The following is a 218,621-nucleotide window of genomic DNA, read 5'->3' as shown; positions in this document are numbered from 1 at the left end:
GAGATAGTGTCTGTCTCCCGAATCCAAACTGGAAGCTGGTTCCACAGAAGAGGGGCCTGAAAACTGAAGGCTCTGCCTCCCATTCTACTTTTAAATACTCTAGGAACAACAAGTAAGCCTGCAGAGCGAGAGCGAAGTGCTCTAATGGGGTGATATGGTACTACAAGGTCATTAAGATAAGATGGGGCCTGATTATTTAAGACTTTGTATGTGAGGAGCAGGATTTTGAATTCAATTCTGGATTTAACAGGAAGCCAATGAAGGGAAGCCAAAACAGGAGAAATATGCTCTCTCTTTCTAGTCCCTGTCAGTACCCTTGCTGCAGCATTTTGGATCAGCTGAAGGCTTTTCAGTGAGTTTTTAGGACATCCTGATAATAAAGAATTACAGTAGTCCAGCCTGGAAGTAATAAATGCATGTAATAAATAAAGTAAAGGTCTGAGGAGGTGCTGTTCGGCGTGAAGCCACGAGATCGTTTTATTGTGAAACATTCAAAATAAAAAAGGGCTTTAATTTTTGCAATGCCAAAATAAAGGCCTGTAGTCTGATTAATTGTCATTTTGGTGCGTTATACAGAAGCCCGTGGTTTATATACATATGTCATTTATTGTTCCTCCAGTATCCAATTCATACTTCGCACACAGTAAATGTCACAGCAGCGGATTTAAGGTATTAATAGATTAATAAGATAAATGTTTTACATAAAACAATATTTACAGAAATTGTTACACTTTAAACATTCATTTCTTGTGTACCATAAAGGGATTGTAAACAAAACATTCATGCATAAAAATCAAAGGTTTGTCTGGGAATAAAGCCTTTAACTGATCTAAATTTAAGCTTAAAGGTGTAAAATAAATAAAAGTGGGGTTCCCAAATCATAGTTTTCTCCCAAATGACTTGAAGAAAACTCCTGCCAATCAAACATTACTATATGTTTTAAGACAGATAACTGAATGTATCAAATGTTTGACTGTTAACATTGAAACTGCTGATTTTGATCATTATTGATGAGGAAATAAACGAATGCAATTTATGTGAAAAAAAGTTGTACGTTTTTCCCCTCATCCCCTCAGCACCCAAAGAACTGTACGCCTTCACTTATATATATTCGAACTCTTTAGACCTAATTAATTACATTTAACCTTGATTAAATACATTTAGTTTTAAAACTTCTAAATATGGTAGTAAAATCACATATTTATTCACAGGCTGCAGATGCAGGTTAGTTATCACGAACACTGAAATAAGGACACTTCATGAAAAAACACAATTTCCTTTAGAAAATATTTATTTAAAAAAGGAACATTTAAGGAAAAATAACAGTTTAAAGTGTTACACTGACAGCAAAAAAGATCAATACGCATTTGGCTCAAACTCAAATTAAACAATGATCTCGCAAACTCATTGAATTTTACATTTCTAGTGACTGAGACTCAATTTATTATAACCAGAAAAAGTTGCGCAACCCACATTTTAATGGGTCAGACATCAGTGATCCTGCCAGCCTGCAGGGAGGACACAGCAAAGCCATTTCTGGATGTGAAGATCAAGCTGGTGCGGAGGAAGGTCGTTCAGTTGATGATCAGTACGTCGTTCTGGATCTCGTGGCTCAGCTGGGTTTGGAGGTCACTCAGCTTCTTCTTCAGGACAGCCAGCGCTGACATGACAATGGTCTCCGGCCGCAGGGAGCCGCATGACTCCACGTTGTAATAGAACCTGTGCAGGGACAAATGTGAGCAGAGCTGCGTGCAAAGTTTCCTTATAAAAGTCAAAGTCATTCAACTTCAGAATTTGAGTCTAAAACTTCCTGGATTGCATTCAGAGCCTAAATCACATGCACAGTACTGAACATGCTAATCTTTGCTTGCATCTGGAGTTCATTTCTCCAAGGAATGAGTGCAGATGATCTGTGTTTTGATTGCATCAGCCAAGCTGGGTTTGGTAGACCAAGCAAAACCACCCAAGCAAAAATAAGCGAAGGTAAGGGATCACATCCATCTCGTGCTTCTTTCTTGACAGTATCTGAAAGGACTGTAAGTTCTGGCCATCTCTAAAAGCCTGTACAATGATATCTTTGTGAAGGTTTAGGGTGGAATTTGCTATGAACAGACCTAGATCCTTCTGGCTAACGTTAGCTAATGCAATTCCCAGTGGGCAGAGTAATAAAGATGAGAAAACATCATGAAGCTCTTTGCTAACCGTTCTGGTTTCCCGTTGGGGTCGTAAGGGGCCTGAAACTCGTCCTCTTCGATCTCTGAGTACTCGCTCTTCGGCCTGAGAATCAGTGCATTGGGTGTCAGTATTTTTATGATAATTATTCTTTAACAATGTAGTTTTTAAATGAGCCAAACTGGGAGGAAAACCTACCACTCCTCAGGTCGTGGATAAACTGTGTGCCTCAGTGCGTTGTCGGGGTCATACTCGAAGGAGACCCCCGCTGTTGGGTTCCACTTGGCGTGTTCCTTCCCAAAGCCTTTCTTAGCGTAAGCTCTGAGCCGAAGTTCCTGACCTTTACGGAGCTTCACCAGCAAAATGTCTGTGCGGTATCAGAGTCCAAGGAGGAGGAGGAGGATTTAAAACGTTTATTGAAGTGATGTGAAAACAGACACCAAACAGAGACCTCAGCAGTCGGTATGTACTCGTGAATACAGCTTACCATCTTGCTCGACGTAGTCGTTGGGATCGTTGTCTCGACTCCTGGAAGTCACCTAGAAAACCACAATGCACCACAGTCAACTTCACCTGTGCTTCCAGTCAACTAATGATCCTAGAAACAGGAGAAAATCCTCACCGGGATGACTCTGGGGTTGTTAGACAACAGGTCACGCGAGGTCACGTGACGCGTCTGATCCTCATTACATCGAACATCCAGGGTGAGCTCCACAGAGCACTCCTGACAGAAATCCTCACAGGTGCAGTCCTGCAGGAGAATTTGATGTTGTGGTGTTAAAGCTGGCCCCCGCATTCAAAAGTTAGGAAGTTCTTGGTTTTGTTCATCCAATGGAAAAGCGGCCCAAAAAACTCAAGTACAGTTCCTTCTGATTGGATTGGTGACCTGCAGCCCGCCTCCAACTTCTACTAGTCAGATTTCTAAACACTCTGGGATGGGGTCAGAAAAAGCAGACTGCCATGTCTCGTCGAGCGTGTGCAGCATTAAAGCTAACATGTTTCACATACCAATAGATCATCATCATTTTTACCCAGAACATGTCAGAAAAAAAGTTGGAGATTTTATCTCTTTTCTGCCTGTCTGAAAATACTCTGTGTGGTTTAGAGTAGGCAGGAGGCCGAACACGAGGCCCACAAACTAGCAGTAAAAGCACTGGGCTGTCCTACATTTTGTCACAATCAGATATCATGCAGAGTTCACACCAGGGAACTACCAGGTTAATGACAAATCTGAGTGTGTTGGGCATGTATGTTGTCACCGGCAGCTGATAAATCATGTGGAGAAACCTTAAATGTGTGAACGTTATGAACAGCATCTCTACAGCTCTGTCTCATGAGCAGGAATGGCACTCTAATCTGGCAGGAGGAGTTTTGCAGGAAACAAGAGAGAGGTGTCCACTGAACAAAAAAGGGTGGCAACACAGATAAGCTTTTATAAATAGCTTCAAGAAACAAGGATAAGATGAAACTGTGGCTGGTTGTGCTACAAATGTCTGCTTACCCTGGAATACTGCATTTTGTCCACGATGTCGTCGCTGGTGAGCGGTATGAGGCCTGAAGACACAGGAAACACTCAGGTTTTTACAGCAGACTTTTTTAAACTCTCACAACGCCACATGTATTACACATGCTCTCATACATACCCACTCTATGGGCGATAAACTCATCGTGCAGTACTGACGAATTGGCGTCGATCTGGATCCAGTCGATGGCTGGAAATGAAATAGTACAGTGTAAGTCAGTCATTTAAGCACGCTGAGGTGGGTTTGATACTGAGCGCTTTCTCCAGAGTTCTGGTGAAGCTACACAACTTTATCCAAAACAATATCCGTGTTATTTTGCTCTCCATGTCGTAACAGCGGCTGAGACTTGACTGCTTACTTATAGAACTTACTTATATAACTGTACAGAGACCTTTAAAAAAAAAAGAAAGAAAAAAGTTTACACTCAGATATGAGAAGAGTCTAAAGGACCCCACCAGAAGTTGGCGACATTAAGCAACCATACAAAAAAAAAAAGTTACTTTACCTATTGTGGGAACCTCCGACATGAAGACACGGCGGAGTGAGTTCGCGACCCTGAAAAGGAGAAAAAAGATGGTTTCGGTTGAAACAACAGTTGAAACTCAGAATGAATAACACACCCTTTAAATATCCCTTAAACTCCAGACTTTATTTAATACTGCAACAGGAATCTGCTAATAAATTAACTGGCAAAATACCAAACTATTACTGATGTTCAAACTTTTTCTTTTTTCTTTTTAAATTAAAGAGGCATTTCTTGGTCATAACATCAGCAAAATCTGTATTTTCAGATTTTGGACTGTTCAGACATATCAGGAAGTTGCACTCCACATTTTCATGTTGTGATGTCTGGTGCGGTCACAGAGCTGGAGGTGACAGAGCTGAAGATGTTAAGATTTTTATCTGGAATGACTATAATGGACAGCCTTAGAAATGATGGATAGCTGGATTTGAGTTATGAATCAGAGGGACATTGAAGACTGAGTAATATGGACACAAAGTTAGAGAGGGAAAGCTGATCTGCTGTGGCCACTCTAAAAAGAACAGACTAAACAGTCACTGAAGTAAAACTGTGAAGTAAAACAGCACATTTGACTTACCTACTTATATTTCTTTATTTTTATACCCCATGTATTTACTTATTGTTTATTTTTATATGAAATGTTGTCCTAAATGGTAATTCATACACAGCAGACTAAAGACCCATTTAAAAACATGACCTAACTAATGTGAAGCACCTGTGTTTACTTCCACTTTTAGCCAGCTTAGCATACACTTAACTAATAATTATACTGTACATGAAATATTAGTTACACGAGTTAAACGAAAGCAGTATGTTTTGGTGCTGAGGATAATGGCCGCCCTCGTCCTCCTCACACACTACACAAGGGAAAATAAACCCGTACTTACGCCAAATCCGTGTTTTCGATGACAAACTTGACATTTTCGTCTGTCAGCTCTGTGATCTTTACTGTTGGCTGGTTAGCATACGGCATTACTGAAGCTAAATGAAGGTAAACTAGACGTCTCACTATTAACACAGTTCGCCACTACCGCGGCTTCCTTCTGCTCGAAGACCTCCACGGAAATATTTACCAGGCGCTGATTGGCCTCGAGATGTAAACGCATACAGTGATTGGATCAAAAGAGGCTTGAAGGCGGGTCGTCTTTTAACATCCGGGTTACAGACGACGGTAGCTCCCTTTTCAAAATAAAAGCACAAATTGTCAAGTTTGACTTGCTAGCAAAGATTATCTGTATACTCCTTTTCAGGCAAGAACTTTATTGTCTCCCATTAACGTAAAACATGTTTCAAACGTTTAGATTGGTGGTCAAACCAAGACATTAACAGAAAATGTAATGACGTTTCAAAATTGCTTTTTCATTGTAAGACAGGTAGATCAATTACAATTAAACATCCCAAATCAGAAACTTTAAAGTCTCTATATACAAAACTTTAACTGCAGAACATTTCAAATCATTCTGGTGGCACAGGGTTTTTTGCTCTAGTAAAATATAGTGACTTTGACCTGGAGAAACAGAGTTCTTTAGTGGGAAACTGATTTCACAACTGACGACAAACCAAAAAAAGTTAAATATACAATTACTATTTTATTGAACTTTCACTTGATTCAACAGATAAATTATAGATCTGTGTCCTTCTGTACAAAGGAAAAAAAATGATCTGAGCAGGAGAGTGAAAGGATCAGCGGGTGAGAGTTTCTGCAGGTGATCAGAAACAAATTTGCTCCTTCTATTGTTTATTAACAGCCATAATCCAATATTTCAGAGTCACTGCACACGGTGAATCAGAAATGCGACCAGAATTAAAACTGATCTTCTGCTCATGATGTGGACAGTTGGGATCGGTGCTTCATCTTCTCTGGTTCAATCCTGTGAGGTTCTTCAGCTGTGAAAATGAGGCGTGCAGACATTAATGAACACAGGTTCCTTCAAAATGCAGGTTTCTGTCAAACCTCAGGATGTTAGTGAGATGGTACTTCAAATTTTTGACATTTATTCTGACTGAATGAATCTTTCTCAGTGCAAAATGAGTGCATTACACAGAGTGTGATGTGCTTCTGAGGTAAGAATGTGAGAGCTAAGAACACAGACCTAAGAAGGGCGTAAAGATTTAAGCATCTCTGCTAATCCTGTGACAGAAGTTATGAGAAGAGTGAATTTAAATGGTGAATATAAGACAAAAGACTCACTGTAACAGCAGCTCCCATGAGTCCCTGCACCACTGCTTCACCTGTTGACTGCACCTACACATCAAAGTGGAACACACAGCTTACGCATGGCTGAAAAAAAAGGTTCTGGTGTCATATAAAGACTCATTTTTACATGATTTCTCTTAAAATGCTAAATCTCAGGTCTTTTATTTGTTATTATCATTGCTGGGCAATGCTGCAAAGCGATTAAATATGTGCTTCTGCAAAAGCATTCAAAAGAAGTCAGGAGTGAGTCTTTAACAAAGTTTCACTCTCTACCTGTTTGGCTGTGGTCGCCATGTTGACTACATCCTGGATGCGGTTATCGAGGAAGGTCCAGGTGTCCTGGAAGTCTGGAGAGGAATCCTGAATCATCACCAGCTCTGTGGTGTTGTAGATGCCCGTCAGCGCCGCCCGCTTTGTGTACCAATTCATCTACAACAGAAAGGAGTCCTGCAGTTTTATTCCTAGTCCACATTTAGTTCAAGGTAAACTCAAAGTAAAACGGAAACAGTGGCACATAAAAGGTCAGCTTTAAAGAAGAGAACACAGAAAACTATACCAGAAAATAGTGCTGTGCAAAAGCCTTTAGATTCTTTAGATTTTGCCAGGAAAATGATTGCACTGATTTATCACAACATGCAAACTTAAATGTAAATACAGCAAGAGTCAACATGGGGCTGGTTAGTTAGCTGGAGCTTAGACAACATGTATGTGATATTGGTGATTTTGTCCTTGCACACAGTGTGAGAGCATGCGTTGCGTTCAAATGTAAGCACGACTGTAGTTTGTGTGACGGCTGCAGGTGTCAATAGTTTTCCGAGGTTACACCTTTACTGGAACAAACCAAATATTACCAATTACTACAAAACGTAAAACGATCACTCGTGAGAAGGCCGTTTAGCCTTCTTTTTCTCTTTGTTTTTATCTTGTTAGTTAAACAGTATCTGTGATATAACCTGCTGGCTGGAGAGATCATTCACCGTTTATATCCAAATGCTCAAGTGGCACCTGCCAGCCAATCAGAAACAAGTATTTTCACTGTACCAGCAAGGACAAAGTGAGGTGTTGATAGGGGCCAGTAACCTGGGAGGTGGCAGGTCGGACATTTTGAGGGTGGTGATGAAAGGGGGACAGGAAGCTATGAGGAGGAGGAGAAGAAGAAGAAGAAGAAGGATGACAGGATCCACTCACGTCTGTGGATCGGTCTCCAGCGTAGTACCAGATGTCGTCCATCAGTGTGGAAAGGTGCTTCAGGCTGTCGGGGATGTTGTGGGGAAGCAGCAGGAGGCTCATCGCCTGAGAAGACAAGATCAAGTAAAGCCTCCTGACCTGTGAACACACTCAGAAGCTCATATTCCCAGTGGTCCATACTGTACCTGTGGCCATGTTTCGATGTAGGGGATGTACATGCGCAGTCTGGTCTCTACAGCATCTCTTATAAAATCTGCAGTCTTCTTTGGTCTGCAAGAGAAATCTGTCATTTTACATCTTTCACATATTACCTGTCCCGTTGAGTGTTTTATTTTCCAGCCTAAAGCGTAGGTGAGTAATTGACCTGAATTAAACCTGAGCTCAAGCTGAACCTGCACAGTTTTCCCAAAAGTATTCACTCATCAATCCAAATCATTGAATTCAGGCGTTCCGGTCACCTCCATGGCCACAGGATTAAAAAAAAACCATTTCATTGATTGATAAATTCAAGCCCCCAGAGGTTTGTAGACTGCTTCTACAAACCTTTGTGAAAGAATGCGTCGCTCTCAGGAGCTCAGTGAATTCCAGCGTGGTACCGTGACGGAAGGTCACCTGTACAACACATCTAGTCATGAAATTTCCACACTAAATATTCCACAGGTAGGCTGTTAGTGGTATTATAACAAAGAGGAAGAGAATCACAACAACATAGCCACAAAATGGTAGACCACGTAAAAATCACAGAGTGGGGTCGGCCGATGCTGAGGCACATGTTGCACAAAGGTCACTAACTTTCTGCAGTCAGTCACTGCAAACCTCCAAACTTCATGTAGCCTTCAGATTAGCTCAAGAACATTGCACAGAGAACATTAACGATTAGGTTTCCATGGCCGAGCAGCTGCATCCAAGCCTTAGATCACCAAGCACAATGCAAAGCATCAGATGCACTGGTGTAAACTGGCACAGGACTCTGGAGCAGTGGAAACGTGTTCTCTGTACAGATGAATTCCATGTCTAGCAATCTGATGGATGAGTCTAGGTTAGCACAGTGCAGACTGACAAGTACCATTATTCTGGCAAGTTTACTGCAGGGAGGATTATGGTGTGGGGTTGTTTTCAAGAATTGGGCTCGGACCCTTAGTTCCAGTGAAAGGAACTCTTAATGCTTCAACACACCAAGATGTTTTAGTTCATATGTTTGTGAAGGCAGACGAGCGAATACTTGTAGCAATACAAAGTGAGCTGCTGTGTATACATACTCAGCCTGGCCCAGCTGGACCTGATTGTGTTGTTCAGCCAGGATCTCCGTCAGCTGCGCATTGCACTGAGCGATGAAATGTAGGACCAGGTCTCCAGATCCTTTCTCAAACATACCAGTGGAAGCAGAAGACAAACCCAGACTCTGGTACCAACACAACAACCACGGTGTTAACGGTGCAGCTTACATACGAACACAGGGCTACACGCTAAAGTCTTTGAACTACTCTCTCACCTCAGCGCCGGCTGCGATAGCTTCCATCGACCAGCCGTGCAGAGGGACAAACTCCAGAGCAGCAGTCAGGATTCGAGCCTGAAGCTGCTCCTCTGTTTCGTACTCCTCGTCTTGCTCCCCGCTCTGATCCTGGTAACTTCACAAAGACAAACAACAATGTGAGGCCAAGAGTAGCTCTACTACATCAGAAAGCATCTTGTAAAACTCTTGTTGAACGACAGGAGCGACTAATGTAATGATTACTGACCTGGCGTTTGGATCGGTAGACTGGTCGGCTGCTGGATCGGAAGCGGAAGCCGCCGCGTCCTGTTCAGCAGAGTGAGCCTGGTAGTGCTCATGGTAGGTGGTGGATGAGGAGGTTGAGGAGGGAGGCTTGTCAGATTTGGACTCATCCTGAAGCCTCAGCACTGCACAGTGGAAGCCTCGTCTTAGACTGCCACACTGAGGGTTTGTTGTTGTTGGTGCAGCCACCACTGGAGTACACGAATATATGGATTTACTTCCACAGATTCAGGCTCCCCTACATTTTTAATACGGTGTACTTGTTTTCTTGTTTATTTCTCGTAATATCATGCTGTATCGAATCTCTATCGCCCGTCACTTTCCTCCCAGTGTGTGCTGTTGTTGTTCACACTTTTACCAAACTTTTAGAAAAATGATTAAATGTGACAAACCACAGTACAAAGTCTCACATTTACATTAAACTCAAGCTCAGTGAAACCTGTACAGTTTATCAGATGCTATAAAGTACTTTATTTCACCATCTTTTACACTTAAGAGAAATATTGGTGAGAATGCTGCACTAAATACTTGTTATTACTACACTCATTGGTCACTACATCAGCTGCTTGTTAAGGCAAATATCTAATCAGCCAATCATGTGTCAGCTATTCAGTGCATACTGGCATATAGTCAAGATGACCTGCTGAAGTTTAAACTGAGCATCAGAACGGGAGGAAAAATTACTTTGAATATGCCATGGTTGTTGTGGGAGAGTATTTCAGAAACTGATGATCTGCTGGGAATTTCCCCAGACAACCACCTATAGTTTACAGAGAATGGTCTGAAAAAAGAAATTATCCAGTGAAAAGCAGTTCTCAGCAGAGAAAATTATCTGTTGATACCAGAGGTTGGAAGAGAGTAGCCAGACTGCATCGAGCTGATAAGACAGCAGTAACTGAAATAACCACTTGCTACACGCAGAAGAACATCTCTGAATGGACAACACTGGAAAAATGTTGCCTGTTTTAATGAGTGTCGATCCTCGTCTCAACAGTTCAGGCTGGTGGTGGTTTAATAAGGTGGGGGAATTTTCCTGGCACGCTTCTTGAAACCAGCTGAACACCATTCAAACACCAGCCTATCTGAGTATTGTTGTTGTGGCTGCTTCCAACAGGATAACACGTCAAATCATCTCAAACTGGTTTCTTGAACGTAAAAAGAGTTCACTGTACTCAAATGGCCTCCAGTCACCAGTCCTTTGGGACGTTGTAGAACACATTCATAGTTGTGCAGCAGATAAAGCTATAGTCTCTGTGTGATGCATTCATGTCACAACATGGACCAAAATCTCAGAGGCAAGTTTCCAGCACCTTGCTGAATCTGAACCATGAAGAATTAAAGCAGCTCTGAAGGAGAAATGGGGTCTAGCACAATGCTAGCACCTAATAAAGTGACCTGTCAGTATAGATTAACAAGCCCAAACTTAAAGGCAATCACTTACAGGAAAATAGAACTATGGACTTTATTTGTTTAATCATTAACTATTATATATATATTTTATATCAAATTATTCCAATAAAATGCGGGCAAATTATAAAAAATACCCCAAAGTATTCCAACAGGAGCATTTTAAAAAAGGTTTGTTATACTAACTCAGTATAAATTAGGCTGTTTAGGTATCAAACGATTGATAGCTTTCATAGTTTAAGTATGTATTTCAGTGGAAAAATGTGCGGTTTGATACATTTTTGCAAACTTTAATCAACAAATACTGAAGCTTTACCGTAAATACACTCCGATAGGAGACTGCACCTGTGTTTCACAGAACTTTCAATGATAGAGGAAAAGGGAGCTATAATTAGAAGCTTCATTAGAAACGCTCAGACAGCTTGTACAACTGCAGACAGCACGCCCCCTTCCGGTGTAGGAACCTGTTTACCCTGCAGTCACCTGTGAGGTCTGCCCGGCAAACCTCCTAATAGCCCCGTTTCTGGAGCTACGCTCAGTTCCCTGTTGCTGATACCGTCCTTCATGGTCACCTTTGGCGCGAACAGCTAACGCTAATAAAACGCTCGTTCTAAAGGCGCTGATGACGCAGGCACATACAAGCGCTCTGGAAAACGTGTCCCCCGGCTTTCCGGTATAGTCACAAAACCAGCGGTGACCCCTTCTTACCGCTGCTAAGGCCCCGGAGTGCCCTTCCAGCCCGCAGACCTCTTAGCAGCGCCGCCATATCAGCTGCTCACAGCGGCGTCACCACCGCGCGACTTGCTCCCACAGCGGAAATCAGTTAGAGCATTATCCAGTTAGAGCATTTCAAAATAAAACGCCTGAATTAGTTGTGTATGTTTGTGTGTTTCTCATGTCTATGTCCCAGTAATCATAAACTTGGTCATTATTTTAGCTAAAATTTACATACAGAGCATTTAATTTCCCAAACGAGAACACTCTTTTTCAGTGTTTATACTTTTAACTCAGTCACGCCTGTAAATTACACTAAAACTAAGACCACTGAATTATGCAAAAAAAATTTAATTTTAATAAATTTAATAGTTAAAAACTGTTCCATGAAAAGGTTTGAAAAATATATTTTGGATTATCAAACCTACTGTGCCTAAATTAATTTATAATATAAAGTTCAGAAAGTATATAGTATGTATGAAGAACCTTTACATAGCCTGTGGGCCAGTCTCAAACACTTTACTTTGAAAATTGAAACCGGAAACACACTTTGACGTAATTGTAGATGAGTTTAACTGCCATCAGGACAGCAGGTAAGTCATCGTGTAGGCTCGGTTTATGTTTTGTTTCTTTAGTTAATTCTGCCACCAGAGGCCTTTTAGGAGAGCAGTAGACAGACGTTAAGCCTTTGATACAGCGGGTATCGGTGTACCGGTGGCTGCTTGGTGTTCACGCCGTCGTTAGGAGCTGATTACGGGCCTTTGCCGGTGCTGCGTCGCGCTGTTTGCTTCTCGGAGCTCCTCAAACACCGGAGTCAAGAACAAACTTCTAATTATTAGTATATCAAGTAAGCGGTTTTCTGTTTTGGAGACTTTAGACCAGGGGTGGGCAATCTCAGTCCACGAGGGCCGGTGTCCCTGCAGGTTTTAGATGTGTCCTCGAACCAACACAGCTGATTTAAATGGCTAAATTAGCTCCTCAACATGTCCTGAAGTTCTCCAGAGGCCTGGTAACGAACTAATCATGTGACTCAGGTGTGTTGACCCAAGGTGAGATCTAAAACCTGCAGGGACACCGGCCCTCGTGGACTGAGATTGCCCACCCCTGCTTTAGACACATCATCACTCATCAAACACATCTCTTCACTGTCACTTACTGAGCAACAGGGAACCTTCTAGACCTTTGTACGATAACATTAGAATAACATTTTGTAATTTGGCTCTGATTGGATCTGAAGGGCTTTTATTACACTCATTTCCACTTCACTTCCACGTTTATATTAGAATAGCTTAACATTAAGATTCAGACTTATATAAATACCTCTTATCTATCGTATTCTGGAGCAGTCACGTGGTGTATCTTCTTTAAGATTTCCTTAAACTTTCTCCTGATTGGTTCCCTTTCGCAAACAGAAGGTTTAGCATGTAGGTGGGTGGGGCTTCGGTGCTGACTTTAGGAGCTGTGTGCCTGGGATTAGAGAGAAGTGACATCAGAGAGAAGTTGTGCTGTGCAGTACTGCAAATTTTGACATTGATCAAGTAAATACAGGTAATCACTGCCAATACCAATATCGATACAGATATGTTTAACCTATAAATGCAGCTTATGTAGGGGAGAGAAGTGTGTCATAATATATGAGATGATTCAAATCAATTTACAACTTCTGAACACATTTTAATGACCACTAAATTGCTGTGATTTTTACTTTACCCAATAATTAGTTAATGTAAGAAAACATGCCTTTCATGTATATTGATACTGTGTTTTTAGGAAAATGTAAAATTATATCGTGCCCCTCTTTGAAGCACTTTGGGTCAGCTTCTGTTGTTCAAATGTTCTATAGGGTATGAATAAAATAACCGTTTCAGTCAATACAAAAAATTTCAGACATGTTTCACAGTGCACGTTTGAGGTATGCTTTTACCTCAAACCCCCAAGTAAGAGACAGGCCAGAGTAGAAGGTCTGCAGCCTTGCACATATGCTGACCTCGTTATTTGAAACTTTGGCAGGCTTTACATGTTGAGTCTTAGCTTACCTATCAGAAGACTTTGCATTTTTCTGTTATTTGACATGCAATAAACAAAACATCCTACTGACACGATAGCCCAGACTTAGACTGTACTCACACTGGGTTATTGTGTTCTGTTTTGTTTTTTTAACCAGTTAGATCTCTGCTTGCAGGCCTGGGCCTTGCTGTGCTTTAGTTGTAGTGTGATTGCTGTGTGTGGCCCAGGACAGCTCCCCCAAAGCTTCAACATCATCTACCACTGCAGAAATTCCTTTGTTGAGTAATTACATGTCTGAGAGGATGATGTGTCATGTAGGAGTGCTTGAACACAGTATGAGGTACCTGTGCTTTTGGTGAACACACCTTTAAAACTCATAGAACAGAGATGGCAGTTTAAAACAATTCCCACATAATTCAGTGGAACAAAGTTCAAAAAGACTTGAAGCTTTAACCGCTGCCAAAGAGGCTCCTGCAGAATACTGAATCAAGACTCTGAGAGTTGAGTTCAGCACTGGATGAATCTGTTGTGTCTTAATGTTACAGACATGCCAGTTTGGCCTTTCTTGCAGCCTGGCTGGTTCATCAAGTTACAAACCTTGGGTTGAAATTTTACAACCTCCGCAGACGCCAAAACTGCAGTTTGAGGATTTCTTTTCATTATTTTTCCACTGCTGCTTGTTTCTAATGAACAACTTAGCTTCGACCCGGCTGCTGTTTACAGAGTCAGAGAGTCTAAACAACAGCAGGAAGAAAGAGTTCACTTGCTGTTGATTTTCCCAGAACTAGAATCACAAGATTTACTTTTTTGTTTTTGTACAAATACATGTGGGATTTATGTTGTCATGGTGGAAGCCACAGCGGCATAAGGATGGAACGCTGCAGTAGTCATTACCTACACCTCCAACACACAAACTGTGATGCTGCACTTTCAGGTATAAAAACTTGAGTTCATTTCCTCCAGGAAATCATGGCAGACCTTGGCATCAGAGCAGGAGACAAAGTACTGCTGGTGTGGGCTCAGCCTTCAACACCTACAGCCCTGAAGCAGTACGCAGAGGAGCTGGGAGCGGTCGTCGGTGCGGACGGCAGAGTGGCGGTGGAGAACATGGAGAGGCTGCTGCTGTGTGAGTTCACCTGATCATTTCTTTTTAACGCATGCTCTGACTTAACCTCTTAAGGAAAACTGCTGAAACAGCAGCTGTAGACTGTCATCATCACCACAATCAACACGCATTAAATTCCCCTTCATCTCTGTCATGAGTTCATGTGTGCAAATGTCTAAAAATAGTCACAATTACAGTACTTATCTTAACTACTACTTAACTACTCGGGAGAACAGCTGTTAAAGAGAGGTGCTTTCTGAGGTGGCGGGAATTTAAAATGCACTTCATGTACCTGGTGCACACAGACCTGCCTGTAAGAGGTTATTAATGAGACTTGCAGATGAATAAGATCTATTTCTGAGTCGACAGAACTTTAAGACAAAGGAAACTTGAATCCACAAAGAATTGCCATTTTCTTCCAGTGCACCTTCACACTGGGTCTTACTGTTAACCCACTTCCTACGTCACACTTTGAACTCCTGATGAGCTCCATTGTGAAATACTTTAGTTTGCAGCTGTGAACAGAGCGTAGATCACATTAAATGTCTCCTCCTGTCCTCTCCTCAGCCTCTCATGCGGCCTCCACTTTCGACTGGGTGCTCTCTTGCCTTTTGGCTGACAGCTCCTCCATCCACACTTCAGAGACTCTAGCAGAGATAGCCAGAGTGCTCAAACCTGGAGGGCGGCTGGTCCTCGATGAACCAGTTACAGGTAAGAGACTGTAGTCCATTCATCCATTTTGTCACGGCTGGGGCGGCAGTCGTGTGGAGGTGAGAAAGGAGGATCCAAAAGCAGACAGCGGCGGAGGTGCAAGTGGGTTTTATTTAAGTGCACAATAACCAAGGTGTGTGCAGAACTGAACATAAACCTAAACTGTGAAAACTAATACAAAAGGAGGACATGGAGCGAGGAGCAGAGAAACACGGAATAACATTAAATACACGGAAGATTTACAGGGAAACACAGACGACGCGACGAGGAGCACAGGCAGACACACAGTATAAATACACACATCAGGTAATCAGGAAATGGCACACAGTTCCAGCTGTGTCCCCTCCTAATGGACATAATGAGACACAGACCTACAAAGTAAAGCAGGAAACACATGGACTATTTTACAACACAAACACGGGGACCCGAACGGAGCACAGAGGGAAGACACAGGTAGGGATAATAAACATGACGACCAAACCCAAAGAACTAATACAAAATCAGAATAAACTAGAAAATGATAATAATAAACTTAAAGCGCTGGGTCACCGATCCAGGACCACAACACATTTGCTGCTGGAAGATAAAAAAAGATACTCCAGATGTGCCGCTCAGCAGCTCCTCCTGAGGGATCCTGAAATGTTACCGAGTCTCTTGAGAGTCTGGATCAGACCCTGTGATCTAGTGTGTAAACCTCTTTCAGCTTCTAGATTTTCGCTCTGCATTGCTTTGCTCCACTTTGTTGAGCCAACATGGAATCCTTTTTTTCATTTATTAAAAGGTTCCCCCTGTTAAACACCTCCTGAAGTAGGAGCTAAGAGACCCCGAAAAAACAGGGTTCCAAGAACTTGAAGTGGTAACCACTGGCAATGCGAAGTGTTCAAGTGTAAAGTTAAACTCACTTCAGCAGCATGACTGAGGTGACTTTGAGTGAGAGCGTAGGACACTGTGGTTTGACACGTGATACAAGAGTGGCTTAAGTGTGCACCGTTACAGTGGAAACGCATTAACGACAGCAGTTTAGGTGTATTTATCCTCGGTGTTGATGTGTTTTAATGTGCTGAGTTTATCTGTGTTACAGGATCAGAAGGACAAAGTGTGAAGACAGCTGAGAAGCTGGTGTCGGCTCTGAAGCTGTCCGGCTTTATGTCAGTAACAGAGGTGAGTAGTTCACACTGCGGAGTAGAGGGACGTGTTCCCCAACACCTTTAACTGTGTACTCCAGCAACATGCAACATTGTGAAGTTAGTTATGGGTTTAAACTCCTGGAAGCTTGTCTCTGTAAACAGATTTTGAGTCTCGAGCTGCTTGAACAGTGAAAAACATGATTGGAAGAAAGAAGTTGGTAGGAGTCTTTCACTTGCTGGCTTCTGAGAATCCCCTTACTGAGGAGGTCTAATAATTGTTAATGGTTTGATCTGATGGTTATTTTTGTTTCCTCATTCACACGGAGCATCATCATCCTCCTCCATCACATCCTATCCCTGCCATCCTCCTCTGTCATGTCCATATTCAACATCCTTTGTCCTGTATATCCACCATCCCTCCTCTGGATGTGTCACAAGGGTTTTCCCAAAACCTGCATGCCTTTTTTTCTTTTTAAATTTGCTGAGATTAAACAAACCGTAAACTTTGGGCAATATGGTACACTGCCACTTTCTTTCAGTGAAAGAGGGACAGGGAAAGCGCTACACTGACATGAAGCAACATCCTACCTTAACAAGTGCTGATTAATAAGGGAGGGCACGGTATAACTGCTTCTCTGAGTGTGCCTGCACATCCCACAGTGTCAGTATGAACATGGAGGAATCCTCAGTTCACTGTGGGTCCACCAGTTAAGCAGTGAATTTAACACGTTATTTCTGTGGGTCTTCACGTCACGGGTGAAAAAAAACGCTCCCAGCCGGTCGTATTCACAAGGCTGGATCCAGTCCCTGATGTTGTGCCATGCTTATATCAGTTTGCTTCCTCGTCATTCAGGTCAGCAAAGCAGAGCTCAGTCCTGAAGCGCTGAGCTCCCTCAGGACAGCCTCTGGTTACCAAGGAGACACCCTGTCTCGAGTCCGCGTATCTGCCTCCAAACCTGACTTTGAGGTGGGGTCATCGAGCCAGATCAAACTGTCGTTCGGGAAAAAGACAGCCAAGCCAGGTAGGCTTTGTTCTTTCTCCTGTTGTCTCTGAATCCACAGCTCACCGTCTCTGTCAACTATGATTTAATATAATTGGCTACAGATGCCAGTTTCCCTTTAGTCTGTAGAGAGTTGATGATGATAGGGATGATCCCTGTGGTGGAGGATATGACAGATTTATGACTCTAACAAAGGAGAAGTTACTGTCTGGGCATTAGGAATACTTTGTCTAATCCATTAAACGTCACAGGCGAGTGAAGTGCAAACAAGCAGGTGGTTCGTCACAAAGTAACCTCAGTATGTAGTTTTTTTTTGTTTTGTTTTGGTTTTCTTAATGTGCTTTAAGAGTGTTAAGCTCTATGATTATGGCACTGAGTTGTGCTCAGTTTAAAATCAAAGAAAATCCAACTGAAGAAACATGAAGTACCACTATGAAGTCAAGAACACGTTAGGAATCTGCTGACCAATTTGAAAAAAACTTTAAAGACTATCAACAGAAGACGAGTGACTTTCTCCACTCTCTATACAGACACAATAATCCAGTTTGTCTGCGATCGCTTCTTTTTTTATGAATAGAGTAATTTTCATTTGCAGGAGGAAACTTTTTTTTTTTTTAAATTGTTTTTAAACAATGCTGCGTTTGCATCATTATAAGTGACAAGTGAGCTCTGTGAGTCTGTGAGCTCCTCAGACTGTCTGTGCTGTGAAGCTAATGTTGGTTAAAATGTGTGATTTCAGCAGAGAAACCTGCTCTGGATCCCAACACGGTGAAAATGTGGACGCTGTCAGCCAACGACATGAACGATGATGATGTGGTGAGTTTATACACCGACTGAAGCGCTGAGCCACGCAGACGTGACAGTTTATTAGGCAGGCTGAAATCATCTTTTAAAGAACAAAAATATATATTTCAGCAGGATGTAGTTTGTGGTGAATTACAGATTTTTCTGCAGTTTGCTCAAACCTGGTCTAATGCAACACATAAATGATTGTTATAGGTCTGTATTAAATCCTGGGCCGTTGAGTGGAAATGCCATGACAGGAGCTTTACAGGCACATTTCCTCACGCAGATGTTTCCTGATGTTTTTCTTGTCCCTCATGTATATGTTCTGTGTAGGATCTGATGGACTCGGATGCTCTGCTGGATGAAGATGATTTGAAAAAACCAGATCCAGCTTCTCTTAAAGCTCCCGGCTGTGGAGAAGGAGCCGGCAAGAAGAAGAAAGCCTGCAAGAACTGGTGAGGTCTTCTTTAAATCTCACATATTTAGAGCGATTTAAGACGAAGATCTGAGCTTTCAGAAATGTCATGCACAACTTTTTGGGCTCATGCTCATTTTCAGCTCCATGATTTTTAAATTTTATGTTTGAGATGTCTGCATTAAGGATGTCTGCTCACACTGACAACATGCAGATCCAGTGTTAAGAGCAGTCTGAAGCCTGAAAGTTTGACTCACAGCGATCTGAAACTTTTGCATGAGCATGAGGGACATCATGTGATGCGGTGCTGTACTGTATGTTTGTGTAGCACGTGTGGGCTAGCTGAAGAGCTGGAGCAGGAGAGTAAAGGAAAACAGAAGACTGATCTGCCAAAATCAGCCTGTGGAAGTGTGAGTGTACACTGTCAAAAGCCTGCATTGGTTCCTCATCCCTCCTCTGGTTCTAATAAAGAAATAATAATTATCTTTGTTCTGTTTGTGGCAGTGTTACCTTGGCGATGCTTTCCGATGTGCCAGCTGCCCGTACTTGGGGATGCCGGCGTTCAAGCCGGGAGAGAAAATCGTTCTGGACAACACCACACTGACAGACGCTTGAAACACGATTTCAGCGACCTGCACTGCTCAAACTTCAAGACATGACATTCCTCTTTTCCGACCCTGCAGACACGATTCCCTCCGGTTACACCCTGAGGAGCAGCGAGGTGCCTCACTGAGCCTTATTTTGTTTATTAGTCACACTGGAGTGACACAGGGGTAAAAATGCACTGAGAGTTTGAGTCCTGCTGTGATGAGATTTAAAATATAAACTCTCAAAATGATCAGTGCAATTACACCATACAGAAGTTTTTATTTTTTCCAGCTCTCATCTGTCAGCTGGATTGCAGTTGTCCATCATTGAAACTTCAATAGAAATGATTTATTGTTGACTACAAAGTCTGTAGTGAGAGCACCTTCACCTGAAGGGTTTCTAGGTCATCCTGAAAAGCTGACACGCTTTCTTTATTCCTTGTATTTAAACTTCCATTTACACCTGATCGCTAACAGCTAAAGAACCGAGTGGAAACAAATTGCTGTTTAAGATTTACGGACGCTGACATCGAAACCAAACGCCATTTAAACCGTTCAAATGAAGGGTCTGTATGTATGTAGAAGGCAAAGAAGTGTTGTTGTCTCTCTTTGTTTCATTGCAATAAACTAAAACCAGCCTTACAATGTTTAAACATATCATTTATTTCACTGCATGTGACTTAATACTTAACAGTTATTGGTAATGTGACTGTAGGTGGCCCAGGATCTAAATGTAATCCTTTGTTCTGAAAGAAAATAATTTGGCCGACTCTCAAACTTTTAAAAACATTTAAAGTCATTCCTGGGTGCTTTAGGAAATTAAGAAACTTTTTTTTTTTCTAGAGAAAACTATCAAATATTGTATCCCTACAGAGGACAACAGTTCTGAACAATAACAGATATTTGGTGTTTGGGTCATGCCAGTGTTACATTGTCTGCTTTTTAGAGATTTAGGAAAAATATGAAGTCACATAAAACTTATTTGGGCAAATTTGACACCTCGTTAGCAAAACATTCATGTCAAACAGAAGCTTTAAACACAACTCGTTTTAGAACATTATTTGACTTCTTTCACAAAAACTCTGACACCAATTTAAAAAAAACAAAAACTTCTTTATAAAACAACAATTTCCTGAATATCGAATAAATATGTTTTGAGTCTTTCTCAAAATAACATTTGGCTTTACTAGACTGTAACCTGTTGTTCGACAGCTGCTACATCTCTTGTACACAAAAACATCTTACAAGCCTTTGTTGTAGTGAGAATTAAAAAAAACTACTTCAAACACACTTTTAATGTCCAGCTCATACAAAATATCCCACAGCGGCATCTCAGAAAATAAACATTAGAATTAGTGACATCCTCGCTAAGCTTCTCATGTTCCACACTCTGAATTATGGTTAGTCGTGGAGATTCAGTCAGAACAGAACATGTTAAATGTAAGGTTCGGTAAAAAGCGAGCTGTTCAGTCCGTGATTGCTGGACGTCACTGAGACGTGACGGTGAAGTCCATCCTAATGTCTCCTAAACTGGGTTCAAAGGTGAAGCTGTAAGACACCGCGGCCCTGCCGTCACCTGAGATCTCCCACGGCGACCCGAAGAAGTACACTCCCTGCTTCCTGTGTCGACTCCACTCGCAGTCGCCCTGCAGGAGAAACATCCGCTGTAAAACCCAACAAGTCCACTGTGTGCCTGAACTTCACACTCCCAGTGAAACGCTCCACTGAGGACCACTTTTTGTAGTATTTAAACGGTGTGATTCTTTAAACTTATTCTGGTTTAATGTTTTTAATTTACAGTATTGTATATGCACTCATAATCACTGTTTTTCTTATGGAAACAAAACAACTCTACCAAATAATAGCAGGTTAAATCAGTTGAAATAATCAGCAGTACTGACAATCGAATAAATAGTCTTGAGGGTTAAGAGGGTACATGTGCGGCTTTGTGCAGACACCCAGCTTCCTTCTAAATTGCTGCAACTACAAAAGAAGACTAAAATTGTATAACAACTACACATCTGTTGGTGGTGCTGGTGAATGCCCTGGGTAAGAGGTTCTCCCTGTGGTTCCTCCCACAGTCCAAAGACAGTAGTTAGTGGTGATTCTAAATTACCCATAAGTATGAATGTGAGTGTAAATGGTTGTCTGTCTCTCTGTGTTAGTCCTGCAGCCTGTCCAGGGTGTACGGCTCCTCTCACCCTATGGGAGGCTGGATAGGCTCCAGACTTCATGCTGCTGAGCTGTGGCTCTTTGAGCACCGTGTCAACAATTAAGTTAAAGAGTCATTTAGTAAGGAAATTAAGCTCTAAACAGAGGCAGATACCTGCTCATTGATTGGTCCGGTGAGACCTGCACTGACAGTGATGTCATCTGTCAGGTGGTACTCCATCCATAAAGCAACACCGTGGCAACGACCTTCCCTGAAAAGCACGTTTAAAATAGAAAACACATTACTGACTCGATTCTGTGAAGCAGAAGATGAACTTCAAACCTCACAGTAGTATTCTCACAGCATCAAAACACAACAATCCAAGGGGTAGGAGAGAAAACCCTGACTATAGATGTCCCCCGTAAGCAAGCATTAGGAGATGGTGGGAAGGAAACTCCCTTTTGACAGGAAGAACCAGTACCAGGCTCAGGGAGTAGCTGCTTCAGCGGGACTTGGGAGAAAGAGAAGAGGAGAACATACAGAGACAAAACAAACTACAGAAAAGAAAAGACAAATAACAACAGCCACAAGGATGGAAAAGCCGACATATTACACTGACACATGTCAGTGTAATATGTCGGCTTTTCCATGTGTCTCAAATGAGTTCTGGCACTGATTAAAGTAACTGTACCTAATGAAAGACAGCGAGCCCTGGGTGCTGATTGGCTGCTGAGGGAGGCACTGTGTGAAGTCAAAGGTCATGGCGGCGGTGGACTGGGTGAGAGCACGACAAGGATACTCCCACAGGGGGTGTGGCTCCGCCTCACGGGACTCATGGAAATCCAGAGAGCGCTGAGGGGACATAAGGACTGGTTTATTTGGATACAGATAGTTATAGTTGTGCTTTACTTTCATTATGTTTTCTAATTGTTCTGTTCAGTTTTTGAAGGCTGAAGTTCAGCAGTTTGAAATGATTCAGCAAGCTTGTGCACATGAAAGTCCTCTCTCAGGGTCAAACTAGTATTTAGAGGTGCCTCTGTTTGAGTATTTGTCTTATTCCTGACACCTTCAATCCCAAAAGCTGATAGAACTCACAAAATAGAACTAGCACAGAGCACCCTCACGCTAAAGTTCAATAAAAACGACTACAGATGACCACATCTCTAATGAGTTTTTAAGATCATGCTTTTTACTGATCCAAATGTTACAGTAGTACCATGAAAATAGACATAACTCATTCAAAACCTAATTTAACATCCAGTGAAATAATCTCATATTACCTGGACCATTTCATCCATGGGTGTGACATCGAAGCCCTCGCACGTTCCACACGGCGCTCTTATCCTCCACAAATCCTACCAGGCGGGCAACGACAGAAACAACGCGTTCATTTTTCTTGTTAAATAATTGGTGATATGTCTCAAATACATGAATCATAGAAACACAGTAATTCCCCTCCACATGAGAGAAATTTCACCACATGTAGACTAAAAGAGGGAGATGCAGAAATGCAATAAAGAAAATGAACAGAGAACGCAGGGTTTAGTATTTAACACCTTCACTCACTGGTATGAACAAAACAAAAACAAACAAAACAAAAAACAGCGAATTGTTTGTTGCCATTTCTGTGAAACATTTAACAGCAACTTCATCTGTGAACAGCCTTCATACTCAGGAATATTAAGTATTAACCACTGAATATGACCTTAATTCACATAAGCAGCCGACATCTGATAGATTAACCAATTAAACAAACGTTTAATCAAAGTGTAAAGTCTCATGCAGAAGCAAGTGTGAGCTGTTTTCCATGAAGAGAAAATTTTTTGGTTTTAATATTTATGGGCCCCATTCTGGGAACGTTTGATCGCCCTGTATACAGATGATAACAACAATCCTAACAGCCTCACCTGGAACTCCACGGCCACCATGTGAAGGGAGGCGGCGCGGGGCAGGATGCTGGCGTTGGGTCGCAGAAGACCTGCCAGGGCGGTGCGACAGTACCAGAAGAACAGGGAGTGCCACGGCAGGAGGCTGGTGCTGAAGTACGGTTCACCCATCAGGACGGAGATCTGCACAGGAGAGGCCAACATCACCCGACACATTTCAGCTTCCTTAGCATTCATGTGGGCGTAAAATGCTCTTTGTGATAACAGATTAATAGATGCTCCCAGTTTGACTGGACTGGACCAGGTTATGTGTTACCATGGTGATTTAGCCAGGTCAAAAGAGAGTCACTTTTGTGACACAGAAAACTCAAGACTTTAAACTTGTTAACCCTTTAATCATGCTTTGGTACCTGTTCTCCTCCTACATCATTACTGGTCAGCTGCTCCAGCCTGATCTCCAGCAGCTCAACACGTCCTTTCATGGAGTTGGCTTCCAAAACCTGCAGAGAAACATGCTTTCATGTTGATATACAGGATGTAACAAGTAGGATAAGACACAGTTCCAGTTATATGAAACCATTTTATCATCATTCTATCAAAATGAAACAAGAATAAAAATCATACAGTGGCTGAAACATTTCAAAGCATCACCGCTGAGAATGATCTGAATGCTTACCTCATCAATAACCTGCTTAGACATTTGGGAGTTTTCCAAACCGAACACCTGAATAAAAAAGGAAACATGAGGAAGTGAAAACAGGTGTGACGCTGATGATGTCACGGAGCAACAGTATCTGTGAGGTGAAAGCGGCGTACCTTCTTGGCTCCGAGCATGTGAGCGAACACAGGAAGCAGACTCCCGTCACTGACGCTGAGACACACGCTGTCCTCTCTCAGCACCTGAAGTTCACACAGCTCGTTAAACCGCAGTCGTATTCGTGAATATACGAATTTACACAGGCAGTCACGATGCCTCCACTTACGCTGCGCAGAGCGCTGATGTAGCTCTCTGTACGCCGTCTGTCGTTAAGTTCGCCGAAACGCGGCCGAGTCCAAACCAGGTGAGCCTGGCAGGTGCAACATGGCCGAGAGGGAGGAGCCTCAGTCTGTGAGCCCCGCTGGCTGAAATGATCGACATTCAGACCAGTTGGTGACGACTCCAAACCAGGAGGACGTTTGTGAGTAATGTCTGATAATTCAAGTTATTGCTGTTAAATGTGGTTCTACAAGCCACTGAATAATAGGATGCAGTTTTTCACATGAAGTTCTTCTCACTCGTATTCAATGAGAACAAACGCACATATGTCTTCTTGGTGAGCTGCAGGCAGAATCAAGAAGTCTCTTAAATAAATTGTTCAAAGCGTACACACGCGTCTGAGCAAACTGTACCTGCGAGGCTGCAGGCTGTACCACAGACTGTAGTCATCGTGGCAGACCATCAGGCTGAGCTCCTCTCCTTCTGTCACCTGGCTCTCCACAGGCAGGAAGTACACACTCTGCATCCAGTGGTCGCGCCACTGAAAGACACGATAGTGACCAGTGATTTATCGATGCCTGTTATATACTAAATGCAGTGAATCAAACCTCAGCTGTTTATGCAAAACTAAGAAAATACCTTCATATATTTTAGCTTTAAAAAACATCAGTTCTGGCTTCTTTATCCTGTCAGTTGTGGATTTTACTGCAGTTTCATTATTATGTACAAAATCCATGCAAAGACGAAGACTGCCAGGCATATTTTTTTACTGTTTCTCCATGCTGCACACACCACAAAGAATCATATCACAGATTTTTGCTGGCATACAGATGGAGACATGTTCACTGTATATAAAGTGAGTGTACTGAAGTGTTGATCCCTCTGATATTTAAGAATATTTGTGGCACTGATGCCTGAGCTGTTAAAGAGCTCGCTCTAGTCTGATGCTACTGGCTGCTTAAACACAAGCAGGGGTCAGCAACTCACCGGGGCCATCTTTGGCTCTTGGTAAGTCCAGCTGGGTGCCATGGTACACACTATGGACCCACTGGGGTCCATGTCCAGGTCCCACCAGGACAAAACCACCTGAGCCCGGCCGCTCGACTGAGCCACAAACTGGGAGGAATGGGCCTGGAAGGCGCTGCTTACAGGTTTGCTAAAATCCACACTGAAAGGGGAGGATGATGGTCAGAGAGGGATGTGAACAGCTGCAGATGCATACGAGCAAGTGTCTCCTTTCTTACGTAAACATGGTGCAGACAGGACCCAGCGGGGTGAAGCTGGCAGGAGACACCTGGCTCAGCTGGATGTCGCACACCGCGTGAGCTCCGGCACACCGGCCCACTGCGGGCGGAGGGACCAGCCTGGCCCCCTCCACCTCCACTGGCTGCAGCTGAGCCCAGCTCCACAGAAGCTCCGACTCTACCAGCTGGGCGTAGACGGTGGCCCGGTGAGGGACAGCCTCGCAACGGTCCTGCAGGGCAGCAAAAGGAAAGTAAAACTACTGGAAACAGCCCAAACCTTCAGCTGTGAGGAAGCTGCTGGCGGATGCAGGAAAAGTGTGACAGCACACACCTGCATCAGGTTTTGGTGGGCATGCTCGTAGCTGGGCAGAGCTCCTTCACCGATCAGCTCAGTATCGAACAGCTCTGTGATCAGGACGTTGGCCTTCACCTGCATGTCTCCATCTGGAAAACAGAGTTCTGGTTATGAAAACAGATGCACTGCTGTGTAAGTAATGAATGTTGTTTTTAAAAAGAATGTCCTCTGCTTGTTTGGCTTTTTGCTTGAAGTGAATTGTTACAGTTTGGGAGAAATGAGCGGAGTTAGTAAGTTTATATATGGACAGAGGATTTTAATTGATTTAGGGTGAGCTGTGAAGTTGAGATTCATCAACACACTGATGCAGTACTGCCATGTCTGACCTGGTCCCACAGTGACGTCTGTGGAGTGCTTGTTAATAATCTTGATTTTGTCGGAGAAGCCGTTCTTCTCCACGATGCACTGCGCCGCCTCGGCCATCGGCTTAAAAACCTGCAGGAAAGCATCACAAAGTTATTAACTAATAGTAAAATGAATCCATGCTGAAAGACAGCGATCAGTGATGTTCACCTCCACGGCATAACAGAAGTCAGCCCCGGCCGTGACGGCCATCATCGACAGGAGGCCGGTTCCAGTGCCGATGTCCAGCACGATGACCTTCTCGCCGCGAGCCTTCACTCTGGTTACAGCGGCCCGGATGCCCTCATAGTATTTCTTATTCTACAGTGGAAGACACGTCAGCGATGTTGTTAAAGACTTTAGCAAAGAGATTTCAGTTGTTTATTCCTGCTGTCAAACTCGACACTTGTTATGTGTGTTATCCATCTATTTGGGTTTATTATTAGTAATAATAAAAGCACTTCTGAGAGTTCTGAGGGAAGAGGGACTTTTTCTCCAGGTCTTACCCTGTCGTGATCGTGCAGCATGTCTGCATAACAGGACCTGAAAGATAAACCAATGAAGGATCATTGTGAATTTAAAAAAACGGATTAAAGAAGGAAAAGATAAAAATTAGTCGCTAATGCGGTTTAAACGTATAAAATCAGCATTTTTGAAAACATAACCAACAAAGAACATGTGCCACAACAAAGTCAAAGGAGCTTAATTAAAACGGAGGTAAGTTAAGAAAAAGTTATTGTACAGTTTAAAAAATATATTCATGTTCTGTTTACATTTGGATTTAGAAAGACAAACATAATTTTTTGATTTTATTTTACAATTCTGACTTTTTAGGTCATTTTTTCCGTGATATTTTTCACTTCAGTTAATAACGTTGATTTTTCAAAACTTTTTATTGATCAGCAGCAGTGTAGCGTGAGACTGTATCTGTAGTTTGTTTCCATCTCATTCTTTGTGCTTTTATATCTCATATTCTTATCTTTATTGTGCATTTTTACACGTTTAAGTTGAGAATTTTCATGACAAACGTTACATTGTTTTGCTGGCATCACTGAACTTCCATACAGATCACAGAGTGAGTGTTTCTAAGGATCTTTGTATTCAGGGTACGCAAGAGATCTGTAAACACTTCATCTGTGGATGTGGTCACTGGACCCCCTCAGCATACCTTGCTATCTCCTGGTGGTAGTCGTACTCCTCGCTCTCCTCCACCCAGTCTAAAGCCCCGGTGGTCGGGTTGGCTCTCCCGTAGAATGTCTTCATCTCCGCCACAACACTCGGACCCCTCTGCGGTTGAATAAAGTCTGGTTTCAACTGAATAGTCTCTACAAGTAGGCAAGTAAACACGATCACAGCAGCAGCGTTGCTCCAAAGGAAGCCGCCATCTTGGCGCGTGACGTCACGTAGGCGGAGTCATGTGACGCTTTGCATCGCTGATATTTTCTTTTTTGGTATTTTTGTCGTTATTGAAGTTGTCATTTAGGTGTTGGTTAGTAAATACATTTATAAAAGATAATCGGCCTTGTGAAAAGCTTATTTACGAAAATAAAAACGACTAGAAAAATATTAGAAAAAATATGAGAAGATAAAACGGAATAGAAAAGAATAGCCCTTTACTGTCATTGTACATGTACAACGAAAGTGTGGGGGCTCCACACAGACTGTAAATAGTAGACAGCAGGAATTCAAACAGCTAAAAAAAATTATTAAGAAAAAAACTATAATAATTCATAAAATAAAAATGTAAATGATTTCAAACGTGACTATACTAATTACTAGAAACAGCCTTTTCAAATAAAAAAAGCTGAATGAATAAAATTAAAATTAAAATTCACTCCTAAATCTTGCTTTCATCATCAAAATAACACTTCATCATTCTAGCGAGATTCAAAATTTTTACTGTCATTTCGCTGCGTGTACAGGACATCCTGGAAAAATGAAATACTGTCTCTCTCACACTGTAAAGAAGAATTAAGAAGCAAGAAAGATAAACGACGCTCTAGCAAAATATCTAAAAGTCAAACATATTTACAGTGCATAATAAGTAATAAATAAATAATAAGTTAAGAACATAATTTACAGTGATTTTATGTTATTTTACATTTGACATGTAAAATCACAGTCTATGTAAATTTAATGATATTCTAAAAAAGAAGAAAAAAAACTGTAAAATACTTTTATATTATAATTTTTTTTACAGTGTACATAATACTGCATCCACTGTTTGATAGTGATTTCATACTTAATATGTGCCTTACACTGAACACTGTGGACTACATCCAATTAAGCTGTCTGTCTGTCTATATATCTATCTGTCAGGTTTTAATAATAGAAATACAAAGTTTACTTGATAAAGACTTTATTAAAACACTTATGGAACAGACTTTTTGCACTTTAGAGGCTTTGAACCAGAAAAGTAAAACCAATAACAAAACACCAAACAGAAGACAACAGTTGACTTTGTTACATAAATACAATAAATACTTTCTAAGAAAATGAGATAAACAACATTTGTTACAAACAGCAAGCTTGAAATGAAAACACGCAGGGAGAAACCACCGTTAAGACAATTTCAGAGTGATTACAGAGCAGCGAGTTAGCAGCTCCTCTGGTGGGATGTTCACAGCTGGGAAACCTCAAAGAGAAACCACGTTCATCTCTATATAATAAACTATAACTTATACACAGCTTTCATTTGCTTTTTTTTTTAAATGTATGCACGTTCCTAAATTATCATCCATTTTTATGTCACCTTAATTTTAACATTTTATTTCATGATGCCATTGTTTCATGTCATATTTTTACATTTTATGCCACTTTTATATTACAGGATTCATCAGTGACTCATTTTTATTAATAATCCAACCATGTATTTAATATTTATTATTTTCATTTTATTTCATTTCATTCTCATATTTAATTTTTTGTCACTTTTCTTTCATAATGCCACTTTCTATAAGATCATTTCTTTATTTCATGTCTTTTTCTTTCATTTTGAAAGCTTTGGGTTTCAATACACATTGCATAAGAGTTATGCTTTATCTGAATTTCTACTATACCTTTCTTTTTACTGTAGAAACTTTGACTCAGCAGGAAGCAAACCCTGCCAAACACCCACGCTGCATTAATGTGTAGACACATGCTGCACAGCCAATTCAATTCAAAGTCAACTCAAAGCATTTTTATTTTTGAAGCCCACCAGTATCATAAATCTGTCCCATAACCTCTGTCTTCTGCAAATCAGATGAAAATCTCCACAAAAAAGATTAAAAGTGTCTTTTTTCAGTAGGAAGTTTTTAGTTTATATAAAGACATCTAATATGCAGCATTTTGAGTCTTAAAAAGGTTTTCTCACAAAGAAATGATCAAAAAACTTTGGTGCAGTTTATCCAGGCAGATTTTTTGTTTCACATAGTAACGTTTTGAAGCTGAAGTGAGATTTTACTCATGCAGGTCAAAGCAATGCTCAGTGCTGACTCTTTAAAGTGACAGAAAGCAGAAATAATGTGTGACCAGTAACGTGGTGGGTAATGAAGACGAACGAAGGCAGCGTGCAGGTCTGTTTGTGCTGTTTGTCACTTTAAACCTGAACCAAAAGCCCCATTTGGACATGAATTCAAAGTCTGTGAAAATATGACAGCGTATCGAGACTATTGGAGGTTAAAGGAAAATCACAGTATTGAAACTCCTTTTGAAATGTAGTTTGTTGTCTGTCTTAATGACTGGAAAGCTGTTGTTTGTGTTCTAACATTTCCTTTTAAAGATATGTATTTAAAGATATTTAAACAAATTTAAAGATATAAATTTTACCTGGAAATTGTTAAATTAGATGTTTTTTCCATCATAAAAATTCAGTTTTCTTTTTCTTTCTTGTCTTGATATTATTTTTTCTCCACAAATCATACATGTGTGTTTTTCTCAAAATTTTAAGACTTTAATCTCAGGATTTCTTCTTGCTTCACCCAGTCGCTCAATTTCTCTGTTTTTATTTCTTTACCTTTAGTAATTCGCTCTCATTTTAATGGACACGGACGTTCAGGTGGGAAAACATTTTAGAAAACAAATAAATGTGAATAGATAAACACATTTATTTGTTTTCTGTCATTTGCTCAGAAATAACAGAACTACAGGACATCTGGCCGCTGTTAATGTGACAGTTTGAGAAAGTGGAAAACAGAGTTCAGAGAACAGGTTACTTACCTGAAGCTGACATCACAAGAGCGCATGAATACTTTTTCACTTGGATCATAAAATAATGCCCAGAGAAAAAAATTATTCATATATGGTGTGGACTGATAATAAAATCACCCAGCCTCCCAAAGAAATAAATTCCATCCAAATGGGGCTACAGAGAGTGTATGAAGTGCACAATAGTCCTGTTACTGGACTTTAAAAATCATCCACATCCTGTTAACGCTGTTGTACAAACTGCGGAAAACTCTGACAGCGACTTCTGGAAGTATAAAGAAGACTTAAGGCAAATAAAACTACCCCCGCCTCGCAGCTGACATTAGACCTGGACCAGCAAGTCACCGCCTCAAACCCCTGGTAAGCTGGAGGAGAAATAAATTCATGTGCATCACCGAGGTCTCGAATCCTTTGGTGAGAGGAGATAAATAAGGAGAGCTGGAAACTCTGCTCAGCACTGTTTCTAAGTGTTTATTTAGGAGCTCCATGCTTTTAACACGAAACCCCTGCAGCTATGCACACTTGGCAGTTGGCAGGCAGAAGGCCATGGTGGAGGGAGGCACCAGGATGTCAGTGAAGATGGGTCGGTATCCGACGGGAAGAGGGGGAGCGCTCTGCTCCAGCAAATCCAGTACAGCCCCTTTGATGTCCCTGGAGACGTCGCCGCGGATTTCCAGCAGCACGGACACGTGCTCCTCACTGAGACAACAAACACAAAATCTTTTACTACATTATTCACCAAAGGAAATGGACTGGTTCTCATACAGCGCTTTTCTACTCTGAGCACTCAAAGCACTTTACACAACTCACCTCATTCACACAAGCTCTTACTTCTATGTAAGTGCTTTCTATGTAACATTCATGCTCTGATGGATGCTTGGGGTTAGTATCCTGCTCAAGGATATTTGGCTTGGGCAGGGATCGACACACAAACCTTGCGATTAGCAGATGACCTGCTCTACCTCCTGAGCTACAGCCACCCCAGGAAGACTCATTTTATTTCCCAATGTGTCTTTAAGATCGTTTCAAATCGAATAGCATCACTTTGATGATACCTTTTCTTTCATAATGTCACTTGATTTTAGCTTTTTATTCCACGTGTTTACGCTTTTGATCATTCTGTTTTATATATGGGTTTATTTATTTCGTATTGATTTTTCTCACCTTTTCATCTGACAGCGTTACTTTAATTCAGACCATTTCATTTTTTCTAAAATCAAACTTTATTTTATCTTTATGCCTTGTTTAATATCATGCCTCATGTCTCACAGCCTGAAAGTGAGTAAAGACCAAGTATAAAAACTAAATGGCAGGCTTAGTCAATGTGCAAATCTGTGTGCAAAGCAGTTGCCTGTTTTGGGATCATATACTTGGGTGTATAGAACAATAAAACTGTTGTAAGCAGGATAAGAAACAAATATCAATGAATGAAGTTTATTAAGAATCATTTAAGAATAAAGAAAGATTAAAGACTTTAGATGTGCTTATAAAACTTTAAACCCTCCTGCTGTCATCTCACAGAGGTCTGAGAGATCTTCCATGAACAGTGATGTTAATTTCTGGAGACCTGATTGGTCAGCAGGCAGTGAGTTCGTATTATGGCTATGTTCAGTCTGGGTTTTTCATTTTGCAGCTTTGTTCAGGTGTGTTATTTTCCTACTCCTGTGGTGCGTGCAATCATAAAAAAGGGTTTTTCTCCTTTGAAATGTGCTGACTGACTGATTATGAGATGAATTAAACCTCAGAAACAACCGAAAGACTTCTTGAAAGGTCCCGTTTTGTCTGCTCACTTTGGAAGAATTTGTTCTGTTGTTTTTTTCTTCCCCCATTGAACAACCAAAGACATTCAGGGCTGTGGCAGCTTTATTAAAAAGCTGACGTATGACGTCTACAATACAACTTTCTTCTGAACAACACTGGCAGTATTTGTTTTACACATCAAGCTTACAGAATGAGCAGCAGTTAGGGTGGAGGAGGTGCTGATTACCTGATGTCAGGATATTTGGCTGCAAGTCCAGACACCTCCAGAGTGAGCATGTTGGGGTCTTTGAGGCGGATGAATTCGGCCAGGACGGGGAGTAAGGCCAAAGGGTTCACTTCAGGTGCTGACCCTTCACCTTCCTGCTTAGACAGATAGATGCACGTGTGGCTTTGAGTGATCGAGCACGGACAGGTATGAATATTCTGTGGAAAATATTCAGTTAAGCCATCGCAGCAAATGAAAATACACGATTCTCGTGCAGTACAACGGCAAACTATATGTCTACAAATATCCTATATATCAGCCCAAAGTGCTCAATGTTAAATAAATAAATCAATAAATAATAAAATACTTACATACGATTATTTTTACTCAGCGTTTTATTATCAAACAAACTTATTTGACCTCTTCTTTAAAAATAATTGTTCTACCAATGAATTCATTAAATAAGTTGTAGTTCACAATAAAAGTAGATGATCAAAAGTATTTTTTTTTGTCACGCAGTAATTTATATTACGTTTTTATTTCACAATATACATTTAGAAAATTTGTCTTTTTTATTTCATAAAGCTATAATCCCACATTTCATTAAAGGTTTAAAAATGTGTTAAATTGTACATCAATTTTTATCGAATTATGATTTGTTATTTCACAGCGACAACATGATTCACATTACTTTTCTACTTTTACACCATTTTATTTGGTCTATTTTTCATTTCATTTTTATGTCCTTGTTTATTTTATAATGTTACATGTCATGTGTATTTTGTTCATCTGTTAAATTAACTGAATATTGATCAATATGGGCCTAAATAAAATACATTTTCAAACTGCAGCTAACGTAGTACTCATATTTCTACAAAACCTCGACCTTAACATACTGATATTGTTCAGTGTTACATAAACTGGTACATTTTTCTGAATCATGTCTAATAGTATTGTGTATCGTGTAATAGTACCCACCAGGTTGTGGAAGATTTCTCTGAACAGCTGGTCGTCCTGAAGCATCTGCTGAGCGAGCTGCCTCCTCTCCTCGCCGCTACGACACACCAGCCTCTTCTGCATCAGAGCCCTGACGTACTCCACCACCATCAGCCACTGGGCCTCTTCCTGCAGACGCTGCACACACAGAATGTATAAAATAAATATGCACTATGAGACTTATTCCTGTCTTTGGAGGTTATTTACACTTTATTCGGTTATTAGGTTCTGCACCTCTAGACCAACTTTACCCTCGACACACACAGTACATTTCTAAACCGCTCTCTGAATCTGATACCTGCCGGCAGGGAGGCCGAACGCGCACGTACAGCTCCAGGTGACGCTCCAGGACGCGGCAAAGTTTGGGGGTTGGGTCTCCCTGAGCCAGCCAGGGTCGGGTGAGCAGGCCTGGGAGGAAAGGCTTCAAATCCAGCAAGAGCTGATCCATGACCAGCCGGCACGCCCGCCGCACCGCCCGGTCCAGAGCTGCCAGAGGGTTTGGAGGAGTGCGAGTGAACTGGCCTGCCGACTGGGACGACTGCTGCTGCTGCAGGCTCTCCGTGGACTTCCTACACCGACAGTGAACAACGATTAATCCTCTCTGAGACCACACACATATTTGCTCCTCAAATCGATCTGTTCACTGCACCGATCTGGCAGGTCACTACAGCTGTCATACTGTACATGTCAACTGATCAAACTAATCAGATGCACGTCCTGCTCTGCGTCTAACCTCATTAAAGATGGATTTATAAACAAACATGTCCCTTCTTTCTTTGTCTTATACGGCACTAAACACAAGCTGTTTTTAGGACACTCAGATTCCGAGCCATGATCTTCATCTCTGGAAAACTGACACTTGGTTGCTTCGAGGCTCCTGAAACTAATCACATTTAGAGCAAATGCCGTTTGCTTCTTTCACAGGCGCAGCTATTCACTGCGTCTCACATGACATACACCCTCATGTTGTGATGGTCTGCTTGCTTGCTTATAACTTTTCCATGCCGATGGGTGGAGCAGAACATCAGCTCAACTGGAGTGTTTCCTCAATTAAACTCCACCCTTCCTCAGACCTTCAGTGGCTTTTCTTTCACACAGATCTTTGCTTTGTGTCACTCAACATGTCCAGATACACACAGGTCATCACTACTGATGATTCTCACCTCACAGTTATGTTTTTCTTTGTCTTTTTTAAATTTGATACCAAGATAAATTAGTATTTAGTGGCCTTCGCCCTGTGTCTTCCTCTGTCATGGCTTCAGAGCCGAGCCAGTGTGCAGAAAATTACATTAACACAGTTAATTATTAATGGCTAACTGTTGTATGACTTATAGCTAAGCTCATAATAAAGATCAGGACTCAGTCTGTGCATCGGAATTATGACCAAAGTCTGAAAATATGCAAAGGTAGACTCACATGGGACTGCATGTAGTGGGACTGGGATGTCTGTGCTCCAGAACTTCCCCGTGGAATTCTTCCGTTTCTTTTTAAGTGTTTTTCAAAGTGATATTAAGAAATAATACGTGACCCCACGCCATCAAATGATGGATCGATTCAACATGAGAGCACTGAGAGTGTGCACATCCTGCAGCATTTTCCAGTCAGAAGCTCCTGTGTGTGTCGTGACTACTTACTTCTACACCTGCACTGATGTTCCACTACAAACTTACTTGAGGATGATGCAGTTGCTGATGGAGGCCAGCAGATAGTGGAGGTAGAACTTATTTTTGCTGTTGCTCAGATCCCTGCGATGCTCCTTTCCAAATTCCACCAGAGCTTCACGAAACCTGGAGGTTAAAGTAGATGTAATGATTCATAAAATTATTGCAAAAGGCAACCTCTGGAGTTGAAAAGTGCAGCAGAAGGAGCACAAACTGTAGTTCTTCTAACTTCCCACTAGAGACATGCTCCAAAAAAAGAGTCTACCCCAACAGACTAATGAATCCAGCTGGATACTGGATTTAGGGGCATATCCATGCTGACTGACAGGTATCCTGACAGAGGTGGCATGAGCTGATCCATGCCTGCTAGGCCTCATCTCTGTTAAGTGGACTCATTAAACTGGACCTTCTACCACGCTTGTGGCCATTCTGGGACATTTTCTCTTTTTGGACCATTTTCTTTAAACCCTATGTTTGATGTCTCTGAAAGTCTCAGAGCAGTTTGAACTTCAGCAGGTCACCTTGAGCATGTCTGTATGCCTAAATGCACTGATTTTGTTTTCGTGATTGTTTGCATTAATAAGCAGTTGAACAGGAGCATCTACTGAAATGACTGGTTAGTGTACATAACAACATTAAGGAAATGATAAAACTTGATCTGACTTGAAGTCTACAAACAGTGTAACCTGGGCTAAAGAGCTAATACTAAGCAAAAGCTGTGTACAGTATGTTCAGGAGCACAGAAGCACAACGTGTGTGCACACACACCTGTTCAGGAGGTTCTCCATCTCATACAGTCCCATCTGTATAGTCTGATCTCGCAGGGACTCTCCAATCATCAGAGCCACCCGGGCGTTCTCCTCCAGCATCTACCACAGTGACACACACACCACACAAATCCACACAAAATACACAGCATAGTTTTACAAACCACTCCTGGCAAAGTCCACACCAACTCTACATTCAGTGGGAAACTTGAACTAAGTTTAATAGCAGAGACTGTGAGATCTTTGTTTCTGCCAGTGGATTTCCAAGAAGGACCTAATTTCATTACATACAGAATCTCCAGGGTGCGGACAGGGATGAAGATCATCATTGTGATTACATTATCACATGATTACATTATCCATCTCCAAAACCAGGACAGAATCCACAGTCATGCTGCACGCGAGGATTGTGAGATGCTCATTTAATTTTTATTAAAGAAACTTTTAAATGTGTCAAATTTGCTCCACGTTATGGGTCTGTGATTGTATTTATCTGATGTTTTTATAGCACTGGTTACCTGTGTGATGATTGTGGGCAGGCTTGTTTGGTAGAAGCCCTCATGGTCTGTATCTGGCTCCTGGTCCCTCTGCCAGTCCTGCAGCTCCACCTGCAGCGCTTTGTGCATCCATTCAGATACACTCTTCTACAGCAGCAATGACACACACACACACACACACACACACACACACACACACACACACACACACTGTGTGTACTTAATGGAACAACACAGACAGTTTCAGTATATAAAACATCTGTATTCTGTATATGCAGACTGTGCTCACCCGAACACTCTGCACGTATTTGCACTGCAGCTGCTCGAGTCCCTCTGTGGAGATTAGAGGTCCCAGCTCTTCTCTCTCCATCTCCGTCACCAGCTCAGGATGACCCATCATGTCCGGGCTGCAAAAACAAGACTGCCGCGTTCAGATTTTAGTGGCTTTAATTCTCATTGTAATGAAGTATTAATGAACTTGTGGCTTCTTGTGACGTTATTGGCTGAACGTGGGTTTGAAGAGTTCAGCCAAAGGGTGGCGTTTTATGCTAATAAAAGTCCATAACTTCACAATAACAACAAAACAGAGATTTGAAAGAAAAGTTTTGTATCTTTTGTTTCTTCTTCCAATCTTGTGATCAGCTCAAGATTAAAATCTTCCAAACTGCTGTTTAGAAATATCCTGAAAAACTCACTTTATGGTAACAGAGAAATGATAAATACAGATTCTGTACCGATCACGAGCCTCACCTGTTGTAGATGTGCAGCACCCAGTTGAGCACAGCGAAGATTTCACCGCTCTCCAGGTCCCAGCTGCTAACCTAGGCCACAAATATCACTTACATGTGGACAGTGATGGTCGTCGGTGTTTGAAAAAACACTGACCTGGACAGAAGAAGAATCTGTAGTATCCAGGATGAGGTGGCATTGCTCATTTCACTGACCTGTGTCAGGTGGGCATGTAAACAGCAGTGGCTGGCCCTCAAGTAGGCTCCAGTCAGCTTGTAGTGTGGCGGGACGCAGTGCTCCAGCAGGTGGCGTACGGTGGCCAGGTCGGCCATGATGCCGTGCTGCAGTGCGGAGAGGTGACCTGCCAGACCCGGACCACGTGTGTGCAGATAGGAAACACTGCGAAACCGCGCCGCCACCGCCTCCTCTAGTACCTGGGAGAACGGAGTATGAGTGAACTGAGACATACATTTGTAAAGCAGAAACTTGGTAACAGTGTTTGTATCAGGTGCTGCTGACCTTGAAGAAGCACGCTCTCCAGCAGCGAGGTCGCCCAAGGGGTAGGGGCCTGCTGTTGCCTCCGCCGCCCCCTCTCTCTTCCAGCAGAGTTTGGTCCAGCGCCTCCTCCCGCTCCACAATCCTCACAGCGGATACAAACGGCGTGGGGTTTTGTCGGGCCAGAGCCAGAGCACTACTCACCACCGCCCACAGCTCCTTCCCTGCAGCGCCAGGATGAATGTGGAGTATGAAGATATCAGGTTTCAACCAGCAGACTTTGTGCTTTTATCATCAGGACCACAGAAGCTGGGATGAAGGATTTTATTAAAGTTGCTAATACCCAATGGCACTCTTTCCATGACACTGCTTCTTCTACATGTTTCTTGATGTATTCTTGCTTTGGAAAAGTCAACTATGAAGCTTATCGCTTATCCAGGGTGCATATTAAATATCGCTGAATGTTATAATTTTTTTTCTTTTATCAATAAAGATTTTTTAAAGGTTTCTTACCAGAACAGAACTGGTTACTACAGCTGCAAATGCCTGAAGGTCAGTTATTTAAAACCATGTCTCAACAACTTTAAGCAACTTATATGGGGGCGACCGTGGCTCAGGGGGTTGGGAAGGGCACCTGTAACCGGAAGGTCGCCGGTTCGATCCCCGGCCTCTCTGTCCTGGTCGTTGTGTCCTTGGGACACTTTACCCTACCGCCTACTGGTGTTGGCCAGAGGGATATGGCAGCCTCTCTTCTGTCAGCCTGCCCAGGGCAGCTGTGGCTACAACCGTAGCTTGCCTCCACCAGTGTGTGAATGTGAGCGTGAATGAATAATGTCATTGTAAAGCGCTTTGGGTGCCTTGAAAAGCACTATATAAATCCAATGCATTATTATATGAATGAATGGTCTTTTTTTTAAACAGAAACATGTAAATCTGATTAACAGTGATGTGTTGTTAGGGTGTCAGGAGAGGAACTTTAACAAAAAATGATGGTTAAGCTTAAACTGATTTTCCCGTATCCAATGAGCTCCTCACCCAGTGCATCGACCAGGTGCCGGACTCCAGAGAAATATTTGGCCACCACCTCCTGGTCTTCAGTGCTGAGCGCACCTCCTGCAGCCTTGTTGAGCTGCCACAGAATATCATCCTGCAAGTACTCCAGATCCATCAGCTTGGCATGGGCCTCCAACAGCCGCCGTGACTCCACCAGGCGCTCTGTCTCCATCACCATGCTACGCACTGGGCAATAGAGAGTATGTGGTGGTGGTTTACATATAACTAACATAAGAACTAACATAAGAATTATTAAACATGAAAAAGTTCACACTGCTCTATAGACAGTTTTTATAGTTTCTTTATGAAGGAATTATGAGTGGATAATGCCGTCATCATAGCTGACTGTGACTTTAGAAGCCCCACCCACCTGTCATTTAAACCTGGAAAGGGCAGCCAATCAGAACACCTCTTTTAGATACTGATTGTGTGTAGACACACCTCTGAATATCAGGCAGAAAAAGTAGTCACTGACAAGTCAGTACTTGTCAGTGACCCAGCTGCTTTGGTCAAACATAAAACTGTCTTAGTTAAAACTAAACACTAGAACTCAATGCAGCACATTCACAGACTACAACCTTGTTACTTACCAGATCTGAATCAGTGCTTTCTGAACATTATGCCTTTCACTACGGGGCGCATGTATTAGATTGCATTACCACAGTATGTGCACACTTTTAAAGCTTTTAAGGCCTCAGCATGGAAAACTCAATATCCTGAAAATGCACATCAGAGCAGTGGGACATTTTTTAAAATAATATAGATTTTTTGATCTGTTTTCATATCATAAACACACAGAAACAAACAAAGTCACAGTTAAATTTGTCAAAATGCATCAATGTAAATGTTTTATGGTGTGAGTGACTAATTATGTCAGCTTTCAAATAGTTTTCCTGAAGTCCTGTTCCAGGATAAAACTGTGTAATACGATGTCATCTCGATTTAAGTCCTTTCAAGTCAAATCAAAACCAGTTATAATAATCTGCTCATCATATAACAGGATTAAGGCAAATGTATGCCTGTATGTATGCAAAGTGTGATGACCGGGACATCTACGTTTGTCACTTTCCTCATGGGATCCTACTTTCATCCACACAGCTGCTTCTCACCGGAGTAAAGTCGTGGCAGGTTGCTAACGGCAGCGAGGAGCTGACTGTGGTTTGCAGACACCTCTCTCAGCCTCTCCAGAGATCTTCCCCCCTCTGTGTTTTGATCAGACTCCAGTCCAGCTTTCTTCAAATCACGTGACACTTCCCTCAGCTCAGTCCGGGCCTCGCGGAGCTGCTCCAGACCCCAGCCCACTCCCTCCAGGTACGACTGGACCATGGACTGGAAAGAAAGGGATTACAGTGTTAATGTTAGGTCTATTTACAAAAAACGGAAAAAGAGCAAAACTTTTCCTCTGTCCTTCCACCTCCCCACATGTCATCTTTCTTCTGATTGGTTGCTCTTTGTTAACACAAGATTTAAACAGCAGGTGGGCGGGGATGTAACGGGACTAAAAACCCTCCAAAAGGTTTTTGTGATTTTAGGTCAGCAGTGGTTTTCTCCTTGGAACTCTTCCATGGATGCCACTTTTTTCCTCGTCTCTTACTGAAGAATCATGAACTCTGACCTTTACCGAGACAAGTGAGGCCTGCAGGTCTTTGATGTTATTCTGGGTTCTTTTGTGACCTCCTGGATGAGTGGTCGACGAGCTTTTAGGGTAATTTTGGTAGGTTGTCCACTCCTTGGAAGGGTCACCACTGTTCCAAGTGTTGATTCACTGGAGTCCCAAAGTCTTAGAAATGTCTTTCTTTTCTAGACTAATAGACATCAGTGACTTTGTTTCTCACTTGTCTCTTTAGATTGCAGAATCTTGTGCTGTTCACTGAAATCTCAAGTGATGTCTTGAGTCGGCAGGTTTGGCAGAAATCAGTCCAGGGTGTGGCAACGGAACTCGAGCTCAGCTTTCCAAAATAAAAAATTGCAGGTAATTCATGATTTAAGAAGGGGAGGTGGCCAATTACTTTTTCACACAGGGGCAGGTAGGCTTGGATAGCTTTTTTCGCCTCAGTAAATAAAATAATTACTTTAAAAACACATTTTTTTGTTGAACTGGGTTACAACTATAATTACAACTTGTTTGATGACGTGAAACATTTAAGTGTGATGAAAAAAAGTATGCAACAGAAAATAAGGAAGAGTAGATTAGGTTTCTTTTATGTGCCTTATTGGGATCATTTAAAATGCTTTAAAACTACTGCTCCATTATTGTGCATTCATGCGCGTTTGTGGACTGTGTTGTCACCTTCAGCCTGGTGTGAATGGAGGCTGTCCTCTGACTTTCTCTCTTCCTGTATTGACTGAGTCGCTCCAGATGTTCAGGCCGACAGAAAACACCCGACGCCCACTTCAGGGCAGCGCCGCGGGCCAAACACTCTGCCCTCTCCACCTCAGGCCACACCTCAGGCTGTGGCACCATGTCTGAGAGACAAAGAGAACAAAATATCAGGCAGGGAGATATACTGAAGCAACTGGCCCATAAAGAGGCAGGCCTGCCCTTAAGCATGCTCTCTTTTATTGTCTTTTCAGACTGTAATTTACAACATGAACATCACAGTGTTGAACCTCTTTTACTGAAGTCATAGAGGAAGTGAGCAGCAGGTTGATTGCCCCTGGCCTTTCTGTTCTGTTGTGTCTGAAACACCCCCTGTTGGCCATTAGACAGAATGCAGATTTAATTAACTTCAGCCCTCAAAGCTACAAACATCTTTTATATACAGTCAGTGTCACACACACCGGAAAGAGGCGTGTTTTATCCACTACTTGCTTCTAGCACAGGATATATTAAAACTACTAAGTTCACAAGTTCATGTTTGGGTAAAATGTAAAGAATAAAAACTACATTTTATTTTTATATATAAAAGACTCAGACGAGTTACACAAAAGATGTTTAAGCTGAGCCATGTTAGTAAGCTGCTGAGCCATCCTGTGTCACTAGAACAGCTTCAAAGCTCAAAATCTCTGGGACTCCACAGGAGCGAAGGAACACCACTCTTCCAAAACACATCCCCTCATTTGGTATTTTGATGTTCCAAAATCTCCCTTCGGTGTTTAGTGAATCTCATTTTCATTTTCTCATATCATTTTCATCCTCATCAAAGCATTGAGCCCTTATGTCCTATCAGTGGGGGCATTATAATCCTGGAAATGACCACTATCAGAAATGTTTCATCACAGGTTAAAAGTGAACGCTCAGAATAATTTTGTTCTGAGTTGTCGTTGCACATTTCTCTAAGAGGACAAGAAAACACAAACAAAGGTTTAAGTTCACCGTTTATTATATTGTGTTAATCTGTTTTAATCTGCACGCGCCAATTTATACTGCATTAGAAGTGTCAGAGAAGTTCTAGCGTTGCAGTAGTAAATTATGGATGTTAGTTAAACTATTATGCATGCTTTATTATAATGAGATGTTCTACATTTGTTCCATTTTATTTCCATCTCAGTTCAGCCACTGAGATTCTGTTTTATTTTTTACCTCTATGTTGGAATAACAAAGCTAAGAAACAACACGTCGGGTGCGTTGCTCCATTGAAATGACTATCAATCTGTAATGCTTGATTGATACAACTGCAATAAATCTATGCATACAGTGCAAGTAATTTTAATATTTAATTTTGTGTTTTTTAAGTATTTACAATAATTGTTTTTCTTTTGCAAGCTTTTATTTTTGAATAAATATTACTTCCTACCACTGTTATCCTGTCAGGGCAAGCAAGGCAAGCAGTGCTTGCCTCATCAAATCTAAAAATAGATGCAAACTGAAAAATACCAACAGTGATTTTTCCTTTCACTTCTATCTTAAAGCTTCTCATCCATTTGTGCTAATTTTGTTCATCTCCCATTAACAATGAAGGAGCTGGGCAAGCGGAAGACAGCAGCTTTTCTTCTGGTGGATAAACTCTGGTTTTTCGCTGATGGGACGGGAGTGTGTGAAACAATCTAGCTCAGCCTTCACTGCTCTGAGATCAGCTATGACATGCACTACATATGGAAACACAGCTAGAAATAGCAACTAAATGAGCTGTAGTGATTTAGCATCATAAGCGATGAGTTTCCTCTTGCTAACCACCTTGGCCAGCATGTGTCATGTAGAGTAGAAAAGTTGCTAATAACTTCTTACATTAGCAAGAAAAGCTGTGGCGACGGTGGAGAGGGGAAGGCGGCTCTGACCATAAAACAGGCAAGTTGACTAGGTGCAGTGTCAACAGTGCTTTTAAATGAGTATCTATGAGAATGTCTGACAGTATTTAACTTAACCAGCTGGTTTGCTAACACTCCACATGACATGATGGAGTTGGAAAACAGAATCTAATGAGACAAGGGGAAACAAAACTAAACAAAATGCACATGAGATAAGAGACTAGCAAAATAAAACAGGAAGTAACAAACATCCAAACAATGACACTAATATACAAACTAGTCACTAATGGGAACGCTAAGAAAAAACAAAACCCTTTATAATCTGATCTCTAAGCAAAATACTAACTGCTAGCCATACACCACACTAAAGTCAAAGGTCAAGAGTTTACAAAGAGGAATACAAAGGGGGGCATTAAATAAAGGATTAAAAAGTCCAGAACTGAAAAATTCCAAAAGCCAACGGGAAGGGTCAAAAACCCAGGATCATGACACAACATTCTTTTTTTCATTCATATTTTAATATTGACAGTTAACCATGACAGATACTACTCAAGTCTCTGTTTGCCTTACTGCAAAACTCACCGCATGCCACCGCTTCCTACCCACACCTTCCAAATCAAGGAAATGATAAAAGTCTGCTCAGTCACATGATATTAAAGATGGGAGGTCAGCACAGTCAAGGAGAGCGGACGCACAGCAGAGCAAGGGGGAAGCAACAAGGCGGACCAAGTGAAAGCTGCTCTCCATCTGACTGAAAAGGACCTCTTTTGTCCTCCCTTTCCCTTTCTTTACACCTTCCTTAAAAACTGTAATAAGTCCGTTTGATAGTAATATTTTAACACAGTTTATTAATTAGCAGAAGGACAGTACTTCTATGAAAAAATAATGCTAGCTGGTGCTCTTCTTTGTACATAAATACTTCCCTTCCTTTAAGTGTAAAAAAAACATATTCTGAAACTGTCCATGAGCCACAAGCCGTAAGTTCAAGTGAAAAACATCACTCCCTCAGGTTTTCCATATCCCGTGATCTCTACAATATAGAGATCACGGTGGAAAGGCAAAAAAGATGTACTTTATTTCTTCTTGATTCAAGCAAAATGTCTGATTAAAACAATATTTAACATTTAAGGCAACTTCACTCCTATGTAGCAATGCTAGCACCACCACAAAAGGGAGAGTGAGACATTTAATTCATGTGAGTAATGACTTACTCAGTGACTTCACTGCAGTTTTCACATTTGGCAAAGCCATGAGTGGACCCATCGTGGGCCAGTCCTGGCCCCTGGGCCACGGGTTTGGCATCCCAGCTTTACGGGACGCAGATCTGAGCGTGCAGAAGGACGCTCTGCTCATTGTGAAAGTGATCTTCAAAATGACTTTTAAAGAGTCATTTTATCATTTAAAGAGTCTAATAAACTCAGTAACAAAACTAAAATGCTTGAGTTCATGTAACAGCTGTAAAGAGAATCAAATAATACAGCATAAAGTTAAAATATTCAACTTGTATAAACACTTAACTTCATCGATTGAGGGAAAAGGAATCTGACATATTTTAAAATGTATTTTATTTATTTATTTATTTTTACCTCTGATAACTTTCTTGTGGTTACAGTGTGCCTTTGGATCAAACACTATGTTTTGTCCCCCTGAAAGCGGGGATCCCCCAGAGCTCATGTCCTCATTTTAATATTGATCAGACCAACAGAGGCAGCTGTGTACTGTCACGGGTTTCTGTTTGACTTAAAAACACTGTCCCCTACAATACTCAAGATACTTATGGTATCCTGTAGTTCTTTACAGCAAAAGAATTGTGTGTTTGTATGTGTGTTTCTTACAGAGGAACAAACACACAAAACATGCAATAAAACTTTAAAGTGCAGGCGGAAATGCAGAGACAACATGTTAAATGTCTTATACTCACTGGGTGTGACTATAGTTCAGGGCTATTACCATCATGAGATTAGCTGCTTTACTACAGGGAACAGTATTTGATCATATTTAGACAAATTGGGCTCCAAGTGAACGAGTGCTTCTAAATGTCACAGTTTAAAATCATTTGAAGGAAGTTTTGGAAGCTGGTCACAACCTTTCCCGTGACAGAGGAGCTTGAATTGGCTCGATTATGTGCTAGAAGAGAAGTTTCACTCCCTCGGCAGCGTCATTATTTCTGTCACAGCAGCTCTGCTTCAGAGAAATGCTCGTGCAGAAATGTGCAGTGATGAGATTTGTTCCCAGCTGGGAAGCATCCTGTCAAGAGCGATTATGGATTGCCTCACTTAATGTTTTTTTTAATCGCTTTCTCATTTACCAGCACAAGAAAAGTACACTCTGATTTTGTTACGGCTCCCAAAGCTGCCCCCAAATATTCTCCCATAATTTTCTCTGAATGTTCAGTATTGAGCTACCCACCACAGAACATTACATTCAGTGAGGAAAAATACAGACTTCTTATGAGATTTTTATTTTGGAGAGCCGGTGAACTTTCACTTATTATACCACTAACACAGCTTTGACTTTAAAGCCTTATTATTCAAAATGCAACGAAGACAGGAACAGAGGAAATAATATAAATAATAGATACAATTTAACAAACTGAGCACCAACACAGAGAAACCTAACCACTGATATTAAGGCCCTATTATAGAATATAGTTACTAGAATTTAGTTATCGCAAATGCACTTTGCAGATAAACCTTCATATTAATTCTTAGAAATTATAGATAAAACACCCCCCAAAAAGTCAATTTTGTTCATCTGGACGTAGGGTAGAAACGTTTTGTCACCCATCCAAGTGACTTCTTCAGTCTCAGCTGACTGCAGGTTTCCCAAACTTTATAACCAGTACATGACTGACTGAAACTGGCACCAGTGAAGGAACAATGGGCTGTGAGGTCAGTTTCTTCATTAACAGGCAAATTGCCATGACCACTGATCAACAACCACTGATCAAAGACCATTGGTCCAGCCCAAGGATCGGGTCCCCCGACACAAACAGAGTAACATAGTGTACGCTGTTAAGTGCCAGGAGGATTGCCAGGATTTATACATCGGGGAAACCAAACAACCTCTGGCGAAGCAGATGGCACAACACAGAAGAGCTAACTCGTCAGGCCAGGACTCTGCAGTTTATTTACACCTACAGGCCAGTGGACACTCTTTCAGTGATGAGGATGTACACATCCTGGACAGGGAGGAGCGCTGGTTTGAGCGCGGAGTCAAGGAGGCCATTTACGTGAACACAGCATCTCTGAATCGAGGAGGGGGCCTAAGGGTACATCTTTCGCCATCTTACAATGCTGTGATTGCAGCCATTCCCCAACTCTCTGTGAATGGGACTCATGGCCATTGATCAGTGGTTGTTGATCAATGGTCATGAGAATTTGCATATTAATGATGAAGGAACTGACCTCCCAGCCCATTGTTTATGCAATAGGCTAGTTTTCAAATGTACTGTTTATAAGGTTGGGGAAACCTGCAGTCAGCTGAGACTGAAGAAGTCACTTGGATGAGTCACTTGAAACGTTTCTCCCACTGAAAACGCTACGTCCAGATGAACAGAATCAACTTTTTGGGGGGATTTCCTTACCTGGATGATTGAGCATGCATCAAGACATAAATAAAACACTGAACGGTAACCTAATTTGCCAGTTTTTGCAGTATCACAATAATTAAGTAATTAGTGTCTTTATATGGAATGTTACATTCCAAACATGAGCTGCTAAAACAAACTTCCACATGCATAACTTTACAGAAATGCAAACAAATAAAGGTTTAAAAGACAGTCAGCAGTGTAGCTCAATAAATCCATGGCAACAAGAAGGAAACAAGCACATCACATGAATGTTATCAGCTGTCATCACAAACGTACACTTCACACGGGGGAAACCACAGCTACAACAAGTCCAGAAAGTGTGCATCACCCATTCTGATCCACCGATAAACAAAAACCAGCTGATGTCACCAACTGCTTGTGTTCCATGTAAAATCAATTATTTTCTGATCAATTTAATTCAAAACATGATCTTTTCCTCACCGTATTTAACTAATAAAGCCACAGGTATATCTGGTGTAATAACAGAAGAAAATCTTCTTTGGGGGGGGGCACAGCAGATCATCTGCCTGCATCTCACCCTGTCCCTGGCATCCTCCTCTACATGTGCTCCTTCACTAATTCCACAAAGCTTGTCTGAGGTCTTCCTTTTTTCCTCCTGCCTGGCAACTCCACGTTTAACATCCTCTGTGAAATATATCTCTTCTATCTAGTCTAAAAATGGCATCATACACATCACCCCGTGTGTCTTGGGTGAAAGATCAGGTGATTCCAAGACTTCAGTGAAGTGACAAGAATCAGGATTCTTGTCTTCTTTGTATATGAGGGTTTTTTTTAAAGTAAGTCATGATAAAGAGACAATGCCTAAAAATTTCCATAGCTTCCAGCCTATCCCAAGTTACCCAACAATTCGGGAATGGGAAGTGCTGCGCAGTCAAACCATTCTCCCTGTCCCAATGGAGGGACCGTTTTATAGCTCAGACTCTTTGTGTTGTGCCTGTCAGGTAAGCAGGATATCATATCTCATCTGTGAGTCAGCTAGAACACAGTTAGTCACATGACTGCCTCAATTTGAATTACACAACATAATTGGTCTTAACAGAATAATGTACTGGTTAGTGACTCAGCAGACAGCAATGTGCTGCGCTGGGTCGCCTGGCTTTCTGGCACTGTGGAGGTTGAAAGGTTACAGGTCTGCAGCACAATGGACAATATGATCGTTAACTAGAGACGGCGATTAAACAGACCTGATTCATAAGGATTTTGCAAAGATTGCAGAAAATTATTTACTGCTGATTTTATATATCAGAAGATGCTGATAAGTTTAAAGCTGCTACTTAATGTTCAGTAGTTGGTCTAAAAGTCAAAAATAAGTGGAAAGGAGTGAGATAAATTTAGGTGACATTTTCAGATGACTGGATTTAAAGATGCTGTTTCTTATCATATATGTGTGATAAGAAAATCGAGAAGGTACAAACAACAAAAACACGCTGATGCAGAACCTACAGTGTTTTCAATCCACACCGACTCAAATCCTCTATCTGATCAGGCACTTGCCCCTTAATAACAACCGTATGGTGGGTGATTTCTTTTTAAATCACTCACCAGACTGGATACTGTTAGGTTGGCCTGACCTCTTCTAATTTCCTGAGCTGGACCTCTCGACCAGGTTTGTGCTGTTTGGACCATTTTAATGGAATTATGTGACAAGGAATATGACCCACAGTGTGTACAAGAAGCTTGTGCTTTAGTTCAATCTAGCATTTTGTGTTTTTTGCAGTTTTTTATATTACTTAGCATAACATAACTAATTAGCAGGTATCTGTGTCTGTGCACTCATTCAGTTTATGCCAGGAGCTTGCTAACCGAGCTAACTTTCTGACATTAAATACAACAGCACACGGTCCCTTCAGCAGCTGCAGTGGAGCTTTCAGTTATACAAGATCCTTAAAGCCCTCATGAAATGGATATTTGAACATGCACAGGTTTGAAATTGCATCACGAGAAAATTAAACTTTTATATCCAAACACACTTGGAGTGTCTGTAGTTTTCTCCCCCCCAGCAGAAACACTGAACACAGGGAGGATCCTGTGTCTCACAAGCACTGGCTTCTTCAATATTTCGTCAGTCACTACAAATCAATCCATCAGTGTGAGCCAAACTCCTCAGTCATGAGTACTGGTGTGCTCATTCATTTCTCTCACAGAGAAGTAAGAGTGCAGCCTCACGCACAGCTTTGTTTTGGTTCTAGCTGTTAAGAGGCTTTAGAAGAAGTGGGTGTTGGCCACAGGCAAGCAGTGTGTGTGTGTGTGTGTGTGTGTGTGTGTGTCCCATTACCTTCTGGTTTGTCACCACCATTCTTTTGATCCCCAGCTGACATTGGAGTTCAGTTTTTAGCCGCCCATCCACCCGACGAGTCTCCTTTTCCCCTGAGGGCTGGTGCTGAGGGTGCCCAGGGCGCAGATCTGATGGAAGACAGTGAAGGAAGACACTGATGAGGAAGAGGAGAGGAGGAAGCAGAAGAAGAAGGAGAAGGAGAAGAAAGGGTGGAGGAGAGAAGGCACATATCCATTCTACTGAAGGCTTTCCTCTTTTCCTCTCTCTCACACACATACACTCTCTCTCCAGACACATCCTCTGCTGAGAGGCCGGCAGGAAAGGGAGGGAGGAGGGGGAGTTAAAGGAAGAGAATAATGCCTGAGGGTGGAAAGAGAGGGGAGGGAGGGGGAGAAAGGGAGGGTATAGGGTGATGTGCTGCTTTCAGGAGCCTGTGCAGAAGATGGTAAATGCTGTTAGAGGTGATTGTTTCTAGTTTTAGAGCCAACAAAACAATTGCAAATAAATAGTTGATTATTAGCGTTTTCTTTAAACTAGAGGAATTGAATTTCATTTTTACAACAGTCCGTCATAATCTTTTATTTTTTTAAAGATAAAGACCCCATGATGTTAGAGAGAACCCCAGTAATTAGAAGATTCCCCGTGAGCAGCACTTGCCAATAGTGGGGAGGAAAAACTCCCCTTTAAAAGGAAGTGACGTCTAACAGAACTCGACTCAGGGAGTTCAGGGTGAGGAGATAATACAGGAGAGATAATAAAGTGGCAATAATAACAACATATAAACACACGTGGAGTGAAAAGAGGGCAGCGGAGGACTTGTTATGTTGAGTGGTACGATCCCATTAAGCACACTGGGAGGACTTATGAAGTTTATATAATGAGTTAAACTGACTGCAGTTCACGCCGAGCAGTATGATAGAGGCAAATCCATGTTTGCACAATTTAAAATATTTCAAAAAATTTGGTGAAACATGGTGGCTCACAACAAAACATCAGCTGGACTGTGGATCATGTCGTTACATGACAAAGAAAAAAGGAAAGGGCTTCAGATATGTCTTCTCATTCACACCATCTGTCATTCTGAATCATTAATTAGCCAAACATGCATGTCTTTGGAGTGTTGAAGAAAGCTGGATTACCTGGAGAGAACCCGGGTAGATAACGGATTTGAACCAAGGACCTCCTTTCTGGGCGGCAAAAGCACTAACCACTGCACCACCATGCTGCTGACATCACTACCAAATCACATGAACTATCCTAATAAAAAGAGAGCAAAGCATGAACCATCTAGTCACACCTTGAGGCGATTGTTGTTGTGGTTTGGCGCTGTATAAATAAAACGAATTGAACTAAATTAAGACGAGGATATACTCATCCATGGCCACATCCATCATTTGGACCTGGAAACAGGATCATTAGATCATCAGTTAACAAGTGGATCACAGCATAAGTACCAGCAATAACCCAAAAACTTTGGCAGAAAGAAACAACGTTTGATATGTCATCTTAAAACTACAGAGGCTGTCTGTCTCCTGAACCCAACTGGGAGCAACTGATACCCGAAGTCTCTGCCTCACATTCTACTTTTTGAAACTCTAGGAACCTTAAAGAAGTGGACAGTCTGAAACTATCAAACTATGAGGTCTTTAGGATATGATGGGCCTTAATCATTCAAGAATCTGTATGTGTTAAGGATTTTAAATTCTGGATTTAACAGGCGCCAAGAGGTACCTTGTGAAATGGATAAGAGCTACAAAACAAGACAACAAGATCAAGAATAAATGCACAAATTTAACTGAAACTTCATTACTTACGAGTTTTTGCTTCACCCAGCTGTTGGTGGTATGACACACCTATAAACACATCACTGCTTAACCCATGTGTTATCAAATAACACTGTATCCCATGGTACACTTCAGTCATTCAATCTTAAGAGACACAACACTGAAACGATTGTTTGTTATGGCATCTTAAAAATGTCCCATGTGACACGAAAGCATCACAAGGGAAAGATGACGAGGGGAGGAGAGCAGGAAAACAATCCAGATGGTGGCACATGGGGGGGGGCACAGCGAATGGACCCGGTGTTCCAGAGGACCCCCTCTGGAGTCTGAGAGTCTCCTAGACTCGTAAAGGGAAACTACTTAACAGAAGAAACAATGTATAATGCATTAGTCATTATCTTACAACCGAGTGGAAAACAACAGAGCCAACAAGTAATGGAGTCCTTGATGAGTAGTGTTGTATTGGAAGGCACTTTGTAGGTGTCTCAGATGATTTTGTCAAGTTCTGGATAAACTGTTGTGGAACAAAATGTGTTGAAAATTTCCACTCAACAAAAACAGCACGTGTCACTGACCCTCTCTGATCCTCTGCAGCTGTCTCACCAGTACCGGCTACTGCCCCCGAGGACAGTTTGTTTATTTGTGGACCAGTTGAGTCCTCTGACCCCGACGCCCTGTTTACGCCTCCAAGCTTCCCGGATCTCTTCACAACACAGCGAGGAGCGTGCCAAGCGGCCCCGTGGCCAGAGCCAGCACAAACACAATCTCCCATCATCTTTCGGTGCTGCATTACTGATTTCCTCAAGCGAGTTTAGCATAACAAACTAAACTGAAATGGACTTTGAGAAAGGCTGAGAATGACTGCTGTGGCCTGTTTAATGTGCGAGAGCTGCATCTCCAAACAAAGAATCAGATGTGGATTGCAACAAGTGAAGTTTTTTTTAGCCACATTTCTTTGTGGACTTGAGAAATGTTTTGAATCTACTAGAGTAGCTTTCCTGAAGTTTAATGAGGTCTAATGATCGCATTAGAGATATCCATTCTCTATGACATCACACAGAGTCAAAAGTAGAACAAGCTGAAGTCTGAGCTTTTGGTTCACACGGATGAAGAACAGACAATAAGTCAAAAAAAGCAGTAGCTTTCCTTTCAGAGCATCTTTTTCCTTACTCGAAATAAAACTTTCCACAAATGGCCTCCAGAGTGTGCAAATCTGTCACCACCGGGTTGGTATTTCAGTGTTCGCTGAGCTTTTGAAAATATTCCATTGACCCACCTCAGCCCATCGAGGGTCCGGAGCTGTGTGGGTGTAACTTTCTCTTTGATGGTTCGCTGAAATCACACATACCCAGAAAACTGACTGGATTTCTTTTGAATCTCTGGTAAGATGTGAGATGAGTGATAGCTGGTGTGCTGTGTTTATGAGCTACAACTAAAATCACTTTTTAATGCTTCCTTATGCAGCTGACTGACAAAAAAGGGGGAGATATATATGTAAATCAGCTGTATTGTGAATATAACTGTATATAGAAGATGGAAAAGGCTTCCAGGCCTGAAACATAGAAGAAATTTAAATGGATTGCATCTGATGCCCAGCAGAAGGCAAAAACTCCGATTGCAAAAAGGAATCAGAGGAACAAAAGCTTACTTTTAAGTCTTATTTATTAAACATCAGCTTAATTTAGTAAAAGCTGGTTCCATTTCAAGTCAAAAAGACAAAGACGTTTTACAAATGCTTCAGTCAGAATCAGCTCACTTGTGATATCTGGTGTCGACAGACTCCAGATATCACAACTCTTCCAGATCTTTAAAAGAGAGTTTGTCTTTAAAAACACCATCCCATTGTTGACTGATCTCTAGAAACATCACTTGCATATGCTTCATATTATTTTCCAGAAGTTTTGTTAGCATAGATCTTTGACAGGTACAGAGTAGCATTAGTTACTAGACTGTATATAAAAGATAGCAGTAGTCCCTGCAATATTGTCCACTACTTTGGAACTCCGAAGTGTTTTGGCTGCCACCATATTGACTTCTTTGGAGCCCGAACAGACCATCGTTGCATGAGAAGGTGGCGTACTAAATATTGGCTAGTGCTAGCTAGTTCGGGGTACTAGTAGCTGAGAGGTTAGAGCAGGTCACCTACTAACTGGCATGGTGGCGGTTTAAACCCTGGCTGCCAGTCTGCATGCCAAAGCATCCTTGAGGAAGATGCTGAACTCCAGGTTGTTCTCCCATGCGTTCACTGGAATGTAAATCTTATTAGGCAAAGGAAAAAACAGTGCTTATGTGAATTCGGTATGTCGTATAAAAGTGCAGAATACTCAGAGTAGGAAAGCACTATAAGAACCAGCCTCTTAATCATTTAGCACGCTGCACCAAAAACAAGTGCAACACATAGCCACTTGCTAATAGTGCTAAGTAGCTAGGTGCTAAGGACAACATGCAGCTCACAGCTCCTTGTGTACATCCACATACCTTTAATACCATTATTAAACCAATTCACCCAGTATTAAGTTATTCATAGACCATAGACCTGCCTATATTGGGCACGTTTAGGATTTTAACATGAGACTGATTCACTTTTGGAACCAGCCTCAAGTAACTACTAGAGGAAGTTCATTTTTCTACCCAGGAGGTTGCAGCTTGTTTGTGCACCCACAGGCAGCTTATATAATTGTGTTGGTGAGAAATTAGGATGAACCATATCAATAAGCTGGAAGATGCTTTAAAAAAATAATTGAAGTTTATGTGATAAATTACAGGTATCACTATAAGCTTCATTTTGTCTCTCACTTTGAGCACTACCCAGACCACTCTGGGCACCATCAGCTCTTGTATCTTTACCACAAAGGCACCGTTTCCTCCAGAGCCATGTAAGGAACAGAGCTGAGGATGACGCACCAGGATGTTGTGCAGAATGTATTCCTGTCAGGGTGGGACGCCACTGATAAGGACAACAGGGCCGCTGACCTGACGCTCCCTGCTCCTGTCACACTGACAGCAGGGCTCAGTGCAGTCAAGTGTTTCTTCCTCCATCTGTCTCACTGTCAGCTTGGTCACTCCCTCTGCTGCAGAGTCTTATATGAACTCACAGCAGCCCTGCAGGACGAAATCAGATATTACTACTGAAACCTTTACACCTCAGGCTTTCCGGTCTGCTGGAGGAAAATATGTCACCACCTCCTGGTTGCACAGCGATACAATGCTGCCTTGAACATGTTTCAGTTATAGTTTTAGTCAACAGTGTATATGATGTGCAACCGGCATTGATACAGCACAACACAACATCTGGTTTAAGCGTCATTAAATTTTCAGCAGCATGAGTCTAACAGCATTTGCAAATCCTGATGAGCACTGCCTCACATCACCTCAGGTCCACAGCCAGTAAATCCAGCTGAGACAGTGTGGGAGTTTAAAAGATGGGTAAAAGCTCAAAAATGTAGTGATATTGCACTTTGTTTCATTTTTCCAATCAACTTTAAACTTAGTAGACTTGTTGCAGTGGAGATAAGTAAATGTAGTGCACTTTGAGGTGTCTGGGACACCAATTCTTATACGTTCTCTGTTACCATTTTCTTCTACAGTAACTGCTGCCTGCTTGACACTGAATAATTCCTGAGCCTTTTACCTGTAAGTTTAACCTAAACCTAATTCTAACTTTAATCCTAAAACCCAGACTTGAACCCTTAAACAGGCCTTTGAAGGGATGGTGCCCACAAAGAGAGCAGGGCATGTTTTCATTTCATTTTATTCATCTTTGCCTTTACAGAAATTACAGAATAACAGGACTTTTCCATCGCACCTTCCTGCCTGAAATAACTCCAATTTGTTCATGTTTGGATCAGTGGTTCTCAAGAAAGTTGCAACACACATTGTTTAAAACCTGGCTCTGCTAAACAGGCACAATCACACACATTCTGGGAGTTTATCCTTATAGGTGTCCTTTCTTCAAGAGCATATTTTATGATGTGTTTAAGGTCAAAGTGTAAACTGTAGCTACAAAAGCAAAACAAACCTCTGACGCACTCACATTTCTCTAGTAAGACTTCAAATTTAACGAGCAGAAATTGTTTCATTTCAGCATGTTTACATAGCTGTAATGAATAATGAACTGGCCTCCATCTGTAATGATCTAATAGACCAGTTCTACACTCCTACCCCACAATCTAGCAAAGCTGTGGCAGGCATAATGCATCGCCGCCCTGCACCCAGAGGATGAGGCTGCTGACACAGCCGTACGGCCGTTCTGAAAGCTCAATCACGTGACCCTCTGCCCCTTGTTGTTGTCATCACCTTGAGCACCGTAACACACAGTGGCGCCTCCACCCAGAGGAGCAGTGGGACGAACAGGAAGTCTAATTCTAGACTACTTCCTGTATGGCATTCCTGACCTGAGCCGCCTTCCTGCCAGATTCTCTTAAGCGCCCCATGTATAGCAGGTTTACGGCTGAAAAGGCTACTTTTACATGAATACATGAGGAGGCGAGTAATTGTAGTAAAACCTTTGTGGATCTGTGCACAGGCTTTCAAATGTTTTTGCATTAGTAGGAAAAATGGTGTTTATTGTTAATAATTGGTCATTTGTTTAAAAAGCCCCAGTCTGTATCACTTAAACCCATCAGTCAGAACTTTTGTAGCAGTTATACTTCATTTATTTTACCGTTTGGCTTCCATTAAGTGCATAGAATGAGAGTTCACATCATCAACATTTAGAATAAAGTGATAGAGATGGACAATAGAACATCAGGCAGACAGCATTCATTGCAGCAGCGTGTCGGAGCCCTCCTCAGCTGAAATACACTTAAAATATGATTTTATTTATCTGCACTTATAATGCAGAAGATTGTTTTATTTCTGAAAGTGTCAGAGATGCACTGACAAGCAGTTTCATGGCTGATAACAATATTAATTTTGCAAGACATTCAGGGTATTTATACACATTTTATCATTTAGATTCATTTAATTTATTCCTTCTTGTGTGCCAGGATGAGAAATGCATGCATACTGTATCCAAACATATGGATATAAGGAAGGTAAACAACAGCTACTGCTATTGCTAAAAGGCAGATTGGTTGATATATTTGAACAAGACCAATACAGATGCTTACAGCATTACCAGTATTTGATTGATTATGATGTATATTGGTGCATCCCTGGTTTTCAGCATGGCATCATATTAAAACTAATTATATACAGACTTCACCTCCTGTAGATATTCCATAGAATTCCACAAATTCTTTGGAAAAATCCCAGGATGATTATCTGTCAGTAGAGAGGTCTGAACGCCTGCCGAGAATAGATTTCACATTACTTACTCCCATTCAACACCAGCCAAAATTCATTCTACAGTTTTAATTATTAGTGTTTCTGTCCATTTCAAACACGAAATCCCAGATTACTACAGTTAAAGATTTATACCTGTATATATTTATTAGTGTCTCTATATAAATTTTAGCCTTCCCATGTAAATGATACAAAAAATACAATCTGAATCCAAATAAATGCAAATTATAGCAGAAACATATATGAGGGTATAAGGCAAGAGTCATCTCAGATACTGAAAGTGCCCTATATTATTGCCAGCAGAGGCTGAAGCAGCTGATTGCCACAAAAAATATATATATACATAAAAAACGTAAATACTCAGACAGCTGTGACGTGGGAACCAAAAGGGGGAACCAAACGAAAGTGTTTGGATTCAGGTTAAAAAGAAACACATACAAGGAGGGGGAAAAAAAAAAAAAAAATCTCCCAAAGATAAATCAACGTGAGACATGTCAGAGAGGCAAACACTCTGAGATGAAGAGTAAACCTTGAACCACATCCCAGCAGGTGTCTTAGTCATGCGTTACAGTATACTCTCCCTCAGGTTCCCACTGCTGGACGTGTTTGACTGCTGACTCTCTGTTAGGGTTCGATTCCACGTGTGAAAGTCCAAAAGAGCCTGGTTGAGTTTCTCCATCCAGTCCAACCTCTCCTGCTTGGTGTCTGCCGAAAACCAACACCTGAAACAGGAACGACCTTCGTCAGTTTGTGTGCAGCTATTAGTGTCCAGCCTCCACCCAGTGAGTGGTGTCACCGAAAGGTGTTTCTCATCAGCTGTCAAAAGCATAACACCCACTGTGACATCACTAGCTGGGTGCAGCCAGAAGAGCAACGTCATGCGTCATGCTCACTGTAAACAAATGTGGAATAGTTTGGCTTAAATGTGCAAACCAGTCAAACAAAATTAATCAGTGAGAAAAGTAGATGAAAAGTAGAAGCCATTTTTCCAATAAGCAAGCAAAATTAGCCATCATGCACAGAAGAGAGGTCCCAGTTAAACCTGAGCTTTTCCTGCTGGATAAAAGTGAAAAAGTCCGTTTGCAGCTGTGATTCACACTGAAAGTAGGCTGACTACAACACATTAAACACTTCGCTCTAATGTTTTTGACTGTTTGTGCAAAGGAAAGACCTCATTTTCAGGGAGTCAGAGTTGTTAAATTCCTACTTACTTGGCTGCGGCTTCCTGACTGAGGTCCTGCTCCTGCTGCAATACGCTGCTTACCAGCTCAAAGGTGAAAGGTCGAGCACACAACTCCCTCTTGACAGGCCTGACGCACTGACTCTGTGAGCTGGAGAGAGAGATGCTGCCTTCTGCCTCCTTAGAAGTTGAACACAAAAGACTGATTAAAGTTCACTGATGGCAGCAACAACTAAACTTGGCCAGTTACAGGGTATGCCCTTCAGAGTCGCCTTCTCATGACTGCCTGTGCAGCTGGTCAGCTACACATTTAAATTTAAAGTTGCTTACCTTGCTAGTTAGCGCCAGAAAGAGCAGCCCCTAAAACTAATTATTCATGTTTTGTTGATGTAACAGTTTCTTAGATTTAAAATGTCAGGGTGCTAACCACTGCTGATTGGAGCCAGAGTTGAAAACGGAAAAGTCAGTTTAAAAGTTTTGACACTGCGGCTCCAGCAGACATCGCAGTAGATGCAAACAGTCATAAACTTCCACTGCGAGACCTAAAAACAGCATCCACCCCCAGAAGCTACTCAGACATGCACAAGAAGATGACACTGAAGAGATGGCTAAATTTAAATCAGATATGCTTTTTGATTTTTATGGGCTTGCAGGTTTATTACACAGATGTGAAATATGGAAGTTCCTACTTCCATATTTCACATCTGTGTAATAAACCTGCTCGTCCATGTGCTGATACCTTTGTTTCTCTGTCATTTGGATAGTTCCAGTAGTACAGGTTGCATTCCTCCAGGACAAAAAAGCGGCGATGCCAGACCCCATACCCACTGACCAACTCGAACATCGTCTGGGAACACGAACACAGCAACAATGCAGTGAAAACAGGCGTTTAAATTTAGAGGAAAGTGATCTGATGTGTGTAAAATTTAGCTGAGGCAGCATCTGCATTCACTGCAACGTGACTTTAAGAAACTGAGACATGACTTTAATTTAAAATTTTTCCCCTTTTATATCTGGAACATTAATATGTGCCTGGCATTTTGTCTTTGACTCACTGGTCCAAATTATCTGATGCTCATGCAACCAAGGCTTCAAGCTTCCAGATCACACTCGTGATTCATCTGCGTGGCTGGCTTAGAAACTAGTTGTTAAATGGCATGAGAGAATTTTTTCATTTTCAGACAAAGTGCTTAAGCACTGTTTCAGGAAGTCTCCACCTATGCTGACATGAATCATAGCTGCCAGCTGGAAACAAGAGTTTTCGTTCTGGTCTGCAGCCTCTATGAGCTCAGCATCGTGACACCGAACCAGCTGCATCTGCTACAGAGCTACAACCAGCAGCAGCAGACGGAGTGTGAGTGAGAATGGAAGAATAAAGTAAAACACCCAAGAAAATATCCTGCTAAGATAAATCTCTCTGTGACATATCCAGTTTAAAAAATATATATAAATATAATATATAATCAAATATATAAAATTCCTGACCAGGAAGCCTTGGTGCTGGACATCAGAGTGGCTCTTGCTCTCCAGCTGTAGGTAGATGTTGCCCTCTAGAGGAGAAAGAAAGGGCACCTAAAGCCAGAAAAGGACAGGGAGGGGCACAGTGTCAGACTGGTAGAATCTTTAATGGTGGCAACAGAAAACAGCATTTCAAATACATCCCAACATGCTTTTCTACGCATAATCTAACAGAGATGACCAGCAGTGAATGCTGCCATTTTCCACGGAGTACAGGTAATCTCAAACTGCAGGAGTCAAGAATATAGGAGAGGAATGTAAGAACATGTACACTGATTACACACGCAGTAATATGTATCAGCAAGTAGAGATCACTTTATCATTTTATGTCCTTAAGAACAAGTTTTACATTCAAAATGGCAACATAATGGATAGTCTTTATTTTCTGAGATTACTTCAAGTTCTTTCTTATCTAAAGTGACAGCAAAGTTATTTACAAATAACCCCCAAAGGTTTTTATGAATTATGAAATAGGTTAGTTTTCAGAGAGGTGGAGGGGTGACAGTTGTGAAAAAGTGAAACCTTTTCCTGAAATTCATCTCCCAGCAGCCTCCTGACTTTGCCATCCAGTTTCATCTGAGTGGAAGAAGCAAGAAAAGAGGGGGAGGGAGACAGACACGTTACATCACCAGTGAGCCCGTGCATGTGTGGTGTAATAACAAATCAAAAGGGGGAAAGCATGCGGAGTGGTGTTTGCAGCACTGTGCTTCTTCCTCTCAGGCAGCTGCAAATCCCAAAGACAGCTGCATCACTCAATCAGCAAATTCACCTTTATACAACTACACAGACAAAAGAAGCTTCCATTTGTATTCATCTTATTTTCTACTTATCAAACTTTCAAAGACAAGTTTCTGTTGCCAAGTCCTATTTCTCTTTACCAAAACTCGCGTTTCCTCCAGGTTCCAGAGTCGCTGAATATTAAAATATTTGTAAAAATGTTGAACAGGCATGAATCCTGCTTCCACCAACACACCTCCTCAGTGTTCACCTCGGCAACAGACTTCTTACCTTATCCAGGGGGAATTTGCTGTGTCCCAGTGAGGCCAACGTGATCTTATGAGAGCCGACCAGACAAAAGTTACTGGAGCGACGGGTGATGAGAGGAGCAGCAGCTGAAGGAGCAAAAACAAAAACATGACTAATGTGCAACACTTACAGCTGGAAGTATATCATGAACCACCATTATAACCATCTTTGTTCCAGTTTGTTCAAAGAGTGAAACAGGACGAACTGAAGCCTCATCAGGGTGTTTACGCTTCAACTCAAGTTTATTGATATTGCGCCAAATTACAACAAAACACCTCAAGGCACTTTATATTGTAAGATAAAGACCCTACAATAACACACATAATAATACACCCCAATAAGCATGCACTTACAGCTAAAAATCAAGTTCAGTGTAGGACTTAACAGTGAACTTCATGAACATAAAATTTAGGATCCAGCTAAAGAAAATGGAAACTATACTCCAACACACTGAAGCCAATATAAAACATTTTAAGGCCTTTTGTTATAAATATGCATTTAAGATATTTGAAGACCGATGCTGCTCTTTATGCAATGACAAAATAAAATAAATTACTGACCAAAATAAAACAACTTACATGTTGAACTGACGCTGGATCTCTGATGGAAAATAAGACAAATGAATAAATAAGAGTAAAACTTAAAGTATAACCACGATTTAATGAAAGATAAAACTGAAAACTCACCGTGAGAGTATTCAGAAGCTTTCTTGGAGTAACCTGCACATGAGAAGGCAACATTAATGAATTTAAACATTGAATATATAAACATGCAGTGAGCTCAAACAATGACCAGCTTACCCGGGGCTTGGTGGAGGCCCGCTCCATGGTGCAGTTACTAGCTGAGGTTTGGGACTAGATGGCAAAAAACCCCCAACATAATAAAAATATAAAATAATTTCAGTTTTAGACACAACAACACTCCACATTTAAAATCAACACAAACACAATAGTAATAATAATACATATTTTACAAATTTGGTATGTTGAGCAGGAAGAAGGTACTTTAATCAGATATAGACCAAAATCCAGAGAAGACCTTAAAAAACAAATCACTAGGCCTAATGCAGCACACCTTAAACTGCCTTTAAAACCAGCACACACCCAGGCAAAGGGCAGCCTAACCAGAACCTTCTACAATCCTGCTGTTAATGCTGAACTACCACGGCTGACCATTCACCGCTGTTCAACTCCACTCGTATTACTGATAGGCATTAGTTAGTCTCCCCTGGCTTAAGAACTTATAACTGAAGTAAATCTCATGAGCTATCACATAAAGAAAAAACAGTGGTTTCTGTATTAAGGTGGGAGGACTCCAGGACGGCCCCTCTCCCTACAGGATCGCCAACTAACAGCACGCCGGCTTACAACAGCCTTCCATCAGATACTGCAGAGACATGCCTGCGATGCTGCAGCAAACAATCCAACCAAGTCTCTTCAGCTAATCCATACGATACACTACAGATGTGTGTATTACATTAGCACATCTGGCTGCAACATCGCCATTTCACAGTTAATGCACACGAAAAGTTTATAATGATTTAAAACGTGTATAATGTAAATAGTCATAGAAAATGTAGCTATATAAATTGTGACTTACCAAGCTGTAGACTTCCACATCAATTTCAAAGGATGAGCGGATATCCTTCCTGAAACATTAAGATGCATTAGGATACTTTGCATATCAATTACGACTTAGTAGAGTCACAAAATGAGAAATCAAAATGCTGTTTCAGAGCCTCAACATGAAACTTCACATAAGGTCAAAGGTCACAAACATTTGTTCCAGTTTAAGAGCAGTTGATGAAATGCAGCTTACATAGTGACAGACGTGGGGAAGGAGATGGTGTCTCCGTTCTGAGCATCTGCAGCTGTGGCCAGAGGGGTGGCGACGATGTTGCAGGGTCCGTAGCGGATAAGAACAAAAAAGTAGTGACTTGGTCGACCTAAATGACAAACAAAAACAACATCATGAATGTTAAAAGTGAAGCCATTAAAAACCAAACAAAGGCAGAAATCTTCTCAGCTGTGGTACCTGCACGGTTGTGTGAGGAGCAGACATATTCCACCTTGAGCGGCAGCTGGATGTTTGTGATGCTGACAGTCCCTCTGCAGGGTTGCTGGGAAATGGATTCACTGTCCTCCACTGCTGCCTCTCCAGATTCTGAGCTCCTCTCCTCCTTCAGTCTGGCCACCTCAGCCAGCAGGGCAGAGCGCTTCTCACCTGAAAAAGAAAAATATATCTTAAATGCAAGGAACACAAAATAGATAAATATTATAACTTATCAGCAAAGAATTGAAAGTTGTGAATATCACACTGTCAGTTTTAACTGGTTCCTAATCTTAAAGACCAATGAATGACCAATAACGGCTGCAGAGAAGAAGCTTAGAGGAAGGAGAATGACAGGAATGAAAGTGGCTTATGTGAAGAAGCATTCCTGACTCTATACTGCACAAAGATGCGGTGGTTAAAAATCCTGCGGTCTACATACATGAGACCAGCAGCAGTTTCTCGGCTTCGGCCTCCTCCAGTGAGCCTCGCCCGTGCTCCTCATCCGTACAGCAGTTCAGGGCCTGCAGCGTCTGGTTAATCACAGTCTGCAGTTTCCCAGCTTCTTCATTAAGAGCCTGGATACAATCAACCAAACCCAGATCATCATCGATACATGTAATATATTCAAAAGGTTCCACAGTTCTCCCTCTTTAAGAAACATTTTGTTGCAGTACAGTTCCAGATACAAATAACATAAGAGTGTTATGAGGGGCGATCATGTTCTGAAGTATTAAGTTCCTCTGCGTAAAAACCTCCTTTAAAACATATTCTACACGCTTGAAATTTAGACCAGATGAATGTCAAGTTTCCATAATAAAACATAATTTCAGCTTTTTAAATTCATTGCTCTATTCTTTGATTTAGTCTTGCTCCAGTTGTTGAAATGGAGAAGGACTTCACATTTCTGTTACTCCCTGTGTAAACTTCAGGACAGGTAAGTTGTTGGACAATATTGAGCTTAGCCTTCAGTAATATCAGTGTTTTTCTAAACAAGTCAAACAGCAAACTACATACCGCTATTTTCTCCTTGATGTTGACAGGCGGTTGAGGCTTGGGCGTCTCTTGAGCCGGTCTCTGAACCCCTGGAGTGACGCTCTGAACGATGGGAAGCTTACTCTGCCTTTGTGTGCGGTAGGCATCGATGCTGACAGCCAGAGAACAAACAAACATTAACATATGGATAACAATGTTTGAGAAACAATGTGCGAGTGCTGGCACAGTTCAAGAGTTCACAGAACAGTGTGGGTAAAGAATCGTGGAGCTTTCTGAACATGCACAACATGTAGATTTGATTCGTTACACAGTGAATTTAAAAACATATGAAACATTAGGCACCAACAACCCCACCAGACTGCTGAAGAGCACAACCTCACGTGGTGGTGCAGACTCTGATTCTTTTGTTTTCACTAACAGACCTCAGACTGTGCAAATGAGCCCACTGTGAGATTTGATGATGATATTATTGCAGTGTAACCGCTGTAAGCTGATAAAATGTTCGTGACCCTGAATTTGAATCAGAGAATTTTTTTTTCAGTTTTAAAAACTTGGAGGAATTATCCCATTTTAGGAAGAACTAGTGAGTGGTGTAAATGTATGAGATTAGTGACTAGTGCCAAGGCTGTACCAAAAAAAAAAAAACTTCTATCCTTTACAGCTTCAGATCTCACTTTATATTTTATGACCCAACTTAATAAAAACAGCTCTCACCTGTCTCCCAGTGTAAATTTATATCTATACTCAAACTGATGGGGGGACTATAACCATCACCTGCTCCTTTGCTATAAATAACTCTGTAAGCATCTTTTAGAGTATCTCAAAGCTCTGAACATTTGGGTTTTTAAACAATTTGAACACAAATGTATTACTATTACTCTTTATGTTTGGCAACAGTTTGACTGTGAAAAGATAACAGCTGGGCTTTATTATAATCTGTATTTGTGTATGACCATGTCACTGCTGTGATTACCTGTACAGGGGAGCAGATTCAGCAGGAGGGGCGCTAGTTTCATCTGGCGTCAGGAGCAAAGGAGGGATGGGCTCCTGGCTTGTGGCCAGTCGCTGTTGTAGGAACATTAGCACACATGTCATAAGTTGTGTTGTTTACAGGGCACTCGTTAATGCTGTCTGTTAGTGGAGGACACCAACTCTTTCAGCTTCTGAGTGTAGCCTCCCTAGACTGGAATAAATCTTACCAGTGGGGTGACCACAGCCTCTACAGACTTGCTAAGAGGAGAGAGGATGCCAGTGGGAGGAAAGTTGAGCAGCTCATCTCTGATGCTATCAACCTTATCACTCTCATCACTCTTCTCCTCTTTGGCCTCTCCCTCTTCTTCACTTTTTTCCTTCTCCGTCTCCATCTTATTGTTTTCGACGGAGCAAGCCCCAATACCACTGTCATGATCCTCAGGGCCTTCCATCCTTTCAGCAAATTCGAGCACCTCCTCGAACATCTGATCGATAATTTCACCAGTGTTGGTCTCATCACGAAAGCTCACTTCAGTATCTGAAAAATATCACAAACGTATGAAATCACTTTGAATCATTTTCTGACACTTCAAATGCTTCTGTGCAATACCAAATCTGTGTTTTAGACATCAAACAAATAATTTTGTACATTCTTCTCAACACGGCTCTGCTAAAATAATTGTTCAATCTAGACAAAAACCACCCGTGCATTTGTGCACCATGGATCAATACCATAATCTTTTAAAACATGCACCTCATGACCAACAGACTCTTTCACCCGTGTGTTTCCACCTCTCCTAAAATGTCCTCAGGTGGCCCAGGTGCTCACACTGCCCTCACCTGACAGGGCGGTCTCTGTAGAGGTATTGTTGTCAGACACCCCTGAGCTGTTGATGAGCTCAGGCTCCAGAATAAAGGAGACCTTCTTTGAGCTCTCTCCTCGCTTGTGAGTGTCTTCTGTCAGACTAACGTCAAGATTCACCCTTTCATCTACAGATTCCTGCCCCACCTCCAGGTGATCAGATGGCTGGATCTCTGCTGAGGTCTGAGCTCCATCAGTCTCCGTTAATGCGCTCTTGGGCTTTACCACAGCTTGTGCCTCATCTTCTAGATTTCTCTCTAGTCCCGCGTGCTCATTTTGTTCATCTTCAAAAGAAGTAGGCAATGCTCGTTTGTCTCCATCTGAGCCTCTGCTGTCTGACTCTAGATCGATGTCTTCTTTTATACAGACTGTCTGGGTCTCCTTTGACTGTTCAGCTGTATCATCATTGTGACTGCATAGTTCCATGTCTTTCTGCTCTTGTTTTATTGTAAGAACATCACTATCGGCTGTATGTAGTCCCTGACTACCTTCTTTACATGACTCCATGCTCTCCTTGTCTGGGTCTAAAGTACACTTCCCTCTCATTGAGTTTTCTAAACAGCTTTCTGTTTTGGATTTGTCATCTTTCTGTATTTCAGAACAGCCAGCAGTCTTAGTAGAGACATCAGAAGGTGGACCATCATCCTGGATGTCAGTGGGATCATTTTCATCTGTTTTCTCTTTGTTCATTTGGGATGATTCCCCTTGCATGTCCTTCACACATGCTTCGTGTGCTTCATCTACGGCAGATTCTTCCTCCATACACACTGTGCTTTGAGGATATTGCCACATCCTTAACTCCTCATCTGTTGATGGTTCAATCTCCCTGTCACTAAAGCACAAACTATCCATCTTTTCATCCTCTTCAAAGGCCAGCCTGTCAGAGCTACCCTGTTCACTTACTGTGGACTCCTGTAATGTTTCTTTAACGTTTGACTCATGTGGAAGAGTTAATTCAGAGAAGCTTTGCTGAGATGCAGTTAACTCAGACATGTTCTGATCCTCACCAGAGGGGGCTTTGGAGAAACTGTGATCCTCGCTAAAAGAAAGCTTTAACACAGTTTGGCCCTCTGGTTGTTGGGAACCTGGCTGCTCTTCTTCATTAGCAGACAGAGCCTCTTGCTTCGGTCTGGGTTCTTCACTGAGAACGCACTGTTTCTGCATTCCAGTGTCTGAATAAGCTGCAGGAGCTTCAGAGTGACTGGATGCCATCTCACCTGTTAAGAAACAGGAGTCTCGCATCTCATCACTACACACCTTTTATAGCTTTATACCTGTTAAACCTCCAGAGCAGTTACTGAACATACGGAGTCATTTATATAAAGAGCACAAAATCTGTACTGATACTGAAAAGAACTACCATTTTAGATGTGAAATGAACTTGCAAGTACATTTTTTTATTAATTAATTCAATTTGCAAGATGTAATCAAATGTGCTCTATTAGTCGCATTATTCCTAATTATTGGTTACATAACAGACACAAGAGTTTATAAAATATTCTGAAATGTAAAACTTTTCTCCTTAAAAATGAGGTCAGACGAAAACAAATCGAACAAATGGCATGTAGCCTGAGATTACATCCCTGGTACATAAGTGCTGTTCGAATGTGTTTGCCCCAATACGGATGTTGCGTATGAATTCCAGTACTAATTAGAATTGTTTTTGTTTCACATTATAGAAAAATATATGCTTCAATTTCAAATCTAAATGACACCCAAAGCCTTACCTGTCATATTAATAGATGCACTCTCTGCATTTGTTGTTGGAGGTTCAGTGAAACTACCGTCTTTCACATCAGCGACACCTTGATCCTGCCAGAAGATCAGGAACAACAGGATTAAAGAATAAGAAGTAGGAGTTTTATTGACTATAATGATACTATTTTGATGACTACATACAAAAGGAAATAAAAGTTCAGATAAAAACAAATTAATTTAATTAAGGGACAGTAAAATTGTAAAAGAATTCTAAAAATTAAAAATCATGAAATATAAAATTCACAGGAAGAAAAAACAGCCCCTAAACGAAGTGAACCAAGAAAATATTGACAGGGTGCAATAATGCTGAACAGTGTAAGTCTGTACAATCTTCAAATGTACAAGAAGTGCATGAATCCACCACTGCACACCAAACATGACCTTTGTTACCACAGTGACAAGCCAACATCCCGAAAACCATAGAAGAGAGAAGAAGGTGCACAGTAAGGAATGAACCTCAGTTTTCTAAAGAAATTCTGTCTCCAGCAGTGCTTCAAGACATATTTAATCAACTGATCTCTGCCCAAGTCTATGTGGCCCATAATACCAGGTGACTAAACAGCGCAGGGTTTTACATTACTGACTCACATCCCAGGGGCATGTGGGAGGCCACTGCACTCTCCTTTTTGATCTAGGAACACTGGAGGAGGGACCTGAAGGGCCACAAGGAGTCCTCTCCTGTTTATATAAACTGTCATGTTAAAAAAATCTATGAAAGCCAACAGTGAAAAATGAAAAGTACAGTTTACCAAAGCTATAATCCACAAAAACGAGTTAAAACCTGAACAAAGTTTTAGTCAAAGCAGGACGTGCCAAATTCTTGTTGACACTGACTGTGTGCATCAATTACTATTTACTGTTTCACAGCTGTGATACTAACCCACACTGCCGTACTTGATGGCAATTCAAGCATAAAACTTTAATTTACCCCATCGATTTTAAAATAACAGATAATAAACTATGACAGTTTATTATCCGAGCTCTGTAGGTGGAACGTCAGGGTCTGAAAACTCACCTCTGCTAAAGCGGAATCTGAGCTGCTCCGTTTCAGCCAGGCGTTCTCAGTGATGGGCTGAAACGGCACCTGACTCAGTTCATGCTCCCGCTCCTGACCAGTGAAAATATATCAGATTTTAGACATTTATCACAGGCACAATCAATTATCCAGTATTTGAATAGAAAGAAATTATTATTTTTAATATGTTTTTTTAATATTAGATTTAAATAATAAATAAACAAACAGAGATAACAAATTTCCCCCCTTAAGAACCAGCACATGGGAGTACTGAATGTGCATTTCAGTGATTAAAGCTGTTAAACCAACCTGGCGGATGCGAGAAACCTGCTTTGAGCTGGGTGTAGTTGAGCCCTGGAGTTTTTGTTGGATGACTGATACAAAGCTGGAGCGTGTCCGGGGGCATTGGTTGGCGGTGCTTGGGGTGTTGGTGGGGCTATTCTGGAAAGAGGCCATTTTGAATCGCTCCATCCGCTGATTGAACTCTGCCTCACCTGGAAAAATTTTCAGACAGTGTTTAAGTTTAAGGTGGGGTACTAAAGACCAATTACCTTAAATAACTCTAACAAGGTGGAATGATGGCCTTAAGCTTTTGTTGGTTATCAAATTGGACCAATGAGCTAAATTAATAGAAAAACAAAAAACAGTCATCAGGTGAAAGACTCAAGACCTTCATATTAAGGGATTTTTCTGGGTCCAGACTCAGCTTCTCATGCACATCCTCCCATAACACTGCATAGATATAATGCAAATAACAGTAATGCTTCCAATATAAAGTAACAAAAGAACAAAATAAAATATTTATGAATGGAAATGACAGCAGATGATTGGAAATCAGCTACTGCTCAAAAACAAATTATTTAACTCTCCGAGTTAAATCATTCCATAACTCATGTTAGCCAGATGTAACAAAAAGAAACACCTGTCATGTTCACTACTGACATACATTCACTGCACATGTTGTTTTTTATAGATTAGAACTTCGCAGCTGGGTGTTGCAAACTCAGGGACGGGCAGTAAGACCAATGTCAGGACTGAACTGCATTCTGTGTCCCTCTGTAATACACTCTAATTAATGGAGTCATTACAGTAAGCAACCTATTTAGGCTTCAGTCTTTAAGACTGAAATTGTTTGTAGTTAGCTAATAACAGGTGATGTTGATAGAGGTTTTTGAAGGTGTGCTCATATGTAATCTCACCAAGGAGAGCCTCTTTGTGGCCCTTGCTGTCCCCACCTGGATCCGAGAGGCACCGCTGTGCAGGAGGAGCTCCTCCTAAAATACAACACACTTTGTTACAAACTACAGGAATTATTCAACTCCCACACAGTCACTCGGGTTCAACAGAAATTACTCATCATCTTGGCAGCAGGTCTCATCTTGCTTGTAAATAATCTAGTTGACTTTTGATCTGCTATCTTAAGCATTACCTGAAATGCTGCCAAAAAACAGAGAAGTTTGCTGGCTACCCAAACAAAGCCAGTGGTGCAATAAATTCCACCCCGTGAAGGTTTTGTCACAACTGTACTGTACAGATCAGTCAAGTATTTTGTCACATGTTCAGCATGCATGAACTTGTATGCAGAAAACAGTCAGTTACCATCTCTTCTCTGGGTGAGCTGTTGAACTCGTGACCGGACTGAGGGAACTATCGGTGTGTCGGGTTTGGTTTCAAGCTCTGCTCGGCGTCCAGAAGATGCTTCAGGGCAGCGGTTCTCCTGACCGGCCGCTTCCAGACGGCGCCTCTTCTGACTGTCACTGGTCTCTGAGACAGCAAGACATAGGCGACAGGCATAAGGGACTCTTTCTTGTAAATATATGTATATTTTGTAAATATAAAGAAGAAGGAACCTTGACATTTGTTTAAACCACAAACAAACCTGGTGCTGAGCAGTTATTGTCCTCTGAATCCGACAGCGGTGCTCTCTGTCTCTTCAAGCCCATATTGTTGCCATTTTCCTCGCCTGCTTCCATATCGAGCTTCAAAAACATTAAGCACAGAATGAGTATTTTTAAGAGGTTAGTTTCACTGATTTGAAGATAAAACTCAAAGTCCATGAACAGATTTACTAAAGAGTAAAGCGGTGTCAGCTAGCAATAGTTACTTTCTCAATACAAACAAGCCACAGCAGAAAAAAGCCGGATCAAAATCCAAAGAAATAACTGCATGCCAGATTGAATTTAGCTTTGTAATTTTTACGGTGACTAATCCCTTTACCGATTTTCCAAATAGCCGCCATATGACGGTGTTTTATCCTGTCAATGGTCATAAAGCTTCACTCCCGATCAGGCCTCCTTCGAAAATCAGCTCAGTAATTTCAGTGACATTCATCTGCCTACAACAAAGTTAAATAAATTTGCACAATTAAAAATTTTCTATTATTAAATGACACAGATTACCGCAGCTAAAACTAAACGTGAAAACTCCCCGTTTCAGCTTGGTTTTGGCTTGGCTCGTTTTTAAAAACAAAAAGACTGCTGGCTGATTGGGCTAGCTCTGAAGCATTTACTTAACACAGCGACAATTTAGTTATCTACGCCAAGTTTTTCTTCTCGTCTCCGAACAACCTGTCACGCTATACTAGATTAGCACGCTGAACCCATCCACACCCTGGGTCAGCTTGGCTAGCTCTTTTCAAGCTAACCTATCTAAAGTTAACGCTAGTTTAGCTTCGAATTAGCTAACTTAAGCAACAGAAACCTAGACTGGTAGCTCGAGTTTGTCTCTATATGTTTTGTTTCTAAATGCCGCCCCCCCTTTTTTTACCTGAGAAGATATCCGTAAGAAACTGCAGGTGTTACACAGGTCAACCTTAACTGACAGAAACCACGAAACAGTCCTGTCGTTGTTTGCTCGCTTCTTCTAACTTTGAATTTCAGCGGGTCTTCTGACGTCAGAGGAACGAGCGATTGCAGTACCGTAAATATTCATAATTAGCGCCGATCTGATCTTTGCCGTGCGGCTCCTGTGGGGCGTTAAAATCTGATACTGCGTCCATTCTCGTGAAATAGTAGATGACCTCTTTTAGTTAAATACCCACCACTGATTATTTACATATTTGTTTTCCTATTAGTTAATGTAAAAACGGCTTTTGTGGAAATTAGGTGTTTATATTACCGTAAAAACAGAGTAAACACGCGGACGGTTGCTGACTTTGGTAAATAAGGTTGTAATAGGTTTTCCCTTCCTGGAAGTTATAAAGTGTACCACATCTTTGCTGTTACAGAACTGTCGCATAAATTTAGATTAATGATTATCTCAGTGCCCGTCTCTAGTATGTTGTCTGATTGATATTGTTGTGCACATTCCATTAAAAATATCTAAGCTACACCTATATATATATGAACAGCCTTTAATTATTATGTGATTTCTCTGTTTGATGTCCTGCAGACAACAAAGTCTGTTGTTAAATATTATAAAGCTCTATTACAAACATGCAACGAGTAGTTACAAAAATGACCAGTAGGTGTCGCAGGTGTAGGACAGATTGCTTTCAAAGGTAAGGCTTCTCTTGGTGAGCATCTTTGTAACTTTGAGAAATCTTTATACTAGACAGTATAAAGTTGGTATGAAGGTGGAATTCAGTGAATGAATCTCAGCATCATCAGCTAATGAATCTGTGCTGCACTTGATGTAACCTGACCATGAGCACCACAGCTGCCGTGCACCAGTCACACACTGTCCTGTAGTGTAAACCCATGACAGCACAGCAAACCAACCTGTTTATCCTGCACTAAAGTATATTTGTGCAACCTTTAAATAACACAAAGTTAGCAAACCCCAGTTTGTTTTTCAGCATGATTCACAACATACAAAAATGTCACATGTAAAGACCAAATATTTGATTTAAAAACATGAGGACATATATGTAAAATTTCAGTTGATCATATACTACTGAGCAGTCCTTACCTTTAAGTGTAGCCTCGCCTCCTCCTTTCCTGTTCTGTCTTTCATACCTTTTTCCATCTCTGCGTAAAGTTAGTACCGCATCTGCCACTTATGGGCAACTGCACTGGTTCTGGTGATGTGCCAAAAATACAAAAAACACCCATCCATGTTGTCTCCTCACCATGGTGATTAATACAGGAACATGACTGCCTTTGACATGAAACTGTTTAGGCCCAAATCTGCTGATATTTGAAGGCCGGCAGCGACATGAAACAATAACTCCTCTTAAATGTGTTAAACCAAAAGCAAGAAGCCTGTTTCAAAAATGTAAGGAGGAGAAAGTCCAGATATTTGTTTATATATGTAGGGAGAAAAAGTAAAAGTTGCCAGAAAAATAAAAGCTCTAGTAAAGTACTGATACCTGAAAATTCAACTCAAGTACAGTAACAGAGTATTTGTACTTCGTTACATCTCACAAACGCTCGACGGTAGTGAAAGTTAAAATGGGCATAGACAAAAAACTCTGAATTGAAATGATGGCGTAGAAGTATAACTTGCAAAGGAGAAATTGCTTAGAATCATATTTGTGTGCAAAGTCAGCAAGATTCAAAGTCAGATGCTGTTTGCTAAACTCCACCCTTGATGGTTCAAATCCACAAAATGCACCACACCTCAGAGCAGCAGACCATAGAAATCATGGGACTTATTTCTAACGGAGCCTTAGGTCCACCCTGCCCTGCTACACCAGAACTTGGGATTTCTACTACTCTAACTACCAATTTCCACTTTAAACCATATGTTGAATCAGCAAATGGTGAAGATGTATCTTATAAAGTTGATAATAATGTAAATTAGTTGAAGTTGCTAAATTATTTCTCCTCAGCAGTTCAGTATGACTGGATTTAAAAGGGAAATGTTGTACTTGGGTGAAGTTATTTTGGCGACAGTCAGTTGAAGTTTTCCTCTATAGTGAAAAGCTCTTTTTCCCCTTGTAAAGTAACTTGCTCCAAGAGCCAATAGCAAACCAGTGACGTGTGAAATGATTCTGCTGACACTGCTTCAAATGTATGTTTTTCCACACTTACACTTTGTAGACAGTTCCTGCGCACTCACAGCGCACGTTTCCAACCACAGACAGTGAGTTACATTCATTTCCTCCCACCTCAAAACTGATTGTGGAATGAAAAACCAAACCACAGACGGACAAACGTTGACCTTTCCATGTAGGTCCAGTCAGACCATCTCTTACACAGTGAGAAATATACATGAGCATATTACAATGAAGGAATTGGATATTTTTTATTGTAAAAACTAATCTGATACAATATGTGGTTATAAACAAATAACTTATATGAGTGTAGACAGACTTTGTTTTTAAAAAAAAAAAAAACCTTTTAAGCTACTTACATTTATTTAAATTGAATTTCTGTGTCTTTTGCTGCATGATGAATGCAATGCATTGTTATAAATATCACTTCCTTGTCCCCGATGTCTGCAGCATAAACCCAGGGAACTGAATTTGAGTGTGAAGTCAGTGAGGTCAGGAGGAGCAGAAATGGGCTCAGAAGCAAAATATCATGAATTTGAAGCTCTACTGAGGTATTTTATTTTTCATTTTCATTCTAGCAAAGGTTTTGTTTTTTTCATTTTAAACTTCTTTGTGATAGAAAGTCTAACAAGGACACCCAGGCAAGGTTAAAGTAGAAACTGGAGGTGGCTGCGGTAATGGCCTAGCAGAGCACCTGAAGGGAGGAAACACAGCATTTGTTGATGTGCACGGGTTCTAGCCCTACATTGACCATGGGCCCATCGGTGGGCCCATTTTACAGCTAAATATAAAGGGTTGGTCAATAAAGGGCTAGCGTCCAGGTAGACATTTTCCTCAAAGGATTAAAGGGAAGCTTAATATTTACAGTTAGTTGGTCTAATTACTTCTGACCAGAAATATTCCTAAACAGTTCATTTTCAGGGTGGATGGAGAGTAAGGATGAGGATCCAAATGCAGGAAGCCAACTTTTTACCTGCCACTTTTTGAAAACTTTTTTTTAACATAAAAAAAAGCACTACTCTTTTTTTGTTGCTCACTCCAGTTCTGTTCAGCTAGCAAGACTAAAGTACTGAAGAAGTCAAAGTCAGCTTTATTGTCAAAAACCATATGTACAGATCATACACAGGAATATGAAACTGCAGTCCTGCCACGGCCCTCAGAGTTACACTAAAACAACAGGAAGATAAAAAGATCAAAATCTCATGTACAATACAATCTTATATAAACATCAGTGTTCAACACAGTCCCAGTGTTTGTGGGTAAGAGTTTGTGTGCAAGTGTGGTGAGGGAATCAGTGAAGGGCGATAGTGAAGGTTCAGGGTTTCTTATGTCTGGGGGGTTCAGAGGGAAGAGGTGAATGCAGGTCTGGAGTTCATGAGAGTCGAGAGGGACAGAGCAGGGAGAGAATTCAGCATCCTGACAGCCTGATGTATGAAGCTGTCTCTCAGTCTGCCGGTTCTAGCCCGGAGGCTCTTCAGTCTCCTTCCCGATGGCAGCAAGCTGAAAAAGTTGTTGGACGTATGAGTGGAGTCACCTGTAATGCAGAGGGCTTTTTGGGTGAGGTGGGTGCAGTAGACGTCCTGGAGGGAGGGAAAAGGAAATGTAGCTTTTTCTATCAGGACACAGTGCAGGAGCCATATCACACATTGGAATTTGAAGGACATACAGACACAGACAGTTGATTGTTTGGGCTTGTTCTATCAGATATATTGAGACCGTGAAGTTCCAGTTTGAATATGCAGATTGGAATGTGACTTAGGCAGGGTGATCAACTGGTCGCTTGAGAAATCTTCTGAAACATCAGCATCATCAGGTCTACAGTGAAGTCAGCATGAAGACTCTCAGCCTGACGGTGGGACTGCTGCTTGTACTGTTTGCTGTTTACCACAGTGATGCCTGCAAGTCTGCTACTTGCACTTGTGTTAGACTAGTTCTTTGAATTTTCTGTCTTTCTCTTCATTCACATGGAGAGTGAGACGGGGGAGGATATCAAACTCATATAAGTTCATGGTCATGAAGACCAGTGTTGATCTTAAGTTCTTCACGGTAATTTTCTCACTCTTCAAAGTCGGATTGAATCCTTGTGGAAAGTGTGGTCACATGTCCGGCATGTCCTTCACTGAGACAGATTGTTTTCCTTAAATTTGTTTTTCTATCTTCTGTCTCTATCTTTTATGTCTTTGCTTAATAATCTTGCTCCAAGACATAAAATAGGATCCTTCAAACTGTGTTTTTCATTAAGATATAACAAATTGTATTTTTGTTGCCTGAATGAGTGTTAACCTTAATTATATCTGGTATGTTGGAGAAGTCATTAGAAGCAGCTGCAGCACTGAGTAATCCCTGTTTTTCTGTTACAGCTAAGGCAGTGATTTCACCTGACTTTTGCTGTTTTCACTTCTTTGACAAACGGATCCCAAAGGCGAACATCGTCTCCATCGTGAAAACTCACAGTCAATGCTCCACACCAGCATTTGTGTAAGTTTGTCTTTCACTGTCTCTTTGATTCGATCACTAATGTTTGCCAAGAAGTCATGTATAAGCAATGTATGATCGTCCACATTGAAGCCATAACTCTGCTATTAGCAGTAAAATATGGGAATACAAGAACCAAAAAATGAAACAGACTTTACTGCACGATCAAGACACGATCAAGACAGTCTGTTTCTGTGTGAACCAGACTGCAGAGTGGGCAATGGAACAATGTGTCAAACAAGAGAGAGTGAAAATTGAACCAATGATGCCAATGAATGTCACAAGCCAAAATTCATCAGTCAATTTCAAGTTACTTTGTAAACTGTTGCTGAAATTTTAACCCCTTCATTCTTTACCTGCTTAATTACAGCTGCAGAATATAGAAAACATTTATTTTATGCTGATTTCTTTCTTTCTTTCTTTCTTTCTTTTTTTTTACATTATCACAATATCAACTTCATAATTTGGGAATTATGTTAATCCCGTATGTAAAACTCAGTTGATAAAGTGTCTTCCCTCATTAATATCCCATAATCATCTGAAGGTGGTCTTACTGTAAGATGGGAGCATTTAAGAGCCACATGAAGTGCCAGACGACATAAAGTTAGATGGCAGGATTAGTGAGTGCAAAGATAGAGTGCTGAAAAAGTCTCCAATGTTTTGTTGATCTGCACAAAAGGTTGCATGAATGTAATGTGGTTTATATGCTGCCAAGAGACGGTGGTGACTATCAAAGTAAAGCCAATGAGATTTGATAAGGGAATCAGGGCATTGTCGTTCAAAGAAATAATACATACATACAAAAAACACCTTTCATAACAGGGAACACCCTCAGATCCATTTTTGTATGTCTGTATTGGCACTGCACTGGATGAATTTTACTCATCCATCCTCTGCTTTTCTGTTGTGGGGTTCCCTCTAAGAATCCTTTGTCCTTTCTATAATAAGTACAAGTGATGCATCAGAAACCACTGACATTTAAGTGCACTCTTTTATCTCAAAAAACAAAACAACCCCCCCAAAATTCTTCAGCTAGCTTTATATCTGGAGAAGAAAATGGGAAACAGTGGTTTCAAACTGTTGATGCGTAGGTATTTTGTCTACACGTCATTAAAACTCTATACATTTTCTTTTTAACAGTACGTTTTGTTATATTTTAGTCTTTTGTGTCACATGCATGTGTTTAATGGCAACACGTGTTTCTTAACTTGAGGTCTGCAAACTGGCACAGTTGAAAGTACGTGCATCAAATGCATCTAAATAGGTTACGGGTGCATCTGTAACCTGGGTTTTTGTACACATCTAAAAGCAGCACTGATAAGATCTTGGGAACATCATGAAATCTCCATCACTTCAGTCTGCACCACGAAACATTTGCATAGAGATGAGAACTGAGTCACGATGTGCTTGTAACGTAGTTCACTCTGGAGGAGGTAGAAACTTTAGCTGCCATTCTTTGTTTGTAAAGTCCTTGGATGAAATTTTTTAGCTAAGAAACCATGAACTTTGACTTTTTACACAAGGAGATAGAACGATTAGTTTACCCAACAGAAAAGAAGTTCTATATCTGAAAATAGTCATGTTATGAAAACTTCAAAGCTCTCTGCCTACAAAGTACAAAGTGAAAATGTGGTGGAACTGCACAGTAAAAACAGCACAGTTTCTTAGAAAACTCTCGAGTGTTGTTTTTTCCAGTTCTCTGTGGCAACATCACTGAAGTAGAAATCTAAACCAAATATTTCTGCCTGTAGGACCAAGACAGTCTAATCCACAACTGCAATAAATTCAGCATTCTGGGACACAGAGATTTGACCTCTGAAGTCTCATTTATCGTTTCTTGTTCTGCAGTTAATATTTAGTTGATATTATAGGATCTGTGTACATAACCTTAATGTATATTTCCCTCCCTATGTCAGCAAAGTTAACTGTATCTCGCAGCACAATCACTGGAGCTGGAAATGAAGCCAATGCTTCATTCAGACTGCACTGCCTTGAGTAATTACACGAGGTTGTTTCTATGATTCAGTCCCCAAAGACTTGCAAATGGAAATAACCACCTTAACAGCAGAAATGATAAAGTTTAAAGCTTGGTAACAAAATTCACAAAATCTGTCCATGGAGGGATTTTTTTCTACATAACTATCCCCTTTAAACTGTACAGAGGCATAATAAGGACACTGCCCGTAGCCACTCCCTATTAGCCAGTAAATTCATTAATATAGACCTCTTGACCTCATGACCTCTCTCACATGTGCACAGAGCCAGTCTGTGGGAGTCAGAATTGTGGCTGGGCTGTAATGGATCAAATACTCAAATTTCACTCAGTGTGATAGTGCAAACCAGTTTAGAACTTTTTTGTAATGTGTGTTTGTTTATTTATTTTCAGTTAATTGTCTCTCTCCATTAAGATGAAACTATCACAAAAATCAGAGACTTTTCATTTCAAGTGAGCAAACCTACAAATTTATCCGGCAATCAAATAATTTTCTTTCTTTCTTTTTCCTCAGAATTTCAGTGGAATAATCAGTTGCCCACTTTCACTTGTGTAGCTCTAAATTTGGTACAACTACAGTTAAGTAAGTTCTTATCAGGTTCAGTAAGATCAGTACATGCTGAGTAATTGTGATAAGCATAATACATCTCAAATTTTAAGCTTTGTGGTAGAAGCAGCAGGAGTTTTTTGACCTCCAGCCAGGCCTAGTGATGGGTACTCAAGGACTTACAATTCTGCATTTGGGTGGTGAGTCAGTCTATTCCCCATCTGCTTGGGGAAACACAACTAATTTTGTGAAAACCACACACAAAATGTCAGGCATGATTGCGATCAGTTTCCTTTGTCTATTAAAACCCCGTAAAAGAACCTGAAAACTAGAGGTAACCTGTGCAGATATAAACACTGATTACACTCTCCCCCACTTCCGCTGATTCTAATCTGTCAAATGTCCCCTTACTCTAACTTTCTTCCGCAGTTGCACGAGCGGTGGTTTGAGTGTGCTTTCGTGTCGGGGATTTCTGAGTTTGGGGCGGAAAGGTTGACATCACAGAGATAGAAAAGGCATAGGATTTATATTGGATGCACGGCTGGTCAACATCAGATAAAAACACGACGAAGAAGATCCTCCTCATCCCTCCGCTCTCAGCATCATGAAGACTCTCTGCTTCTCTCTGGGACTGCTGCTGCTCGCAGCCTGCTGCTGTGATGCCATCCGTGAGTGTTTATCCCTTTATGACTCCTTGCATTTGTTTGAAAATTTATAGCTGACATGTTGATACTGACTTAATTTTTTTACCTTGCTCTCAGCGAAAGGCGTAAAGTTCAGCACAGCTCCTGGAACCTGCTGCTTCAACTTTAAAATGAATGCAATACCGGTGAAGTTGGTGTCCTTCATCACCCATACGCACAGCTCCTGTCCCAAGAAGGCATACATGTAAGTTTGATATTTTCAATGAATAAAGTATAAAAATGGATATGTGAAGTTTAGACAGGCCTTCTGCAAGATCTCAATCAAAGCAGTGTGAATAAAACGATTTTTGTGTGCATGTTTTGCAGAGTCCACACTGTCAGAGGAAAAAAGATCTGCTACACTCAGAGCTTCCAGTGGGCTCAGGACATGTATCGGCTCCACAACACTGAAGGCAGCAGCTAGCCACCACGAAGATCTTCAGCTATCAGCTATCGGCTTCAGTTAATAATTGACTGCTTTTTTAAGGCCTTATGGCTTAGCTTCGTATTTGTATTTTTATAAAACTGGCTTAAAAATAAACAAAAAAATGCATGCAAGTTCTCTGAAAAGACTGTTAGATGGTTACGTGAGTGATCAGATGTGCGTTAGGTATGTTTTGTGCAGGGGAAGAACTGTAAAGAAATAATAATACAAAAGTGCTTTTTACTCTGCTGCCTCAAGCTCAAAGCTGTAAAAAGATCTTTATAAACTCATTAAATACAGATCTTAAAAAAACTGTAATCCAGTGTTTCTCAGTCTCTTGTTTTCATTTGAACAACTCTTTGAATCTGTAAAAATGATAAAAGGTATTCAGAGATAATAACCAGAGAAACAGCAAAAACTAGAACTGAATTACCTTTTAAACTAGGTTGGTGCAGCGCCACTTCTGCCTTGGTGTATTTTTAAAACAAGCCCACGTTTCAGCAGGTTTGAGTAGTGTCACCAGCAGACGTGAGAGCAACTTCTATGAAAAGATGGTTGCATGTGCTGATTCAACCGGGGACCCAATTTTTGGCCACAAATTGACTGAATTCCCTAATTGTATACAAAATGATCAAAACGTGCTCCACCTGAAGGAGCAAAATTCAGTTGACTCAATCAATCAATTAATGCTTTTGTATTAGTCTAATAATGCCATACAATACACAGTGTATAAATCTACTAACCTCATGAGGTTCACTCCATTGTTTTAGGCACGACTGTAAACATTGCATCCAAAGTTATTTCAGTACATTTCAGCTTGTGAAACTGTAATTTTTACACCTGTGAGGATTCTTTGTTTTGACACCAAGTAAAATCTTTACATTAAAACCACGGACTAAAAACAGCTGAAGAAAGATAAAAAGATCATGAACCCAACAGTGACTGCTGGTGTGTGTCACAGGCCTCACAGTCACCTTTTAAAGAAATCTATAATAGCTCATTTTACTGGCAAGTATGCTGTGACTCATGTGTAATTCTGGGGTACACTGACATTCGTAAGCACATTAGAAAGCATGTAGGGGGATTTAATCTGAAACGAACAAAGACGACCTGCACCAGTCGGCATTTATCGGAACGTAGTTAAACCACAAGCTGATCTGTCATTGTGATAACATCTGTGAGGTTTTAGCTCTTACGCTTGTTTCTGTGTGAACGTGTACTTATCTTAAGTCATCCGTTGTCTGTGTGTGTGTGTGACCACCCCTCAGCGATGGCTAGAGTTCAGTCTTCACTGATAGCATCAACACAGGCTGCAGACCTGCGGTGCAACACGCAGCATTATCGGTTCAATCTTCAAACACAATTTACTGCAAGCAGCTGGGCAACAATGACACCCACCACCCCAATCTAGGTCGCTTATAAGATTAAGAAAATTTTACACTTACGTAATTAAAAAAGTTCAATCAGTTAACGGCTTATGACACTTAGCATGAATTTTTTTCAGGCGAGATAAGGTTTATTTGTCATATATATATTGAAAGTCTACATAAAGGGACTGTGCTTACCAAGAAGAGGGTTTCAGATAATGAGGTGTATGTACAAATAATCTCTGTGAATCAAAAGCTCTTGCTTTCTAAACGACATTTTGTACCGTGATTCAATCAAAGTCCTCTAGCAGATTTCAGGAATATCAATCTGGAAATGAATAGAAGGTGTTCTCTATACGAAATATGGATAAAAATCAGTTACATTTTATTTAAAATGCCAAATCACAACAAGAGTTGCCTCAAGGTGTAACAGTGGAAAGGAAAAATTCCCTTTTAACAAGAAGAAACCTACAGCAGAACCAGGCTCAGGGAGTGAAGGGAAGCCAATACAGGAGAAATCTGCTCTCTCTTTCTAGTCCCTGTCAGGACTCTTGCTGCACCATTTTGGATTAAGTGAAGGCTTTTCAAGAGTTTTTAGGACTTCATGATAATAATGAATTACAGTAGTCCAGCCTAGAAGTAATAAATGCACAAACTAGTTTTTCAGCGTCACTCTGAGACAGGATATTTCTAATATTAAAGATAATTTTAGATATTGCACAAATGGAAGAAAGCAGTCTTACATATTTGTTTATTATGCGCATTGAAGGACATATCCTGGTCAAAAATGACTCCAAGTTTACCCACAGTGTTACTGGAGGCCAAGGTAATGCCATCCAGAGGAAGCATCTGGTTAGATACCATACTTCAGAGTACAGCAACTCTAGTTTGATCGGACATGTGCCCTGTGACTCGCTGGTAGTCTGAATATTCTCTGCAGCAGTAGAAACACAGGAAAAAGATTTCAATAAAGTCTCTTCATAACCATATGTTCATACAACTAAACTGGATTCTCACTGATGTTACATTGGTTTTTAGTGTTTAGCATGAATCCTTTTAATCAACATACACTCCCTAGACAGTTCATTAGTTATATGCTACTCCTACCACCTTTTGCTCTCAGAGTTTCTGTGATTTTTCCTGTCATATATTTAGGAAACTGCAGTAAACGTTTCTCAGACAATTTGGTCCGTGTTGACATCAGAGCATCACACAGCTGATCAGCTGCACATCCATGATGTGACTCATTTGTTCCATCACATCCCATGTTCAGGTAGGCTGTGGTGTTTAAAAGATGCTCAGTTAGTAGCCAAAGTGGGGCCCAAAGTGTGCCAAGAAAATATCCCCCACACTGTTACACCAGCAGCAGCCTGAGCCACTGATATCAGGCAGGATAGAGCCATGCTTACATGCTGCTTACACCAAATTCTGACCCTACCATCTGATTGTCACAGCAGAGACTGAGACTCATCAGACCAGGTAACAAATTTTCACTCATCTCTTTTGATTGAGAGATGCTCTTCTACGTACATTGGTAACGATGTAACGAGTGGTCCTTTGAGTTACTGTTGCTTTCCTATTAGTTGAAGCAATTTGACCATTTTGTTCTGACCTTCAGGATCTATTAAAGCATATTCTCCCACAAAACTGCTGCTCACTGAATATTTTATTTTTTCGGAGAATTCTCTGTAAACCCCAGAGACGGTTGTGTGGGAAAAAGCAGATCAGCAGTTTCTGAAACCCTCAGACCTGTCTGACACCAACAACCAGGCCACTTTCAAAGTTGTTAAAGTCAAGTTTTTTCTCCATTCTGATGCTCAGTTTGAACTTCAGCAAGCCATCTTACTTAAATGAACTGACTTGAAATTTGCTTAAACCAGCGGTTGAAATTTGCCTTTTATGCTCTTCTGCCGCTCCCCTTCAGGAAATCAAAATGTAAAGAGCAGGGGAGCAGGTCACATCACCCTAGTGACCCAGATAATGGAGAAGAAGCCTCTAACATGTTAATACTGTCAAAAGGTTTATTTGAATCAAAACCACCATCTTTCCATAATGGAACATAGGAAGAATCCAATTGCAGGACAAAAATTTTCTCCAAAATTCCAAATCTTTAACCCAAGACACAGATCAAGACATTAGCAGGTGATAATGTTAGAGCAAAGAGCTGACAAAAAAGTAAGGTAAAAAATCAGGTAAAAGGTCCATACACAGAATAATAACTGCAAAGATGAGATTACTGAATTGCAACTATAACAAGACAGACTAAGGAGATTAATGAGTAATGGGAAAAAGGTTTTGCACAAAAAGGGCAGGAAAGTGGACAAAAGGTAGACATTTTACATGTTGCAAATAAATTGCTTCTAAACAAATAGAGAGATGAATAAAAGATAAAAATAAAAATTGTGATACTGCCATGTGAACATGAGTAAACCCCCAGAACCACATGCAGGGTGGGCATCTGGCTGGCCATCCTTTGATATGGTTTCTTGGTTAGGGTTAGAGATCACTGTGGTCTCAAAAAAAGAGAAAAGAATAAAATGTTTACACTGCATGTCTTTAGGGACTGTATGTGTCTAATTTGAGCTAGAATGCCTTTGTTGCTGAATCTCCATGCATCTCATATGCATCATATCATTGTATGAAAAACTGCTTGGTAATAGAAAAAATATTTGTGTAAATATATTTTGTGGGCAGCTGCTTGTATGCGTTGCCTGATGCTTCTCCCCCAGACCATCACTGTAACCTGCATATAGCATGTTGCAGAAAGTGATGATTAAGGACTATTGGTGACAGTTATGAAACATTAGAGGTTTAATGGTGGAAACATTATGACTATGTATGTTGTAAAGACAATGCAAACACTTTGCAGAATGAGTGGTTTGTCTGACCTTGTTTTATCACACAATCAGAGTGGCGGTGAGCCCCTCAAACTTCCTGTTGCCTTATATTTGTTTTATATTTTTTTTTCCACTTTTCTTAGAACGGCTTTGAATATGCAGATGAGGACATGTGAGCATGTCAGACTTAAGCCGAGTGAAGCAGGACAATTCACTTCAGATAACATCTGAAACACCAGCATCATCAGGTCTACAGCGAAGTCAACATGAAGACTCTCAGCCTGACCGTGGGACTGCTGCTCGTGCTGTTCACTGTTTACTACTGCGACGCCTCACGTAAGTCTGTTAGTCTACTTCCTGCTTCACACTGGAGGGAATTTCTACTGTGAATGTGAAATTCTGCATTTTTCTGTATTTTAGTGATTAAAGCAAAAATGAAACTAATTATTATATCAGGGAAATGACAAATGATTGAAAGATTTTTATGTATCTATATTTTAAAAATTCCCCTCTTGCAGCGCTGTGGTGGTTGGATCCTCTACCAGGACTGTATTACGTATATTTGTGTGTGCATGTGTATACAATTATATTTATAAATATGAAGCTATGTATAAGCATATATACAAATTTTACAATTTTGGTTGGATGGTGAAGTTTCAAAAGGTTATTTAAATATCCAGCACCTAACTTTGCCCTCAAATATTGTGTGCTATTTAATATTACTGTCCAAGTGTAAAAAGGTATCATTAGCATAAGCTAAAATGCATTTAACCATTTTCTTTTAAAATCTTCTGTCACATAAAAATAATACAAAAAATATTTACATTTTAAATTATATTAAAAAGGAGAGTTTGTTAGCTGCAGTTTAATCTTTGTTCAAACACAAGTGCAACAGCTGGGCCATCAAACTCATTCATATTCATAAAGAACAATACTGATCTCAAGTTTCCCTGTAGCACCTAAAAAAATGTGTTATCGCGTATCAATCCAGGCGATTTACAGCCTGAGAAACAAAAATTCATCAGACAAACATTTGCACTTTCTGCTCTTCTGCATTCCATGCATCAACTGTCATTTAATATTTTAAATTACTATATATAATTTTACTTTACATGCTTACACACTAGTATCTGTGCAACAGAAAAAGCAGCAAACTGAATAAAAAAGCCTTACCCAGTTTAAAAACACTAGGACATAGAATATGAGCCTTCAAACTGTAAGTTTTGTTTAGATATAAATTGAAAAGAAGTTGCAACATAGAGTCGTAGCACTAAAACATACCCTGTGTTTGTCTCTTACAGCTTCTGGAATGGGTTTAGTGCCACCTGATCTTTGCTGTTTTAAATTCTTTGATAAAAGGATCCCAAAGGTGCACATCCTCTCCATCAGAAAAACTCACAGCAAATGTTTAACAGAAGCCTTTGTGTAAGTTTGTACTTCAACATCTCTGTGGTGCCCTCACTAATATTTGCAAAGCAATGTATTATCCTTCATTTCTATGAAGAATAAAATCTGTGATATGAGAACAAAATAATGACACGGATTTTTTTGCAGGATCAACACGCCCAGAGGCGATTACTGTGTGAGACAGAGTGATGACTGGGCAATGGAAGAGTTCGTCAAACGCCACAATTAAGACATGAAGAATCTACCATGACCCCAATGACCGGCAAATAGCGCTGGAGTTTTAGCTCTTTGTACTTTGCCTGCTTAAGTAGTCTTACTATTATTGAAGTGAGGATACTTTTATTTTGCATTTATCAGCTTAATTATCAGCATAAGTTTAGTAAAAAGTAGCATCTCTGAAAAGGGAATTTGAGTATTTGTTATTTGTTTGTCTCTCACTCACTTTGGCAGCAGAACTTTAAAGATTTAAAGATTGAAATTTAAAGGGATTTCACTCGGGTCGTTCCTGTTTAGTTAATGAATTCTCCCTGAATACTTGGTTTTTTTTTTTTTTGTAGTGCAGTGTTTCTGAGTCCTAACCAGGACAAAAAAGTAGCAGGCACAGAAATGTGCTAATTTATGTCACTTTGATTCCTGCCGACCTGAGAACAGAGACTATGTCAAGTCTTGTTAAACCAGATAATCCCTGCAAGAGCTTCATGTGACGACGATAGTCTTCAAGTTGAAGTGTGACAGTAACAATGAAGGAAAGTTCATCCATGATAACGCAAACAGTTATCCTGCTGCAATATGAATCGTTCTCCACAAAGATATAAATCACTGCTGGAGGACATCACTGAAGAATGGAGGGCTGCTTCTCCTCAGTCAGGGTGTAGCTAATTTAGATCAGTCCATCTTCTCACCACCATGTTTCACTGTAGCTTCGATCCACTGTGGTATCCATCCCTCGCCTGTTTCTCTCCTTACATATGCCCCTATTTTCCTGCCGCTAATATCTAACTGAGAGTTATCATTAAAAACAGTTTTAAATTATTTTGATGCCTTAGACGTTTACATGATTTCCACATTCAGATAAAAATAGTGCGCACATTAAATGCATTCTCAGAATTTGATATGTATATATACATATATATATATATCTATATGTATATATATATTTCTCCAGTCATTTTACCATTTACTTTCACCGTGCCATTGTTATGCAGATACAGTGTGTCGAAAGCATTTATATATCTCTGTATATTGTTTTTCTTTGTTCATTAAAGTTGCATTTCACAAAACTCATCGACTCTGTCTGACAGTGTATCAGTGTATCACATGATCAACTGTGCTTTTATGCCATGGGCTTCTCTTTGAATTCATCAGAATAGTGAATAAAATCAATAAAATATCCTACATAAACTTTAAAATATGCTCACTTTCCTTTAAAATACAACAAATTTTAAACTATAAAAATGCTGCTGAAAACATTCGAGTAAAAATTGTTTGTCATTTTAGGAAAACTTTATAACAACAATCACAAGGGTGCTGAATTTCTCGCCTTGCGCCGAAGTTCAGGTATGCTTGTTGTATTTATGTCGGTGCTTGTTAGTGGTGAGCGCTGCATATTCAGGCCTGTGGGACTCATCGAGACACTCTCAGACACTGAGCCATGGCTCTGTGCTACATACAGAGATTTCTGCACCTCTTGGTATTTAGTGACACTTTGTATATAGTTTATTTTATGGCAATGGCAATTTTATTTAGCTAGTACATTTCATCACAAGCCAACTCAATGTGCTTAACACAGAAGAACGTAAAAACCCATGTTGGTTTACAATGCCAAAGGCAGTGAAAACGGCAAAATACAATAAAACTGTTCTGTCGTGATGGGTCATTGGAGTCTAATCTCCAAATACATTAACTATCTCAATAAATCATGTTTAAATTCTTCCAAGTGATCTTTCCTTATGAAATATTTCTTAATGATAGAAAGCATAATCTTATTGCTGTGATTATCAAAACTAAGAATGATACCAATTCCTGACTTGTCGACTGTATCTTAGAGACAGAGATGATAAATATGAAAAAAATTGCCTCTGACTTCCTGTAACAGCAACTAGTATTTCCGTCTATTCTCTGATCAGTTCTAAAAGGTTTCGATACATCCAGCAGTTAATATAATCAGTTTAATCAGTTAATGTAATCAGGTGGCACATTAATGTTCAAGGAACTGACCTTCCAGCCCATTGTTCCTACAGTGGTGGTAGTTTCAATCATTATGCAAATGTACTGTTTATAAGGTTTGGGGAAACCTGCAGTCAGCTGAGACTGAAGAAGTCACTTGGATGAGTGACGAAACGTTTCTCCCACTGAAAACGCTACGTCCAGATGAACAGAATCAATTTTTGGCGGTTCTGTTTAGAAGTTGATAAGTTTGTGAACAGAGGTTAGATCATCAGAGGAATGTGATAAGTACCACTGTGTATTATCTGCATAAGAATGGTAGGCTATATTATGATTCTTTATGGCCATACTGAGTGGAAACATGTAAAGGTTAAATAGTAATGGACCCAGGACAGACCCCTGAGGAACCCCTTGTTGAATTTTCATTTGTGCAGATCAGAAACTGCTAGTTGAGACATAAAAACTTAAAAACCCTTTAGATATGAAGAGAGGCATCATTAAAAACCAGACCTGTCAAACCAGCTGTGTCATGAAGCCCTTGAATCAGAATGTCAGTGCCAAAAACAGCAGTGATATCAAGAAGGATTAAAATCTAAACTTTTAGTGAGTCATTATTGATCTTTAGGTCAGTGATGACATTAGAAAGAGTTGTTTCTGTGCTTAAGTGGTTCTGAAACCTGAATGGTACAGTCATAAAGACTGTGAGAAAAAAGGTATTTATTTTATTTGTCATAATACTGTTGTCAGATAGTTTACTGAGAAAAGATGATTATGTAATACTCATTACTAAACTCTAAATTTTGTCTTTTTAGTTTGCATTTCAGATTCTATTTTTACACCTGATAACACTGCATACAACCTCATAAAGCATAATGTTTAACTTGGTATTTAATATTGCACTGTAATATATCCTTACATGTTCTACTTGTAACTACAGTGCAACATAGAAATTATTAATTTAGAGAAGTAGTTTTATGTCATTTACCATGGCACGCTGTTTCATTACAACACAACGACTTCTGTTTGCCAACGTGTAACAATGATGCACAGTCAGGGTCTGCACTGAATTACATGATTTGTAGTATGAGTGGTGGGACTGCCACATAATAATGGCCCTCGACTGATTAACACATGAAGCTATATCATTGCATCCAGCCCGTGGGCCTTGGGTTTAACATGTGTGGCATACACCGAAATAGCCTTATCACCTTTCTAAGCTTTGATCTTCACTAGTTTAACTGAAAAAAACCCAGTGTCCTCAGATGCCTTCAGATGAATTCACTGCTTCTGATGAGTCATTTCTGTCTTCTTGATTTGTGTTAAGCTGTATTTCTTCAGTGTGAAGGACCTCAAGATGCTGTTCACACTTTCTACAGGAAAGTTTTTGTCTGCCACAGTTGTTGATATAATCTTGTTGAAGACAGCCAGAGCAGTTTTATTTTGTCACTGTGCTTATTTTTTTTTTAAATGAACTACAGTGTAAAGTGTGATTGATCTTACACCAAAAATAAGAAGCTTGTGACTGAGCGTCTTTACACTGAGTATACTGAAAGGTGGTAGTGGAAACAATTTAAATGGATTTAGCTTCAATGGGCAGGTTTTTCTGTATTTTCTGTCCTCTTAGTGGAAAAAGCCTTTGACTGTTGAAATGGTTTAATGTCCTTCCAAAAACTGCATGAAGAGGCCGAGCAAATGTCTGACTTTTTCCAACCCAGAAGCACTCTGGAGCACAAACCTTCACTGAGGCAGCTGTTCTTTAGAAACGTACTATAAGTTCATAGTGCAGTAAGATGTTCACTTTGTTTACACAAGCATTACGTAGAAGTACGTAATGATAATGGGTATAGCTTTATAAATAACTGGACATGAATAGTTTGAGATCAATAAATAATATTGTTCTACGACTTTAAAGCTATATCACATTTTGGGGTCAACTTGAAAGAAAGGCAGATGTGAAATATAAAAGTGAGGTCAGAGGTCAAATGTCACATGATATTCTAAATCTTGATATGGTACTTTCTAAATGTTCACAACACACAGCACATTTGTAATGATTGTAGTTTTTAAGTTAAGAATCTTGTTGTCAATTTTCTGACAAAATAAAGCGTTAAGTTGACCTTGAAGAGCTCAGTGGAAAGAAGCAAAATTTTAATGGATTGTTAACATGAGCTCTACTCTCCTCCTAAAGGTTTATCTGAATTACTGCAAAACCTTTCTTGCAGATTCCAATTAAAGTGACTAAAACTCACATTTCTTTCTCAATATTTTGGGTACTCATCAGGCAGGAGACCAAGAACCCCATAGTCAGTATGCAACAGTGGTGAAAGAAAAACAGCTTTTTTCTCACTTGTGTTTTTGAGTTTTAGCCCTTTGGCTCAGCACAGCACAGCATGTTACTACATGAAAATATGAAGGTGGTAGGAGAGAAATAAAAATAAGTAAATATTAGGCTAATAGTGCACAGCACAGGCCTGCAACAGAGGCAAAACAAAGATGAAACAATCAAGCGGTGACAGATGTGGCAAGCAGTGAGCTTGTTGTAAACAGACACCAAATATTTTCAGTCATCAACGAGACCTGAAACCCAGTCGCCGAAGTGACTGAAGAGGTAGCAAAACAAACATACGGAGGCCAAATTCTCATAAACTGTTCCCTTGAGGAGCGAAGAAAGCAGGTGAAACATTCCAGAGGAAACATTCCATAAGAATTTGCTGCCAGGTTGTTTTACTGGGAGGTTTGTTATTTATCTAAGACGTGTTGTGTTTGTGCAGCATTTTCAAAACTATCATAAAGTGTATTTAGGTTGGTGTCAGGAACACTGTGCCAGCTTGGAAGTCAAAAAAGCAGCGATAAAGGCTCAGTCTTCAAATACAGTCTCAGTATCTTTATCCTGCAAAATGTCCAGCAGGACTGAATTTTTCAGACATGACCAAACACAGTGTGTAGAAGTTCCTGCTGAGGCCTTGCAGTTCAAACAGAGGTGGAAGCTGATGATTCATTTGTGTTTTATGTGGTGAGAGTTTCACACGGTGCAGAATTTTACATTTCAGCAGGGTTACGCAGTACAGTTACACACTGATAATTTTTTGTATGATCCCAAATCACATCCTATTCTTCCTCAGTGATGTCTACAGCAAGTTTATTTTTCCACACCTGTGCTACAGCATGGATGCTTATTACATCCAACACATCAGTTTGATTCAAGGCACTATAAAAATGAGATATGGCTTTCTTGGCTGGGCCTGGGAGAAGTAACTGCTGATATCCTGCTTTTAATATTGAAAGCAGTTTTTTGGGGGGTTTTGAAGTCTGAGAACTGAATGTATCTAAAAAAGAAAGTGAAGTTGGGGATGTTTATTGTTTACCACAACGATGCCTGTAAGTCTGCTTCTTGTACTTTGTTAGTTCTTTGAATTTTCTGTCTTTCTCTTCATTCAAATGGAGAGTGAGACAGAGCGAGGACATAAAACAGGAGCCTTTAAACTGTATCCTTCAATAATAAATTGTATTTTTGTTGATGTTTGTAGCCTGATGAGCATTAGCCTTAATAATTTCTGATATGCTGGAAGTCCTTAGAAAAAGACACAATATTGAGTAATCCCTGTTTTTTTGTTGCAGCTAATTATGCAGAGACGTGCCCGGCTGGTGTTACTACACTGCCGTTGATGAAGTAGATGATAATCCGGCGTGTTCGGCTGAAGAACGAGAAATCCAATCTCCACCCAATGATCAAGATGGGGGAGAGAGAGAAACTGAAAACAAACCAGCACTCATTAGGAGGCCAGTATGTGGGTGGGGACCCAAATTAAGAGACAGGCAGAGGGTTTTTCACAAGCTTTATTATAAACAGAGAGATAAGCAATGACACAGCGTGGAAATGTGGCAGCGAGAAGATGGTTTTTCAATTTGAAGCTTACTTTGCAGGTCAGAAGTATAAGGTTCTGGAGGCCTGCTTACCACAGTTAGGTTGCTGACGAACTGGCGGCGAATAGATCTTAAGTGCTGCCTCGCTGATTGCCATCAATGGATACTGATGAATGGCTATAGCCTGGAAATATGGTGCACCTAGCATTCAGACAAATATACATCATAATACATAATACATATTATTTTGTGAAAAACTGAGTATCAATATACAAATGCATCAGATATCAGCAAATGTCTCAAACGTTGTCTTGCGATTCTACTGCCGACTTTCACTGCAGCCTGAGTAAAGGAAAGTTGTGCAGAAAGTGAAGATTGGGACTATGCATGCATTATCAGTGCATGTATTTATTGGTAGAGCACTGAGTGGTTTGTTTGAGCGTTTTATCAGATATATTGAGTCCCTGAAACTTCCTGTTGTCTCATGGTACAGAAAAACCCAATCTATTAACCACCTTTGGGGTTGTTGATCATTTTTCCAGTTTCTAAGAAATGGTTTGAATATGCAGATGAGAACATGACTTAAAGCGGGGTGAACGGACCGTTCATTCAGACATCTTCTGAAACATCAGGATCATCAGGTCTACAGTGAAGTCAACATGAAGACTCTCAGCCTGACAGTGGGACTGCTGCTCGTGCTGTTCACCGTTTACCACAGCGATGCCTGTAAGTCTGCTACTTGTACTTGTGTTAGATGAGACGAGAGTGAGACAGAGCGAGTTCATGGTCATGAAGACCAGTGTTGATCTTTAGATCTTCACTCTCACTCTTTAAAGTCAGATTGAATCCTCTGAGTAAACAAGTGTGGTCACATGTCCTTCATTGAGACAGATTTTTTTTAAACTTAAATTTGTTTTTCTATTTTCTCTGTATCTCTATCTTTTACGTCTTTGCTTAATAATCTTGCTCCAAGACATAAAATAAGAGCCTTCAAATGGTATCTTTCATTAACATATAACAAATTGTATTTTGTTACTTAATGAAGCATTAACCTTAATTATATCTGGTATGCTGGAGAAGTCATTAGAAGCAGACACAGCACTGAGTAATCCCTGTTTTTCTGTTACAGCTAAGGCAGTGATTTCACCTGACCTTTGCTGTTTTCACTTCTTTGACAAACGGATCCCAAAGGCGCACATCGTCTCCATCATGAAAACTCACAGACAATGCTCCACACCAGCATTTGTGTAAGTTTGTCTTTCACCGTCTCTTTGATTCGATCACTAATGTTTGCCAAGTAAGTCATCTGTAAGCAATGTATGATCGTCCACATTGAAGCCGTAACTCTGCTATTAACTGTAAAATATGTGAATATGAGAGCAAAATAATGATACTGACTTTTCTACAGGATCAAGACACCCAGAAGGCTTTTGTGTGTGAAACAGACTGCAGAGTGGGCAAAGGAACAATTTGTCAAACAAGAGAGAGGAACAACTGAACCAATGCCACAGTCAACAGCTCAAACATCTTTCATGACTCCGATGAATGCTACAAGCCGAAATGCATCAGTCACTCCATGAAGTTGCTTCATAAACTTTTTATTTTTTGCATCATCACAATATCAGTCTAATAATTTGTGGATTATGTTAAACCTCGGATAAATAAATTTCAGTATTTAGTATATGAACAAAACTATTGGGGCACATCTGAATCTTTGAATTCAGGTCTTTTCAGTCTTTTTGCCACAGGTGTATAATATCCACCAAAATGCGATGCAGTCTGTACAAACACTTGTGAACGACTGAGTTGTGTCATGTTGACCCATCTTGATGTGACAATATCTCAAAGAGCTTCATCTGATGAGGAAAGTTTATAATGCAACAATATGCAAAAAACATGTATTCAATCATTTGCTTTCACTATGCAATTTAAACTCTGTATTGTTTTGCTTCATTCTGCATTAAAGTTTCATTTCACAAAACTTAGCGACTTCATCTGACAGTGAATGTAAAAGTATGTGTGGTTTGTGGCTCAGCTCAGGGGAGGGGTGGAGCAGCGGGTTGACCCACACAGCTGTTCTCTATCACCGGGTCACGCCTTCCCCATTTCGCAAGGACGCTGGGACCTGACGAGAGAGCGGTGAGGTGTGCTGAGCCAGAGAAGGCAGCTGAAAAACTCAATTTTTGACACATCCTTGTGTCAAAAATCCTTATTAAATAAAAGAGCTGTCAATGAATAACGTCGTGTGCATGGTGGAATCATTTTTATGTCACTGTGTATTGCTTTGCTTCATTCTTCATTAAAGTTTTATTTCACAAAGCTCATCGACTTTGTCATTCATGCTCTGGCCTATGTTTTGGAGTTCATCAGAATGCTGGTTCATAGACGCAGAACAACTTTGTGACTGAGTTGCTGTTGTTCCCAATCGCTTCTGCTTTGTTCTACTATCACTAAGAGTTAAATTTGGAATAATTAGTGGTGAGGAAATTTCATAACTGGACTTGTTGCACAGATTCATCCCGGTACCACACTGGAATTCACTGAGCTCCTGAGAGCAACCCATTATTTCACAAACGTTTGTAGAAGCCGTCTGGATACTTACGTGCTTGATTTTATACACCTGAATTCAGTGATTTGGATGGGTGAACGAAGACATTTGGCGATATAATGTATATCAAACCAAAAAGTAAAATCTCTACTGTTCAAAAACAATGAACAAAATCAGATATTTTTCACCAACAGGGTTCCCTAATCAATTCAATTTTTTTTATACAGAGCCAAATCAAAAAATCAGTCGCCTCAAGGAGCTTTATGGTTTACGGTAGACCCTACAAATATACATACAGGCAATAAGTAACACATCCCCTTTGTAACAGTGAGACAGACCACGACAGGTCTAGTGGAACAAGAGGCATTTATTCACCATATAGCTCAGGATATGACAATGAGTGATTTGTCAAGCCTTCTCTATTCACAAAACAACAATCATCACCCTGACTAATTGCAGCTGGCATCCTTAAATACTCTCAGCTGTCACAGGCTAAACCATTATTCCACTAACAGGTGAGTTCTAAAATCCCAACCTTCCACCACGTTATACAATACATACATTTCAATGAATAAATATATACATACATTTTACATTTTCATATTAATAAATATTTTACACTTCTGACACCATAGCCATTATTGTAAAAATACCAAAAACCCAAGACAAAAGATTCCCCACACTCGATTAACTCATGGCCTCTCCCGGAACCAATAAATGGTGTCTGAAGTCCCGGGAAACGTTTGCCCCAAAAACCCTGAAGAAGACACAGGAAAGAAAGGTGAGTAATCACGTCTCAGTCACTTCTTTGCACAACCTTTATTTCTAGACTTGTCATACACATTTGCGTTAGTTCTCCTTACGCATAAACCTTACTTGCTCTCAATCACAACCTTTCCTTTTCACAGACAACCACCACATTTCTTGATGAGGAGCAGCTGTGCAGGACCTGGAACAAAGGCTACCAACTGATTTTAAAATGCACAATAAATATTCAATAAATAATTAAACTTGCGTGCAACTCTATGCTTAAAGTGCAACATAAGGTGTTTTTAATAAAGTGAAAAGTGTGCCCCTAAACTGCTATACAAATTATTATACAGGGTGGGCCATTTATATGGATACACCGTAATAAAATGGGAATGGTTGGTGATATTAAAGTCCTGTTTGTGGCACATTAGTATATGTGAGAGAGCAAACTCCTTAAGATAGGTGGTGACCATGGTGGCCATTTAGAAGTCGGCCATCTTGGATACAACTTTTGTTTTTTTCAATAGGAAGAGGGCCATGTGACACATCAAACTTATTGGTAATGTCACAAGAAAAACAATGGCGTGCTTGGTTTCAATGTAACTTTATTCTTTCATGAGTTATTTACAAGTTTCTGACCACTTATAAAATGTGTTCAATGTGCTGCCCATTGTGTTGGATTGTCAATGCAACCCTCTTCTCCCACTCTTCACACACTGATAGCAACACCGCAGGAGAAATGCCAGCACAGGCATCCAGTATCCGTAGTTTCAGGTGCTGCACATCTCGTATCTTCACACCATAGACAATTGCCTTCAGATGACCCCAAAGATAAAAGTCTAAGGGGGTCAGATCGGGAGACCTTGGGGGGCCATTCAACTGGCCCACGACGACCAATCCACTTTCCAGGAAACTGTTCATCTAGGAATGCTCGGACCTGGCACCATAATGTGGTGGTGCACCATCTTGCTGGAAAAACTCAGCGAACGTGCCAGCTTCAGTGCATAAAGAGGGAAACACATCATCATGTAGCAATTTCAAATATCCAGTGGCCTCGAGGTTTCCATTGATGAAGAATGGACCCACTATCGTTGTACCCCATATACCACACCAAACCATCACTTTTGTTGTTCCAACAGTCTTGGAGGGATCCATCCAATGTGGGTTAGTGTCAGACCAATAGCGGTGGTTTTGTTTGTTAACTTCACCATTCACATAAAAGTTTGCCTCATCACTGAACAAAATCTTCTGCGTGAACTGAGGGTCCTGTTCCAATTTTTGTTTTGCCCATTCTGCAAATTCTGTGCGCCGATCTGGGTCATCCTCGTTGAGATGCTCCAGTAGCTGGAGTTTGTAAGGGTGCCATTTGTGAGTAGCTAATATTGTCATGGCTGTGTGCAGGCAGGCACGGAGAAAGGACCCAAAATGCAGGACTCGGGGGCAGACGTGGACTCAAAAACACACAGCTTTATTGCTGGATAGCAACAGAACTAACCTAAACTGAGAAAATAAACTAAGCAGGCTGGCAGACAGAACACACAGTTAACATGAGGGTTGAAGAGACGTTAACGACGCGACAGAGAACAAAGGAAACACAGGGCTTATATACACATGGCAGTAATCAAGGGATGAGAGACAGGAGGGGAACATACCTGGGAGAAATCAGAGCTGACGGGACAGGGGAAACGTAAACTGAACACACTCACATGAGACGGGGACCTTCAGAATAAAACAGGAAGCACACGACAGACAGAGACACAGACGCAGACTCATAAGCAAGCACAATAACATCACGGACAAACAGAGAAGACCAAACACAGGCCACCTAAACTAAACATGAGGGCAAGCTAATAAAACCCAAACCAGAAATACTCATCATCATCGGCAAAGGAACAGAACACAATTACAATCAAAACAGCATCACCAGAGGATAAGAAATGATCCATAATGCAAAAATAAACCAAAGCATAAGAAACCCAAAATGCTGGGTCGAACCGACCCAGGACCGTGACAAATATCCGCTGAAGGGATGTTCGACTAATGCCACTCTCCAGTGCGTCCACATTTTGGCAAATCCAACACTGAACCAGTTTCACGAAACTTAGCAAGCAGTTTGCTAACTGTAGCTTGGGAGATGGGTGGTCTCGTAGGGTGTCTTGCATTGAAATCTGCTGCAATGACCCGGTTACTGCGTTCACCAGATATCAACACAATTTCGATCCTCTCCTCACGTGTTAACCTCTTCGACATGTCAATGGCTGTGAACAAAGAGAAACTTGTAAATAACTCATGAAAGAATAAAGTTACGTTGAAACCAAGCACACCATTGTTTTTCTTGTGACATTACCAATAAGTTTGATGTGTCACATGGCCCTCTTCCTATTGAAAAAACAAAAGATATATCCAAGATGGCCGACTTCTAAATGGTCACCATGGTCACCACCCATCTTGAGGAGTTTGCCCCCTCACATATACTAATGTGCCACAAACAGGACTTTAACATCACCAACCATTCCCATTTTATTACGGTGTATCCATATAAATGGCCCACCCTGTATAAACGGTAGTAAGGGAGTCCTTTTCCTTTCACTCCTCTTTAAAAAATGTAGCAAGCTTGAATACCTTTCATAATATTACAGCTCAGGATAGGAAAGCGTTTATCCATTTCTTCCATCATACAATCTAATCAGTCGACAGGTCATCAAAGAAGGATTCAGTAGAGTAATGAACCATTGTCTCCTTAAGTGATGCAACTAGATTTATAGCCTCAGACAGGTCAACAGTTTTGGACTGAAGCATTTCTGATAACGTGTTAGAGTCACTCAGAGTGTAAGGCTTCCAACAAAATATCACATCCATCTGAACCAGATTCCCCCTTTGCTTCTACAGCTCTCTGTGCATTGGTCTCTGATGAGATCTCTGTTAGTACACACAAAATAACAATCTGTCCATGATATTGCAGCACACTATATGTCTAGAAGATCTGCACATATTACTAAAGCACTACAGTTCTCTTGGTGCCCCATGAAACATTTCCTCCTGCACTGTCAGTCTTATGTAATGGATGAAAGATGCAGGTATGAATGTGTATAATCGTTCTAGCAAAGAAAATACATTTCCTGCATCGGGAACTGTGTCCTTTATCCATCCTGGTACACCAGAATATAACCCACTCATCACAGATGCTCCGTCATACTCTTGGCCGACCTTGTTCTGTCTGTAGTCCAGCCCAAGTTTGTCCACACATCCAATAATCTTGCTGGTCAACTCAGCAGTATCCTGTCTGTCTCTTGAAACCCCAAGAAACTCTGGAGTAAGGCACCATAATAGTAGTATCTAACTACAGAAGAATTTTTCTCTGATTTATTGTCATCTTTCCAGTCTCCTTTTAACCACAGGGTCATGATTGCTTATCATGTTCAGCATTTCTAGGAAAATTCCCCTTTTATTTGAGTCAGCAGATTGTGACCACGCTGAGCTATGTTTTTAGTAGCAGTGCTTACTGCTTTTGTCTTAATGTATGTCTAGTTTTTAAGCACTGTTTCTCGCGATGGCAAGGGCCATACATTAACAATGATAACAATAATAATCGTGGCTCAAGAGTTGGGAGTTCGCCTTGTAATCAGCAGGTTGCCGGTTTGAGCCCCGGCTCGGACACTCTCGGTCGTTGTGTCCTCGGGCAAGACACTTCACCTACTGCCTACTGGTGATGGCCAGAGGGGCTGATGGCGTGATATGGCAGCCTCGCTTCTGTCAGTCTGCCCCAGGGCAGCTGTGGCTACAACTGTAGCTTGCCTCCACCAGTGAGTGAATGAATAGTGGAATTGTAAAGTGCTTTGAGGGCTTTCGAAAAGCGCTATATAAATGCAATCCATTATTATTATTATTATTATTACAGTCATCTAAGTTGCACAGAACCCATCCATTTCCATCCATCTTCTTCAGCTAATCCGGGGCCGGGTGGCGGGGGCAGCCCAAGCAGAGAAGCCCAGACCTCCCTCTCCCCAGACACCTCCTCCAGCTTATCCGGGGGAACACCGAGGCGTTCCCAGGCCACCCGAGAGATATAATCTATCCAGCGTGTCCTGGGTCTGCCCCGGGGCCTTCTCCCGGTGGGACATGCCTGGAAAACCTCGCCCAGGAGGCGCCCAAGGGGCATCCTTGTCAGATGCCTGAACCACCTCAACTGGCTCCTTTCGATGTGGAGGAGCAGCGGCTCTACTTTGAGCCCCTCCCAAATGGCCACACTTCTCACGCTATCTCTAAGGGAGAGGCCAGCCACCTTTCAGAGGAAGCTCATTTCTGCCGCTTGTATTTGTGATGTATTTCGGTCACTACCCACAGCTCGTGACCATAGGTGAGGGTTGGGGCGTAGATCGACCGGTAAATTGAGAGCTTCGCTTTTACACTCAGCTCTCTCTTCACCACAACAGACCGGTACAGCGTCCGCATCGCTTCAGCCACTGCACCAATCCCCTTCCCTTCTCCCATCACTCGTGAACAAGACCCCGAGATACTTAAACTCCTCCACTTGGGGCAGGGTCTCGTCCCTGACCCGGAGTGGGCACTGCCCCAAGTGGAGGAGTTTTCACAGAACCCACTGACTTTAAACATTGCTTTCTTCCAATGACGATACCCCACAGCTGAAGTAAATACACAGTAACAAGAGTCTCTGCTCTGGGAACATTCCAACCAAGTTTTGTGGCGTTCTGGTGCAGCCTTGATATGTCTTAGGAAACCTCAGACCACGTGACTGTGGGGCCTTCACTTTTGAATTTGGATATTTTTAAATTCACATACAAAACAGAAAAATATTGCAAATCCAAAACTCTGCACAGTAATCGACTTGGAGGAGAGAAGGAGAAATTCAAAAAACAAAGGAGCACTCATGGCATTTTTAACATGAAGAAACGCCCAGAATCACACTAAGCGGGTCACAACGTTAGCGTGTTAGATCTTCTATTGCAGTTAAAGGTCAGCATGGTTGTGGTCTGTTGTAATACAAACAAAAAAAATACCCAGCATGAAGAATGAATGTGTTTACATTTAATCAAAGCCACAGTCTTTCTCAAACTTTAACTAGAGTACTTTTAGTTGCTTAAAACTGTGAGGTGGGATCAGTTATAACTGTGCCTCCAATGCAGCTTGAAATATGGTGCAGCTAGCATTCAGACAAATATGGAACATGCAAACATAAAACATCCATAATACATATTTTTGTGTGAAAAAGTGAGTATCAATACATAAATGCATTTTTAATATTTAGTTTGCAGAAATTATTTACGTAACCTGAACTGATGCACATCAGACATGAGCGGATGTCTCACGTGTTGCCTTGTGATTCTTCTGCAGCCTGAATGAAGGAAAGTTGTGCAGAAAGTGATGATCAAGGAATATTGAGGAAAATTATGAAATTACAGAAGAGGATGGACAAAAAAGATATAAAGATGCACGCAGTGGATGCAATGTAAGGACCACATGGAGTGGTTTGTTTGAGCTTGTTTTATCAGATAATCAGAGTGATACTGAGGCCCTGAAACTTCATGTTGTTCTTTCTCAATATTTTGGGTACTCATGCCAGGAGACCAACAACCCCATAGTCAGTATGCAACAGTGGTGAAACCCCCCCCCCAGCTTTATGTTTTTTGATTCACTCTTTTGGTAAAACAAATGGCTCAGCACAGCACAGCATGTTACTACATGAAAATATGAAGGTGGTAGGAGAGAAAAAAAAAAAAGTAAATATTAAGCTAATAGTGCACAGCACAGGCCTGCAACAGAGGCAAAACAAAGATGAAACAATCAAGCGGTGACAGATGTGGCAAGCAGTGAGCTTGTTGTAAACAGACACCAAATATTTTCAGTCATCAACGAGACCTGAAACCCAGTCGCCGAAGTGACTGAAGAGGTAGCAAAACAAACATACGGAGGCCAAATTCTCATAAACTGTTCCCTTGAGGAGCGAAGAAAGCAGGTGAAACATTCCAGAGGAAACACTCCATAAGAATTTGCTGCCAGGTTGTTTTACTGGGAGGTTTGTTATTTATCTAAGACGTGTTGTGTTTGTGCAGCATTTTCAAAACTATCATAAAGTGTATTTAGGTTGGTGTCAGGAACACTGTGCCAGCTTGGAAGTCAAAAAAGCAGCGATAAAGGCTCAGTCTTCAAATACAGTCTCAGTATCTTTATCCTGCAAAATGTCCAGCAGGACTGAATTTTTCAGACATGACCAAACACAGTGTGTAGAAGTTCCTGCTGAGGCCTTGCAGTTCAAACAGAGGTGGAAGCTGATGATTCATTTGTGTTTTATGTGGTGAGAGTTTCACACGGTGCAGAATTTTACATTTCAGCAGGGTTACGCAGTACAGTTACACACTGATATTTTTTTGTATGATCCCAAATCACATCCTATTCTTCCTCAGTGATGTCTACAGCAAGTTTATTTTTCCACACCTGTGCTACAGCATGGATGCTTATTACATCCAACACATCAGTTTGATTCAAGGCACTGTAAAGATGAGATATGGCTTTCTTGGCTGGGCCTGGGAGAAGTAACTGCTGATATCCTGCTTTTAATATTGAAAGCAGTTTTTTGGGGGGTTTTGAAGTCTGAGAACTGAATGTATCTAAAAAAGAAAGTAAAGTTAGGGAGATTTGTCTATTTGAACAGCCAGATATCACCTTCACCTTAGAGAGAAGTCCTCAATATGAAGAAACCTCAAGAACCAGAGTCAGTGGGTGTGTGGCTGATTTTAGCATTTAAAATCTTTTGTTGTGGTTTCTTGGTTAAGGTTTGGCATGATAGGGTCTGGTCTCATACCACAAAAATATATATATATATACACAACATGAACATTAAAACTGCTGTCCGTCTTTAACTTTAACTACAGTGCTTTGATTGCTTTTACCTGTTGGTGGGACTGGTGTAACGGTGACTCCAAGTAGTGCAGAAATGTGGCGCTCCAGACGTCCAGAAACATGCGAATGTACACTCATCAGACATGTTACTGTATGAAAATCTGCTCAGTAACATACAAATGTTCAGTAACTCAGTACTGATGGTTTGAATAACTACCTGCTGCCTGTTGATTCTCACACAGACCTTCACTACAGCCTGGATAAAGCGAAGGTTTGTAGAAAGTGATGATTAGGGACTATCGGTGAGAATTATGAAATGACAGGAAACGTTTAATCAAGGAAACAGGATGAATGAACGAACCACAAAAAGAAGAGTTTATCATCAAACTACATCTTGACATTTGCAACTTGACCTACTAACTTTGTGATATAAAGACAATGCATGCAATGTAAGAACTTTGTAGAACAATGGGCGTTTTGTTTGAGTTTGTGTTATCAGATAATCAAACTGATAATGAGTCCCTGAAACTTCCTGTTATCTCATGGTACAGAAAAACCCACTCTATTAACCAACTTTGGGGTTGTTGATTGTTTTTCCACTTTCTTTAGAAGTGCATTGAATATGCAGATGAGAAAGTGATTTAAAGTGGGGCGATCGGACTGATCGCTTCAGACATCTTCTGAAACATCAGGATCATCAGGTCTACAGCGAAATCAACATGAAGACTCTCAGCCTGACGGTGGGACTGCTGCTTGTACTCTTCATCATTTACTACGGCGATGCCGCACGTAAGTCTGTTAGCCTACTTTTTCTTGACTGGTGGGAAACTCTACTGTGAGAATTCAATTCTGTATTTTTTCTTTTTGTTTTTTTCTTTGAAAATGATTGAAAAAGTATAATTTTTCCTAAATTTAGCCTCTGACTAAGGCATGTACTTTGATGCCTCTTTAAATTAAACACAAAATTTTACATTTAAAACACCATCTTCCTAACACAGATAATTATCTCAGCTCGATGAAAAGGATGAAGAACACATATTTTGCTTGAAACAGCTTAATTTTTCTGTGCATTTGTCTTTGTGTACAAACACAAGTGCAGCAGCTAGGCCATCAAATTCATCTATGTTCACAGTACATGCTGAACAATATTGATTGCACTTTCAGCAACATATCTGTTCTTCTACATTCAGGCCATCTACGGTCATTTCATGTGCATTTTGGATTTATCATCACAGTTGATCTATAAAAAAATAATATAGATGATCTGCACAGCAGGAAAAGCATTGAAAACAAAGAAACAAACTGAAAAAAGAAAAAATCAAAGCGCTATGATGTTGGACGTACGTCTGTTAGCCCACTGTCCCCTCCAGACCAAAGGAAAATTCTACTCTGAGCACTAGATTCTGTAATTTTCTGTATTTTAGTGCTTAGAACGAACAGAAAAACAAACAAATACAAAAAATTGTTGTTATGACATAAAGGAAAATTTCAAATAGTGACAGGATTTAAAAATGTATTTGAGAACTAGCCCAGTGTCAGATTGGTGACCCATTGTCTACAACACGGACAACAGTGGAAAGTGGATGGACATAAGCATTATTAAAGAAGCCTGAACTAACTTAAAAGAGATAACTGCTGAATTTCACAGATTATTATTTAACCCCATGAGATTAATAACAATGATAATTACAACAATAAATCAATGGACTTTCAATCTTGTTTTCACATGTATGTGCAAAGTACGAAAATTTTTTAACAGCTAATCTTGAAGTTTTAATTTTTGCAGTATGTGTTATCTTGTGAGGCTCAGAAGCCTCCAGTTAGCTATTCCTCTAACTTTATAACGCTGATTTGATTCTCCAGCATCTTACTTTTATCTACAAATTTCACTTATTTTATTTTGTCATTTGGTGTAATTACTTCGCTAAAATAAAAATAACCAGTTTCTGCTCATCTCCTTGAATGTAAAAGGTAATTCCACAAAAATTAAAACATAAAGTTTAAATAAAAAAGTAACACAATATTGCCGCTAAAAGCTAGCCAGCCTAGTTTAGCGCTGGTTTGAACTTCCTTGGTTTGTGACTAATCAAATCACATTTTTCTCTTTGTCCAAAGATGGAGTAACAGCTTTACTGAGGCTCTCAAACTGATTTATGTTTCAAGCAAAACAGTGTTGCTCTCAAGCAGCATATTCTTATAACACCTCTAAATATATCATTCTGTTAATGTAATGACATCCATTTGAATCCATCCATTACCTGTGCTTTTTTGTATCTATCACAATCGATATAAAAAACACACAACTACAGTATTTTACTTTCTTCTGATCCGAATAGCTTGAGAAAATCTTTAAATATATATATTCCCCGCTCGCCCCTGCGGGCAGCTTCGATCCTTCAAGCTCGGGTCCTCTACCAGAGGCCTGGGAGCTTGAGGGTCCTGCGCAGTATCTTAGCTGTTCCCAGGACTGCGCTCTTCTGGACAGAGATCTCCGATGTTGTTCCTGGGATCTGTTGGAGCCACTTGCCTAGTTTGGGAGTCACTGCACCTGTTGCTCCGATTACCACGGGGACCACTGTTACCTTCACCCTCAACATCTTCTCCAGCTCTTCTCTGAGCCCTTGGATTTTCTCGAGCTTCTCATATTCCATCTCTCTGATGTTGCTGTCATTCGGAACCGCTACATCGATCGCTACGGCCGTCGTATTCTGTTTGTCTACCACCACTATGTCCGGTTGGAAGTCCCACAGGATCTTAGCTCGGTCATTCTCCACCACCCTAGGGGGCGTCTCCCATTTTGACCTCAGGACTTCCAGGCCGTACTCGGCACAGATGTGTCTATATACTATGCCAGCCACTTGGTTATGGCGTTCCATGTATGCCCTGCCTGCTAGCATCTTGCACTGTGGTGGATTGTCTCAGGGACATCTTTACACAGCCTGCACCTGGGGTCTTGCCTGGTGTGATAGACCCCAGCCATGATTAGTGCCTCTGTGCTGTCTTTCAGTCCAGCTTTGTCCAGCCTCTGGTAGGATTTCTGGATGTCAGCCACCTTCGCTATCTGCCGGTGGTACATACCGTGCAGATAGCGGAGGTGGCCGCTATCTGCACTATAAAGGAATGAGAAAAGAAAAATTAGATCCTTACATTCTGGCATGTTGTTGGACATCCCTCATTGTGATGGTTTTTCTTCATTAAATTTTAACTGTGAAATTGAATTAATAATCTTGCTCTAAGACATAAAATATGATCCTTCAAAGTGTATGTTTTATTTAGATATAATAAACATCACTGCGGTGCCTGCTGACCATTAACCTTAATTACTAAAAACATGAAAAAGTATTTGTGATGTGTTGGACATCAGTACTGACAAATCTCTGATTTTCCTTTTACAGCTCATGGAGTGAAACCAACACCTGACCTTTGCTGTTTTAAATTCTATGGGAGAAAGATCCCAACAAAGCAGATCAAATCCATCAAAAAAACTCACAGCAAATGCACAACACCAGCATTTGTGTAAGTTTGTCTTTCACAGTCTCTTTAATACAGTCACAGATATTTGCCAAAATAATGTATTATCCTCCACATAGAAGCTGTAATGCTTGGGGTGGCTGTAGCTCAGGCGGTAGAGCAGGTCATCTGCTGATCGCAAGGTCGGTGGGTCGATTCCTGGCTTTCCCCCAGTCTGCATGCCAAATATCCTTGGGCAAGATACTAACCCCAAATTGCTCTCTGATGCATCCATCGGAGTATGAATGTGTGTGCGCATGTTAGTTAGAAAGCACTTAGAAAAATGTGCTTGTGTGGTTGGGTGAATGCACAACTTGTGTAAAGTGCTTTGAGTGCTCAGAAGCATAGAAAAGTGCTGTAGAAGAACCAGTCCATTTACCATTTAAAAGTTAATATGGGAGCAAAATAATGATACATATTTTCTGCAGGATCAAGACACCCAGAGGAGATTTCTGCGTGAGACAGAGTGAGAATTGGGCATTGAAAGCATTTGTCCAAAGCAAATAACACAATGAAGACATGGAGAATCTACCGCGCAAAATGCCGAAATGCATCAATTACTCCATGAATTTGCTTTTTAATCCAGAAGTGTTGCTGGAGTTTTGACCTCTCCATAATGTGCCTGCTTAATTACTGTCAGCATTTCTGAAGACAAGATACATTTATTATGCATTGATTTAATTCAAAATAAAGATATCAATTTTAGAATTTGAATGAAATGTTAAAAATTCTTTTTCTGAGGTTTTCTGTTTCGTTGCCACAGGTGTATGAAATCAAACACATCTTTACAATTGGCAGTCTTTACAAACATTTGTGAAAGAATCAGTCGCTTTGAAGACTGTGACACTTCTCTCTTTGAAATACCACAATCATCTGAAAGTGAAAGCATTCAGTGACGGATTAGATAAAGTTACATGGTGGGGTTGGTGATTGCAGAGACAGAGGGCTGGAAACATCTCCAGTGCTCTGCTGACTCAGTATCATGTGTTTCCACGTGTAGGTGGCCCAAACTTTTGTCCATATAGTATTCCACACTGCCTACATTCACTTAAAGCATGTTGTCCCAGCTTGATGTGACAATGTCCCAAAGAGCACTGCTAGGCTTTCTTTGGTCTTGGAGACGTTCTTCAAAGCTCTGAGGTGTGTTTTAGGCTCATTCACACACTACTCTGTAACTTACTTTCCCACAAAGATCCAAATCACTGTTGAAGTGCATTTCTCAAGAACAGAGTGCCACTTGTCCTCAGTCAGCGTGCAGTTGATTTCAGTTCAGGTTACCACCTGTAGAGCAGGAAACGCCTCCTTATATTCCACTTTATTTTCCTGCTGCTTATCTCTAACTGAGCTATCGTTAATTTGAAATGTTTTTGATTCTGCAGACTTTGAGGTTATTTCCAGGTTGAAATGAGTGATTTGTTTTCACTTTGCCATTGTGATACAGATACAGTATATCCAAAGCATTTGTATCTCACTCTGTATTGTTTTGCTTCATTCTTGAATAAAGTTTTGTTTCACAAAAATCAACGACCATCTGACAGTGAATGTGTGCTTTTATGCTTTGGCCTAATTAATGGAATTCATCAGAATGCAGGTTATAAAAGTTTGTTAATGTAGTTGAAGGTCAAAGTGGAAAATGTGTCATAGGAAGAACTCTCACAAACTCATTATCTGAACGTGGGAAAATTCTCTGAGCTGCTCTGAAGTTGAATGTGAATCTACACAAATGTTTATGTAAACAAATGCAATGTGAAAACTGGAAGTCATCAATAGTTATCAAAAGTTTAAAATTAAAGTGTAAAGAAATATTTTCATATTCATAAGTTTTAAATTTTCCATGTGAGAGAAGGAGTGGATTACTTTAAGACTTCATGAAGATGCGCTTTTTAAGGGGAAACCAGATTAGGAGCAGTCACAGTCCAGGTGAGTTGGCTGTATTTGTTCATATTGCCCTTGTCAGTGTACCTGCGATGTTCACATGATAGTGATCCAGAACAATCAACTGTCAGTATTTAAGACCAGTGCCGACATCTCTTCTTTGCCAGTTAACCACACGTTAGTAACAGGCTGCCTTAGCGTCTCATGCGGTGTTTCTGTGATGAACTTACCTTGTTCTCCTTGTGCTCTCAGTCGTGTCTCTGATCCATCCTTCACATTGTCTGCAGACTGCATTCCTACCTGGACGCTGGTCACCACCTTTGGATTCCTTCATGTTCATGTTCGCTCTTCTCGCTCTTCACCACCTGCCTGCCCTCCTGCCTTCAACTGTTCTGGATCACTGGATTAATCAGGTTGGGCTCACTCCACTCATCCACCTTGCAGGACGTTCACCAGGCCAACATTACTCTCCCGGGAGCAACCTCCACTCCACCTGCCAAGTAGGCCACAAAACTCAGATCTGTCTCACCCTCTCTAACCTTTGTCTCCCCGTGCCTTGACTTTATCACTGCTTCCATGATTGAATCTACTTTTGGGTCCAGGTTCACGTACTGGCCTCCAGGCCCATGTGACAAACAGAGGAAAATGGTCAGGCTGCTTTGAGGTGACAGGATGGAAACAGTAACTCAAATAACCACAGCAAAAGAACACACCGAGTGCTGCTCAAGTCAGTCATAAACAAAACTTTCCATGCGGGAGGAGGAGGGGTGGATATTACTTTAAGTTTCCCTAAAGAAAAACACTTTTTAAAAAGAAAACCATGTTTGGTGCTCTTATTGCTTTAGTTATTTTGTAGACTTTGACTTTATACAAAAGCTAACAAAACTTTCTATATAATTTTGTTAGCTTTTATCATTTCACAATTTCAGATATTAAACAGTAAGTGACCATATATATAGCCTGCTATGTATCAATAGTTCAGGCTGCTGCTGATAGAGTAAGGGTATGGAAGATAAACTACACTGCTGGCAGGGTTTAATACAACCAACTGGCACTAAGAATAACTCAGAGAAGAGAGAGCAGGTTAATGAGGGTGCCCAGAGGACAATAACAGTATGTGTGTATGAGATTTGAAGATCATTGCATTTAGTTTTTATTTACATTTTACAAAGCATCCCAAGATTTTTGGAGTTTTCCAGAGGAACAGGATGCTGTTTGAAATCCACGTAAATGTTACCACTGGAGGGTGAGAAGGCCGATGGGGAATTTGAGGAAGGTAATTCAGATTTTGATGAGTGTAGCTGCTTGTATGGTGATGAGGACTGGAGATAGGAGGCTCTTCAGTCGGCAGAAGGACCACTAGAAACAAGGAGACGTAAGAGCAAGAACACAAGGTAGCCTCTTACAGAACTCGGTTTGGACTGTTACACTCCTCTTTGGAGGCAAGAGACGAGCACAGCAGGTCTTATTACACTGACATTAATGATGTAGATGATAATCAGGCGTGTTCGGCTGAAGAACGAGGAATCCAATCTCCACCCAATGGCCAACTTGGGAGAGAGAGAGAAACTGAAAACAAACCAGCACTCATTATTGTCAACGGGCGTCCGGTTCCCTGAGAGGGATCCAGACACTGGCGGAAGGTTTATCACAAGCTTAATAATAAATAATAAGAAAAAAAATAATAATAATAAATACAGAGAGATAAGCAATGACACAGTGTGGATATGTAGTGGGGAGTTTCTGACATGAAGGTACATGAAGGTATTTCTACTAATTTACTTTTAACATTATTATTTCAGTGAAACAATAAACAACCTTTCTATTTTTTAATGTTAAGGTAAAACAATCTGTAGTATCCCCTCAAAAACAGCTTGCTTGTATGCTGATAAGGACTGAGAACAGGAGGCTCTTCAATCAGCAGAAGAACCACCAGAAACAAGGTAAGAGCAAGAGCACAGGGTAATCTCTTAAAGAACTAAGAGGCCTCTTTGGAGGCAGAATATTATGCAGAGACGCGCACAGCAGATCTTACCACACTGCTGTTGATGAAGAAGATGATAATTGATGTGTTTGGCTGAAGAATCAGATATCCAATCTCCACCCAATGATCAAGTTGGGGAGAGAGAGAAACTGAAAACAAACCAGCACTCATGATTGTCGACGGGGCCCGGAGGCCAGTATGTGGGTGGGGACCCAAATCAAGAGAGAGGCAGAGGGTTTTTCACAAGTTTTATTATAAACAGAGAGATAAGCAATGACACAGCGTGGAAATGTGGCAGCGAGAAGATGGTTTCTGAATTTGAAGCTTACTTTGCAGGTTAGGAGCGTAAGGTTCTGGAGGCCTGCTTACCACAGTTAGGTAGCTGACGAACTGGCGGCCAATAGATCTTAAGTGCTGCCTCACTGATTGCCGTCAATGTATATTGACGAATGGCTATAGCCTGGAAATATGGTGCATCATAATACATAATACATCCATAATACATATTATTTTGTGAAAAACTGAGTATCAATATACAAATGCATCAGATATCAGCAAATGTCTCAAACGTTTTCTTGTGATTCTACTGTCGACTTTCACTGCAGCCTGAGTAAAGGAAAGTTGTGCAGAAAGTGAAGATTGGGACTATGCATGCATTATGAGTGCATGTATTTATTGGTAGAGCACTGAGTGGTTTGTTTGAGCGTTTTATCAGATATATTGAGTCCCTGAAACTTCCTGTTGTCTCATGGTACAGAAAACCCAATCTATTAACCACCTTTGGGGTTGTTGATCGTTTTTCCAGTTTCTAAGAAATGGTTTGAATATGCAGATGAGAACGTGACTTAAAGCGGGGTGAACGGACCGTTCATTCAGACATCTTCTGAAACATCAGGATTCATCAGGTCTACAGTGAAGTCAACATGAAGACTCTCAGCCTGACAGTGGGACTGCTGCTCGTGCTGTTCACCGTTTACCACAGCGATGCCTGTAAGTCTGCTACTTGTCATCTTAAGTTTTTTACTGTAATTAAAAGTCAGATTGAATCCTCGTGTAAACAAGTGTAGCCACATGTTTGGCATGTCCTTCACTGAGATTTTTAACTTAAATAAGAGCCTTCAAACTTTATCTTTCATTAACATATAACAAATTGTATTTTGTTGCATTAACCTTAATTATATCTGATATGTTGGAGAAGTCATTAGAAGCAGACACAGCACTGAGTAATCCCCGTTTTTCTGTTACAGCTAAGGCAGTGAATTCACCTGACTTTTGCTGTTTTCACTTCTTTGACAAACGGATCCCAAAGGCAAACATCGTCTCCATCGTGAAAACTCACAGACAATGCTCCACACCAGCATTTGTGTAAGTTTGTCTTTCACTGTCTCTTTGATACGATCACTAATGTTTGCCAAGAAGTCATGTATAAGCAATGTATGATTGTTCAGATTGATGAGAGCAAAATAATGATACGGACTTTTCTACAGGATCAAGACACCCAGAAGGCTTTTGTGTGTTAAACAAACTGCAGAGTGGGCAAAGGAACAATTTGTCAACCAAAAGAGATAAAAAAAAATTGAACAAATGCTACAATTAACAGATAAAAAATCATTATGTTAAACCTCGGATAAATAAATTTCAGTATTTAGTATATGGACAAAAGTATTGGATCACATCTGAATCTCTGAATTCAGGCATTTTCAGTCTTGTTGCCACAGGTGTATAAAATCAAACAAAATGCCATGTAGTCTGTACAAACACTTGTGAACGACTGAGTTGTGTCATGTTGACCCAGCTTGATGTGACAATATCTCAAAGAGCTTCATCTGATGAGGAAAGTTTATAATGCAACAATATGTATTGAATTATTTTACCCATTATTTCACTATGCAATTGAAATAATTTTTCTATCACATTGTGTTGTTTTGCTTTATTCTTCATTAAAGTTTCATTTCACAAAACTCATCGACTTCATCTGATAGTGAATGGAAAAGTATGTGTGGTTTGTGGCTCAGCTGCAGGGGAGGGGTGGAGCAGCGGGTGCAGGGTGTGGTGTCAGGGAAGGCTGAACCACACAGCTGATCTCCATTACCAGGTCATGCCTTCCCTATTTCACGAGGATGCAGGGACCCGACGAGAGAGTGGTGTGGTGTGCTGAGCAGGGGAGGGCAGCTGAAAAACTCCATGAATAAATTGTCTTAAAAAATCCTAATCAGTAAAATAGCTGTCAACCTACAACGTCGTGTGCATGGTGGAATCATTTTTATATCACTGCTTCATTCTTCGTTAAATTTTTTTTTCACGAAGCTCATCGACTTCATCTGACAGTGAATGTAAAAGCATTTTCTTTTTTTCTTTTTTTTTTTTTTTGCCTGTCCCGTTTGGCTCTTTTGCCATCAGAATTATTGTCTAAAGGCGAAGAAAGATGCCCAACTGATTTACTTTACCAAATGGACCATCCCAGCCTTGCCGTAATGGTCTATTTGATTCACTTTTTATTGTTTATTTTATTTTTTATTTTCACTTGCTAGATACGGGACAGACTTGAATGAGGAAAAGAAAAGGGAGAAAGAAAGAGGGGAAAAAAAACAGCGGGGAAGAGGGACGGGGTTAAAGGGCAAAAAACAAGAACCAACAAAATAAGCAGACAAAAAATCCATATATCAATCACCTGGATCACCTGTTGAGAAAGAAAAAAGAAAACAAGCAGAAGAAAACGAGAGCAACATAATAAACAACATCACGATGATCTATGGGAATATAACAGTAAATACTAAATGTTAAACATTATTGTGCAGTACGTAAGATTGACAGCGTACAGTGTGCTTTGAGGTAGGAGCCAAAAAGGGTGTAGTTTGTGTGTGTGAGCACCCGTGTGTACACCTGTGAGCATGGGCGCGTTTGTTTTTAAAAGGTTCCTTCATGTAATGACCTGCTAGAGGGTGTGGGGGGCCACTGCCCCGTCCTCCAGGGCATGAAGCAGGTATGGAGGAGATCAAGACTCCAGACATCCAGAGGCCCTCAGAACACAAGAGACCAAGGAAGACCAACAGAGGGGCAACTGCATCACTATCCCAGAAAGAGCTGAGGAGAGTCCCAGATGAGGGGTCACTCAGCAGCCGCGGAGCAGAAGCCAGGGGGGGTTGCAGTGACGTGCCCGTGAGCTCCGCCGGCAGCCAGCTGTGCCAGAGTGACCGAGCCCCAGGCCGAGAGGCCGAGGGCACCCCACCCCCGAAGTGGCCCGAGCTAGGCCCACGCTCCAGGCCCCGACAAGCAGCCACCAAGGAGTGAGCCGGTGTGTACCTGGACGCCCATCCCCGGACACAAAGAACCACCAATGAACCAATGTCTGAGGGCGTCTGCCACTGGCAGGGGAAGTGGTGGGGGAGATAGGCCTCCATACCTTGGAGGGCCTGAGATGTCCCCAGAGAGGTGGCGTCTGATACCCGACCTGACATATGGACACAGACATACAGGCACACACAGATACAAACATCTATTCCCACCCTCATGCTCTCATATGCAATTACTCAACACTCACCCAACGTGGAGACAGACATAGAGAGACACTGTACACACAATCACACTCCCCAAGCGTACTCTAAGCCCCTGGTCTAGGTACCCTTGCCCCTGGAGGGGGAAACTGCACCCAGACCCAGGTGGTGTTACCCTTTTCCCTGCGGTGGGGAGATGCAGACCGCCCCGACTCCGCAGCAGCAGGGAGGCCCCACATTCCAGACCCCAGTCGGACGGCCAACTCCTCCTCCTAGCCCCCCCGCTCCAGCGGGCCACAGAGAACGGGGGTGTAAGAAGACTCCAAACCTCCCTCCGCCCGCTCATATGTAGTGTTGATGCATGTGTGTTCTAAAGTGCCTTTAAAACCCAGGAGGGCATGGAGCTACCTGCCAGAGAGCAGCAGGTAAGCGCATAGCCCCTCCTGATAGCCCTCAATGTCTACGTGTATTTAAAATTGAGAGGTGGGCAACGACGCCAGGGGTGAGGTTGTACACCCTGACGGTAATTTGGAGTCCGTGTAGCGTGCCCACCCCCAAGATCCTATATGTATGTGTTATGAGAGTGTGAGTAATGTGAATGTCTAAATTGTGAGATAAAATTGAGGCACAGGCAGCCAGAAGGGGACAGAGGGGGGGGATGCCTCCCCTGCACCCTGGTGACACACCTTTACCCCAAGGCCCTGCATGTGTGGGTGATTGTGGTGGAGCGGGAAGAGGGAGGCAGCTGGAGATGGGGAGGGAAGGAAGGGACCGCTGACCCCAGTAGGCACCCCCATACTCTGCAACCTGCCAGTGAAAGGGGGCCCAGGCCCATCCGGACCGGGGCCCAGTGCAGCAGCGCCGCCCAGCCCCACAGAGCCCGGGACAGCCCACCCGACCCCACCACAGAGAAAACTGCACCCACCCCATCATCCACTCATCTTGTATTGTATTAATCTTTGATAAATACAATTTTTCTTTTCACTTTTATGCGGATGACATTCAAATCTATTTTGAACTAGCTGAGGATGTCACGTCGTCATTGCAACACTTCTTTGATTGTATGAATGAAGTTAAAAACTGGCTACTGAGCAATTCTCTCATTCTAAATGATAAGAAGACTGAAATTGTAATCTTTGATACTCCCTTCTCTCGGGCTGAACTAACTGGTATTTTTGGGCCCTTTGCTGACTCCCTTTCTGACACTGTGAGGGACCTGGGTGTTGTCCTGGACAGTTCCTTCAAGTTGGACAAACATGTGTCCTCCGTAGTTAAATCGAGTTTCAATCAACTACGTCTAATCTCTAAGGCCAAGCCCTACATACCACGTAAGGACCTGGAGAAACTTATCCATGCCTTTGTTACATCAAGGTTAGATTATTGTAATTCCCTTTATACTGGTCTCCATTCTGCCCTTGTTCACAAACTGCAGCTCGTTCAAAATGCGGCTGCGCGTCTCTTAACTGGAACTGGCAAGTTTGAGTCTATTACTCCAGTTCTTTCTGACCTGCACTGGCTCCCTATTAAATTTCGTATTGATTTTAAAATCTTATTGCTCACTTTTAAAATCATAAACAACACTGCGCCCAGCTATCTTACGGATCTCCTCAGCTTTTATATCCCTGGGAGAGCACTTAGATCAGCAGGCCAAATGCTCCTGGTGCGACCTAGATCTCGGCTCAAGACCAGAGGTGACCGCGCATTTGCCGCTGTCGCACCCTACCTCTGGAATAACCTCCCCCTAGCTATTCGGGCGTCTGATTCAATTCAATCTTTTAAATCTCGATTAAAAACTTATTTGTTTAGCCTTGCTTTCCCCACCTCCTAGAGCCCACAATTTTAGTGTACTGGAACTTATCTTTTTCACTTTGTTAATGTTTATAATGTTTTAACCTTCAGCCTTTCGGGTTGTGCCTACTGTGCCTGGTGTATTATTGGTTAGTTATGTCACCCGCCTGTCAGTATGTTTTTTTGTATTTTGTATTTTGTGCTTTATATTTGTATTTATTATTGCTCTTAACTCATTCTGTGAAGCACTTTGGCATACCTGTGGTTTTTTAAATGTGCTATATAAATAAAATTGTATTGTATTGTTACTGTATTGTATCTTCCAGAATACATGAGACAATAGACGCCCAGGCTGAGATCTTCCTCCACCTCTCCTGTATCTCCCCCTCCTGCAGAGTGAGTTCCTGAAGAGAGGAGAGCTCCTGCAAGATGTAACAACCTCCCCCACCAGTCGAAGAGCCCCCCAGGTGGCTCAATGCACTGGCGGCACCCTGCGCCAGAGCAATTGATCTGATGTGTTGGCAGAGGCTGTATCAAGACTAATGTAATCTAACAGATAATTTCTATATTGGTTAGAATTAAGATTATTTTTATTTTTCCAGTTCATGAGGACTGTTTTCTTGGCTATGCATAGGGCAGTGAAAACCATATGGGCTATATTCTTTTCTGTAGTGACATTATCTAAGCTGCCCAACAAACACACTAAAGGGGAAGTTGGAATGTTACATTTCAGACACTTTGATAAGTCTTCACATATCTCGCGCCAAAACTTCAGAACTGGTGGACAGAACCAAAGAGCGTGGATATAATTGTCCGGTGAATTGGTTTGGCAGTGTGAGCAGTTGTTGGTAGACGTAAAGCCCATCTGGAACATCCGATGACCTGTATAGTGCACTCTATGTAGTATTTTGTATTGAATTAATTGAAGACTGGGATTTCTAATTAAATGAAAGGTTTTTAAGCAAATCTGAGACCAGAAGTTTTGGTCTAAGTTAACTGAGAAATCGGCTTCCCATTTTGCAATAGGAAGTGATATTGATTCATCTGTTTTAGAAAGCATTCTGTATATTTTGGACAGTAATTTGGGGGTTTTAAGAGTAAGAAATTGAACCACACTTGGTGGTGTTTGTAGTTCAACTTGACCCAGTTTGAATTTCTTTTTACTATGGATTTAATTTGTTGATATTCTAAAAAGCTTTTCTTGTTGATCCCATATTGTGTAACTAGTCTGTCAAATGGAATAAATTCTTTTCCTTCTAATATATGTTCTAAGTATTTGATTCCTTTACCACTCCAATCTGAAAAGTTTATCATATTATTGTTTTGTAATATGTCAGGGTTGTTCCAGATAGGTGTACGTCTGCATGGGATTAATGAAGACTCCGTCAATTTTAGAAACTCCCACCATGCTGTCAGAGAAGAGCTGATGTTGACGCTTTTGAAGCATTCATGTCGTTGGATGTTTGAGCTGATAAATGGTAGATCTGAAATCTCTAGATTATTGCAAAGTGCTTGTTCTACATCTAGCCAAGGTTCATCTAAGAAGGTATGTTTTAGCCATCCTGAGATAAACTGAAGCCTGTTGGCTAAGAAGTAGTGCTGAAAGTTAGGTAGATCCAATCCTCCTCTATCCTTGGTCTTTTGTAGTGTTTTTAAGCTTATACGTGGGGGTTTATTTTTCCAAAGGAATTTGGACATATATGAATCTAGAGATCTGAACCAACCTTGTGGCGGTTTAGTTGGGATCATTGAGAATAAACAATTTATTTTTGGTAAGACCATCATTTTTATAGTGGCAACCCTTCCCATGAGTGATATGGGTAGACATTTCCATCTAGCCAGATCGCCTTCTACCTTCTTTAAAAGTGGGATATGGTTTAATTTAGTTAGATCTGCAAGCTTGGGAGAAACATTAATACCTAAATATTTTATATTTCCCGATTGCAGTGGTGTAGAAGAAGAATTATGGAAGGAGCAATTAATCAGAAGGACTGTAGATTTTGACCAGTTAATTGAGTAGTCTGATATTCTTGCAAAAGAGTTTATCAATTCAATCACCCCAGAGATATTGGTTTGTGAGTTTTGGATGTAAAAGCATTTTCATGCCTATGTTTTGGAGTTCATCGGATGTGACTGGAACACCTGAATTCAATGATTTGGATGGGTGAACATACCCACATAACAGACAGGTCTGGCCCAGATCTGGTGTCAAGCTGGCACTGCTGGCTGACGTCTGGCACGGTAAGTGGTATGTCATCCAGATGTGGGCCAGACCTGGCCCGATTATGGTTTGGTTTATGTGGTCCAGGCTCATAGAAAACAGGTCTGGCCTGGATCGAGGCCAGACGAGCTAGCACTTCTGACTGACTGGTGTCATAGCAGAGTGTATGTCAACCTGATGTGCGCCAGGTCTGGCAATGATGGCACTGTTTATGTTTCTATTTTCCTATTTTAGTTAGAAAACCCAAATGCCGTGTTTCAATACTATACTGCTATGGTAGCCAAAGTTTCAAATGCAGGTTTGACAGGTTTGTGAGTGTACACTTTATCTAAAACCTAGTGAGGGTTTACTCATGTTTACCACTGGGTGGCTGTAGCTCAAGAGGTAGTGCAGGTTACCTACTGATCAGAAGGTTAGTGGTTCGTTCTCTGGCTTCTCCAGTCTGCATGTCAAGAGAGTGAATGTGTATGAATGTAGTTAGGAAGTGTGTGAATGTGGATTGTTGTATAGAGCACTTTGAGTAATCTGGGAGAGTAGAAAAGCACTATATACGAATTAGTCCATTCATTGTCTGAACAGAGTTTCATCATGTTACTTTTGCACTATCATGTTCCGGCGCATGTTGTTATTACATGGCTTGATTAAAGTACACATTAGGCTGACATCTTGGGCCAGCACAGGGCCAGCAGTGTGTCTGCAACTGGCCTTGTGCTGGCCCATGTGTGGGTCACCTCTGGCAAACCAGATCTGGGCCACCAAAGGGCCGTCATCCTTTGTGGTATGTGGGCAATGTGTAAGCACATGTGTGGGCCAGATCCGGGCCATACCAATTTTGCTATGTGGGTAGACTTTTGGTGATATGGTATATTTTCTTTTTTTTTTTTTTTTTTTTCTTTTTTTTTGTCTGTCCCATTTGGTTCTTAAGCCGTCAGAATTGTTGTCTGAAGACCAACAAGGATACCAAATGGATTTATTTTGCCAAATGGATCATCATGGCATTGCCGTATTGGTCAATTTGATCAAACTTTGTTGTTATTATTTATTTTATTTTCAGTTGTTACAGATGGGACAGACATGACGGGGGGATAGGAAAGGGAGAAAGAAAGAGAGGAAGGAAAAGAAAAACAGAAGGGAAAAGGGACAGTGAGAAAGGGCACTTACAAAGACAAAGAGAAAGAAAAATTAAAAAATAAAAAATCTCCTGGATCACCTGTTGAGAGAAAAAGAAGAGAAGACAAGCAAAAAAAACCCAAACAAAAACAAAGCAACATACTAAACACAACACCATCACGTTAATCTAGCTGAGTGTGAACAGCAGTAAATACTAAATATTGAAAGTTGTTGTGCAGCACGCAGGACAGACAGCGCACAATGTGCTTTGAAGTAGCAGCTAAGAAAGGTGTAGTTTATGTCTACGAACAGTGAACACCCGTGTGCACACCTGTGTGGATCAGCGCGCTTGTATACAAAAGGTTTCCCCATGTAACGGTCTGCTAGAGGGTGTGGAGGCCCATAGCCCCGTCCCCCAGGGCATGGAGCAGGCATGGAGGAGATCCAGGCTCCAGACATCCAGAGGCCCCATATTATGGTATATTTTCTTGTCGAACTTTGGGCCCCTTAATTGCGACCACAGTGTACCCATCTTCTGATTGCAGCTTCCAGCAGAATAACGCCTCATGTCAGAAAGGTGAAATCTCCCCAACTGGTTTCTTCAACTTGAATGGCCTCCACAGTCACCAGATCTCAATCTAATAGAGCACCTTCATGATGTGATGGAACAGGAGATTAACATCATGGATGCACAGCCAAAAAAAAATAATAATCTGTAGCTATTGTGAGATGCTTTCAGGTCAATATGGACCAAAATGTCAGCACCTTGCTGAACGTGTACCACAAAGAATCAAGGCAGTTCTGAAAGCTTAAGAGGCCCCACACTGGTTCTAGTAAAATGACTGAAGTGGTGAGTCTATCAGACGACGATTTAAAACAGTCACAGTCTGTCCTTCTGTTACGGTATTAATTTTTTTTAACCCCAATTCAGAAAAAGTTGGGATGCCATGAAAATTGTAAATAAATGCGGAATAAATTATTTGTAAATGTTAATTTTGATAGCTTATTTTGCTTATTTTGATTTGAGTTTGTCAGCAATAAAGAAAGGCAAAAGTTCATCTCCTAAAAAACGAGTAACAGTTTCACTTACATGTCATATCTCATCATGTACAGTTTATTTTATATTATGTTTTATATATTCTTGGCATCCATCATTAAAGGATGCCAAGAATCTGGAGAAATTTCTTTGCACAAGAGACAAGGTTGAAAATCAATGATGTCACAGACCATCACATAACACTGCTACAAAAACAGACATGATTCTCTCATGGAATTTAGTGCTCATGCCCAAGAATACTTCCACAAATTACAGTCCATGAACACAACTCACTGTGGCATCCGCAAATGCAGGTTAAAGCTCTATCATGCGTAGAAGCCATATGTGAACATGGTCTAAAAATGCTGGTGTTTTCTGTTTTTCACCAACAGGGTTCACTAGTGAATTCAATTCAATTTTATTTTTACAGCACCAAATCACAACAACAGTCGCCACAAGCCTGAACACCTTTCATAATATTACAGCTCAGGATAGGAAAGCGTTTTTCCATTTCTTCCATCAAACAATCTACAGGGTGGGCCATTTATATGGATACACCGTAATAAAATGGGAATGGTTGGTGATGTTAAAGTCCTGTTTGTGGCACATTAGTATATGTGAGAGGGCAAACTCCTCAAGATGGGTGGTGACCATGGTGGCCATTGAGAAGTCGGCCATCTTGGATACAACTTTTGTTTTTTCAATAGGAAGAGGGCCATGTGACACATCAAACTTATTGGTAATGTCACAAGAAAAACAATGGTGTGCTTGGTTTCAATGTAACTTTATTCTTTCATGAGTTATTTACAAGTTTCTGACCACTTATAAAATGTGTTCAATGTGCTGCCCATTGTGTTGGATTGTCAATGCAACCCTCTTCTCCCACTCTTCACACACTGATAGCAACACCGCAGGAGAAATGCCAGCCCAGGCATCCAGTATCCGTAGTTTCAGGTGCTGCACATCTCGTATCTTCACACCATAGACAATTGCCTTCAGATGACCCCAAAGATAAAAGTCTAAGGGGGTCAGATCGGGAGACCTTGGGGGCCATTCAACTGGCCCACGACGACCAATCCACTTTCCAGGAAACTGTTCATCTAGGAATGCTCGGACTGCTGGCACCATAATGTAGTGGTGCAACATCTTGCTGGAAAAACTCAGGGAACGTGCCAGCTTCAGTGCATAAAGAGGGAAACATCATCATGTAGCAATTTCAAATATCCAGTGGCCTCGAGGTTTCCATTGATGAAGAATGGACCCACTATCGTTGTACCCCATATACCACACCAAACCATCACTTTTGTTGTTCCAACAGTCTTGGAGGGATCTATCCAATGTGGGTTAGTGTCAGACCAATAGCGATGGTTTTGTTTGTTAACTTCACCATCAGGGTTTTAATAGTTTTGCAATTTTCATTAGTTTTTATTTTTATTTCGTTTTGACTTCAGATTTTTAATTTTATATTAGTTTTAATTAGTTTTTACCAATTGTTTGCTAGTTTAGTTTAGTTTTATTTTTTGAAAATCCTTAGTTTCAGTTTAGTTTTGATTAGTTTCAGTTATAGTTTTAGTTGTGTTTGCAATAATTTAGTGTAACAAAATCCCAGTTTCATCATATCAGTCATTCTCTTCTGCTTATCCTTGGGTATGTTGCTATTCCAGCTACCATACCCTGCACCCTGGACAGGTCGCCTGTCTGTCACAGGGTTAACACGCAGAGACAGACAACTCACATTCCCACCTATGGGTTCTTTAAATAAATAAATAAATAAATTAGGGCAGATGAACAACCGTTGATACCAGGCAACTATAAAAGGTATATCTTGGCCGCAATGAGACTATTAACTCTTGCAGCACCGGGTGTTCGTAATTTTGGTTCAAGTGAATTGATAAACCTTTTGAAGGCAATTGACTCACACAGTTATGTAGATATCCCAGTCCTGTTGTCTCGGGATGCATCACGCTGCCTTGCCTGGGGTTAGCTTCTGTTTCTGGGGATGAGGGTTGAGTGTGCTCCCTTACCTTCTCCAGGTAAGCTAGGTTAGCCTTCTTGTGTGAGCTTTTCAATTGCACTTTAAGGTTTGTGGGATTTTTTTCCTTTTAGAAATGTCCCTCATAATTTGTCTCTTTCCACTACAAGACACTTGCTTTATCCAAAACACAGTCATATTCAAAGTAATCCCAAATTGGACTCTGGCGCTTTCTCCAGACTTTTCCTGACATGATTCTGCGCGTGGACGGAGCACCAACACAGACGACTCGACTAACATACTGCCACCTGCTGGCATAATGAGACACAGCAAGAAAAAAACCTGGAAACTAAACTTCTTTTTTACCCTTGACTATTGTATGACACACACACATCAACGAAAACTAAACATATTTTTGCTATAAATTCAGTTAATTTTAGCTAGTTTTGTGAACACTCATTACAGTTTTAGTTAGTTTTCCTTTTTTCGCTTTTATTTTTATTTCCGTTAACGAAAATGTTTTTTCACTTCTAGTTTTTGTTATTTCGTTAGTTTTAGTTAACGATAATAACCTTGTTCACCATTCACATGAAAGTTTGCCTCATCACTGAACAAAATCTTACGCGTGAACTGAGGGTCCTGTTCCAATTTTTGTTTTGCCCATTCTGCAAATTCTGTGTGCCGATCTGGGTCATCCTCGTTGAGATGCTGCAGTAGCTGGAGTTTGTAAGGGTGCCATTTGTGAGTAGCTAATATCCGCCGAAGGGATGTTCGACTAATGCCACTCTCCAGTGACATGCGGCGAGTGCTATGCTGTGGGCTCTTGCTACGCTGTGGGCTCTTGCTGAATGAAGCTAGGACAGCCACTGATGTTTCTGCATTAGTGACAGTTTTCTTGCGTCCACATTTCGGCAAATCCAACACTGAACCAGTTTCACGAAACTTAGCAAGCAGTTTGCTAACTGTAGGATGGGAGATGGGTGGTCTCGTAGGGTGTCTTGCATTGAAATCTGCTGCAATGACCCGGTTACTTTACGTTGAAACCAAGCACACCATTGTTTTTCTTGTGACATTACCAATAAGTTTGATGTGTCACATGGCTCTTCCTATTGAAAAAACAAAAGTTGTATCCAAGATGGCCGACTTCTAAATGGCCACCATGGTCACCACCCATCTTGAGGAGTTTGCCCCCTCACATATACTAATGTGCCACAAACAGGACTTTAATATCACCAACCATTCCCATTTTATTATGGTGTATCCATATAAATGGCCCACCCTGTATAACTGGGTAAAATATTTTGATTCTGAACATTGTTTGCTGTGTGGGTCTGCATGCTGTCCAAGGTAAGAAGTGTGACGAGAGAATCATTAAGTTTTCTTGCTTTCTTTTTTCCACAATATCAGTCGACAGGTCATCAAAGAAGGATTCAGTAGAGTAATGAACCATTGTCTCCTTAAGCGATTCAACTAGATTTATAGCCTTAGACAGGTCAACAGTTTCGGATTGAAGCATTTCTGATAACATGTTAGAGACACTCAGAGTGTAAGGCTTCCAACAAAATTCAGATCCATCCAAACCGGAATCCCCCTTTGCTTCTACAGCTCTCTGTGCATTGGTCTCTGATGAGATCTTTTCTAGTACACACAAAAAACCAGCAATCTGTCCATGATATTGCGACACGAGGATGCTGGGACCTGACAAGCACAGGGTCATGATTGCTTACCACATTGAACATTTCTAGGAAAATGCCCCTTTTATTTGCGTCAACAGACTGTGACCACTCTTTCAAGCATCTGTTTCTGGCGATGGCAAGGGCCGTCCACTACAGCCATCAGAGTTTAACAGAACCCACTGACTTTAAACATTGCTTTCTTCCATTGACGATATCCCACAGCTGAAGTAAATATACAGTAACAAGAGTCTCTACTCTGGGAACATTCCAACCAAGGGTGTATTTTGGACCATTCTGGGAGGAAACAAACTCCTTCTGGTGCTGTTGAGACAATGCCGGTCTCTGCGATTCTTTTGGTCCTGGTAGAGATCACGCTGAGATGTTTCCATGTTTTACACAATCCTTTTATTACCCATTATTCTTACAGATGCATCTGGAGATCAGCACACTGCATTCCTATGCAGTCCTATGCTAAAGGCTGATCTAAAGAACTCCACACAACAGTTACAGTTATAACCTCTGGTCTCCTCCCCCCTACAGCAAACACCCCCACAATGGAAATACACTAATAGAGACTGACAGACCACGTGACTTTCGCGCATTGCATGCCGGGCACTGGTGGCAAAACAATCAAAGCAATGCATCAAACACAAGCATTTGCAGCACCGGAAAACGTTCATTCTCCGGTTCCAATACCTTCTTGCTTTTTCTTTCCCCCCCAAAAAAGGTATGTACAAAAACTAAGGAGAACAATGCCGGTCCGTACAAAGACAGACTTGATGAAAAGTCAAAGAAAAGATACGAGGAAAAAAATCAGAGGAGTGAAAGGGTCAGACCCTTACGAGCACACAGAGTGGACAAAAGACTTTAGCGTGCTGCCCAACTTTCACCACGCTCAGATTTATAATTATACGGTTCTTGGAGTGAGTGCATATGCTCATGAAGTTTTTAGTAACTTCAGGTCACTGCAACAAGCCCGGGTACAATTTATCGACAAATGGGTACAGGACCTTGAAATGCACCGTGTAGAACGAAAGACCATCGTACGTATCGTAAGTTTACCAGTCTCACAAATCGTCTTCATAAATACACATTCGTTAACCGTTTATTAATAGGACCTTTGAGCTCAACGGTAATTAATTAGTAGTGGAAATAATTTCTGGTAGGCATTACAGAAATGTAGCAGTGACAATAATATTGTATGCTGTAATCGTACTGGGCAATTAGTGATACAAAAAAACTGTTTTATCCTGTGAATAAAAGTATATGTTTTTGTCAATGTACCGTGGTAATAACAGAAGCGAAACGCAATATTGTGTCAGGACAATTCAATATTTATGCACAATAAACAAAGGAGCGTAGCGCGACAATTTCTGTTCAGCGCCAGACTTGCTTGTAACCTATGTCACCAATTATGTTATGAAAAATGACGTATTAACTACTACAAAACACTGACCTTTGTGGAAATGCTTGGAGCAGACTAACATGTGAGCTGGAGTGTTCTGAGACGTTATATTTGGTCTTCGAATGGTTGCAATCCAGGCCATCCGTCGGCTCTTTGTTACTTCGGAAACATGGCTTGAACAATTTCTCTTCAACAACGTAATCCGATAACAACTGATCTCTTTACCCGTCGGCTTCCCGTGGCTGTCATGCGACCAGCTATTGCAGTTAATAATACAACAGCTTCTTGCCATTTGTTGTGTTTCTTTTTATCGCTGTGTAACTGATTTCAATTGAAAGCCTGCGTGCGCTAGTACCTCTTGCCACGAGTTCCCAGAATCCTATGCGGTTTTACCCCTGAATGACGTCACATTTTCAATCTCTATACAGTGGCCAAGGGTGCTGACACCCTGACCCCATCTCCTTTTAAGGTAGTGTCCATTGACCATTGTCTGCCCCTCACCCTCAGTAACTCTTGCTACTGTCCTGGGGGGGTTGATTGTCCTTCTCAAAGTCAAAGTCAAAGTCAGTTTTATTTGTCAATTTCTTCAGATGTACTTGCCATACAAAGGAATTGAAATTATGTTTCACACTGTCCCATGCGTAGACATAGACAACAATAAAGTGCAGATGCACAACATTTAGGTAACATACAGGATATAACAAGACAGGACCTACACATAACATATAATAAAGTGTTCCACAGTGCGCCCTGGAAAGTAGTGTACTAGTCTACTTGACGTAGTCCCAGGTTGTGGTTGGTAAGTGTTTTTGTTTTAATGCAGCATAAGACTGTAGCAGCAGTAATAGTAATATAAATAATATAAATAGTGCTAAAGAAAATACTAAAAATACTAAAAATATATAGCAGCAGGTGTGTGCAATTGTAATGCAGAGGTAGTCGTTTCCAGTCAGGAATGTGGAGAGTGTTTCCTTGTTGTGGAGTGTGTGTGTGTGTGTGTGTGTGTGTGTGTGGGGGGGGTCCAGTCTGTCTTCCTATACTCCTGCCAGTCTGGTGGTTCTGCTGGCTGGGAGCTGGGAGGGGAGAGAGTTCAGCAGTCTCACAGCCTGGTGGATGAAGCTGTTGGTGAGCCTGGTAGTGCGGGAGTGGAGGCTTCTGTATCTTTTTCCGGAGGGCAGGAGGCTGAACAGACAGTGCGCGGGGTGGGTTGCATCGTTCTGCCCTGCACCTCAGTTCTTTGTTCCCATCCCAGGCCTATTTTCTATTCTTACACCCATTAACCGCAATATTATAATGTTGCAAGCAATCACAAACTATATTCTCTTTAACTCTGATCTATATTAAGGAATCTATTCTCAACAGTGCAGCCTTGATATGTCTTAGGAAACCTCAGATCACGTGGATGTGGGAACTTCACTTTTGAATTTGCATATGTCTAAATTCAAATACAAAAAAGAAAAATATTGCAAATCCAAAACTCTACACAATAATAGACTTGGAGGAGAGAAGGAGAAATTCAAAACAAAGGAGACATTTTTAACATGAAGAAACGCCCAGAATCAGACTGAGCGGGTCACAACGTTAGCATTTTAAATCTTCTATTGCAGTTCCCTGGTTAAAGGTCAGCATTGTTGTGGTCTGTTGAAATACAAAAAAACAAGAAAAGTACCCAGCATGAACAATGAATGTGTTTACATTTAATCAAAGCCACAGTCTTTCTCTAACTTTAAATAGAGTGCTTTTTTTGTGTGGCTACTTTTAGTCGCTACTATGAGGTAGGATCATTTATAACTGTGCCTCCAATGTAGCTTGGAAATGTTTCTGCAGCTAGCATTCAGAAAAATATGCAACATAAAACATAAAACATCCATAACAGATGTTATTGTGTGAAAAAGTGAGTATCAATACACAAATGCATTTTTAACATTTTGTGTGCAGAAAATGATTTTGTAACCTGAACTGATGCACATCAGGCATGAGCAGATGTCTCACGTGTTGCCTTGTGATTCTGCCGCAGCCTGAATAAAGGAAAGTTGTGCAGAAATTGATAATTAAGGAGTACTGAGTAAAATTATGAAATGACAGAAGAGGTTTATGGAGAAAATTAATTAACCATGAAAAGATCCCTGTTAATGAATTTGCCATCTAATTTTACCTTAATGTTTGCAGCTTGACCTACTACTCTGAGTTGAGATACAAGTATGCATGCAGTGCATGCATCGTACGGACTTTGTAGAAGATGAAGTGGTTTGTTTGAGCTTGTTTTATCAGATAATCAGAGTGATATTGAGTCTTTGAAACTTCCTGTTGTTTCATGTTGCAAAAAACCCCCAATCTATTTACCACCTTCAGAGTTGTTGATCATTTTTCCACTTTCCTTAGAACTGCACTGAACATGCAGATGAGAAAGCGACTTAAAGTGGGGTGAACGAAGTGATGAATTCAGACAAAATCAGTCATCATTTGAACATCAGTATCATCAGGTCTACAGTGCAGTAAGTATGAAGACTCTCAGCCTGACGGTGGGACTGCTGCTCGTGGTGTTTGCAGTTTACCACAGCGATGCCTGTAAGTCTGTGTTAGATTTTTCCCAGGTTTTCACACACAAAATATGAGTAATCCTGAGCATCTTATCTTGCCATTAGAAATTATATGTTGGTTATTTTTGTCATGTATCTCTTTGACTTTTGCACAAGCATTTTTTTCCTTTGGTTTTTCTTACCTAAAATAAATTTAATTAGTGTCTTTGTTCAATCACAGAGTGAGATAGCCATGATGTCAGTGTCACTGATGTGTATTGTCACGAAGACCAACGTTAATCTCAAGTGAGCTGTAAGTTCTTCACTGTAATTTCCTGGTGTGAGCTGGTTGGTAAATGTCTGACATCCCTAATTGAGATTATGTTTGTCCTTACATTATATTTTACCTGTGAGATTTTTGCTTAATAATCTTGGTCAAAGTCATAGAATAGGAGCCTTTAAATTGTATTGTTCATTAAGATATAACAGATTGTCTGGTTGTTAAGTGATGACGTATGAACCCTGCTTCCGGGTCTGCGTTTATTAAGGCTGTTGTATTTTTAACATGTTTAAATGTTTGTATCTTGTTCTCTTTAATCTGAACCCCCTAAAAAACCCCAGCAGTGATCACTGTCAGCCTCTCTTGGTTTTTATTACCACTATTCATAGGCAGCATGTTTTAAAGTCAGTTTTTAAAACCTTACAGCGTAACTACAGCCCAGCCCATGCAGCAGCATATTAATGATCGACCTTGTATTGTGACAATGCGACATAAGAAGACCTTTTACAAATATTTGCAAATTGTAAATTTTCCATGTGGGAGACGGAGGAGTGAATATTACTTTAAGGTTCTTTACAGTTCCCATAAAGAGGTGGGGCATTTTAAAGGGAAAGCATGTTAAGAGTTCTAATTATGTCAGTTATTTTGTAGACACTGACGATCCTCTATTTCTACTAACATATCTGAACTTTTAATTTTTCAGTCAAACAGTCAGTGACCTTTCCATTTCTTGCAATTGAGGTAAAACGATTTGTAGTATCAAACATTTCTGTTGAAAAGCATTTAAAAATGACTTCCTTGTGATTGTATATGACCACCAACCAATCAAACTACATTTTGCACCATATCTACTGTTCAACTCATATCTAATCAGCCAATCAGCCAAAGGAGATTTAAGGGACTTTGAATGTGGTGTGGTTGTTGGTGCCAGTTGAGCTGGTCTGAATATTTCATAAATGGCTGATTTACTTGAATTTTCCCACACTTTAGAGTCTCTAGGGTTTACAGAGAAGGGTCTGATAAAGAGGAAATATCCAGTGAGTGGCTGTTCTCTGGGAGAAAATACTTTGTGAAGGCCAGAGGAAAATAGACTGATTTGAGCTGATAGAAATCGAACAGTTATTCAGATAACCACTGCAAAACCACTTAATGTCACTCGTGTCAGTTACAAAAATTAACATTAGGCTGAAATTTGTTCTAACTCACCAAAATGAGACAATAGAGGATTTGAAAAATGTTGCTTGGTGTGATGTGTTTAGCTGCGACATTTAGATGGTAGGTTCAGGATTTGATGTAAACAACATGACATCCTAGATCCATTCTCCCATGTATTAAAAACTCAAGCGTAGGTGTTGATTACCTGGATCTTGTGCTTTCCATTCAGCTGACTCCTCAGGACTTGTCTTACCCTCTGCAGGTAAGGCAGGTCATCTTGGTTCCCACTTGCCTGTGGGATTCCTAGGTATCTGTAGCTGTCCTCGATGTCTGTAATGTTACCGTCTGGTAGTACAATCACCTCAGTTCTGACTACCTTCCCTCTCTTCGTTACCATCCCACTACACCTCTCCAGTCCGATTGACATTCCGATGTTGACGCTGTAGATCAGGGGTGGAGAACTCCAGGGCTCGAGGGCCGGTGTCCTGCAGGTTTTAGATATCACCCTGGGTCATGTCGTGAAAATTTCAAGTAACCTGCAAAGACTCAGTGAGTGTTTTTTGAAGTGGAGTTTATTATATACATTTCTTATTTCTTATATACAAACTGGTAAAATTCAGAGACAAAGAGAATTCCAGAGCACATCACGTCACTCTATACCTGCCAGTTCAGCTCATCCTTGAAACCTTCCCTTCAGAGAGAATTACAACCAGCTATCACCTCCCTTTTCCCCCCAGAAATGAGCAACAGGTCCCCCCGCACACAGGTGCCTGGATGTCTCTGGCCGATTACAATGGCCCCACTGTGAAGGTGTGATAAAGCATAAAGACACATTTGTGATGTAATCCTATATGTATATAACTAAATGACAAAAAGTGATATTACTATTACAAAAGTGATCAATACATAAAATAAAGAAATTTCCCATCACTGTCAACACACCTGAATCAAATGATTAGTTCATTACCAGGCCTCTGGAGACTTCAAGACATGTTGAGGAGGTCATTTAGCCATTTAAATCAGCTGTTTTCAATCAAGGGCATGTCTAAATCCTGCAGGACACCGGCCCTCGAGGCCTGGAGTTCCCCCACCCCGCTGTAGATCCTTCACTGCAGCCTGAGTAAAAGAAAGTTGTGCAGAAAGTGAAGATTGGGACTCCGCATGCATTATCAGTGCATGTACTTATTTGTAAAATAATGAGTGGTTTGTTTGAGTTTGTTTTATCAGATATATTGAGTCCCTTAAACTGTTGTCTTATGGTACAGAAAAACCCCCAATCTATTAACCACCTTTGGGTTGAGGATCATTTTTCCCAGTTTCTTAGAATTTGTTTGAATATGCAGATGAGAATGTGGCTTGAAGAAGGGTCATTGGACCGATCACTTCAGACACGTCATCATCAGGTCTACAGTACAGTCAGCATGAAGACTCTCAGCCTGACAGTGGGACTGCTGCTCGTGCTGTTCACCGTTTACCACAGCGATGCCTGTAAGTCTGCCACTTGGACTTGTGTTAGATCAGTTTTTGAATTTCTGTCTTTCTCTTCATTCAGACACAGAGTGAGACAGGGGGAGGATATCAAACTCATATAAGTTCATGGTCATGAAGACCAATGCTGATCTCAGGTGGGCTGGAAGTTCTTCACTGTAATTTTCTTACTCTGAATCCTTCCGGAAAAAGTGTGGTCACGTGTTCAGCATGTCCTTCATTGAGACAGACTTTTTACCTTAAATTTGTTTTTCTGTTTTCTATCTATCTCTATCTTTTATGTCTTTGCTTAATAATCTTGCTCCAAGACATAAAATAAGAGCCTTCAAACTGTATCTTCCATTAAGATATAACAAATTGTATTTTGTTGCATTAACCTTAATTATATCTGATATGTGGGAGAAGTCATTAGAAGCAGACACAGCACTGAGTAATCCCTATTTTTCTGTTGCAACTACCGCGGTGGATTCACCCGCCCTGTGCTTGTTTCACTTCTTTGACAAATGGATCCCAAAGGCACACTTGAAGTTGCTTTGTAAACTACAAGTGTTGGTGGATCAGCACGTAGCTGATCAGCTGCATTGCTGTCTCTCACTCTCTCGCTGGGGCAGAACTTATTGTGGGTCCACGCCCTCGGCCCACCCACCCGTGACGTGGAAACACCTGATTCTCACTCATCCTACCAGCATTTAAGCAGAGGGATGGCAGCCATTCATTGCTGGACCGATGCGTGACTCACATCAGTGTATCTCAGCTCTCGTAGTATTAGACTCCCGCTATATCTGTGCCTTCGTTCAAACGTGTTCACTCTGTGTTTAGATCCCGTGGACCCGTCCCTGTTTTCCCGGTGAAGATCCTTAGTTGTGGATGACTGGAGAGTGGCTGGTAGAGAGCAGTGAGTGGGCGAAGAAGCGCAAGTGTTTTCCCTTGTCCTCCCCACCTTGGATTCCCTGGAGCCCGGACCCCTGTCACACTTGTATATAGCAAAATTCCCTGCACTGTCTGTAAATACACCTGTGAATGTGAAATAAACCTCACTGTGTCTTCTGTGTGTGAATCCTCAGTGAACCATTACATAAGTATACACATGTTTCATATAAACATAGTCTAACATTCTTATTGGCAGTAGCTCAAATAATTGAGCATTTCAATTACATGAAAAATTCATCATCATAATATGTACTGTATAGCCTATACAAGACATAAGCATGCAGCCCAATAAGTACAACATCCAGAAAGCTACACAACATGAAGTGGATCAATTATAAATACAAGTCCAATTTAAATCCCATGTTGTTGCAGTATATTAATGACTAACCTCGTATTGTGGATGGTTTATCTCAGTTGTTCTCCTGACTGAAGTTTGGTCCGTTTACAGCATGCGATTGCATTTGTCCTTAACTATCGGGAACCCCCACGTTGATTTTTATCGAGTGGAAAAAAGTTAGTGTTCATCCTCCAGCTTCACTGTGTTTATGTTATGCTAGCATAGCTGTGTCGCTTAATTGGGGATCCCATTTTCTTCACACAGCTTCTTCAGAGCAGTATTATTTTTTCCTCCACCTTTTTGCAAATAAAACTGGAGCAGCTTGACCACACAGTGATTAAATGTCTCACAGTAAGGAATGCTGCGATCAGCTGATTTTAAGAAATTCTGCACAGAATGTGCACAAGAGAATCTCCAAGTTTTGGCACAATGCCATTGTACATACCCACATTGACAGCAGTCTGTGCACACAGTGACCAACTTTGTCAACCAGTCATCCAAGCCTGTGTCCTGGAAAGGTCTCACAAGGCCATCTGTTATGGCCTGTGCGGTTCGGTCACCACCCAGTTCAATCAGTCCAAGAAAGTCAGAGGTAAACTCTCTGTTGGTGCACACAGACACAGTGTAAAGAATTTCCTGCTCAGTCTTCGTGATTTCCTCAGATCCATCAAAAACAGCCCCCAAAATTCGATAGACTGAAATTTGCCTTGTAACTCCCCACTGATGGCGTGAGCAATACTCTTCACGATCCGTGTGCCCTCTTCACGTGAATGATACGCACATCCAACATTCACTCCTAGCCGATTCTATAAAGGAATATCCTCAGAATATGAAGACATGGTACCATATCACCCTATTAGAGCACTTCGCTCTTGCACTGCAGGCCTACTTGTTGTTCCTAGAGTATTTAAAAGTAGAATGGGAGGCAGAGCCTTCAGTTTTCAGGCCCCTCTTCTGTGGAACCAACTTCCAGTTTGGATTCGGGAGACAGACACTATCTCTACTTTCAAGATTAGGCTTAAAACTTTCCTTTTTGCTAAAGCATATAGTTAGGGCTGGACCAGGTGACCCTGAATCCTCCCTTAGTTATGCTGCAATAGACGTAGGCTGCCGGGGATTCCCATGATGCATTGAGTTTTTCCTTTCCAGTCACATTTCTCACTCACTATGTGTTAATAGACCTCTCTGCATCGAATCATATCTGTTATTAATCTCTGTCTCTCTTCCACAGCATGTCTTTCATCCTGTTTTCCTTCTTTCACCCCAACCGGTCGCAGCAGATGGCCCCGCCCCTCCCTGAGCCTGGTTCTGCCGGAGGTTTCTTCCTGTTAAAAGGGAGTTTTTCCTTCCCACTGTCGCCAAAGTGCTTGCTCATAGGGGGTCATATGATTGTTGGGTTTTTCTCTGTATTTATTATTGTGCTATCTACTGTACAATATAAAGCGCCTTGAGGCGACTTTTGTTGTGATTTGGCGCTATATAAATAAAATTGAATTGAATTGAATTGAATTGAATTGAACATGGGACGTGTGTTTAGCTTTATGGAAGGCGAGGAGAAAAATATTAAACAGCTTGCTGCTGTTCTTCATTTTGCTTGTCTTGCCGGCTAGCTTGTTTATTAGCATGACTTGCGCCACGTTTATGTGCTCCTTGCTCTTGTCATGTTGTCCAAATAAAGGATGGTTAACAAGAAAAGTACCCAGCATGAACAATGAATTTGTTTACATTTAATCAGAGCCACAGTCTTTCTCTAACTTTAACTAGAGTACCTTTAGTTGCTTAAAACTATGAGGTGGGATCAGTTATAACTGTGCCTCCAATGCAGCTTGAAATGTTTCTGCAGCTAGTATTCAGACAAATATGCAACATGTAAACATAACACATCCATAATACATATTTTGTATGCAGAAAATGATTTGTGTAACCTGAACTAATATACATCAGGCATGAGCAGATGTCTTACATGCTGCCTCGTGAATCTGCTGCAGCCTGAATGAAGGACAGCTGTGCCGAAATTGATGATTAAGGAGTATTAATGAAAATTATGAAATGACAGAAGAGGTTTAATGGGGAAAAAAAGGAATGAATGTTGTTAATTGAATTTACCATCTAATTATACCTTAATATTTGTAGCTTGACCTACTACTCTGAGTTGAGATACAAGTATGCATGCAGTGCATGCATCGTACGGACTTTGTAGAAGATGAAGTGGTTTGTCTGAGCTTGTTTTATCAGATAATCAGAGTGATATTGAGTCTTTGAAACTTCCTGTTGTCTCATGTTGCAGAAAAACCCAATCTATTAATCACCTTTAGGGTTGTTGATCATTTTTCCACTTTCCTCAGAACTGCATTGAATATGTAGATGAGAAAGCGACTTAAAGCAGGGTGATCGGACCGATCATTCAGACATCTTCTGAAACATCACTATCATCAGGTCTACAGTGAAGTCAACATGAAGACTCTCAGCCTGATGGTGGGACTGCTGCTCGTGGTGTTTGCAGTTTACCACAGCGATGCCTGTAAGTCTGTGTTAGATTTTTCCCAGATATTCTTGTTTTCACACACAAAATACGAGTAATTCTGAACATCTTATCTTGCCATTAGAAATTATATGTTGGTTATTTTTGTCATCTATCTGTGTGATTTATGCATAAACTTTTAGTTAATTTTTTTTTTTAATTAAAAAAGCAGCTAAAATTTTCCAGCATCTTACCATGCCTTAAAAAATATCATAGTATATTTTTTCACTGTCTGTATATGTACAGGTAGCGTTGGCCTTACCTAAAATAAATGTAATCAGTGTGTAGCTGTATCCACTGAAAAAAGGTCTTGTTTATAAATAAACACACACACACACATATATATATAACGAAATTACATAACACTGACGCTAAACGCTAGCTAGCCTAGTGTGGCAAAGTAAGCAGAGTAGCAGGAGTTTCAACCCTTTTTAGACTTTGACTAATTAAAATCAATAAATAATGTATTTTTAAAAAAATAAATAATGCTTTTTAAAGGTAGTTAACTAGCTCAATTGGACCAATAGGATGAACAAGACTTTTTAAAATTGTTTTTGCAGTGATGACGCATGAACCCAGAGTTGCCAACTTAGTGTATTTGTCACTATATTTAGCGAGTTTTAGAATTAGAATTCAACTTTATTGTCATTGCACATGTCACAAGTACAAGGCAACGAAATTCAGTTTGCATCCATCCAGAAAGTGCTTTAGCCATAATATAGATATATTACAGAATATGGATCTATTATAGGTATGCTACAATGTACATGGTATGAAGGTATGTTATGAATATACTATAACTGTAAGTATGTACGGGCTATAGCTGTAGTGAGTGTACAAGCTATGTACAGGCTATGTACAGGTTATACATATGGTTAAAAATGTGAAAACTATACAGATTGTAGATATACAGTTGCGAGTATTAATAAACAGTTGTAAACAGTTGTAAAACTATAATTATCGTATTGTACAGTATGATTGTCTATGCAGCATTTACAGTAGTGCAGTTGAGATCAGTGAGACATATGGATAATTTATACAGTAGTTATATAAAGTGCCAGTAGTTGTGAGTAGTGGTTCAGTCCATGTTATTATTGTGTGTATGAGGGTTTTAGACCCCCTTAGCAACTTTTTTTCTAAAAAGCCAGCAAAAGTCGCCAGATTTGTCGCTGCAGCGACAAATCTGGCGACTTTTGCTGGTGATAGACGTCACGCAGCAGTCGCCCTCAGCTGCTGTCAGAGCAGGAGATGTTCACACCGTCCAAACTGCAAATGAATGACTGTTACGCAGTCAGTTCTTCTTTTACTGTTACTTTTTGTGGATCACAACGTTTAAAACTACCCGCTCAACTAAAAAAAAAAAAAATCTCCGCCAGAGTGCCTATTTCGGGTCACTTTTCTCAGTTCCAAGCAAGATAAAGGAGGAGGGTTGGAATTGTGACATTATAAAAAACAATAAATGCTAAAAGAAATGTAACTTGTTGTTCTCCTGGCTGAAGTTTCTGTGTAGCTAGCGATCACGTAGCACATGATTATATACCAGCCAACCTCAACTTCAGTAACCCTACAAACGTCCCTACTGTTTAGTTTTCTGTCTTCATTTATGTCAGAAGTGATAGCGGAGCTGTATGTTTGAATTCAGAAATCCCTCAGTCAGAACATAGTATATTATATTTAGATGGAAACTATCGAGTTAACTCCCTGCTAACTTTGAACTCCGTTAAACTTTATAAATTCAGTTTTCATGGATGCCTGGATGTTAAACCTAATTGTTACACACTGATCATTTTATTACAGATGAAAGAATTTAGACAGTTTGTAACTCTCAGTGATGCCGCAGTGTTCGTTTGAAGTGGAGAGTTCGGACCCAGAAACAGCTAATGACGTCAGACTGAAAGACCCTATTTTTGTTGCCTGATGAGCATTAACCTTAATTATATCTGGTATGGTGGAGAAGTCATTAGAAGCAGACACAGCACTGAGCAATCCCTGTTTTTCTGTTATAGCTAAGGCAGTGATTTCACCTGACCTTTGCTGTTTTCACTTCTTTGACAAACGGATCCCAAAGGCGCACATCGTCTCCATCGTGAAAACTCACAGTCAGTGCTCCACACCAGCATTTGTGTAAGTTTGTCTTTCACTGTCTCTTTGATTCGATCACTAATGTTTGCCATGAACTAATGTATAGGTGATGTATGATCATCCACATTAAAGCCATAACTCTCCTATTAAGAGTAAAATGTGTAAATATGAGAGCAAAATAATGATACTGATTTTTCTGCAGGATCAAGACACCCAGAGGGCTTTTCTGTGTGAAACAGACTGTGAAGTGGGCAATGGAACAATTTGTCAAACAAGAGAGAGCGAAAATTGAACCAATGCTACAGTTAACACTTCAAAAATCACAAAATACTGTCACTCCATGAAGTTACTTTGTAAACTGTTGCTGGAATTTTAACCCCTTCATTCTTTACCTGCTTAATTACAGCTGCAGAATATAGAAAACATTTATTTTATGCTGATTTCATTTTTTTTTTACATTATCACAATATCAGCTTCATCATTTGGGAATTTTGTTAATCCCGTATGTAAAACTCAGTTGATAAAATGTCTTCCCTCATTAATATCCCATAATCATCTGAAGGTGGTCTTACTGTAAGATGGGAGCATTTAAGAGCCACATGAAGTGCCAGACGACATAAAGTTAGATGGCAGGATTAGTGAGTGCAAAGATAGAGTGCTGAAAAAGTCTCCAATGTTTTGTTGACTAAGTAACTCCAGAGTTCCTCTTCTGGAATTCAAATTGAAGTGTGGGTTTTCATGGCCTGTAGGTGTAATGTGTAGGTGACCCCATACTTTTGTCCATATAGTATTCTGCACCGCCTACCTTCCCTTAAACCATGTTGACCCAGGTTGATGTGACAGTGTCTCAAAGAGCCTCATTTGATGAGCAAAGTTTATGTTAGTCAGCACTCTTAGGCTTTCTTTAAGCAGATCTCCAAAGCTTTGAGGTGTGTTTGGCTTCAATATCCTGCTGCAGTGTGAATTCTTCTCCACAAAGATCTACATCACTGTTGGAGCACATCTCTGAAGAATGGATCACTGCTTGCCCTCAGTCAGGGTGCAGCTGATTCACACCAGGTGTTCAGCTCTGGGTCTGGAAACACCACCAGACCCAAACTCTCACTGTCTGATCCACTGTGGTGTCTCTCCCTCTCCTTACAAAGGCCCTTGTTTTCCTGGCTCTAATCTCTGAGAGTGATTGTTAAAAACAATTTCAAATATTTTTGATTATTTTCAGGTTCAGATGAAAGTTTTGCACACATTAAATGTGTTCTCAGGCTTTTGGATCTAGCTATGTATAACATGTATCAAATCATGTGATCATTTGTCTTCACTGTGTTATTGTTATGCTGCTACAGTATATCTAAAAAGATTGTATATGTCTTTCTTTATTATTTTGCTTTATTCTTCATTAAAGTTTCATTTCACAAAGCTCAACGACTCCATCTGACAGTGAATGTAAAAGTGTTTTCATGCTGTGGCCTTTGTTTTGGAATTCATCAGTATGCTGGTTATGAAAATGTGTTAATAGAAGCAGTTGAAGGTGAATGTGCACAATGTGACATATTTATAAACTGCATATTTTCCATGTGGGAGACGGAGTGGTGAGAATGTTACTTCGGTTCTTTACAGTTCCCATAAAGAGGTGGGGCATTTTAAAGGGAAAGCATGTTAAGAGTTCTAATTATGTCAGTTATTTTGTAGACACTGACGATCCTCTATTTCTACTAACATATCTGAACTTTTAACATTAATTTTTCAGTCAAACAGTCAGTGACCTTTCCATTTCTTGCAATTGAGGTAAAACGATTTGTAGTATCAAACATTTCTGTTGAAAAGCATTTAAAAATGACTTCCTTGTGGTTGTATATGACCACCAACCAATCAAACTACATTTTGCACCATATCTACTGTTCAACTCATATCTAATCAGCCAATCAGCCAAAGGAGATTTAAGGGACTTTGAATGTGGTGTGGTTGTTATTTGCCAGCCGAGCTGGTCTGAATTTTTCATAAATGGCTGATTTACTTTCTGTTTTCCCACACTTTAGGGTCTCTAGGGTTTACAGAGAATGGTCTGAAAAATATCCAGTGAGCGGCTGTTCTCTGGGAGAAAATACTTTGTGAAGGCCAGAGGAAAATAGACTGATTTGAGCTGATAGAAATCGAACAGTTATTCAAATAACCACTGCAATAGAACATACTCAATGTCACTTGTGTCAGTTACAAAAATTAAAATTAGACTGAAATTTGTTCTGACTCACCAAAATGAGACAATAGACAATTTGATAAATGTTACTTGGTGTGATGTGTTTAGATTTATTTAGATGTATTAAAAACTCAGGTGTAGGTGTTGGTTGCCTGGATCTTCTTCTTTCCATTCAGCTGACTCCTCAGGACTTCTTAGGCTGTCTAAGTGGCCTCGTCCTACTTCCCATTTGCCTGTGGGATTCCTAGGTATCTGTAGCTGTCCTCGATGTCTGCAATGTTACCGTCTGGTAGTAGCTTTTAACCTGTCCTGCAGCTTTTAACCTTGGGTCAACACACCTGAGTCAAATGATTAGGCCTCTGGAAACTTTAAGACATGTTGAGGAGGTAATTTAATCATTTAAATCATCTGTGTTGGATCAAGGACATGTCTAAAACCTGCAGGACACCGGCCCTTGAGGCCTGGAGTTCCCCGACCCCTGCTGTAGATCCTCGTGGTGGGATCAGTGAATCAATGTCTTGTTCACTCCTGGCATACAGCATGATGTCATCCATGCAGAGGAGGTGGCTGATGATTGCTCCATTCTGTAGTCGGTATCCATAGCCAGTCTTTTTAATGGTTGCACTGAGGGGGGTTCAAATCTATGCAGGACAGCAGTGTTCACAGGCCACCTCCTTGGTACAGCCCACACTTTATGGTAAGTTGTGCCACTGGCTTGAAGTTGGCCTCTAGTGTTGTACACCACATCCAGTATTGCGCAGTCTACTGCCTTGGTGGAGCTGTGCTCACATTGTCCCCCTGCCACTGATAGTATAGCTTGGATGGTTCAGTAGAGTTCAGTTGCCTTCTGTCTATCTGGTATACCTCTTCAAGCAACTTGCCGAGGCTGTTAGTCTTTGCTCGACTATTTCTAAAACCATAAGATGGAAGACATGTAACCACAAAAAGATCCCTGTTAATTGAATTTTTCATCAAATTATACTGTAGTATTTACAGCCTGACCTATTAATCTGCGGTGTTTGAGACATGAGATAAAGATACTGCATGCATTGTAAGGACTTTGCAGAAGACTCATTGGGTTTTTTCAGCTTGTTTTATCAGATAATCAGATTGATATTCTGAAACTTCCTGTTATCTCATGTTGCAGAAAAACCCAATCTATTAACCACCTTTGGGGCTGTTGATTGTTTTTCCACTTTTCTTAGAATTGGTTTCGATGTGCAGATTAGAACGTGACTTAAAGCAGGGTGTTCGGACTGATCACTTCAGACATCTTCTGAAACATCAGGATCATCAGGTCTACAGTGAAGTCAACATGAAGACTCTCAGCCTGACAGTGGGACTGCTGCTCGTGCTGTTCACTGCGTACTACGATGCCTGTAAGTCTTCTAGCTTACTTTATTGTACTGTGAGCGCTAAATTTTCTGTATTTTCATGATTAAAACCAAAATGGAAAAATGGAAATGATCAAATGACTAAACGCTCGAGAAAATACCAAGGGTTAACAAAGGAGCTTGAGAAGATGTGGAGGGTCCCAGTGATAATCAGAGATCTCTGTCCAGAAGAGCCTAGTCCTAGGAGCAGCAAAGATACTGCACAGGACCCTTAAGGTCCCAGGTGTCTGGTAGAAGACCTGAGTTTGAAGGTTAAAGATCGCCTTGAGGGACAGGTCTGGGCTTCTTTGCTTCGTCTTCCTGCAACCTGATTTGAGAATAGTGGCACAAAATAATGGCTTATGAGTGGATATTATTATTGTTATTATTATTATTATTATTATTATTATTATCATTATTATTATTATTATTATCATTATCACATTCTCATTATTAAAGAAAGCCTGAGCAAATAAAAGTATTTTTAAAAAGTCACTATTTCATGAATTTTATTAATTATATTTTACCCCAATACTTTTACTAAGAGTATTATTTGAGACTATCAGCGTTATTGGTTCTATTTCCAACTTAGAATGCTGTGCTACTTTCTGATGTAAACTTTTCTCAATTACTTTGTTAATAAGGTGATGGACTTGAGATTCAAAATCTCCTCAGATGCCTCCCCTTATGCAGATGGCCTCAGTGCCCTGGGTCATGTATTTCTTTTTCTCCAGTTACAGCTACTGAGACAAGGTCATCTCACATCCTATTTTAAACACGGTAACTCCTCTACTGAAGAAACAGAATCTTGATGCCAGCTCTACTTGTCATCATCAGCCTGCAGATTACAGATTCTTGGCCCTTTTCCGTTTGGCTTTCAGAGGCAGCGCTTCACTGAGACGGCAATCCTGGAGGGTGTATAATAATCTTTTAATGGCTTCTGGTGTGGGGAATAAGTCTGTGATCATTTTGCTTGATCTCAGTGCAGCCTTTGATATGAAGTTTTGGCTGGTGTATCTGGCTTTGCCTTAGACTGGTTTCTACTTATCTTTTAGGACCTTCTCTGTTAGAACAGACAGGTTCTCCTTTAACATTGCCCCCCTAACATGTGGGGTTCCACAGGGTTCAGTTTTGGGTCCATTATTATTTTCTTTCTACGTTCTTCCTTTAGCCGGCATTAATCAATCTTTTAGTGACATTTCTGTGATCATAGCTCCTCCTGAACTACATGCTAAAATCAATCAGGTTCTTGCTTCTTTCTGTCCAACTGCTAAGTCAAATATTTGGAGTAATATTTGATTCTTCTCTGGGCCTTGACTCGCATGTAAAATCTTTGTCTCGTTCCTGTTTCTTTTATTTAAAGAACATCTCTAAATTGCGACATATGGTCTTCTCAGCTGAACTAGAAAAAATGTCCATGCATTTGTGTCATCATGTTTAGATTATTCTAATGCCCTGTTTACCAGCTGGGTCAAATCATCTCTTTCTCTCCTGCAAGCTATACAAAATGCTGCGGCCAGTCTTCTCACACATTCTAGCAAGCAAGCTCACATCACTCCTATTTTATATTCTTTACATTTGCTCCCAATATAATTTTTTAATCCAATTTAAAATTCTTGTTTTAACATACAGAGCAGTAAATGGCCAGACCGCAGATGATTTATCTCGGCTTAAAATACACTGCTGCTCGTTGTCTCCGTTCCCAGATTCAGAGTTTGGTGGTTGTTCCCCGTACGGGACTAAAGACTAGAGCAGACAGAGCGTTTCAGTCTGTGGCACCAAGGCTGTGGAACAGTCTACCACCACAACTACGTGTGGTTAAAAACTTTTCTGTTTAAACAGGATTTTTGTTGAGAATTTATTTATTTTTTACTGATTTTTTTTATTTTATTTTAAAACTACCAATTAACCTTACCGTATTTTATCTAATCTTTTGTATTGTCTATTTAAGATACTAATGTTCTTGTTTATTTTAGCCTTTTGTGTACAGCGCTTTGTGACTGCCTGTTTGTGAAAAGCGCTTAATAAATAAACTTTGAACATTTACTTTACTTACTCTGTCAGATCCATAATTAACAACAATTAAAACGTATTAATAACAATTAATAAGTGTTTAAAATATTTTTCTTACTCAGGCTTTCTTATTTATGTGTTCTGTTTTGCACTTGTGTTGGATTTTTCCCAGTTTTTACAGGATATCAATATTTTTCAACATGTTATTATAACACGAGAAATTGTAGGTTTTTTATTTTACATGTTGGAGAAGTCATTAGAAGCAGACACAGCACTGAGCAATCCCTGTTTTTCTGTTGCAGCTAAGGCAGTGAATTCACCTGACTTTTGCTGTTTTGAATTCTTTGACAAACGGATCCCAAAGGCGCACATCGTCAACATCACCAAAACTCACAGTCAGTGCTCCACACCAGCATTTGTGTAAGTTAGTCTTTCACTGTCTCTTTGATATGATCACTAATATTTTCCAAGTAAGTGTTGTATGATCATCCACATCAAAACTGTACTTCTGCTGTTAACAGTAAAATATGTGAATATGAGAGCAAAATAATGATACTGATTTTTCTGCAGGGTCGAGACACCCAAAAGGCTTTTGTGTGTGAAACAGTCTGAGGATTGGGCACTGAGAGAATTTGTCAAAAGAGCACAATAAATGCATCAAAAATCTGCCATGGCTCCAATAAATGTCACAAGCCAGAAATCATCGGTCACTGCATAAAACTGCTTTGTAGACTCGAGGCAATGCTGGAGTTTCAAACCTTTGCACAACTTACTCGCTTAAATACTGTAACTTTTAATGAAGAGAGAATGAATTTATTTTTTCTGTGTTTTCAAATGTTTGCAAATCACAAATTCAGTTCAACTATTTGGGTAAAATTTTAAACCTCAGATAAATTAATTTCAGTATTTAGTATATGGACAAAAGTATTGGGACTCTTTGAATTCAGGTGTTTTCAGTCTTGTTGCCACAGGTGAATGAAATCAAACATAGTTAACAACGGGTCATTCTAAAGCACTCCGTGAGCTCGACTGTGGCACTTCATGACATTTCTTCCCTCCTTGATCATCTGTAAATGATATTACAGCAAACTGAAAGTGCTTAAGAACCACAGAAATTCAAAACCACCTCCAGACTTAAAGTCTCCTTGCAGGTTTGATCCACTGTGGTTTCACTTCCTCTGCTATTTATCTCCTTACACACTCATTTTCCTGGCACTAATCTCTAACGCAGAGTTAAAAACAGTTTTAAATGGTTTTGATTCCTCAGACTTTCAGATTATTTACAGATTCAGATGAAAATTGTGCACAAATTAGAGATGTTCTCATACTTTTGGATCCAGCTGTATATATAACAAGTATTGAAACATTTTTCATCATTTTCATTTTTTTCACTGTCTTCATTGTTATGCAGCTACAGTATATCTGAAGCACTTATAAATCACTCTGTATCGCTCTGCTTTATTCTTCATTAAAGTTGCATTTCATAAAACTAAACGACTCTGACTGTGAATGTAAAAGTGTGTTTTCATGACCTAATTTTTGAAATTGATCCAAATGCTGGTTATAAAAGTTTTGTCAGTAGAGTTTGTACAGCTGAAGGTGAATGTGCACTATGGGACTAAGAAGACATTTTACAAAGCCATTAACTGAAAAGGGAAAACTTTCCTGAGCTGCTCTAAAGTTAAACTTGTTTATCTGCACAAATGCTTTCTTACGCAAGTGCAGTGTGGAAACTGAACAGACTGTGTGGTGCTGCTAAGTCTGTTTTATTTAGCAGGTCAGATTGTTTTTAAAGGTTTTATTTTCATATTCATAAATGAATGGGAGGAGTGGAGATTACTTTTGAAAAGAAAACCCTGTTAGATACTGTTACTATTTCAGTTATTTTGCAGACTTTGACGATCTTCTACTTGTGCTTATTTAAGTTAATAATTCATCTTACCTTTTATCATTATCATTTTGGATGTTAAATGTACTTTTTGCAGCAGTTCATTGTATTTAAACATGATTAAGACGAAGTGTTGAAGTTCAAAGTGAGCATCAGAATGTGTTAGTGCCAGACAGGCTGGTCTGAGTATTTCAGGCATATCAGCTCTGCTGGGATTTTCTCACACAGCCGTCTCTAAGGTTTACAGGGAAAGGTCTAAAAAAAGAGAAAATATCCAGTGCAGCTCTCAGGGGAAAAATGCTGTGTTGATGTCAGAGGTTGGAGTGTGTTTTTCAGGCTTTGCATATTTCAGCAGGTCAATGTTAAACTGCTCACTGGATCTGTTACAACAACATGGCTTTATAACAGAAGAGTCAGAGTGCTGAACTTTCCTGCCTGCAGTCCAGACCTTTCACCAGCTGAAACATTTAATCCCTCATAAGAGATAAGAGATAAGATAACCTTTATTAGTCCCACGCGTGGGAAATTTGTTTTGTCACAGCAGGAAGTGGACAGTGCAAAAGTTATATAGCAAAATTAGAATACAATAAGAATAGAATAGAAATAAGAATACTGTACACAACTGTAAAGAATAGAATAGAATAAAATATACAATGGAATAAAAATAGAATGCAAATGCTTTATACAACTCATGAAACAAAATATAAGACAAAGAAGAACAGCTGAGCAGCTAGAATCCTCTCAGACAACATTGCTCTCCCAAAACTCCAGCAGCTGCTCTCCTCAGCTCCCAGATGTTTACAGACTGTTATTAAAGTAAAGAAGATGCTCAGAGTAGCAAACGTGGGCCTGTCACAGTTGTGAAAAACAGTTTGTTGATCTTGAAATCATCGCTTCCTTTTTTTTGTTCACATTTTTTTGTTTACGCAGCATTCCACATTTTACAAAATTTGGGTTGTAGTTGACCTTCGACCTTTAGGTGAAAAAAATCAAAAATACATAATTTCATTGCATACAGTTTTTGTGTATAGTCAGAATTAGTCAAAGTGACCTATAAAATGAAACACCGCAAATAATTAGTTCATCCTTGAGTCCATGTTTGTCATATCTGAGGAAACTGGAGTATCTGACCCTGCCTGGAGCCGACAACAAAACATAAAAAGGTTACCTTTTTCCCCTCAGCTGGCATCTGTAGGAAAATATAACCTCTTGTCAGATTTTCAGTCTTTTTCTAAGTAGCACACACTAGTCCAAGAATGTGATTATTAAATTATTTACAAAGGTCTATATGTTGTGGGGCAAGAAAACATGAAATAAAATAAGATCGGGGTCACATTTAATCAGAATCAGAAATACTTTATTAATCCCGAAGGAAATTATGGGTTACAGCACGCTAAATGGCACATGCGCACTTACAAAGGAACCCTGTGACCAAACATACTTTACACATACATCACATGGGGGAAACATGTCAGAGAGGTAGGCTGATAGGGAAAAAAAACAAAAAACGAAAATACACAACATGAGGTGAGAGGAGGAGAAAAAAAAATTCCACTCAGACTGAGCTCCTACTGGGAGAACAGTTTGAGAACAAACAAAAAAACCACCCCCCACAGAAACACAAGACAAGCAACAGGTGTGGGTAAGGGTAAGAGAGAGCCGGTGTAGACAGCACATCCGGTCCTGCAGCATGTCTGCGCTGGTCCAGTCGACCGCCATCTGCACCGGGAGGCAACAAGCATCGAAGGCGTTTGGAAAGGGAGGGGGGATGAGTGTGTATCAGTGTATGTGTATGCGTGTGTGTGTCCTGAGTTTAGCTGAGAGAGTGTCCTTCGCCCAGCCAGGCTAAGTAAACAGTCTTCCAGCCGACCCAGGTGGCCTTGCGTAGGATAGGAAGGAACAGTCTAAACACCGTCTGTTCTCAGGGTGAGAATTTGTCATGTTCAGCTCCAACCTTGAGACCACAGCTGGCGCCAATATGGTAGCTGCATGAAATGATGGTGGTATTCCTTTAGTGCGAACAACTGCATGTCAATTTCATAACCGATCTAGCAGTCCATCACTGGTCTCTCAATCTCCTGTTGGAGAGCCGTGAGCTTCTCTGAGATCTTATCTGTGCTGCGTTCAATGAGCCCATTTTGAGAAGTCACGACTCGTCCCATCGCTTTAATCACAGAGGGCAGCCTTGTGGGGTTTTGAACAGCCGATTCTGAGCAAAGATGAAAGTTCATCAAACTTCTGTCATATTAGATATTGTTTATTGCAATAAATTCACACTAATTATCTTCAAACTACCAGCGAGAACGACTATACTCCCGGAGAGCTGAAGTTAAGCTTGTTTGCTGTGGTCACAGGCTGACTTTTGCGTGTTTCAGACCAGCGATGATCTCAGCAACTTCAGTACAGTTGTGGTCAGAAGTCATGTGCATGAACATCATGGTTGTTGTGGGCTTTTAATGATTTTGCTGAACCGTTCTTTTTCCAGAGTGATTTTACACCTTCAAATATTAACATACATCCACTTAAATCTTTTATTAGTGGTGCTGAAAGTTCTTCAGCGTCTTTCAACTACACAAGGCCTATTATTAACTGATTATGGTTGATTACATGATAGAAAACAGCACTCAGTAGATTCACCAATACTTAAAACAAAGTCCAAGGAGCTAAGAGTTGTTTGGCTACAATGACGGTATATTTGCAGAAATAAAGGTGAGGCTTTCTAACCAAAGAGCACTGGGTCATCTGTCACACATGGTGGTGCTAGCATCATGGTGTGGGGCTGTTTTGCTACCAGTGATACTGATACATTGCACAAAGTGGACGGACTAATGAAGGAGGAGGACTACCTCTTCCACCTCACCTCAAATGAACAGCTGAGTGGTTGAAACCTGTACACAGTTGGGTGTTCTAGCAGGACAATGATCCCAAACATACATCAAAACTGTTTCAGAAATAGACAAAGCAGGTTTACATTAATCTTCTAGAACAGCCTGAGTTCAACCCTATTGAAACTTTCTAGTCTACGCTTTAAAGCTGAGCATGGGCCCAGCTTTTAACCATAAGAAACCAAACAATTTAAATCAACTCTATCATTTCTGACAAAAAGTGCTCATATATTTGGCCATAATTGTACCAGAAGCTTGTTGATGGCTAATAAAAATGTGTGGTTGAGGTGCATCTTGGAGAGGATCGAATATTAGTGGCGTTTGGACTGCACACAAATCTTGTTTTTAAGTCATTCAAGATAATACGATGTACAATCATTCCAGCATAGAAGACCAGTTCAAAGAAATCATTAATGTCCAAAATTACCATGATATTCATGGCTGTGATGAGTGTCTGTAAAACTTCTGACCACGACTGCATGTCTGCAGGGGACTGCAGGGTCTTCAGATCAGGTTCACAGAGAGCACTGATGCTTGCTTTTCTATGAGTGGAATGAGAAAAATGTCAGTGTACACCTGTGGGGTAATGACTGTCATGTCTTCTGAACTTTTGCCTGACGTGTCCCCCAAATCATAAATAATCTGGGAAATTAGCTTATTTTCTTATATATGTGGTTCATCAAACCAACAGCAGACAAACATTCCAGCATCGTCTCCATCACTGACCATCAGCTTCAGCCCACTGCAAATGTATTTTCATCTGTTCAGGTTTCAGTGCTGGTTTTAATCGACCTGTCTGTGTGTAATTCCATTTCATTCAGCACATTTGTTACAGCTCTGTCACACGCACTGAAACAATGACTCCTGTTTCTTTATTTTCGGTGTTTTCTCATTTATTTTCTGTTTTCAGTGCTTTGAGTTTTCTGTGTAACCTACATGAAATCCAGTCATGTTCCAGAAATGACTGAGCATGCAGCTCGCGGTCCCTCTAGTGGTTGTGAGGGTTATCTGCATGCTTGTCCGCATGGAGGAAGAAACAGCTCTTCAGACCATGTGAACGAATGTCGGTGAGTTAGGATGAATTACGGTGCGCTGACAGTGTTCTTAAGTTTGAGTTGCCTGTTATTTGTACTCATTAACATGTAAACCAGCGGAGACACTGAAAATTTGTAAGATGGATTTTTTTCTTGCATCTTACTTTAAGCCAGAGCTGACTTCATGAGGAAGTTAATCCTGAGGACTCACGGGGTGCAAGCCCTGCGTGTGATCTACTAACCTGGCATGTACAAATGTAATACCGGGGTCGTGCCAAAAAGCGTTTTCTAGCATTTTCCATCAAATATTAGGGGAATTTAAACTTCTATAAATGACTTGATAACAATCTAAGTCCAAAATATTTCTCATGAATGATATGAAGTCATTTTGAGTCAGCAACAACTTCCCTAACACAAACTAGACTAGAACTGGACTTTTCAAAAAACTGACTGTCAGTTTTTTGAAAAGTGACTTTTTTATAGTCTTTATTTATTTAGGTCAAAAGTTTCATTGACATTAAAATGTGTTTTCAAGAGAGATCTACTCAAGAGGGACACAGAAAGTTTAAGAAATATATCATTGCAGTTCCATAAACATACTTTAAGTGACCAAAATGGACTGGATCGATTAGAATCTAAAATCATAAAGATACTACAAAAACAGGTAATTTCTTTATTTTATACATAACCCCTTTATGAATCCTGTTCTCTACAGTCTATTTACTGATATAAGTAAAAATATCAGACGTAAAACACACAAACAAACAAACAAAAAAAAAACCTCATTGAACCATCAGATATCACTTTTTGGCACAGCACCAGCTGCTGCTGTTCACATGACAGGTAACGTCCTTTTGACTTGCTCTCACCAGGATCTGCAGTTGTGCTGTAAACAAACAATGAAGCCCAATTTGAGCAGAATATCAACTGAAATGTTTAACAAGCTAAAATAATAAAGTAGATCAGCTCCTTGGCTGGCAGCTGCCAGCAGACTAACAGCTCTGAAAGGTAAAATTAGCTGATAATCTCAAATGATCTAGCCTCAACACTTTGTAAGTCACAGCAATGTCCCCACACTGCCTGAAACAAAAGTGTCACAGCAAAGTGTGTTTAAAAACCTTCACCGATGACTTCATGAAATGAGCTCTTTGTTTTCTTTCTGTCACAGCAACACAAGCCTCATTTTTGTTAATGACGAGCTGCGCTGTTGGAGCAGCTGTGTGTGTGTGTGTGTGTGTGTGTGCGCGTGTGTGTGTGTGAGTGTAACATCACGACATCAAGAACACTGTGCAGTTAAACCTGTTTTTATTCTGTCCTGTCTCCAGTAGAAGAGTTGGCAAAATATAACATTAGAAGACAATGTCAGAAAATAATACTAAATTACACTATTATCACCGTTTTTTCTACAGATACTGTTAAGGGTGCTATCATGAGGTTTTTAGGTGCTTGACGGCCCCTAGAAAGCTCTAAACTTGCCTGTGCTTGATATTTCCAGTCTGACCTACTTTGAGTGTTTGTGATGTAAAACCAGTGCGTGCATGCAGAGTAAAGAGTCTGTGGAACGCTGGGCGGTTTGTTTGAGCTCGTTTTGTCAGATATTCCCAGCGATGTCGAGTGCCTCGCGCTTCCTGTTGTCTCGTGTTGCAGCAGTACCCACTCACCTAACCACCTACTGGGTTTTTGAGCACTTTTCCACTTTGAACCACTTTGAATGTGCAGATAAGAACATGTGAGCAGACTTAAAGTGAGGTAATCAGACAGATCACCTCAGACATCTTCTGAAACATCAGCATCATCAGGTCTACAGAGGAGTCAAGATGAAGACTCTCAGCCTCACAGTGGGACTGCTGCTCGTGCTGTTCGCTGTTTGCTCCTGTGATGCCTCGTGTAAGTCTGTCAGCCTACTCTCTGCTCCAGACTGGAGGGAAATTCTACTGTAACCGCCAAACTCTGCATTTTTCCTCTAATTAGGTGAATAAAACAACCAATCAAATCAAGAAATACTTTCAGTTTCATGTATTTTCACTCCTGTGTCCCCACAGCAGGAAATGCAGTGCTCTGTATTAACCCTTTCATGCATGAATTATGACAACCTCAATCAGGGTTTTTTTTCTTAAGTATTTTTATTCATCTTTAGGCATGAAAAAAAATCTTGTATCTGAACTTGTATGTGCATTTTTTTTAAATATGTACTTTTTTCATTTTTTAAAACATGGCAGGGTATGGAGTGACACATCAGTGTCCAGTGTAGTGGCTTTTAATTATTTAAAACATATGAAAGTGTTTGTGATGTGTTGGATGCAGAAGTCTCCACATGCAGACACAGCACTGAAACAAATCTCTGTTTTTCTCTCACAGCTCGTTTAGTTTGCTGTTATAAGTTCTTTGAAAACAGGATCCCAAAGTCACACATCCTCTCCGTCAGCAAAACCTACAGCCTCTGCTCAACACCGGCATTTGTGTAAGTCTGTGATTTACTGTCTTTTTGATACAGTTACTAATATTTGCCAAAGTGATGTGTTATCCTGCACAGTGAAGCATTCAGTCAAATCTGTGACTTTGATCCAGAGAAATGATCCAGATTTTTCTGCAGGATCGAGACACCCAGAGGGGAGTACTGTGTGAGGCAGACTGTGAAGTGGGCAAAGACTGAATTTATCAAACAAGAAACAAAGAAACAATTAACACATCAAGCACCTGCTGCAGCATCGATGAATGCCTCGAGCAGAAATACATCAGCCACTCCATAAAGTCTCTTTGTAAACACGAAGAGCTGCTGAACCTCTGCATACTTTACCTGCTTAATTACTGTTAATAATACTGAAGAGAGGACACATTTATTGAGCACTGATTTCAGATCTTTCCATTAAAAATCATAATATTAAATTAATAATTTGGTTAAGATGTTAAATGTCAATACTGACATGTATGTCAGTAATAAAGTTGATTAACAAATTGTACCTGACTCTTGTTGTTTAAAATCATTAAAGATACATCGTTAAAGGTACAATCATTCCACCCTGGGAAAAGACTAGTTCAAAGAAGTCATTCAAGTCCAAAATTACCATGATATTCAGGATGATACTTCTGACCACACTCGTTGCAGTGACTCCCGGGCTAGGCGAATAACTTCTGCAGATCCTAGGAACAACATCCAATATCTCTGTCCAGAAGAGTGCAGTCCAAGGAACAGCTAAGATAACAGCCATTATGGCCTACACATTTTCACAATAAAAGCCCTGTTAAAAGAATCAAATGTTTGCAGGGCCACAGGGCTTTTAATTTGAAATGACCCAGGAAATCCAGATCCAGCGATTGTAAAAGAGCCATGAAATAAGTTCAAGAGTGAATCAGGAGCTCTAAACTGAACTGTTTCCAGCTGTTTTGGCACAGCCTACAAACACAAGCTTCCCTGTCGCCAGAGCTTAATTGTCTTTATGTTCTATATTTAGTTTTTAAACATTTAAGTTTATAACACTAAACACACAAATCTACACAAATGAGGTGATTTTAATTCTCTCCAACTGAGACTGAGCTTGTAGCTAGAGGTCCCCCTAGTGGCTGCGAGGGTTATCTGCATCCATACAGTCAGCAGCTCTTCAGCAGACAATGTGAATAAATGTCAGTGAGTTAAGATGAATGACGGTGCTTTGACAATGTCCCCCAGTTTGACAAATTAGACAAAATGTCAGGATGAAATTCCTCGAAATCAGACAAACTTACTCATACCAAGCTGACAGCAAGCAAGCTACTTACCAACTATCATAAACTTTAATGATAATTCAAACAAACTTGTTTTTTCCCTTTCTTTCTGACTGAAACACCCAGACCCGTAACACAGAGCCCACTGACAGAGTCCTCTCAGAGAGGCAGACACTCAGGTAGCTTATATATAACTAGCTTAGTTTGCCAAACAGAATAGCAGTAGTTTCTATCTCTTAGGCCTAGAAAATAGAATAGAACAGCCTTTTATTGTCATTGTACATGTACAACAAAACTGTGGGTGCGCTGCACCAACTGTGCACAAGTAATATATGAATAGTAGGACAGCAAGAATAAACAACAGACAAGAGTAATATATTATAGTTAGAGTAATATACAGTATAGAAAACAAGAAAAAAGCACACACTGGAGAACAGTTTTCAAAGTGCTTGGAAGTAGTGCAAAGGACTTGGTCTGAGCAGAGTCTGTGTGTGGTGGCCTGAGTGATAAGGGGTACACAGACCATGGCTCACATTGGTGAGGTGACCCGAGGTGCCAACCAGAGGGCAGTGGGTCAAACAGTGCTGGGATAGCCCTGGTTTACCTGAGATAGGATGAGCTAGTGATTGCCTCATGGGGTAGCAGAGGGCAGCCAATGATTTTTTGGGCAGCGTTAACTACCCTTACTGTTCTCAGTTTGGGCTTCTGTGTATCAAACACACAGGCAGTAGGAGAGCACACTTTCCACTGAGGAGTGGTAGCAGCATATGATGTTAATGCTAAGTACCTTTACAGTTCTCAAACTTTTCACAGTTAGTACCGCCTCATAAAATATATGGCTCTTAAAGAACCACCATTATGACCGACATTAAAGTGCAGTAGTATGGGCGTATTTAACACCATATACAGCTTACACAAGACAATCTTATTTCTTATATGAATGTTATTTATTTTAACTGTCATAAACAGGATGTGACAAGTGACAATAAAATCAGATTTAAGTATAACAACTGTACTGCATTAAAACATTCACAGCAGGTGGGATATCCAATCTTTGAATGATGACCTGATGAATCCTGCTTCTGGGTCCAAACTACTCTGTGTATATTAAGGCTGTTGTGTTTTTAACATGTTTTAATGCTTCTGTATCTTGTTTTATTTCATCTGAACAAGCCCCTGAAAAAAGGCAGTGATTACTGTCGGTCTCCCTCAGTTTTTATTACCATTATTCATTTTAAAGCTCAGTTTTTAAAACCTTACAATGTAACTACAGCCCAGCCCATGCAGCAGTATATTAATGACTAACCTTGATTATCTCAGTTGTTGTGACTGAAGTTTGGTCCGTTTATATCATCCCGACATGCGATTGCATTTGTCCCTAACAAGTGGGAACCCTCGCGTTAGCTTTTATCGAGTGGTAAAAAGTTAGTGTTCATCCTCCAGCTTCACTGTGCTAATGTGTTTATATTATGCTAACCATGGCTGTGTAGCTAGCCACCATGTAGCACATCATTATATACCAGGTAGCCCAACTTCAGTAACCCTAAAAACATCACTGTTGACATTTATGTTGGAAGTGATAGCAGAACTGTTTAATTGTTTAAAAATCCCTCAATCAGAACATGGAATATTATTTAATCTTAAAAATTTGGGGAGACTTCCCGCGTACCACTAGAGGGAGCCCGCGTATCACCAGTAGTACGCGTACCACAGTTTGAGAACCATTGCTTTACAGAAAATACACTATATTGCCAAAAGTATTTTCTTTTCTGCCATCACATGTGAACTTGAGTGACATCCCATTCTTAATCCATAGGGTTTAATACGATACCGGCCCACCCTGTGCAGCTATAACAGATTCAACTTTCCTGGAAGGCTTTTCACAAGGAGATTGTTTATGGGAATTTTTGACCGTTCTTCCAGAAGCTCATTTGTGAGGACAGACACTGTTAGATGAGAAGACATAGCTCACAGTCTCTGCTCTAATTCATCCTAAAGGTGTTCTGTCGTCTTGAGGTCAGGACTCACACCAAACTAGCTCATCCATGTCTTTATGGACCTTGCTTTGTCCCCATGTTAACAGGAAGAAGCCAACTCCAAACTGTTCCCACAAAGTTGGGATTGTGAAATTGTCCACAATATTTGGTGTGCTGAAGCATTAAGAGTTCCTTTCACTGGAACTAAGAGGCCGAGCCCAATGGATGAAAAACAACCATGTGATGTAAGACTTGGATGAAATTGCATGGTTGCCATGGAAACTCATCAAGCTCTCAGCTCTCTACACTAGGGGTGGGTTTTAATAATCGATTCATCGATTAAAATCGATTCTGGCTTGGATAACGTGAAATCGATTCATTAAAATCCTGAATCGATTTTTTAATATAAATTAGGGTTAGGGTTAGGGTGCCCGAAACGCCAGAATCTCAGGTGAAACCTCACAAAATTTCAACAACCACCAAACAGCTAAGACAGTAAATGAGAGCAGGTACAAGGATTCTGCACAAGGACGTAAACACACAGCACAGACCCGCCGATCAGAATCAGTGAGATGTCGCCTTTCTCACCCTACAGGCGCTGCAGCTTTAAGCGGCTGCGCGCGCTCCCGCGGACGGCAATCACTTTTTGGCACAACAACTGCACGGACACGGTCGGGGCTGAAAGCCGACAGCTCGCTGATTCTGATGTTTCGGCGGTCCGCGCTTTGTGTTCACACCCTTTTTGCGCTGATTCTAAAGCTGTTAGTTTGATCTCTCTCCAAACAATATTGACTGAACCAGCAGCAAAAGAAGATCCAAACTACGCTTCTGCATTATTCGCTTTATTCGCTTCGCAAGTCGCTTGTTACCCACAAGTCTACTGTTGTTTACAGCGCTGTCGGACGCTGTTTTTTTTTTTTTTTCGTTTTACATAGAAAACCTAATTTCTGCCGTTCAATACTGAACAAATTTAAACTTTTTAAAATTATGCAAAATGCAAAAGGCTTAGCCGTGTCTCTAATAAAACCGCTGTAACGTCAGAGGTAACGTTCATATGTTGATTAATGGTTTTCTTTCGTTTTTGATGTACTGCAGAATATTTTTTATAAAATCCCAGGCCAGGAAAACCACCTTCATGTTTTTCTGTGTTTTATCTTCAGCTACTTTGACACAAAGGCATCTGCTGTGATGCTCACACCTTTGATAAAGTCTTGCGTGTGTCAGCTATTTGTATAGATACAAAAATATGTAAATGTACTGATCTGAATTATAATATTTCTGACTGTCAAAATTTCCCAGATTCAAATCGAATTTAATTGAATCGAATCGAATCGAATTGAATCGAATCGTGGATCGTATCGATTCGGGACCTTGTGAATCGGAAACGAATCGATTCTAGAAATCAGTGACGATACCCAGCCCTACTCTACACACTGTTCTTGAAATAATCTTAAGGCCACAAGAGGTTTGGAAGTCTGTAGCGACTGATTGCAGAACGTTAGCAACCTCTCTGGATTATGCAGCTCAGTATTCCCTGACTCTGTGATTTTACGTGGTCGTACCGTTTTGTGGCTGAGCTGCTCTGATTCGCTTCCACTTAGTTATAGTACCACTACCAGCTGCCTGTGGAATATTTAACTAACCGTGATCTCAAGTAGGCAACTGTTTTCTTACAACACCTCTAAATGTATCATTCTGTGCAGTCTGAAATATGTCTATAATATAAAAGCAGGTTTACAGTTTTAGTTTCAGCCTAATGTCCTGATGTAGATCAAGCACATCGGAGAACCAGCAGCCTTTGTGTTTAAAGCTAAACGCTCCCAGAATAACTGCTGATCAAAGAGTCACATGTGCTAAACCTTGTGGTTGCTGTAAATTTGTCTTGCATAAATAAAACTGACCTGAGCTGAATATTACTTTGATGTGTTTTTGATGTGAAACTTGAAGTTTGCTCTTTAATGTGTTAATTCCTATTTATTGGACCTTGATGGTGCAACGCTGTCTGTCGGGACAAAAACGTGTAAAAGAGAGTTTGTTTTGTTTTTTCACTTATAATGGTACCCTGTTTTAAACTGGGGAGGTGTTTGAATATTTTCCATGAAAACTGAATCATACAGGCCACTTTATTAGGTACAGCTTGCTAGTACTCGGTTTAACACCGTGTTCCTTCAGAGCTGCCCTAATTCTTGGTGTCATAGATTCAACAAAGTGCTGAAAACTTTCCTCAGATTTTGGTCCATGTTGACATGACAGCATCACACACTTGCTGCAGCTGTATCTGCTCCACATTCGTGCTTGAATGCATTGCAGTGTTGATATGTTGCCATGTGACTGGCTGATTAGATATTTAAGATAACGAGATTTTGAACAGATGTACCTAATAAAGAGGCCAGTAAGGGTATATAGGAATGTAATTGATGATTAAGGAGGAGTACTGGTGACAAATATGTAATGAGAGGAGAGATTTAACAGGAGAAACATGAGGACTGAATAATATGTATTAAAACATTAATAAATCTGGATATTTGCAGCTTGACTTGATCTGAAAGTCTGCAGTGTAAAGACGTCACCGAACACTGAGTGATGTGTTTCAGCTTGTTTTATCAGAGGATCAGAGCTGTGGTGAGTCCCTGAATCTTCCTGTTATCGAAGCTTACTAGCAAAGTTTGGTCAGTGCTGCAGTTTTCTCGTAGTTAGACCTGCAGATAAGAACATACAGAGCTTTAAGCTGTGGGTGATGAGGACAGATCACATCAGACATCATCAGATCTACAGTGAAGTAAAACATGAAGTAAACATAAAGAGTCTCAGCTTCACAGTGGGACTGCTGCTCAATGTTTACTCCTGCAATGCTGATTGTAAGTCTGTTAGCCTGCGTGTTGTGTTGGGTCATCGGCTCCTCTACAGCCACGGATCCGCAGATTTGGTACCGTTATTTCAAACCTCCGCCCACTCAGCTGCACATCAATCCCGATGACAGCTACTGATCTCATTTTATCTATGGCTTTGATCAACACTCATTCCCTCTCCAACAAGACGTTTCTGCTTAAGGATTTTTTCTCTTCTCATGAACTGGATTTTATGTTCTTGACTGAGACCTGGCTTCATGCTGGTGAGACTGTGGCTTTCTCTGAGCTTCTTCCGCCAGGCTGTTGTTTTTTCAACTCTCCCAGGTCTTCTGGTAAAGGTGGAGGCCTTGCCTGTGTTTTTAAATCAGTTTATGACTGTCATCAGATTTCATCTTCCTCCTTTTCCAGCTTTGAACTGCAGCTTTTTAAACTGAACTCATCTATTCCATTACTGTGTGCAGTAGTGTACCGTCCTCCCAAATTCAACAAGGACTTTATTAGTGAGTTTGGGGAATTCTTATCAGGACTTTCAGTAGATTTTGATCATTTTCTTATTGTTGGCGATCTGAATATCCATGTGTGTTGTCCATCTAAACCTCTGGTTAGAGACTTTGTATCACTGCTGGACTCCTTTAACCTGACTCAGTGTGTGTCTGGCTCCACACATGAGAAAGGTCACACACTGGACCTCGTCATGTCCCACGGCCTGAGTATCCACGTCTCTGAAATCTGTGAGAGTGCGTGTATCTCTGATCACCGTCCTGTTCTGTTTTCTGCCACTGCACAATGTTCTGTTGCTGCAGTACAAGCTCCTTCACGCCGCCACCGGATCATCAATACCCATGTACCATCCCAGTTTTCTGCTGCTTTTAACAACTCTGAGCTCTCCACGGTGGACTGGATTGACTCCCTGTGTGCAGAAGATTTAACTGTTCTTTTTAATTCAACATGCACTTCTATTCTGGACTCCATCGCTCCCCTAAAATCACTCCGTCCCAAAGCTCACGCTGAACCCTGGATTACAGACTCTGTTCGCGCTCTCAGGCGCTCCTGCAGGTGTGCTGAGAGAAAGTGGAAAAAGGACAAGCTGCAAATCTCCTTCAATATCCTGAGAGACTCTCTTTTAACTTATCAGAAAGCTGCTAAAGAGGCTAAGTCCTCCTACATATCTAACCTGGTTAGCAGTAATGTCCATAAACCTCAGACTTTGTTTCGTGTTTTAAACTCCATTGTTGATCCTCATACGTCCACTCGCCTCACACCTTCTGTCACCCTTTGCAATGACTTTTTATGTTTCTTTGTTAATAAGATTTCCTCTCTGCAGTCTGTCATTCCACCTCCACTTTTCAATCCCTGTGTTTCTCTCCCGTGCCAATCTGCCTTTAATCAGTTTGAGCTAATCTCTCTTTCTCAGCTGCATGAAACAGTCTGCAAGGTCAAGTCTACCAACTGTTCCACTGACGCTATCCCCTCTCGTCTTCTGAAGCAGGTCCTGGACTCAGTTGGACCTGTCCTTCTGGTCCCTGATCAATGCCTGTCTCAGCTCTGGTTGTTTCCCAACACTTTTTAAGCATGCTGTTGTTCAACCTCTCCTCAAAAAGCCTAACCTGGATCCATCTTTACTCTCTAATTATAGGCCCATCTCCAATCTGCCCTTTCTGTCCAAAGTATTGGAACGAGTTGTCTTCAGGCAGCTCCAGTCATTTTTAGACAACAACAGTCTCTATGAGAAGTTTCAGTCTGGTTTTAGAGCTCGTCACAGCACTGAAACCGCCTTACTGAGAGTTTTTAATGATTTGCTTTTAACTGTAGACTCTGGTCGTGCTGCTGTCCTAGTAACCTTAGATCTGACAGCAGCCTTCGACACTGTCGATCACAACATACTGTTATCCCGCTTAGAACACTGTGTCGGTTTGAAAGGTACTGTTTTAAAGTTTTTCCAGTCCTACCTGGATAACAGGAGTTTTTCTGTTCACCTCGGTGAACTGTCATCTCCCAGAGCTCCTTTAACTTGTGGTGTACCTCAGGGGTCCATTCTAGGCCCCCTGCTGTTTATTCTGTATTTGCTCCCTCTGGGCGATGTGCTGCGTAAACATAATGTGTCCTTCCACTCTTTTGCTGATGACATTCAGATCTACCTCCCTCTGAGGTTAGACTGTAAGGACTCTCTGCAGCCGTTATTCTCCTGTCTGTCTGACATTAAGACTTGGATGGCTCTTAACTTTCTACATCTAAATGAAAGTAAAACTGAAGTCATTGTGTTTGGGCTTCCTAAAGACCCCAACCCTTCCTTTGATTTTATGGGACCCCTAACTTCTGAATGTACTTCCTCTATTAAGAGCCTCGGTGTTACTTTTGACAGTGCTTTTAAATTTGATAAACAAATCAGCTCTGTAGTCAAGGGATCTTTTTATCACCTACGGATTTTAGCTAAAGTCAAGTCCTACCTGTGCAGGAACAATCTAGAAAGGGTGGTCCATGCTTTTATTACTTCACGGCTGGACTACTGTAACTCCCTTTATGCTGGTTTAGATCGTTCCTGTCTGCATCGCCTCCAACTGGTGCAGAACGCTGCTGCTCGCATGCTGACCGGTTCCAAAAAGAGAGACCACATCACTCCGGTCCTCTGCTCTCTCCACTGGCTCCCAGTTGCTTTTAGGATTGATTTTAAAATTTTACTGCTGGTTTTTAAGGTTCTTAACGGTACTGCACCTCCTTACCTGGCAGAGCTTCTTAGCATTTACTGCCCCAGGAGATCTTTGAGGTCAGCAGACTTGATGCTTTTAGATGTTCCCAGGTACAGATTAAAAACTAGGGGAGAGAGGGCTTTTGCTGTGGCTGCACCCAGACTGTGGAACAGTTTACCCCCTCACATCAGATTCTCCACAAGCCTAGGAACTTTTAAAACTGCTCTTAAAACTCACCTCTTTTCATTGGCTTTTAGCAAGATTTAACCTATTGTTTTAATTTATTGTTTTATCGGTGAGGTATTTTATGTACCTGTGTTTTATAGTATTTTATATTTGTATTTTATTGTACAGCACTTTGGTCAGCCTTGGTTGTTTTTAAATGTGCTTTATAAATAAACTTGACTTGACTTGACTTGACTTGACTTCCTGCTCCAGACACGAGGAAAATGACACTAATTTTTTTTTTTTATAATTTCATCATTCAAATTGCAAATGGCTTCAGATATACAGTCTATATAATCAATATCTTCGTTAAACTGGATAAATGTAAGTGTGTCTGTGTTTATTACCACATTTATGATAAATATATTATAAATATGATCTCTACCATCCAAATAAAATCATAGCAGTATTAGTAACCTCATTAGATAGATAACACAGAAATAATCTTTATTTGTGTTAAATAAAAACTGCAGTTTCAGATTTTGCCAACTTTAATATTATATTGATCAGAAACACCAAAAAGTGTGCTATATATATATGTAAAACTCCCCTATCCTTCAGGCTCGGGTCCTCTACCAGAGGCGTGGGAGCTGCGGATCCTCCGCAGTATCTTAGCTGTTCCTAGGACTGCGCTCTTCTGGACAGAGATCTCCGATGTTGTTCCTGAGATCTGCTGGAGCCACTCGCCTAGCTTGGGAGTCACTGCACCTAGTGCTCTGATTACCACTGGGACCACTGTTACCTTCACCCTCCACATCTTCTCGAGCTCTTCTCTGAGCCATTGATACTTTTCCAGCTTCTTGTGTTCTTTCTTCCTTATGTTGCTGTCTTTTGGTATCACTACGTCTGTCACTACAGCCGTCTTCTTCTGCTTTTCTACCACCACTATGTCCAGTTGGTTAGCCACCACCATTTTGTCCGTCTGTGTTTGGAAGTCCCACAGGATCTTAGCTCCGGCATTCTCCACCACCCTTGGGAGCATCTCCCATTTTCACCTCGGAACTTTCAGACCATACAGATGTTCCTGTACACTATTCCGGCCACTTGGTTATGGCGTTCCATGTCTGCCCTTCCTGCTAGCATCTTACACCCTGCTGTTATGTGCTGGATTGTCTCTGGGGCATCTTTACACAGCCTGCACCTGGGGTCTTACCTGGTGGGATAGTCCACAGCCTCTTTCTGCCATGATTAGTGCCTCTGTGCTGTCTTTCAGTCCAGCTTTGTCCAGCCACTGGTAGGATTTCTGGATGTCAGCCACCTCCTCTATCTGCCGGTGGTACATACCGTGCAGGGGCCTGTTGTTCCATGATGGTTCCTCCTCTTCCTCCATTTTCTTGGGTTTCTGCTGAGGTATTCAATGAGCACGCAGTCAGTTGGGGCCATCTTAGATGTTTGCTGTCAATTGACAATTGATGGTTGTCGCATTCCGTAGTCAGTATCCGTAGATAATGTTAATGATCTCACTGAGGGGGTTCAGGCCTATGCAGAACAGCAGTGGGGACAGAGTATCTCCTTGGTACATCCCGCATTTGATGGTGACTTGTGCTACTGGCTTAAAGTTGGCCTCTTGCATTGTACGCCACATCCCCATGACCCTGATGAAGGCTCTTAGGGTCCTGCTTTCTTGGATGTCTGCCACTGTGATGACTACTGGACCCTGTTCAGGGAGGTTGCTGTGGACGCGTAGATCCACTAACCACTGAGCATTGCCGTTATGGGTTGGGTCCTTCTCCCATATATGCTCTTCCAGTATTGCTCCGTGTGTGGGGTGATGATATCTCCCCTCTGACCTGTCGTCCTGGCTCCCCCTTGAGAGCAGTCCCTTCTTCCGAATGTTGAAAAACTGAGCTACTAGCTGTTTCGCCATCAGTGTGGATGCTGGGTATCGAAGATTCCATAGGTCCCTCATCCTATTCATGTAGGATGGCCTCAACTGGCCTTCCCAGCCGTTCTAATCCAGAGGGGAGTCACTATGAATCAAAGTTAAATAACTGTAATGGATCCACAGGTCAGGGAGGAAAAGATCCACCAGAAAGAGGAGACAATGTTAAATCCTCATTAAAAGGAAAATGCCATTTGAAATCCAAGTAAGTGTTAACACTGGAGTGTGAGCAGTTGAGGAAGGTAATCCAGGTTGGGTTGACGGATGAAGCAGCTTGCTTGTATGAGGATGAGGACTGAAGACTGGAGGTTCTTCAGCAGGAGGAATCAGACTCAAGGTGGGCGTCCAGCTGGCCACGACCTCAGCATTTTAAACCTTTTCTTGCAGTTCCTTGGTTAGAGGTTGGCATGATTGTGGCCTTTTGTAACACACACACACACACGCAGGCACGCACGCAGGCACACAAAGAACAATGAATGTGTTTACGGTTAATCAAAACCACAGTCTCTAACTTTAACTGGAGTAATTTTGTAACTGACTCCAATCCAACCTGGAAATATGGTGTATGTAAACATAACACACCTATATTACACATTATTGTGTGGAAAACCTGAGTATGACTATGCAAACGCACTTTTAATTTTTTGTGTGCAGTAAATGATTTGAATAAACTGAACTGATGCACATCAGACATGTGCAGTTGTCTTATGAGTTGCCTTGTGATTCCTCTGCAGCCTGAATCATAAGACCTTGATATTTGCAACTTGGCCTACAAATTTGAGTGTATGTGATACTAAGATTAAGTGCATGCAATGTAATGTATTTGTAAAACACTGAGTGGTTTGTTTGAGCGTTTTATCAGATATATTAAGTCCCTGAAACTTCCTGTTGTCTCATGGTACAGAAAAACCCAATCTATTAACCACCTTTGGGGTTGTTGATCGTTTTTCCAGTTTCTAAGAAATGGTTTGAATATGCAGATGAGAACATGACTTAAAGCAGGGTGATCGGACCGTTCATTCAGACATCTTCTGAAACATCAGGATTCATCAGGTCTACAGTGAAGTCAGCATGAAGACTCTCAGCCTGACAGTGGGACTGCTGCTCGTGCTGTTCACCGTTTACCACAGCGATGCCTGTAAGTCTGCCAAAGTTGGTCGTAAGTGGGCTGGAAGTTCTTCGCTGTCATTTTCTCACTCTTCAAAGTCAGCTTGAATCCTTGTGGAAAAAGTGTGGTCACATGTTCGGCATGTCCTTCATTGAGACAGATATTTTCCTTAAATTTGTTTTTGTATCTTCTATCTATCTCTATCTTTCATGTCTTTGCTTAATAATCTGCCTCCAAGACATAAAATAAGAGCCTTCAAACTGTATCTTCCATTAAGATATAACAAATTGTATTTTGTTACCTGATGAGCATTAACCTTAATTATATCTGGTATGTTGGAGAAGTCATTAGAAGCAGACACAGCACTGAGTAATCCCTGTTTTTCTGTTGCAGCTAAGACAGTGATTTCACCTGACCTTTGCTGTTTTCACTTCTTTGACAAACGGATCCCAAAGGCGCACATCGTCTCCATCGTGAAAACTCACAGTCAGTGCTCCACACCAGCATTTGTGTAAGTTTGTCTTTCACTGTCTCTTTGACACGATCACTAATGTTTGCCATGAACTAATGTATAAGTAATGTATGATCGTCCACATTGACGCCGTAACTCTGCTATTAAGAGTAAAATCTGTAAATATGAGAGCAAAATAATGATACTGATTTTTCTGCAGAATCAAGACACCCAGAAGGCTTTTCTGTGTGAAACAGACTGCAGAGTGGGCAATGGAACAATTTGTCAAACAAGAGAGAGAGTACGTTCCCCCTGTACCTCAAAAGACGACCCACTCTCTGGTCTACATGAAGCAGTTCTCCTCAGCTGGCCTTCCCAGCTGTCCTAATCCAGAGTGGAGTCACCATGAATGAAAGTTAAATAATAATAAAGGATCCACAGTGACTGAAGAACATCAAGACAAAGTCATGCTTGTTTGTTGTGTCTGCTAGAAGTGAGAGAATTACAGATGCAGCTGAATACAGGAAGGCCACTGATAACAGTCTAAACCATACGGTAGTTACACATTACACACAGAGAAATTAAAATTTTAAATATTTATTTTCTCATCATTGGTAAGTGACAGCAGCTTTACTATTTGTCTTTATTGCTCTTTAATTATGAAAAACTCTGAAATCATCCAGAAATGCTGCAAATATTTGACTTATTAAAATATCATGTGTTTTCTGAGACTTTAAAAAGAAGTGCACACATTGGGAGTTATAGCAAACTTTTCAACTGTAATATTAACCACAGGCCACAGAGCAGCTTCCAGTATGTAAGCAATATATATGCATTACCATCATAAACAAATCCATATGGGTAATATGTCATATCCTGAAGATGTAAGCTTTGTGTCTTTTGCTGTAAATGCAGTCTGAAAAACATCTAAGAAAACTACGAGGGAATTAAAGAGTCTTTCTTCAGGTGTATATCGAGTATTATTAATACAATCATCATCACATGAAAATAAAACGTTACAACTCTGGGAAGAGAAACGCCTGGTCCACTGACAGCCACAAATCTGGAAATTTTTCAATTTAGAATTTTTATTGGCGAATTTGTAGCAGTGAGCAACAGAAAGATGTCTGGGCACTAGAACTTTGAAGGTTCGAAGTCCAAATGGAAAAAGTAGCTCATGCTACGCAGCTGTTAACAGATTTTAAGTGTCCTGTCACAAATGTGGGCACGTGTAACGCTGCTGTCAGCGTTACACGTGGATGTTGATGAACACGGTCAGAGAGCAACTGTGAGTTCAGCATATTTCCCGAGGAAACTTTGGCATGCAGCCTGGAGCAGCCAGGGATTTAAGCACCGACCTGTTGATTAGTTAGACGGCCTGCTCTGTCTCTGAGATACAGACAGGTAAACCCAACTGTTAAATAAATGGATCAGTGATACCAGCAGTCTGCATGCCTACATGATTTATTATTTTATTATTATATAATTTATAATTAAAAAATATATCTAAAATGAAATGAAAATTGGAGCCTTATGTGAGCTGATCCGGCAGCTTTCACTGAGATGGTTTTTCTTTCCAGTTTCAGCACATCTTCATCCTTCACTGCCTCTTTGATACAAGGACTGTTTGCCACAGTGATGTATTATCCTCCATAGTGAAGCTGTAACTCCTCTATTAACAGAAAAATATGTGAATGCAGAAGTGAGGATATATATTTATTTTTACAACAATTATTTTTTGAGTTTACAATTATTATATCAGTTTGATAATTTGGGTATAATGTTGAATGAAAAATTAATTTCACTAGTTATCCATCCATTCGCTCTCCTCTGCTTATCCTATTCAGTGCTGGGGGAGGGGCTGCCTTCAGTTATTATGGACAAAAGTATTGGGACAAACTGGGACACACTGGTCCTCAATGATTAACAGTTCAGAAGAAATCCATGCACACGATGGGAGTTCTAGCATAAATTTTTCAACTTTAATATTAACCATGTACAGTTAGAGACAGAACACATGAGAAAACAAAATGAAGTAGAAAACTATGTGTATATGTAAATATACATAAAGAAAATATTACAAAAAATAAGAAAAAAAAAAGTATCGAACATGTTATTTGATGGGTGGGTGGTTCCCAAGCATTTCAAAGTAAAATTCCATCTTGTAGGACCAGAGAATTAAACAGAAGGGTCCTGAGAAGGCGCGCTCATTGGCAAAGATGCATACAGTTTCTATGCGATCATATAGATGTATGGAAATGTTTCTAGGGCGAGTTTTACACTTCAAGTTCTGTTCTAAGTAAAAATTGTGGTTCATTCCAGACATATATTTATATATAAAAAACAGAATAACCAAATACAAACAAAGAGAAAAAAGCGCCACTGAGGAGCCTCCAGTATGTACACAATATATATGCATTACCATCATAAACAAATCCATACGGGTAATATGAAGTATGCTTAAGTGTAAGCTTCGTCCCTTTTGCTCTAAATGAAACTAGTTTTTTTCGGACCAAAAGGCGCACTCTGAACTATAAAGCGCACTGTCGATGAACAGGTAAGGTGCACCGGATTATAAGGTGCCTCTCCTGACTGAAGTTTGGAAGTTTAAAGCATCCTGCCATGCGATTGCATTTGTCCCTAACCATCGCGAACCCTTAGGATAACTTTTATCGAGTGGAAAAAAGCATTCATCCTCCAGCTTCACTGTGCTTATGTTACGCTAAGATAGCTGTGTCGCTAGCGATCACATAGCACATCATTATATACGAGCTAGTCCAACTTCAGTAACCCTACAAACGTCACTGCTGTTTAGTTTTCTGTCTTTATTTACGTTGGAAGTGATAGCAGAGCTGTACGTTTGAATTTTTCAGAAATCTCTCAGTCAGAACATGGTATTTTAGGTTTAGGTGGAAGCTAGTGAGCTAATTTCCTGCTAATATCTAACGCTGGTAAATTTAATAAATTCTGTTTTCATGGATGCCTGGATGTTAAACTTAATTGTTACACCTGGTCATTAATTTATTAAAGATGAAAGAATTTAGGCTGTTTTAACTCTCAGTGATGCTGCAGTGTTTGTTTGACTTTAGGACCTGAACAGGACAGAGTTTAGGACCCAGATTACTCTGCGAGGCTCCTGACTACAGTAGCTCTAATGCTCTGACAATCCATTAAACGGTGTGGTTCGCAGCTTACCGAAGTCCTACTAAAACATGTTTTGACAGATATTTGAGCGCTGTGTACCACATAAAATCGGTTCGAGGTCAGCAAGCACAACCAGAATTCACTGGATTATAAGGTGCACTGTCGATTTTTGAGAAAATTAAAGGATTTTAAGTGCGCCTTATAGTGTGAAAAATACAGTAATCTAAATGTAAATGACCACGGCAGAACCGACGACATGAACATGCTTTGCAGCATACTTTATTACTTATCAAACGCATGGTTGCTGTTACAAAGACACAGCTGCAGCTCTCCTGCTGCCAGATCAACAACTCCAATCACAAGACCCAGTACAGATTTTAAGCGGACGGAGCATGACTCATGACTGCGGATGCCATGCAGGACCACGCCCGCCACACTAAAACATTTAAGAAAACTACAAGGGAATTAAAGAGTCTTTCTTCAACCGTACATAGAGTATTATTAATATAATCGTCATATGAAAATAAAACATGACAACTCTGGGAAAGCTCCTGAACATGTCATCTATATAACCTGTTTAACAGTTTAAGAGAGGGCTGGCGTTTTGTTGCGTGCACAAGCTGTTTGGAACATATACAAATATAATCCTCTAAAATAAAGCCAAACAAAGTTTTGGCTGTTTTTGGCAAACGTCTTCTTAAAAGGAAGGTGAAAGGAAGATTTCAGCTTTCTGATAAGTCGTCCCTTTGGTGGTTGGACCCAAAAGGAAAAATGTCACAGAAATGTGAACATCAGGGTTTCGGGTCTAAGACAACATCCATCACTCACGTTACAATATAAAACATCTTTATTAGCACTGTAACCTGTAAAGTTTTCAGACACCGATCAGGCTTTTTGCATATTGTCATTTATTCAAAAATTGTTAACACACACACACACACACTGCAATGACAATATCTTGGCTGCTGTGACACACATGCTTCCTCCCCTCCAGTCTGCAAGCTTTAGATCCGAGCACGTCCTCAGACAAAACATTTAGTAAAGAAACTCCTACAGCACGATCCCATCTGAAGGCCCGGTCCACCAACAGCCACAAATCTGGCAAATCTTTCAAAATAATTCTCTGTATTTGTACCAGTGAGCCTGGACACTAAAATTTTGAAGGTACAGAGTCCAAAATAGAGAGCAGTTTTTGCTAGGAAGCTGTCAACAGATATTTAAGTTTTCGGTCACAAAGGAGAGGACACTTTATGTTTGTAAGTCATTGAATATAATAACACTGCTAAATGACCTCAAAATGACTTTTTTCCAGGTGACTTACAAGAAAACAATAAGTATTAAAAGATACATTTGGAACAGGAGAAAAGTGTATTTGCTAACAAAGCCATTCAAAGTACAGGAGGCAAATTTTAATAGATTAGTTTTCATTTGTAATTTCTACATTGCTAATGTTAAAAATGTGTTTTTTGCTTGTTTTGTGTGTCTGACGAGAGAAAGTTCTTTAACTTAAAAGATGTAATTGCTAACAAGTGAACGAGCTCTGGAATGTAAACCAACTCTGCATCCTTTTATTTTTACTTAAAAGCTAAAAAAACTACACTTTTATTCTAAGATTTTTTTTTTTTTTTTAATTGGACAAAGTAATTTTTATTGCAGGGCTGAATTTGCTAATGAGAAAAATCTGAGAAGCACTTTTACTAAAATATTATTTAAAACATGTATTTAGTGATGGGAGATGAAGATGTGTTGTGATCACGCTCCATTTTAAACAGCTACTAATGTTAACAGGTACCTAAGAATCACAGTCCACCTCCAAACTCTCTGAACGGCACATGAGAACGATCCTGCATTTCAGTGAAACGCTACCGGGACGTTTTCAGGCATTATCAGTTTACTTTTTGCCAGTTTGCGGTGAGACCGGGCCTCAGCTCCACCTGACCGCTCTCCTCAGACCCAGAGTCATTCAGTTGCCTTCCCTCACGTACACTTTACCTTCTCCTCACAGCTTTAGTGTGCACACGCCTGTTAAATCTTTAGAACATTAAAAGAAAGAGTTGGTATATCTGCAGATCTATGAATACTTAGCGAACATACAACTACTACATGTGAACGATGGCCATGCATGGTCCCTGCCATGTGTTAACACCGCACTGAAAACTCAGAGGAACTCGAACTTCTCCTTGTCAGGAAATATAGGAAAATAGAATTTCACAAACACATGCATTCCCCATGGAAACAGACAGGTTTTAAGAGATACAGTAAAACCCTGCAGAGAGACGAGCGTGTGAGCTGTTGTGTGTGTGTGTGTGTGTGTGTGTTTGCGCGTGTGTGTGTGTGTTTGCGTGTGTGTGTGTGTGTTTGCGTGTGTGTGTGCGTGTGTTTGCGTGTGCGTGTGCGTGTGTTTGCGTGTGCGTGTGTGTGCGTGTGTGTGCGTGTGTGTGTGTGTGTAAATGGCTTCCACAGAGAGTTGTTATGCCATGTGTTATGTTCTGTTGTGTTCTGAGGACCACGTTACAATGTGAACTTCAGACAGGATCAAAGGAAACAAGTTTGTAAAACTGGAGCGAGCAGTCGTCTCTCTTCAGAAGATCTTTCCTTTCTTCTTGTTCTTCTCCATCGTCCTGTGAGGGGAGAAGGAGAACATGAGATCAAGTCAACAGAAACAAAAATGCAGGCTTCAGACTTTATTAGTGAAATGTGGATATATGCCATATTTGTTTAATTATCATTTCTCTCCATTTTCCATTTTGTTTGATTTTTATTTTAAATGTCTGTAAATAATGAAGAGGGCTAAAACTAGTAAAACTAACTACACATTTGTTCTAATGAATTTGTCTGTTTCCAGCATTAAAAAAAATTAAAAGCCTCATTACTTTTATATAACACTGAACTAAAAAACTTGAGCTTTAAAGTTCAAGTGCTGCTTTTTTGGAGTAAGAATCCAAATTAAATAAACAAGATTTCAGTGTGATTCATTTATCAAATACACAATCTGCAATGTTGCAAGACCGGACCACATGATCTGTGATCACTGGACTAAACAGACGTGGCTCAGAGCGTTAACGTTCGGTGACTGTGTCGGGTCAGAGTGTTACTCACTTGGAGGCGTCCAGCTTCTGCTGCTCGAGGATTCTCTGCTGAGCCTCCCAGTTGGCCTTCTCCTCCTCGAACACTCGCCTCTTCTCCTCCAGCTCTTTGTACTGCGCCTCCAGGTTCCTCTTCATTTGCTCATGGCGTCGCTCCAGCTGAAGGTCGAAACATTCGACAGAGACGGGAAAGGAAATGAGCGACGGTAGCTACTAAAGCTCCAGGATGGAAAGAGTCGATCACAGCTGTCACAGGAGGCTCAAGAAAAATATCCAAGTGAGCTGCAGAGCACTGAGCTCTCAGCACTAGTGTAGTAAACACCCAGGTAATAACAATTTACAACCGTCAGCCAATCACAATCAAGAATGCTCATTGGTCATGTTATAAATAATATAAACCTACTAGAAAGTTTTAAGAATGCAATTAATAATGATAAAATTATGTAGTTATGTGTACATGGTTTCTCAAACCAACCTCAGCCTCTGAGTCCTTCAGTTTCTGCTTCTTCTCCTTAACCTTCATCTCAAACACCTGTTCCATTTCTGCCTCCATCTTCTTCATTTTCATCACATGCTCCCGGCGCTCCTCCTCCATCTGAGCCAGGGGACTCCTGCAGATCACAGAAAGAGGTTAGAGGCTTAATGTTGTTCTTTAGCCCTCAGAGCAGTAAACTCGTCCACTCTCAGAGAAGCTGCTGCACTTCTGTGCATGACTAATGAACTGTTGTGAAACAAAGAGCAAAGACTAACGTAGCCAATTTAGTTTCTTTCGAGTTTTTAGCCTGAGACTCTTTATGCTGGAATAACAATAATAAAAGGTAAAGATATACTTCCTTTCTGTTCCTATCATATACAGAATTACTGTGACAACAGCTGCTTCCACATCTGTAGCAGTATGCTCTGTGCCCTTACAGACTGATGGTCTATATCTGGCTGGCCTTACTTGGTGAGCTGTCCCTTGGTCTTGGAGGTGTCCACACCGTTACACGTGACAGCAGCAAGTTTCTTACTGCGGTAGTTCTCGTAGTGGACGTTGTTGGTGACGTCCTTCAGATCCTGCATATGGGTCCTAAGGAACGGGGAGGGGCAAAGAAATAAAAAGAAGAAGAGACGTCTTAAATATAAAGAGATCACACTGTGAAAAAAAAAATAAAAAAAAAAATTTCACAGGACTGTCATCCTGTGCTTTGAGCCACTACAGCATTGTGTTGTAGATTTGCTGCTGTACTTGGGATCATTGTCCTGATACATGACTCAATTTAGGCCAAGCTTCAGCTGTCAGACAGGCTCTGGAAAACTTTGGTATACAGATCATGGACAACTTGATGACTGCAAGGTGCAAAACAAGCCCAAATCATTAGAGTCCACCACCGTGCTGACGATTGGTATGAGGTGTTTGTGCCGACACGCTGTTTGCTTTTTGCCAAAGGTGTCGCTGTGAATTATGGTGGAAGTCTAAGCCGTGCTGCCACGCTCTTTCTAGAGCAAAAAGGTTGTCTCCTGACAACCCTTAGAAACAAATCGGACTTGTTCGGTCCCCCGCCCCCCCGCTGTACTGTAATGAACTTTAACATTTAACTTTCTAACTGAGGCCTGTATATTGAGATGGCATTCCTGTTTCTCTAGTTTCTCGGAGTATTGCACAGTCTGAGCTTGGGCTGAATTTGCTAGGACGTCGACTCGCGAGAAGACTGTGGCATTATTCAGTACACGTGAATTCTCAAGACCAGTAACCTACAAACACTACAGGTCAAATTTAAAAAAAGACTTTAAATTTGACATGTAGATACTCTGGTTAAGGTGTAATGAAAAATTAGATCACTGAATGAGTTATGAGTTTCAAATGTAAACAAACTGCGGATCTCTTCATTCACACACCAGGAGGAGCTGCAGAAAGACATTTAAACAGTTGCTACATCCACACAGCTGATCCAGTCTATATCCAGTCTAAAGTAGAGTCAGGGAATAATTCTGGCTTCTAGTGGCCACTGTGGATCTTACAAACTCTATAAAACATTGCATTTATCAAAGTGAATCTGGGCAGTAAATAGTGCACCTGATCAGCATGTTGCGCAGCACAGTGAAGTCGCAGTGTTCCCCATTCTCGACTGAAACACACGGGAAGTGAGAGGAAAACAGAGGGAGAGAGAGAAAAAGTTCAGAATTATTACACATGAAGAGTTCTCGCTGTAACAATCAGTAATTATCACTATGTCTTAAGCTAGAAATGAATTTAAAGCATCATTATCTACATATTTTTACACTCCATGGCTGTCTAACTGCTGAGTAACTGAGTAATCAGCTGTCACCCTGATATGATGATACAGAAGCAGTCCCAGCAGAATGTCATCAACATAAGTGTGTTATTATATCAAACATATTCAGTACAGCGATACAGTGAAAAAAAGATTAAAATTATTAATACATACACACACACAAACAGATGCAACATGTTGTAAAGTTCATTCACCCAGCGGTTACAGAGGGAGGGGTACACAGAGAGTGCGGTATTTTCAGGCGTAGTTGGTTTAAAGGGGAAAAAAAAGGTGTGGTAAAGTATCAGTAGAAGTAGCAGACTGATTACCAAAAAAAAAAAAAAAAAAAAAAAAGGTGGGAAGATATCAGGCCATGATCACATAGGATGTAAATGCTCCAACTTGAAGTACTTCCACATCACATACTCTGTACTCATCTGCAAATTTAATGCCTGAAAATTTTGTTTTTACATTTTTTTCCCCACTATTAGCTACCTAGCACTGCGTAGGCGCTACCGCCTCCTACTGACTGACTGCTACTTTGTCCCTTTCTGCTCCGTACTGAAGACGGCGATCACAGAGGATGGAAAGTGTAGAGAAACCTCTGAACGTTATGAGCCCACCATCCTGGAACCTGTAGTGGGCTTTATCTGAGACACAGACACTCTGTTTAACCCTAAAGTATTACGTTTAAGGGATTAGCAAATCATCAGCACTCAAAGCTTCATCTCTGCTGCTGCGGCTGGAAGTGAGATGAAGCTGTGAGAGCGAACTGCAAGAGTAATCCTGCAAACCAAAGAAATAATCTGAAAGATGCTAAATATGCAGATTTTAGTGTTAACTCTCTGTGGGTACATCACTACGAAAGAGGCATCTTCACATTTACTGTGCCTCCTATCTGACCACAGCCTTTTACAAATGGACCCAGAGACACCACACAGCTAGAACAAACTACAGCTCCTGGTCAAAAACAGCAAACATAAGTGATCTCATTTCGACATGGTACAGTTAGATGACTGTGAGTTTCAGCTCAACAACAAAAGACAAGGTTACGAGGTCAGATGGGATTCTGGAAAAGGACTGCAGATAAACTGCTGCTGAAGATGTATATGGTAGATCTCCAAGCCTCCTCTTCATCAAATGTGCTGCTCCTTTATTGGCTAGCCTTCACCCCACCTCGCAGTCAATCATCATCAGGGCAGTGAACAAGGAGGACGCCTTACCATTGATGAAACTTAAGCAGTCCCGCCCCTTGGCCTTCCAAGCCAGCCATTGACCTCCTGTCTCTTCTAGAGGAGGGAGCTCTGACGGAGGGGAGGGGTACGGTTTTTCAGTTACTGTCTGCACCCAGCAGGGGGCTAAATCTGGGTCTGGAGCAGCTGGGTTTACGGCTCACACTTGGCCCATAACGGGCCTGCGTTTTGGCCCAGATTCAGCCCAGATTTGGCCCTGATCAACACCAAAACCTGCATGTGTCCAAGCTGACTGGCTAAAGAGCGCAGGGCTTGTAGAGGGAGTGTGGCGGTTGGAAGAAGTAGGGTGTTATATGAAGTTCTCTGCATGACCAGTTGGGGGCTCAGAGAGGGGACAAGTAGAGGAGCTACGTGGGATCAAAGGTCACAGGAAAAAAATAAAACAGGTTGCAATTGATTCTTTTTATTATTGCTGAATGGCAGAAAACACCTGATGCATATTGTAGATTTTTATGATAATTCGTGTAATTTTTGTTCTTTATTAGTCAATCAGAATATGATGGATGTTAACAGTGCATCAGGTATTTTGAGCCTGAGTTCTCTGTCTATTTGGAGTGTTTATTTAGGCCATGATGATGAACTGCATTGGCTTAATGAAACAAGAGCAAACAACCTTTAATCTCCAACATGCATTAAGTGTGTGTGCAGACATGTTCACAGCCTTAGATTAAAATTCCAAGTACACTAATGAGTGAGAGTTCATGATACCAAGCCACATGTTACCTTAATGACTTAAAGAAGCTGCTACATGCCCTTCTGCAAATTTCTAACTCTCTATTATCTGCTCATGAACCTATAAGCAATGTGTTAGGATGGTGGCTCCCAGTCCTTGTTCCGATGATACAATAAGGCCTGCAGACAATCCTCAGCCCACACCAGCCATCTCATCTCTCAGCGAAAGGAACCTTGTGGTGAAGACTCAGCAGTTTGTTTGACATCATCGGAGCAAAGACGGAAACCATAGTGTTAGAGTGATGTTTCGATTACAGCTGGAGCTTCAGCACCAAACAGCCTCTAGTTTTCTCCATGACTATTCACAGCATCAGACCTGGGACAAAGCTTTACATCTGCTGGTAGATTTGAAAGGAAATTGAGAGGAAATATCTTTAAATGCATCATAAAGTAGGCTGTGGTTATTTTGACCAATAGCCTTGTCAATATTTAGAGTAGAGTGGAATCTGGGAACATGAGTATCTTTAAAAAAAAAAAGAAAAAAAAAAAAAAAAGGAACTTTGTGTCGCAAGACACACAAGCAGTCAGTCATATGAGCTTTAAACCTGTGGCTTCTAACATTTACTGTTTTCAATATAATGTTTGGCTTGTATGAGAACTTGTCTCATACGGGGAGAAAGAAAAATCCCTGTTAGTCAGGTGACTCCTGATTGCATTATACTGAACCTAAAAATGCTTTTCACTGACTTAATGAACAAAGTCCGTAGCCTGGAGCCAAAGCTGCTTTGGAATCAATCTATGCGTTACCATTGCTGGTTACTACATGATTTACACTGACATTAATTGACGATAAGATAGCTTCCTTAGAACTGTTAAGGTTGACTCCATTACTTAACCATAGTTTTGGTTTAGAATTCACACCTTTACCACAGCAGAAAGGACTTTGTCTGCTTGGTTTCAGAATTCATTTGAAGACGGACCTTCATCATATCTTCACATTTTTTAAGGCTCATTTCAGAAATCTGTAAGTTTATTGCAAACCAAACTGTGCAGTATAGGTCCAATTCACTAGAGTGCAATGTCAATTATGTAGCCTATACCATTATAATACCTAGTAAATCATAGGCTTTGATGCCATTTTCCTCCACTTTTCCAGTTCAGGATTACACTTGGACTGGAGTCCATCTCAGCTTTCATAGGGTGAGAGAGGGTACATACTGGACAAGTTGCCAGTCTGTCGCTGGCTAATACACAGAGACAGACAAGCATTCACACTTAAAGTCACACCCACAGATGATTTATGTTGTCTCTGGACTATGCGAGGAAGCTGAGGCACTCACACAGACCCCATTAAGGCAAACTACACAGGAAGGCCTCAGCCAGCTGGTGCATTTGAATCCAGGACATTTTTGCTGTGACGTGACAGTGCTAAGCACCGCAGCCCCATGCCGCCAGGCCACAATGCAAGGCAGCAATTCCTATGTTATTTGTTTCAATACTTCATTCTTGGCACAGTCACGCTGACGGCTGGAGGGTGCAGAAAACCGAAAAGGTCTGCTACCTCAACTAAAGTTGGCATCCCCGACATTCGGTTTTGCACGTGTTGCTCCATCTGTTCTGTCTGGATTTGATATGTTTTCCCCACAACGGTCTTACTAATTAGCATCTCATTTAATGCTTCTTTGTTATGGATGTAAAGGTTGTGCCAGCAGCCACACTGTGATATGGTAATCTTAAATATCAAATACTGTCAGATTTGCTAGGCCAAGGGCCCAAGGCCGTCACATCGCGCTATGCAGGACTATCACTTCTGAGCCACGACCAAAGACCTTGTTGTGAACCCTTTAAGCAGGTCATCTGCTGCCTGGTTCATTCCAAAACTCATAGTGCATACCCGACTTTGGTTCAGCAGATTTTAAAGTTAGGTATACTTATTTTAGCCTGATTGCAAATAAAGTGGTTTAGAGAACCTGGGTAAGCGTAATCTTTTCAAAATGAGCTCAATCATCTCACTGTTTGTGTTTCTTGACTTGCTAAATGTCACACTGTTCCCAGATTTTAGTAATTATGTTGGGACAACAACGACTGATTAATGGATACAAACTATAGTAAAAAAATATCAAGTAACAATATACTCAGTACTCAAGTAACAATGAATCTAAATTATGTTCCATTTTTAAAGTTGGATTTCAAATTCAGAGATCAGATAACATAAATAATCAGTCATGTGATTCCCTGGTAGATCACTAGACCTCCTGCCCCATGCTAACAACTAGCATACAGCATGATTATGAAGGAAGTGACGTAATAAGGTTTATGTAGCCTTGCTCGTCTCTGACTTCAGTCAGTCTAGATCAAGGATTTCAAAATCATTTTACATTGTGGGCCACATGCAGCCAACTTTGGGCTTATGTTGACCGGACCGATGAAACTCCAGTTTCTGTGTTTTGTTAGTGGCCATTGGGGAGGTCTTTATCAGCAGAAAAAGCTGCAAGACTTGTGAAAATGCAGATACATCAAACATTTAAGTCTTTCTTTACATTTTCCAAAGCCATCCAGCTGGTGGGATTAGAGTCTTTGCCAGGCTGATTCTGGACCCCAAGCCTTATATTTGATGCCCCTGGTCTCAATTATTTTGTGTTTAAAGCAATCTGCTTGCTGGCCATTGTTTTGCTAGTGGACATTCTAGATTGCAGGTGCTTGTATAACCCTCTTGTAGATTTCCCACTCAAAATGTTTGAGTGAAACAAGCACTGTTGGTGTCATCTTTCTCCTTCACTCTTCATTACACTGCCCTGAAGTTAACATTTCTGATCTGCTGAATCTGTTGAAAGATAAGATAACCAGTGAGTGAGATATTTAGTTTTAATTCTCTCCTCGACAATGTTCTGAGATTTTTTTGGGGTTCCAAATACCAAAAACCCCTAAAACTGTAAATTTGTTAGTTCATATAATTGGCTAACAGAGGCCTGTAGGGTCTGATATGTATGTCTTACAGATTCTTTGAGTATCTCTAAGATTCTATCAAGAACCAGGCTGCTTTTTCTAGAGGCTAATTCAGACTAAGTATTAACAAGGAGCGTAGGGGTGAGAGTCTACCAGGAACACATGAATGTATTTGGTGGGTGTTTCAAAAATAACTGTCCACATTTCTTTTTGTGCTTTCAAAATAAGGGGAGTGTTTGGAAGATTTTAAGAAAGCCCAAGTCTGATTAGAGCATTGGTTTGACCATCAGCCTAATGATGAGAGAGCACAGCAACAGAAAAGTGGAAGGAAAGGAGGAATGGGCAGATACTGGCAGGAGGGAGGAGGGGATATACTTTAGGGAAGGAAGAGTGGGGGAGAAAAATGAGGCTGAAATAAAGTGAAAGATGGCTTTGTTTACCAAAAATGCCCTCTGTCAGTCATGGAACAGAATAGACAAAGAAAAAAAGAAAAGAAAAAAAGAGAAAAGAAAGAATGAAATAGTGAAAGACTGATAAACGGTCAACCACAGAGAATAAAACTGTATATTACTTTATATATAAATATATATAGTGAGAAAGAGAAATATACAGTGAATTACCTTCCAGAACACAATTGAAAGTGAACAAACCAGTAAGAGCAAGAAGATTCATTGCGGCTATCGGTGACACCCCAAATTACGTACACCTATTCCTCCTTTTCCAGAATCCCTATGGGTCAAGACTAACACTAGCAAAAGGAGTTGTGGTTTTGTGTGTGTACTGGAGGGAGGAGAGGCAGGTGTACAAGGTAAAAATGTAGAAACAACCAACCAGATAACTTTTTACTTGTCAAAATGTAATTGGCATCCCAACAGATTACAGTACATTCACACAGCCCTGGCAGTATCTGTCACTTCATGTATATGCAGTTCTGGGGGTAGTGTACAAAGTCTTTTAAACCTTGAACTATGTATTAATCAGAGTTTAAAACCCTGCAAAACCAAATTGTAGTTGATGTATAAAAGACGGCCCAAACTTTCACTCATTTCTTCTATATAAATGATTAACAGGGTCTGGACTTCATTGGCGTTCAATCTACAGGAGTTGTTTGCTATGACGGAGAATATAAAAGTCAGAGTTTTATCCCCAAGGTTATGGAAAGTACAACTCTAAGAACAGTTAGACTGTAGTGGGAAAAAACAACAAACTGGTTCCTCTGGTGGAAGAACAAGTAGAAAAAGTTCTTTGACTCCAGAACAACATGTGGTCAGAATGTGGCTATGTGTGGACTTCTTGTTGTGTCTGATGAAGCAAAGCTGTGGCGTGAGCAAGGTCCAAGGGTTGGCAGTGAGCACACTTTTTGCTGATCTCTCAGGCACTTCCCATTGGTAGGTTAATTGACGATATAATGTCTTCTATAAATGGAAAAACAGCTTCATTAGAGCTAGGTGATACTGCTGTTGACAAACAGGTCTCATCTTATTGGAGCATTTTGATGTAATTTGGCTACTCAATGGCCCCAACTTAGTGGATGAAGACAGTCCTAGAGGTTAAGTTACAGTTTTGAGGATTCCAGTTGATTCTCAGGTGCAAAGACCCAAACCTGACTAGGTCTCAAGTCTACTCTAACTGGGTTGGGAGGGATCTTGTGTTTGTGTGTCAATTTGATCAATGCCACAGGGTTCCTTTCAGCTCCACAAGGTATTCTTCTTTTATTTATAGTTTGCTGGAGGTGGAAACAAGAGCTTCAGCGATTAGCAAAGTTCTTAGAAAAGCCAACGCTCTTTGAGAAATTTTCACATTACACAACGTGATATTTTGTCTTTTATGGGTTGCATTTGATAATATTTTGAACCGACTTCCTTGTTTACATTTTGACAAGTCATTGTGTTAGCCGGTAGTTAACACACTGAGTGGGTACGGGGGGTTGTTGTGGAGAACATGCACCGTGTTCCACACTCTCAGAAATATCATGCTTCATCCATTCCAACATAGAGAACACAGTTATTGCTGGACGCTCTCAAACACCATCAACCTTCAAACACCATGCTCCAGCCTTCTTTGTCACATCAGTCGTTGTCTGACCAAAGTGCAGTGACATACAGCAACTCTTAAAACCAGACGACAGATGAAAATAATCGTCATTGCTGCAAATCATAAAAGGTTTCAAGGGCCTACATTTGTTTTCTAGGTCATTTTCTAGATTTCCGGTTTGGCTACGGAATGAAAACTTGCTTTCCAGCACAGGATCAGAGTCAACCTACCTTCTGCCACACCCCATGGGTACTGACGACCTCTGACCTTCTTGCCGTTCACTTCGATAACGACATTGCTGCCAACGACTGCCAGCGGCATTTTTTCCTGGAGAACAAACAAGTTTAGCGTTGTTTTAGTTCAGGCGAGCCACAAAGTCAAGCTTAGCTACAATCCTGACAAATCAGTGAATCTCCGTGCCAGCCCACATCAGCTGACGGGCTTGGCCGAAACACTTGTACACATCCAGTTAGGAAATCCCATATAGGAAATGCCATTTAAGCTACTTTAACCTGTGCAGAGATATTTTCCATCTTCCTACATTTTCAGAGTATTGATTCTTTTAGAAAGCAGCACAATCACCCAATATAACAGGATGATGAACAGAAGGCTAACACAGAAGAAGCAATATTTTCTGCTGTGAGCAATTTGAGCTGCAGCTAGCATGGCAAAGAGCTGGTTCCAGCTGTGAACTGGTGTAATAAGCCCCAGTTTAAAATAACGAGACATTATTCTGAGCTGTTAATTAAGCTAAGCTACTCTAGCAGTGTCCAAGAATAAGAATACAGAGCTACAAATAAACAGAATAAATCTGCCATAAATGAATTTAAGTGAAATTTAGCTTTAAAGCTGGTATGACTTCACATCTAACTGTTGTAACCAGTCAGGTGTGTTTCCTGCCAAACAGCTAGCATCAACACTCACTGAAGCTTGAGCGGTCACCTTCATCACATTCATACTTTTGTCAAGTTTTCATTCTTTTTCACTCTGATCATTATAATCACCTCATTTTGTCAAAGTCATCAGTCAAAAGTGGAGAAATGATCAGCAAAACCATAAGGACCCATTTTTTAACATTTATATAATTAATCTGGATTTTCTGTTGCCAAAAGTCAGCCAAACGTGTCTCAAAACTACAATGAAAATCCAAAAGCCAATGCAGGAACCAGCTAGCTATCATCTGCTGATTTGTCTGAATTTGTCTGGAGACAATAGTCAGTGTTTCCAGACTTGCTGGCAAATGTTTATAATGTAAAAGCTAAACTGTTTTCAGACAAACTGTTGGTGTCAAAATTGCATTTTAGCAAACTCTTTTGTCGATTTGCTTTCCATATGGACCATTTGACGCCTAGAAACAAAAGTCTGCTCAAACACAACAGTTTTTGGATGACAAATGGAAACCAGGAAGCATCCGGTAGAAGAAATCTCACTTCTTATTTACCATTTCTGTATATTCATGACAAAAGTGACTGCGTCAGGGAGTTATGTGCACGACAGTCAGCAAAGTTCATCAGTCTGTCTTTAAATCTGATGATCGGTTATTCAATCAGCCTTATAAGTGAGATAGCAGCAGTTGTATATGTGGACCCTGACCAAAGGACACACCGATCTTTGGGTTTCCCTGCGGAGATCAATCAGAAAACCCGGAGTCAAGCTTGATAAGGACTGTGTCCTTCATTACCTTGATCTTCCGGACCAGCTTATTGTCCTCATCCTCGTCTACATCAGGAAACTCGTAGATTTTAATCTTGTGTTCTTGAATTTCTTTCATGATCTGAAGAGAGAAAGTGACCAGTTACCAACAGATCTGCATTCACAGAGCTAAGATATCACATTAGTTTCACTTGTATTAGATGTACGATACACAACGTTGCTTAGTTTAACATTACTGAATGGAAGGAGGCCCAAATATGTGCATGCCACTGTATGTGCTGCCTGTAGAAAGTAAAGAAGTTGGCACATATGCAACAACTCTGTTTCTCAGTATGCCTTAGTTAGCACTTGTAACCAGTAATGTGACACAAATGTGCAGAAATACCTGTTTTTTAAAGAGATGGCACTCCTCTGGGGTGAGTGTGTCAGCCTTTGCGATGAGTGGTATGACATTTACCTTGTCATGTAGCCTCTTCATAAATTCTATATCAAGAGGTTTTAGGCTAAAGAGGAGAAAGAGAAGGAAAAGCGTGAGGAGGACAGACAGCTACTGGCTGAGGATGCTCATGTGCTGAGAGAATAAACCATTTTCCTTTAAAGACTTTGAGTTAGAGAAATATTTGCTTCGTCCCTTTGCATGCTGGATCTCTCTTTACTCTCAGAGGCTGAATATCTACAGACTAAGACTATAGGATGGAAAAAAAAAAAGCTAAAATACAGCAGAGTATGAATATGATTAAATTATTTTAAGTGGGTCAGCAGCTGTATTTGGCTGGGTGACTCACCACATGAATGAGGAATCAACTCACAAGACTGAATCTAAAGAAAATACCACAGTGTGCCGCCTTAGTTCAGAGCAGTTCACTGGGTCACCAGCAGAGGGCCGCACAAAACTGTACAATACATGTAGCCCACAGCAAGTGACTGTCAGGGAGCCACAGGGTCTTCACCTCTGAATGCCAAGCTGTGCGGGCACACAGTCAGTCCTAACAGAACAAACCACATTTGTATTTTCAGCTGCTGGAGTGGAAGATTTTCATGTATTAAATACTTGTTTTTGCCATTTTCTGAATGTAAATTCAAAATGGCGACCGTCCTCGACACTCTCAGTTGACTGTGCAGTGACTTGTGTTAGAGATGTTGGACAAATTTTCAGCCAAAATCCTAAAGGATGTGCACTTGTCCCATCTGCTGCAGCCTCTACTCTTCCTCAGTGAGCAACACCAGAAACAGAGTCCAATACAATCTTCTCATGAGGACAACAAAACAAACACTGCGGTGGCTTCAGAGTCTTTTTTGTTGTCATTTTACGTTTAGTTATACAGTATATACACTGTTGTACTAGTTCTTGTACAATGTACATGATACACAATAGAAGTCAGATTAAAATAGAGAAGCAAAATGCTTCCAGGCTACCAAAGTAGAAATGCATTCAAGGTGACCATTAGAATCCACCCTCATGTTACAGAGTCCATAACCTTGATCCTTCTGGGACCCCTTTCCAAAATATAACTGGGAAATACCTCATGTGAAATTCCTAATCACATCACAAACATTGAGGGACTGTCATGAATGCAGTAATCATTAATTTCTCTTTTCTCTCACAGTTTATTTACAGTGTTAGCTTTGGTGCACCAAAGCTAACCACTCGGTCAGCCCACTAAATTAGTGTTTCAGTGGATTTATAGTAAATTAACCTCCTAGGACCTGGCGTCCACATATGTGGACATCACATTTTGGGTTATTTAGACCAAAAATACTCAATTTTGCTCTACAACGGCCTGATATCCACTTACGAGGACATTATACCGCTACTGTTCTATCAAAATTCTAAATTAATATCCTCATATGTGGCTCTCATTTTTCTTAGAAACAAAAATTAGGTCAAACAAACAAACAAACAAAAAAAATCTGGTAATTCTTTGTTTTTACATTCATCAGGTCCCAATCAGCTCAAATATCAAAGAGAAATTAAAAATGCATGCCGTGGAAGGAGGTAATACTAAATAGCCCCCTGTATAATGTGCAGGTTAAAGGCTCATTATGCAGTTTAACCTTTCTGGGAAAAACTATTCAACGTAAAATAGAATCGTACACAATAAGTTTAGCATTGCATTCAAAACTATAATACAGTTATTATTCTGCCAGCTCAATGAATGACCGTCTACATGAAAGCACTTTATATATCTGCAAATGCTTTTTGCTGCATGTTGAGTTGAATTAGTTGTTCCATGAAAGAGGCCAGCAAAACAGCTGCTGGGCGGCTCAGCGAGTGAGAACAGGTTTGGATATAATACTGCTGCACCAGAGGAGAGCTGGAGTGAAGGCAGCCCCAGATAATACTGGAGTCAGAGTGTCTGGTTAGAGCAGGAGACTCCAAGGGCACTTCTGTGAAGTCAAAATCCGAAATCTCCCACACACTGACACGATTCATCAAACCAGCATGAGCGGCACTTTGGCTACGTTCACACTGCAGGCAAAAGCGCATCAAATCCGATTTTTGTGACCCATATCCGATCATGGTATGACCGTGTGAACGGCACAAATCCGATATTTTCAAATCCGATCTGGGTCACTTTCGTATGTGGTACTGAATCCGATACATATCCGATGTTTTAGAAAGCGACTGCTGTTTGAACGGTCATGTCGCATTAAATCCGTCTTTTACGTCACTGACACAAGACAGACGCCAATTATCAGCGCCCGAGAAGACATCGCAAACGCTTCCTGGCCATCCAGCGTAGATGTCAGTGAAACTGTTGGGAAGACAACGTGAACATTTTATTTGTACTGTATTTTCTGCAGATTCTGACAGAAATCTGCAACTATCCTTTGAAGCAGCGCTCCTCTAAAACAGCAATAAGGATCATTATTAGGTTATCTGCATTATTATGTAAATAACAGAATAACTTAAAGCAAAAATTGGGAAACGTAAAGTCCAAAGTCTTTATATTAAGGGCCATCAGTCAAACAATATTGTTTGCTCTGGGTCTAAACAGAGCGCGTTGTGACGTCTTCTTTTGCGCATGCGGGCTGCTTTGAGCGTTCACACTAGAGCGCGTTTGCTGTCGCATTTTATTTGTAGTGTGAACAAGCAGACAAAAAAAAAAAAAAAAAATCGGATTTGATCAAAAAATCGGAATTGAGCATTAAGACCTGCAGTGTGAACGTAGCCTTTGTCTACAGAAAGCTGGACTCGCTGTCAGAACTCTTCTAGTTACCCCGAGGAACTAAAACATCACAGAGAGGACAAGTCTGGAAATGAGTGTGCAGTTTACTTCTAAAGCAGGATTTATAGGATTTCAGATTTTACAGCCTCATGTAAGTGACTTTTGGAGGCAGCAGTGTGGAAACGGGCCTTCTGGAGCTTGTTGCAGATCGTTTAAAAGTGGTAAAGAGTCTGCTTGGAAATGTAGGCAGATTGCTCTGGGGTGGCAGTAAAAGCGCAATTAAGCGATGCATCTTCTCAGTGAAGTAGACACTTTACTGACTTGTCTCCGACTTAGAACACTGCTCAAAGAATTCAAGAAGCTGTGGTGTGGCAGAACCATTTATGATGATTTACCTGAGTTGTAAAATTCACACGTTAAAATCAGACCTGTTATTGATGATAAACAAACTGGAGCAGCATGGTTTGTTTCTCAATGGTTAGGAGAAAAGCATCCACAGTCTTCTTTATGTTGGAGGCAGTAGGAACAGAATATCTGAACAGACTGTTTTGTGCATGATTACACATTAAGGGGAGAGCTAAGATTGGCTTATTTAACATTTAATGAACTTTTCAACTGCCTGTGTGCTTTTCTCATAGTTCAAGAAAGATTGTCATTTCTGTCTGGAGTAAATTATATCTGGAACATGTGTTCTGTGGCCTCCATATCCGTCCTTCTGTATAACTGTAAAGCCAAAGGATACAGTAGCAGAAAGGACCCAGCACAGAATAGAGCTGGCATTAATGACAATAATATGACACTGATTTAGACAGAAACCACATGAAATGTGGTCCTGAGGTGAAGTTCGGTTCTGAACGGCTTGCTGATGTAGAACAACTAAAACAACTGCTAAAGCAGCCTCAACATAAAAACCCATGTGATATTTGTCCATCTGATGTCTAGAAGGGAATCCGCTGAGCCTTCAGCTGATGTAGGATGGCACTAATTGCAGCTGATCTGACAAGACTGTAAGTGGGCCCGACTTTGCTGGATGATCGATTGAAGACAGTTTATTTTCGTAGACAGGTTTCCTGTCTTTGAAGTGTTCCTGTCTTTGTCACTGCCTTAATGCAGATAAGGTGCAGTATGGAGGTATTTAAAGCGGAGCTAAAATGGTCAGAAAGTGTCATATTGTGTTTTCACCTTCACAGACAGCAACATGTTTCACACATTTTATGCTTTGGGCTGCTGACACATTAGTGTCATTTTAAACACACTGCATGCCAATCAACTCTGCAGGTTTAGATCCATCGTCGAAACCTGAGAGGTGTGTGCACACACAGGGACACTAACGTAAGACAGTATAGTGCGTCTGAGTTGGAGCGCTGCTCCTGGGAGCTGCTGCGAGTCTCCACTCTGACTGGGTGATTCAGTGATGGAGATCAGGAGACTCTACTGAGCATGAGCAGAACTGGTTTGTATGTGGGTCACAAATACTGGCTGGCAGCCTCCTCTTTTATGAGACAGACAGACATTCAAGTACATCCTTTCCAGTGTGATGGCTGCACTTACAGCCACACAGTGGTAATACCCACCATGTTAGTGTAGAGGCTTATAAGTAACATTGCATTCACATTTGTCTTTCTTTAAATATAGGAATTAATTTACAGGACAATAAATAACTGGTTTTGGTTTAGGGTTAATTCACATATCCACATAACACTGAATTCTAAAATAAGTGCGCACATTTTTAGTTTACACTGTTATGTATGATTAATCTTTTGTTTTCTGAGTTACCTTAGTTGCAGCTGTTCCAGTCCCTTGATTAAGGAGCCAAGAGGTGGAAAAGGGGCGGAGCGAGCTTTGATGGAAGACTGCTAATTGGTTCATTCCATAACTCGGGACCATGGGGGGGGGGATTGGAGTTCATTATGTTAGTTTCAGTTAGTTAGGTCAGTTTGTTTGAGTTATTAGTAGTGTTGTCAACTTTGAGTAGAGTTCTGTTATTTTGACCTCTTTTATGGGCCCAAGATTTTGATTCTTTTTGCATGATTTAACCAATTATGTTTTTTGGGTTAAATTTAAAAAAATCATTTTTTTGGACTTTAACCTGTGCCTAAGTTTCTTTCACTGCTCGGTCCATCACACCAGTTATATGCAGACAGCATCACTGCACCCTTTCGAACACTTCATGTCTCTTAATGACATCTTGTTATATCATCTTATGCAGCACCCACCCGTGTCCAGACGGCGCTATAAAATATAGACAACAGTGGACTCTGTTGTCCGGCATGGACCTGCGGTTGACCCTTGACTCAGCGTTCAGGAAGTCCTCGCATTTGCTGTCAATGTAATTAATGACAGGCTGCCAGCTGGGAACATGAAAAGATGATGTCAGAGGGAGTAGACTGTATAACAAAGAGCATATAATTGCTTGGCAGAATCAAATTGCGCATGTCTTCGTGGGCAATCCTCACCAGTTGCTGTTGTCAACCGCATCACCGAACCCTGGTGTGTCCACGATGGTTAGGGTCAGTTGGACCCCTCCCTCTTTTATCAAAACTTTACTCTGTTCCACCTGAAACACAAACATTGACACCCTTCAGAACTCTTGGGATATCAGCCTTACCTTACAGTATTTATAAAGTGTTTCCATTAGCTGCAATAACTTCACACTTTCAGAATATAATTTGACAGCATGTATCTGCCCACACATGTTGGACTACATACACTGCACAGCAGGTTCTCCCACACAGCCGAAACCGATCTGCTGGTTGTGTGTATACAATAAGACTGAAGTTCTTCTCAACACTGATTGTGTGTGTGTGTGTGCGTGCGCGCGTGTGTGTGTGTGTGCGCGCGAGTGCGCGTGTGCGGGGCTACTTAAGTCAAAACCACTATCTTCCAAAGAAGAGTGCGATTTCCATAGAGGCAAGGAGAGCAGCCGCACGACCCAGCACAGAACAAAACAGACATCAGTGACAGCAGATTATGACAGTGGTTCAGCGAGATACAGCGTGAAAGGACCTGGGTGATGATGGGTTGTAAAGAGGCTTGCACACATGCAACAACTGTGGGCATGCTGAACATGAAGAGTAGTGTCAAAAGAATGTGTAAAAATGTACCATCTGAGCCATCAGCTTATATGTGCTGGCACTGAGATCAGCTGATTGCAGCTAAACTGGTCCTTGAAGTGTGCCTGAACTTTACTACACTCAATTTCCTTACTGTGCATGGTATCAGTTCCATTGAAAACAGCAACTCCTCAATGAAACTGCAGCTCTAAGGTTTGTGAACAGTTTCATTAAAAACACTGTAGACTAAAGCTTGTTTGGTGAAAACTGCCCGGCACATGCGGGCATTCTAAACAAACTTAAACAGAGCACCCAATGTGGGATTTGCCAATAGGCTGTGTGTGTGTGTGTCACTTACGTCAGCTGATCTGCCACTGAATGTGACTTAGTGAATCCTGTCTATAAATGTAAAGTAAAACAAATACAGCAGAGTGTTCCCATTTGTCTTAGTGGTTAAACATGGATAAAAATAGAGCATGGGGGTATTTTTAAGCTGAGCCAAAAGGTGAATTTTATGATAGAAATAATATTTATTACACATACTGGAGAGTCCAGCAGATGATAAAGGCGTTTAGACTTTTCTTCTCCCATCTTTACATCCACTCTGGCATGCCATGAGTGCATATGTCACTGTATGAAAGCCTTTAACACAACAGCCGTGTATGCACACTGAATTTGGGTGTTCACTCAATGCAGTTGATTTTAATTTAATGTTTAATTACATATGCCAAAAGTGAAGCTATCACTGCAAACTGCTCATCACAGTCTGCAGTCACATACGTTCCCATTCAGTCCCAGAGATCCATCCATTTCCTGAAGCTCGCCAGCTGTTCCCCCACTTCGTCGCATAGTTTCACAGGGCCATCTAGTTATTTTAGGATCGCCCCTTTAACTCAAACTACAGCCCTTTTGCTCTAACACAAACATTCTTTAGCTTCCACAAACCTTCAGATAATCTGTCCGGCTTTACAGCTGAGCATATATATATATCACGCACCACAGTCATTTTTACATATCTGAGCTTAATTGTGCAGCCAAGCATGTGTGTTAAATGTGTGTTTGTATTGTAAGTGTTTGTGCATGACATGTCAGCCCTTCTCAAAACCAAATCTGCCATTTCCACCGTTTCCGTGAAGAAAAACAGATTGGGAGAAAACCTCAAAAATGCCGTCAGGCTCAACACCATCATTTAAAAGAAATCTGATCTGTGGGGAATGTGAGCGAGCGACAAAACATGGGAGATTGTTCTGCAATATAAATACTCTGACCCGGTCTCTCCCCCTCAGCCTCAGACCACAGCGGCTCCTTTCCAACGTATGCACACTAACTGCTGCTTGGAGGAGAGCCTGCTTGCCCACGGTGTGCTCATGGGGCTCACATGAGGTATGATGAGCGCAATAGAGTGAGAGAAAGCTTGAAGCAAAAGGTTCTTAACGTTTTCAGTCTCGTCAAAACAGAGTAAATTTAGCACCGCCTTGGTGTGTCGTCTGGATCACAACAGACCTGCACAAAGATGCAGAATCACAGCTGCCTGAGCGGCTCCTGTTATTTATAATTTAGGCCAAGTATGCAGTACAATCGTACGTCACAAAATGAACAGGACTTTCAAATTGATGCAGTGGAGAGATTTAAACCTAATGAGGAAATGAAAAGAGTCTGCAAAACTTTAAAAAAGAAAAAAAGAAGAAGCTGAAAATAAACAGCGCTTTGATTGAATGATTGTCAGATTGTAAAGAATACAGGACAGATTACGAAGTGTAGATACTAGGATTCATTTTTACTTACTTTAATTTGAAATAGCAAACCATCTCACAGAGTTTGTTCAGTTTCCCAGACTATAGTATGTATTATAGATGCATTGCAAACCCAAAATGGTGTTGATACTGGAACATACAGATTTCAGGTCTGAAATCTGCATTTTATGTATGAAGTCAAAGGCAGACTCACAGTAAGATACAGAGGTTTAAATCGGTTTACTCAAGAGACTGAGAGCTGACCCAAGGACTCACAGACCTCACGTCTGTTTTCTATGTGTGAGAAGTGAATGGATCATCCTGCCATATTTTATGAACAGTACCGTCTGACTAAACTCTGTGTGATGTATCAGTGACTTCCTACAAAAAACTACTTCCTCTGTAGCCTATATAACATAAGGCATGCATCTATGCACCTCGGTCTGAATGGAACAACATTGTTATTTTAGGTTCAGAGACAAATTTCAGGCCTGATGAAGTCTTTGGTAAAGAAGTCTAAGCTGCCAATGCCGGTCATGACTGCACACATATTTATGCTGGACTCTATTAAAATCCAATATTTACAACATAAGTTTAACTTGAGATTATATTTGGGCATCTTCGGCAAAACCTTCTGTGACCAGGACGACTATCAAAGTCAAAGTCAGATATAAAGATACCTTAGCCTTCTTCATTTTGGAATATATGGCTTACTGTTAGCTTACTGTGAGTTAACAGGTCCCTGTTTTCCAAAATGCTGCCGAGGCTGGGCCTTTGGCAAAGAAAAACATCTGCTATCCAACTGTGTTTGCTTTTAATCCTGACTTTTCCAACCTTTTGCTTCATTCCTTCCCATGCACGTCCTGTCTGTCTTCACTTTCATCATCCACCAAAGGCTTCACACAATCAAACCAACTGCCAATTTCATGCAGATGGTGCTAGCTAACATACATCGGAATGATACAATAGTGTTCACCTTCACTGATTTGAAAAATTAAAAAAAAAAAAGTCCAAAAACGGTAAAGGGAAAACGGCGGTTAACTTGCCTCAATTAACATTTTAACCTCTCTCACCCACTCGGCTGCCAGCCACCCATTTAGAGTTGTAACCGTTAGGTTCACATTAATCCCAGTATATGGAATTTTCCCCTTTAACATACCCATACGGAAATCTTAAGACTTCATAACCCCAACACTAGCCTGGAGAGCTTTGCTCTCAATCTCATGACTGTCGAGGTCAAACTTCATGAACGCATCCATCTCACGTTGCATCTTTGAAACACTTCTGGCCTGATAAGAGACAAACTGAGTGTTTAGCTTTTAGAAAAAGGCTGCTGTGTGTGCTGTATGGATGAGTGGGTGATGCTTGTTTGCGTTCATGTGAAAAGACAACAGTAATATGGTAGTGGGAGTTGAATTATAGTGCAAAGCGACGTGTGGAGATGAATTCTCAGCTTTTAAGCAGTGGTTGAGGGTGGGGTGGGAGGGTGTTACATTTCATGGGAACATTCCTGCCCTGCTATTGACCCTCTCAGACCCAAGGGGGAAATTCAGCCCTGATCCTCTGTTTTTCTTTGTCTCTCCCCTCGTCACATCTACCCCATCACCCTCCTCGAGGTTTATACGCTCTTTAGTTTTACGAAGCTCCATCTTTTCTTCACTCATCGCCATGTTTCTTCTGTCCGTCTTCTCCTGCCACCACCATCTCATCTCTTTCCTTCTTAGTTAATCACACTGTCCCACATCTCCATCTTCTGCTTTTTCCTCTTTCCCAAACTGCTTCTCCTTTGCCCCTTTTACTCCAGACACAGTCTCCCTCCTCCACTTCAATTTGCCATTACCATAAAAGGACAAAACTAGGTCCTGTGGCCTTGCTGTTTGCCTCGTAGTTCCTCCATCCTGCATTCTCATTCTCCTTTTCCATTATACTCGGTCTCTTCCTCCCCAGCAGAATCTTGCTCCCCTCTTAGCCTTCTATCCCTACTAACATGTCAATTTTAACAAGCATGGCTGATAACGCCAGAGCAAGAAAAGCCTTCAGAATGGCCAGATGTTCTCAATTAATTTGTCAGAAAACATGAAACTTCACCCCTTTCAGTGCCTGTGCTTATCTGTCATGTTTCTTTACTGAAGACACCAGTTAAGACTTTGAATGTGCTGGTGAAAAAAAATAGGTCAACCCTTGGATTTAATAAGTGGTCTAACTTCTACATAAACGGGATGTGTATTTGGTAGTTTAAGCTCAGATTAGAGATTTGAATTTTTCAGCAGCTCTTGAGGTAATTCCACATCATCCAAAAAGGCACAACTTTTGCTTTGAAGGTGAACATTCAACCTGCATTCTGTCAATTTTAACTGGACCTGACTTTTTTTTGTTTGTTTACACTTTATAGTTCAGATGGACCTCACACACTGAGGTCGAGTTTGCAAACACTGAGACCTAACCACGAGCTCCACAAGGGTCTCCACACTGCTCACCAAAACAACTTCCAAATTCAAAGTTTCCCCCTCAGGCTCAAGTACATTTTTTTGTTGGCCAGAATGAATGAGATTACTTTCAGGGGCTCCTAACATATGGTGTGGTCACAGTGACGCTGACTTTTAACACCCAGAAATATAAATCAGTTCATCCTTTTTCCGAGGGAATGAGTACTACATGAAGAATTTCTTTTTAGGTATTAGGAGATATCACTGACACTGGAATGTAACTGACAAATGGAGGACAAATACAAAATGCCTTGAGCAACGGCTGTGGGAGGACTTAAAATGTCTCCATTAACAAGTTTTTATTTTTCCTTCAAACTGGCTTGAGAAACAACACTTTCTTGTAAGACATCTGCTCATTTTATGGTTTCCTAATCCTCATCCCAGTATTTGCGGTCGCTGCTGGAATTTAGAACGTAGGAGAAATCGACATCAATCATCAAACTCTTGCAGGAGAAAGGTGAATGGTGATTTCAAAATCTTTGTTTGTCACTTGTTTATATGACTATCAACTATAAGAAGACATGGGGTTGGACAGAGACTATTAAAAAACTCAAAACATCTCTACACTGGACCTGAAGCTAAAAATGAGCTGTGATGGCAACTAAGGTCTGACCCTTTTGGGTTAGGGTGAGAATTAACACTACCACGGGTTATTGGATTATATCTAACCCTGTGTTTAAAATAAAGCAAAGTACATTTAGTTAAAAAGGGGTTTTTTTGTGCTTTAGTTATAAAACAAAATTCAAAACCCAGAAATCACATGTGATGTAAAGTGTAAAGGGGTTAAGGTTACAGATCTTGTCATCAATGGTGACCTAGACCTCATAGGATTCATTTACTGAGCAAAAAGCTGAAAAAGCTCACTTGAACAGTCTTTTTAATCCTGTGGGAGGGGCCAGGGTAGTCCTTAGAGTAGAGGTCAGTCAGGAACAGGGAGTTGATGAGAGTCGATTTCCCGAGACCAGACTCACCTGAGGACAAAAGCACAAGTTAAGCAACGTTATATAAACGTACTGTTTTCTAACTACAACCAGCTGAACACATGACAAAAAGGACTTTACATAACACATGTATAAAAGCATGTGCATGCATGAACACAGTATTGAGATGACCTGAAGAGATGTGGATGCAGTGCAGATAATAAAGCAGATTCACTGTCTGTAAGGGGAAAGGTCAGGGACTCATCTGCCAGCATGAAAAGCTTTCAGATGGAGGGAATAAAACACTTCCTCTCCACCTCCTGCTCACTTTCTCTCTCACCCACCCCCGTTCATCTACCCTTCCTCTGTCCTCCTCGCTCAGTGCGTCCTTCAAGTATAAATCTCTCCATTTCTGTCCTCACAGTGCCAACTTTCCATTCCCTTCTCCCATACTGACGGCACAGAAGCTGCACAAACATTTACTTGACAAAGAGCACAGTCAGTCCAAACATACACATTGCATATGCTCGCCCTCTCCATCACACAGGCCTGTGATTAATAGCTGAGCATCTGGCTTGTGTCTCATGAAAAGGCACTGGCGGAGTGTTTGGTTGGAGGGAAGGAGGGCTGCCTGTCCCAGCAAGACCTCTGACCGACTCCCACGGCACAATTTCAGGCTTTGAAAATTGGAGTAATCTGTGGCCAAACATCAGTCTGGGCTGGGTACACAGTAGCTTGAGGGGGTTTCCAAAAAGGACACATCAGAAACCGACCAAGACTAAAGTAGTGGATAAAAAGAGGTTACCGAGCAAAAATTAAAGTTCTGAATCAGATCTATCAGGTAGGAGAATTTAAAGGTGCGACGAGAAAACCACAACGCATCCAGTGTACAAAAAAAATGGCAAAAATGTGTCGACGCGTGTTATTATTTAGCCATCTGCAGATCATTTTCCAGATGTTTTGTTCATAAAGAGGTCAGAGGACGCTCATTTCCAAGATACTAACCTTGCAACATCTATAAAATGTCTTTTTTAAGTTGTCCAACAATCTGAAACCCTTAAATTTCAGTTAGCAGACACGTGACTCAGAGTCTGGAGATCACCAAATCAAATAACTCACTGATGTTTCAGCTGCAGTATTGTTGACTTTATATGATGCCAAGTAGGTGGAAAAAATGACTATGACTTTTCTGTTACCCGGTGTTGAGAGTTGATGTGTGTGCTTTTTCAGTGTTTCCTGCACATATACATACCACCAGGGCATATAAACACCAACGTCCAAGAATCCAAGTATTCTATCATCCATTTGACCATTTTCCTCTATAGAAAACGCTTTACTCAAATTTAAAATTTCAGTTGCTGTTAACCAGCTAGTGGCTGCACAAAGAGGCCTTTTCTCATGTTTAATAAGCAGATGTTTGTGCACTTTTTACTTGACAAATCACAGAGTGGTCAACAATACTGATCTAATGTTATTGGTATAGAAATGGGTATTTTTCACACCATTTATACATTTTTAAAAAATGTTTTGGGTAGAACTGAGAACTGATCCAAATATATGCCATGTATCTGTGTCATTATATAGACTGACTGGTCTGAATTTTCAACTCATTTAAAGACAAAATCAAATATCAATACTGGTTCCAAACAGAATATCAATGTCACTATCAAAGCGTGCTGAACCACTGCCTCTGACTTTAAATCTGTGTTGAAAGGAGCAGCTGAGGAAAACGTGTATAGTGCTGGCTGTCTGCTGAGCTCTTACATACAGCATCTGTGTGCAGCCTGAAAGCAGGAAGCTGGAGTATTTCCATTTTAATGGAAGTCAGATGTTGCTCCAGTAATTCTTGATTGATAAGGAATTTTCCAGTAAAGTCTGCTAAAAGTAACGTCTGCTGTAAAAAGTCTCAGGCTCCTGTGTCATTCAAATACTTTCTTTTTGCAAACCGTTGACAACAAACCGTCCTCATTACATGTCAGAAGCTTTAAAAACACCGACTCTAATGAAGTGTTTCAGCTCAAAGTTTTCCAACATTTTTCCCTCGTAGGACTCCTTTCATCCTCTAAACAAACCACCTGCTGGGGGTTAAATCTGCATGGGTTCATTCGTACTGCTCACAGGACAGCTGTGCATTTCATCAGGCTACGCTGAGAGGGCGTAATGCTTTGCTGGATTGTAGTCTTTACCCCCTCTTAACCCCACGGTCGCCCCTGCGTGTATTTGCTCAGCTATGATTGACATTCTGACAATGACGTGAGTTGGGAATCCAGTTTGCCTGCTGCAGCTTCTTCTGCTACACCACGCCCAACTCACTCATTTGAAAGAACTTTTTTTTTTAAGCTAGCAAGTCTGCCATCACCAGCTGCAGTCTAAGATGAGTCTGTCCACTCACTGCAAAGGCACTAACTGCTTTAATCATTCTGTGTTTATAGTTTTCAGTTAATAATTCAATAAAGAATTGATGTCCCTTTTTTTGTGTGCATCCCACCACCACAGAGAAAATGTTATTATGTGGAAAAGAATGCATGTCCTTTGAGAACTCAGAGCTGCCAGTCTGCAGCTCTCAGTTCAGTTGATCTTCATTGTGTCAGTTGGTTTTGTTAGTCAGGCACTAATGTTTTAGTGCAAACAGCGTATCCAGAGCCTATTGTGTGATGGATGCACTTCATACAAGGAACTAAGCAGTTATTGTTATGCATGAAGCTGAAATGACATCCTGATACTGATAAAGCAGTATTGCCATGTGTTTTGAGGCACTTTAGAAATGGTTGGGGTCACTTGGACTTGAGTTGAGTTGAGATATACCTTCGGGTCCACTGTTCAGTGAGCAAGCAGTTCAGTGAAAAAGAAATCGGTCAAACATTCTTCCCATTTTACCACTTTAAATGTAAATACAGCTGAAGATAGAGCACAGGGAAGAAAGGTTGCACAATCAGACACTCCATTCGACTCATCCTGCCAGACAATGTGAGGCAGAATCACCGTACAGTAGTTGTTGTAGGCAGACAAATATTTGACCCTCCATATCACACATCACCGACAAAAACATTTACAATTTTATCAGGCTGTTCAGCCTGTGTGAAAGCAGTGTCCTCTGTGGACAGAAAAAAGTCATAGGTCAGAGGTTTCAGTTTCTCTTCCTGGCAGCCTCCGTCTGTGGTCTGTCCAGCCTGAGGGGCAGATGTAACAATGAGTTGTGTCACAAGTGATGACGAAACTCTTCACACAGCTCACCTAAAATTGCTGAGACTCTGCGCTAACATTTCAGTGGGTCCTCAGCAAACATCACGCTGGCTCGACAAAACCAAACAGGCCTCACAAACACTTTAACGATGAGCACAAACACTGCAGGGAGCTGTAAGTCAGCTGGGCTCGACTCACATTCAATTTAAGGGCAACACCCATGTGTGTGGATCAGAGTTGCAGGGAATCAATATTTAGAGCCAAGAGTGAATATTTAGAGAGAATTTGCAATATTTGCTTCTTCTTTCTTTCTTTTTTTTTTTTTTTTTTTTATTGGAGGAAACTCATCAAATAAAGCCAACACACTCCCAAATGACATGCAGAGATGTCAGCTGTACACAGCAGAAGTGAAAGACTAAGCTGAAAATGACAGCTCCATTCTTCTGGTTGTTTTAGTTACTGCCACAGCCTAAACCTCCCCTAAAGGCAGGTCCGTCCCAATTAGCCTTCCTCGTGCAGCTTTAATTAAATATTGGTTCCACATGACAAGTTGAAGTGCAGTGCCAGCTCTCTGTAAATAGATTAGTGACCTAAACATCAGTGATGGATGGCTGACCCCCACAGCTCTTCCCTGCTGTTTCTCTTCCTCTCCATCTCTCTCCAGCCCAGCCTGTTGGCCCCATTTCTCCTCTCTGTCCCTGCTGTCATCTCGACCTCTATCATCATTTAAAAGTTGCTTATTTTTCAGTGATACCAGAATCTGTAACTCTTACACCTAAATGTAAATTACCCTACGATGCCAGTTGCTCAATACTGGAATACTACCTTGGCACTAACCTGCTACTGATTTTGGGGCCAGTTTTTGTGATGTTGCTGACCGGACTGAGACAGTCTGTGGGTCTATTTATGCCATGGGCCATACTTTGCCAAAGTACACCACAGTCATGAATTTAATACCGCCACCACTGGTGAGTGGCTTTGCCTGATGATGCTGAATATCCAGCAATATCTAAGACTTCAAGAGGAGGTATGGGGACTTCAAAATCCTGAACTTATTTCCAGGTTTTTGGACTGATTCATGGGGTAATCTATTGACTGATGATTTGAACATTTATTGCCCAGGTACAACAACCGCAGAGTGCACAGTAGCACTCTACAGGATTAATGTACTTACTAAAAGGCCTGCATATTAAATATGTGTTCATTGAGTTAAGGCAGGCTGGACTGCTAGAGAGACAAAAAAAACAAACAAAGAAACAAACAAACGGTCAGAGTGGCTTTCCCATGGGATTCCTGACATTCCTCCTCCTCTTTCTCTCATTGGATCTCAGCTTCTCTCATTCTGCCCTGAGGCTGCAGCTGGCCTCCCAACATCCTGACAGGCCTGCTAACTAACACACAGCACAAACATGCATACACCTCTAACAGACATGTGCGAGGCCTCAACCAGAAAGTGTGAAAACGGGATATCTGGGAAACATAGTGGTGTAAAGGAAAGAACAGCCAGACAGACAGGCATATGAGGAGAGTTCGAAAAGTGCAGTCACTCGTGAGGCTCAGTGGGACTAACTGTAACGGGGGGCCAAACAGGGGCAAAGGTCAGTGTATCGGCAAATGATAAAGATCTGCAAGTTTAGCAGACTGAGAGATTCAGAGCCCAAACTAAACTGTGTCAGCACCCAGTCTGACTGCAGCTAAGGGGCGCAGCACACTTTCTTCTGATTTCATCATTTTAAATTTAGAAAAGGGCGTGTAGCGCTGCGATCCACCGAGCCCGAGACTAAATCTGACAGAATCGGCACGTGCTGGGTCACAGCAGACATGTGCGTCTCAAAATAGAGACGGAGGGAACGGGAGCACAGCAGAGGGGAAGAATGAGCAAAACAAGGCCTGCCTGCAGTGGTTTGACTGAGCATGCATGAACACGCACATGTGCGCGACCCCAGCCAGTCGCACCAACACACATGCGTACGCAGAGCAGCGAGCAGTGAATGCGCTGGGTGCTGCGCCCAGAGGCGCTGAGGCAGGTTTGTAAACAGACTGCCGTCCTGCTCTAACACGGTTGGCTAAATGCATATTACACTAACCACAGATCTAGGACAGAGATCAGGCTGGAAAAAACTGAACTTGAGAGTGTGACATCATTCTGCAACTTTAAGCCTGCTCAGAGAAACAACAGCAGGGTTTCAGGGAAGCATCATGTACTCTTGAAACCGCAAGACCTTTCTCAGTACATGTTTCTGTGTCCTCTGTGATGACCAGTAGAAGTACTGGTAAAGCTCCAAGAGAAACAAACTGCACCACAAGATCCAAAATATATGACACTGTGACTTTAAGAAACGAACACCTGTGAGGCAGAAAAGCCAAACAGGAAACCTTGAAGTTTGAGGAATTTGCCGTTGAAGCGGTCGCCTGATGCTCCTCGAGTATGACCTATGAGAGAACCCGTCAGTCCAGAGTGTCTCCTTTACAACCGTGAAGCACAGCTGTGTGTAGCCTAGAATGCATTTTACATGATGTGCGGGCACAATAAAAGCAACACCTGTAAAATTTAATCATCCATTTCAACTCCCTGTCTGGATTTGACGAACTATGAATGAAAAAAGTAGCTCATATTTTATGCCTTTTTCCGTAGCTTTTAACGACAGGACGAGACGTTTCTGGACCAGATGGAGCACAAAATCCCCTTAATGTGTGTACTGAGTTTGCCAGCACTCTCTTTGGGAGAATGCCTAAGGAGCAACGCCCAAAACAACTTAGAGAAATGGTTCCAAGTGCCTAAGAGCTTTAGACACTTACAGTACCATTAGATAGGTGTCTGTAATGGTATTGTATGGCCACAATGCAAACATCAAAATGCATCTACATACAGTCTCTGCCTCCAAATATTTTCAACAGCAGGATGTTTGAATATTATATACATTACTGCAATTATATTTTTAAATCCAAGCCATTTCAGAATAAATCTTTAGGTCAAAATGAAATTAAATAAGAAATAAGCCTCAACATCATAGTTCAGTCTTGCTTCTTAGCGTAGGGCTTCACAGTGTTTCCCAGCAATCACTTTGGCTTGTCAGAGCAGGAAAAGCACAGGTGTTACCACCAACGGTTGCTCACTTCCATACTGCTGAGCCAATAAACAGTGGTAGCAAACCTGCATGCACTACATTCAGATACAGTGTGGTGCAAGCATCACTATAGTGATTAATTGTGCCTGTAGGAACATGTCAAAGGGACAACAGCTCAATTATACTTTTCCCATGAAAACATGGCAGTGTTGGAACAAGTCCCATCTTTATCTACTGACTTTATCATCTTAATTTATTTACTTCTATTTAGCTAAAGTGCTTCCCATTAAAGACATTATTTAAACTGTTTACATTTGATACTAGTCTCTATATTCTCAGTATCTCAATGTTTGGGAGAAATCCCCACCAACGAAATGATGAGGAAGTACTTTACAACAGTGGGAAAGAAAAACCCTTTTAGCAGGAAGAAACTTCAGCAGAACCAGGCTGAGGGTGGGGCAGCCATCTGCCGTGACTGGTTAGTGGGTGAGGAGAAAGAGGACTGAAAAACAAAGGGGGACAATATAGTGATACAGTGGGTTTCCTATCAACAAATTCATATCTCTCTACTTTGGGCCTCAGCGACCGCTGTGATTTTTTTTTTTGCTAATATTAGAGATTAGTTTGTAAAATATACCAGTTTACTCCCAGGAGACTGGTCCATATTTGTAACTGGTCATATGCTGCAAACACTGGGCCTCTCCTATAAAGGTGCTTCGAGGTAGCCTGGAAAACCTGGGTTGACCTATCAAGTTAATAATTACCTGCACATGACCACTTAGCTGGACTGCTGCTGTTTGGCTAAGCAAAGCCAGGTAAGCATGTTGAACCTGCTTCACATTACAGGCTTTTAGCAGTCTCAGTAATAATAAAATTACCTCAGCTGACAGCCACAACCAAACCAAATGTTTGATTTGACTGACGGGAGCACAAACTGAAGCATGTGACCTGAACCTGCAGGACAGTGCATTGTTTTCACATGACTGTCTGTTTGGTAAACTGCATGAATAAATGGGTTCTTAATAAGGGTTAACATCATTATTGTGTGAGTGAATATGCGCGTGTTTAGCGTCTATCAATGCATTTGGTTAAGCCAGCAGATTAACCGGCCCAAAGCCGTCTTTCACTCACTGCCTTCTGCAAGGTCAGTAGGCAAGGCGGTCAATCCAAAGCCCGCAGACGGTCTTATCTGGACACGCGTACTGCACAGCATTACTACACAACAACAAAGGCAGAGACAGCAGGACACACAGGCAAACGGTTTTACACTGAAATACGGATCAGTGAGGCAGATACTGCTTTTGATCTGTTAAAGAGATTCAGGCTCATCCATCTGCTTCAGTCAATGCCACCGACCACTAGTACCAAGTGACTTAATTTGCTTCATGGATTTCTATTGTAAGCACCTGAAACCATGCGAGAAGCTGCGTCCTGAGAATATGGAGAACTTTGTTGTGGGAAACTTTTAAAGCCATCTATGTTAGCTCATATCAAGCATCGCCACTCCCGAGTTCAGACTCTTAAAAGGCTTTTGATGTGCTCTCCTCCTGAGCAGCTCTGGGAAAGCAGAGGAGCGATGCTGGTAAGTAGTGGCCTTGTTAGGCATCAGAAGCAGCGTGAAACAGGCATCGCTTCCCCTCTCCTCTAAGCTCTCCTCAGTTCGCATCTGACTCCCAGCTCTGTTCAGTTCTCTGCACTGGCGCTAGATCTTGCTAATCTTTCCAGGAGTTCCTATTCAATCTGCCAGCTGGACAAAAAAGGCAGGAAGCACTCCCACCACCACCACCCACCCCCTCGGTGAGCGGCAGGACTGGGAAGGGAAAGAGAGTTTGACAGAGAGCAGAAAGAACTGAGAGGACAGAAGAATTTAAAAAAACAAAACAACAAAACAAAACAAAACACCGGAAGAGCAGTTTCTGGTGGCGTCCCTTCACAGGGAGTGACTGGTTGACAGCAGAACAAACAGAGCTGCTTCCTGGCCTGACGCGCACAGGGCGTGTAACACACGACTTAGTTTTTCAGGTTGGGTTGGGTCATTTAAAAGTTGTCCATAAAGTGCTCATCTTCTGTGCCAGTCCTCCAACCACCAAGTTTCTAAAGCAAGTCCAAACTAACACTTTACAAAAATTATTTTCAAAACATTGAAATCAATAGAATAGTGCTTTACTCCACTGTGGATTTACATTGACATTGTGGAAAAAGGCGACAGTGTCTTTGCCTGGGGTGATTATGCTTAACTTTACCATTACTGTACCAGAAGGAGCTTCTAATATCTCTTCACTGTTGCACTGTCGCCAGTTTACCCTGACTTTGCATAGCTGGGGGGGGGGTCTGTGATTTTAGACAGCTCAAGATCAAAAATTGCGAGTAACAAATAGTCATTAACCTGGGGAAGGTTACTTTAACCCCTCTCTCCTCTGATCTGTGGGGAAAAAAAAAAAAAGACTCAAAGTGAAACAGAGCAGAGGAGAGATTTATTTTTCCTTTATTCCCCAAATTTAAAACTGAATTTCATTAAAAAGAAAATCTCTTGCAGTAGTTTATAGGTTAAGAGTGTAATATTTACTTAAAATTCTTTTTTTTGGTTTCATTTTAGTTTCTAAGGTCAAGCCTTAACGACAAGCTCAAGTGCTTGCTTGCACTACTGGAATCTAAGCAAGTGAGCTGCAGGCATCAGCCCAGTCGTCTAATATTTCACCATCTGTCTTTTCCAAAAGTGCGGCAGAACAATGCAGGGCCTCAGAGGCCAGCCGAGCTTTCACACTTTTTGACAATGCCAAGTACAGCAGAACTGAAGCCAACCTTTAGTCTTAGACTGTAGCTCCAGTTGGCTGCTCGTCAAGTCAAAACATAATCAGCTCTTCTGTCTCTCTTTCTAACACTGGTATTTCCCCCCCCCCCTCTGCAACTTCTCCATTAAAATACATTGTTCTGTGATCGTGACCTTTATGAGCCTCATATTTGGTCGAGTCCGTATTTTATGATGCAGACGCAAATGTTTAACCTACTGCTCTGGAAATCTGTTCAGGATAACAGCAGAGCTAAATGTCTAACATGACAACAGAAAGAAAAAAAAAGCTGTCTGATTATCTTAACAGATATAACAACAGAAGTTGCAAATAGTGTTGAAGCTGCATGAGCCAACTTCACAATTAGAAGTGGCCCTGCATATTTAATTGGTACCTTTAACCCGTTAAGCTCTTTATCTGTGTAGACAGAAACACACTAGTTGCTGTTTCAGCAACACTATGGATTACTCCCGAGTCTCAGCAGGTCCTTCCTGTCACATTTTTCCCCCCCTCAGTGCGTTTATGCAGTACCATACCAAAAACCTCCCTGTGATTCTTCGCCTTCAGAGGCTCGTCCCCTAAACCAACACAAGCCAAGCTGTGTGTAACCAAATCCTAATTAGGCAGCATTAATAAGATGTCATTTTGTGTGTGTGTGTTTTATTTTTAAGATTTTAAAAATGATTATGATGCGAATTTTCACCATTAACCCTTGATAAATCATGTAAAACATGATGTACTAGAATTAGTGATCAGTGTGTTTGCACTCCGTGCTGTTTAAATAAAACAAGACTTTTAATAGAACAGTGTGATGAATACAGGAACAGACTGCAGCTGAGAAACTTTTCACTGAACTTTCTCTTTAAAACGTGCACGCTAGTTATGTGTGAAATTTATATGGTGCTGCATGCTAAGAAACCTGAGACAGGACAGAGGGGCCCGTGTGTGAGAAACCCTGAAACAGGATGGTGTTGATCGTGGATCTTTCTGGTCCTCTCCCAAACCGTCACTCGACTGCTCCTCCACAGCGGCTGTTTACTAAACAGGAAACTAAAACCCCAGACTGAGACAATAATGAGCGGACGCCTCTTTACGTTAATGTCTCTCTCCATTCACTGAGCAGCTCGGGGTCACCACAGGCTACAGTTAGATTTATGACCTCTTAAAACATTTTAAAAGTAGTTCAGTTTAAGACAAAAACAAAGAATATTTCTAAAGCAAAACAAGAAATATTTTTTCCCCAAAAGTCAAATCAGTAGCAAAACAGAGCAACAGCGACTGGTTATCAATATTGACTTGCTTTTAGTTTTTGTAAGTTAGAAATGAGTCTATTCTTCAGTCTGCTAAAGACTATTCCTTTTCAGAAAGCCGCTGAAAGCGTTTCCCAAAATTTTGGAATTTTTCCTTTAAGATCGGCTCATATTCTAAGTTTCATTTCCCTGGTGTGGCCAAATAAGGAAGTGCGACTACACAGAGCTAAGCACTAACGTCAGATGGTATTATTTACTTTGAGGGTTAGAGATGGAGTAATAAAGCTGAAGAACGCAGAAAGACAAACTAACACTCCTGACAAAGTAGTATGCAAAACAAGAGAGACTGAAGCGAACAGATAAGGCATGTGGATGTTTTTTTGAAGACTGGCAGTGATGAGAAACATTCTGCACTGTTGTTGTGCTGTTGCATGTCATTATATTCTAGTGTCCTGTTGCTGTATACACAGTATATTGTATCTGAGAATCAGTATAAAGACACAAAAGAATCAGCAACAGAGCAACTACTGCCAAATAAATGTGTAGCTAAGTTATAGTAGCTGGCTAACTAGCCCTATGCCTGTTACCGTAGAAACAAATTTGAATCTCTGTGTTGTGCCATTATATGCCCAAGTTAGGATTGCACTGGCTGGTGAAAAAACGTGGTGAAAAAGTGACCTTGTACATATTTAACATTATGTGAAAAATGCATAGCAAAATGTGTGACAGCTGAACAAATATGGAGGACATATTTACAACAACAACAAAAGTAAGTCATATCTGTTACAATCAAAATAGCTGTGGACCACCTTCTGCTTCAGGTCTATATAGACAATCCAAGCCATTGTTCCACCACTCCCCTGTCCCACTTCCCCTGCTCTGTAATGCAATTAGCCACATTTTGCACCCAACATCCTGCAGCTTACTTTCCAAATGAAGTCATCCAAAACACACTGATGTGTCATTGTGCGTTCTGGCCGCAGGAACGTGAGAAAACCCTCGTGGGAAACTGTGGAAATCCATCTTTTACTAAGGTGACAGACACACTTTCTTCATCACTGAACAACACCTTGAAGCCTTTAACTGCCTTTTAAACTGTCAACTCTTCATCCTGAGCAGCTGAATGTGACACGTGTGGGATGGCGCACATGCTTTACTGTCTTTGAACGTGTGCCGATGACTCATGCACGCAGCAATGGAAAACGCACAGCAGTGGCAGGTGTACACACAATAGAAGCAAACATGCACACGAGTGTCCTCACTCGTGTGCATGTTTGCAAGGAGTTGATGTTTCCAACTTACCTACAACCATTAATGTGAACTCAAACCCTCTTTTGACAGACTTCCGATACACCTGGTTGGGGAGGTTGGCAAAGCCCACGTAGCCCTCTAGGTTCCGCTGCTGAAACAAAAACACACATTCTGTCAAAGAGATCAACAGCATGAATCAATAACACACTCACACTCTTAAACACGTATCAGAATAAAATATGTTTCGAATAGCTGGAACTTTATGCAGTTGTTAAGACAAACAGCTGGATTTGGACACACAAGGTGACACAAATCTTGCTTTTGTAAACCTGTTACTAGAATTCTTCTGTGCTACAGTGGCAGAGCCTCTAAGAGATGAAGTACACCTGGGTTCAATACAATAAGATTGCTATAAGTGGAACAGAAGTGAGTGGAAGAAGAGAGAAATAAGAGGTTTTCTCTTCGATGGAAAGAGGAAGTCGAGTCAATTCTGTCAAAGTCCATGAAAAATGAAAGTAGAAAACACCAATACACAGGCCAATCATTTCCTCAATAAACACAAGAACACAGAAACAAAGAGAACAAAGACGAGCAAAGAAAGGAGATCCTACGTGAATCATGTCCATCATGTCCCGCATGAAGGACCGGTCGTACCGAAGGCAGGCCAGATCACTGATCTCACTCTACCTCTCCGTATCTCCCAGGCTGCTGTCAAACTAAAACCCCACCCTCCTATCACTGTACTCTTCCCTGCACGCTACATGAGGCAAACACATCGATTGCTGACCTCTGAGGCTGCCAGGCGTGCCACTGATGGAAAGTGCAGCACTGAGAGGTCTGCTGGGGGTTAAAAACCACCCACAGCTAAAGTTAGCAGCCCTTTCTCCATTCCAAAACCCTGATGTGAGGATACATAAACATCATAAACAGATCACTTTAACCATTTTTATAAAAGTGCCAAAATTAGTGCGTTTGTCCTTCTGGAACCAATAATTTGAAAATTAGCCTACTGAATTTTCAAAATGGACTGCATCATTGCCAGTGTAGGAAACAGCTATTTTTATCGCAGAAATTTAACCACTCGATCAATTTCAGATGTTTTGCTCCTGATTTACTTGTTTTTGACTTTAACTACTCAGTAACTAGTGTCAACTGTCCCAGCTGACTCTTGGCAAAAGGCAGAGAACGCCTCAGAAACACTGAAACAGAGAGTGATAACCATTTCCTGCCACATCTACTTTTGAATCAACTATTGACCTCAGACGCACTTCTTTGAACCCCTCCAACCCAGAACCAGACACCACCATTATAATTACATTTGCTAACTTTAGTATCTACAGTGATATCATGCACTTTGACATTCAAGCTGTCATATATCGTAAGAGTTGTTCCATCCAATCTACTTGATTTCTTTTCCACACTAGATTTGAAGAAGATTAAAACAATAACTTGCTGCAAATCCTGAGCTACAGGCTTTAACAGCAAGGGCGTTTGTAGTAGAATCACCTACGGTATCAATTTCAAAATCCTAGGCAAGTTCCTTCTTGAGTTATCGCAATCACAAGATTTTCAGAAAACTTGACCTCTGGCTTTGACTTTGAGGTCCAGGTCGCTGAGATTCAAACTTCTACGAGATTTTTAGTACATACACACCTATGGTATCAATTTGAAGCTCATTCGCTTCTTTCTCGAGTAGTCACATTCACAAACTTGGGTGTAAACATTGCCCGGCCATCTAACGACAACACCCAATTAACCAAAAGTGCCATAAACCCAGCCAGAAGAACTGGGAGCTAAAACAAAAATATCAACTTACACCAGTCCCAAATTATTTAGAGACAAAATTTAGATATGGTACAGAAAAAAAAAAAAAAAAAAAAAAAAAGCTTCTTTGTGACTACAGTCAAATGATTCATACCATGTTGAATTGGGCTTTTTTAGTGTATTTACTAACATTTTTAGTGCTTGTATCCATTTATGAAAAACTCCTCTGGAGTATTAAGTTATCTGCTGCAAACCCTTAAATTTACAAAAATTAATTTGCTGACATATTGGAGGTGGTAGTGCTTATACCCTTAAGTCACTGCAAAGGCTAGATGATTTGTCACAAAATGAACGCCTCCATTCCACAAGCAAAACAATGTGCCTGGAGTTTCATGTTTTTAAAATGCTGGACTAACACTATAAGAAATAGTATTTTTAAATGTATAATTACAAAAATGACGCAAATAAGGTTCCTGTTCCTCGGGGAAAGTTCCTGCTATGGAACTAACTCGATATTAACACGGTACAAGCCTTTAATCTGTGATATACATCTGTGATATTTAGAAAACTAAGTTACACACCACCATCAACAGTGGCTATTAACAACTCACAGACTGCAGCAAAAAAAAAGAAAGAAAAAAAAGAAGGAAACAATCTATTCAAATAATCAATACTAGAGATGAACGCAGTTCGACAGCAGGCTTAACTACTCTGAACTTGCCTGAAGCACTTTCCAGTGTTTCCATGCCTGAGTCACAAAGACGGTAGCAGAGTGTGTGTTACATACGCAGCATTGATCTTCACAGCACCAAACAGAGAAAACCACCTCTGAGCCACATGGCCTGAATAAAATTGCATGAAGAAAAAAAAAAAAAAAAGCATGGAAGGCTGATCTCATGCTCTGTAGTGATGCACAAGTGCAAATGCAGGCAAGCATTAAGATATAAAGAGAAGCAAGAAAGGAATGATGAAGGACAACAGCAAAAGACACACATCAGGTGGTACTTTAATCCACTCGCTTGACTCTCTCGCTCTCCAAATATACAGTGGATATCTCTGTGCGAAGTGCTCCAGGGTATCACTCTGTCCTACAGTGACAAGAGGGCAGCCAGTAATATCCACTTCTAGCTCATAAGCCAAAAGGGCTGCTTCAGAATACAAAGAAGAATAGACGTATATAAACAGTGTATACAATGTTTATGAAAGACGGATGTTATTACAAGGATGTCAGCAGCCGGTTCTGGAATACATATTCTGAAGCTAATGTTAGCAAGCTACATCTATAAACTGCATGGATGAAAAGCACACACATCCATACTTGTTAATTAGCACTAACAGACTAATTACGCTAAATACTACAATTTTAACCTTGGGAGAAGTGAAGCACAAACTTCTTGGAGAGTCTGTTCCTCACAGAAAGCCATGTTTGTCACATAATGTAAAAAAAAAAACAACAACAAACAAACAAACAAACAAACAAACAAGGAAATCTCAAAACACCAATAGCAGAAACAGTGGACAGGTTAGCAGAGGTGACACCTAACAGTCATGTCTGTTTTTGCAAAAACACGTCTGGCCCTATAGAAGTCTATGCAGCCTCTGGCTCTGACCTCTGAAAACAGGCTCAGTCAATACTTTCAAATACATATGAAGGAATCCACCCCTCACTCATCACATCTGGTTTCAGAACCAGGAAGCTTGATAAGGAGACTTGTGCCCATATTTTATACCTCTATGGGACTGATATTAGGCATGTTCTGGCTCAAAAAGCTGAGCTCACGTTTCATGACAACCTTATATTTATCGCTTTTTAACTATGCCATGCTTAAGTGTACCTGCTGCTAGCAGGAGGGACAACGCGGCATGGAGGAAGTTGAGAGTAGAAGGCCCGTAGTTTGGAGCCATTTCAAGCCTGCTGTGCCAACAGCTTTTCTTGTTAACTCACTTGAACAACAAAGTGTAGTCAAGCAAGCTGATTGAAAAGGTCAGACGATGCCTTCACCCTCTATTCCACTTCATCACTGTGGTTATGCTCAGTCTATGGTCTGATTTAGACTTCTGTGCAGAATCTAGATCCTAGATCCTACAACTTAACCTACATAACTGGCCAACGTCATTTCCGGCATTTATGCTGGTGCATCATGTATTAAGTACTGTGTGGTTGTGTCCTGATGTTTTATTTACGTTGCCAGCAGACCGAAACAAATAAAATGTTGGGACTTTCCCCACCAGGGTCCCCACTCTTGTAGTCATTTTTCTTTTTCCTCTGGGGGCACTTCATAGTACGTTCCCTCACATCCATTAGGGATAGGTTCAGTAATCTACCTCCAGACATATGTGAGTACTCCTACTGACGCTATAATTATTATTTCTTCTTCCAGGGAGATGTACGTCAGCTTTACAGATAAATATACTATTATTTATAATAAATCCACATTCAGTAAATTTATATTCTTGGATGTCTTCGGTTCATTTTATTTTTACAAAGATAGGAAAACAATGTTCCCTCGTGGTGAGGTATACAGCTCACTAATTTAACACTAGCTCTGCATTAGAACTCAGTATCAGCTCATACCCGAAACCAAGGTATCTCTACTGCATCAGACAAGTAAAAAAGTTGGATAAGTGTATCTCTGTTATTACCTTGCTTGAATGAAGCATAACAGGGCTGCTGCCAAAGTGCGTGGCTGCCTGCCAGATGAGAGTAAGTTCCAGCAGCTGCCCACACCCAAATCTGCCACTGGTTACATAAGATACCACCTATGATGGTTGATCTATTTCCTTGTAGCTATAAATTACACAGCACACTGCAGTGGTTCTTTTAACTATATGGAAGAATGTATTAGTGAAAAACAGTCAGCATTTAGCTCACAAAAAAGTGTGAGTGGGTGGTTAGAGTCTGTGGATCAGATAGTGCACTACATGAATAAAATAGTATGCATGCATTATCATACATCACATTTCCGCACAATATTCACATTGGTGTAACAGCTGCAGTGTGGTTATTTCTGACGAGAAAGTGACTAACTGAGCAGCAGGCAAGGGACTTTAAAGAAGGAAGTAATGGGGGATGAGAGAGGAAGGCTAGTCAGTCCATACCATTCATACTACCCCATCCCCCAGTCTAACCCAGTGGTGATAGTAGCTGCTTGGTTCACTGACATCATCTGTGATGCCAAGTCCACCCCCTCATGCATGCAGCAGCTGATGCTGTGGCCCTCTCACTGCCTCCTCAGCTGTTTTCAACTTCAATATTAATGCATTGTGCGCTAAATAATGCATTGCTTAAACGTTGATTCATATGAGCACAGTGACTGTATGTTTTCTTTGATTATTTTTAGCACTGTGCACACTGTTATGCCTTGGGGAGTCACTGCCAATCACCTCATACTGGATCACAAACAGATGCAGCAGAAATACAATGTGTGCTGTGTTGTATGGTGAGCAGGCACTCATTGCTAAATCTAAGTGCCAGTTTAAAATGCCCTGAACAAAGTCAACTAGATGCAAATAAAGAGGACTGAAAGGGCCACGGCCCCACTGACCCGAGGGTCAGGGCCCCTGTGCCAATAAAACTGTTGTTAAGAATATTAAAAAGTGATATTTCTTTAAGGGACTCTGGCATGGAAAAGCAAACTGATCTGAGTTTCACAGTCGCAGCGTTTAAAAATTTGACAAGTAACTCTGTGTAAACACTCCTAAAAGAAACCCCACTAAGCCCATCTCTTTGTGCACACAGCGATAATTGACACCAGACCACGTACCCCCCGATACGTGCTGCTCTGTTATAGGAACTCTCAAGCCAGGCTCTGTTCAAAAAAAGTGACATTTTATAAGCAACACCATAATTGCGCTGTCCAAAAGGTAAATTGACACAGAATCCACCTACACATATTAAAACAAATTAAAGTCACTGTTCGTCATTCAAACATCACCTCATTTCAAACGAGGCTACACAGGAGGAGGGAGGCGTTATTCGCTTTAAAATGATGCCATATAGTGAAGTACATGTTATACGGTCAGTCAAATTTAACGCCGGAGTGTTCACCACATTATATTCATATCCCAGGAGATTAAATTTACGTCTTATTCAAAGGCTGGTATTTGTAAAAATCTGAACCACCCTAAAACGGAAAATTTTTTAACGGAGCCTGGTCTGCAATCCTCCAAGTCAATACCAGCAGAGCCAGAAACCCACGGGAACGGTTGAGGAGTTTATTGTAATACATTTATTTGGCGGAAAGAGCCACAGGCGTGTTGCCAAGAGTGGTGTACTTACAGCGATACTGGGAACCGCGGTCTCTGGTCGCTCGATCATCGTGAAGCCGAACTGTTACCACCCAGCCTTCAACGGACACTCACCGAGGCATAAACCGACAAACGTCCGAGAGGGTAACGAAACAACGAGATGCTCACGGCTTTCCCACTCAACAGCCGCCTTTTGGTTAAAGGAAAAAAAAAAAAATAACAGTGCGTCTAAAAATGAATGAATGCGGTTATAGTAGATATGGCCGCTAACGGACACTACCAACGGATGGGAGCACGGTGAAGAGTAAACGTTCCAACTGTCGGTTTTCCACAGGCGGAACACCAACGGGATTTATACAAGGCCACATCCGGTTGAGAATTTCAGAATAAGACGAGGAGCGCGCCTATACCGTGTATGGCGCTCCTGTGTATTTGGATTTTATTAAAAAAATATCCGCTAATCGGCTTGTTAATTTAGATCCTTTTTAACAACAACATCAACAATAAAAAGAAAAGCATTATTTGAACATCACTAGCACTATCACAGATAAAAACACATTAAAAATAAGCGTACATAATTATACATGTAAACACAGAGTCAAGCACAGGGTCTTTCATTTATTCTTGTATACAGACGCCTATACACACATATAGAAAGAACAAAAGGGCACAAATAATGGACAAAACATTGAAGAAACGCTAACCTATAGAAAAGAGGTTTTAGCAGTCATTTAAAATAAATCACAGATTCTGCTTATCTAATGTGTGCTGAGGAATGCTGTACCAAAGTTCAGTAACTTTATTTAATTTTATTGTTTCACTATTTGTCTGAATCAACCTTCCTACAGCATCATTTTGACAACTGATACGTTTAGGTGCGAAACTTCCGGTATCCCGCTAGCTGTGTCTTCCCACCTTGACGCTCCCGCAAGAAATCCAGATCCGCCTTCCTATTGGCCAAACACAAATATGATGGGCCTCTAATTGTGTTTGTGGGGCCTTCATGTGCTGGAGGCAAAAATCTGCTTTCTTCACAAACCGTGGACACTAACCAAGCACCAGCAAACAACAGAAAGAAGTAAGAGAAACTATGAAACAAAGTGTACTTAGAACCACCACAGGCTCTTGAGTTAGTAATCGCAAACAGCAATCAATAAATCTTTTAAAATTATATTCAGTAACATCATTCTTGTGGATAACCCTCATTTTGATTATACAGTGCTAGTGGTCTTGTGGTGAATGTCATAACGAACAGGAATTGTTCCATGTGCTCACTGCCACGTAATTTTTAGCTGTAATCATGAATAGATTACGAAAGGGACCAATGACACACAAACAAAGGGGGCTACAGGTCAGTGGGGCTCCCTGTACAAGTATGTCACTGTTACATTTTGGGCTGTAAAGTCAGTAACTAAAAATACACAAAACAACTGCAGTGATTTTAAAGTATCATAAAGACCCCCCAGCTATCAGGTCCCTCTCCAGTGGAACCAGCTCCCAAATTGGTTTTAGAAGACAGAGAGCCTTGCTACTTTTACACTCAACTATTGTATTCTCATTAACTTCATAAATTCACTGCTGCTCCCAGCATGGGTGTCTGCTCCCACACAGACGGGTGGGGGGTGGAGGCTTTTACATAGTTGCACTCAAGAGACCAGTTGTCTCTGAATGCATCCAGTAAATCAAAGTGTGTAATAAAAAACAGCAGGGCTGACCTCTCTTTGTCTCTGACACAACCAATAAGCTGTAAGTAAGCACAATGTGTCTGTGAAGCTTCTTATCAGAACCTTTCTGACAGTTTAGTCAACTAAAATCAAAAGAGTTTGAGGTCAGATGTTTGTATTGTGGTGGCTTGGACAGTTGCACACTCTAGTGGAAAACAAAGAAACTGCCATTAATTCTTTAGAAAGTAAAGGAGGCCATGGCTCTTTTTAACACATTTAAGTTTATATCTGCTTGGCCCACTTGCTCCTTGCAAACAAAATTTTTATTCAGGATTCCACAGGGACACTGGAAATGTTCACAGTTCCAGTCTGTAAGAAGACACACAATGACAAAGTTTCACTGATCCTTTATCCTTTATTTTAAAGTGAAGTTCTCAGCACAATGATAAAAAACACAAATACTTAAGTTTTACATAAAAACCAAGCAAACTGCCCACAGTGCAGGAACAGTGCTGCAGCCCATAGCTTATACTCTGCTGTTTACTGATGACACCATGTGGAGGTGGGAGGCACTGCTCTTTCACAAAGAACAGCTTCTCAAGTCATTTCAGATCACACTTCAAAGTCTCACAGTGCTTACGGTCAGACTTGTATTAAGTGTTGTATTAAGCAAAAACACTCGTTATTCAGTATAATGAGATAAATATTCAAAGTCAGAAATGTAAAAATATTAAATATCAGTATTAAAAGAACAACAGAGTAAACAAACAAAGAAATGTTTGGATTGCAGGAAATTATTCCTATTTGCAAATGAATCTCATAATTATGTCTTTAAGAATATCTGATACAGATTCAGCATGTAGAGAGAAGAGCTGCTGTTTGCTTATACAAACTTCCAGCATTTAAACATATAAACTGTCAGGTTTTGTCCATGAAGGCTCTTCCTCAGTAGTTTCCATGGTTACAGGTTTGATGTCTCTCCTGGGACGGCTTTGGCATCCAGGTAGCTGATGAGCTGCTTCACCCAGGGGGCCGAAGGTCTGACACACAGCTGTCGGCCTGCCACTGTGTTCAGCCTGAAGGTTCACAGAAAGAGGAGAGTCAGAGGATTGAGGGGCAGGTTCGGTGATGGTGGTGATGTATGTTTGTGAGGTTGTGTACTTACAGGATGGCGGGCTTGGAGCAGCGCTGGCTGGTCTTGATGTAGCTGACCACTTTTCCTTTGGGCACTTCCTGGTCATTGAAGCGGAAGCAGCACTTTTTTGGGCCAGCACCGCGCATACCTGCAAACAAACAGGAACAAGTTAACAACTGAGCCACTGACACAGCACCACATCATCTGCTTCTGGGTTTTTGTTCCTATTCAGTTTCCTGTTGGCTGGTGTGAGGCCACATCTGATACTGTATTTTTAGTTGACGACACTGTGCAACTGCTCATTTGTTCCGCTGAGTTATGAACTGGTCAGATTTGTCATGTGACCTGTCCTCTGTTTACTGTATTTGTATGTGTTAATATTAAGTTTAATGCTGCATTAACATTAATTATTTTACTTTCAGATTTGTTCACCTTTGTTGTTTTCATTAGAAAGTATCATTTATTCATTGGCAACATTTAGATATATAATCATCAATTTGAGTTATTATTTTCACATTGCACATTTGAATGTCCTGAGACTTGTGTGGGTCTGACTTTTGTTTTTTGTTTTGTTATATACACTTTGAATATGAATTAATATTAAATTTCAAGCAGAAAGAAATTGCCATTCATCACACAGTGTAAAGGTCAGATCATTAAAACGAGCCTTACCCTCAGTCACAGCGATGACAGCCAGCATGAGCACAACCACAGACAGAGCGAGACGAGGAGCGGCCATCCTGAAGTTTGTTTGTCGGCTTCGTGTTGCAGCAGTGGATTAAAGTCTCAGCTGAGCTCTGTCGGCTTGTTCTCTGTGCTGTGTCACTGCTGTCCACCTGCTTCACATTTATACAGTTGGAAGAAGAAGCGGGGGAGACCCTGTTGTGCACCTTGGAAAAATTTGTGACGTGTCGAGTTTCACTAAAAAAGGGAACTGTTCAATTTCCCTTTTCACTACGCCTCTCTCTCAAATTGACACTGCAGAAACTGTAACAGACCGTTCATTGTTGATGTTGTATGAAACAGTTCAATGTTTCTAAAAAGGACATATCAGTATTCAGACATGTATTTGTTCAACCCCGTGGAGTTTCCCTAATATGAGTTTATGGATTAATATGGACTTACCAGCCTGATGCAACTTTATATGAAGAAGAACAGAAACAAATGTTCCTCAGATTTCAACTTTTTTCTTGTGATGTGGCTGAAACACAGTCTGGTGAACATCCAGATCATCAGTTAATAGAAGAAGATGAAATAGGTTGAAGATGGACTTCAGGAGATTTCAGGAGTGAAAAGTCCTGAAATCACCAAAGCGCTTGCTCATAGGAGGTCATGTGACTGTGGGGAATTTCTCTGTTTACTTTGTATTATTGTAAGGTCTTTACCTTATAAAATAAAGTGCCTTGAAATAACTGTTGTTGTGATTTAACACTATATAAATAAAGTTGAATTTAACGGCCTTAAAACTGCATTTTTTTCTAATAACCGACAGGTGGAGCCACTCCTGTGGTTTCAGAAAGACGTCTGCTATAAACGTCACTGTAGCTTCTTTGTTGTGTGACCTCGGTAAAAAGTTTCCAGGTGGTTTGATGGTCTCAGCTGATATTTTCAAGTCCCCCTAAATATCACATGAAGTTCATTTTGTACGTTGTGGTTCCCACTAGTGTAACAAGGATCATAAAGCCAGGTGTGTTTTATGGTGGGCTTACCTTGTCTGGTTTAAAAATGCTGAAAACTGACAAAAGTCTCAGCTTCATGCTTCACACATACAGAACTATCACTGGGTGGTGTCTGGGTGCCTGTGCCCACCTGTTACATTTGTTTAATATACAGTCTGTGGATAAACTAGTACTAAAAACTGTCTGTGCTGAATTTTTAACATGTGTAGAAAAGCAGCAGGGACAATGTGCATCACCCTCACAATGTTGTGTAACAGGTGACATTTGTCATGCACATCTGCACGCAGGCTATTAACTCTATCCATCACCTCTCTCTCTTCTTTTCACCGTCACCACTGAAAACAAGAAGAGGCTCAGAGTTGATCCGTGATGTAATCCCGCCCCCGCCCTGAACCGGTCCGTCCCTCCTACCGCACACCTCACCACTCTCTCGCTTTCGTCATACGTGTCCTGCGCCACCCTCACATACTTCTCTGCCACTACGGACTTCCTCACACAGCACCACAACTCATCTCTTAGCATCCGATCATATGGTTTGTCTAGATTCACAAAGACACGGTGCAACTCCTTCTCTGTCCTTCTCTTCTCCTGTACTACTGTCTGCTTTCTTCATGTCCCTGCCTCATCACATACTGGTGATTCTGTTATTAGAAACCTTAAGTTAGAGACTTTGTGAGCTCAATCGATTGAATTCCACATGAGTATCCAGAGTTTTGACAAGAGGCATGATGCAAGATGCCTCTGCAGCTTCTCTCCTTCTGTCATCCCCCAACAACCCATCCCCATAAAGACTGTGTCTGCTCCCAGTCCACCTAATTACAGACCAAGATTTTATTTTCCTTTCATTTCACAGAATCAGAAGAAATGTCCCAAAAGTTTTAAAAGGATGTTGAAAAATAGATTCTTAACAGGATTATTCATGATGAAGAAATGCAGCATTAACCATTTTGCTATTGTCAACAGTGTAAAAGCTTTTTGTGGCTAAAACCACCTGCTTGAGTCGTCCAAGGACCTGCTTGGAACAGTTATCACCAATCCATCAAAATGACATCTAATCAGATGATGTTTTAGAGCACAGCAGAATCATGTTAATAATATGATTCCCTTCCTCCACATTACAAAGGCAAGTTTAAGGTTAAAGGTCCTACAGGCCTTTCTGGATGGCATAGGGACAGCGAATGAGTCCAGGCTAGGCTGGATCTCTGATGGTGTTCTTGGCTTTTAAGGCTCCACCTGAGATAGATTTCACCCAGTTTGGTCGCCAGGTGTTTTTATGCTGGAGAGCTCTCCTGTTCAAAGAGGTGCAACTAGTGTGCCATGCTGTGATGCAGTATGATGACAGATGCTGTGGTGGACCTCTGAAAACTGACCAGCACCCAGATCTGTGGTGATTAGTAGAAACACTTATCAGTTTCAATTTCATTTATTTATATAGCGCCAAATCACAACAACAGTCCCCTCAAGGCGCTTTATATTGTAAGGTAGACTCTACAATAATACATACAGAGAAAAATTTAACAATCATATGACCCCCTATGAGCAAGCACTTTGGCGACAGTGGGAAGGAAAAACTCAGTTTTAACAGGAAGAAACCTCCGGCAGAACCAGGCTCAGGGAGGGGCGGGGCCATCTGCTATGACCAGTTGGGGTGAGAGAAGGAAAACAGGATAAAAAACATGCTGTGGAAGAGAGACAGAGATTAATAACAAGCAGTAGCGGTTTTTGATAGGGGCAACACGGGCGGTTGCCCGGGGCGGCATCGGTGAGGGGCGGCATCACGGGCATCGGAGAAAAAAAAAAAAATTGCTCGTACTCATGCTGCCCCGACATCAGCCAGCGCATATTGGGAATGGCATAGGCACCGATCGGTTTTCTATCGCCCATTTGCTGGGAGTAAGGGCGCCCTCCGTTTGCGAGGTGGGCCTGCTGCTTGCAGCACAGGGAGGAGAGGGCGGAGCGGCGGACGATTCTCTGGCTGGCTGGAGCAGCTTCTAATAACCAACCCGCAAAATAAAACAAAATAAAAACAAACCAACAAACACGAAAACACCAGACATAATGATACAGAATTAAAATTTGCACCGATGTTTTTTCGAAATTCTGTATACGAAAAGTGAGCGCGAGCCCTCGGTGCGCCTGCTCGCTGCTGAAGTCAAAGTAAACTTTATTGTCATCTCCGCTACATACAGTCCAGTATATAGAGAGACGAGACGACGAGGCTCCAGTTACAGCAGTGCAAGTATACAAACAATAAATATAAGTAGAGTAAGAAAATAAATATACACTTTAGGACTCGGGGTAAAGGGATCAATAACAACTTAAAATGTATATTTTATAGTTTGATGATTTAAAGTCAACCCGTCGAAAGGGGAGAGGGGAGGGCTGCTTCCAGATAGAGCACATTTCAATCATAATGTTGTAAATCCAAAACCATTATGTATTCATGATTTGAATCCTGGGTTGTGTGAAATCCCAGAAATAAACCCTAGACAAAGCGAATCTGTGAACTAAGGTATAGGTGTATTAGGTTATGTTGTGGTGATTCTCGGGATGGGGGATGGGTGTTCATACTGGAGTGCAAAATTAAAACCAAGATGGACAAGAAAAGGTCAAAGCCATCAGGTGCTCAGTTTAGAAAAAATAGAAAAGAAGAGGAGGAGAAATGAGCAAAAGATACAGGTAAGCAGATGTGTCATTGGATAATGGCAGGTCATCCTGAAACAATCAGAATCAGAATACTTTATTAATCCCTAAGGAAATTATGTGGGTTACAGTTGCTCCAAGAAGAAATGGTAAAAATAGTAACAGTAACAGACTAAACTCCAAACAATACATTATGTTACAGATTTTAATATTAATTATTGTCAATTGTTGATTTGTCCTGTTCTCATTGTATGACAAATTATGATGGCTGTTTGGTAGCTGTTTGCATACTATCCATACTTTCTCTCTCTTCATATGTCTGTGTGTGTGTTTCTCTGTTGAAATTCAGTATGGTTCCGACAACAGTTTTATGTTTTATGTTAATGTACAATCCTTAATATTTATACACACATTTATACACACACACACACATAAAGTTTTATGTCTGTGCCAGAGGGAGTGTTCGCCCAGGGCGCCAAACAGGCTAGGACCGCCACTGATAACAAGTATTATTCAATGCAGAGAGGTCTATTAGCACATAGCGACTGAGCAAAGTGACTGAAGAAGAAATACTCAGGGCATCATGGGAATCTCCCAGCAGCCTACACCTACAACTAAGGCAGGCTTAAGGTCACCTGGTCCAGCCCTAACTATATGCTTTAGCAACAAGGAAAGTTTGAAGCCTAACCTTAAAAGTAGAGATAGTGTCAGTCTCCCGAATCCAAACTGGAAGTTGGTTCCACAGAAGAGGGGCCTGAAAACTGAAGGCTCTGCCTCCCATTCTACTTTTAAATACTCTAGGAACAACAAGTAGGCCTGCAGTGTGAGAGCGAAGTGCTCTAATAGGGTGATATGGCACTACAAGGTCATTAAGATAAGATGGGGCCTGATTATTTAAGACCTTGTATGTGAGGAGCAGGATTTTGAATTCTGGATTTAACAGGGAGCCAATGAAGGGAAGCCAAAAAAGGAGAAATCTGCTCTCTCTTTCTAGTCCCTGTCAGGACTCTTGCTGCAGCATTTTGGATCAGCTGAAGGCTTTTCAGGGAGTTTTTTGGACATCCTGATAATAAAGAATTACAGTAGTCCAGCCTGGAAGTAATAAATGCATGAACTAGTTATTTAGTATACATGTTCAGTAATATGCATACACTCTTATATTGTACATATATTTATTCATATAACTCTCAGATTTACCCATTCTTATATTTGCTTGTTCTTATGTTATTGTATTTTTGCACACCTCTGTTGCTTGTGAAGCTCGCACACAAGAATTTCACTCACATGTACTGTACCAGTGTACCTGCACATGTGATGTGACAATAAAACTGATTTGATTTGATTTGATTAGTTTTTCAGCATCAATCTGAGACAGGATATTTCTAATTTTAGAGATGTTGCGCAAATGGACGAAAGCAGTCCTACATATTTGTTTAATATGTGCACTGAAGGACATATCCTGGTCCTTGTGTGATCTAACAAACTCAGCAAGATACTTAAAAGTGAGTTTAAGGGTGTGTAACGGGCAATAAATTACATTCTCTTCCACTAGAGGGCAGTACAACTATCTGCTCTAATTAAATGGGTTGGCAACTGCCAGTAAAACTGAAGAAGACGAAGAAGAAATTACGTCATGGTCATGATGCGAGAGAGACAGCGCAGCGCCTAATAGCAATAGATAAATATTTGAAAAGAAAAAGTAGTCAATCTGACCTGGGTCCTAGAGAAATTCCGACCCAGATGAAGGCCCAGCACGAGTAGCGGTCAGAAGAAAGCAAAAAAGTTATACTGGGGACAAACCGCTATACCTGGTGCGCGCGCTGGTGGGGGGGGGGGGGGGGGGGGGGATGATCTATATGCTTTTTGTGACAGTTTTGTTTGGTGGTGTGCTGTGTGATTTTTCTAATGTGAAACATCTGCTGTGGTTCCAAAAGGTTCGGAAACACTGCTATAAGGTGTTGTATCACATGGTGGTTTTAGGTTGTTGATCACATCAAAATGATTGCAGTGCTTCTTTTTTCACACTCCCAAAAAGTACCGCGTGTACAGTGAATGATGGGGAAATATTGTTTGTTTTCTGCAAAATTACAATGAAAATGCACACTATTTAAAATTACTTACAGTATAATTAATTCTTTGAATTACTTTTGGAGAATTACATAGGCATGGGGAGTATTGTAAACTATTACCAAATCTGTCATTTTGGCTGGGGGTCGAAATATTACAAATATATACATATTAGTTTTTCATCATCATTCTGAGACAAGATGTTTCTAATATAAAGACATCTAGTGTAATGCAGTTTATTGTACACTGCTGTGTAGTCCATTGTTTTTAAATTATGTGTTATCAAAAAAAATGCTCAGGCAAAAGAGAATTTCAGGAAACACTGTTAAACATTCAGTTTCTATGCCATATGTGAGGACATGATCCAGAGTGTGGGATCATTTCCAGTTTGAGAAAAGCCAATTGAGTCCAATAAAAAAGTTAAATGAGGTGTTGAAACTGTCGTTTTCAACATCTACACATATGTTAAAATCACCTGTACTAATTATTTGATCATAACTGAGTATTAAGTCAGGTAAAATGCTGAGAAATCAGAGAGTAACTCTGAGTAAGAGCTAGGTGGACAACAGATTATTACAACAAAAAATGTTTTTGAGTTTTTCAGGAAGGGCGGACAAAGGTCAGAGTCAGGCTTTCAAATGAATTAAAACTGTCTGTCTTTGGTTAATTAATAGGCTAGAATAAAAGATTACTGCCTCTCCTCCTCGGCCTGTGCGTTGAGGACTCTGACAGTTAGCTGGGTTTTTTGGTGGATTCTGAGCAGACACAGTCTATATGTGGATGGGGTGTTGGGGGAATAACAGGAGGTGGGACACTGCAGAGAGGCGTGTAAGATTGCAACTCTGCTTCCTGGTTGCATCTCTGGATAGTCACGTTTTGGGGTGCTTAATAAAAGCACTAATTTTTCTCAAAATAAGAGCTGCTCCATCTAGAGTGAGATGGATGACGTCTCTCCTAATAATAGCAGAGTTTCCCTAGAAAGTTTCACAATTTTCTATGAAGCCACAGTCACTTTCTGGACAGCACTAAGACAGCCAGCAATTTAAGGAGACTACGCAACTAAACATGCCACTACTTGTCCGACTGTGCAGGGGGCTGGAAAAAAAACCCCTACAGGCTCCAGTAGTGTTTTAAGACAGATACAAACTAACTCATTAATAAAAACTGATTTTTATTTCTCTTTTTATAACTAGAGAAGGAAAGAAGGACTATCGACTGGCTAGGCAGAGAGGTCAATCTGGAAAGGATGTGCAGCAGATTAGGGTGATGAAGGAAAGAGATGGAAATGTACTGACAAGTGAAGAGGGGGTGCTGAGAAGAAGGAAGGAGTACTTTGAGGCTGAAGAAAGAAGAAAATGAGGTAGAGCGAGGAAGAAAGGTGAATAACAATTAATCAGAAGGTAAAGAGGATCAGTACGAAGGAAATGCCGGCAGCTATGAAGAGAATTAAGAGTGGAAAGGAGGTTGGTGCGCTGACATTTCTGTGGAGGTATGGAGATCGATTAAAGAGAGGGCAGTGGACTTTTTAACTTGATTGTTTAACACAATCTAAACCTATATAGACACTTAACTGTTTCACACTGCATCAACAATGAAAGGTCTGTGGTGTCAGAATAGAAAGCACATAGGAAGTGGGACAGACCAGAGAGATCTACTTTGGTTCCATGTGAGAGAGAGGCGTAGTGAAAAGGGAAATTGAACAGTTCCCTTTTTTAGTGAAACTCGACACGTCACAAATTTTTCCAAGGTGCACAACAGGGTCTCCCCCGCTTCTTCTTCCAACTGTATAAATGTGAAGCAGGTGGACAGCAGTGACACAGCACAGAGAACAAGCCGACAGAGCTCAGCTGAGACTTTAATCCACTGCTGCAACACGAAGCCGACAAACAAACTTCAGGATGGCCGCTTCTCGTCTCGCTCTGTCTGTGGTTGTGCTCATGCTGGCTGTCATCGCTGTGACTGAGGGTAAGGCTCGTTTTAATGATCTGACCTTTACACTGTGTGATGAATGGCAATTTCTTTCTGCTTGAAATTTAATATTAATTCATATTCAAAGTGTATATAACAAAACAAAAAACAAAAGTCAGACACACACAAGTCTCAGGACATTCAAATGTGCAATGTGAAAATAATAACTCAAATTGATGATTATATATCTAAATGTTGCCAATGAATAAATGATACTTTCTAATGAAAACAACAAAGGTGAACAAATCTGAAAGTAAAATAATTAATGTTAATGCAGCATTAAACTTAATATTAACACATACAAATACAGTAAACAGAGGACAGGTCACATGACAAATCTGACCAGTTCATAACTCAGCGGAACAAATGAGCAGTTGCACAGTGTCGTCAACTAAAAATACAGTATCAGATGTGGCCTCACACCAGCCAACAGGAAACTGAATAGGAACAAAAACCCAGAAGCAGATGATGTGGTGCTGTGTCAGTGGCTCAGTTGTTAACTTGTTCCTGTTTGTTTGCAGGTATGCGCGGTGCTGGCCCAAAAAAGTGCTGCTTCCGCTTCAATGACCAGGAAGTGCCCAAAGGAAGAGTGGTCGGCTACATCAAGACCAGCCAGCGCTGCTCCAAGCCCGCCATCCTGTAAGTACACAACCTCACAAACATACATCACCACCATCACCGAACCTGCCCCTCAATCCTCTGACTCTCCTCTTTCTGTGAACCTTCAGGCTGAACACAGTGGCAGGCCGACAGCTGTGTGTCAGACCTTCGGCCCCCTGGGTGAAGCAGCTCATCAGCTACCTGGATGCCAAAGCCGTCCCAGGAGAGACATCAAACCTGTAACCATGGAAACTACTGAGGAAGAGCCTTCATGGACAAAACCTGACAGTTTATATGTTTAAATGCTGGAAGTTTGTATAAGCAAACAGCAGCTCTTCTCTCTACATGCTGAATCTGTATCAGATATTCTTAAAGACATAATTATGAGATTCATTTGCAAATAGGAATAATTTCCTGCAATCCAAACATTTCTTTGTTTGTTTACTCTGTTGTTCTTTTAATACTGATATTTAATATTTTTACATTTCTGACTTTGAATATTTATCTCATTATACTGAATAACGAGTGTTTTTGCTTAATACAACACTTAATACAAGTCTGACCGTAAGCACTGTGAGACTTTGAAGTGTGATCTGAAATGACTTGAGAAGCTGTTCTTTGTGAAAGAGCAGTGCCTCCCACCTCCACATGGTGTCATCAGTAAACAGCAGAGTATAAGCTATGGGCTGCAGCACTGTTCCTGCACTGTGGGCAGTTTGCTTGGTTTTTATGTAAAACTTAAGTATTTGTGTTTTTTATCATTGTGCTGAGAACTTCACTTTAAAATAAAGGATAAAGGATCAGTGAAACTTTGTCATTGTGTGTCTTCTTACAGACTGTAACAGCTCGTGTCACTTAAATACACAATGGAACAACTACTGATAGTCCTTTGGAGCTGTAGAGTTCAACCTGTACTTGTTTAAAATAAAAGGAAATGACATTGAACCAAATCCTATTTCGCTTGTGATTCAGAGAATTTTAAACTCAGTTTAAACATGTTGCTGAGTTTGTTAGATGACACAAAGCAAAGCCAAGAACCTTGGAATCATTTTTGACCAAGATATGTTCTTCAATGCACATATTAAAGAAATTTGTAAGACTGCTTTCTTCCATTTGTGCATTATCTCTAAAATTAGAAATATCCTGTCTCTTAGTGATGCTGAAAAACTAGTTCATGCATTTATTACTTCCAGGCTGGACTACTGTAATTCATTATTATCAGGATGTCCTAAAAACTTGCTGAAAAGCCTTCAGTTAATCCAAAATGCTGCAGCAAGAGTCCTGACAGGGACTAGAAAGAGAGAGCAGATTTCTCCTGTTTTGGCTTCCCTTCATTGGC

General features: G+C 40.9%; 14 protein-coding genes and 3 long non-coding RNA genes across 36 annotated transcripts; 10 read left to right on the top strand and 7 right to left on the bottom strand.

Annotated features, from left to right (window-relative positions):
* Positions 1-1,460: 1,460 nt before the first annotated feature.
* Positions 1,461-5,304, bottom strand: polr2c (RNA polymerase II subunit C). Its single transcript, XM_003439411.5, has 9 exons — positions 5,106-5,304; positions 4,201-4,250; positions 3,816-3,884; positions 3,674-3,726; positions 2,795-2,923; positions 2,660-2,711; positions 2,371-2,539; positions 2,203-2,277; positions 1,461-1,719 (listed from the first exon to the last, which is right to left on the bottom strand). The coding sequence occupies exons 1-9, from the start codon at positions 5,189-5,191 to the stop codon at positions 1,575-1,577; spliced, it is 828 nt and encodes a 275-aa protein (XP_003439459.1). The 5' UTR covers positions 5,192-5,304; the 3' UTR covers positions 1,461-1,574.
* A 154-nt stretch (positions 5,305-5,458) lies between these two features.
* coq9 (coenzyme Q9 homolog (S. cerevisiae)) lies at positions 5,459-11,644 on the bottom strand. Its single transcript, XM_003439409.5, has 9 exons — positions 11,493-11,644; positions 9,343-9,568; positions 9,096-9,231; positions 8,863-9,005; positions 7,789-7,873; positions 7,604-7,708; positions 6,689-6,844; positions 6,410-6,463; positions 5,459-6,105 (listed from the first exon to the last, which is right to left on the bottom strand). The coding sequence occupies exons 1-9, from the start codon at positions 11,548-11,550 to the stop codon at positions 6,070-6,072; spliced, it is 999 nt and encodes a 332-aa protein (XP_003439457.1). The 5' UTR covers positions 11,551-11,644; the 3' UTR covers positions 5,459-6,069.
* Positions 11,645-11,966: 322 nt separating this feature from the next.
* On the top strand, positions 11,967-19,687 carry ciapin1 (cytokine induced apoptosis inhibitor 1). 3 transcript variants are annotated; one of them, XM_005449299.2, is made up of 10 exons: positions 12,098-12,345; positions 12,911-13,046; positions 14,469-14,631; positions 15,178-15,321; positions 16,403-16,482; positions 17,302-17,470; positions 18,189-18,265; positions 18,569-18,690; positions 18,979-19,060; positions 19,155-19,687. In XM_005449299.2, the coding sequence occupies exons 3-10, from the start codon at positions 14,475-14,477 to the stop codon at positions 19,263-19,265; spliced, it is 942 nt and encodes a 313-aa protein (XP_005449356.1). In that variant the 5' UTR covers positions 12,098-12,345; positions 12,911-13,046; positions 14,469-14,474; the 3' UTR covers positions 19,266-19,687. The 3 variants fall into 3 exon arrangements, with proteins under 3 accessions (XP_003439458.1, XP_005449356.1, XP_005449355.1); XM_003439410.4 differs by lacking the exons at positions 12,098-12,345; positions 12,911-13,046 and adding an exon at positions 11,967-12,091; XM_005449298.2 differs by lacking the exon at positions 12,911-13,046.
* Positions 19,688-19,881: 194 nt separating this feature from the next.
* Positions 19,882-27,618, bottom strand: prmt7 (protein arginine methyltransferase 7). Its single transcript, XM_019360828.2, has 17 exons — positions 27,361-27,618; positions 26,699-26,735; positions 26,364-26,513; positions 26,177-26,285; positions 25,827-25,939; positions 25,496-25,725; positions 25,239-25,419; positions 24,665-24,792; positions 24,259-24,397; positions 24,092-24,175; positions 23,952-23,999; positions 23,686-23,775; positions 23,297-23,458; positions 22,670-22,744; positions 22,081-22,241; positions 21,564-21,660; positions 19,882-20,883 (listed from the first exon to the last, which is right to left on the bottom strand). Exons 1-17 carry the CDS (start codon positions 27,453-27,455, stop codon positions 20,725-20,727), a joined length of 2,058 nt encoding a protein of 685 aa, XP_019216373.1. The 5' UTR covers positions 27,456-27,618; the 3' UTR covers positions 19,882-20,724.
* A 916-nt stretch (positions 27,619-28,534) lies between these two features.
* exoc3l1 (exocyst complex component 3-like 1) lies at positions 28,535-49,982 on the bottom strand. 2 transcript variants are annotated; one of them, XM_019360829.2, is made up of 16 exons: positions 49,760-49,982; positions 48,621-48,748; positions 40,835-41,010; positions 39,654-39,873; positions 38,527-38,730; positions 37,516-37,715; positions 37,212-37,430; positions 37,018-37,088; positions 36,557-36,674; positions 36,289-36,414; positions 35,772-35,872; positions 35,013-35,129; positions 33,641-33,911; positions 33,325-33,480; positions 32,368-32,501; positions 28,535-31,079 (listed from the first exon to the last, which is right to left on the bottom strand). In XM_019360829.2, the coding sequence occupies exons 2-16, from the start codon at positions 48,661-48,663 to the stop codon at positions 30,893-30,895; spliced, it is 2,343 nt and encodes a 780-aa protein (XP_019216374.1). In that variant the 5' UTR covers positions 48,664-48,748; positions 49,760-49,982; the 3' UTR covers positions 28,535-30,892. The 2 variants fall into 2 exon arrangements, with proteins under 2 accessions (XP_019216374.1, XP_013121469.1); XM_013266015.3 differs by lacking the exon at positions 49,760-49,982 and having other exon boundaries at positions 48,621-48,936.
* Positions 49,983-54,139: 4,157 nt separating this feature from the next.
* On the bottom strand, positions 54,140-69,977 carry anln2 (anillin, actin binding protein 2). Of its 10 annotated transcripts, XM_025909199.1 has the most exons (26): positions 69,466-69,715; positions 69,284-69,360; positions 68,946-69,045; positions 68,666-68,830; positions 68,266-68,340; positions 67,376-67,560; positions 67,067-67,159; positions 66,640-66,729; positions 66,021-66,105; positions 64,272-65,510; positions 63,659-63,969; positions 63,433-63,524; positions 62,481-62,610; positions 61,906-62,041; positions 61,449-61,637; positions 61,233-61,359; positions 61,014-61,062; positions 60,215-60,268; positions 60,101-60,133; positions 59,994-60,014; positions 59,397-59,504; positions 58,911-58,964; positions 58,356-58,442; positions 57,610-57,717; positions 56,902-57,050; positions 54,140-56,412 (listed from the first exon to the last, which is right to left on the bottom strand). In XM_025909199.1, exons 3-26 carry the CDS (start codon positions 69,037-69,039, stop codon positions 56,256-56,258), a joined length of 3,831 nt encoding a protein of 1,276 aa, XP_025764984.1. In that variant the 5' UTR covers positions 69,040-69,045; positions 69,284-69,360; positions 69,466-69,715; the 3' UTR covers positions 54,140-56,255. The 10 variants fall into 10 exon arrangements, with proteins under 10 accessions (XP_025764984.1, XP_005449348.2, XP_019216376.1 ...); XM_005449291.3 differs by lacking the exons at positions 69,284-69,360; positions 69,466-69,715 and adding an exon at positions 69,833-69,977 and having other exon boundaries at positions 59,397-59,500; positions 59,993-60,014; XM_019360831.2 differs by lacking the exons at positions 69,284-69,360; positions 69,466-69,715 and adding an exon at positions 69,833-69,977.
* A 3,653-nt stretch (positions 69,978-73,630) lies between these two features.
* Positions 73,631-78,442, top strand: LOC100711717 (monocyte chemotactic protein 1B). Of its 3 annotated transcripts, none has more exons than XM_005449288.4 (5): positions 73,631-73,854; positions 74,363-74,480; positions 77,447-77,685; positions 77,779-77,905; positions 78,028-78,442. In XM_005449288.4, exons 3-5 carry the CDS (start codon positions 77,622-77,624, stop codon positions 78,122-78,124), a joined length of 288 nt encoding a protein of 95 aa, XP_005449345.1. In that variant the 5' UTR covers positions 73,631-73,854; positions 74,363-74,480; positions 77,447-77,621; the 3' UTR covers positions 78,125-78,442. The 3 variants fall into 3 exon arrangements, with proteins under 3 accessions (XP_005449345.1, XP_005449346.1, XP_003439456.1); XM_005449289.3 differs by lacking the exon at positions 73,631-73,854 and adding an exon at positions 73,861-74,048; XM_003439408.5 differs by lacking the exons at positions 73,631-73,854; positions 74,363-74,480 and adding an exon at positions 77,136-77,217.
* A 4,043-nt stretch (positions 78,443-82,485) lies between these two features.
* LOC109202764 (C-C motif chemokine 5) lies at positions 82,486-85,015 on the top strand. The gene is made up of 3 exons (XM_019360837.2): positions 82,486-82,664; positions 83,630-83,753; positions 83,883-85,015. Exons 1-3 carry the CDS (start codon positions 82,595-82,597, stop codon positions 83,962-83,964), a joined length of 276 nt encoding a protein of 91 aa, XP_019216382.1. The 5' UTR covers positions 82,486-82,594; the 3' UTR covers positions 83,965-85,015.
* Positions 85,016-90,300: 5,285 nt separating this feature from the next.
* On the top strand, positions 90,301-91,746 carry LOC102080381 (C-C motif chemokine 3). The gene is made up of 3 exons (XM_019360836.2): positions 90,301-90,491; positions 90,895-91,012; positions 91,174-91,746. The coding sequence occupies exons 1-3, from the start codon at positions 90,425-90,427 to the stop codon at positions 91,343-91,345; spliced, it is 357 nt and encodes a 118-aa protein (XP_019216381.1). The 5' UTR covers positions 90,301-90,424; the 3' UTR covers positions 91,346-91,746.
* Positions 91,747-100,481: 8,735 nt separating this feature from the next.
* On the top strand, positions 100,482-134,723 carry LOC100711446 (uncharacterized). 2 transcript variants are annotated; one of them, XR_002062690.2, is made up of 6 exons: positions 100,482-100,710; positions 103,317-103,437; positions 103,860-107,249; positions 108,123-108,280; positions 108,538-108,655; positions 133,507-134,723. It is a non-coding gene; the product is annotated as an uncharacterized LOC100711446 (long non-coding RNA). The 2 variants fall into 2 exon arrangements; XR_002062689.2 differs by lacking the exon at positions 133,507-134,723 and adding an exon at positions 108,778-109,251 and having other exon boundaries at positions 100,484-100,710.
* Positions 124,333-128,491, top strand: LOC102080043 (uncharacterized). Its single transcript, XR_001223172.3, has 3 exons — positions 124,333-124,560; positions 124,753-127,434; positions 128,254-128,491. It is a non-coding gene; the product is annotated as an uncharacterized LOC102080043 (long non-coding RNA).
* A 1,248-nt stretch (positions 134,724-135,971) lies between the features above and the next one.
* LOC100711174 (C-C motif chemokine 3) lies at positions 135,972-140,375 on the top strand. The gene is made up of 4 exons (XM_013265636.3): positions 135,972-136,192; positions 136,701-136,874; positions 139,184-139,301; positions 139,452-140,375. Exons 1-4 carry the CDS (start codon positions 136,111-136,113, stop codon positions 139,531-139,533), a joined length of 456 nt encoding a protein of 151 aa, XP_013121090.2. The 5' UTR covers positions 135,972-136,110; the 3' UTR covers positions 139,534-140,375.
* A 4,270-nt stretch (positions 140,376-144,645) lies between these two features.
* Positions 144,646-147,648, top strand: LOC100710909 (uncharacterized). 2 transcript variants are annotated; one of them, XR_265858.2, is made up of 4 exons: positions 144,646-144,721; positions 146,408-146,575; positions 147,047-147,149; positions 147,282-147,648. It is a non-coding gene; the product is annotated as an uncharacterized LOC100710909 (long non-coding RNA). The 2 variants fall into 2 exon arrangements; XR_002062691.2 differs by lacking the exon at positions 144,646-144,721 and having other exon boundaries at positions 146,254-146,575.
* Positions 147,649-157,858: 10,210 nt separating this feature from the next.
* LOC106096566 (C-C motif chemokine 3-like) lies at positions 157,859-160,539 on the top strand. The gene is made up of 3 exons (XM_013264499.3): positions 157,859-159,147; positions 159,511-159,628; positions 159,789-160,539. The coding sequence occupies exons 1-3, from the start codon at positions 159,081-159,083 to the stop codon at positions 159,979-159,981; spliced, it is 378 nt and encodes a 125-aa protein (XP_013119953.1). The 5' UTR covers positions 157,859-159,080; the 3' UTR covers positions 159,982-160,539.
* A 989-nt stretch (positions 160,540-161,528) lies between these two features.
* LOC100710644 (septin-7) lies at positions 161,529-205,878 on the bottom strand. 4 transcript variants are annotated; one of them, XM_019360838.2, is made up of 14 exons: positions 205,558-205,878; positions 199,566-199,665; positions 187,918-188,024; positions 182,238-182,338; positions 181,998-182,132; positions 176,997-177,114; positions 176,640-176,732; positions 175,189-175,285; positions 173,365-173,376; positions 167,855-167,906; positions 166,742-166,867; positions 166,274-166,409; positions 165,812-165,957; positions 161,529-165,333 (listed from the first exon to the last, which is right to left on the bottom strand). In XM_019360838.2, the coding sequence occupies exons 1-14, from the start codon at positions 205,594-205,596 to the stop codon at positions 165,294-165,296; spliced, it is 1,302 nt and encodes a 433-aa protein (XP_019216383.1). In that variant the 5' UTR covers positions 205,597-205,878; the 3' UTR covers positions 161,529-165,293. The 4 variants fall into 4 exon arrangements, with proteins under 4 accessions (XP_019216383.1, XP_019216384.1, XP_005449340.1 ...); XM_019360839.2 differs by having other exon boundaries at positions 199,566-199,662; XM_005449283.4 differs by lacking the exon at positions 173,365-173,376 and having other exon boundaries at positions 199,566-199,662.
* Positions 205,879-207,597: 1,719 nt separating this feature from the next.
* Positions 207,598-209,210, bottom strand: LOC100710378 (monocyte chemotactic protein 1B). The gene is made up of 3 exons (XM_003439403.5): positions 208,998-209,210; positions 208,356-208,473; positions 207,598-208,266 (listed from the first exon to the last, which is right to left on the bottom strand). The coding sequence occupies exons 1-3, from the start codon at positions 209,062-209,064 to the stop codon at positions 208,152-208,154; spliced, it is 300 nt and encodes a 99-aa protein (XP_003439451.2). The 5' UTR covers positions 209,065-209,210; the 3' UTR covers positions 207,598-208,151.
* Positions 209,211-216,448: 7,238 nt separating this feature from the next.
* On the top strand, positions 216,449-218,091 carry LOC109202765 (monocyte chemotactic protein 1B). Its single transcript, XM_019360840.2, has 3 exons — positions 216,449-216,679; positions 217,204-217,321; positions 217,411-218,091. Exons 1-3 carry the CDS (start codon positions 216,613-216,615, stop codon positions 217,523-217,525), a joined length of 300 nt encoding a protein of 99 aa, XP_019216385.1. The 5' UTR covers positions 216,449-216,612; the 3' UTR covers positions 217,526-218,091.
* Positions 218,092-218,621: the final 530 nt, after the last annotated feature.

The sequence above is a fragment of the Oreochromis niloticus genome, linkage group LG7 (genome assembly GCF_001858045.2).
Source record: "Oreochromis niloticus isolate F11D_XX linkage group LG7, O_niloticus_UMD_NMBU, whole genome shotgun sequence".
In the NCBI taxonomy this organism is placed as follows: Eukaryota; Metazoa; Chordata; class Actinopteri; order Cichliformes; family Cichlidae; genus Oreochromis; species Oreochromis niloticus.
Note: the sequence above shows the minus strand (reverse complement) of the source record. Positions and strands in the feature narration are given on the sequence as shown.

Coding starts and splice junctions, on each gene's coding strand:
- LOC109202764 (XM_019360837.2), top strand. CDS start 82,595: ATGAAGACTCTCAGCCTGACCGTGGGACTGCTGCTCGTGCTGTTCACT. Junction 82,665..83,629: donor TTACTACTGCGACGCCTCAC/GTAAGTCTGTTA, acceptor TGTCTCTTACAG/CTTCTGGAATGGGTTTAGTG. Junction 83,754..83,882: donor TGTTTAACAGAAGCCTTTGT/GTAAGTTTGTAC, acceptor ATTTTTTTGCAG/GATCAACACGCCCAGAGGCG.
- ciapin1 (XM_003439410.4), top strand. CDS start 14,475: ATGGCAGACCTTGGCATCAGAGCAGGAGACAAAGTACTGCTGGTGTGG. Junction 15,322..16,402: donor CCTCGATGAACCAGTTACAG/GTAAGAGACTGT, acceptor TCTGTGTTACAG/GATCAGAAGGACAAAGTGTG. Junction 17,471..18,188: donor GAAAAAGACAGCCAAGCCAG/GTAGGCTTTGTT, acceptor GTGTGATTTCAG/CAGAGAAACCTGCTCTGGAT.
- prmt7 (XM_019360828.2), bottom strand. CDS start 27,455: ATGAAGACATTCTACGGGAGAGCCAACCCGACCACCGGGGCTTTAGAC. Junction 26,736..27,360: donor TACCACCAGGAGATAGCAAG/GTATGCTGAGGG, acceptor TTTATCTTTCAG/GTCCTGTTATGCAGACATGC. Junction 25,940..26,176: donor AGACGTCACTGTGGGACCAG/GTCAGACATGGC, acceptor TCTGTTTTCCAG/ATGGAGACATGCAGGTGAAG.
- anln2 (XM_019360831.2), bottom strand. CDS start 69,039: ATGGAAGCAGGCGAGGAAAATGGCAACAATATGGGCTTGAAGAGACAG. Junction 68,831..68,945: donor CAATAACTGCTCAGCACCAG/GTTTGTTTGTGG, acceptor TTGCTGTCTCAG/AGACCAGTGACAGTCAGAAG. Junction 63,525..63,658: donor AGGCTGTGGTCACCCCACTG/GTAAGATTTATT, acceptor TTCCTACAACAG/CGACTGGCCACAAGCCAGGA.
- LOC109202765 (XM_019360840.2), top strand. CDS start 216,613: ATGGCCGCTTCTCGTCTCGCTCTGTCTGTGGTTGTGCTCATGCTGGCT. Junction 216,680..217,203: donor TGTCATCGCTGTGACTGAGG/GTAAGGCTCGTT, acceptor GTTTGTTTGCAG/GTATGCGCGGTGCTGGCCCA. Junction 217,322..217,410: donor TGCTCCAAGCCCGCCATCCT/GTAAGTACACAA, acceptor GTGAACCTTCAG/GCTGAACACAGTGGCAGGCC.
- LOC100711717 (XM_005449288.4), top strand. CDS start 77,622: ATGAAGACTCTCTGCTTCTCTCTGGGACTGCTGCTGCTCGCAGCCTGC. Junction 77,686..77,778: donor CTGCTGCTGTGATGCCATCC/GTGAGTGTTTAT, acceptor CCTTGCTCTCAG/CGAAAGGCGTAAAGTTCAGC. Junction 77,906..78,027: donor TGTCCCAAGAAGGCATACAT/GTAAGTTTGATA, acceptor CATGTTTTGCAG/AGTCCACACTGTCAGAGGAA.
- LOC102080381 (XM_019360836.2), top strand. CDS start 90,425: ATGAAGACTCTCAGCCTGACAGTGGGACTGCTGCTCGTGCTGTTCACC. Junction 90,492..90,894: donor CGTTTACCACAGCGATGCCT/GTAAGTCTGCTA, acceptor TTTCTGTTACAG/CTAAGGCAGTGATTTCACCT. Junction 91,013..91,173: donor TGCTCCACACCAGCATTTGT/GTAAGTTTGTCT, acceptor ACTTTTCTACAG/GATCAAGACACCCAGAAGGC.
- coq9 (XM_003439409.5), bottom strand. CDS start 11,550: ATGGCGGCGCTGCTAAGAGGTCTGCGGGCTGGAAGGGCACTCCGGGGC. Junction 9,569..11,492: donor ACTCCGGGGCCTTAGCAGCG/GTAAGAAGGGGT, acceptor CGTGTACTCCAG/TGGTGGCTGCACCAACAACA. Junction 7,874..8,862: donor GTCCAGCTGGGCCAGGCTGA/GTATGTATACAC, acceptor TTTCTCTTGCAG/ACCAAAGAAGACTGCAGATT.
- exoc3l1 (XM_019360829.2), bottom strand. CDS start 48,663: ATGTCAGCTGGGGATCAAAAGAATGGTGGTGACAAACCAGAAG. Junction 33,912..35,012: donor AGCAACTGCATCATCCTCAA/GTAAGTTTGTAG, acceptor CTGTCGGTGTAG/GAAGTCCACGGAGAGCCTGC. Junction 33,481..33,640: donor TTCGGCCTCCCTGCCGGCAG/GTATCAGATTCA, acceptor CTGTGTGTGCAG/CGTCTGCAGGAAGAGGCCCA.
- LOC100711174 (XM_013265636.3), top strand. CDS start 136,111: ATGGTTGCACTGAGGGGGGTTCAAATCTATGCAGGACAGCAGTGTTCA. Junction 136,875..139,183: donor CACTGCGTACTACGATGCCT/GTAAGTCTTCTA, acceptor TTTCTGTTGCAG/CTAAGGCAGTGAATTCACCT. Junction 139,302..139,451: donor TGCTCCACACCAGCATTTGT/GTAAGTTAGTCT, acceptor ATTTTTCTGCAG/GGTCGAGACACCCAAAAGGC.
- LOC100710644 (XM_019360838.2), bottom strand. CDS start 205,596: ATGATCGAGCGACCAGAGACCGCGGTTCCCAGTATCGCT. Junction 177,115..181,997: donor ATAGCGCCGTCTGGACACGG/GTGGGTGCTGCA, acceptor TCTCCTCTTTAG/CCTAAAACCTCTTGATATAG. Junction 165,334..165,811: donor CAGAAGCTGGACGCCTCCAA/GTGAGTAACACT, acceptor CTCCCCTCACAG/GACGATGGAGAAGAACAAGA.
- LOC100710378 (XM_003439403.5), bottom strand. CDS start 209,064: ATGGCCGCTCCTCGTCTCGCTCTGTCTGTGGTTGTGCTCATGCTGGCT. Junction 208,474..208,997: donor TGTCATCGCTGTGACTGAGG/GTAAGGCTCGTT, acceptor GTTTGTTTGCAG/GTATGCGCGGTGCTGGCCCA. Junction 208,267..208,355: donor TGCTCCAAGCCCGCCATCCT/GTAAGTACACAA, acceptor GTGAACCTTCAG/GCTGAACACAGTGGCAGGCC.
- polr2c (XM_003439411.5), bottom strand. CDS start 5,191: ATGCCGTATGCTAACCAGCCAACAGTAAAGATCACAGAGCTGACAGAC. Junction 4,251..5,105: donor ATCGAAAACACGGATTTGGC/GTAAGTACGGGT, acceptor TCTCCTTTTCAG/GGTCGCGAACTCACTCCGCC. Junction 3,727..3,815: donor GTTTATCGCCCATAGAGTGG/GTATGTATGAGA, acceptor CTGTGTCTTCAG/GCCTCATACCGCTCACCAGC.
- LOC106096566 (XM_013264499.3), top strand. CDS start 159,081: ATGAAGACTCTCAGCCTGACAGTGGGACTGCTGCTCGTGCTGTTCACC. Junction 159,148..159,510: donor CGTTTACCACAGCGATGCCT/GTAAGTCTGCCA, acceptor TTTCTGTTGCAG/CTAAGACAGTGATTTCACCT. Junction 159,629..159,788: donor TGCTCCACACCAGCATTTGT/GTAAGTTTGTCT, acceptor ATTTTTCTGCAG/AATCAAGACACCCAGAAGGC.